Source organism: Mustela putorius, unplaced genomic scaffold, assembly GCF_011764305.1.
Source record: "Mustela putorius furo isolate JIRA1106 unplaced genomic scaffold, ASM1176430v1.1 tig00003834_pilon_pilon_pilon, whole genome shotgun sequence".
Lineage (NCBI taxonomy): Eukaryota > Metazoa > Chordata > Mammalia > Carnivora > Mustelidae > Mustela > Mustela putorius.
In genome coordinates, this window is record NW_025421987.1 from 99,743,054 (window position 1) to 99,981,823 (window position 238,770).

Below are 238,770 nucleotides of genomic sequence, written 5' to 3' on the forward strand. Positions count from 1 at the left end.
TTTTCTTGTCTTTAAAGTAATACATGTTTATTGTAGACAATTTGAAGTTTACAAAAAACAAAAAATATAAACACAGTTATAGGTAAAAACCAAGGCAGAGACTTAGGGATTTTTAAATGGCGATATGAGACATTTCTTTTCTCAACATCACTCTAAAAGCCAAGAGGACAAAAAGCAAAAGCTGTCACTATTTTCAATAAAACTAGGATATAGCTATAATCCCAAATCATAGTACATGAATACAGAAAGCAGATAGAGGAACAGAAATCATCTGGAGGAGTGGGCATGGGTCAAACCTAAGCACCTAAGCAATTTCAGAATCAGCAAATTGGAAGACCTGGTATCAGGAAGGTGGGGTTAAGGTGGGAGCCTAAAAATGAGGTGTTTGTTGAAAAACTGTGTTTAAGCTTCATCTAGACCCTCAAGATGACATCATTCTCTAGTGTTAAACCTAAGTCACTACTCCTTTCTCTCCACAGAGGGCAATAAGTATATTCCCTTGAGACTGAACTAGACTGGACATGGAGATATCAGGCGCAAAGTGGGTGTGTGGGAGTCTGGACAACTAGAGGGTTAAGAAACACACTATGATTATTGGTGGGATACAGCAGTTTCCTTTTTGACTAACTCCAAGATTCTGGCAACCAAGCTTCTCCCTATCCCCTCCTCTAGGCAGGAGATTGGAAGATAATTCTTTGAAGAAGCATGCTAAGTCTACAGAATTTGAAGAAATAAGTCAGCTGGTCATCTGTGCAACTGTCTTAGAGTGAAGACACAAGCAGTGTCCGAGTACACAGAACGTGAGTCAGTTTTTAGCACCTGACTCATAAACAAGAACACACAGATAAGGGTCACAAACATCAGAAAAAAGTGCCAACATGAAGGGGAGACCAAGAGGAACTCAATGAAAACAGAGATGGTAAATATAGAGAACATTTCAAAGACACCATAATTCTTCAGGATAAGATACTGCAGGATACTTATTATCCTGAAATAATAAGATAAAATAAAAGGGACAAATTAAACCTCTTAGAACTTAAAAAAAAATGACAACAGAAAAAATAAAAAGGATTTAACGATAAAAGGAGTTCCCCAAAAAGTTGAATAAAAAGATAAAGTAATGGAAAATAGGAGAGAAAAGAAAATTAGAGGACCGAGGGCACCTGGCTGGCTCAGTTGGTGGAGCATGTGACTCTTGATCTCGGGGTTGTAAGTTTGAGCCCAATGTTGGGTACAAAGATGACTTAAAAGAATCAAATCTTAGTGACCTGGGTGACTCAGTCAGTTAAGCATCTGCCTTCTGCTCAGGTCATGATTGAGTTCCACATGGGGCTCCCTGCTCAATAGGGAGTCTGCCTCTCCCTCTATCCTTCTCCCCTGCTTGTGATCTCTTTCTCACTCTTTCTCTCAAATAAATAAATAAAATCTTTAAAAAAATTAAAGGATCAATACAGGAGGTCTAACAGCACACTGAAAAACTCACAGGAGGAAATTATCAAAGAAAGACTATGGGAAAATTTGCCAGAACCAAAAGACAAGGTCTTCAGATCAGCACCTAGGACCAAGAGACAGACATGTGACATTTCAAAACAACAGCCTTGAACAGAAGATTCTAACAGACAAAAAAATTCAGGAATATGAATAGTATAAACCTTTTACTAACAAGATTTAAAGTTAGAATGCAGTGGAAATTATCCTCAAGATTCTAAAGTAAAAATAATATTTGGTTGTAAATTTTATACCCAGCCAAACTATGAGTCATAAGAGTAGAATAAAGGCATTTTTAGACATGAAGAATCTCAAAAAAAACATACATCACATGTACTCTTATTTTGGTGAAACAAGAGAAAACAAAGAAAATGTGGATCCAAGGGAAAGGGGACGTAACACAGAAAGGGGAGGAGGACAGATATCAGGCTGACAGTGATGCGACAGGCCCAGAGAGCAACAATCTAGGTTAGTGTAGGAGGAGAGCATGCATCCAGGGAGAGCCAGGAAAAATAACAGGCAGATTACCTTGCAGATTTGTATGAAAAATTATATGAAGATTTATTTTATAAAACCATTATTTTAGGGACACCTGGGTGGCTCAATCGGTTAAGTATCCAACTCTTGATTCTGACTTAGTTCATGATCTCAGGGTTGTGGGGTCGAGGCCCCTGTCAGGCTCCATGCTTAGTGGAGTCTGCTTGGGATTCTCTCGCCCTTTCCCTATGTCCTTCCCCACTCCACCCTATGTATGCACACTGTCTCTAAAATAAATAAGTTAATCTTTTAAAAAAAACTGTTATTTTATAAAACTGTGTACGGAAAGACTTAAGCTTGGGTCCAAAGAAAACTAAGGACAAAAAGCATTTTTTTGGTTCTTAAACGATTTATTTAAAATAAAATACAGGTGCAGAAAATCCACACAGGACTAAAGTATAGCTTACTGTGTATAGGGTTAATATCTTTGTAATGACCATCCAGGTCAAGAGATAGAATTTTCACAAATACTCTAGATCCCCTTCTTCTGTGCCATCCTTGTTACAACCCCTTCCTTCCAAATATGAGATAATTGTTAACACTTGTCACTTGGTGCATTGCTTGTCACTTGGTGCAACCATGATATTTATATAATTGTAGTAATTAAAACACTATAGGTCGACTTAAGCATAGCTTGTAATACAGATATAGCACACTTTTTATTTTTTTAATCATGGGGAGGCACCAAACGGACAAGCCCTAACTCTTGTTGCCAACTGAATGTTGGGTAGATATTGGGAAAGAAAGGAATAAAACTTTTCTTTAAAAGATTTTATTTATTTATTTATTTATTTATTTATTTGACAGAGATCACAAGTAGGCAGAGAGGCAGGCAGAGAACAAGGGAAGCAGGCTCCCCTCTGAGCAGAGAGCCCGATGCGGGGCTCCAGCCCAGGAACCCAAGATCATGAACTGAGCCGAAGGCCCAGGCCCAACCCACTGAGCCACCCAGGCGCCCCAGGAATAAAACATTTTAAATGATTTTTTTTCCTGATTATAACTATGGTACATGTTCATTAAAGAAATTTTGGGACAAGCACCTGGGTGGCTCCGTGAGTTCAGCATCGGACTCTTGATTTTGGCTCAGGTCAATGACGTCTCCATCATGAGATCGAGCCCTGCCAGGCTCAGAGCTCAACGGGGAGTCTGCTGGAGATTCTCTCTCTCCCTCTCCCTCTGCCCCTCCCCTATAAAATAACTAAATAATTTTTTTAAAAAATTGGGTGTGAAAAAACCCAAAAATCTTATAAAAAGAAAATACAAATTCTCCAAATCCAACCAAGAAATAGCCATCTTTATTTCATTATGTTCTCTTCCAGGCTTTTTTTTTTTTTTTAATAGCTGTGTGTGAGTTTGATAAAATTAAGATACATACATGGTTTTTATTCTGATTTTTAAAATGTATTTATTTTTTTATCTAAATTCAGTTAACATATAATGTGTTATTGGTTTCAGAGGTATTGTTCTGATTTTGATATGTAACGTTATGTCCCTATTTCCCCACATTATTAAAAATTCTGGGAGCCTCAGACCCCTTTCAGGGGCTGCCCTAGGAAGGGGTCAGGGAGTGGAGAGAGGACTTGTTTGCAGAGCCCCACAGGTACCAATGTATCCCCACCTTTCCCCCCTTGAAAGAGAGAGTTCAGTTTTTATATATTTCATTTGTTTACACCATGGAGGAAGATTTACTTTGAAAAGTTTGCATAATATTTGAAAAATACTGGCCTAAAACACTCTGTTATATAAATTCTATTTCTGTTACATAGACTTATTCTATTACATACATTTTTTTACTCTATTATAGACATATACTACTCTATTACATAAATTTATCATAATTTATTGAAACCATTCATTTGTTTCAAAATTTTCTAGGGAACTTCTTATCCATATCTCTGACTATATTTCCTTAGGATAAATTCCCAGGAGTGAAGGGTCTCAATGTCTCTGGCCAGGTCTTTTGCTGATGAGAACACACTCCCTCCAGCAGTGTATTCCCATTTTCCAATTTCTAACCGTAGTAGCCAACACTGATAAGTCTTATCCCCTCTAAACACTGGATCAGGGGGTGAGCACTGACACCTGCTTCCGTTCTCACAGCAATCCTTAGACAAATGTCCTATTCGCAGGCCAACTCTCAGATGAGGAAACTGACGTTTAATAAATTTAAGTAACTTGCCCAAAGTCACATTGCTAGTCAGTGAGGGTCCCAGAATTTCAACCCAGAGAATCCATGTGTTTGTTATCAAGCTTTTTAAGTGCAATTGCTTAAATTTTCATTTAAACATATTTAGTGAGGGACCATTTCCCCTATACACATATTGGTCATTTGCATGTTTATGTTTTAAGGGAGGTGTTCTGTACTTTCTGTACTTTTCTCTTAGGTGGTGATCTTTTCCCTACTGCTTTGCATATAAAGTATAAAAAGGAATTCTTGTGTATATAAGTATATTAATCCTTGGTCAGAAAGATTGAAATATTTCTCGAACTGATCATATGCCTGCTTGGACACACAAATGTTTGGATTTTTTACATAGAGCTACAGATTTTTTTTAAATGAAAATTGCTCTGATTTTGCATGAATGACCCTGAAGTAATGAGTCTTGTCACGGTTAGCAACATGAAGCTCAAAAACATAGAGCCTGGGGACATATTTCTTTCCTGTACACCTTACATGGTGTCAGTGACCCTAACCAAGTAAAGCCCTGAACAAGCTGTTACCTTAGAGAAGAAAAGATAGTTCCAGGCTGGGGAACTATTTATTTTGGATTTGACTTAAGGGAGCTCACATCCTATGCTCTTCAAAGGAAGAGGAATGCCTAAGAGTGAGACCAACCACAGGGTGTGAGGTGAGAGGTTCATTTCTCTGGGAGAAGGAAATATAGACGGGCCCCTGCTGTCTGTCAGGGCAAATGAGGTTTTTTGGGTTTTTTGTTACTGTTGTTTTGATTTTTATTTGACACACACACACACACACACACACACACACATACACAGAGATCACAAGTAGGAAGAGAGGCAGGCAGAGAGAGAGGGAAGCAGGCTCCGTGCTGAGCAGAGAGCCCGATGTGGGGCTCGATCCCGGAACCCTAGTATTATGACCTAAGCTGAAGGCAGAGGCTTTATCCCACTGAGCCACCCAGGTGACCTGCAAATGAGGTTTTGATGAAAAACAAAACCCAGGGGTTCTTTCTTAGGTGGCAGAGACGGGCCACAGTGGGGGATGGCTATGCTCAGAGTACAGGGGCCCCTGGATCACAGCTGTGTCTCTGAGCAGGTCAATCATAACCCTCATGCATTCACGGTGAAGAGTCCATTGATCTTGCAAGGAGATGATCTCCCTACAGAGCCAGGGAGGTGCTGTTGACAAGAGGCAGTACCCCCGGGTGAGGGTCAGATCTTCTCCAACGAGGTGCTGGCTTCCAGGTCTTGATTCCAAAGTCATACAGCACAATTCAAGCCTCCATATTCAAAATGAAAATATAGGGATGCCTGGGTGGCTCAGTCCATTAAGCATCTGCTTTCAGCTCAGGTCATGATTCCAGGGTCCTGGGATGGAGTCCCACATGGGGTTCCTTGCTCAGCAGGGAGCCTGCTTTTCCCTCTGCCTCTGCCTGCTGCTCCCCCTGCTTGTGCACTCACTCTCTCTCCCTCTCTCTGACATATAAATAAATAAAATCTTTAAAAAGAAAGAAAGAAAATGTAGTCTCACTTGGTACGTGTCATCTGGGGACAGAAGATATTGACCCAAACTTGCTTTGGCAGCTGGCAATGGACAGACACCTGTCCCATAGTAGCCATTCTGGGTATTTGTTGTGGGGGAGATGCTGGACAGACAGACAGCTGAGAGCTCAGAGTTTCCAGCTTTATCACTCACCAGCTGTGTGGCCTCAGCAAATCTCTTCCTCATTGTGGGTCACAGTTTTCTGGCCGATAAAATGGAAGGGTTGGGCCCAGGATCCCTGCCAAATTCTATGATCCGAGAGCTTTTGAAAAAATCTTGTACATAGTATTTTTTCTGTCTTTTCTTTGCTAGCCAAGTGCTGTGGTGTCACCCTGGCGCTGGGCCTTTTCTCTGCCACCTATAACGTGTCTCAGACTCTGCTGGGCTACTCAGGGCTGGGTCATCTGCTGGAGAAATCAGCCTCCTGAACTCACTGCCCTCACACAGAACTGGGGAAAATGTCTTTCTCGGAGAGCCAACTGGACGAATGTTGTTTCCTAAGATGGCAGCATTCTAAAGCTTTAATTAATTAATTAATTAATTTAAGAGAGCTCATGCATGCAAGCAGGGGGAGGAGCAAGGGGGGAGAAAGAGGGAGAGAATCTCAAGCAGACTCCCCTGTGAGCATGGAGCCCACTGTGGGGCTCGATCCCATCACCCTGAGATCATGACCTGAGCTGAAACCAAGAGTCAGACCCTCACCCAAAGAAGACATCCTGGCACCCCAGAATGGCAACATTCTAAAAGAGGAGCTTCTGTTAGGTAAGAGACAGCCGGCTGTTAGTACCAAGCAGTGGGTTCTTATCTTGGTCTGCGGCCCTGTGAGTTCCTAAGGCCTGATTCCGTCCCTCAGGAGAGTCTTTCAAATGGCCGTGTCTGTGGCCCTAGGACTTCTCCTAGGGCCCAGCTGCTCTAGTCCTAGCTAACCTTCTGCTCAGGTCCTCCTGTGCCTCCAGTTACACTACTAGGTCACCCCAGATGATTCACTGGAGAACGCTTGGCCAGTCTGACACGGACTCAGGCAAGGCCTTTCTCCTCATCCCAAGCTGCCAACAGGATGACCAATGCTTAAGGAGCGGGGGCTCTAATTCCATGACTATGGTGACCATGCTGGTGACTATGGGGGGCTGGGGGTGGTTCAGGCCTCAGGCTCTGGAGTCCTATCTCTGAAGTTATTGGAAAATTCATCCCTACTCATGAGGTCCTTCCAAACATTCTAAAAGAGACAGTTTGGAGTGTCTGGGGAACTCAGTCAGTTAAGCCTCTGCCTTTGGCTCAGGTCATGATCCCAGGGTCCTGGGATTGAGCCCCAGGTCAGGTTCTCTGCTCAGCAGAGAGTCTGTTTCTCCCTCTCCCCCTGCCTTTGCTCATGCTGCGCACACGTGTGTGTGCTCTCTCTCTCTCTCTGAAATAAATAAAATCTTTAAAAAACATTAATAAAAGAGACAGTTTTCCCTAGGACTGTACCCAGTGTCCAGGGGCTGATGGGACATAGCACCCCTCCCCCATATACCCGGGACATTAAGCACTCGCAAACACAAGGCTCTACTTCCCCCACCCCACCAAGTCTCCCTGATTTCCCAGAGGAGTAGGCCCCAAATAGCTTGTGTCATGAAACTCTCCTGGATATAACCAGGGATAATCAAGATAGAGCCAAATTCCCACTTGACCATCTGCAGTCTTTCTTTACTTGAAGGTAAGCTCACAATTTCCCTTAAGTGTGTGTGTGTATTCTTTATTTCTTAAAAAAAAATTTTTATTAACGTATTTTTAAATTAATTTTAAAAATTAATTTTTTTAATTTCTTTAATGAATATAGCAGGTGTTTAAAAGGAGTACATGCATGGAGTAAAACAAAACAAAACAGAAAACAGTACTAAAAGATACTCAGTGAACACTGGATATCCTATTCTTGATTCCTGGGCCCCAAGTTCCCCTTCCCTAAGCTAGATAGAGGCTGACAACAAGACACGTGCAAATAGGTACATTTTTGTGTGTGCCCATAAAATGTGCCAGTCTGCCTTTACCCTTGATAGTCAGCCAAAACTTGGCCTTCGGCTTCAGCTTTTGGAAGTCTAAGTGCTGACTGTGTACTTCATCGTCATTTACAGTGGCCCTGAGTTTGAGCCTGGTCTACAGTCACAGGTACACAGGTTGCTGCTGGACCAAATCAGTATTTCGACTCCCACAGTAGGCACAGGCATGCCTCTCAGATTTACTGCTAATACATGATACTCACTGTAAATGTCTAGATAAATTTTTAAGTGAAACTCAATGTTTCATACGTTCAAATCCTGACAGTGGGATGATATATGTATGTTTAGTATTGTAAAAAGTAAAATGCCAGATAACTAATGATTGTGAAAGCTGGTAATTTTATGTTCAAACATACTTAAGCACTTTAAAATAGCAAATAAATATGAAAAAGACTGAGAGTTAAAAAGAATACTGCAAGAGGGGTGCCTGGGGGGCTCAGTTGGCTCAGCATCTGCCTTCGGCTCAGGTCGTGATCCTGGGGTCCTAGGATGGAGTCCCGTGTCGGACTCCCTGCTCTGTGGGGAGTCTGCTTTTCCTCCTCCCTCTGCCTCTCCCAGCACTGGTGCGTGAGTCCTTTCTCTCTCTCTCAAATAAACAAACAAAATCTTTTAAAAAAGTAATGCAAGAAAATGTGAGCAGGAGAACTTTAGGAAGAACATTATGGGTTTTGTGAACCAACATATGTTAAGCAATTTTAAAATATTACAGGGCATAATAATAGAGATTTGTTTAAATAATAATTCTAATATTTGTCAGCTGGGTTGGCATCTTTCTTTGGCATTCGTTATGTTAAACAAAATAACCTTGAAGCAGTCTGTTTAATTCTGGGTATTTAACTCCATTTCAGTTATGAGTCTTTCAAGAATAAATTCTACTTGGGAATTTTTACATCTTAAGAAATTGGATTTTAAGGGGTACCTGGGTGGATCAGTGGGTTAAAGCCTCTGCTTTCCGCTCAGGTCATGATCCCAGGGTCCTTGAGTTGAGCCCCGCATCGGGCTCTCTGCTCAGTAGGAAGCCTGCTTCCCTTCCTCTCTCTCTGCCTTCTTCTCTGCCTACTTGTGATCTCTGTCAAATAAATAAATAAATCTTAAAAAAGAAAAGAAAAAGAAGATGGATTTTAAAAAAAGAACATCAGCTTTTCTACTTCAACATCTCATAAGCAGAAAAAATTACCAATACGTGTACAATATCTATGATAAATCCCCTTTGATCTAAACCGAAAAGAGAACATAAAGGAAATAGAGAAGAGAAAGAAACCCAGGAAAATTTATTTTCCAAAAAATATCTGGCTTCTCTGCTGTTTCCAGTGACGTGAGCATCGAGTCTGTGTCACAAAACCGTGGGTGACCGTCCTGAGCCACCTTGGCTCCTGCACCGTCATGTGAAATTTAAAATGTGACGGATAGCAACTTTAATAGCAAAACCGTTAAGAATCATTTCATTCTTTGGGATGAAATTGCAGATGAATTCTTGCATCCCCCTGGTTTTGGCCTCAACTCGAACCCCACATTGATAAATGTGTTTGCTCTGGTCTGTGTGGTGGGTGGCCTGGAAGCCTGCCTGCACGTGGCTCAGCGTCACCTTGTCCCTCTGCCTCTTTCCCTGCAGAGTGCTCGATAGTTCTTTTTTTTCCTGACAGCTACACCCCATTTATTTAACGAAACCCCAGTGATGGGACTTGCTGGCTGCGTTTTGGTCTTTTGTTATCGACAGTGCTACAAGGTCGATCCTTGGATGTGTACAGCTGGAAAAGAAGAGTGAATTCCTAAAAAAGGCATTACTCAAAGACTATTCACATTTGATACATTGTCCAACTTACTGGAACATGGCATCGCACTTTCTAGTTTTTTCTGTCTCTTTTAGAGTTAATTCTCTAGTTTTAGTGGTAGGGCTCATTCCTGGGGGGGAAAGACAATCAGGCAAGGTGATTTCTATGGCCCTTCGTCTCCAAGGAGCTCCCTTCTTGCCTACAGAGCCCTGATCACCTAGGGCACCTGGTCAAAACTCCCTTGAGGGCTCCATCACACCCCTTCTTCCTGAGCCATCAAAGACTGACTGCCAGAAGTTCCAGGTTTCCTGGGTCCCTGTTCTTTAAAATAGAAATTGGATAAGCCCTGTCTGTCAAAGCTCCCTGGGATACTATGACCCCACCCCCACCACCCACACACTTCCACCCGTTTCTTTATTTCAGGAGTTAGGAAAAGGCCTGAGTTTCCTTGAATTCCTCCAGGCCTCCTTCCTGACTCTCTACTTTTAGTACTTTGATCTGAGCAAGAAGCAGTTTCCCTTCTGCTGCTTAGGGCATCTTTGTGGACTTCCAAGTTCCTGTGTTTTTTTTTTTAATCTTTATTTTAATGTCTATATAGGACCATGTTCCTACAATAATGATATTAAGGCCATTTCTTCAACTTAATTTGTGGGAATGGCTTGGGACAAACAAGCATAGAGAACACTGGACTTCCATCCCAACCCCAGAGAATGACATTCAAATGGATGCTCCAGTCATGGTCCTTCCTCTCAAGGCTATTGGTCCCAAATTTCTGAAACAACCCCCACCCCTACCCCAGTCTTCCTCCCATTAGGCTGGTGTTTGCATTAAGGATGACTAGTGATTGACTCTATCTGCCACAGGGTGGCCTGGCATGAAGGACTCTGCCCAAAATCCCAGAGGGAAATCACCTAAACCAATCCAAAGATTGGCTCTCTATGGGATTTGGGCTAAAAGAATGAAGATTAGTAACAATAGAGTAGACACACAGGGATTCCATGGAGAGACCAGGCTGGCTGGGGGATAGAGGCTTGGCTGCGCCCTCTCTAGGCTCCAGCCCATATATCCAGTCACACCATCTTGCTAAGATGGCTGAAGTAACCCACTCTTGTAACCACAGGAGTACACTAGCTCATGGATAACCATGGTGCTCCTCAGAACTCTCTCCGGGCCCAAGTCTTCCATCTCCTCCTTCCACCCAGATGCCCCACCACGGGGATTCTCCACTCACAGGGTAAAAGATTGGTTTGGCTTCTGATCTTTATCTTTAAACTCCTTTTCAGAGAAAAGAGGAATTTGACACATTCACATTTGCCTGCCTGGGGTTTATACAGAAACAGTCTTCGTGCTGAGGTAAATCCAGTTCCCTGAACATATCTCCCTCCTCTGAGGAGTGTGCCTTGCACTCAGCCAGTGCCACGCATACACCTCTTTTATACGAGGTACAGTGGGGTAGAGCAATGGTTCATAATTATTCCTTTTTTTTTTTAACCACACAGTTTCTGAAAGAATTTTAAAGAATTTAGTTACACACTTACAATTTTTACATTGACATCTAGTATTTTCCATCCAAGTTTAAAGATCCACAAAGAATGTAATTGCCAGCATATTGTAAATACTGACATTTAAAAATAAAACCGTTCTTTTAACTGCAACTAATAGAATCTAAAAGGTACTGCATTTTTAAAAATACAGGAAGGGTTCCACTTTAAGAACTGAAAAATTTACATTGTTCCTTTTACCCTTTAAAGGTGTGTATCATTCCACTTCCCCCAGAGAGTTTTATCCTAATGTAATGTATTTTTAAGCTTGAAAGTCTTTTATTGTTCACACTATCTTACTTTTCTGCAACTAAAATATATATGTGAATTATAATGTTAATTTTTAAAATTTCCTGTGAAGATGAGATCTAAGTTAAAAATGATTTGGGATTGAGATACCACGATTATTACTAACATCAAACATTTTAGAGTTCCCTGAATTTTGACAGTTATTAAATGTCAAGTAAAATTTTAGAGAGCAGTGGTGTAGAATAGATGTTACTTATCACTAGAATGAAAAAGATTAACAGCAGAGAGAGAAGAGTGAGAGTCTGAAGGCTTACGAAACATGTTTTTACACTTGTTGCCAAGTGCATCATTTCCAGAAGGCTCCACAAAGCACTCCTGCTAGAGTGGGCACACTGAAATCTACAGTAGGAATTAAAAATGATAGAGAGAGGGATGCCTGGGTGGCTCAGTCGATTAAACCTCTGCCTTCAGCTCAGGTTGTGATCCCAGGGTCCTGGGATTGAGTCCTGCATTGAGCTCCCTGCTCAGCGAGAAGCTTGCTTCTTCCTCTGCCTGCTACTCCCCCTGATTGTGCTCTCTCTCTCTGATAAATACATACATACATACATGTCTGTTAAAAAAATAAAAATATAAAAATGATAGAGAGTTGGCCATGATGATGAGGGGACTTGTATCCAAGTAAAGGATGTATTTGGGACTCTTTGGATGAAATTTATGAAAAATGATAAACCTTTTAGGAGAAAATCTTTAGGAGCTAGGGTTAAGTAGGGATCTGATATGACATCCAAAGCACAATCTACAAAAGAAAATATTAATAAAGTGTACTTCATGAAAATTAAGAACCTTGTTAAAAACAATTAAAAGATAAACAGGTTAGGAGAAACTACTGACAAATCTAGAATATATAAAGAACCGAAGTTCAATAACAAGAAAACAAACCACCCCATAACAAATGGGCAAAAAGTTTAAAGACACCCTTCACCAGAGATTTCTGGATGACAAATAAATATGTGAAAAGATGACCAACATCATTAATTGTTGGGAAAATACAAAATAAAGCCAAGATAAATATCCCAACACACTATTAAAATGGCAAAATTAAAAAGGCTGATCACAATAAGAGTTGGGGGACACCTGGAACTCTCCTACACTGCTGGTGAGAATGTAAAATGGAATAACCACTTTGGAAAACAGTTGGGCCGTTTCTTAACTAGTTAAGCATACATTTACTATATGATCCAGTCATTCCATGCCTAGCTACTTACCCAAAGGAAAAGAATATATGTGTCCACACAAAGACTTATACACAAATGTTCGTACCAGTTTTATTTGTAAGGGCCCCAGACCAGACACAACCCAACTATCCATCATCAGGTGAATGGATAAACACCTTGTGGTAGATCCATACAATGGACATAAACAGCAATATAAAGGAATGAATTACTGATACTCACAGCAACATCAATGAATATCAAAATAATGACTGTGGGTAAAAGAAGCCAGGCAAAGGTAGAGTACATACTGTATTGCTCCACTGACACACAGTTCTAAAGATTTTATTTATTTTGACAGACAGAAATCACAGGGAGGCAGAGAGGCAGAAAGAGAGGAAAGGAAGCAGGCTCCCTGCTGAGCAGAGAGCCCGATGCGATGCGGGGCTCCATGCGGGGCTTGATCCCCGAACCCCGGGATCATGACCTGAGCCGAAGGCAGAGGCTTTAACCCACTGAGCCACCCAGGTGCCCCGACACACAGTTCTAGAAAACGGAACCTATGGTGACAGAAGGCAGACCGATGATTACCTAGGGATGGGTTAGGTGGATCATTGGGGTGACGGGAAAAAGGGATCTTAAAGGGAGTGAGAGAGATGTTCCCTTACCTTGATGGTGGTGACAGTTTTGTGGGTGTATACATGGATCAAAACAGACAATGTACACTTTAAATATGTGAGGCTAACTGCATGGCAATTACATCTCAACAAGCCATTTAGAAAATGTGAATAAATGTCCAAGAAAACAGTACTAACTGGCTCTTACCATGTGTGTCTTACTTGAAGGCTTACTATTCATCTGTCTGAAGTACATGGGGAACTTCTTATCCTCTTCCCCTCTTCTCGAGTCCTGCCCTGGGGTGGAGAAGAGGCACAGGTGGGTGGCTGGGGTGGGGGTGGCCAGAGAGGACTCTCAAAGCTGTTCCTCAAGACTGAATGGGGACCAGGCAGGGAGGCTGGGCTTCAAAAGCATCATGTTTTATTCCAATCTTAAGTATTCTTTTTTACTTAAAGATTTATTTATTAAATAAATAAATAAGAGAGAGAGCAGGAGGGAGGGTGAGAGAGAGAGTGCAGTGCTTGCAGCGGTGGGGGAGGGGTGCGGGTAGAGGGACCGAGAGTCTCAGGCAGACTTCCCCGCTGAGCACAGAGATGTGAGGCTATGGGGCTCCGATCCCATGACCCTGAGATCACAACCTGAGCTGAAACTGAGAGTCGGAAGCTTAACTGACTCTGCCACCCAGGCGCCCCTCAATCTTGAATATTCCAGGAAAGATACAATTAGAAAAGGGATGCAGCCTTGCCATACTTGCGTCACAGCGGAGATAAGGGCCTGCCTCTTTCACTGTTTCTCACACTCTCTCTGCTTTGCTTTCCTGGGACTCCCTCAGGAGCTTGGCAATCTTTGACAATATTTAGGGGATGAAAAAGTGATTAAATGACCAAGGTTTTTCGTGTTGTTGTTTTTTTTTAAGAGTTTGTTTGTTTGTTTGTTTGAGGGAGGGCGTGCGCTTGCACAAGTGGTGGTGGAAGCGGAGGGGGAGGGAGAGAATCTTGGGCAGAGTCCACACTGAGTGCGGAGCCCAATGGCATGGGGCTCCATCTCAACAACTAGAGATCGCTGTCTGAGCCAAAACCAAGAGTCAGTTGCTTCACCGACTGAGCCACCCAGGACCCCCATGACCAAGGTTATTAAATGACAGCTGTCATCCTTTTGCTCGCCCACTCTGTAATACGTCCAAAGGTTGAGCATCTCAACATGAGTCAAAGCCTCACTTACAATGCCACGTCGTCTGTGACAGAAACTGTGTGAGAGAGGGAGAGCGCTGAGGCCCCACCGTGGGCGCAGAACAACTGGTTAGAAGAGGTATTGTGGACACGTGCATTCCCACTTTTTTGCGGGGGGGGGGGGCGCAGTCAGAGTGCAAGTGTGAGAGACCTACTTTTCATTTGCAAAGTGGGAGAAAGACAAACTTGAAAGGGGAGTGGGAAAGGGGAACCCAGCTCTGACCTCAAGTTAGCGGGAGGGTCTCAGATCTCAGACCCGGTGTTAGGAAAGGCAGTGTTTGGTTTTCCTTAAATCCAGGGCACGTGAGTGCCCTGATCTGAAGGCCCCAGACACAGAGGGATGACGTTGGACTTTCGAATTCTAGACCCTGCCGTCCCCACTGCCCAGCTATGTGATGTGTGAGGTGGGCGTGTAGTGGCACCTCCCTTGTAGGACTTTGTGAAGAGTAAATGGAGTCTAGAACGGGCCTCCAACAAAGTCTGGCAATACCAATACACTGCTCTTGGAAAAAAAACTCCTTTGTGAGCCCGTGCTAGATAGAGAATGGTGGGGAGGAGGCGTTACCCAGGGCCTACGTCCACGGAGTTGAGGGCTGGAGTTCTGCAGCCACACAATCTGGGCTCAAACCCAGCCCCACCGCTCACCAGCTATTTGACCTCGGGCAATTTGTTCTTCTAATGAAAAACGGAGCTAATAATAGAACCTGCTCTGGGTTTGCTGGGAGGGCTGAAGCACGGAGAGTGCTTAGAACAGTATCCAGCACGCACCCCAAATTATTCCCATTGTTACTGAGCCGAGCATGGGAGGGTGAAGGGTCGATCCTGCAATCCGCGTCGCTAGTATGTCAAAGTAACACGGAAAATGTGGTCTTGAGTTGCACAAAAATTGCTTCACAGACAAAATTCCAAAATGTGACCTAGCTTCCTTTGGGGGAACAAATGATACCCGTCTGGTAAATTATGCATCAATCAGCTCGTGCAGGACATCGCTAGTGAAAAACTAGTCTCCCACATAAGGCCTTCCCACCTTCATTTATCTACTTGAGAATTTCCCTTCTTCCTTCCATCCCTTAATATGCTGCCTCCTTTCTGCCTCCTACTTGCTGGAATTGAGAATTGAACAGAATCTTCAAGATCATTAGGTCCAGGATTTTAATGTAAGAAAGGACTAAAGGGCTGACTCAGGGCCCACCTCAGTGCCAGGGAGTGCGGTTTATGAGAAGTGAAGAAAAGAGCAGGAAGAGGAAGGAGAGACCCTTCTGTCACCCCTCTTTGTCACCTTTCCCAGCTGAGGAGACTCCCTGAAAAATTCATTTGCTGGTGGACCCTAATGGGGATTGTGACACCATAAGAAACAAACCTTTGGTCTCTGACCCCACTTCTAAGCACATAGCTCCCGAAGCCCTCAGAATCTCTGATGTGATGTGCCTTTTGTCTGCTATTGAATGACTGGCGGCTGGAGGCTCCTGGACAGCCTCTAGATGGGGGATGGTTACCAGGGGAACCAACCACGTGATTAGAAGGTGGACACTTCAGACCTCCCCTCAACAGCCTAGGACGGCCAAGGGACTGGAGATTGAGTTTATCACTAATGACTAATGAGTTAATCAGTCATGCCCACCTAACGAATCCTCCATTAAAAACCTTGACTGAAGGGCATTTGGAGCTGGGATCCTGGGTTGATGATCACGTGGTGGTGCCAGGAGGTGGTGCCAAGCCTAGAGAAGGCCTGGAAGGTCCTTGCCTCTTCCCCCACACCCTGCCCTGTTCATCTCCTGCATCTGGCTGTTCCGAGTTGTAATACATTGGTCATCTAGTATACACACCGTTTTCCTGAGTTTTGTGAGCCCTTCTAGTGAATTATCAAACCTGAGGATGGGGTCAGGGGAATGGCTGATTGATAGCTTTTTATTGATCAGAAGCAGAGGTGACAGGCAATTTGGACTTGCAGTTGGGGGTCTGAAGTAGGAAACAGGGAAGCACTCCTGTGAGACTGAGCCTTTAACCTGGGAGGATCTACCTTAACTCAGGCAGTTACTGTCACAATTGAGTTAAACTGTTAGAGTCTGGGGGTGCCTGGCTGGCTCAGTCAGTAGAAATACGACTCGTGATCTCAGGATCGTGAGATCGAACCCCACATTGGGGGTAGAATTTACTTTAAAAAGTAAAATTAAGAATTAAAAATTTGAAAATTAAAAAAAAAATACCGTTGGTATCTGATGAGATTCACAGAATTGCTTGGTGTGAAAAAAACCTACACGTTTGGTGTCAGAAGTGAGTGTAGAGAAGTAAAACTTTTTTTTTTCCATTAAGCCGGATAAATAATTAAGTTATTGTGGGGATACTTGTCAGAAGTTAAAAGTCTTCATACCTGAATCAAGTAATTCCCCTTCTAGGTATCTTTTCTAAGAAAAGAATCAGAAACTAGGTCGAGGACAAATATACAACATGTATTCCCCAGAATAAAACTCCCCAGAAACAGCCTTAATGTCCAATAATAAAACTAGATACTTTAAAGTATAAATTTTTCCATGGTCATGGGAAAACATTCATGATATAATGTTAAGGAGAGAAAATAAAAATACAGCTGCAATTTGTTCTAAATTAAAATTGTTTACAGTAAAAAGTAAAGACAGCAGTACACTTTTCTCTATTTTTAAAAATGAAGACTTTAGAACCTTAGAGGGGAGAACAGGACTGTTTGGAAACTAATCCAGAAAGTGTGAAGATAAACATGCCTCCAAAAGGTTGAAGGCCATTCATCATTCCGAGTCTTTCCAAGCCCAGGCTCTCCACCACTTCACCATGGATGTCCTTGCTTTGGAACTGAAAAAGAAGGTTCTTCCATGTTTTCTTGACAGAACTGGACCTACCTCAATAATTATTGCTGCTGGTTCTTTTGTTTCAAATTCCACAAAGGCAAATCCCTTTGGATCTCCAGCATACTAATAGTCTGGCATACTTAGATCAACAACATTGTCACATTTCCCAAAGACTCTTTCAATCCAGCTGTGATCAACCTTTCTGGGAATTAACACCTATGATAAGTCAGAGGTAGTATTAAATCTTTACAGATTTAATAACGATTGCCTTACTTAAATGGTCAACAAGTTTAACCTCGAATGTTTTAAAAAATTAAGTGAAAATTAAAATGAAGACTTTGGGAGGCATACAAGAGAAAAGGAAAGAAGGCGGCAAACAAAGCTTATCAGGCAACCAAGATGCCCGGGGCTTTATGACCGTTATGTTCGCTGCTCTGTTCCGTCGTCACAAAATCCATGTGAGGCAAGTATGATTATCCCCCTCTTTCATGTTAATTATACTTTTTTTTTTTTTTAAGATTTTATTTATTTGTCAGAGAGAAAGAGAGCACAAGCAGGAGGAGCGGCGGGCAGAGGGAGAAGCAGGCTCCCAGATGAGCAGAGAGCCCAATGCCAAACTCCATCCCAGCACTCTGGAATCATGACCGGAGCCAAAGGCAGATGCCCAACTGACTGAGCCACCCAGGCACCCCTGATTATACCTTTTTTAATGGAGGAGAGCGCAGGATCACCAAGAGTTGAAAGAATTCCCAGGGCTCAGGGCTTATTGGTGAAGGAGCCGAATTCAGCCCAGCCTGTCCCGCTCCCAAGCTCACATCTTCCTACTGTATCTCGCTGCCCAAACACTCGTGGAGCTTTGGCTTTACTTCTACTGCCATTTGGAGTTTGATTAAAAACAAAATACGGGGCGCCTGGGTGGCTCAGTGGGTTAAGCCGCTGCCTTCGGCTCAGGTCATGATCTCAGGGTCCTGGGATCGAGTCCCGCATCGGGATCTCTGCTCAGCAGGGAGCCTGCTTCCTCCTCTCTCTCTCTGCCTGCCTCTCTGCCTACTTGTGATCTCTCTCTGTCAAATAAATAAATAAAATCTTAAAAAAAATTAAAAAAAAAAAAAAAACAAAAAAAAAACAAAATACGGACCACTTTATCACGAGTGCTTTCAGTACACATTTATTGCAAAACCACAGCACAGTAGTAACTGTAACGTCAACATAACAGTATTTCCGAACGGAACAGGAGATCGCCATTCCAATGTGCATTCTCCAAAGGCGCGGAGGCTTATATGGAAGCTCCCGCAAGGTGAGTAATGACTAGAACCCCATTCTGAACTGGAGTTCTAAACCATTAAACATTTAATTACCACTTTGGCAAAGCAATGCACATTACCATTTTCACAATGTAACAGCACAGAGATTTTAAATGCATCTTTATTTTTCAAAATCTTCAGTCTTCACAATGTGAAGTGAAGCAGAGTTTGAAATAAAGCGCTTTGCCAAAACATAAGTTTCTTAAAAAGACCTGATGGAAAGGAGGGAAAACTGCATATGAATACTATTTTTCAGTGCTTACAGTTGACATTAACTATAAAATAAAAATACTCAAGACTTCAACATTTCCTTACAAAAGTATACTTGGCCATAAAATAAAAGTCTATAAAACCCCAAATATTAAAAAAGTAAAATGCAAAAAAAATTTTTTTTATTAAAATGTAATACAATCTTTACATGGTAAGAATTGTTTAAAAACGCACAGAACACTTCCTAAATTGTGATGAGTGTCAGAGGGCATTTATCACACGCTCTCATGCTTTGACAGTTGCATAGACCCACTGGGTCACAGAGCCAGGCGGGCAGATATGCACACAACCGCCCCCTCTCCCCCAACATCGAGTCTCCGGCTGGGCAGGGTCTATGCTCCCTCCGCACCTGTTCATATTTACACCATGTCTTGTGCTGGGAAGAGGAAGTTTGCCCAGGCACATGGGGTGTCATAGGAGGTGGGCCCCCGCTGCCAGAGAGTCTGCCTCTTTGTGTTGCCTAGATCTTAGCGTTGCCATGTGAAAAATCAGTTCCTGGAGCTGGAAGGAATCACAAGAGATCATCTGGTTTATCCTCAGTCCTCTGGCCCAGCCCTGACCCATGCTCCTCCTTAAGTGGAGCTTAAGGCTCTGCCCCCGAAGTGCGGGGCCGGCTGCAACCTGATGGAACGTTATTTCACTCTGGCAATCAGAACTTTTTGTGTTTAACTGTAGCATTTTCAGCCAAAAACCATTCTCAGGGTGGACCCAGATCCTGGCAGGAAAGGACTTTGCTTTTCTGTAGACTGAATGAAAGGAATCAGGGGAGTCACTTCACTGCAGCCTGGGACTAACCAGAGAGAATGGGGGGCATGAATGGTAATGAGACTCAAGGCCAAGAGGGAGGCTGAAGGCAGGGTGATCTATAGGAACCTCCGGGAATGGGAATTGGAAGCCTATTTAGTACGTTAGCCCCCGGGCGCCTCTCCCCCTTCCCCCACCCAGTGTGGATGGTGGTGGCCATGGGACTGTTGCAGGCTCTTGCTCCATGAGCTGCCTTTGCTGTTTCAGCAGCCGTTTGACCTGCCACCTGCTTCCCCGGCCTCTGCCTGCCTTCCTGCTCTGTCAGATAGCGCACAGCCACGTAAGCCAGAGAACTATGAATGGTATAAAATTAGTCCAAATCCATGGTGGCTTAGGAGCAGAAGGAGAACAGCAAAGTGTTCGGGCTTTGGGATAGTGATTTTGGTTGGACAGGCTTTCTGGCTTGCTTCTAGGAGAGTGACCCAGAGGATGGAGATGGACAGAAAAGTCCAAATGGGAACTTTACTTGGATCTAAGTCCACTTGGACTACTCAAGATTTCTTTGCATCCAAAAATTGGCATGAAAAGCCACTATTCTGGCAGAGTGCAGGAAATACAATAGGTACTGAAGGCATGCCTTCAATTACAGAACATTCCTTGGAGGATGGAAGGGAAGGGGATTGTTAAAGTTACAGCATTTCGAGTAAAACACAGCTCCTCTTGGGAGGCGCTGGATGTCTCCATTCCCACTGCTTTCTCGGAGCAGAACAGGAGACCCCCTATGCCAGACAGGGCATCTGTGGGGGCGGGGTTTCCAGATGGTTGGTTCCCACTTCAAGTGCTCCTACAGGCTTGCACTAACTCGAAGTGGGAAATGTGGGGACTCTTTCCTCACCACTACAATTCCTCTTCACCTGGGTCCTCTGCCTTGACTGTTCTGCCAGTCCCCCTCTGCCTCTCTTTTTCTTGAGCATCCCGCTCTGGCCTCCATTCCTTGAAAGCAAGAGGTTCTCAATGCAAACGGGGAGTGGCTCTGGAACAGATGACTGGGAAGCTGTAGCATCTCCAGCCCTCTTGAGCTGAGAAAGCAGTTGGCCAGACGTGCCACAGGCGGGATGTACTTGGAGGCAGGAGGCTGGGCCAGATGACTCAGTGAGAATAAGCCAGTTTTGGGGCTGTTTTCCAGAACCTGCTTCTACCACAACTCTGCCTCCAAACCTCCTTCTCCACTTTTGCTCAGCAGATATGTTAACACATGCCTCCTAGGCCTGGCTTCTGTCTCACTGACTCTTTCACGGTGGTCTCCTGGGCCTCCTTACATAGCCTTGTCTCCTCCTTGCTAAAAGGCTCTTCCCTCTGCCCAATCCTGTGCTTGAAAGAGCACGAATAGGTCAGAAATCTTTGGAAGCTTGTTAGCTTTCCCTAAAACCTTTCCCCCTCTTCTCAAGTCATCAAAATGCATTTCCCTGCCTTTCCCTTCAAAAGCTTCCCAGGAGTATGGTATAGTCTGTGAAGGTTACATGTATCCATGTGTTGGAATCCACTGTGTTGTTTCTACATCCTCAGTGCCTAGCCCAGTGCTCAGCAGGCAGTAAGAGCGCTGCATTGGATTAGGAGAGCCAGCCTCCTTCATCCCAGATCTTCTCTCTTTTTTTAAATATGATCTGCCTCTCCCGGCATTTAATATTGGCTATGATGAAATCCCTGCCTGACTTTATTTTAGAATGTTCCATTATGTTCAAATTGTCTTATAAAGTACGCAGAAGGAAAAAGATCATAGTCTGCTCTAAGATAAAAGAAGCAATTTTGTAGGAAAAAATTAAAGTTTAAAAAAACAGGAAATAAATTCCAGGACCTAGCCAGCGAAGAACTTATTGGTAGAGCAATATTGATAAAAGACTGGATGGGAAGGGGATCAGTAGCTGGTTCTTAGAAAAATCTTTCTCCCAGTTAGGTAGAAGGATGATTACAGGCAACAGGAGGGCAGCACGGAGTCGCCCTGCATGGGGGTCGACACTAAGCTTGAGTGAAAAAGACAACAAATATGGAAGGACTTCTCTATTCTAGATAAAAGAGGGTGAGGTGTCAGGGCTACGATATCAACTGATGTTTTTTCCACGGAAAGAACAAGGGTTACTACTTTCCTTGGAACATGGAACAAGGATTCTAGGGCACAAACCAAAAGGATAGTGGGATTACGGAGAAGAGGGATGGCTGCGTCTGAGACATTTCTAGCACTTTCTGAAACAATTTCTCAGCAATAACATACTGATCAGGAAGAGCAAAACAATGTGAACTGGCGAGTTCAAGAAAGAACGATGAAGAAAGGGGCCACCCCGACACACCCCCTCCATCTTGGCTAAATTCCACTGGGCAGGCCCCTCCTGCCTCGGCAGGTGATGTGGGACCAATCACTCCTCCTGACTTCTGCCTGTTCTCTGAGTCACAACAAAACAGAAATAGCATGTTATGAGTGTAGGTCAAGGACGCGATTTTGTTTTGGACTTGTAGATGCAATCTAGTAGAAGGGAGGCAGGATTTTCCCAAAATTTAATTTTTATAAGCCTCCAAAATGATACATTTCTCGTGGGCAGGGAGATAAATTTGAGATTGGGGACATTTGTAGTCAATAAAATTATCTGCAGGACTAAAACCTGCCCCCACCCCTCCACCCCCGCCTTTAAAGCATTCTTTGGGTTTCTGCAAAAAACCCAAAGGTCTTCAGAGGCCAGGGCTTCACTAGTGCTGCTCAAGTGCACTTAGGTTCACTCACAGGTGGGGAGACCTGAAAGGCTGCCGGAAAGTCTCCAGTGTTCAGACTAACCCTTCTCTATCTATCTGACAGGCTGAAATCCCAAGTCCTATCATCAAAAATCCTTCCTTTTGGTGTTTAGTCTTTGTTGTTTTTAAAATTCAAATTTCCCTTAGAAAGGAGACTCACCAGGCCTTATGAAATCTTTGGAAGATTTCATGCTTTTGTTAAATTTGTCTTCAGAGGAAGACAGAGGTGCCACCAATCTCCCCAACTTCCAGAAGGACTAGTAACTGACCCGGCCGTGATGGTGAGTGTTGGGATTCCTAATGCCAAAATTGATGCTATGCGCCCAGAGAGATGAAGCTTCTGTCTGTGATGAAAATTTCAATGGAACCAAATATCCTTTCCTTGAAATCAGTTATGGTTAATGATGGTATGAGAAAGATACTTAGGTTCCTGCTGTGCATAATTAAGGATTTGGGAAACTGTCATTCCTTCTTTTAATCGTTAGTTCAGGAGAGTATTTTGGTTTTTAAAATACATCTAAAAGGTCCTGAGGATGGAAACATCTTTGGTTTTTCTGATTCTCTTTCACAGGCAGACACTGCATACATAATGTTAGTCTGTATCCAGAATAAATAGAAGGATGACTGAAGAAATGAGTGGGTATATTGACAGACTGAGTTTCTCCCACTGCCCAGATCCTGGTAACACATCACTAACAGCTAAGAGGGCCTTGTAGAATTCCTCATTTATCTGGGGTGATAATGCACAACTGGAAACATTGGGAGATAGGTTTTGCACTCTACTGTGGTCTTCTACTTTTGGTGACATGTGACCACTAAGTGTAAAAAACTTTTCAGCCAAAAAGGAACATATACTCTAACCCTCTTAATTTAGAGGTGTGGAAGCTGAAGTCCAAGAGGACGGGTGGTTTGCCAAAGGCCCTGAGGGTGCTCAGCAGCTGCCCTGGAGACAGAGACGGGAGACCCAGGCCTCTAAACTCCCAGCCTGGTCCCTTCTTTCAGTTTCTTTCTCCACCAGCTGTTGTGCTCACATCAGGGCCTCAATGAAGCCTTGCTTACGAACACCTGTGTATAGATCTGGCCTTGACAAGGTGAGCCTCTGCTCTCACTCTGTAATCTGCAGAGCTCTCCTGACAGAATGTGGCCTCGTCCAGGATGACAGAGTGGCAAAACAACTTACAATCAATCCTTGATTGTGCCATGACTCTAGAAATATAAGTCTGAGGATGGGCTTTACCATCTGATCTGACAGTTTGATTTCTACAGGTGCAAACCCATCACTGACTCACAATGAATCAAACCAAGCCAAAGGATAGGTTCCTGGTTTGGCTTGATTCCAGACAGCAAATGCAGTGCTCTGACCTGGCTTCTGGAATGCCGCTGTCTCAACATAAGATGGCAGATTTCTCTCTTATTGCATTTGATACATTTAATAAGCCCCGCATAATAAGCCCCGCATTTCATATACAAAGTCCTTTGGGGGAAATAAACAGCACCTGCAGCTTATCTCCTCCCACAGACAATGAAAAAGCCAATTCTTCTGGTCAAATGTGTTCAGTGGAATAGTCCATGTGTTCACAGGAGGAGGGCCACTGTGCAAATGGAAACAGGAAAGTGCTGGGAAGCTTTGCAATTTTAGAGACAGCTTCCATCATTTCTTCCTACTTAAATAAAAACGGACCTGAGTTTTTTAACTGGAAGAGATCTTAGGGATATCTTTGTTTGCTGCCTTAATTCAGAAATGTGTTAAGTGGGAAATGAAGTGACTTGCTCAAGGTCAAACAGCTGAAGACACTAGGCCTGGGACCCCTGCCAGGCCTAGGGGCTCCTGGGTGTCTCTAGTCTAGTTCATTAAGGAACTGGCCTGCTTTCCTCCCTAAAGCTGGTAACTCGGAAAATCTGATGCAATCAGAAAGGGGAAAGCCGGGTGGAGAGGAGGGCAGAGAAGGAAGAGGTGACAAAACCAAGCTTCGCTCTTGCCCACTACAATGCATCCATTTTATGGGTAGTGTGAGTCAGGATAGCTAAGGAAAGCGACCAGGAAAATAGGATCACCGGGATCTTCATTAGTTAGTGTTTTTTTTTTTTTTTAAATGGAATCACAGAGTTTACTTTCTTGAGTCTTTGCTTTCTACACTGTTGTGTGTCTTTGCTGAGACAGAGCTGAAGAAGCCCTGTCAAGAAAATCGATTTGGGGGCACCTCGGTGGCTCAGTGGGTTAAGCCGCTGCCTTCGGCTCAGGTCATGATCTCAGGGTCCTGGGATCGAGTCCCGCATCGGGCTCTCTGCTCAGCAGGGAGCCTGCTTCCTCTTCTCTCTCTGCCTGCCTCTCTGCCTACTTGTGATCTCTCTCTGTCAAATAAATAAATAAAATCTTTAAAAAAAAAAAAAAGAAAAGAAAATCGATTTGGATTTCGGGCATGGGTCATTCACTTTCTTCTCTCACAGCACATGGGCCCTAGTTGACATCAAAAGAGAAAGTCCATTTCCAATAAGAAAAAAGGAATATTGCATATTAGAATTCACTTTTAAACTTCTGGATGTGATAAGAGTCTGATGGTCTGCAACCATGTTTGTGAGATGTCTCTATTAACTACTCCTCCATTTGGTACAGACGCATCTGGGAGAGAAACAAGGATCTCAGAAACTCCTACTTCTGCCCAAAAAAAGCTAATGCCAACATGGTGGAAGAAATAATTACCTAGATGACTTAATTTTAAATCCCCAAGTTTCTATAAATATGTATGAAAATGCATAGAAGAATTTCTGAAAGGATTAGTAAGGAATACTTTGGAAAAGGGGCATGGATAGTCAGCACGTGTTTGTATAGAGATAGACCACTCTATTTCTGTACTGGGTATTTTAAAATGGCTATGCATTCATGCATTCCTTGTTTCATTTTCAAAAACTTAAAAGAAATGAAAAAATTACTTAATTTTATTTCTGGTTACTGCATTGACCACTTATGGAAAGAATGCTGGTCTAGGACTTAGGTTACCTGCTAAAGCTTTGCTTGGCATTGAACCTCAAAGATTCTCTGTGAATTTGTAAAATGAGGTAGTTGGATTAGATCACCTCTTTGATTCCAAGGGAAAAAAATCAATTGGAATTAGAAAAAGCCTAAACTAAGTGGTAGGAAGTAGAAGTTTTACTTTTTAATATTTAGGTAAATGAAAAGTGTCTCCCAAGTCCTGCTTGCCATTCTGGTCAAGACTGTGGAAGCCTCCCTCGCAGATGGGAAGAGCCAAGAGGGAGCTCGAGAGCACTGTGATGTGTGCTTCAGAGCTCAAATGGTTTGATGCGTTTCTACATCTTATCAAGCTGCTGAAATGAATTTCAGCTTTCATTTTTTAGTCATTTAAGAGAAAAAAGTGTAATTCTCCCTTGTTGAACGAACAGAACAGCTAGGGCAGAGCAACCTTTGCTCTCACTTTTTGAGCATGGGTTGAGATGGAAAGCTATCATCAGAGGCCTTCCAGATTTCCAAGGCACAAAAGAAAGACTCCAGAAGGCTATCGAATCAGTCCATATTCTAAAAAGCAAGAAGGAATAACTAGAGAAGCCTGTTAGAGAGACCTTTGTCATTTCCACATCAGGGGATATTCTAACTTATGAAACTTGCTATGGGAAGAACTGTTAGAGCTCTCTGGACTGACCCGTGCTAGCGTCCCGCTCAGGAGACGGAAGCCCAGGCATGTGGCCTTGGTCGTAGTTAAGCGTGAGGCTGGGCTTCAGGGTGAAGCCTGTGCCAGGAAGTCAGGGCAAGGAAGAGACCTAGAGAGTCTCAGACACCTGAGAGGACACGTGTGCTCAGGGTAGTCAAGGTGTCCCTTCCTGAGCGCACAGCTACCTCCACCGAGTACAAAGTACCCATGGGCGCTGTTAAGAGTGCCCCAAAATCCTTCCATCAACTTTTGTTCTTCTGGGATGGTCTAACACTACCTATCCCCAGAATATTGCTTATATTTTCCTAACAGACTAGTGAACTGTTTGATAGTATGGAAATAAACTTTAATTTGTCCCTTCCTGTACAATTCTAAATTAAAGGGGGATTCCTAGATTCACAAAATAGGTGTCATCAAATTTCCTCATAGTTTTCTTTTGCACTTGCTATATAAAATGGTATAATCACCGTGATTCCCGTATTTACTATTTTAGGCACAGGTGTGGAATTAATGTGATTTTTAACATTAGTTTAAAGCAAGTTTACTATGCATTTGTATTTGATCTTCAGTTTAAAACGTAGCTTCCACTTACGCAAATAGCAAGATGAATGCCTAGATTTTAGTAAAAATAATATGAAAAAAACCCCAATTTAAAGTAGATAGGAATTTAATCTCTTCAATTTAAAATCTCTTAGCTTGAATCCCTCATTAAAAGGGCTTCATAAAAACAAGCTGTAAACATTCTCAATAATGAAGCATAAATATATGATCTATGATAAAGCTTGGCCCTGAAGCCATATATGTTTAAATATACAAAATCCTACTTTAACTTGATTCCCTCTTGTTATTTTATTAGCATCATCCTCCAGTGAAATGCATTTGTGTGCGTAATTATCTTGTGCCTATACCTCGACCACAGACCATATTAAAAAATGTATCTTCCCATAAACTGTGAAGTATTCATTGATAAGCCACAGGGAACTTACACTATACATGTTCTTACCAATTAATGCTGTTGACTTGGTTTATGAGGATTGAATTATTCATCAGAATCTTTTTATATCCTGTCCCTGCAGGCTAAGACTCCGAGATGTTAGAGCACCAACAGGATGAAGAAAACAGAATGATCTTACTTAAAAACCAGTCACCTCTGTTAGATCCCTGTACTTTCCATACTCCAAATGATGATTTGTTCCAAGCCCCACCATGTACAAACACGGAGGAGTAGTTATGACCCCCCCAAAATGTCCCAATTAAACTGCGGTTTTGTGAGGTAGGGAAAAACCCTGCTTTGGGAGTCACAAGGTGTGGGTTTCAGTTGGTTCTACTTTTGTTACTAACTAGGACTGTGACCGTCAGCAAGATCCTTAGCCTCTGTGGCATTGCTCCTATAAATTCTAAAATGAGGGGCTTGGCTTAGTGGAGGGTTCACACTTCTTTGGTTATAAAATTTCATTAGGACTCTGTAGTGTTTGTTTAGAAAGTACAAAGACAACAGCTGGTCTATTTTGATGCACGCTAGAAATAACAAGTAAAAAAGGCATATGACTTGAAATATTCAGGGAAATGAATAATGTGCAATCCTCTCTCCCCACCTCCAAAGCCCTTTGGTTCTATCAGGTTTGGTATATGAAATTTTGATCACTTAAAACAGTTGCAGTTTGGGATTAGAACAAGCATCTGCCAGAGGGGTAAGCAGATAGAATAAATGAGATGGAAGCATTTCACGTGTGCTTTTTAAAAACATGGTTGGCGTCTGGTAAGATGTAGGAATTTTCATCACTACCCACTTGGGATGTCATGAAATTCGTCATTTAGGTAATATTTTTAAAGTGTTTTTCTTTACTTCGTATTAAAAGTAGAATTAACTATAATTAGAATGTTCTATATCATGTCTTATTATAGAAAAATTTCATATACAGTGTCCTCAAACACTGTTCTGACTAAAACTGCGTACTTCCTAACTCCTCCCTCTCCTATCTGTCTTCTAAGAGGAAGGGGTGGGGGTTACCTGAGCACCGCTCAGGGACCGCTCATATCCACAGTGGCTGACTTTCAATTACCTTCAAGAATTTTGCTTTCCTTTACTGAGGAATGACAGAGGTAACTGGAACTAAGCCTAGCCTTCATGGGTTTTTTTCTTCTCTTAGCAAGTTCCTTAGTTCCCTCGGTTCTTGATTCTAAGTCAGCAGGGTGGTTATAAGGGCGGTGATTTAAGGTGACGGAAGACAGAGGCTGAATTCCTTACTTTTCAAGAAGCATGATTTAGGATCTCAGAAGAAGGCTTAGATCCTCCTCTGAGCCCGGGGTGAGTTCCCACATGACCCTGGACCTAGGAAGAGGGGGCGGGCTTTGGGACCGTGTGTGAGGATGTGTGCACACATGATGAGATGAGCAGAGTGGAGGACTAAGCAGCCCCTCTTTAACCCCATTCTACCACCATGGCTAAGAGAAGGAGTCGGCTTGCACTCTGTTCAGAGAAAGACAAGTAAAATATATATTTAGCTGACAATCAAGATATAATTTCAAGGGAGAAAAAAAAAGAGAGGTGGTTGAAGAAAGCTGAGAATAATGAAGGCAAAGAAAGTATTGTTCTTGTCTTTCTGGGAAAACATTTGGTTTTCCTATGTAAGGGGAATGATGTAAATGTCAACAGTGATAATACCATAATCCCACCGGAGCACATCTTATGTCACAGTGAAATATATGTCTGAGAGCTGTCCAATGAGTAACTATCATTTTTAAGAAAGCTATCATCCACACAAAGAAAACAGGCACTGACAAAAGATTGCCTTCTCAAACATGCGGACTCCATAGAGAATGGAGTATTTTACAACCTGAATTGAAATACAAGAATGTAATCCAGAAATCACTCAACAGGTTTGGAAGTTTCAATGTTATAAATGGTTATTTTCAAACAAGGGTCATTTAATAAAATGCAGCCCAAGTAAATAATAGCTGGTGCTGGGCTTTACACCCCCTGCCACCATCTCTCTCTCTCTACAGCCTGACGACACAGAATGTTCCATGGGATTTGTCAGTTCACTTTTAACAAAGTGCTCAATCAGAATGGAATTACAGTTTTCATACAATATTTAATGGGACTATACTAAACATTTAGTCACCTTTAATATAATTATTTAAGAGCCTAGTAGATGAAATTGCATTTCACAGAAACAAGGATAAGTTGAGATCGAGACACAAGTATGTGTTCTGAAGCAGTGGGAAGCACTTGCTCACTGTAATAAAGATGGCCCAAGGTTTCCGACCTGGTTAAAAATAAGGACTCATATAAGAAATGGCTTTATTAGAAAAAACGTAGTGTACACGTGGCTAATTTTTATCATCAACAGACCTCGTGGCTACTTTATAATTAAAATCTGATCGAGGGTTTAAACTTCTTTAGAAGTTAGTGGCATTTCTTCCTATTCTGATATGTGACTTAGGTAAGGTATGTGACAGATACCCTTTATTTCTTTCCATAATTACAATTAATCAATCAGTAGTTTAGCACTGGCACAAAACATAGAGGACATCATTCGGGTAGTGCTTTATGTGTAAGCTACCCACACTTCCAGTCCCAGAACCAGGCACGGGTGTGCCGTTTTATAGTCTTTCGATCCCCTGCAATCCCTCCGGTCCCGCGTTATTATTACCTAGTAGTCATGAAATGAACGCGATCATCTGTAACCTAACAACACCGCTGAGTGAAGTTTCTCTCTTCTCCTTTTTTCCTCCTGTTAGGTGTGCAACTCCAAGCAAATGTGCGGTACGACTGCCAGTCCCTCTTTCAACTCCTTCATGTCTGCGCTATTACACCGAGACAACCACATCAAGATAGAGTCTGTCATATGATTCCCTGAAGCACAGAATGAGGAGGAGACTGAGCAAACACGACCCAGGAAGGCACCAGTTGAACCAAGACAACTCTGGAAGACAAAAACATGCAACTGTAAGCATTCAGATGTCAGCAGCAGAACCACCTGTAAAAATCTATTCCTCCAAAGGTGGAGGCGGGGGGAATCAATCATCTTTAGATGTTTGTTCGCTATTTTTAAATGCCCTCTATCACTATCACTCTTGTCTCTGTTTAGAAATATCTGACAGTTTAGAAAGACAAGTAAGAAAAGCACCTGAATTTGGAGACAACACTTTTAGATTTTCTTGGATAGAAATATCTAGTTCTCAGCAAGCAGTCATCATTGTAAAACATGTTAGAAAATACATTTAAAAAACCGAAGTGAAATATAACAAATTAATCCTAATTCTACCCTCAGAGAAACTGCTGTGAATATTTTGGTTTATTTCTTTCTAGTTGTCTTTTCTTCCCCCACTAGCATAAATGTACGTATGATGCCAATTATCCAAAAACCTACAGGAATTATCTAAACAGGCAATTCTGTCATTACTCAGTTTAATGGTATCAAGAACATGCTTTTTCAAAAATGCTGGCTCATGAACTCAGGGCTGGCCCACAGGCCAGCCCCAGCCTCATGCTACCAAGACACGTCAGTTTCCTGTGGCCACCTGCCTCCAGGGGCCCTGGGGCCGTGCATCTCTTCTACCTCCTTCGACCAGTCCTCCTTGCCAGGCAATCCTGAAGCTCTGGGTGCAAAGTGAGCAGCATCTTAGCATGAAGGGATTGTGTTGTTGGGAGGAGGGGATAATTTCCCTAGTTTAATATCCATTAAGCAATTTCCATTAAACAAACAACGGGATGCCTGGGTGGCTCAATCAGTTAAGCGTCTGCCTCTAGCTGGGGTCATGATCCCAGGGTCCTGGGATCAAGCCCTGTGGCGGGCTCCCTGCTCATCAAGGAGTCTGCTTCTCCCTCTGCCCACCGCAACCCCAGCCCCATGACTTGTGCTGTCTCTCAAATTAACAAATAAAATCTTAAAAAAACAAACGAGGGAGAAAAAATGAGGGGGAAAAGCTCCCTTGTACATTTTCTTTCCTTTGGGCACCGCTATAGGTTTATATTTTCTTTTTGTACTCCTATAGAATACTAATACTGGCTTAATCTTCAAAAATCATCCTAAAGATTTCTACACTGCTGCTTTAGTTCAATCCATAATTCATATGGTTAAAAGAGCAATTTATGGTCTGAAATGGAAATCAGAAAACCAAGTGGTAAGAAAAGGTGCTGAAAGATCTTTTTTCTGTAATATGCTTACAAAAGCAGCCTCCCCACATCTCAATTTTTACATTTTAGAAGTCAGACATGCTATTCTATAGCATATAACAAAGACATATATTTCAGTGGTATTTCTCTGCAAAGCTGTTTTCTGTGCTTTACTTGGATTGACTATAATCTAAACACCCAGGAAGGCTGTGCCCCTAGAAGCTTGTCTTCATTCCGACATTCCCTGAAATGACACACCAGAATTGTCAGCTTTTGTATTAACCATACAGCTTCTGGATTTCAGATAATAATTTAACCAGGCAAAAAGAAGCAATAAAATAAAATAAAATAAATAAGCAGAGAAAAGACAGTAAAATAGAACAGCATACTATTTGTATTTAAAGTGAGCATTTTGACTTTAAGGTCAAATTTTAAGCAATAGCTAAAAAAAAGTATGGCTTGACAAAGTGCTCTACAAGAAGGACATTTTCTAAATCTCAAAGAGATTGTATTTTATGGGGGATTAGAGCAACATACATGTAGCAACATCCAACTTGTCCTTGCTCCCCTGAAACCCAGAAATTTACCAAACATTGCCAAAGAGACCTTTTATTTCATCAGAGTTATAAAATCATTCCTTCTCCCTGGGTTCAGATGAAAAGGGTTATGGTTTACAGGCTGGTTTTTACTATTGTGCCCCACTCTGAGAAGTCAAATTCACCTTTCAGTTAAGTTCACTTGGCTCAAGCAACTACAACTGTTCTTTGAAATTACTGGCCTTTTCAGAGGGCAAAAAGATACACATCTCTACATTTTCCCACTGCAAACCATTCACATCATTCACAGCTTAGGTGCTCTAATAAGCAGGAAATGGCTTGCTTAAACATTTCATATGACTTTGCAGTAGCAAAGTCACCTGCTGTCCTTTATGAGCCTGGTGTCCTATGACATAATTGAACCAACAGGGTTCTGACTCAATGAAACTTTCTTATTCTTAACCATTATACGCTTTTCTTTTTTTTAAGATTTTATTTCTTTATTTGGGAGAGAGAGAGCGAGTGAGTGTGCGGCCCCTGAATCTTTTGAGCCACCATGCAGCCTCAAATTCATGGTCAGCTACTTAAAAGTGAAAGGCCTGAGGTGTAAAAAACCTTTAGTGCATTTAGCCAAAACCTTGTAGAACAAAAAATAGCGAACAATACAAACTTCAGAACAAGTTACAAACAGAAAAGAGAACATTAGAATATATTTCACAAGCAGAGGGAGTGTCAGGCAAGAGGGAGAAGTAGGACTCCCACTCAGCAGGGAGTCCAACATGGGACTCGATCCCAGGAGCCCGGGATCATGACCCTAGCCAAAAGCAGATGCTTAACTGACTGAGCCACCCAGGTGCCCCAACCGTTATAACTTTTTAAAGAGAGCATGGTTTTCTAATATTCCTTTTTTTTTTTTGGTCTTCCACTAGAGAAATTACAAATCCATACTTTAAATCTGCCCCTCTCTCTACTTCTACTGGTTCTTTGTCATTTATTATATATAGTGCATCCAGAATAGTCTTTGCTAATTTGGACAAGCACTGTGTCTTACTTGGTGAAGCAGACTCTGCACCAAATGGTGCTCCTTTGGGTCTTTTGGGACTGAACTAATCAGGATTTGACTCATCCTCTTACCTTTTTCTTCTAGAAGTACTCTTACACGTTTTAACCACATCTTTCTCTTTAATGATGCCATGCTTTCAGTTTCTACCATCTTCAAGTACTTGTCTGGTCTCAGATACCACCCTCCAGAACCAACCTTCTACCTTCTTTGGGGATTTAACCAGAATTAGGATGATTTAACAAAACTGTCTCCATTTTCATTCAAAAGGAGCTGCATGACCTCATGATTTCATGGTGTAATGCCCTGCTTCCTTCACTCCCATTAACTACCCAACAGATCTGACCATAACATTGTGTAATTAATTATTCCCTACTTACAAAATTACTCCTTACTAGTCCACATCTGGGGAACATGTTCTGGTAACCAACAGACAAAGCCTTACTCTTCAGCCAGGCCCCTGAATCTTTTGAGCCACCATGCAGCCTCAAATTCATGGTCAGCTACTTAAAAGTGAAAGGCCTGAGGTGTAAAAAACCTTTAGTGCATTTAGCCAAAACCTTCTAGAACAAAAAATAGCGAACAATACAAACTTCAGAACAAGTTACAAACAAAAAAGAGAACATTAGAATATATTTCAGAGCATATAAAGAAAATAACAGCATCTTCAAACTGATTTTATATGTGAAATTATTAGGATAGAGTATCACTGTACTGCCTAGAATAACTCAGAGATTCTCCAAGCAAACATTACTGGAAGCAACTCAGTTTTACAAACAAGCTTGTATTAGGGAGCAAGTAACAGTTTGTGTGTGTGTGTATGTGTGTGTGTGTTTTAAAGTAACCTTGAAAAACCCAAGACAGAAAAACTCTAAGAAACTTCTGATACTGTTCCAAGTACTCCAAACAGAAAGAGAACAGGACATGGGGGATCCTGCGTCCAAGAAGCCAGCAGCACTGGCATCGAAGCCGGTGTGATGTCTACCATCCATGATGGCAATGGCCATAATCTGCAAGCAAATCACCAGTGGAGGCTTTCTTGCTAGGCAAGTCCTTCTAATGGGGTCATTTTGGGGCTAGTCTGTACAGCCCTGAGAAATTATCTCTTGACAGTCACCCACTAAGAAGCACACTGTGGGGAAATAAATGCTAGTCCGGAAGATTAGTACTTTTTTGAGAAGTGACCCATGAAACCACAGATCTTCATGATGATTAAAAAGCAGACCTTCTAATCATGTAACTGACAGAATTGAATCCTGGCACATAACTAACTTCTGGGTGAGTTTTTCAAGTTCTAACATGACCAAATTATGGTGTTTGAATACTGGCTGTAATGGAAGGGAATTCCATTTATCCCAAGACATGTTTAGGGTACTAGGTCATGGAGCTAAAAGTTATTTTTAGGAAATAAGTTTGCAGAATTTTCAGATGTCGCCTGTCCTCAAACCTCAGTCACAAGGTGTGAGGGCTTCTGCTGAAGGACTTTTGAGGCAGGATCATTGGGGCAAGGGTAAATCATTTCTACATGAAAGAGCCTCAACAAGGTTGTCATTGTTCTGATAATCTTGGCCTTAGAGAGATGTGGGCATAGTTGTGTGCAATTTATTACACACATTCACACATAAACAGGTAAAAGCATCCCCTTAAAGTAGAAGCCTAGATATTTAAATTCCTACTAGAAGGAGCAAATTATCTAGAAGGAAACAAGACAAACATTTTGTGAGTGCCAGGGACGACCTGGCCTCGGCTCTTTCACACAAACCTTCTGATTAACTCTCTAAAATGTCAAAATGTACTGGGATATATTTTTTTTCCTGAAAATCGCCTTGCTGGATTAAAATTAATTATTAAAGCTTCATTTTCCACAATAATCATGGAGATAAGGCAAAAGCCTTTAACATGGACACAGACATGTATATATACAAACACGTGATCGGAATCCAACAAAAAAGAGGGAAGCTTTTTTTCCCCCAGCTAGATAGATCCTTGATTATATCAGTGAGATAGGAATTAGCAAAAATACTGCCACGTGTTTGTTCTGCTACCTATGCCAGAGAAACAAAAACATCTGCTTGTATCTGGTCACTAGGAACCTGCAAAATTGGCGGGGGGAGGTGGTGAACACTGATTGATGCTTCACCCCAGACTCATCTCTGTTGAACAGATTGAAAGCTGCGGGTGGACCAGCAGAGGGACACAGACACTCTACTGGCCAAGCAAAATGATTAGGAGTACACTGGGCTCTTCAACACTCAGACAGTGGAGGGGTACTCTCTGCCTTAAATGGATTAATAAATATATGATATATTTTAGAGACCACATGCAAGAGGTTTATTTATTGGGGAATAACATTATCTGGCCTCTACTGCTTTTATATACTGGGAAAACAAAAATCTATTTCCAGCAGACAGAAAAAAACACACTCTAGCCAGGGTGCAGGGATCACTTAGCAAAGCTGTGCCCATGAGCTGGAAAATTGTTTCTACCACCTGAAGGGGCAACACTGCCATCCGCACACTTTACCATGCAAAAATAGAGAGGCACTGAGCCTCTTAATTTCAAATGTGACATATAGAAGTGGATTAAAGCTCATGTGTAGTAACTGTTTATTCTATTTAGAGTTATTTGTTCTGTTTTAGAAAACACATTGGAAGCAAGACCTTATTCCAACACCTCTTGATGGCATTTTCCCTGATGGGAACACATGTTTTCAGGAGGACTGTAACCGTGGGCTGACTTCATTAATCTCTGTCCTTCCTATGTAAAAAACTCAACTCAGACCAGGTTTAGGAAGGTTAGAACCTACAATACCTGCATTACTGATTGATGGAAATAATCTAGTCTGTTGTTAGATTGTTAAGAAGTTAATACATCATTCAGATCCTTTTTGCTGTTAGGTGAAAATGCTATGTCTGAAGTTGTTCAAAACCTAGGCCAGACTGTTTTATCAGCTTTGGAAAGTTTCAAAAATTTACTTTCCAGTCAAGGTAGTTATCATGGCTATTATTTCTATTATAAAACCTGTCGGAAAGTTTCCTATAAACTTAGATTGTCACATTTTAGAATGTTTCTTACATTTGAATCTTATAAATTAGATTCTTCCAGGTACAAATTATCTGAATTTACTGGTATTTTGATAAGCAGTTAAGAGAACAGCAAACAGGAAAAAAAGGTAGTAATAATGAATTAAGATGAGGAAATAAAATAGGATCCAAGCCTAGTAGAAATTAATAAAAGCTTTACATTCAAGAATCCCAAGTATAAGTACTTATTTTAATATGCAAAAAAAGAATACCAGAAAATTATACTCAAATTTTCCAAAACAGTAAGACAGATTTTGGGCAGGAGAAGAAAGAATATCAGAGAAAACCAAACAACCATGCAAAACGGAGTCACTACAAACCCAGGGACCCAAGCATGAGACAGGCCTGCCTTCAACCTGCCCAGCAACTTTTCCAGCTGTTCCCATAGCATCTCTTTCTACTCCTCAAAGATAATTTTAATGCTCCATTCTCTCTGTAAGCCCTTTCTCCACTATCTTCCCACCAGCTCTTAACAGATTAGCTTGTAAGCAGAAGTTGGTGCCATCAAAGAGCTCCTTCATTGATCTTCCTGGGAAATGTGTCTGCTTTTCTGCCCACGCACGCTGCTTCCTCTCCTAATTCCTTTTGTCCAAGGCTAACTCCTCCAGCTGAGTTCGGGACCCCATCCTCTCTCTTGCCCCTTTTCTTCACATGTGTACTCTTGGGTTCTCACTTCAACCTTCTCTTACTCTCCCCATGCTACTAATTCACTAGCCACTAGCCACATGTAGCTATTTAAACTTAATTAAAATGAAATTTGAAAAATCCAATTCCTTATTTGCACTAGTTTCATGTGGCTAGCAAAACTGTATTGGATAGTACAGATAAAGAGCACTGCCATCATCATAAAAAGTTTCATTGGACAGAGCTGTTCTATACATTCTACACACTCCTTAGGCGACCTCACTCATCTTTAAGGCTTTACACTACAAATATACCCTAGACATTAATTTATATCTTATGTTAAGACAGTAGATTCTAAGCACCTTTTAAAAAGCAACAGCCCAGTGGTTCTGAAGGAAACTGCATATTAGAATCACCTGAGGGACTTTTAAAAATACAAATGCAGGGCCCAGTCTAGGTTAATGAAACCAGAACCTCTAGGGAGCGAGGGTGCACTAGACAAGGCTCAGAATGCATTTCAAGAAAAACAACTGAGGATTTTTTTTTTTTTTTAAACCAGCACGTGAAAGCTCAAAGTAATTTGCTTTGCTGAGAATTCTCCATATAAATTCCCTATACATCAGCACCACAAACCTCTCTCATAACACATTTAGCTAGGAGATAAAAAGTCAAATTTCTTACCTGTGTGATAAAATGTGAGAAAAAATAAAAGTACTCCCATGAACATATTACTTAGGAAAGTGACAACTCCACAAGTAATTCCTTCTGGAACTGGGTAGACAGTTTCCACAAAAAGCTCAAAAAATATAGGTATACTGCTATTCAGGAACACTCCCAGGAGAATGCAGGAGGCATACAATGTCACTAAAATAAAAACACAAACATTTTAGTTTCATGGCAGCAGCAGGGAGTCCTAGCGGATAGATCTTCTGGGTATTCTCTTTCATAAGTAGTAACTCTGGAATTTCACATATTTTCAATGGCAGCTGATAAAGTTTGACAAAGTATCATTATCTGTCAGCTCTTTGCTCAGGTTTTGTGGAGTGATAGGAGAAAGTTCTGTTGATGGATGATAGATAACCAGTTTATTTGCTTTGTCTTTTTGGTATGGATTATTCCAAAGCATGGAAAAAATTTTGCCACTATAATAATAATTAAAAGGATTCTTCTCCCTTAGTCACACTCCTGGCTGATAGATGCTTAGATAAAATATAGGAACTTAATTTGAAATCTAAACTCATTCTACAATTTTAAAGAGAACTTAAAATCTAAGAGTAAGTGTAAGATACATTAAGTGTTATGGAAAATTACATACTTAAAAGGAATCTCCCTCAACTAAAAAATAAAAATATCTAGTATGTAATTCCGGGAGACGCACTTAAAATAGAGTTAATCTTCATTTTGGAGCGAATTTTATGTCAACAGTTTAAAAAATATATATATTAAGTTTCTTGGAACACAAAAAAATTTCACCCAGAGATGTAATCAATAGTGGTTAGGATCTCAGGTTAGCAATAAAAAGCCCATTAACTGGATTCTATAGTGAAATCTTCGAATAAGGACATTATTCTTATTCTTAGAAGAATGTCTAGGGAAATGTACCCCACTCCAAATAGCTATGTCACAGCTACTGCCTGCATCAAACCTTCATTACCTTAAATTTAAGGTGAAAAAAAACCAATGAGGGAAAAAAATGATATCCTACAGAAAATTAAAACACATCCCTTATAGACTAATACGTATATCATATCCACAGATATAATAAAGAGTAGAATTTATTCTAAGCCTAAGGTTATTGAGAAAATGTTTATTTTTTGTTTTTAAAAATTCTGAAGATCTAAGGTTATTGAGAAAATATTTATTTTTTATTTTTAAAAATTCTGAAAATCCAATCAGCTTTATTTAACGGTTCAGGAACTGAGCAGCATCTCATCTAGCAAGTAGAGGGAAATTCCCAGGAAAATACTTATTTTTTATTTTTTTCTCAGAAGAATATTTTAAATAAAAATATCTGTTAAGGAAAAAAGTTTCTGTATAGTAACCTCAACTCCCATTTCTTTTTCCAAATATACTATTCTTCCAGGATTATAAAATATTTAATAATTCTATAACACAAATGGTGGTGATCATATTTTTTCTTTGACTAGAAAACACACATGAAGAGAGAGAACAAAAGGATGACAGAGAATAGAGAACACACAGCAGGCTAAAGCAGTGACCCAACTATTCACAGAATTAAATGGGAAGTATCTGCTAGTTAAAGTAAGTACCACTTACAATATGTAGTAATTTTCAAGATTCTTAAAAACAGAACCCCTCATGCTCACTATGTACTTGCCAGACATAGATCCCATAAATCAGTCAACACACTCCCCTTTACACGTGACTCATCAGTGGCACATGAGGAAATGGAGGGATGGAATGTCTCTGGCAGCTTTGATAGCATAATCTCCCTACAAAACACTTGATAATAATTTATCAGTCAGTCAGTGGTGGCTACTGACCCAAACACGGATGGGTCCAGGAATCTGAAATATGAAAATATTGAAAAAAATAACAGCAAAAATCAAACTCTTAAGAACCGGGACATGCTACTTCTAAGGATTCACAACCCACAAACAGAATGAATGAGCTGTTTTTAGGGAACATGTCTGGAAAGAATCCTTTTGACATTTTTCTTTCTGAAAGAGATGAACTCTCACATGTAATTTGTAAGCAGGCAAGTTAAAATAACTGAAAAATTACCATAATCTGTATGGTATATTTGCATGTGGTAAAAGAAGGAAGAATGATACTATAATGATGAGGACATACAGAAAGAGGACTATCAGTCTGAAGACTTGAAAGGAGAGGTTTGGTTTTACTGTTTTTTAATCAAGCATGGTACTGAGACAGAGAGCGAGCGAGCGAGCGCAAGAGACAGGATGTCTCAGAAAAGTAGAGCCTGGTGAGACAGGCGGCCCTGTCTGAAAACCCCTAACACCACTCCACTCCCTTGGCTTCACTGCATGCTCATTAAAAATCTTCTGATTTTGGTCTCCTAGGTATCTGATTTCAGGGAAGGGAAGAGGAAATCTTTATCATGGGAAAGACACAATTTCTGTTGTAAATTAAACCTTGTTGATGGAACTGTAAAGAGCTGATCTTCTGACAGGTCATTTGAAAATGCCTATCAAAATAAATAATGCACTTACTCTTCAACCCAGCAATTCCACTTCCAGGTATTTACCCTATAGCCATTAAGGTATAAGAATATAGAGAACACTCACTGCAATATTGTTTGTAGTATGAAACGATAAAAAACAAGTTAAATGTCCACCAATAGGGGGGTTGGTCATTTGAAAATTTATCAAACACCCAAAGGTGTATTATTGCAACCATTCAAATTGGCAGTAACTCTGTTTATAGTGATATTAATGACATCTAAGGTACGTAAGTGAGAAAGGTGTGGGACAGTGTGTTATTTCTTTATAAAGGACAGACACATGGACACACACACACAAACACACACAAACACCCATTTGTAAATTTATAGAATTCTCTGGGAAAATACCCATGAAACGGACATTCAGGGTTACACCTAAAGAGAAAAACTGGAAGCCACAGGAGGGTAGACATTTTTTATCGTATACCTTTTCACTACTAATTGAATTTGGATTATTTATTTTGTGCACATCTTACCTATTTAACAACAAAGAGAATTTGATTGTAAGCTAATGATACAGCGGTTGATCCAACTCCCCTCATGCAAATTTCTTAGCTCACAGATTCAAAAATGGTTATCACTGGGTGGTCTGACCCACAGACTTCCCCCCAACCCCCTGGGAGCCACGTAATCCAGCCCCTGCGCAGAAACCTTGACACAAATATTCCCACTTCATTTTGTATTAAACATAAGATAAATGAGCTGAGATGCATGAAATAACTTCACAGGCTAGTAAACAAAAAAGCTTGTATTTTCATTCAATTCATTCAATTCTCTCACTCTTGGGGTTTGTTTTTTGTATTATATAGAAATGATGACCAAGACGGTGTTTTACACTGGATGAACGTACTGCAATCACCTGTTATTCCATAAAGAATCAAAATCATTTATACAGGAAAGGGTTAAATTAGGATCATAATCAGAATGGGAAAAGCAGCTGTGTTAGGACTGATTTCATAGGCTCTGCGGAGCTCTGGGACACGCATACATAAAGCAGAGGCTGATTTGAATTTCACTTCCATTTGAGTTTTCAGTTTAGAGGCTGATATAGTATCTTTATACACTGGTTTGGCAGATCCAGTGGGTGAATGTCATCTATTAAAAGTCAGGCAGACAAGATAATTTCCTGCTCATCAGAGAGGGTTCAAACTACATGATTGTTAAATATTTCTTTGGCTTTTCTATAGTGCTGATACTAAAATTATAATAAACTGCCTTTCAATTAAAAAGTCAAGGTAATTTAGCAGAACAAACACAATGCTGATGCAGGGTTTTTTTCAGAGAAGTTAATAAAATTTCATGGGCCCACAATTCAAACTGTGAAAAATAAAGTCTTGTGTAGTACAAAATGCAGTTACAATGGATATATTTCAAGAACATGAATTGGGTCATAACCCTGAAAGTACTACTTATCCCATTCTTGCTCCCAATGATGAACTAAATTAGTAAACTTTAGGGAAATAAACTAAGTTTAAAATACATTTTTATTAACCCAAACACTTGAACCTTAGATGTTACAAAACAAATGACAAAATTTCAAATTAAGAACTATTTCATTCAGGGGCACCTGGGTGGCTCAGTCGGTGAAGTCTCCGCCTTTGGCTTACTCAGGCCACGATCTCTGGGTCCTAGCATCAAGCCCTGCGATGGTCTCCTTGCTCCCTAGGGAGTCTGCTTCTCCCTCTGCCCCTCTCCCCACTCATGTTCAAACTCTCTCTCTTTCAAATAAATAAATAAATAAATAAATAAGATCTTAAAAAAAAAAAACCTATTTCATTCAGCATTTAATGAGATTCTCAATATATCATTAATAACAAAACAACTTCAAACCTTGGATGTATATAATTTTTAAAACACTTAAAAAACTGCTTTCACATATATTTTCATATTTGATCATCCTACTGACTCTTTGAAGCAGGTAAGGCATTTTATAGATGAAGTGACCAAAGTTCTGAAAGTCAAAATGACTTATTTAAAAACAATGTAAATTAGCGTTGCTAAAAACAATATATTTGGGGCACCTGGGTGGCTCAGTGGGTTAAGCTTGCCTTCGGCTCAGGTCATGATCTCAGGGTCATGGGATCGAGCCCCACATTGGGCTCTCTGCTCAGCAGGGAGCCTGCTTCCTCCTCTCTCTCTCTGCCTGCCTCTCTGCCTACTTGTGATCTCTCTCTGTCAAATAAATAAATAAAATCTTAAAAATAAAAATAAAAACAATATATTTAAAGTTTACAGAATCTAGTGGGTTTTCAGCCACTGTGTCAGATTGAAAAAAAAAAAAAAACAACAAGACTTGATATTTCTTTTATTCATTGGTATTGACACAAAAGGCACACTTCCCAAATCTGTCTTGAGCACAAAAGCTGGAAGTCATTGCACATTAAGAAAGATGACAAAATAAAAAAATAGAGCACAAAAAGTTACAAACAAGATGATGAACTTTAGTCACGATAAATGTAAAGTGGGTTCAAAAATTAGTGTTTAGGTACGTGATAGGGAAAACATAAGCTTTTCTTCAAAATCATTTATCAGGCACCTACTATACATAAGCTGCTATGCTGGAACCATAAATAGGACATATTACTCCTCATCAGTTTATCTCTGTGGATAAACTTTATATGCTCTTGCATACCTAAAAGCTCTTGCTCATCTAAAAGAATATGATCCACATCTATGGTTTAGCAGCCATCTACCTGCACAGTGCTAAGAAGATAATTAGACTTCATTCTTTTTTTTTTTTTTTAAATCTATGTCTAGTCAAGAGCAATAATAGCCTCCAGTATCAGGTACTGAGTACAGCAGGAAAAGTATGCTAAATTCTAACAGAAACAGGTTTTCAGGAAATCCCCAACAAGCTATAGTAGGTTTGAAGAGGCTGACTTGGGGCACCTGGATGGCTCAGTTGGTTAAGCATCTCCCTTTAGCTCAGGTCATGATCCCGGGATCTTGGAATCAAGTCCTACATCTGGCTCCTTGCTCAGCGGTGAGCCTGCTTCTCCCTCTCCCTCTCCTGCTGCCATTCCCTGTGCTTGTGTGCATGCTTTCTCTCACTCTACCCCCGTGACCAATAAAGAAATAAAATCTTTAAAAAAAAAAAATAGAAGAGGCTGACTGTGCTGGCCAGTGCTGGGAATCCATGTCTGATGAGGACAGCTTGTGAGAACCGACGGATGCTGAGATTAAGGCAAAGGACAGATATGACAGGACTAATATTTTGAGGATGTCAGTGGAAGAGGGAGGGAGCTGACTTGCCCTGTAAGCTGTGTTGCTCCAAATCCATTATCTCAATAGGAGGAAGAATTTCCCAGGACCCAGAACCGACAAACAATGGGACAGGGAATAGCTTCCTCTCTGAGGCAGTATTCCAGTTGCAGTCAGATGGACATACATCTGGATTGTAATGGAAGAGATTCATTTACTGAAGAGATAAGTATCAGATGATAACTAAGGTTCATTCAAAGATCAATAACAAATACATTTAGGTAGAGACTTTAACTAGGATATTTTAAGATTTTATTTTTATTTATTTGCCAGAGAGAGAGAGAGCACAAGTAGGTAGAGCAGCAGGCAGAGGAAGAGGCAGAGGGGGGAAGCAGGCTCCCCACTGAGCAGAGAGCCAGATGTGGGACTTGATCTCAGGACCCTGAGACCATGATCGGAGTCGAACGCAGTCATTTAACCAAGTGAGCCACCCAGGTGCCCTTAACTAGGATATTAAAAACAAAAATTTTAAAGGTGTCTCTAGGTAGTCTCTAGGTTTCTTTCTGTATGTTAAGACTTACAGAGAATTTATTTACAGTTTTATTAAGACGTATGACACGTAAGAAATAAGGATTATAAAATAGTACAATAAATGTTTACCATGAAAAGTTTAAAGGATTAGAATCGAGTTGGTTTATAATATTAATATACTTTATTGGATAAATTTTATTATTATGCATGCTGGCTGAATTTTATTTTATGATAAAGTGAGGAAAGATAACTAGGAATTATTAGATTAGACCTTTATTAAAAAATATTTCTACAATCTGAGTTAAACTTGATATTGCAAATGAAAATGCTCCTTCAGGAAATAAAGACACATGTAAAAAGAGAAACTGTAAACATTCACAGTGTTTGTTAACAGCAGTTTTTTCCATCGGTTCTGGGTGTGCCAAATATATGGGATACAATTCTATACTTCTGAGCTGTGCTTCTCCTCTCAGCCTCACATTTTCTCCTTAAAAATATTTGCTGTGGCCTTCATGATCTGCTGCTGATTAAAATATGCTACTGCATATTTCATGTACTCATAAAATATGAGCTCCAAAAGAGGATAGGGTGTATTTTGCTGCAATAATCATTAATGGTGCTGATTTTCTTTCTGTATGTTATTATTTTGCAGATATCCTTTGTTTAGCTGCTTTGTTGGCTCAGTTTAGTCCTATAAAGGCTGACAGTTAGGTTCAGAGTCTCTTCCGGCTAGAAGGCCAAGTGGTTGTATCTCACAGAAATTTGAAATGTTGGGCCCAGAGTTGAGATGGGTTGTGCTATCAGATATCACAGATATAGGTTTATCAGTGACTTTTAAGTTCCCAAAAAATTACTCATGGTTCTGTATAAGGCAATACATGGTTATATCATAGAACACTGACTGATCACCTGGTCAAACCCTCCATCTTCCAGAACCAGGGTCTGCTTAGAGACTTGTTCCTCTTCTTGAAAATCTCTGTGGATAAACTTGATATGCTCTTGCCCAATAGGCCCTATCAACATTTCAGGATTCTTACATTTAAGATTTTTCACAAATCCATTCCCTTCTTTTAATCCACATTCTATTTTTAACTTCTTGATCTGACAGTCACGAATGTAAATAACAGTCATGTCCATTCATAAAGGTGGAAAGAATAATGAAGTCATTTAGCTTTCTTTCCTTAAATCCCTTTTTTCCTTAAAAGTGTGCACATCTTTGGGGTGGCTAGGTGGCTCAGTCAGTTAAGCATCTGACTCGATCTCAGCTCAGGTCTTGATCTCAGGGTTGTGAGTTCAAGCCCCACGCTGGGCTCCATGCTGGGCATGGAGTCCACTTAAAAAAAAAAAAAAGTGTGCATATCTTTAATCATGCCTATCATCTCCTTCTGGATTTTCTCATTCCTATTAAGAGGATCACCCTCTAGCTTATACATGTCACATGCCTCTCAATACAACCGAATATGTTTTCTTCCCTCAAATGCCTCTTGACATCAGCTTGTAGTCACCTATCACTCTCATGGGGCTCAAGTCTAGCTTATCTGCCCCCCCCTTACTCCCCACTCACTATCTGTTTCTGACCTTGCTGCTGTGGTCTTCCAGTAACTTGAGTTAGATGAAGAACCTCCCAAGGCAACTTCCGCTAAAACCCAAATTATATTGTTTCAGCAAACTCAACACCAAAGTGCTAACATTTTTCAAAATGTCATTTTCAAAGCGTTTTTATCTGTTCAGTGAAAAATGACTGTGTGAGTTGTGGCTAACAGGACTAGATACCTACTTTTCAGATAAGGTGAAAAATGTCTTTTCATAATTTTGTATATAGAATAAGCTTCAAGATTTTGAAACTCACATTATCTAGTCATGAATTAATTTATCTGCCATATTGAAGACACCTGAATTAATAAAGACATAATGCAATTTTAAATGCTGAGTTTCCTCAAAGAAATAAAAGCATACTACTGATATCCTCCAAGGGGATGTATATAGGCAAGTACGTGTATCAAAACAGTCCACCTCTAGATAGAATGGAATGATCCTGTTTTTTTTTTCCATAGAGATGGCAACAATAATATCAAGATCAGCAGATCACAAAAAATACTGCAACAGATGGTTTTAATAGTACCAGCACTTATAACACATGGTTAACAAAATTAACTAGCTTTTACTTTATTATGTCAACAATTATAATTAATGCATATATTTTCACATTCTTCATGTAGATTCTTCCGCTATTTAAAAGTAACAACAGGAATACTAAATTTACTAGAAATGGGAAAAAGACTAGATATTTTCTTCCTTAAAAAAAGAAGAATGACTCTGGTAAAAAAGAAATACGAATCTGCCGTTACTGGCTTTAAATATCAGTCTAAAGGTCTAGATTTGTCTATAATTAGATTTTGTTGTAAATTCCCTTTCATGAAACCTCTTTTACTTAAAAGGAATTAGGTCAGATTTTTATAAAGGCAGTAAGAGTATCTGTGACAGATTTATTCAAATTCTCCATTGGTTCCATTAAAATGTGCCGTTTTGCCTGCATACAGCTAGTGCTGAGTAACAGAGTGACCACGGTTGCTATTACTGGCAATAAGTCCTATCTACTGAGATTCAAAATGGAGATAATATACACTTCGTTCATTCATTATTCACAGATTGTGCTAAGTAGTAGGGTGAGAGCTGGGGTCAGAACTGATAAGGCACAAGTCCATGCTCCAGATTTTCAGATTGGCAGGGGAAATAAGATGCACTCGAGTAAGAGTTAGGTGGTAAGTATCAGGAAAGAGAAAAAAAATACCCACCATGATCATTCAGGAAAGAAATGTGAAAATCTAGTTTTTAAAGCAGTATAAGTTAAAAAAGTATCTACCAGGAGTTTCTTTTTTTTTCTTTCTTTCAGGAGTTTCTAAGTGACATTCAAAAACTGACCTGCAATTGGAAAGAACAGTAGAATTATAAATTCAGTGGTAGTGAAGATGGCTACATCAGATTCAACCTTTCTGTTCTGACCTTAATTTAATTTAGAATCCTGCTTTCCTTTCTGTCCAACATAATTATTTTCAAGGACAGACTGGAAAAACATAGTCCTGACCAGGGTCACCTATATCAATTTTCCTTTAAGATTTAAAAAGATGTATACTCAAACATAGTGATCCGAAGGGGCATGTGCACCCGAATGTTTATAGCAGCAATGTCCACAATAGCCAAACTATGGAAAGAACCTAGATGTCCATCAACAGATGAATGGATAAAGAAGATGTGGTATATACACACACACACACACACACACACACACACACACACACACACACAATGGAATATTATGCAGCCATCAAAAGAAATGAAATCTTGCCATTTGCGATGACATGGATGGAACTAGAGGGTATTATGCTTAGCGAAGTAAGTCAATTGGAGAAAGACAACTATCATATGATCTCTCTGATATGAGGAAGTAGAGATGCAACGTGTGGGGTTTGAGGGGTAGGAAAAGAATAAATGGAACAAGATGGGATCGGGAGAGAGACAAACCAGAAGAGACTCTGAATCTCACTAAACAAACTGAGGGTTGCCAGGGGGAGGAGGGGAGGGAAAGGGGGGTGGGGTTATGGACATTGGGGAGGGTATGTGCTATGGTGAGTGCTGTGAAGTGTGTAAACCTGGCAATTCACAGACATGTACCCCTGGGGCTAATAATACATTATATGTTTATTAAAAAATTTAAAAAATTATTAAAAAAATAAATAAAAAAGATGTATACTTTTCAACACATTTTTTTCTGATTATACAAGTAAAACATAAAAGAAACAAGTAAAAGTAACACACTCATTATTACAGATCTAGATAAAAAAGGAGGTAAAAAATAAATTTTCTTGATGCCCCCAACCAGAGGATAAAACTGTTACTTTTCTCATAGCAAATAGAAAACACATAAAATTTCATGAACGTAATGTCATGAACATAATTTCATGAACGTAATTCAAGGGCAAATATATGTTCATTATGTACTCACAACTTTATTCTTGTAGAATCTAACAGATATGTACTTGACATACAGTATAGAATCTAACAGATATGTACTTGACATACAGTAACACACACACACACACACACACACACATACACACACATCCGAGTGTAACGCACTCAAAGGGTTGCAAACTAAAACTATTCCAACAGAATGTTGTTCAACTGCTAAATTATGAAATCATACCCGAATAAAAATAAAATAAAACAAAAAATTCTGGCTCAGAATACTTGCCAAAATTGTTCCAAAACCGTAATGTAGGAATGTTAGAATATAAAAAGTACACATTATCCAAAAGCTATTACTCTGGACGACTGGGCTTTACAGGCAAAGCAATAAAAATTAAAGAGAGGGATTCCTGGCAGGATGGTACAGGGTAGAAATTTCCAAACCTGCCTTTATAGCACACTTAGTGCCTCAGTATGTCCAAGGCCAAGAGAAATAAGTAACCATTCTGTTAATTACATAGTTGGGGCCAAACCATTTAATAAATGTGTATGTCCCAACAATTTAGTGGCCATTTAAAAAATAATACCCATATATTGAAAGAAATATATTTTTATTGCATTCTCAAATAACCACAATCACTTACTAATGAGATATGGGCAATCTGATGGGCACTGCATGACTTCTCAAATCTTGGAATCAAACCTGAGAATCAGACTGACACCCACCCTTATATCCTGTTCCTGATTTTTGTGCAGTATTTACTTTTTATCACAGCCACTGCAGGAAACCAAACTTTTCAAAGATATGATGTTATCAAAAAGAATGCAGCAGGGATCTAATGAGGAGACTGGACACTCTCTCGAACTAGAGGTTCACAAAGGGTCTGACAGATAGGGAATATCCCTGTGTTTCCTTCAGAAATTTAAAATAAGCCATGATGCCCTTGTGAATTTGCTGTGGTATTCCAGGGCAGATGGATATCTAAAATAAAGGTTATCTTTGAAAAATTTGATACATAAATTGATATATAAACTGATATATAAATTGCTGGTCATTTTATTACAGAGCACATATATGCAAATTGGGATACTATGACAGATCATTTTATAGACCAAGAGAGCTCTGTTATTGCTTTTCCCTTTCCTTTCCTTTAACAAAAGGAATTCTGCTAAAGATGCTGATTTTTTAATCCATCTGCAAGTAATAGCCACCTATGGGATTATGTGTTTAATTATGGCTTTATTTGTTATAAGGGTAGACTGGAGGACTGTAGGATTATTTGTTGTAACAAGCACTTGCATGGATAAGAGTACACGAGAGTCTGAAAGTAGCTCTACAGGGACCAACTGCCCAGTGGCATGTATGTTTTATGGGGACTCCATAGGAGGAAGGTCCCTTTAGTCTATGTATGAGTAAGACCGCAGATGGAATTAAGGTTGCTAGTCACTTGACCTTAAAATGTGGAGATTATCTGGGATTATCTGGGTGCACTCAAGGTAATCACATGGATCCTTAAAAGTGGAAGGCAGGGCAGAAGATGAGAGCTCAGAGGAAGATGTGACTTGGAGGAAAGGTGCTGGTATGTTGTATGAGAAGAACTTGACCCACGGCTGACTTTACAGATGGAGGAATGGTGCCACGAACTCAGGAATGTCGGCAGCCTCTGGAATTTAGAAAAGGCAAGGACGTGGATTCTTCCCTGGAGGTTGACTCTTGCCTAGTGAGACCCAGGTTGGACTTCTAACCGACAAATGTAAGACAATAAATTTGTGTCATTTTAGGCCACTATATTTGTGGTAACTTGTTGCAGCAGCCATAGAAAGCTAATGCAGACTCCCAAAATGATACTATTAATAACAGTACAATAGCAGCTATAAATATTTCAGGTCAATCAGATGAGCTAAGTAAGCTGCCTATAATATACTTCTAATAGGTATTTGCCAGTAAGTTTTGTTTTATATTAATGATATAAGAAGACTGAATAACCTATAGGTGTTGGTGGAAGAAATTTTACTGGTATATACTTCAAACATCAAAGCTTTATGCCTTTACTCATTTTCCTTATTTCTTAACAATGATGTAATGGCTATAAAGAAGATAAAAATCTCTGTATTATGCTCTGATATGAATTTTAAAAGAATATAGGCTTTTCTATGCTATATATAAGTTTAAAGATTATACTTCTTTTCCATAGGTAAAATACCAATGAAAGTATTTTTCATTATTTCTTGAACTCTTTTTATTTTTAAGATTTTATTTATTTATTTGACAGAGAGAGATCACAAGTAGGCAGAGAGGCAGGCAGAGAGAGGAGGAAGCAGGCTCTCTGCTGAGCAGAAAGCCTGACGTGGGGATCGATCCCAGGACCCTGAGACCATGACCTGAGCCGAAGGCAGAGGCTTAAGCCACTGAGTCACCTAGGTGGTCCTTGAACTCTTTTTAGTTAGGAAGATAGTTTGATGCCTGGACTTGGGAAATATTTTTTTACATTTATTAGTTTTATAATTTTTATAGTTTTATAACTATAATTACTTATTCTATTTCTATAGAATAGAAAACAAGAAAAATTCCTACTGAAAATATCTATTCAAAGTTCAAAATAGTCTCTGTTTACCTGTGGTTAAAGGCAGGTGAGTAATGCTGTTCAAACAGGTCAGGGTGAACCACGTGGATGAGAGGGTAGCCCCAGAAAACAGGAGGAGAAGAATTAGTTTCAGCATACCCCTGATAAAATCTGCAAACCTGAAAAGAAACAACATTCTATTATAAGCCTACCCAGATTTTGAAGATACTATTTAAATTAATGACACACTTTCATTAAACAATGCTTTCTTGAAAAAAATTTCCATGAGTTCTTTTTAAAGCAAGTAACAAAACTTTTTTTAACTAGTACCTTTTATTTTGTATGTATGTGATAAATGTTACTTTGTGGCAGGTATTTTTTTCCTCTTACAAAACACACAAAATGTGATCTCTGCTCAAGATCTGTAACTGACAGGATGGATTCTGTGTTTTCATTATTTATTTATTTATTTATTTATTTATTTAAAGATTTATTTATTTATTTATTTGCCAAAGAGAGAGATCACAAGTAGGCAGAGAGGCAGGCAGAGAGGGGCGGGAAGCAGGCTCCCTGCTGAGCAGAGAGCCTGATGCAGGCTCAATCCTAGGACTCTGAGATCATGACCTGAGTTGAAGGCAGAGGCTTAACCCACTAAGCCACCCAGGTACCCCTGGATTCTGTGTTTTTAAATGCTACTTTTACTTTCCTCAAATATTTTTCTATACTTCCCAAAATTCTATAACGAGCACCTACTATTCTAGTTTTAGAAAACAGTCTAACCTGTTGACACAAACTGGCAAAGATGGCTCTCCCCAAATTCAAACTCAGAGAATACAAATGCTTACACCTAGAGCCCCTTGGGCTCCTATATAATCTGGTCTCTGCCTCCATTCTCCCTCCGCCTAACTATTCTCCAGTTGGACAGCCCTGTTTCTGTTTCTTGTACAAGCGAGGGTTGTTTCCCACAGCAAGATGTAGCTTTTGCCTTTGTCCTGTTTGCCTGGAATGCTGTTTCCTCCCATTCCTGATGTGACTCACTCCAGCTTACTCCACAGGTCGTTCAGGTCTCAGTAAGTTCAATAAGACTCTCCATGCTCATGGAAGAAGTCCTCACCATTCATCCCATCTCCATACCCTGTTTCTTCACAGCATTTATCTCTATTGGCATTTCTCTTGTTTTGGCATGTGTATATTTTTTGTCTTCTGATGAGACTGTAAGCTTTTGAAAGCAAGAATGTAGCTCTGGAGTAACAAATACTATCCTATAAAGGTTGTAACTTATGTTTCATAGCATTTTAAGTTTTCAAAATTCCTGCTTTTCTCTGAATTAACATGAAATAAAAAGGCAAACGGTAGAGATGCTTATTATTTAGTTAAGACCCACAACTTTTCTATTTGCCGACCACTTTTCCTCACCTATAGTTGTTGGCTGTACAGGCACAATTCTCTGGCTGTGCCAACATACAACTTACTCTGTCCTTGAGAATTGTTTCTATTGTAGAAAAAGCGATTCTATCCCAAATATAACACCTACCATGTTTCCTCTACTTTGAAGCTTTAAAATTGATCTTAATTTTTATTGTAATTACATTAGTGTCCCTCTTAGAATTTTCAATACTATCTTTTGTGTTTCATGCTTATTTGATGTGACAAGGTTAATCATGTTTGTAAGCCTTATCTAGGCTAAAATAGCTTCCTATGACAGCTGATGCCATCTTTTGGTGGAAAAAATTGATGCATCTTTGCCCAATGACTTAGGTTTGTTCTCGACTATGAAAGTTCACTAGCAGAAAATTCTTAAGTACTCTGAAAAAGGTTCTACAGCGTGGTAGAAATTTCCCTAAAGAAAATCCAAAAACTGTTATAATTTCACGCCCACCAAACACTTTTTTGATTTATGTTTTGGTATGCTGCAAGAATGTACTTGTCTCACAGGCAGATGGCGAGGTATGAGAGAATAAAATAGTTTTCTGGTACAATCAGAACTGAAAAAAGTTGAGCAGTGAGGACATTGACAGGGCCAGATCACACAAGAATAAGCTAAGCACTGTGATCTTATCTATTTTTGTAAACCTAGTCCTTTCTTTTTTTTTGTTTTGTTTTAACTTTAAAATTTTTTATTTTTTATAAACATATATTTTTATCCCCAGGGGTATAGGTCCGTGAATCGCCAGGTCCACACACCCCACAGCACACCCCCCACAATGTCCATAACCCCACTCCCCTTCTCCCAACCTAGTCCTTTCAAATGGGTTAATACCATTTGAACAGTGTAACTATTAGGACATTTGCTAGTGGCCTTTAGTACCATAATTACAAAAAAAATCACCTAAGCACTAATGTCTTTAAGGAGATTCTGTTCTAGGGATCCCCCAAATGGTGTTATGAACATAACTTTAAAATTGATTCTAGGCCTAGCAAATAGCTACAATTGATTTCAGATCCCAAAGTAAGGGTAGTATTTTTTAAAGAACTTCCATTTCAACAAATTAAAAACAGAAATGTCCTCACTCTCAGTTTCTCCTCTAGCTCTATTTCTATATAGATAAAATAAAGGGTTTACAGAAAAAATATAAAGTGAAAGGTACACGTGAGATGTCATTTTTGATACATCTTAGTTCCCTCTTTGACCTATGTGGTGCTCAGAATAGGATTTGGTTAATGATGACTCACTATAATTGGCTTGGAGATTTAATTAGAAAAATTAGATAAGATTCTGTCAAATGTGACAGGTCAATGTATTTCAGTATCCATGTAGTGATTTCCCACAAATGCTCCCTGCCTATTCCTCTTCTTTAGCTTTTAGATTTTATTCTTATATTTCCCTAACTTGTAAAAACCTTAGAGTGATTTAGAAATTACAGTGTCAATTTATTCTTTCATTATCCCAGAAACACTATGTAAACTGTAAGGTCTAGCTATAATATTATCCTGTGTCAATTATGTTTAAGTATTTAGAAATTGAGGTGATTTACATATCTTATTTGATCTCCCCCAATATGTAATTAGATTCTTCTCTTTCTGGTAAAGTTGATTGCCTAATTTTGTTTTTGATGAAACAAGGTAAATGATTTGGGAAGTGAATGAGTATTATCTCCTTGGAAACACCAAGAATAGTTTTACAGGCAGTCATCTGGATAAGTGATATTTCCATTCTTTTTTTTTTTTTTTAGAAAGAAATGAGACTTTTTCCTTCTTCTGACTCATTCTAAAAATGTGTTGTCATAATGGGTTAAGATCAAAGGGAGTTTGGTGAAACCGGAAGTCTTTATGTGCATTTTTCAGCAAAAGGGAATAAACAGGGATGTACCTGCCAAAAAAGACTGAAAATAAATTTCTGCTAATCAGATCCTCCCTTTTCATGGAAAGTTCTAGAGATGCTCTTACAAATAGTTCATTTCAATTCTTCTCTATTCTCAATTAAGTAATCAATTTGTCGTTATTATTGTAATGCTTTTCTCTGGGTTCCACTTGTAGATCCTGTTCTCCAATAATAGGGGAGTGAGGCAGCTTACACTGGAAATACATCTCCATCCTCCAAAAACATTTTAGGACAGATTACTCCTGAGAAAGGTTTCTTGTAGCAGGAAAATTCTTACTGCATATGAATTTTCTTATAGTCTGAACAAGTGCCCTTCTCGGACCTTTGCCTGTTTTATTTTTCCCTGAATCTTAACATTTATCAAAAGCAGTCATTTTTCTGGTTTTTGGTTTTGGTTCAGCCCACTCACAGGGTTAACGTAAAATATTCTCACCTTGCCATAGCTATTCCAACAACACAGCCTCCAACTATGGACCAAAATCCAATCCAGCCAGCATCTACCTGTGGAGAAAGTGGCAGACACATTTAATATAAGACTATAAGGCTGCAATTAAGAAAGCATGAAAAAAAGATCTTCTCTAATCAATACATAATTCAATATATATGTATGCATTTCTATATACATGCATAATTCAATATTTTATCAATAACTAAATGGCAACAAATCTTGGAAATACTATTTAAGAAAATGAATAAAATAAAAGGATTCATGTGTGACTAATCCAATTTATTTAAGTAAGTATATTCTTGATTAACTTTTATCGGAATATTTAAATCAACAAAATAATCAGTTTCACAAATAAATGTTTTCAAGTATGTACTACTTTGTACTAGAACCCTTAAGAAAACAGGAAAAGGACAGAAGACAGTCACTGACCCAAGAGTTTTAAATATAACCAACATACAGGAAACTACTGGGAAATAATCAGGTGCTCAAACATCTGGCAACAATTAAAGATGTATCAAGAGTCACAGAAGAGAGAACTCACAGAAGAGAAAGCAAGTGAGAGCCTGAGAAATGGGGGTTAAGCACCTAGGGAGACTACTGAAAGACAATCTGAGGTGATTTCAAATATATAGCTCATTGCACTCGTGAGAAAACATTTCCAACCCTGCCATTTAGCAGCTTTATGACCCTGGACAAATTATGTCTTCTTACCCATAGAATGGACTAAATGAGATAATTTGTGTACAGGACTTAAATCAGTGGTCAGTGTACAGGAAGTGCTCAGTAAAGGCTGTTACTACCACCTGATGATGATTCTCCATCTATCTAATAATGTCTTTAAGTCTTTCCTCCGCTCATGGCCAAACTTTCTCGAGCAATCTACAAATACTGCCTAGATTCACCCATCACTCACGTATTTTTAACTCCTCCTATGACTTGGCTTCTGTCCCAATTCATACTCTTAAGTCTCAGTTTCCTCATTATTACAATGAGGATAACAATGGTTTTTTTTTTTTTTTTGAGACTTAAATAAGCTAACATGTTCAATACATGTTACTGGTTACCATTGGAATTCCACGTATCCCTAAGAGTATCAGTGCATTTTGTCTCCTCTTTCCCTTCCCATGGCCACCATGCTTGCTTATTACCTTATTTCTTACTTCTAGATTCCTGTAATAGCTTCTTAAATGGTCTCCACAATCTATTCTGCCCACTATTGCCAGAATAATTATCCCAATCATTCCACTTTCCTGCTCAGAAATAGTTACTGGCTTTCATTGTGGTTACAGGGCCAAGTCCAAACTTGACCTGTCAATTGAGAGCTGCCCAAACTAAATTCTACCATTTATTATTTTCCTAGTCATATTTCTCATTACACCTCTTCACCAAAATGTTCCCTAGGTAGAACCTAGGCACTCAGGTGGACTGTATGTCTTAGCGGTCATTCAAACACATGGGACTATGCGCACAAGTTCTCAATGGAAGTGGGCAGAATGAAAGTGTGCCACCACCAAGCAAGAGCCTGGAAGATGGCTGTAAGCTCCTCCGGGCTTCCTTTCCCTTTCCAACCACTAGAATCGGGATGTAGTCACCAGCCTAAACCATGCATACAATGACAGGGTCATAGGCGACAGGATTGTTGCAGAGTGGAAGCAGCCTGGGTCTCTAAATCAGTGGGAGGAAAAGAGCTATCCGAACTGTGGACAAATGTCCTAGATTGTTATGCAAACCGTCCTAGATTATGATGTAAATGAGAACTAAATTCCTTAAGCCTCAGAATTCTGGGATTCTACTTCTCATAGCAGCTTAGCCTACTCTAAGTAATACAATTACTTAACAGTGTTTGGTGCCAGAACAAAGATAAGTACTCTCTGGAGAAAGAGAACAGCCTGAAGCTTAATTTAGCTCCACATTTTTTTTTTCATCATTGGCATTTGGGGCCAGAGAATTCTCTGTTCTGCAGAACTGCCCCCTCTCCCTGCAGAGCATTTAGTATCCATTGTCTAAGGCCCACTTAATGCTATTAGGCCCTCCCAAACATTTCCATCTATCCCCTGGGTGAGTGGGGCCCTGTGTCAGGCGAAGAACCACTGTGCAGCCAACTGTAGTAATCCTGGTCCTTTTAGGCCAGTGGTGCTTTTCTGCTTCCTTTGTTCATGACATTTGCTTTAATTAATAATATTCTACCCACTAATTTATTAAAATTTTTCTTTAATTCTTAAAAAGATGTATTTTAGAGAGAGTGAGTGCAGAGGTGGGGGGCAAGGGAAAGGGAGAGACAGAATCTTAAGCAGACTCCCTACTGAGTGCAGAGCCTTTCTCAGGGCTCGATCCCATGACTCCAGGAACATGACCCTCAGCTGAAACTGAGAGTTGGTCTCTTAACTGATTCATCCAAGTGCTTCATTCTTCCTCATTTAATTTTAAATTTCACTTTATTTAATACCTGGTGTGACTCTTCATGTCTCTCTGAGTGTTTATACAGAGAAAGACACTTGAAAGGGTGTCTCGAGATTTATAATGAGAAGCATAAAATCTGCAAAATCAGAATTTTTAAATGGGTGCTACAATAGGGAACATAGCCAAGGGTACTATAATAGTGTGGTATGGTGACAGACGGGAGCTACGCTTGTGGTGAGCAGAGCATCATGTACAGACTTGTTGAATCACTATGTTGTACACCTGAAGCTAATGTAACATTGTGTGTCAACTATACTTCCCAAAAAATGGATAAATAATAAAATTTTTAAACAGAGGGCTGAATAAATATATAATAAATGAAAAAAATAAATAAATGAGTGCTACACTCTTCTTTCTTGGAACTGAGCATGCTTGGAATACCTGCCTCGGAAGGAAAAAAAAAAAAATTGACTTTAGGGCCTATTGTAGGATGGGTGGCCTTGTAAAAAAAAAACCCAACCTTTATTTTTATTTTTTTAAGATTTATTTATTTATTTACTTGACAGAGAGAGTGCATGAGAGCACAAGCAGTGGGAGCAGCAGAGAGAGAGGGTGAAGCAGGCTCCCCGCTCTGCAGGGAGCCTGACGTGGATGTGGGATCATGACCTGAGGCAAAGGCAGACACTTAACCGACTGGGCCACCCAGGTGCCCCAAAACCTCAGCCTTTAGATGGTGACTTTGAAGGGCTATTACCTAAGATACCACACACTCAAAATAGAATAGTATTTTGTGGGACTGAAATGCAGTTACCTCAATTCCTAAAACTGGATTCCTGGATTCCTGTAAGAAAAAACCTAGTTCTTTCTCAGGTTAAATAACATCATCTTGATGCTTAAGTGAGCTCTACAATTTTTTATATACGATGTCTGGCACTCAGTCAAAAATAAAGGCATACCTCATAAAGCGATAAGAAAACATAAATGGATACCACAAATATAAAGAGACCCACAGGGGATCCAGATCAAGAAATTATGAGACTTTAAGCAACTATTTTTAATAATTCAAAAAAGTTAAAGATTGAGTACTTCTATAGAAATTTGTAAACTATGAAAAAGATTCAAATAAAAATGTTATAACTTCAGAATACAAGTGAAATTAACAACTTAGAATGAGTTTAACAAAAATATTAGAGCTGAAAACTGAAACAGTGAGTTGAAAGAAAGGCTAGATGAAACAGCGAGTCTGAACCAGAGAAAGGCAAAAGGACAGAAAATTCAGAAAAGGGATTAAGAGACATAGGGCATATATAAAGTGAAAGTATAACATACAGAGTCTCCAAAGGAAATTAGAGAAAATAGAACCTAAGAAAGTTAATTTTTATTTTATTTCATCAACTAATTGAAATTTCTTTTTTTAAAAAAGATTTTATTTATTTATTTGAGAGAGAGAGAGAGAGAGAGCACAAGCAGGGGGAGGGGCAGAGGGAGAAGCAGATTCCCCACTGAGCAGGGACCACAACATGGGGCTCGATTCTAGGACCCTGGGATCATGACCTGAGCTGAAGGCAGATGCTTAACTGATTGAGCCAGCCAGGTGCCCCACAACTAATTTAAATTTCAAATTAAATAGACACAAGTTGGCCAGTAGCCATTTTACTAGACAATGTAGTTGTAGAAGTTAACATAGGGGAATTTATTAATAAATGTAGTATATGGCTCACAAAGAAATTAATTACAAAGAAGTTAATTCTTGAACTGATTTTGGAGATTCAAAAATTTCTAGCCAAAATCTCAATAAAGGGGTATATTTATTCTATAAAATACCGGTTTACTATAACACTAAAATACTTGAGACATATGGGTAGATAAAAGTGATAAAAGATAGGCAAATAGACTGGAGGGAAAAAAGTTGTTTAAAAACACATCTGTGGGGCGCCTGGGTGGCTCAGTGGGTTAAAGCCTCTGCCTTCCGCTCAGGTCACGATCCCTCGAGCCCTGCATCAGGCTCTCTGCTTGGCAGGGAGCCTGCTTCGCTTCCTCTCTTTCTCTGCCTGCCTCTCTGCCTACTTGTAACCTCTGTCTATCAAATAAATAAATAAAATATTAAAAATAAACGCATCTGTGCATATAAGGGCACTTCAATATGACAAAGATGACACTAGAGAGCAAAGAGAAAAGCACGATCTTTTAAAACTGATACCAGGTTAATGGATACCTATATGGGGAAAAAAAGAAACTGAACTCCTACCTTATAACAAGCACAAAATTCAATTCTAGGTTTAAATGTGAAAGGAATAATGATAAACCCATCCAATGGTGCGTTCTATGATGACAGAAATGTTCTGATCTGCACTGTCCAATATGGTATGTATGGTATATTTATTATATATATATTAATAAACTTCAAGCAAGCAAAGATTTCTCTTTCCTGCATTTCTGTGCTATATTCAACATGTACCTCTGAGTTGGTTTCTATTCAGTACTTGCTCTTTATAAATTCGGGTCACATTTTCCTGTTTGTCTAATTTTTTTTTTTTTCTTTTAACAGTAGGGTACATGCTGTGGATGACATAATATAAAGATTCTGGATCCTTTTATCTTTCTCTAAAATGGTTCATTTTGGCATTTTGTATTAGTCTGCAGTTCAATTAATAACTGATCACCTTGAACTTGTACAGGCTTAATTTTGTGTTTTATTAAGGTATGTAAGTAGAAACCACAGTGTTTGCCGAGCTCCCCTCACTTGGTAGGACTCAATCTCCAAATTGTCTCCTCAGCCGATTTTTTTCAGGGCTTGCGTACTGTGGGTCTAAGTAGAACAGGCCTTATTTTATCTAGAGTATGGTTCTTGATTCTAAATTCTGGCCTAGATTCTTGTGTCTCAGAAGAAGCCCAAATATATTAACAAGGTATTAATGAGGACTTACCATTCCAGCGGAGCAAGAATCTAAGAGCCCAGCACTGCTTGCCCTCTACTCTATTCGCTCTGCTTTACACCTCCTGGCCATCTTTCCGTTAAGCCTCTGGGAGCTCTACCCTTTATATGTGCAGTCCATCTCTCAGCCAAGGCTTGCTGAGGACCCCACATAGTCATAGCCTTCTGGGGAGGCCCCTTCTGCACAGCTCTCTTCTTTATAATCAGTAAGAAAAAGGCAGCCCAAGAGTGGGCAAGAGACTTGAACAAGTGTGTCACAAGAAAGGATATTCAAATGTTCAACACTTAAAAAGATACCACTACAATGGCATTTAACTGCAGAGCCATTAGCATTTCTAACTTTAAAAAAGACTAACACTGCCAAGGGTTGGTGAAGATGTGGAGCAATGAGAAACTTCACGTAGGACTATAAACTGATACAGCCACTTTGGGGAAGTTTGGCATCATCTATTAAACTGGGCATATACCATCACCAGTAATTCTATTCCTAGCTAGATATCCAAACAGAAATATATATAGAGGTGCCTCAAGAGCGTATGAGAATATTCCTACACCTTGTTTGTGACAGTCAAAAATCATACACAATCCAAATGTTCATCATAAGCAGAATGAGCAGATCATTTCTCATTCATACAGTGGGACGGCATGCCCGTGTGCTGGACTTCTTCCATTTGCCCCTTCGAAGCCCTCTGTGCCCTTCTACCATGCTACCTAGAAATGAGGAGAAGGAATATATGGCCTGAAGCATATAGGTGAAATGATTTTAAAGAAATGAGATTACTTTTAAAGAACTGAGATTCTGAGACTAGAGAGATAGTGAGAAATTAAAAAGACAAAGTAGCCATATATATGACAATGGGATCGTGAATCTTTATAAACTGTGAAGCAAGATTAGGATGCAGTCAACAAATGAAGTTTTCCTCCTCTATTCTTCTGTTTATTAACATCATTAACAACAGCCAATAAATGTAGATAAAGTTCATGGCTGTTAACAAAATCCAGGAAGAAAATCAGTATTATTTTTAACTATCTCCTAAGGATTTTGCTTTTGCAAAAATGGTATCAGATAATGTTTTACCCAGGTCTTGAAGTTTAAACCAAGACATACAGACAATATTTATAATTTAAATGAACTAAAAATACCTACAACATATAAAGAAATAAAATGTTTACCTGGCTGACATGCACTGGTGTTAAAATTAAGTCCAGAACTCCAGACCAACCAGCAAATACACCAAGTGGTATGGCATACGCTAAAGCAATCATCAAAAATCTCATGTTGCTGTAAGAGAAGTAAAAGAAAATATTATTACAGATTCAAAATCTTGATTTTAAATTCTTAACTCATGAAAAATGTAAGTCCTTTGGAAACTAGAATACCAGAATCACAAATAGAAAATATTTGTCAATTTCTTAATAAATTTAAAGTTCTTTAAATTTTTTTTACAAAAATCCTTTTCATTTATATTGTTTAAAGTTGTCAGTATTTATTATATAAATGAATTACCAACATTATTTCATAGAGTAAATAGGTAGGTATAGTTAAAAAAAGCTTTTACTTGAAAGGATAAATTATTCTCCTTTGAATAAGGTGGAGGGGAAAAAAAATCAAAGCTTAAAAGAAATACATAATTTGCTAGTTTTATTATTTTCAGAGAGCAGTTTTAATTTTTATTTTATTGCTATTAAAGTCTGAATTAGTCAATGATTTTTAATAGGCAATACACTGCAAATGGCTCAAAACCAAAAAGTATAAAAATATGGGGAAAACATGTCCCTCTTACCCCATTCCTCTCTTCCCACAATTACCAGCATTAGCACTTTCTTGGGTAACTCCCAGAAACAGAAATATACAAGCTTATATATATACACAAATGTGTATATTATATATTATATAAATTTATATATTATATTCTTTTTTTTAAAGATTTTATTTATTTACCTGACAGACAGAGATCACAAGTAGGCAGAGAGGTAGGTAGAGGGAGAGGAGGAAGCAGGCTCCCACTGAGCAGAGAGCCCAATGTGGGGCTCGATCCCAGGACCCTAACGTCATGACCTAAGCCGAAGGCAGAGGCCCCAACCCACTGAGCCACCCAGGCGCCCCTATATATTATATTCTTATATAAGAGTTTATATATTATCATAAATTTGTACTTACATATAATTTATTATATATAAAATTTTGTATACTCTTTATATAAATTCGTATATATATTATAGATACGTACATATTAATATATATATTCTCAACTGTGTGTGTGTGTATATATATTCTTTCCCCAATCTTTCTATATAAATGGTAGCATATTGCAACCATTTGCTGAATTTTACTTTTTTAAAAAATTTTTGTTTTTTCAGTGTTCCAAGATTCATTGTTTCTGCACCACACCCACTGCTCCATGCAATACATGCCCTCCTTAATAGCCACCACCAGGCTCACCCAACCCCCACCCGCACCCCTCCAAAACCCTCAGTTTAACTTAATAAGTCTTAGAACTCTTCCATAGTCAATAAAGAGTTTCCTTCTCTTTCAGAGCTGCGTAGTCCTCTACTATGTTGCTAAATCACAATTTATTTAACCAGCACTCACTGAGAGATCTGTATTTTATTACACATATAATATATAAAGATATTACACACACACACATATAATTTTATTCCTTTGCTCTTAACAGTCATTTCACATGTGCACTAGTACATATGGGCAACTGCCACATCAGAAGAATATGCGTATTTGTAACTTCAATAGATAATGCCAACTGCCCTCTACAGAGACTGTACTTTTCTACATAACTATCAAAATGGTTAAAACAAAAACCAAGTGATAACACTAAAGTCTGGTAAAGATGCACAGAAACTAGATGACTTGTGTATTGCTTACAGTAATGAAAAATGATATAGCTGTTCTGGAAAATAGGCTGGCGGGCTTTAAAAAAAAAACCAAAAAACTAAATATGCAACCACCACATAATCCAGCAATTGCACTCCTGGGCATTTGTCCCAGAGAAATGAAAACCTATGTCCCCACAAAAAACCGCATATGAATGTTTATTTGTAATTGCCAAAACATCCCTAGAATCAACACAGATGTCCTTCAACAGGTGAACAGTTAAACTGTACATCCACACCATAGTATTAGGCAAGAAAAAGGAGTAACACAAAACAACCTAGTTGACTCTCCAGAGAAACAGGCTTTTTAAAAAGTTTTTACTTAAATTCCAGTTAGTTAACAGTGTAATATTAGTTTCCGATGTAGAATTTAGTGATTCATCACTTACACACAACACTCAGCGCTCATCACTAAAAGTGCCCTCCTTAACCCATCACCCATTTTACCCATTCCCTGCATGCTTCCCTTCCAGCAACCCTCAGTTTGTTCTCTGCAGTTAAGAGTCAGTTTTCTGGTTTGCCTCTCTCTCTCTCTCTCTCTCTCTCGTTTTAAAAGCCAATTCCCAAATTTATGTACTATATTATTCCATTTATATAACATTCTTTTTCCTTTGTTCAAGATTTTATCTATTTATTCATAAGAGACAGAGAGAGAGAGGCAGAGGGAGACACAGGCTCCCCACTGAGCAACAAGCCTGATGTGGGACTTGATCCCAGGACTCCGGGACCATAACCTGAGCCCAAGGCAGATGTTTAACCATCTGAGCCACCCAGGCGCCCATATATAACGTTCTTGAAGCAACATATAGTAATGGAGAACAAATCCGTGTTTGCCTGTAGAGCGGAAGGGATGTAGACGTGGCTACAAAAGGACAAAAAACGGGATCCTTGTGATGATGGAAATGTTCTTTATTGTGACTACCGATGTTAATTTTCTAACTGTGATACTGTACAACAGTTTTTAAAGTTGTTATCACTGGAGGAAACAGCAAAAAGAGCCCATATCATCTGTATTATTTCCTACAACTGCATGTGAATCTACAATTATTCAGGCATCCTTTGAAGGGCCAGAGAAAATTACATTGATAGGCTCGGGCGGGGAGCATGGCAGGTCCAAAGAACTCCCCTAGAGAGGCTTCCCCTAGGGGCAATTCTGAAGACAAATAATGGAAGAAATGAAGGAAAGTTAGGCATTGGTGAAAAGGGTGTTTTATAGAGAGGAAAGATCTTATACTCTATGGTTTTAACAGAGAATAGTGATCTTGACTCTAGAGTAATTAGAAGCAAACACAGGGCATTTACTGTGGTCAGAGTGATAATTTTATGTTGTTTTTCCTTGTCAGAACAATTTTTTACAGAACTCGTTCTTCAGTGACTTCTCATTTTCCACAGACTAGTCCAAATTACTAGCCTGGCATAGTATGACCTAATCTACCTTTCCTGATTGCTATCTAAACTCTGGTGCTGTGCAGGGAAGAACTTAAATAGCATTAAATAAAAAAAAAAAAAACTATCATTTTGAACAATCACATGTATGTGCCACTGGTCACCATCCAATTTAACAAACATTTTTATTTGCCTATTATGTGGAAGGCAATATTCTACATGCTACAGAGATGTGATTTTTAAAACCTTTTTTTTTTTTTAAGATTTTTATTTATTTATTTGACAGACAGAGATCACAACCAGGCAGAGAGGCAGGCAGAGAGAGAGAGGAAGGGAAGCAGGCTCCCTGCCGAGCAGAGAGCCCGACGCAGGGCTCGATCCCAGCACCCTGAGATCATGACCTGAGCCAAAAGCAGAGGCTTTAACCCACCGAGCCACCCAGGTGCCCCAGATTTTTAAAAACTTTTTGCTGTATTCCAAAGTAGTATATTTTTACATTGTGATCTCCCCACATATACATAAATACATACATTCTGAAACAAAAACTATGTACCCTTACTACATGTGATACAATATTTCCATTCTAGATTATTTCATTCTACCCTTTTTTTATTTTTTAAGATGGTCTACCTACTAAATTAGGTGGCTGTGAACCAAAGTTTCAAAAATAGTGTTACCTAGCTATGCTAACTTGGTAGGCACCAGCCACATGTGGCTTTTGAACATTTGAAATGTGGCTAGTACAATGGAGAAACTGAATTTTTCATTTTATTTCATTGTAATTAATTTAAACCAAATTTTAAAACAGAAGCGGTGAAAAGTACTTCCCTATTAACCACAACTTTATTTTTTTGTAGGACTACATTTCACTTTAACTGCTGTATCAGGTAAGATTTTATTGTAATGTGCCGGCTGTAGCATGTGTTGTTTCACTGATCTTGATGTCAATGAACTGACTCAGTTCTCATTACTTTTTTTCTACACAGATATAACTTTGTAATTTGCTTATTTGAATATTTATGAAGAAAAAATTAGGGAGTAGAAGAAAATACATTGCAAATTTTACAATGAATGGCAACTGCATTTGTTGCAGCAGAGCAAAATGAACGCTGTGTAAAAAAATTTTTTTAGACAATTAAGTGGACAATATTAAGGGATATGTTCAACAAATACATAGTAAATTTTATAGGAGGTTTCTTCTTATCAGTCAAAAAAGGAATAAAAGAACTAGTTAGCCAAAATCAGAATTAAATGTCCAATAAACATTAAAAATTTTTTTTTTCCCACAGATCTGAGTTATCACTTTGGCCAGCAATGAAGTGGTTTGGATTCCTCTACAAAAAGAAAACAATTTTTTTATTAAAAAAATTTTTTTTTAGTTTTTATTTATTAATTTGAGAGAGAGTGTAAGCATGAGCAGGGTGGGGGCAGAAGGAGAGGGAGAAGCAGACTCCCCACTGAGCAAAGAGCCCAAAGCAAGGTGGGGCTCGATCCCAGGAGCCTGGGATCATGACCCGAACCAAAGGCAGATGCTTAACTGACTGAGCCACCCAGACGCCCTTGTTATTGGTGATTTTTAAAAATAGATATCTGATAGGGGTGCCTGAGTGGCTCAATCAGTTAAGCATCTGACTCTTGATTTTGGCTCAGGTCATGATCTCATGGGTCTTGAGATCTAGCCCCACAGTGGGCTCCACATTCTGCCTGGAGTTGGCTTGGGAATTCTTTCTCTCCCTCTCCCTCCACCCCACCCCCACCATGCACGCGTGTGTGCTTTCTCTCTCTCTCAAATAAATAAATATTAAAAATAGATTTCTGATAGGAAACCCCTCTAAAATATTTAATCAGTATTTTATCAGTTATTTGTAACCTGATTAATGGGTTGCTGAAAAATTATCACTCTAAATTATCTTAAATAAATGTGAAATTATCTTGAAGGTAGTAGTCAAAACCACTCAGCAATTCAAAGTATAGTTACCTTAATAATCTACAAAAGCTCCGCCGATAACTCAGCCGCTGGCTAGCTGCAGCAACACTGGGAGGAAGTGGAGGCCGGGGTGGGAAATAAGCTAGTGTTGCAGAAAATAGTAAGCAGACAACTCCAAATTCTGGGGACAGGGGAGGGGAAAAAAAAAAAAAGAATAAAATGTTAACCAGACAACATAAAAGTTCAATGTTTCAAGTATTTATTTATCTAACAAATTGTTACCCAAGATGTAGGCACAAAAAGATAAGCAAAATATAGTACCTAGCAAAATTAGTTGTCTTGTGAAAAAAAAATAGATATTTAAAGATATAAATTTCAGCAGGTCACAGGCAAGAAGTTATACTACGCTACATTACGTAGACGAGAAGTTCGAGGAAGAAACAAATGTTATTTCTCTGGAAAAAAAACCATGAGAAACCAACAAAATTGTAGTATCAGATTTTGAAATGGATCTAAGATGATTGTCTAGTAAGTATGGTACTCAGAAAGAAAGTATGATACAGAAACTATAGTAACAGGATAGGAGAAGGTTTATTTAATCAATGACTGGATATTCCAAAACATATTTCCAAAGATAATCCATCAAAAAAATGGGATATTCCAAAACACAGTGCAGGACAGACTCAATTTACAGGCTATATGGGGAATTTGAACACAACAGGAAAGCATCCAAAAACAAGAAACCAAGAAGCAGAAAGCAAAATTTAATGAATAAAAAGACTAACTATTGTAAAATACTAAACAATTACAAGTAAAATGAACATCCACAACCTTAATTTGGTACCATTAATAAGAAAAAGATCCTAGGAATCCTGATCATTCCCTCCAGAGTTCTGACACTTCTCAGTCCCAGCTTCTGTTGTATCTAATTTAATAGAAAAGTGTGACTCCCAAAAGAAAAGTTAGGAAACTTGGAGTGAAGACTGCCTATGCCATTAATTAACTTTTAATTTGAATGAATCTTTTATTCTTTGCTGTCAACAAAGGGATTAGACTGAGTGATTTCTTGAGTCTGCTCAGTTGGATAATATTAATTATAATTCTAGGTCTATATTCTTAACAAAAGGTATAATATTCCTATAAGACACTTAACCATAGATAATGTCTTTGTTCTTTGTCAGTCTGAGGAGCAATAAGAAGTTAATGAACTGTTTTAATTTACAGATCTTCTAATTAACAACAATGAATGAGCACCTTCCATATACTTAACAGCCATTTGTATCTCTTCTTCTGGGATTGCCTTGTCTGTACTCTCTCTACTGGCACTTTTGTAAACAGCTTCAGAGAGATAATTTGCACAACCCAGTACTCACACACTTAAAGTGCACAATTCAGTGATTTTAGTATATTCACAGAATTGTGCAACCATCACCACAATAAATTTTAGGACTTTCTCATCCTCTCCAAAAAACCCTCTGTACCTATTACCCACCCCCCCCCATCCCAAATTCTCCCAACCCCAAGCAACCATGCCTTCGTCTTTCAGTCTCCCTGGACTGGAGTATAATGGACATCTCACATAAATGAAATCACACGTGGTCTTTTTGACCTGCATCTTTCATTTAACATGTTTTCAAGGTTCAACCATGTTGGAGCATGTATCAATACTTTTATTCTTTTCTGTTGCCAAATGATATTCCATGTAATGGATAAAGCACATTTTTTATCCACTTAAATTGATAGATATTTGGATTATTTCTACTTTTTGGCTATTATGAATGATGCTACTATGGACATTTGCATAGAAATTTTTGCATGGATGTGTTTTTACTGCATTTGGGTATATACCTAGAAATGCAGTTGCTAGGTCATATGATAATATATGTTTTAACACTTTGAAGAACCAAAGTGGTTATGCCATTTTATTTTCCTACCAGCAATATATGAAGATTCCAAGTTCTCCACTTGTTCACCAACATTTATTTCCCATTTTTTAAAAAAGATTTTTACTTTTTAAAAATTTATGTACTTGAAAGAGAGAGAGAGGAGAGAGAGAGAGAGAGAGCATGAGTAGGGGGAGGGGAAGAGGAAGACAGAAAGGAAGAGAGAATCTCCAGCAGACTCTGCTCCCGTGCAGAACCCAGTGTAGGGCTCAATCGTATAACCCAGCAATCATGAACTGAGCTGAAACTAAGAGTCAGACACTTAACTGACTGAGCCACCCAGGTGCCCCCTGAAAGATTTTATTTTCTTAAGTAATCTCTATATCCAGTGTGGGGCTTGAACTCATGACCAAGTTCAAGAGTCACATGTTCTACCAACCAAGCCAGCCAGGCAACTCATCCTGTTTTATTGATGACAGCCATCCTACTGGATGTGAACTGTATAGCATTATGGTTTTAATTTGTATTTCCCTAATGACTAATGATGACAAGCATCTTTCATGGGCTTCTCGGCCATACGTATATCTTCTATGGAAAAATTTGAGTCCCTTGCCCATTTTCTAATATGGTTATCTTTTTGTTGAGCTATGAGAGTTCTTTATATATTCTAGGTATAAGTCCTTTATCAGATAATGATTTGCAACTATTTTCTCCCATTCCCAAAGTGGGTTGTCTTTTCCCTTTGTTGATGGGTATCCTTTGATACACAAAAGTTTTTCATTTTGATGAAATCCAGTTTATCTGTTTTTTTTTTCTTTTGCCCCTTGTGCTTTTAAGATTTCAGACCTAATCCAAGGTCACAAAGATTTACTCTTATGCTTTCTTCTAAGAGTTTTTAGTTTTTGCTCTTATGTTAGGATTATAATCCATTTTGCATTCATTTTTATGTATGATGTAAGGAAGGGGTTCAAAAGGATTCTTTTATATATGGACATCTAGTTATTCCAACGACATTTGTTGAAAATACTATTCTTTCCCCATTGAATTGTCTTCTTACTCATTTTTTTTTAAGTTTATTTCTACATCCCATATGGGGCTTGAACTCATGACACCAGGATCAAGATTTGCATGCTCTTCTAAGAGCCAGCCAGGTGCCCTGAATTGTCTTGGTACTCTTATGAAAAGTTAGTTGACCATAAACGTAATGGTTCATTTTTTGGAATCTCACTTCTGTTCCATTGACTTATGTCTATCCTTATGCCAATACCCTGCTGTCTTAATCAGTGAAGCTGAGTTTGTAGTAAGTTCTAAAATTGGGAAGTGTGAGTTCTCCTGCTCTGTTCTTTTTCAAGACTGTTCTGGCTATTCTGAGTCCCTTGCATTTCCATATAAATTTTGGGATCAGCTTTATTAATTTCTGCAACAAAGGTAGATGGATTATACTGAATGTAAAGATCAATTTGGGGAATAGTACCATATTCACAATATTAAACTTCTCCACTCACGAATATGGGATGTCTCCATTTCTTAAGTCTTTCTGTAATTTCTTTCAACAGTGTTTCACAGTCTTCAGAAAGCAAGTTTTATATTTATTTTGTTAAAGTTATTCCTAAATATTGTATTCTTTTTGAGGCTATTGTAAATTGAATTGTCTTCCTAATTTCATGTTCGGATTGCTCACTGCTAATGTATAGAAAGAAATACAAACACATTTTCTTGCACCTAAAATCTGTGTTTTTAGGATGAACTTGTTCATTCTTGCTGAACTTGTTAGATCTGGTAGTTTTATAGTGGATTTCAGAGGATTTTCTATTATGATCAAGCTGTTTTCTTTTTCTTTTTTTTTTAAAAGATTTTATTTTTATTTTATTTGACACAGAGAGATCACAAGTAGGCAGAGAGGCAGGCAGAGACAGAGGGGGAAGCAGGCTCCCCGCCGAGCAGAGAGCCCGATGCGGGGCTCGATCCCAGGACACTGAGATCATGACCTGAGCCGAAGGCAGCGGCCTAATCCACTGAGCCACCCAGGCGCCCCGATCAAGCTGTTTTCAACAGAAATCATCTTACTTCTTCTTTTGGAATCTATAGGCTTCTTCTTTCTTTTTCTTACTTAGTGACCCTGATTAATACCTCCAGCATAATGTTTACACAGGGCAAGAGTAGATATACTTGTCTTATTCCTGATCTCAGGGGAAATGCCTACAGTCTTTGACCACTAAATATGCTCTTCTCTGTGGGTTTTTCATAGATCCCATCTGTTAGGTTGAGGGAGCTCCTACTGACTAATTTGTTGAATGTTTTTATCTTGAGAGGGTATTGGATTTGTCAAATGCTTCCCCCTCCCCCTATTTTTTCCTCCTTTATTCTACTGATATATACGTTAGTTGAATCTTAAATGTTAAACCAACCTTGCATTCTAGGAATAAATCTCGTTTGGCCATAGTATATAATCCTTTTTAAATATGTTATTAGAATTGGTTTGCCAGCATTTTGCTCAGGAGCTGTGGGTCTGTAGTTTACTTTTCTTATGATGCCTTCTAAATAATTTAGAGTCATTAATCTTTTAATGTGGCAATTCTAGCAAAATGTTTTTAATGGAATGAAGGGTCATGGGACAATATCTCAGGAAAACAGGTTGGCAAATATGAAAGCACTAAAGCAATAATTGGGAAGCTCTGAGTAGAGGCTTCGGCTTCACTGGAACCATGAACCAGAAGGATGTACAGCATTAATACCTGCCCAATAATGCCTAAAATCCAGTCATTTAAGACACTATTATTGTATAAGTTTTCAATAAAAAGAACAATGTAACCAAAATAAAGTTTAAAATTTATGTGACACTGCTTTCAGTTTTACTTATTTACATTTAAATTTCATTTTTTCTTTATTTTTTAAACAAAGAAAAACTTGTTTATTTTATATTTTTAAGTATTTTATTTTTAAGTAATCTCTACATCCCATGTGGGGCTTCAACTCACAACACCAAGATCAAGAGTTGCACGCTCCACCAACTGAGTTCAGCGAGGTGTCCCTCAATTTTTTCTCTTTAAAAGGAGTTGTTTGGTGGGCGCAGTGCGGTTTAAAGGCTTTATATATGCCACAGCCTCTGCTTTTGCTTCATTCCCTCTAAAACATATTCTGAAATGTAAATCTCATTGTATAATTCTCTGGTGTAAAATTCTTCAGAGTATGGCCTTTGCCTGCAATCTAATCAATTTCAAACCCATCAGCTCAAACCCATCATACAAGAATGCTTGTATGGTCTGGCTTACCTCTCTAGCTAATTATCTTTCATGACTCTCACCAAGCTGAAGCCACTGTGGGCTCTGAATTGCTTGAATATGCCAAGCTCTCATCCCTTACAAGGCTTCTTCTCCTCCATGGCTCCCTCTCTTTCCAGTATGTTCTGTATTTGGCTAACTTCCTCTCATCCCTCAGGCTCCACCATAGATGCTGCATCTCCAGGAAGTTCTACTTGGCCTCCAAAATCTAAGTGAGCTTCCTCCTCCTGAGGTCTCAGAGCAACTGTCAGCCTTTGGCTACAGCAATTACCACCCTGTTTTATAACTATTTTCCTGTCTGCTGTTTTACAACTATTTTCCTATAAGTTCTGTGAGAGCAGGAACCATGTCTATCTCGGTGCCTTGCACGGGGACAGATACACAGGAGGTCAAAATATATGTGTTCGATGAATAAGTGAATAAATTAATACAAAGTTCATCGTAATATGGTCCCGTTTCTCTCCAGCCTCATTTTCAGCCACTTGTCACCTACACCCAAGCACACATATTTACACTACTTCAGCCATATGAAATTGTGTACAGTTCTTTGGACATACTGAGCTCTCTCATACCGTATCCGCCCCTGAAGTGGCTATTCCTTCTATACAGAATGCCCTATCTCATTTGAACACTTGCTGAAGTCCTATGAAATTCTTAACTTTAATGATCACATCCTTGATGAAGCCTTCCACACCTCCTCAACTTTTCTCCAAACTCAGGCAAATTAGGTCTCTCAAACTCTGTATATCCATTTGTATTGCAATGGTCTTCTCAGTGATCTCACCAACTCCCAGTGCTTAGCACAGTGCTTAGTATATATATAAACTTACAAAGAGTTTTCTGAATGCAGAAGGAAATAACAAACAGGCATAGAGGGTCAGGGAGTGTGTAAGAGACTGTAATGTAAGTGCGGAGTAGGGCTTAACCCTAGAAATAAAGGGAAAGGACCAAGAAAATGTTTTGGAAGGGTCTATCCCTTATTAATAGGCTAAACATAGAGAGGATAAGAAATGAAGAAAAGAGTAAACTGTGCATGACCAGGGTTTACCAGGTCAGAGAGGAGTGGGGAAATTGCAAGGGTGAAAATGGATTTAACGGCTACCAATAGATGGTTGACAAATATTTACTGTGAACCATGATATTTAGTTTTCTGTTCTCATAAGATATCTACAAAAGACACTAGACATTGTGTTCTACAGACATTAGTTGTAAACGGATGGGAAGAGTAAAATTAAGAAATAAACTTCCATGCAGCGATGATACATTTTAAACTTAATAACTTCCTGAAAAGGGTAAGTTTTAAAAAGGCATCTTCATATTCCATCACAAGAAAAGCACACACGTGCATATGTACCCGTTGGTCCTCGTAAGTATTTCATAAGAAGGGATCTGGCATATAGGGTTGAGTAAAGAGGACTGGGATAAAGACAAAGTAGAGCAGGAAGAAAATAAACTGCAAAATACCTGCATACAATACAGTCTCTATGAGATCTTTAATGTGGGTCCTGCTCGTCTCCGAAGCAAGAAGAGGTGACGTCCCATTGGGGGCTGGAACAACAAGGGGCCCCACTAAAAACGCGCATGCTCCACCAAGATAGCTGAGCATGGATGCGATGGCTGTGGCAGTGGCCCGTTCGTCGGCAGAAAACCACGTCGTAGAGAGGAACGGAGCTGCATTCATCACCGTTGGGCCTGCCAATCCATTCAACAACTGTCCTCCGTGGATTAGCCTGGAATTTAAAAAATTGGAAGGCTGTGAAGCGGCTGAAGCAGACATTTCTATACAAGAAGAAGCTAGCCAAACTGCAGTTTAACTCTGGCATTAAGGACACATATCTGTAAAAAACAGGACACGTCTGCAGGTGAAGCATGTCGACTCCCCATGAGGGAGACCAAACACAGTAATAGTTACCCCTTATTCATTTCACAAATATTTACTGAAACCTCTGGCTTATGTCACGCTCCAAACCAAACACGCCAAATAACCTTGTTTCATTTGTTACAACTACCCTATGTGGTAGCTATTATTAGCTTTATTTGTTGAGATGTTAAAGTCTCTGTTTAGAAAAATTAAGGTACTTGCCCAAGTGCTACTGGGCAAAGTGGAGATTTGGACCCAGGTTGACTCCAATATCCGTATTCTTTCTACTAGACTGCCACTCATAAACAGACCTAGTAAGTGCCACCAGCCACTCACATAAATAATAAGGTTGAGCTCAAAATGTCTTAAAATAAAATGGTATTTTAAAAAGTACAATGAAACAGCATTCAGCCATAAAAGGAATGAATGAAATATTATCATTTGCAATGACATGGGTAGAGTTAGACAGTATTATGCTAAGTGAAATAAGTTAAGTCAGTCAGAGAAAGACAAATACCATATGATAACACTCATATGTGGAAACAAATGAGCAAAGGGAGGGGTAAAAAAAGAGAGACAAACCAAGAAACAGACTTTTAGCTATAGAGAACAAACTGATGATTACCAGAGGGGAGAAGAACAGAGGGTGGGGGAAATATGTGATGGGGATTAAGGAGTGCAATCGTCAGGATGAAACAAATAATAATAAAATGAGATAAAACATTTCATGCCTACTCTGTGCCAGGTGATGGGAATTTTAAAAAGAATTAAAAAAAGAAAACCATCATTATTGTATCTTCTAGTAGAAAAGGAAGTGGTTGAGAAATTGGAGTACTTGGGCTCTGGTCCAGTTCTGTAACTAACTAGTTGAATGGTTCTGGGCACTAGATCTTTGTGGGATTCAATTTCTTCTCCTGCAAAATGGGGTATGTCTACATTCAATACCCACTTATTGAGTATCTGTTAGGTTAAACTACTATAATTACAGGAGCACTGCATTCCTTCCAGTCCTAATACTTTGTGGCTTTAATGGCAATGGTTAGTGAAGAGTAGTTTCTTGCTTCTATTCCAGTAGTTCTCTTGCTCATCTCTTCTCAGTATCCTGTTTAGTGCTCTATCCTGTTCCTTGCCAACCAAACCCTCTTCTCCCCTTGCTCCCTCTACCTCCAACATACACATTCTCACTCAAGAGAACCCCGAAGGGGAAGAGAAACCAGAAGTCCAAAAATCATATCCAAGAAAGGGAGGCAAGTCAACCTCTCCTGCTCGGAGGCAGAGGGAAGGAACGGTGTATGTGACACATATGTGACACTACTTTTTCCCCCATTTTGCTATTCAATTACCATGAGGTCAACCCCCCCCCCACCTTTTAAATAATTGCCACCTTAAGAGACTCAGAAAAAGTTTTTTAGGCATATGAGGAGAGGTATGGCCTTACTACAGAGGCATAAGTGAGTGGGAAGTGAAATATGTGAATTAGGGCCGCTCAAATCTTTGTAAATGTTGGAAAACTTATTGTGAAGGCAAAAAGAGCTCCAAGAATCATTACTACTACTAAATTAAGACTGAAGACATTTCAAAATCTTGTGAAAGGGGAACTATTTTCTAGATGACAAAAACAATTTAAACTGTTTATGAAACCAAATTCCTACTCCAAATCCCAGTAGAGCCCAAGCTGTAACAGAGTGTTTCATCACAGAAATACTCTTCCATTTTCACTGAGGGGTTTTACTCATGATTTGTGATGGCACAACAGACTGCATGATGGCATGTAGAGTAACTGCTTTGATATTTAATACCTTTAGTGAGGTGTTCCTGAAAGACTCATCTCATCTAGGAGGAGAAGCACTGGAATCAGTAAATTTTATTATGCCTAAAAATGTTAAGAGTAGAGAGTGAACACAGAAGAAACAAACTATCAACAAAACAAAACACGATAAAACATTATGAATCCTGAGAGGATTGAGGCATAAAACTCAACTGTTGCTGTGGCTTAACTATGTGTTACCTCTCAGTGGAATCACGAGTAGATTTTTTTTTTTAAGATTTTTTTTATTTATTAGAGAGAGAGAGAGAGAGAGAGAGCAAGAGAGCACCAGCAGGGGGACTGGCAAGCAGAGGGAGAAGCAGGCTCCACGCTGAGCAAGGAGCCTCATGAGGTAGTACTCGATCCCAGAACCCTGGGATCATGACCTGAGGGGAAGGCAGACGCTCAACCAACTGAGCCACCCATGCACCCCGAAGAGACTGCTTTTTAAGCAGCAAATGTGAGTTACAGAATGTGTGAGATTATGATAAAAATAGTATCTGAAGTAGGTATATAAGCACTAGAGACATTTCAGGTGGGTTCTAAGTCCACAAGATCACTGAACTTGGGCGGCCAACCTAAAACATGAATTACCATAGTGAAGTCAGCTAGTGAATTAAAACATGCTGATTTGGTATTTAAAATTATTCTAATGATTGTGTGTATTTTATATTAAAAGTCATCATGCACAAACACAATGCTCACAAATGAACTCAGTAGTGCAACTGGACTCATAGGATCTTGGGGTTCCCCTCTGAATTCATGGGAAACCTGGCAGGGAAACCCAGTCCCTGCTCTTCCCAGCATCTCTACATTTTCCAGATAGCCTTGCTCTTTGTCATACTTGTATTCCAGAGTCCCTCAGGATGTGGCAGTTATTTTATCTTATTTTTAAAAAGATTTTATTTATTTATTTGTCAGAGAGAGTGAGCACAGGCAGACAGAGAGGCAGGCAGAGGCAGAGGGAGAAGCAGGCTCCCTGATGAGAAAGGAGCCCGATATGGGACTCGATCTCAGGGCCCTGGGATCATGACCTGAGCTGAAGGCAGCCGCTTAACCAACTGAGCCACCCAGGCATCCCAGGATGTGGCAGTTATTAATATAACTAGTTATAAGAACTACTGTCCTGCTATATCAAGATTTTCATGTTTGCCTGACCCTGTTTTCTGTGACCTACCGTTAACTTACCCTATTTTATGAAATTAGTTTGTAAAAATATATTTAAAAATAAAATTCAGTTTTATATCTAAAATCTAGTTTTCCCATTTAATGATAATACAAAATTAGAGGGTTTTTTTTTTTCTGGAAAAAAAAAGGGCAGTCATGAGACTAAAATCATATAAATATTACAATAAACTATAATGACAATAAAGGAAATGGAATAGTTATAAATGGTTCAATACAAGCTGTGTTATTTAACTTATTTGACAAACATGTACTAAGTATGTGTATTGGGTAGGCATTGTGATAGGCGTAAGCATATGGAAATATAAAATTAAAGCCCTTGCCCTTAAAGTCCTTACGGGTAGTTGAACCATCGCCTATCAGCATGTACCAGGAATATAAAGAAAAATAAGGTAACAATTAGTCCTGCCCTTAATGCTTGTGGAGCCAGTGATAAGAGTAGTAATGGAGGACCTTGCATATCCTCCTTCTCTTCTGACTTCTGGCTCTGGTCTACAACACTGTCGCATATATGCATGGGGACCTGAAGGTCTGACAGCAAGCTTTCCTTTCTTCCAAACAGCTGCCCCTTGGTGACTCCTTGAGCCTGGGGAGTACACACCAGGAATGAGGTCTACTCATAGAAGAGATTTAGAAAAAGGCCTGTTGCAGGGACATCCAAAGTCCTGTGTAGCTAGAACATGATGAGCAGGCTGGGCATATCTCCTTGGCCCTACACATTCCTCAGCACATAGGAAACAGTAAAGCTGAAGGAAAGCCAGAGTGGGATACTCTCAGGCATGAGTCCAGGACAAAGACCCTATGGCAGTATTGGCAAGAGCAATAGTGGAGATATGGAACAAGGGATGGTTTGGAAGACTGTTCTTAGCCATACAATAGATATGGCTAGGTGAATGACTGCATATTGGGAAGGCATCCATTACTCCGTAAAAAAGTAAAGTAAGTAGTTGAATATAGATCAGAAGCTAAACAAAGAGGTCTGAACTAAGCAACATATTGGGGATGGGGAAAAAAAACCACTGGAAAATAACACTATTTTTTAAATAGAGGAAGAGGAGTTTAGAAAGACAGCTGAGAAGGAGCAATTACAGAGGCAAAAATGAATGAATGAATGAGCAAAGACTGGAACCACAGCAGAGAGAAGCGTTTTGAGGAGAGGAGAGTGAATGGCTGATAGTGTCAAGTCATATAGAAAGATCATCTGGGGGGCGCCTGGGTGGGTCAGTGGGTTAAAGCCTCTGCCTTCAGCTCAGGTCATGATCCCAGGGTCCTGGGATCGAGTCCCGCATCGGGCTCTCTGCTCAGCAGGGAGCCTGCTTCCTCCTCTCTCTCTTCCTGCCTCTCTGCCTACTTGTGATCTCTCTCTGTCAAATAAATAAATAAAATATTTAAAAAAAAAAAAAGAAAGATCATCTGGTAACTAAAATGTAACCACCGGATTCGGCAACAAGGAGGGTCATTCCTGATTTGAGTAGAAGTAGTTTCAGCAGAATTCTGAAGATGAAGTTAAGACTCGTGAGGAAATGGAAATTGGGATTTAGACTATATTAGTAGTTAGAAACAGATGCTAGAACAAAAATTAGGTATATAAGCTTGGCAGTGTGACAAGAAAAAACACCCAGCCTAAACGAATTGTCTGGATGGAAAAGTGTTGCCTTCGCATACTGAAAGTTAAATGCCACTCATTGTGATTGTCCTAATGCTTTCTTAGCACTGGAAAGAAGCTGGCTTTCAAAAATTAACACCTATTGATCTGGGCTGACTGTCAAGAAGAGTGATTCACATTTTCAGTAAAGAGAAGTAGATCCCATAACTTAATGTCAAATTTTCTGCATCATCATTATATGTTTCAATTTTGTTTTGCAAGTAAAAGTTCATTGCAGATAGGGAAATGGCTTCTAAATTCTCCAGTGTCTCACGAAGTGTGGATGCTCTCTAGTGCCCAGAACACAGACTGATTCAAGCAAAGCGGTGTTGCTGAAATACACAACTAACACTATAAAACTCTCAGTTACCAACAAAACAAAACAACTCTCAGTTATCTAAACACATACATCAGCTTCATTTACAAATTTTATTTTATTTATTTTTAAAAAGATTTTCTTTGAGAGAGAAAGTGAGAGAACGAGCAGTGGGGAGGAACTAAGGTGGGAGGGATGCAGACTCCCTGCCCAGCAAGAAGTCCAACACAGGGCTCGATCCCAGGACCCTGGGATCAAGACTGGAGCTGAAGGGAGACGTTTAACTGAGTCACCCAGGTGCCCCATTTATAAATTTTAAAAGCCTAAATTCAGTGATACAAAAACCAACGTCATTAATAAATATTCCAGAAATAAAGCTTTTAAAACAAGCAAACAAACAAGTCAACATTGAGGGTGGTCCAAGCATGGCCAGAGCTTTATTCACTTTATTCCCATCTTGAGCCAGTGGCCCCGGGAAGGGTGGGCAGTAGTTAGGAACAAAGGCAGCCCCTGCGCAGTAAGCCCTGCAGCAGAAAGGAGGCTCTCTGGAAAGTGGACTTGTTAACTCCAGGGCTCTAACTCCTGCTTCAAACGCCTGATGATGTCCAGTACATGTTCACAGTAAGGGGACTGTAAATCTCCAGCTTTGCAGGCCAAGCTGTGACAGATCTGCCAGGGGCCGCTGTGCTGCCCTCTTCCTTCATCCCAGTCTCCTCTCCTTGCGTCCTTGATTGACTCCCTCTCTCCTTCGCCCTCTGGTCTTTTCCCCTTTTCATTTTTAACTCCTACCTACCTCCTCCCTACTTCTGTGTTTGTACCATCCCCACAGGCCAGGTGGGAAAATGGGCAAGAGGGTAATTTCCCGAGCTGGCTGAGAAGATAGTAAAGACCCGGAGCTTCTCCGTAGCCGAGATGGGAGAGCCGAAGACCCGGTGCTGCCCACTAGCACTGTGGGGTGGGGTGTGGGGTTGTTAGCCTTCTGCAGGCCTGGCAGGAGGAGGGGAGAGGGGGGATGGGGACTGGACATGACGGACTGATGGAAGCTTCATGAAGTCCTGCCCTCCCTGTGCCCCTTCACCTTCAGCCCTCAGTTAGTACCCCGCCTCTCGCCCCCACCCCAATGGCTGAGGCCTCAGCGGCATGTGGTATGGCATTTGGGCACAGCTGCATTCCATTTCATATCACTCCATATACTATCGCTTTTCAAACAAATGCCAATAGCTAAAGTTCACACTGAAGATCTACAGTTCATGGTTTTCTAATGTACTTGACATTTTAGTTTGTATTTAATCATATTCCAGTATCCTAACCTTTTGCTTTCTGACATCCTGGAACAAATACCCAGGATTCCTCAACTATTTTCTACTTGGAATAGGTTTTAGAATTAGAATTTTTATAGCTGGAAGAGACGTCAAACCTCACCTAGATAACCCACCTCTGCATTTTACAGATATGAAAATTGAGTTCCAGAAAGGCCAATATTACATTTAAAATCACACTTATAATTTTATAACTTTCTTTTCTCCAAAAAGTAAGGGCGGAGCGGGGGGAGCTCCAAAGTCATATAATTTAGCTGATGTCTACACCAGGACTGGAAATCAAAATCAGGGCTTGTTTAATTGGTTTACAAATCTCTCTACTCTTCCAACATGGTCTCATTCTGAAGGTTCTCTGTTGATAGTATAAATAAAAATCATTGACTGTTAAGATAACTCAAGGTTCACAGATCCAGAGGCATGCAAGTAGCTGGAATATTGTGATTCCCTTTAGAAACCTTTAGTTTATTATGACTAGCATTGGTGACAACATTAGAAAACTGGTTTAGAAACTGAGCAGATACTTCCTCACTGTAAGTTCAGCATTCTTTTTTTAATGATTTTATTTATTTATTTGACAGACAGAGATCACAAGTAGGCAGAGAGGCAGGCAGAGAGAGAGGGGAGGAAGCAGGCTCCCTGCGGAGCAGAGAGCCAGATGCAGGGCTCGATCCCAGGACTCTGGGATCATGACCTGAGCCGAAGGCAGAGGCTTTAACCTACTGAGCCACCCAGGCACCCCAAGTCCAGCATTCTTAACTTAAATTCTATGTATTTTTAATATGATGTAATTTGGAATCCAAAAAAAATACTTATCTCTAATATTCAATATGCCAATGGTTCACAAACATTTCCCAATTCCTAATTATCCTGCATCAGAATAAACTGGTATGTTACACCATTTCCTGGGTATTGAAAATGGCAGAGTGTTAAAAATAGTTTTCCTTTATTTAGTCCAAGAAAATATAGGGCAAAAAAAGGGTCAGAGATACTATGAATTAATTATAGGAAAAAGAAAGTTAGGAAGGAAGAAACAGAGATAGTAGTAGAAAGGAAGAAGCCTTTTAGGGACTGTTGCTATAGTCTGTTTTTTTTTTAAGAAACTCGATTTCACTTCTTTATCCTTTAATAATCTGGGCTAATTATGATTTGACTAGAAATATCTGTTCAATGTCTACTATGGTCAAGGAAACTATAGCTAGACACTAAAGGGAATATAAAGATGAATATTATAGTTTTGGCACTAAATAAACTCATAATAACATCAAGTACCAGTTATAGAGAACACATAAAAAAACACAGTGAAGAGTATTAGATTAGGTATCAGAAAACTCAGTTTCTAGTCTGAGCTAAATTTATTAACTGTGTAATCTTTGGTGAATCGTTTATTCTCTTGCTGTTTCAATTTCTCCAAAGGTACTTTATGTCACAGGGTTTTTATTAAGGCCAAATGCAATCATCTCTTGGCCAGGAAGAGGGGAAAAAATAGATGTCTGCCTCACCCCATTTTGTCTCATAGGTTTTTTTGTCTTATAACTTTTATTTTGTTCTTTTAGTTTAAAAATATATATACTAGAAAAATGCATACAGAAAATAGCCATAAATTCAATAATTCAATTAAATAACCCAACCACTACTACTGTATTTTTTAGCTTTTTTTCCAATGCATATTGAGAGATGCATGTTTGCCTGTTTTATGATTATTTTCCTAAACATAGGTAACTAGATACCATATTGAATATAGTTTTATGCACTAAATTATTTTAACTTTATAGCCTGTCATAAGCATTTTTCTCATTAAAGATTCTTTATAATCATAATTGTTATGGCTCTGTGACAGTCTACTGTATAAATGTATAAAAACTTATTTAACCATTTTCCTAATGTTTGCTATTTATTTGCTAATATAATAATCCTGCTGTGATAATCTTTCTAACATAAATATTTGCTATTTTCCAGGTTACTTCTTTAGGGTCAAAGGATACTAACATTTTAGGCTTTAGGAAACCTACTCTCACATTGTTTTCAGAAGGATTTGTAGTAATTTCTATTCCTGTCAGTGATCGACAGTGCCTGTCTCACCAGTACTGTCATTATTTTTAAAAATACTCAAACACATGCACTCAAAAACTTGGCATTTAGTTTTCTATTGCTTTTATAATGAATTATCACAGAACTAATGGCTTTAAAACAACACAAATTTATTATCTTACAGTTCTGTAAACCAGAAGTCCCTGGGTCTCAATGAGCCAAAATCAAAGTGTCAGCATGGCTATGCTCCTTTCTAGAGGCTCTAGAAGAATCCACGTCCTTGCCTTTTTCTAATTTCTAGGGGCCACCTGCAAACCTTGCTCATCATCCCCTTCCTCCCCTTCCTGTCTTCAAAGTTGGTAAGAGATGAGAGTCCTAGCATGCCACATCTCTCTGATTTCCTTTTCTGTTTCTCTTTTAAGGACTTTTGTGATTACACTGGGACCACCTGGATAAACCAGGATAATCTCCTTATGGTCAGCTGATTAGCAAGTTTAATTCCACCTGCAACCAAAGTTTTCCCTCACCATGTAATGTAACAAATTTACAGGTTCCAGAGATTAAGACATGGATATCCTTTGGTGATGGGAGCATTCTTATTTCTCCTTTGGTTACTGGTCTTTCTTATTGGTGTACTGCAATTTTTCTCTTTTTGAATGAATGCTTTATATATTTGTCTACATTATCTATCTGAGTTTTAATTGGGTACATGGCTGCTGAGCTACATTTCCAGCCTCTTACAGACAGCATGGCCACGTGACTACGTCTGCACAGGTGGATCTGAGGACAGATGACATATACAACCTCTTAGTCATCACTGAACGATGTAGTCATTGCCCTACACATTCACCTTCCCCTTCCTGTGGGCTAGAATGAGAGTAGGATTATGAGCCAGCTTTGACCACTTGGACAAGGAATCACCCTACGAGATCTTAAAGCAACAGAAAAGAAACTTGGGTCCTTGGAGGGCCTTGTGAAACAGAGCTGCCTATAAGCAATCCACTATCTTCTAGGCTTTTTTCAGAGAAAAATAAACTTCTTTCTCATTGAGCCCACGTATCTTTGTATCTTCATTACATAGCTTAACCTATACCTTACTAATACATGGGCTGTCAAATCAATGTTGACCGTTGAATTATGAATTTAAAGGATGAAATCTGGGAACCAACATTTGTTATTTATGTCTACTATACCCAGTTTTCCATTCACTTTCCTAAATTCCTTATATAGTTTTATATTATTTTATCCATTATCTATCATACATGCAACACATTTTTCCCAGTTCATGTTTTGACTTTGACTTGTTTTGAAGCCTAAAGGTTCAAATGTTTATGGAGTCAAACCTATCAGCTTTTCCCTCGGTGATGTCTTTCATTATTTTTATGCTGGGAAAAAAGTAATCTCTTTAAGGATAAGAATAATTTTCTCTTATATGGTCTCATTTTTTAAATGCACAGCTCATCAATCCATCTGGAATATATTTTGATGCATGTAAAGCAACCAAATAGCTAAATGATTTTCCCAAACACATATTAGATAAACCTATTTAATAAAATATGATTTAATAGTCCTACTAACCTAAGTGTTTTTCATTACATTAAATTATTATCAACATCTACTTCTAGCCTATTTTGTATGATGATTTTGATGCAGATAAAATAAGGTTTTAATTGTTTCTTCTTTTTGGTATTAAGAGAAAAAAAATCTAGAGTAAATCTTTATTCGGGAGAAAAAGAGATTTACGATAGACTTTGAATGTATTCTTCCTAACTTCCTAACTTTCCTAACTTCCTAACTTTCAACTCCATCTACTTCGAAAACCCTATCAACATGTGTGATTATAATTATGTACAGTAGGGAAGGAGAGGACTATGATGAGGGAAGGACCCATGGGGAGTTCTAGAATTCTAAATTGGGTAATGGGTACATGTTTGCCTGCTTTATGACTATTTTCCTAAAGTATATGTATATGTTATGTACTTTCTATATGAATATAATATTTAATCTAAACAATGTAAATAAAAACATTCATATAGCTACTGCATGGGCCCTTGGAAGAAATGTCTCAGAAATAACTATATCCTAAGGACAACCAAAAAGGGAAAAAAGTATTTTCTATACCTCTCTACTCCCTTTTTTCACTCTGTTTAATGCTAATCAAGATGAGTTATCCCCCCTACCAATCTTTCTCATGTGAAGCCCATATTACCACCATGCAGAAATAGTTGTGAAACTTGACCCCTGACATTTAAGAGTCAAATTAGGGCAAATAAAATTATTGAATAAAGGCTAAATCTTAATCTTGCTTTAAGACATTAAGTATATTATATGATTATACCGTAGGATGGGCAAGCACAATGCAATTTGCTTAATCAGTTACCATTTAAAGTTAGGATGCTAGTACTTAGGACAGTAGTTCTCCAACTTAAACAAGCATAAAATTAACTAAAGGAGCTTGTTAAGATTGTTGATTCTGGGGATTCATTCCAGAGACTACATGAGTGGAACTGTGGGGGGGGGGGAAGGAGGGGTGCCTGGGATCTGTATTTTTAATAAGTAGGTAGTGTGCAGACCATACTTTAAAAAAACATTGACCTAGGAAAATCTGAATCTTAATGTATTTTACAAAGAAGAGTCTTGGTTTTGAAATCTACCAATTGTTCACTTTTACATCATAAGCTTTCTATTTCTACACTGGGGAAATCTGCGTATAACCCTTGCCTTTCCTTCTCTTGTTCTCATTACTGAAACTCTCACATGATCATTTTAGTTTCACTTAACTAATGTCTTCAGTAAAAAAGGTAATATATGCACACGGTAAAAATATTCCCAAGAGTAGGAAAGAGCACAAAATAAAAAGTAAATCTCCTTCCCACCCCAGACTTCTAGTTCCCCAGACCTCAGAAACAACTAATGGTAATGGTTTCTTTGAGAAACAGTCCTTACCATATACTGGAACATACATAGATCCCTCCTACTTTTTCTTTGAATAGGAACATTTTAAATATAACATGTTACATTATATGTAAACTACCTTCTAATAAAACCAGACAATATCCTGGAGATATTTCCATTCAGCATGTACAGAACTTTTACTTCCTTTTCATAGCTGCATACTATTTCACTAACATTCTGTCATGACCAGTCCACTGAAGACACTGGCCTTCTTCCTTTGTTTTTTTTTTTTTTAAGTTTATTTATTTATTTGAGAGAAAGAAAGAAAGAGAGAATGAGAATGGGGGGGAAGGGTAGAGGGAGAAGGAGACAGAATCTTCAAGCAGACTCCCCACTGAATGCAGAGTCTGCCAGAGGGCTCCATCTCAGGACCCATAGGATCACGACCTGAGCCGAAATCAAGAGTCAGATGCTGGGACGCCTGGGTGGCTCAGTTGGTTAAGCAGCTGCCTTTGGCTCAGGTCATGATCCCAGCGTCCTGGGATCGAGTCCCACATCGGGCTCCTTGCTCGGCAGGGAGTCTGCTTCTCCCTCTGCCTCTGCCTGCCATTCTGTCTGCCTGTGTTCACGCTCTCTCTCTCTCTCTCTCTGACAGATAAATAAAAAAATCTTAAAAAAAAAAAAAAAGAGTCAGATGCTTAACCAACTGAGCCATCCAGACGTCCCAAAGACACTGGCCTTCTGACAATAGCCTTCTACTATTACAAGCAAGGCTGCACAAACATGGTTATCCCTGCAAACTGGTAGAACTTCACATATGGGCTAATTTACTGGGTTAAAGCAACTGCATTTTGAATCTAATAAATACTGCCAAAATGTCCTCCAATAGGAATGCCCCAAACTACTCACACATCAGCGGACCTATTTTCCTACCCCAAGCAACATATGTTATCACACTTTCTTATCTTTGCCAATAAAGACAGCTACATACTATTTTCATTTTCATTTCTTTAATTATGACAGAGTTGAGCAACTTTCCCTAAGCTTATGACATATGTATTTTAATTTCTGTAATTACTTGCTCATATCTGTCACTCATTTTCCTACTAAGTTGCTTTTTTAATTGATTTGAAGAAATTCTTTTCAACTAAGGAAATTACCCATTTGTTTTATTGCTGCAAATATTTCCCAGCTTTTAACTTGTCTTTTGACTTTGTTTTATAGTATATTTAATCATGCAGATATTCTAAATTTTTATTTACTTAAATGTATGAAGCCTTTCTTTAATAGCTTCTGGGACTTGTCTTTTAGTAGGAAGATTTTAGTAGGAATCTTTTCTGGTATTGTCATTTTTTAAATTAACTAATTAATTTAAAAAGATTTTATTTCAGGAGTTCTACACCCAACATGAGGCTCAAACCCACAACCATGAGATGAAGAGTTGCATGTTCCATTGACTGCACTAGCCAGGCCCCCCTGGTATGGTTGGTCATTTTAAATGTAATTTTGTCAGCTGCAAGCTTTTCAAAGTGGAATTTATCTCTTAAAAAAAAACGATGTTTACTAGAACCATCCTATTTAACTATATAGCACATTAGTAAATGTTACCTATTACTTATATTAATGAAAATTACACCTAATTAAAAGATAACATGACATGTGTTACAGGGATCACTGACTACATCTACAATTAAAAGCAGATAAAACTTACTGCAAGTTCACCTTCCAGAAATCTTTAAATGGTTTGTTTACTGGACATGCAATATCATACTTCATGCTACAGAGCCATGTCATCCAGTGCTATATACAGCAATGCCATCTGAAATACTTTTGGTATGATTTGTTTCTTGATCATAGAAGAAATGCCTTATGGTGCATTAGTCTAAGTTCCTGATTCATCCATGATGTCACTAGAAGTAGAAAATAATTTTCCTGGGGCGCCTGGGTGGCTCAGTTGGTTAAGCGGCTGACTTTGGCTCAGGTCATGATCCCAGGGTCCTGGGATCAAGTCCTGCATCGGCCTCCCTGCTCAGTGGGAACCCTGCTTTTCCCTCTCCCTCTGCCTGCTGCCCCCACTATTTGTGGGCTCTCTCTCTCTCTTTCAAATAAATAAAAATATGAAAAGAAAAGAAAAGAACTGAATTTTCCTGAATCTTTACTGGTACTATGCAGGTAAAAGAAATACTGATACCATGCAGTGATAGAACCATTAAGAGGTGGTGAAAAGAGTCTTGGTTGAGGAAAGAAGCCATCAGAAGCTGCTTTTCTCACGTCTGGAGACCTACTGAAGCTAAAATACAGGAAGCCAAGGGTGCAGGGACACTATTCTAGAAGCTGGGTCTGAGGCTCAAAAAGTGCCAAGCAAAACGGGGGCACAAAAACGCAGATTGCCAAATACTTTTCAGTGCTGGCCAAATGGATGTTACAGGTCTTTACCCCTTCCCGCTGAGTATCAGATGGAGATGGAAGCTTAAAAGTGGTGATCTACTAAACCTACTAGTCAAAAACATAGATTTTAATTGTAGCATTTTCATTTTAACAGCTGCATATGCATTGTTAATACTACTGCTTAAAAGAGATACTGCATGGACATAAAACGAAGCCTCATTTTAAAGGGCTAATATTCCTACATTCTTTATAGCTGAACATGCAATGACTGAAAATTCAATTTATACTCTCTTTTTATCAAAGATCCAATCTCTCTGAACTCTTTATTTTAGCAATTCTCTTTCATCTCCTCTATCTTTGTTTACATTTCTTTATGAGCTCTATTTCTTTTCCATATCACCTCTTCACTAAGATGGAGACTCAATTCTTTAGTACTGTTGGAGTTTTATATCTGGAAAGGATATAAAGGGAAATAAGACTAGAGAGAAGAGTATGGATGGCTCAAAACAGAAGAAGAGCTAATAAAAACATTAATGGGCTTTTTAAAGGAATGCATTATTAAAGTTAAGCTTACTGAAATTTGTATTTTAAAACTGGTTGCCATATGTTTGAAAAATTAAGAACATCTCAAACACAATAATGAAACTTACCTGTTAAAACCTCACTCAAAAGGATAGGAGATGAAGACTAGCTTTCCAGAAACCATCATCTCTTACTTGATTTATTGCAATAGCTCCCCAACTGGTCTTCTTACTCCTGCCCTTGACCTCCAGCTTCAATCTGTTCTCCACAAAGCAGCTTGTGACAGGGTTCTCCTCAGCTCAAAATCACCAGTGGTTTCCTAGCTCAGAAATAGCTAAGGTCTTCAAGGATCTTGTCTCACACTCCCACCACCACCCTATAACTGTGCTGATCTCATTTCCTATCACCCTTCCCACGAAGCCTCTCATGTCTCACTTGGCTCCAGGCGCACCAGCCTGCCTGCCAGGAGAGCTCTTTCCTTCTAGCACTTTACATTTGCTGTTCTGCCGGAATGCTTGGCCCCCAGATAATGCATGGTCCACTCCTCTGGGTTCTTACCCCCGAAAGTTATCTTCCAAGTAAGGTGTTTTTTGTTTTGGTTGGTTTGTTCATTTTTGGCCATTCTTTCTGAAATTTCACCCTCCTTCCCCTGACAGTTCAGATCTTTCTTTCTTATTTTATTTTTTCCTCCATTACACAGTACATATTTTATTTATTTATCTAGTTTAGTGCCAGTCTCCCCAGGCAGAATGGAAACTCCAAGAGGCAAGGATCTGTCTTTGGTATTCTCTGCTGTGTTCCCCATGTCCAGAAGAGAGCTTAGCACACAATAGGAGCTCAGTGAATTTCGTTGAGCAAGTGAACTGATAAATGAATAAACAGAAAATGATTCCAGTCTGGGCTCTCACTTCTTTCCTGGTCTCCTCCCAGCTACCTCCAGCTTCTGTAATCAATCCCACATACCTCAAATCAGTAATTTACCCAACACAGGTTAGATCCTATTGCTGCTGTGAGCCACTTAAAAATTAATTTTAATTAAAAATTTTAATAAAAATTTTATTAAAATAAAAATTTTAATAAAAATTTTATTAAAATAAAAATTTTAATAAAAATTTTATTAAAATAAAAATTTTAATAAAAATTTTATTAAAATAAAAATTTTAATAAATAATTAATTTTAATTTTTAAGTGGCTCATAACTACCCTGTGAGGAAAACACAATTCTACATCAAGATAGACGCAGAATCACAATTCTACATCTTTTTTTTTAAAGATTTTTTTTTAATTTATTTATTTGACAGACAGAGAGAGATCACAAACAGGCAGAGAGGCAGGCAGAGAGAGAGAGGAGGAAGCAGGCTCCCCGCTGAGCAGAGAGCCTGATGCGGAACTCGATCCCAGGACCCTGAGATCATGACCTGAGCCGAAGGCAGCGGCTTAACCCACTGAGCCACCCAGGCGCCCCACAATTCTACATCTTAATGGCATCAAGATCCCTCATAATCTGGATAACCTTTTCTAAACTCATCTATTTACATCCCATTTTTATACCTTAACCTATAGATGAGTGTCTCCCAAACTTGAATAATTTATGGGTCCTTTTAAAAGAGGAAAAACTTTTCAATGACCTTCAAGATCACATCCAAGGACCCCAGTTTGAGAAACACTAATGTAAGAAAATGACATTCTGGTCAAGAAAAGTATCTTTTAATTACAGATTATTAGTGGTAAAATGATTTTTAATATTCTAACCGAAAGGAAAACAAAACTTTAAAATCTTTGTATACCTCGTAGCCTCTGAGAATAAATCCACAGACCCAGGAGCAGACATGCTGCTGTACACAATTGCAGCTAGCAAACCATCCCGAAGAGACCTATGCTTACCCGGCTCCATGTCTTTGTTCCTGTTATTCCTCTACTCTGCAATATTCTTTCCCTATCGTTATCAAATTCCAGGTCTATTCTTCCTTCAATGCCTACTTTAATTATCACCTCCTTCATGAACTCTTTCTGATACCCTCCGCCAAAACTTCTCTCAGTCTCTCGGGACAATTTTATACCTCTTCTGCTGCATTAGCTACATCATTCTTCCTTATGTTATACATTAATTTCCTGTGGTTATTACAGCTCCTATATAGCATAAAGATTAACTTGCTCATTTTTTATTTACACAAAAACCAATGCAGTCATCTTCCATATGACAGTTAAGAAATGTCCACTGAACTAATCATGTAGGGAAAAAATAAATGCTAATATAACTATGACCCTCTACTGATCCTCTTAAAAATGGAACCACTTAGGGGCACCTGGGTGGCTCAGTCAGCTGAGCATCTGCCTTTGGCTCAGATCATGGTCCCAGGGTCCCAGGATCCAGCACCGTGTCAGACTCCCTGCTCAGCCGGGAGCCTGCTCTCCCCTCTCCTGTTTGTGTGCTCTCTTTCTCTTTCTCAAATAAATAAAATCTTTAAAAATATTATTTAAAAAATAGAACCGTTTACTAAAAGCTTATAACCAAACATATATTTTCATAACAAAAGAAGAAAAATGTGGGGAAAAATGTAAGTTATTTATAGGATTTACCTTCTTTTAAGCATTAAGTCTGATACAGGTATGCATCTTAGACCAGTTCCCAAAACCATAAGGAAGGATGTCAGAAGCACAGTTACCCGAAGACCTAGAGGGAAACAAAAAAATATCTGGGTAATTTTTATATTCTTTTCATGTGAAGTCCAGTGTTAAGAGCAAAGATTTTTTACTCAATTACAGATATGTTGTATTCTAATATTTTAACTTTTTGCTAAAAATCCACACATAGGGAAAAAAATTCTCCATGCTGAAAATGAAATGATTCTAACATTAATAGAAAACTTGAATGATCACATCAAGGAAGAAGCTCCATTAGGTACAGTTTTTCAAATGAAAGGCTACAATGTTTTGTTCACATATAACAGTAAAAAATACAAAAATAATTTTAAAGGACTAGGTATTTTAGTTTAATACTTCCAATATGAAATTTCCAATTTTCAAATGCAAGCTGTAAAAACTCTAAACTGCCCCTAAATAGTTTAAGGTAGAAAGGTCACGGCTTTAAATTTTCTTGAAAAATGACAATTGGCCAATTTTGTATTTTATTTAATAAACAGGACAAGCTAATGCTTGTTATATGAGGTGGTCCTTTAGAAACCTTTGATTATGAATACAACAATGGTCTTTTAATTTTTCTTGACTTACCAGATGGCTTTCAATTTATAGAATGATACTGTTAAAAAAAAAAAAAGGCTTGGCTTAGGACTGTATAATATGGATCAAGTAGCATTCCCCTTCTGTCCCAAATATAATCAATTATTTTAAAAATGTGTGCCAGTGGAATTGCATGGAGCACTGGGTGTGGTGCAAAAACAATGAATACTGTTATGCTGAAAATAAATTTAAAAAATGTGTGCCAGGGGTTGGTCACATAGATAACAAGGTAAAAAGCAATATTAAAATAAGGTAATCAAAAATAGACACAATATTCTAGCTATGGCAGAGTAATACAATGGGATTATATACTCCTACTTGCTGGAAAGCCACACTCTGTCTCTACTACACTAATGCCATCTATTTGCAGCAGTCACATCACACAGGTGGCTCATGCTGAGCATGTGGGGAAAGCGCCAACATTTCTTCCAGTTTCTCCCAAATTCAATGCCTCCTTGAAACCATTTCATAGTGAATAGACTGATGCAAATTTTTATTTTTATTTTTTTTAAAAGATTTTATTTATTTATTTGACAGAGAGAAATCACAAGTAGATGGAGAGGCAGGCAGAGAGAGAGAGAGGAAAGCAGGCTCCCTGCTGAGCAGAGAGCCCGATGCGGGACTCGATCTCAGGACCCTGAGATCATGACCTGAGCCGAAGGCAGCGGCTTAACCCACTGAGCCACCCAGGCGCCCCAGAATGCAAATTTTTAAATCTAAATTATTCTTTTTTTCCCCAGGGCTCTTTTTGACAGAGGGGAGATAGTTAAGCATTTGGTTTTCAAAGGGCTTTTTTATTTGAAGGTGTTAAAATGAGACAACAGACCCAAAATGGAGTTGCTCATGCTAAGCTTCATGCCACCAAACTGCCTTGACTTAATGACAGGTTTGGTTCTCCCAGAAATGGAACACTATTCTAATCAATCAGTGCTAGTGAGGCGATCTGCTTGATAGACCCCCTCCAAGCCCCTAAAGGAAAATGACTTTGCCACAACAGTCTACTTTTTGATAGTTTAACATGCTTGTTCCCTGTCCCTTCTGCTTGTAAAAGTCTTTCATTTTGTATAGCCCTTGGAACTCCTTTCTTTTTCTTTTTCTTTTTTTTTTTTAAGATTTAATTTATTTATTTGACAGAGATGACAAGCAGGAACAGAGGCAGGCGGGGGCGAGGGGAGAGGGAAGCAGGCTCCCTGCGGAGCAGAGAGCCCGATGTGGGGCTCAATCCCAGGACCCCAGGATCATGACCTGAGCCGAAGGCAGAGGCTTTAACCCACTGAGCCACCCAGGTGCCCCAGAACTCCTTTCTTTATGCTAGAGGAGATCCTGCCTGATTTGTGAACCATTGAATAAAGCCAGTAAGTTCTTCAAATTCACTCAGCTGAATTCTGTTTCTTAACCAAGGAAACTGAAAGTCAACAAAACTGTAATTATGCAGATTAAACATAGCAAGGAAAATAAACTCGAGATCTGGATCAGGCACACACATGCCACATTGAGGGTAATTTGTGATATGAACTGAGTTAGCTTTATAATATTCTTATATGATTTGAATATGATTAATAGAATTTGGCAGAAGGAATATCACAGAAAATTGTGCTTCCCAGTAAGAAGTAATGCATACATACTGCTCATTTACTGCCTCTACTAACAGAATACAAATTGTAAACCCACATTATAGCCATGGGAAATAGAGTATAATTAATAAAAAGTATACTCCATGGTCATAAATATGCTAAACTTGCAAAATGTTATTCTTATAAGGGTGTATGGGGCGTCTTATGAGATACTGATTAAAATGTTACAGATTTGGGACTATAAGGCTTTACCTTCTACATGGTATTTATTTTTTTCCTAAGTATTTGTTTTATAATTAAGGTAAGCAATCACCCAGTAAGCAGTGAGGCATTGTTTATGGCCATATAGTCCAAATAACCCAGTTTCCTATTATTACTGCTTAAGGCTGGCACACTTTTCTATGCAATTATAGTTTTTATCAAATAAATGGTAATATAACAGCTAAATATATACATTTCATTATAAAGAAGTTCTGAAAAGCTGATTATTAAAGCACCTCACAGTTAGAGCTTGTGGCTTTCTTGCTTATTTTTAATTGTTGCCAATTATTACTTAACCCACCCCAGATGATGCTCAATTCTAAATAAAATGTTTTATCTCATTTGAATCTCAACAAGGCAGGACTCTCTAATTTCATGTAATCAAAATAACATCAACTGACTTTAGGAAGGAGGTGTAGGAGGACTCCAGGAAAATAAGCCTATGAGACATCTAGTACTTTTACGTAAATAAATAGATCCCAAGTGATTACAGTATTAGGATGTGAGTGCAAGAAAACATCTAATGAAAGGTATTAGAACAATTTCAGAAAACCAAACATATTGAAAATAAAAATAAATTCTATTCAAATAAGGCACAGACACTGCAGGAAGCTTCCTTCCCGTGGATGAAATAATTCCTTTTGCTGGGAACTGATTTGGCACAGGAATGGCATCTCTACAACAGGTTTGTCTAAAAAATCAGGATACAATGTTAACTGGAACACACACACACAGAGACAGACAGACACACACACACACACACACACACACAAATCCATACTGGATGTATAGGAAATTAATTATAGCTGTAAAGTTCATCTGGTAAGACTGTTCTCAGACTCTATACTTCCATCAACCGGAGAGAAGACGAGCTCTTATTTGTTTTTGGTGAGGAGAGCTCTAGTCTCCATTTCCCCAAAAGCCACAGCCCTGCCACCCCAAACTGCTTTGGAAACCATCAGAGGGGCGCCTGGGTGGCTCAGTGGGTTAAGCCGCTGCCTTTGGCTCAGGTCATGATCTCAGGGTCCTGGGATCGAGACCCGCATTGGGCTCTCTGCTCAGCAGGGAGCCTGCTTCCTCCTCTCTCTCTGCCTGCCACTCTGCCTGCTTGTCATCTCTCTCTGTCAAATAAATAAATGAAATCTTAAAAAAAAAAAAAAAAAGAAAGAAAAAAGAAAAGAAACCATCAGAAACAATAACATTGTGCCTGTTTTTCCCGTCTACATCAGTCCTGGGAGACCCAAGATTCACAGGTCATCCCTGCACAAATGTGGCTTCATATGTTCCCTAATCTGAACTCATCTCTACAGCTTCCCCAACTCCTGAAACCTTGCCACTGTGCCTTCTGGAAGGCTCACAATCAGTGAATCAGTGGAATCCCTACATTCTCAAGCCCTTCTCCAAAAGTTCTCTTCACCTTCTTAATCCCACCAAAACCTCTCCCCCCATGACCCTGCTTCCCCAGCATTTTCGGATCACTATTGCTCTCTGCTCCCTTGGTCTCTTTTCTCAGCACTTTTAAGATTTTCTCCGGTTTTAAGCAATATGGTTATGATGTGCTTCAGTGTAGTTTTCTTCTTGTTTCTTCTGCTAGAATTCTTGTATTTCTTAAAGTTGTGGGTTTATAGATACAGATTTTTTTTTGCCATTATTTCTCCAATTTGAGGAACCCACCCTCATCTTACTCTATGCCCTTCCCTTTTCTCTTCTCTTCTAGATTCCTAATTACATGTATATTAGGTCACTTAAAACGGTCCCACAGCTCACTGATGCTGGTGGAGTTTTTGTTTATCTTTGTAGTCTTTTTTACCCACTCGCCTCCATTCTGGATAGTATTTATTGCTGTCTTCAAGTTCACTAATCTCTTCTTCTGCAATGTCTGATCTGCTATTAAATCCTGTCCAGTACACTTTTTTTTCTTTTGTCATATTGCATTTCCATCTATAGAAACGTAATGTTGGTCTTTTAATGTTTGTCTTTTTATGTTTCCTGTGTCTCTCCTTAACATGTTCATGCTTTCATCTATCTTCTTGAACATACATAGAATATCTAAAGTAGTTGTTTTCATGTTCCTGTCTACTAACTTATCATTTGTGTCATTTTGGGATCTGTTTCTATTCATTGTTTTTTATCCTCTTTATAAGTTGTATTTACCTGCTTCTTTGCATGCTTGGTAAATTTTTATTTCAATGTCAGGAATTCTGAATTTTACCTCTTTGGATGATGGGTTCTTTTTTTTTTTTTTTGCACTTTTTCAAATGTTTGTGAATGATATTGTGAGATATAGCTGAGTTACTTTTGATCTTTCTGAGGCATAGTTTCACACTTTACTAGGTGAAACCAGAGCATTCTTTAGTTTAGGGTTCTTTTGTCTTTACTACTGAGGCAATGCCCCTATGAGTATTCAACCCAACCTCTTATGCATTTTGAGGTTTCTCCCTTCCTGGTCTTGGGATTGTGAACTATTCCAAGCCTTGTGTGAACTTTGGGAATTGTTCCACCTGTTCTTTTTTGCTCACAAGTATCTGCCGACCAGTTATCGGCTGAACACTCAAGAGAAACTCTGTATAGACCCAGAGCTTTCTGTAAAGCTTTTTTCCCTCTCTGATATTCCACCCTAAGTATTCTAGTTAAGTTGGTCTCTTGCAATTCTTAAAATGTCTCCTCAACTTACCTGCAATACTCAGTCTAGGCTTCCCATCTCTACATTGATACCTGGAAATTCTCTCCAGGTAGTTGGCTGAAACATTCATAGGGATCACCAACCTATCCTGCCTGTTGTCCAATGTCTGAAAACTTTGTTTCATATACTTTCATATACTTTAATTTTTTGTTTTTAGTTGAAAATTACACTGAAACCCAGTTCCCAATATTCCATCATGGCCAGAACAGCCATTGATCTAATTATATTTAATTTTCATACTCGAAAGTCCTTGCTGCAGCTGTCTAGAAACTACCACACACCTGTCTCCAGGGTATTCACCCTCACCATTTGCAAATGCCGTGGCTCGTTATTCCACCCTATGACACTACTTTTTCATAAACCTGGTGATTTTGATATCCACTAGATGATCAGTTCAACATCCCTACCTTCCAGTCCTGACTTCTTGTTCTATAATCATGTCCTCTACTCTATACCTCAGTAGTCTGTTCTCTTGTTTATAGTCTGACCTTGTCTTTACTATGATGGCATCCATGACAATCTCAATTTCAAGAATGCCATTCTTCAATCATGACCTCCTCTCTTTCGCTCTTGCCTTGTTTTATAGTCCTACATAGTATTTATCACCATCTGACATACTAAATATTTAATTTTGTTTGTTGCCTAGATCTCCTCATTAGTATATAGGTTCTGTGAAATCTATCTTCCCAGTACTTAGTACACATTTAGGTACTATTTCCCTGAAACTTTCTTCACTTGGCTTCTAGGGCTCACTTGCTCTTGGCTCTCCTATTATCTCACTGGTTTTTTTTTTTCCTTTTTTTTTTAATCTCTGCTGAAAATTTTTTTTTTCAGTGTTTTTTTTTTTTTTTAATCTCTGCTGAAAAATGAAAATGGGTAAGAGGGCACAAAACCCATCTTAGGAAAATAACCAGTCTTTTATGCTAAGCTGGCTGGGACCCATGACAGCAGGAAGACCAGACAACGATCTACCCTCTGGGGAGCAAGATCTTTTAGAATGTTGGAACTTACTTTCTATGTATGCAGACAGGACATCTGCAGCAGGACAGTCAATATATGAAAGTATATTAGCTTTCTCCTACTAAAAAGGAAAACCACTTCTTAAAAGAGAATTTTAAAATTTCTTTTCCTTTGCTTCAACCAATGGTGAATATAAAATTGAATTCTCTATCTGGTTAAGGAGCTATTGAAGGACTCCTAAAGTAACTTATTTAATAAAGTGAACAGGTAGTCTCTAATTTAGCCAAACAATTATACAATTATAATAAAAAAGGTAAAAATTAACATTCTTCTACCATAAAAACAAGGTTGGTTAAATTTAGAAAATAATATTGGAAAATGCTCCTGGCAAAAATGTAAATAAAAAGAAAGAACAAAATAACATTTTCCCCTAAATTTAGCCAACTTTGTAAGGAATGACAGAGGAACTGTCACAGACTGGAGATTAAGTAGAAATCATGGTAGAAATCATAACTAAATGCAGTTTGGAACCCTAGACTGAATCCTGGAATGGGGGAGGGGGGAAGATGTTAGTGGAAAAACTGGTGAAATCCAAATATCATCTATAATTCAGCTTAAAAGCAAACAAAAAACCTCCAATCTGGGGGCTTCTGGGTGGCTCAGACAGTTAACCAGTTGCCTTCGGCTCAGGTCATGATCCCTGGTTTCTGGGATGGAGCCAGCACAGAGTCTGCTTCACCCTCTCCCTCTGCCTCTACCCCTGCCTTTCCCTCTGTTCATGCTCTCTCTCTTGCTCTGTCTCAACTAAATAAATAAATAAATAAATAAATAAAGTTTAAAAAATTGAAGAAAAAAAAAGAAAGAAAAGAAAACTTCCATTCAGTACAAGAAAACTTTCCTCAGCATCTAGCACACATCTTCTGCAAAAGTACTTACTCTATCTGGAAGTTCTATGCCAGTCGAGACATACCTCCACCGCCGACACCTTTTTGTTCTTAGAAGGTTCTTCCTTTATTGCTTTGAGTTACATCCTTTTGTAGCTTCACTCAATTTAGTTCTTCCTTCTAGAACTACACACAGTAAGTCTAATTCCTCTTTTACTCGACCTTCGCATATTTCATATTCTGCCTCAAGTCTCTTTGTGAAGGTTGACACACCATTTCCCTTAATCTTATACATTATGATTTTTACATCATTATTCCTGTCACACAACTTTTAATGTGTTCTGGCTCATCAATGGTTTTAAAATTGATGCTCAGACTAAACACTAGAGTATATCAAACTCTTTCTGGTTGATGCTGTACTTCTATGCCTCAGACCGTCCTCCTTTTTCAGCAGCTACATCACAGTGATCATGAATCATTTACCCATACCTGTGTGATACACTTCAATGCCTTATCATTTAGTTGTGTGACCTCTTTTTTTTCTCCTAACAGAATCGCACTGGCAAGTGGTAAAGTGAGAAACGTCTGCCCACATTATTCCTCAGAGAGTCTTCATTCACCTGGCATGCTTTATCTGAGAGTCATAAATCTCAACGGACACAACGTCCTAGTCACAAACACACACTCTAAAGCTGCCATGCACCATTTTAGAGAAATTAAATCACTCAGATGTAGTTTCCCCGAAAGCCCTGGGCTGGAGTCATCTATTATGCAAAGCCAACTCAATACTTCCTCATATCTGGGCATCATCAGTCTATTTTCTGACCTTTCACCCTCAACACCTCCAAATCCCTCTAAAGTCAAAGCATCAGTCATTTTGGTCAGGTGTAGAAATCATAAATAGCACGTGCACGGGAATGCTCTCACGTCCACATCGTGCAAAAACATGAGCATTTAGAGATCACTTAATCTCTGCTGTTGCATAATGGGTAACAGTGATGTAAACATAAGTACAGTATCTGCAAAGAAGCCTCCCCATGTCTGTCGCTTTGGGGACGGAGGGTTCCTGGTCTGGAATGGGATACCAGCAACACTCGGTCACCTCACATAACCCTTAAGACGAAGCCGAGGGCGGCGGCTGGCGGGCTCTGGCTCGCCCGGGGAGTGACCGCACCGGCCGGCACTGCCCGGAGCCTCTCACCTCTCTTGTCCAGGAGCCACATGAACGCGAAGCACGGCAGGAAGCCGATGGGTCCCCACAGCACGAGTAGCGCGATGTCCCAGCTGGAGAAGCCATAGGCCTGGCGCGCCGAGTTCTGGATGGGGCCCCAGGTGTTCCAGACCAGGCCCTGCGCAAAACCCAGCAACGAAAAGAGCAGCAGCACCAGCCAGCGGCGCCCGTACACCCGCCCGGGACCCGGGGCCGCCGCGGGCAGCGCCGCCGCCGCCGCCTCCCGGCTTCTCCAGACAGCTCCCGGCGCAGGCCCGAGTCCGGGCCCCAGCAGGGGCTGCCGCTCCTCCTCGCTGCTCCAGCCCGCGCCCATGGCGACGCGCGGCCCGCGGGGCCTCTGCCCAGCGCGGTCTCGGTGACCGCCGACTAGCCCCGCGCGGATACGGTCGCAGGAGGCGGAGGCAGAAGCTGCTGAGGTCTGGCTCGGCCTCAGGGCCGCGGCCGGTGCGCCTGCGCCGCGCGAGCCGGCCGGGGGGCTGGAAGGCGGGGCAGGTGCCGCGAGCTGGGAGGAGGCTGGGGTACCGCACTGGGGCACCCACCTCGCGGGTAATGGGGAGGAAACTGAGGCAGGAGACCCCCCCGTCTCTGAGGGAGGACGAAGAGGAACCAAAAAGGAGGGAGGAGCGCGACTAAGCCCTGGAAAAGGAAACTCCCAAAAGGGCTGTGCTAAGAGGAGGTTGGGATTGCTGGAGGAAGTGCCTAAGTTTACATCACGTGTCCATCCAATAAACAACTCGGATACCTCTGGTCACTTGAGCTGTTCCTTGCTTCTATATTGCATTTATTATTTTTGTTGGGTTGATAACTTTAGAAACTAAAGGGGGTGATAGGATAAGATTGAGTTGTTGGATTTGCCCCTTGAAAATAATTTATTTTTCACAGACAGTACTGCCTAGTTTTATTAGCTATCTTTTGTCTTAAATACCCAATGAGATTATAAACTAGTCAATGACATTCGTATGTATATAAAAAAAGATATAGCTATCTTTCTACCCCCTGCCTGTCATTAATAGGCATATGTTAATATATTAATACGTTAAGGCTAAAAGATTTCTGCCCCTAACGACTTAGATCCATCTCCGGTCATTACAATTTTGACCAGACGAAAAGTGAGAAGGTGGGGGCTGTTGGCCTCTTGATCAGGCAGCCGGTTGTTTATTTCATTATATAAATCCAGACGCCTGACAGCTGTCGGTTACTGTCCTTGAAACCATAGGTCAAAAGATTTGGCTGTGTGGGTCGCGAAATGAGTCACAGAGAACGCAGTTAAAGGACGTTTGCTTGAAGTTCGTATTCCCCAGAAGCCACAAAAAGCAGATGGAGTCAGGTTGCTGTCAGAAGGGCAAGAAGGGTGGAAGAGAAGCCCGAGCTCTCCTTGTAAGCGCGGCTGCAGAGTTAGCAGAGGCAGAGCCCCATTCCACAGCCCCGCAGAATGCAAACCATCCCCTAAAACTCCAATATTGTTGGGTGTAGGAAAGTGGCAAGACAGAGAAGAACGACCTGCCTGCAAAAAGACGGGGAGCAGAAACTAATCCTAGAAAAGACCACGATGAAAGAAGGTTAAAGTCTGGGGGAGATACAAAGCACTACAGCCGACACCACGTGCTGACAGTTCAACAACCGGGGAATCAAAACAAACCTGCGTGGCCCCGCCCGGCGTCCGTCACGTGACCGCCGGGCGCGTGGCGCTTCCGGGGGAGAGCCGGCGTTGCTACCGCGGCTGCTTCCTGCCCTGCGACTCCAAAGTCGGGGTTTTGGCGGTCCTCTGAACCCACTCCCACTCCACTCCCCTTTGGGGTTGGGGCGGAGCTAGGCATGGCAGCCACCCGGGGGGCGACCACTGAAACGGCCCCTGCGGCTGGAGCTGGAGAGGTGGAAGGTAGGCGCCAGGCTGAAGTCAGACCACGAGTACAACCTTGTGCTAGTTCATTCCTGGCAACTTTCCTGAGGCCATTTGGTCTAGCTCTTATTTCACGTCTTTCCTGCACTGCATAAAACTGTGAGGAAAATTGTTATTATTTAGTGAACGTGGCTTTTCTCAAATTGGGGCAGCCAGGCTTCCAGTCATCGTTCAGGCCCTGTAACCTCCCATCCTACCGGGGCTGATTAACGCAAGAGGGTGGTTTGAATGGGTTGAAATTAAATTTGTGAAGGTGGAGCCCACTCTTGAGGTAAATGGAAGTATCTGGAGCTTTTATGAACGGAGATTATGAGCGTTTGTTAGATTCTGGTGGAATCCTGCCTTACGTGACCAGTGAGGTTGGGTGGCCCAGGTACGAGAGACCTCAGCATTTATTGAGTGATTGCTCCATGCCTGGCACAGTTTTCTGGGTACTGCTGCCAGAGATCTAGAGACTTTTGAGTGTTTACAGTAATGCCTTTTTCCAGTTGCGCAAAGGGGCCTAGAAAGGAAAAGAATGGTTAATACCTGGTAGCATGAATAATACCATCAGTACAGGTTGAGTGAGGGCTGTCACCAGGAGATCCGATCCCCCTGGGGAAAACATAAATGCTTCAAAGAAGGAGTAGTTGGCGGTGAGCCTTTAAGACTGAATGAGTCCCTAAGGAACTTAGGTGATAGTGCTGGGAGGTTATGAGAAGACAAGGAGCAGAAAAACAGGATGGCTGTGGTTGGAGATCAAATAGTCATGTTTGTCTAGAGCAGGAAGTGACCAATCCCAATTGAAGAAACAATTATAACTTGGTCCTGTCTTACCACAGTCTCTCATCTTTATAAACTCCCTTATGAACCCCAAGGATACAATTCTTGAACTTCATCTAACTTCATCTATACCTCCCATCCGTGGAGTCTTACATTTTCTGTCCATCTGTACCCTCTTGTCCAGTTTATAATGCATGTTCTATTTTATGGTCTCTCCCTTGAAGATGCACCATTTCCTTGTCCCTCCCTGCCTTTTATTCTTCTGGCAGAACTCATACTCTTGATGGACCCAACCTTTTGTTCCCTTTGCACCTGCACTTATATGGCTGAATTTTGCTGGAAAAAGTCCTGGGCAAGTTGATGACAGTATAAAATGAAAATGATCAACCTCTTGAATATTCAGTCAGCATGGGCTTGAGATCCTCTGAATCTGTTTCCTTGGTAAGCTTACTTCCTTCAGTGACAGTTCCCTAAACTCTGTATATCCTCTCTTCATCTCTTTCTCACTTTCAGTGGATGACTTGCAAGTCCGCTCAATTCTGCATCTAATTTGTCTACTTTTTCCCTCCTTAACTATCAGGCCCTTGTCCAAATCATCCACATTTCTCAGCTAAACCACTGCTATATCTTTAGGCCATGCAATCCTGCTTTTATCTTGTGGCCCTCCAATCCCTTCTCTATTAGCAAAAATTGACACTCCCTTACTTAAAATGCTTCAGTGAATTCCATTGCACTTAGTATAAAATCCAAACTCTTAACCATAGCCTGTAGAAATCCTTGGGCTCTGCTGATGTCCCCAGGAGCATCTGTTGTCACTCACTTCCCTCTCCTCTTATCTATTTTTAGCATACTTGGTTTCTTAATCTTCAGCTTTCACAGTATGTCCCCACCTCAGTTCTTACCAGACCAACAACTAGAACTCATTTTAGTTTTCCCCTGACTCCTTACCAGGGATATTCCTGCTTCCTTCATTTCACTTATTGCAAAATCTGAAATTACTTGTTTATTTTTGTTTCCTCCACTTGAACTTAAGTACTGTGAGGGCAGGACTTATATCTGTTTTGTTCACCACATGTGCCCAAGCAGCAAGTAGAATGCCCAGGCACAACGTGGACACTTAATACAAATTTTTGAGTGAATGAATAAGGGAATTCTGCCAATTCAAAGGCAGGAGGAGAAAGAGCATGGCATCGTCCAGGGACCCAAAAAAGCTGGTGTTAGAAGTGGTGAGGGAAGTGGGATTGTGAAGGGGACTTTATACCAAGCTAAGGAGTCTGGGCTTTATGACAGTAGGAGGCCTTTAAAGAGCTTTAGGTACGGGAGTAATATGATCAGATTTATTTTAGGAGGATCACTGCCTGAAGGGTAGAGGATAGATGGGAGGGAGAAAGACTAAAGAACAGGTACCCTTTAAGCTTCGCTTTTTGTCCTCTGTAAAATGTATGATGATTGTGAGAGTTAAAGGTAATTGTGGAACATCTAGCATAGTGTCTGGAACGAATTACATGTTCATTAGTGGAAACCATTTTTATTATGAATACAAAGGCGTGGCATTGGTGACCGATGGATATTGAAACTGAGAGAAAAAAAAATTAGAAAGAACTTTGGAATTTTCCAGCCTGAGAAACTACATGTAAATTAGGAACCTAAAAAAAAGGAGGTGGTTCAGAGTAATATATGAATGCGTAAAGTTTAGGTAGGGAAATACGATGCAAAAGATATCAAGCATGCAGTTGGGTAAGAGGAGGGTTTTTTAGATTTAGTATTCACTTTCCATAAATTCAGCCTTTTAATGAATACAATTCATTGGTTTTTAGTATGTTCACAGAATTGTGTAGCCATTACCACTATAAATCCAGAGCATTTTCATCACACTGAGAAACCTGGTATCTATGAGTAGTCACTCCCAATTAGACCCTCTCCCCAGCCTCTGGCAGTCACTAATCTACTCTCTGTCTCTGTGGATATTTGCCTACTCTGGATGTTCCACATAAATGGAATCATATGATATGGGGCTTTTTATGTCTGGCTTCTTTCAAGCTGCATAATATTTCCTTCCTCCTTTTCTTCCTTCCTTCCTTCCTTCCAACAGAAGGAGACACAGTGAGGGAACACAAGCAGTGGGAGTGGGAGAGGGAGAAGCAGGCTCCCCCCTGAGCAGGAAGCCCGCTGTGGGTCTCAGTCCCAGGACCCTGGGATCATGACCTGAGCCGAAGGCAGATGCTTGATGACTGAGCCGCCCAGGCTCTCCTGCATAACACTTTTCAAGGTTCATCTGTGTTTTAGCATGTATCAGTACTTCAATCCTTCTTATGACCTAGTGCTATCCCATGGTATAGTAATACCACATTTGTTTATCCATTTATCAGTTGATGGCATTTGAGTTGTTTGTACTTTTTGGCTATAATGCTGCTGTGAATATTCATATGCACATTTCTGTGTTAGCATGTTTTCAGTTTTCTTGGGCATGTATCTAAAATTGGAATTTCTAGGTCGTAAGATAATTCTCTAACTTTTTGAAGAAACTGGTGAATTTTTTTTTTTTTTAAAGAGAACACAAGCATGGGTGAGGTAGGTAGAGAGGGAGAGAGAAAGAATCTTAAGCAGGCTCCTTGCCCAACACAGAGCCCCATGCAGGGCTCAAGCTCATGACCCAATCCAAAATCAAGAGTTGGGCACTTAACCTGACTGAAGCCACCCAGGGGCCCCAGGGGAAACTGGTGATTCTTAATCTTGAAGTCCTAAGGAGGGAAAAAAATCTGATGAAAATGTGGATTTGCTCCCCTGAAAAATTCAGCATGCATATACATTTTTGCAGGTGACTTTGTATTTTTCTATTAGATTCTCAGTATCCTATCTGTGGAACTTTCAATCACATTTTAAGCTGTCATCCTCCCCAGAATCACCAGTTTGGGGTGACTGTTTATTACCATTACAAAGTAAGTTAAATAGAGAAAATCCTACCAGAAGAGAAGGCTTTGCTTTAAATTACATAAGACTTATGTGAACAAAGGGTAGAAAAAAAAAGTGCGTACATTAAATACATGATGTGAAAGGGTCAGTATATTCAGGATAATGATGAATATTGTGGGAGTCATAGGAAAGTTAATTTTTTTTAAGAGTTTCATTTATTTATTTATTTGACAGACAGATCACAAGTAGGCAGAGAGAGAGAGAGGAGGAAGTGGGGTCCCTGCTGAGCAGAGAGCCTGATGCAGGGCTCGATCCCAGAACCCCGAGACCATGACCCGAGCCGAAGGCAGAGGCTTTAACCCACTGAGCCACCCAGGGGCCCCAGGAAAGTTAATTTTTGAGCAAACTTATTACCATTCCATTATCAAAAAATATTGGAATGTATATTAGAAACAGAAGACTATTTTATACAGTGAGCAGATAGCTCTTGCCTTAAAATAGCTTGTAAATACAGTTTACAATATAGTTTGGGGGGGAAGATATAGACAAAGAGTTATAGTATAAGACATAACCACAAGCAGGAAGAAATTAATTGGAAAGTAAATATTACACACCTTCACCTTTAGGGCTGAGAGAAGAAAGAACTAATGAAAATTGAATTGGTCTGTACTTCCTGGAGTAATTTGAAATTGTGGTATAGTTTGAACATGGAAATGAATGGAAGAAGCCATTTCTGGCCATCAAGGCTCGGAGTAGAAGTGAATGGAGAAAAGCCTGCGTCACATAAGGGCCAGAAGGCGCGGAGGAAGGTGAGGACACAGACTGGTTCCACTAGAGTAGAATTGGTAGCAGAGAATGCAGGTGAAAAGAAGGAAGATGGTGTCCTTTGAAAAACTAAACAAGAGCAGGGTCAACCAGAAATGAAGTGAAGAAGAGGGAAATCATGGGTTTTAGATTTCTAAGAAAAATAGAGTAAGGCCACCTCAAAGAGTGAGGAAGTGGAGAGAGGTACTGGGGATTTGAGACTGAAGAAGCTTTAGAATGGTTGCTGCAGGGGCAAGGGTGATTAGGAATCAACCGGTGATAACTAACGTGCTGAAAGTAAGAAAGGGACTGGTAGAGGTGAGCATAAAACTGTGGACCTTTGTTCCATTATGAATTCCTTTGTCTTGAGATGGTTTCTGATTTTGCTCAAGTGCACATTATGCAGAAGTAGCAAAAGCAAATGGTTAGTTTTAATAAAGCTTCAATATTTTGTATATATTGCTAAAAATGAGGTATGAATTCAGAAAACACTTATTTAACATCATTTTATGCCAAACATTGTGCTAAGCTCTAGGGATAGAAAAGTAATTATCTTGCCTTCAAGAATGTGGTATTTTTTGTTTGAAGTAACAGCTTGAAAGTTATTAAAAGCAAAACATGATCATATTGATAATCAAATATATTAGAATCCTTATTTGAAAATAAAGTGGACCTAGGGGTACCTGGGTGGCACTAATGGTTAAGTGCCTGCCTTTGGCTTAGGTCATGATCCCAGGGTCTGGGATTGAGCCCTTTGTAGGGGCTCTCTGCTCAGCAGGGAATCAACCTCTCCTTCTCTCTCTGCTCCTCCCTCTGCTTTCTTACTCCCTCTCTCTCTCAAATAAATAAAATCTTTTTTAAAAAGTACTTATTAAAAAAAAAAGAAAAAAACAGGACCTTAAAAATGCAAAATAAACCATGTTACTGCTATTACAGCTTAGAGTTCATTATATTTTATTATTTAATAAAGATGCTCTGTTTCCTTGGCACTGGGGTGGCTCAGTCAGTTGAGCATCTGGTTATTGATTTCGGCTCAGGTCCTGATTAGTAGTTAGAGCACAGAGAATTTTTAGGGCAATGAAAATACTCTGTATGATATAATGATGGGCCTATGTCATTATATTTTGGTCCAAATCCGTAGAATGTACAACATTAATACTGAACTCTAAGATAAACAGTGGACTTGGGTGAGTATGATGTGTCAATTTAGGTTTATCCTGGTTAAAAAAAAAAGTTTCATTCTGGTGAATGACATTGATAATGGGGGAGCCTTTGCATATGTGGGAAGGGGAAATCTTTACCTTCTCATTTTTGTTATAAACTTAGAACTACTCTAAAACTTAAAAAACCAAACCAGCAAACACGAAACTACTTAATGTTAAGAATCAACTTAAATTCTGAGTGTGAGATGTTAGAGGATCACACATTGTTTGAAGCTTGTCAGTGAAATTAAAAGTTGCAATTCTTTGAATCTGACTCTGCCTTTCAGACTGAGGTTGTATTTCTTTATCTTGGGCTCTAGTTTTAATTGTAACCAGGTTTATGTCTTTATGAAGAGAAGAAGTCACTCTTAGTGACTCTTCTAGTCTTTCTTGAAATGAGTGAACATTATCATCAGCATGAAGAAGGCCAATAAGAAGTAACTTGGTAAGGGAGGACAGTTTTCTTGTAGGAATTTATCTCCTACTTTTAAGAGAAGGGGGGTGGGGTTATGGACATTGGGGAAGGTATGTGCTATGGTGAGTGCTGTGAAGTGTGTAAACCTGGCGATTCACAGACCTGTACCCCTGGGGATAAAAAGATATTATATATTTATAAAAAATAAAAAATTAAAAGAAATTTTAAAAAAAGAGAGAGAAGGAAGCTCCCTCCCTGCCCCAGTAACAACGTACTAACCACCCCTTGCAGCCGATGAGAAACCGCCACAACTTCCAGCTCTTGTTTTTTTCCAATGAACTTTTGTTTAAAACTTCCCAATTCCCTCCTAACGTCAGTGTGCTTGTCCTGAATTGTAATTACCCTGCTACTCCCAAATAAGTGCATTTTGGTGGTAATATAACTGGCTGTTTTAAGGTTGACATTCCTAAGGGGAAAAAAATCTCATCCCAGAGTTGTAGGGACTTGAGTTTCGTAAAGAGCTGACATTTCTATATGACTGGATTTACTCCTCCTCAGTTGGAGACACCATACTCTATATGTCATTTTTTTTTCCCCATTAAAAAAAAAAAATGGCAAAAGGAGACAGGGGAGTTTAAAGAAAAGCAAAAGCCTATATAAATAATTTCCATGTTAGAGTGTATATTTAATTCATGTATAGCTAAATACTTTGTATTTGATAAGGACAAATAACAGAAAAACTATACTGTTGAATTTTTTTTAACTACAGTAAAAACCAAGTAATGTAAAATTTATCATCTTAACCATTTTTAAGAGTGCTCAGTAGTTGGGACACCTGGGTGGCTCAGTGGGTTGGAACTCTGCCTTCGGCTCAGGTCATGGTCTCAGGTCATGGTCTCTGAGATGGAGCCCTGGTGGGGCTCTCTGTGCAGCAGGGAGCCTACTTCCCCCCCCATCTCTCTGCCTGCCACTCGCCTACTTGTGATCTTCTCCCTGTCAAATAAATAAATAAAATCTTAAAAAAAAAAAAAGCACTCAGTAGTGTTCAGTATATTCACATTGTTGTGAAACAGATTTCTAGAACTTTTTCATCTTGCAAATCTGAAACTCTGTACTCAGTAAACAACACTTCTTTTCTCTCTCTCCTCATCCCCTGGTAACTGCCATCCTACTTCGTTTCTATGAATTCAGCTATTTTAGATACGTCGTGCAAGTGGAATAATACAGTATATGTCTTTATGTGACTGCCTTTTTTCACTTAGCATAATGTCTTCAAGATTCATTCATGTTGTAGCATATGACAGGATTTCCTTCCTTCTTAAGGCTGAATGATATTCCATTGTATGATGTCAGTGGACATTTGGCTTGCTTCCATTTTTGGCTATTATAAATGTGTGGCTATGAATATGAGTGTGCAAATATCTTTTTTAAGACTGCTGTTGAATTTTTTTGATGAATGGTTAGATTAAATAGCCATTTTATTTTGAAATACAGAAAATTTTCCTAGTGGAATTCTGAAGAGCTAGATGGAAACGTTTTGGTAGAAATTTTGAAGATACTTTGGAGCCTTAATTTTAAAGAACTTTAGTCTTTAAGACACTATTCTTTCTAGTAGTTTTTTTTGTAAATATTTTATTTGAGAGAGAGAGAGTGAGAGAGAGAGAGCATGAGAGGGGTGAGGGGGAGAGGGAGAAGGAGACTCCCTGCTAAGCAGGAAGCCCAATGCAGGGCTTGATCCCAGGACTGAGGGATCATGACCTGAGCTGGAGGCAGACGACCAACCGACTGAACCCTCCAGACACCGCTATTCTTTCTAGGTTTAACTTGACTTGAAATATAGATTACTTTTCTTTACTTTAAGTTTAGGACCAGTATTTCTTTTGAACTAAGTACTATAAGTACTGTAAGTACTATTTATGAGTTCTGGTATAAATAGATTAAACTGAGGAGGAGAAGATAATTTTCTGGCTTAACTGGGCAAGGGTTAAAAATGTAAGAAGATGGGAAGAAGAGGACGTGAAGTGTCTAGCACATAGCTGTCTCCTGTTCCGAATCTGAACCTGCTTAGGTGTTCACTATCGCTCAAGCGTTGGTATTGGAAAGATTATGTCATAACAGCCTCAACACTTCTGTTTATGGTTTTGTCAGTCACACCACCTCTCACACCTTCAAATTCAAAGGGTTTATGACTAATTATTGTTTTACTTAAGCATTATATTAACTTTCAGAGGAATTTTCTTGGTGGATATTGACTTTTTTTTAAACAATGAGTATAAAATGAAAATTATTATTCGTGTAAGTTTTACCACTCAGTCTTCAGTATGAATATAGTCGTTTTGTTAAGTAGGACTTGCATAGTTCCATCAGTGTTTTCCTGATATGGCCCAGATGTTCATTATTTTTAACTCTAATATCTATCATTCCAGAAGTTTGGTTTTTTTTTTTTCCCCCAGCTCTAACTGGCTTTATTTTTATTTATTTTTATTTTTTAAAAATTTTTAATAAACATATAATGTATTAGCCCCAGGGGTACAGGTCTGTGAATCGCCAGGTTTACACACTTCACAGCACTCACCATAGCACATACCCTCCCCAATGTCCATAACCCCACCACCCACTCCCTCCCCCTCCCCACCTCTGCCACCCTCAGTTTGTTTTGTGACATTAACAGTCTCTTATGGTTTGTCCATTCCAGAAGTTTTTAAATTTCTTTTATGTGTATATAGAGTTGTTAAGATTGATGAAACCACCATAGGCTTACATGTATATATTTAGAAATAATTTAGCTTACCATGTGACCTGCTCTTCTGTCCCCTTCAAAAAACTTTTAAATAAGATTTTAATAAAATTAGTGAAATTTAATTGAAATTTTATACTTATTAATATTTCTATTAAAATTATACCTGACATGCAAGATGAGTTATTTTCAGTTTCAGGATCATTGTTGTATTCTATCAGTATTAGGAATGAATTCTGGAAACTTAGTAAGTTTTTCTTATTATTATCTTGAATTCTAAATCTCAAATACAAATCCAAGCCAGGTATTAATTGACAGAAGGCATATTGCGAACAAATTCAGAGAAATTAGGTTTCAAATTATCTTGTAGCTTGCATCAATTAAAAAAAAAACTTGCAGATAAAAAGGCAGTTTGCTTTTAATCATGTTTCACAATTTCCAAAGAATTAGTTGAAACCAAAGCTGGTAATAAATTGTGTGAATAACATGCTACATTTAGAGAGAGAAAAGACTATTTTGCAACACCTAGATCACTAATCTTTTTTTTTTCAGCAGTTTCTAAGTCATTTCATTAGAAATTGTTGCTTGCTGCAAATTTAGACCTAAATAAATACATTTATCCTTTAAAGGCTGTCAAGGTTGCTTCAGAATTTTTATAGCTCTTTGCAGACATTCCTGGCTTGGAGTGACTGAGTGCTTCCTTAGGCTATTTAATTAATACAATGTAGATTGCATTCTTCTTTAAAGAAAGTTGTAACACTTAAATTTGTTAATTTAATGGCCCAGTTCATTGTTGATTAAGCTATCAGAAACCAAATTACTTTTATCTCACAACCAGCTGATTGTTTTATTTCACTGGTAGGTATGAGATTCTGTAAATATGCTAATTTGTTTTATGGTAGCATCCTGCAGCTCTCTTCTGCATATACTTTATAGTACTTTTTATTCATTTAGCAAATGTTTAAGCATTTACTATATCCCAGTCACTGGGCCAGGTGCTTTCTCAGCAAATTTTAGTTTTTAGGGTCTCTTATTAAATAATTTCTGGGATGTCTGGGATTTTTAAATTAGATCATTAAATACATTTTTAAAAGGCATCATGTTAGAGGAAAAAATATTTCTTTGAAGCTATTCGAAAAGTAGTGTCAAAACACTACCCATGTGTTACTAATGACCATGTATTTATTTATGGAAGGGTGGCAAGATATATTTTCCCCAAGTATGAGAATTCTTTGGGGAACGTTCAAAGCCAGTTCTATTGGCTCTGATTAAAATAAGCAGAATAAATAAATCCCTACCCCAGAAGGACTGGTGCTTCTCTTATTCTCTGCCGTTTAAAATTCTAGAAACAAAGTTTTCAAAGCTTGGATATCTTACAACTATAGAACTGAAAGAGTGCTGCAAGGTCAGACCAGCCATGATTCATTCAGTGTAAGTCACAGATATTTATAGAGATAATATAGTAGTCCTTGAAAACAATAGCCTCAGAATGCCAGGTGTTAAAGCAGTTATGAACTAGTACCAGTCTTGACTCTAAGAATTAATTTTATATGTGAAGGTCTTTAGGAGGTAGAATTTTGCTGATACTGGTTTAGTGGCACAAAGATGGACATTTTTGCATTCTTTCACCTGAGGTTTGCGATTTCCTGGGCCTTTTTTTTTTTTTTTTTTTTTTTAAAGCACAATGTGGGGCTTGAACTCATGACTCCAAGATCAAGGGTTAAATGCTCTACCCTCTGAGCCATCCAGGCATCCCCTGGGCCTTTCTTTGATCTTGCAAGGTGACTAGCCATTATGTCTGTTTTCCAGACAAACGTAGGAGAGAAGGCTAAGGGCAAAAAGGCTGACTGGGCAACTTCCGGATATATATCTGTCCACTCTGTCTGCACAGGAGGCTAGGAATTGTAATTATCAGCCACACGCACTGTGCAGAGTTCTGTAAGTAAGAAGGAGAGAGTGGGTATGGGCTAGGGTTGGTAATTAGCAGTCTGTACTACAGGTATTATCCCACGACCCACTGCCCACAGAGGCACAAAGCAAAACATTCCTCTCTCCCTGACTGCGCACATGGACTTCTTATCCATGAATCGGGTCTCCAGCTTTCCAAAACCAATTTCTCTTTTCAGATTATACTCTCCCCAAATTTGCAGTGTTTGTGTAGGTCCCCCAGTTTGAATTCTCTGGAAGCAGGATGGTACAGTGGAAAGAGCGCTGCATTTAGAATCAGGGAACCTGACCTAGTAGTTGAGTTCATCACTGGTGTGTTGGACTTCGATATCTGAGCTTCCTATTGTTCCTTTGGATAATGGAAACAAAATGCCTTTTCTGCCTGTGTTTTGTAGGTTTCTTAGAGGATCAGATGAGCAGTTTTAATGTATACAAAAGTACAGGGCAAATAGTAAAGCAACATGTGAGGAAATGTATTATTATGGTGATGATGTTGAAAACCAAACTCTTCATCTTCTCACCAGAATGAGCTGCTGCTCCTTACTTTTTTTTTTTAAATGTCAAGTCACAACATCTGGAAACCTCAGTCTCCTTTATGGCTGCATATACCTCCCACCCCACGTCTTTGGTTGTAATGGTCTTTGATATTATTCTCTTAGTATTTCTATATCTCTGTCATCTCTGTCCTCCTTACTGCCCCCACCTTGTTGCTCAGGGCCTTCCTCTGACACTTCTCACTGGGCTAGTACAGTAGCTCTCTGAGTCAATTCTAGTTTCTACATCTCTACACATTTCTGCATAGCCCTCATTTTTGTTGCTAATGGATATAATGTACCATGGGAAAAATTTACATAATATTTAGTAATAGTCAATAAATATTTTTCTACTTTTAGACATTAGGTTGTTTATATTTTCAGTTTTATATTATGGTAGTAGATATTTTACGTGTATGTGTATACATATATAATATATATGAATATGCATATAGCTGGTGATTACTTTGTTAAAAAACAAATTCCTGTAATATGAGTTACTAGGTTAATGGGTGGTTGTTTGAGACTTCTGCTTCATTTTTACAGTTGTTTGCCAAAGGATAGTACTAATTTATGTGCCACAAACAACAGAGGATTATCATGAATGTATTGCAGCTTCTCACTGTCTAGCAAAACTTTAAAGATATATAATAAAAAAACTCAGCTTGTCCATTTTTCATGTACACAGAATCTGGGCACTCCAAATCTAGGAAGATTTGGTGGGTTGTGATCCAGGTAACCTTGTACTTCTATTTATAGGCGAGAATGGGTCAATACCCCTAATGTGAATTTATCAAACAAGTGGAAAGTAAGAATCTCAAGGAAAGAAAGTTTTGTTCCTGGTCCTGTTTCCCTTATAGGCTCTTCAGCACTTAAAGATGAGCTTGGGGCTTTGTTTACTTGGAGATACCCAAGGGTGCCTTCTCTCTCCCTGCCCGCACACAGCCCCCACACAGCCCCCAGCTCTTCTACTGCCTTTCCCCTCTGAGTGTCCCCCCTTGTCTGCTCACTTGGGAGCCCTGACTGTGTAGACAGTGACAGGCTGGCCTCACATGTCTTGCTTACTTTCATCAAGGGTTTATGGAATGATTCTGAGTGTTTGCCCTTGTTTGAGCAAAGGAGCTAAATTGACTTAAATTTTCATTTCTTTAAAAACAAGCCTTATGGGGCACCTGGGTGGCTCAGTGGGGTAAAGCCTCTGCTTTCAGCTCAGGTCATGATCCCAGGGTTCTGGGATCGAGCCCCGCATTGGGTTCTCTGCTCAGGGGGGAGCCTGTTTCCCTACCTCTCTCTCTGCCTGCCCCTCTGCCTACTTGTGATCTCTGTCTTTCAAATAAATTAAAAACAAACAAACAAACAAAAAAACAAGGGTTACATTCAGACAAGTACAAATTACTCAGGTTCCTTGATGGCACCCTCCCCATCCTTCTTCCTTTTATCAAAAAGTTTAGAAGAAAGTTGGATGATGGGAGAATTTGGATTATTTATGAGCTTTTATTTTTTTGAATTAAGTGTAATCATAAAACAGATAATGAATTAGAAGGTTTAGCTGACTATTCTAGAGAATCAAATCTAGAGAATCATGAATATTTGCTGATGATATACATATATATCTGGATTCAGAGTATGAAGCATTTTTTGACTTTCCCAAAAAACTTTCATGTTAAGATGTCTTTAAAGGAGAAACTTACCTGTTCTTTTATTTAGCACGTACTTATCATTACCATGCTATCCAGGATTTATAGTCTATGATTCTGTGAAATTTATTGAAATAATCAGTCAATCACAGTTTTTGTATATATCCCATATCTCTTATACTGTTTGTAATGCAATTGAAGTCAAGGATTAACACTGATACCCACCCTAGTACATCTTTTCCCTTTTAAAATCTTGAAATGAAAATAATCCCCCTTTTACCCCTTTGACTGATGTATGAATTCAGTAGTCTTCTTGGGTAAACACATGATATGGCAGGTGGAATCATTCCTGACTCCGGCAACTCTAGTTCTAGAGTAGTTCCCATCAGTATTTCATATATAACCCTCTATTTAGGAAATATAATTTTCAAAAAATTGTGTCTTTTAATATTTAAATATAGTTGGAACGCTTTTTTTAAAAGAATTTTTTGACGTTGAAATTTGTAAATATTTTCCAACATTTAAAATGTTATATGAGAAAAATCACTTAAGAATTATGGTTGTCGAGGTCAAATATTTATGTAAATAGTAGTAAATGAAGTGTAAAAGGTAGTATCATTGCATAGAAAGATTTATTGTAATAGAAATGATATTGGCTATTCTTCCTTCATGTTATATGAAATAACTTTATAGTTCTCTCTCTCTCTCTTTCCCTAGGTGAACGTGTCAAACCCTTTTACGCCAGAGAAAGCAAAAGAAATTCTAATGTCTTTACAACGACCTGCAGTCTTCTGTAACATGGCTTTCGATTGGCCAGCCCAACACTGGACTGTTAAACACCTTTCTGAAGTCCTTCCTGGCAAGCAGATACGATTCAGGATGGGAATGAAAAGAACAGATACAGGTTAGGACTAAAAGTAATTATCATAATGTGTCTTCAGTAGCATTCCCATGTTCTTAGCAGTAGTTTCTTTAACTCTACAGAACCCTTTGTTTCTAATACTGTTTTGACTATTTGCAGATGGGAAAGTTTTATTGGAAGTTTTAGAAGGACAGTCTGTGTTAAGATTCTTTTTCAGACTAAACCTATAGTTGATAACCTTCTATAGTTGTTGATAACCTTTAAGTTGTATTTGTTTAGGTATCATGGTTCACTGAATGTGGTAGATACTTAATATTTGTGAGTGTGTTATTATCTATGTTCCCCTGGGACTGAGAAAGATGATCACTAAGTTTATGGTCCCTTCTACTTTTGACTCATGTAGAATGTGTCCTTTTGTTTGTGGCTTGAGGCACTATATTTATAGTGTTTACTCTTGGTTGTAATTTTATCTCTCTCCTCTATCAGCTGCCTGACCTCTGTGGTACTGCATAAATATCAAAATGTGTAAAGCTCTTTCTTATCCTCTTAAGCAGTTAGATTTTGCCAGCCTCTTCTTCTTCCCTGGAGACTTGTAACATTTTGATATTTTGCCTTATAGTCAGATAATGTAGTTACTGTTAACTCTAAATATAATTAATTTAAAAGAAAGAAACAGTGCTGTTTTGATCTGAGGGGGTCTCTAACTATTGTCTAGCTTTAGAATGTGTTTAATAACTTCTATTTTGTAATTTGGTGTCTAGAGTTTGGTAGTCTAGAATTTCATAATGTTTGAAGCATTGCTGTGAAGTGGCTCTATGAGTATCTATTAATAACTCAGAAGGAACTAGAAAATTACCCCATTTCCCTACTAGGTTCTCTAAACTTTTTCTCATGTTGACCTTCTTGTACATTTTTCAGGAGTTACGTGGTTTTCGGTGTCTAGAACCCCCTTATACTCACGCAGGTAGAGGAGGCTTAATACCTAGCACTCTTTAGCATCTCATTCTAATCACAGACCAAAATGTTTACTGTACCTTAAAATTAAGTGCTAGATGAGCAAAAGGCACGTAAAAGTTTAGCTTGTGCCTTTTCTTTCTTAGTTTTAGTCAAATAAATCTCCCATCCTCTGAGGTTATTAGACAATTTGGAGTTAAAGAGGAACTGTAATTTTTTTCACACACCTGGTTAGACTCCAAATACAACACGACCCCTAATTGCTAACAGTTACTGAGAGCTTTTGTGTTAGGCACTCTTCTGAGTGCTTTATACATATTAGTTCTCTTAATCTTCTTCAAACCCTCTTTGAATGATACTATTATAAGCCTATTTTGTTGATGAGGCACAGTGATTTGACACATTCAAGCTAATACTTAAGCATTAAAGATAAAGTGAAAGGTCTCTGCAGTTGTGAGCAACAGCTCTGTTTTTACTGATTTTTTAAAAAAATTTAGATACAATTCACATAACATTAAATTTATCATTTTAAAGTATACAGTTCAGTGGTTTTAACATATGCACGATGTTGTTCAACCATCATTACTGTCTAATTCCAGACATTTTTATCATTTCCTAAGGAAGCCGAGTACTCTTTAAGCAGTCAGGTCACTTCCCATTCTACTTTACCCCAGCCCCTGGCAACCACTAGTCTGCTGTTTTTATGGATTTGCCTATTTGGGACATTTCAGTAAATAAATGGTATCATTTATATATCATATCGTTATATATCATTTATTCATTAAATAGATGGTCTCAATAAGTAAATGGAATAATTCAATACATAGCCTTTTGTGTCTAGCTTCTTTCTGGTAGCATGTTTTCAAGATTCATCGAGGTTGTGGCGTGTGTCTATATTTCATTTCTTTTTCTTTTTTTTGCTGAATAGATTCCATTATACATATATACCACATTTTGTTTACCCGTGTATCCGTTGATGGGCATTTGGGTTGTTTCCACTTTTTGGCTATTATGAATAATGCTACTATGAACATTTATGTACAAGTTTTTATGTGGGTATATGTTTTCATTGCTTTTGAGTCTATACCTAGAAAGGGAATTGCTGAGTCATATGGTAACTCTGTGTTTAACATTTTGAGGAACTGCCAAAACACTTTCCAAAGCAGCTGAACCATTTTATGTTCCTATCCCACTGTATGAGGGTTTTAATTTCTCTACATCTTTGTCAATATTTACCCTATTTTTTATTCCAGCTGTCTTGGTGGAGTGTGAAGTGTTATCTCATTATGGTTTTTATATGCATTTCCCTAATGACTAATAATGTTGAGTATCTTTTCATGCATTGATTGACCATTTGGATCTTTTTTTGAAAAAGGTCTATTCAACTCCTTTGCCCATTTTCTAAGATTTTATTTATTTATTTTTGTGAGAAAGAGAGAGAGAGCAGAGAGAGCACAAGCACATAAGTGGAGGGGGAGGAGGAGAGAGAAAAGCAGACTCCCTGCTGAGCAGGGAGACCCATACCAGATATGATCCCAGGATGCTGGGATCATGACCTGAGCCGAAGGTAGAGGCTTAACCAACTGAGCCACCCAGGTGCCCTTCCCGTTTTCTAACTGAGGTGTTTTTTGGTTTGTGGGGGAGGGTAGGTTTGGTCTTGCTGTTGTGGAATGTTTTGGGTTTTTTGTTGTTGTTGTTGCTGTTTATTTTTTTTTATTATGTTATGTTAGTCACCATACAATACATCATTAGTTTTTGATGTAGTGTTCTAAGAGTCATTGTTATGTAGTATAAAAGAGATCTTTACAGGTCTTTCTCTACTAATGATAGCCCTATAAACCCATCATAAGTTGAAAATATCTCAAACTAAAACTGCATTTAATACACCTAACTGGACACATGGGTGGCTTAGTTGGTTAAACGTCTGCCTTGGGCTTAGGTCATGATTACAGCGTCCTGGGATGGAGCCCCACGTTGGGCTCCCTGCTCAGCAGGGAGTTTCCTTCTCCCTCTGCCCCCCTCCCACCCCCACTCAAGCTCTCTCTCTCTAATAAATAAATAAAATCTAAAATAAAAGGATACATCTAGTTTACCAAACATTATAGCTTGGCCAGCCTACCTTACATGTGCTCCGAACACTTACAGCTTACAGTTGAGCAAAATCATCTAACACAAAGCCTTTTTTTTATGATAAAGTATTGGATGACTCACGTAATTTATTGAATATGGTAGTAAAAGTGAAAAACAGAATGATGATATGGGTACAGAATTGTTGTAGGTTTATCTGTTGTTTATCCTTCTAATGGTCTGGCTGGGAGCTAGCTGTTGCTTGTTGCCACAGTCCAGCATCATCAGAGAGTATCAGTATATATCACTAGCCAGGGAAATGGTCAAAATTCAAAATCTGAAGAATGGTTTCTATGGAATATGTATCACTTTCACTCCATCATAAAGTCGAGAAAGTGTTACGTTGAACCACTGTAAGTAGGAGACTGTATATATTCTGGATATTAGATGCTTATTAGACTTAGGACTTTTAAATATTTTCTTCTATTTTGTGGGTGTCTTAATTGTTCTTTTTTTTTTTTTTAAAGATTTTATTTATCCATTTGACAGAGAGAAATCACAAGTAGACAGTCAGGCAGAGAGAGAGAGAGGGAAGCAGGCTCCCTGCTGAGCAGAGAGCCTGATGTGGACTCGATCCCAGGACCCTGAGATCATGACCTGAGCCGAAGGCAGCGGCTTAACCCACTGAGCCACCCAGGCGCCCCTTAATTGTTCTTTTTAAATTTATTTCTTTCAGTATAAATGCAGTACTTCCACAAGCAGTAGAGGGTGGTTGTATAAGAGTACTAACTCCTGAATCAGCTTGCCTGGGTTCATATTTTGGCTTATCATGTGACTTTGGGCAAGTTACTTTACTTCTCTGTATCTTAGAAATGTTTTCAAGATTAAGTATGTTTGTATGCATAAAACATGTAGGACAGTGCCTAGCACATTGTAAATGCTTAACAAATATTATTTAGAAATAGCAATAATTAAGAAATAAAAGTATGACTTCCTCATTGTAGAGAACGTTAAAAAAATGGGAAGATCCAAATAAATTTAAAAATACTTTCTCCTATTACCAAGAGAAGGCCACCAGTTACACAGGCTTTTTTGTATTTTATAAATACACTAGTTACACAGGCTTTTTGTATTTAAAAAATAAAGTTATATTAATTTTCACAGCCTGCTTTTTTATTCCCTTCACATGTCCTGAGCAGTTTCTCTTCATGTTAAATGTGATTTTTAAATGGCTAATACTCTGTTGTATGCTAGTATCATAATGAATTTGAATTTTTTTCCTGTTTTGATTATTTAGATTGCTTAGAAACTTCAAATTTATAAATAAGTCTGTAGTGAGCATCATTGAAAACAAATCTTATTCAGGTTTCTGATTATTTCCCAGGGATAGATTCCTAGAAGAAGAATGACTGGGTCAAAGGGTATGAATGTTATCACGAGTAGCAGCACTACGCGTGAACCTGCTTACCCAGAAACCTCTGAGGCATCTGATTGCCCCTCCAAGTAGTGTCTGGTGACCCTGTGACTTAACCCTAAGTATGTAGCACATCCACCTGCTTCTCTCATGCCACATGGCCATCCTTTAGGCAGGGTTGCCCTGCTCTCTCTCACCAACATAGCTGCAGTAGTCTCATCCCTGGTCCCTCTGCCCCCCTTCCAGCCCATTTTTCGTATTGAAACCAGAGACAGGTTTTTAAAAACACAAGTCTCATCCTGTTTTTCTGCTTAAAACCCTTAGGTGGCTTAACCCTTACGCTAAAGGCCAAAATTTTTGTGTGGTGTAGAAGTCTCTCTTTGCTTCATTTCCAGAAGTTTGCTTCTCCTTTGTTCAAGGCCTTTGCATATAGAGTCCAGCCATTCTTTTCTCCTTTCCCTTTTCCCCTTACTGCAGCTTTCCCTAGTTAACTCCTCTTCCTCCTTCAGAGCTTAGCTCAAATGTCATTTCCTGGAAGTCTCTCCCGATCACACAGCACCTCTGCCTCCCAAATCAGGGGCAGCCACTCAGTTGTTTCCCAGCACCTTGTATTTCCCAGCAGCACTTAGCTTAGAATCACGTGGTTAATCTGTAAGTAATTAACTCTTTCAAGTCTCTCCTCCCCCCAAGAAAGCCACCTTCGTGAGGGTCAAGGTCAGCCCTCACCATGGGCTGAGCACCAGATGGACACTCAGGTATTTGTGGAATAAAAGAATGAAAGGCTTTTGGTGCATATGGCAAAGTGCTTCGCAGAAATGTGGTTTATATGTACTCCCCTGTCAAAACATGTGAGGGTGCCTGTTTTGCCACTTCTTTCCCCAAACTGACATTCATCCTTTGGGGGAAAAAAAAAAAGGACTGGTATCTATATATAGTCCATTCTCATTAACATTTTATTTTTATTTTGTTTACTTAGAAATCCTTTCTATTCTAATATTTTCTCCTAATAGCTTGATTTCCCTTTTACATTTAATCTTTATCCTTTCCATGTTTATTTTGTTGTATAGTATTCACTGACTTTTTTAGGTTAAGTTGGAAATAACAATACCTTTTATTTTAGTTCCATATACTGAATAATTCTTTTTTTTCCCCTACTGAGTTTGAAATCGTCTTTATTATATTACTATATTCTTACGGATTCCAACATCTGTTTTTCGACCATGTATTGAGCTATCAGTTTGGAAGCCAGTAAAACGTTATGTAAATACTATTTTAGCAACTGATACGTATTTTAATATTTGAAAGAACGACTCATCCTCCCTAATTACCCTTCTTTCTCAGTATTTTCTTGAATGTTATTGAATTTTATTCCTCTAAATGAATTTTAGAGTTAAATAATGTACTCATATTAAACAAATCCTGTTGGGATTTTAAGTGAAAATTCAATAAGTGCTGTTTTAAGTTAATTCAGAAAGAATCTCCCTTGTGATAATACTGTTATCTGCCTATGCTAGAACCTGTCATTATCACCTAGAAAGTCCATTTCATCTCTCAATGAAAATATTTGGGGTTTTCATATTTCAGATTTCTTAAAATATTAATTATAAATATAAACTTTTTATAGCTGGTATAAAGGAAAATATTTTTACCTATTATATTTTTCTAACTAGTTGTGATGACTAGATTTTTAAAAGCCAATTTTTGTATGTTTATTTTTTATCCCACTATTTATTAGTATATGTAATTTTTTAGTTTATTCTTGTGGGTTTTCTAGGAAGACAGGCATCTGATCTTAAAATTAGTTATAACCTTGTTTCCTTCCTATTGAATGTATTTCTTATTTTTGTTTTATATCTTAGCTTGATTTTTTCTAGAATGCTTGAGATAATAGTATTAGTAATTATACTGTTTGAGTTATATGTATCTCTTAGTTTATTTTTAGAAGCAGATAACAACATCTCACAGCTCTTTGAAATGACTCTGGATCAAATTCATTTGGATCATATGGGCCCAGGGACATGGCAGTAATTTGGGAAAAACAGTGGTAGACATAACCCAAAGCATTTGTAGATGGGGGTGCAAGGATGGCCAGAAGTACACCTGCCTTCCATGCAGTGTTTCTTGCTTGTAAAATGATGAAGTCTAGGGTTACCTGGGTGGCTCAGTCGGTTTAGCGGCTGCCTTTGGTTCAGGTCATGTTCCCCGGGTCCTGGGATAGAGTCCCACATCCGGCTCCCTGCTCAGTAGAGAGCCTGCTTCTTTCTCTGCCTGCTGCTCCCCCTGTTTGTACTCTCTCTCTGTCAAATAAATAAATAAAATCTTTAAAAAATTAAAATAAAATAAAATGATGAAGTCTAACAAAACAGAGAAATATTTGTTTCCCTACTCTGGAAAACCCATTTTAGGACTCCCTTTTATGAGAGTTAGAAGCAAACTCAACTTATATATTCCTTCCAAATCCTGAGCTCGGTTGAGCTTCTTCTTACCTAACACTTTGACAGTAAGTGGGATAAAAATTGTAGCTGCCTAGGCTACTTCAATGTTAAATGAAAGAACAATAATAATAAAGTTAGAAAGGAATAATTGCATTGCAAGAAATAAACTAAGAACAACTGTACTACCCAGAAAGAAATTGTCATGATAACAGAATGAAAACAGTACCTTTGGTGCTGCTACTTCCAGGAAGGAAAAATTTAAGATTCTATTTTGAAATCACTATGTAAATGTAAAGAAGTCTGTCATTTCCATTCATTCCATTCATTGTAATTTTCTCCTGACAGTTAAAGTTCTCACATGTAATTTTTGCCCTTTTAGATTTTCATTTTTTTAAAGTACAGAACTTGCTGTGACAGAATACAAAGTCTCCTGATAAGGCTGCAATGCAGACATGCCTGTGAAAACTGGCCTACTACTGTACCCCCCAGGGACAAATGTCTCAAGTAATGGCTTTGGTATTCAGTTCGATCAGTTGGATTGAATTTTATGAAGAGAAAACTCTTAAGACAGTGTAATGACTTCAGGCTTCCATTGGAGCTTACTGAAATGACTATGAAATGACTCCTGTTTCCCAGAACCATGCAGCTTTCTTGCCACATGGGTTTTTGTTTGTTTAAAAAAAAAACAAAAAAACAAAAAAAACTGTGTATTCCTATATTGTTGGGGTAAATTCTTTTTTTTTTTCCCCTAAGATTTTATTTATTTGAGAGAGGGTTCAAGTGGAGGGGAGCGGCAAAGGCAGAGGGAGAAGCAGGCTGCCTGCTGAGCAGGGAGCCCAACACAGGGCTCGATCCTTGGGTCCCAGGATCATGACCTGAGCCGAAGGCAGACATTGAACCAACTGAACCACCCAGGTGCCCCTGTTGGTGGGGTAAATTCTTAACGATGATGTTGATAATATTAAGAATATATATATATATATATAGATAGATAGATAGATAGATGGGTTACTAAGTGGCAGGCACTGTTCTGAGTGCTTCTCAAAAATTGTCAAATTTAAATCGTTTTTAAATATTGCAGATTTTTATCTTTTAGATAAATGTACTCCTATAAAATCTTCCTGCTTCTCAAAGTCAGATGATAAGTTGATGAAGTAGATGAGTTAGGATGACTCTCTGGCATACACCCTCCCCTCTGTTACTTCTCTGCCATTTTGAGTTACAGGAAAAAGAGAGGAGTGGGGGGAAAGATGGTCAAGATAATCCTAGGCAGTTCAGGCAGAAATGGAGGGAAAAGATAGAAGCTGTTGAAAGAAGAGTTTGAATACCTTTCTCCTCTTGCTACTAACTCAACTAACTTTTAAAGTTAATGTAAGGATTAGAATTAGTGCCTAATTGTTATTGAGCATCTGCTGTGTATCAGCTATTGTGCTAACTGATTTACATGCAGAACATCTATATCTCTTAAAAGGATTTCATGCTGATCATAATCAGAATTCTTGAATATTAACCTCCCAGTGAGTGTGCATTGAAAATATTCTGCTTTTTACCAAAAAAAATTCATTTTATCACTATTGGAAGAATAATTCTTATATACATGAGTCATGCCCATAGTAACGAACCATTCTGGATAGATAGTAGTCTTCTCTCTAAGCTTTCCTGATCAACCCTCTTCTTTGGGTCTTTGCCTTTCCTATGTGTCTGTGGCACAAGATTTTGCATTTAATTAAGTAATGCCTCAAATTTCCCATTATTCTAGCTAAAGCTTTATCTTTGTCTAAATATGTTCTCGATCCTAGAGTCTTACATCTCTTTTATGTTCCTACAAGCCTGAGCACAGTGCTAGTTACCAGTTAAGTACTTTATAAACAATTCTGAAATAAATGAGTTAATGAATAAATGAACAGACTTTAGGGGCGCCTGGGTGGCTCAGTCATTATGTGTCTGCCTTCGGCTTAGGTCGTGGTCCCTGGACCCTGGGATCGAGCCCTGCATCATGGTCCTTGCTCAAGCAGGAAGCCTGCTTCTCCCTCTCCCACTCCCCTTGGTTGTGTTCCCTCTCTCGCTGTCTCTCTTTCTCTGTCAAATAAATAAGTAAATAAAATCTTTTTAAAAAATGAACAGACTTTAAGTTGCCATTGGCCACTTAATGATTCTGAGGAGCTTTTATGGTATGTGTGCAATATAAAGTCAGAAAATTTTCAAAAGAGGTCTTTGCTTTTTTTCCTTCTTAATCTGAAGAAGTAGCTCTCAAAATTTTTATCTCAGGATCCTTTTGCACTTAAAAATTATTGAGTTCCCAGTACAAAGGAGACTAGCATGGCCCCTGCACAGAGATGACATACAACTTTATGCAGCTTTCCATATTTTCTGTAGTATTTGGAAATGCAATAAATGTTATACCTTTAAAAAAATTATTGAGTTTCCCAATGAGCTTTTGTCAGTGTGGAGTCTATCTAGCGATGCTTACCATATTGTAAATTAAAACTGAGACATCATTAAAATACAAGTACATAAATACGTATTCTACTAGCAGTCACAGCAGTGACATCAACTAATGTCATGTAGCTTCTGGTAAACTCCGCTGTACACTCATAGGGGAATGAGAATGAAAAACATGAAAGTATGATTGTGAAAACAGTTTAGATCTCACAGACCTCTGAAAATGTATTGGAAAATTAATTATCTAAAGTATACCACTGGGGCACCTGGGTGGCTCAGACAATTAAGCATCTGCCTTCAGCTCAGGTCATGATCTCAGGGTCCTGGGATGGAGTCCCATGTCTTGCTCTGTTCAGCGGAGAGTCTGCTTCCCCCTCTCTCTCTATCCCTCTCCATACTTGTGCTCTCTGTCTCTCTCTCTCTGTCAAATGAATAAATAAAATCTTTTAAAAAAGTTGAATATACTGCTGGATTACTGAATCAGGATATACTAAGGGTACTGTTTAATTGTCAAGTTAAAACCTTGTTTTTTACCTTTATGTTAAATCATTTTGTATTGTTAGTGTTGTAGACGGTTCTAATTATATAGCAAGCACAAAATTAATTTTTAATTTATGTTAAGTGATAGTGAACATCTTTTTGGTTGAAATTATCTTCATTTAAAAAAAACAATAGTATCTGGAAATTGTGTTCAGTGTACATTTAAAATTGGGTCCTTCTCCATTGCAGTTCCGCAGTTTGAAACGGCATGTAATTATGTGGAAGCTACACTTGAAGAGTTCCTGACCTGGAACTGTGGCCAGCCTACTATGTCTGGACCATTTAGAGATTATGATCATTCCAAATTCTGGGCTTATGCCGACTACAAATATTTTGTCAGCCTATTTGACAACAAGGCAGATATTTTCCAGGTAAGTCAATGCATTCCTTTTAACCATGGTAGTAATTTATTCTTGAGAAAAGATCACAAATTAGAACTTATCTGGTACCTTATTCTTTCACTGTCATCTTCTCTCAAAAGTAGTCACTGTGTGTCTTAAGTATTTTATCCATTCAAGCTAAAAGATTTGCCCAGGTGAAGTGTAATGTTTGGCTCACACGGATGAGCAGCTTTGTCACTGTTTTCCTACTCACAAACTTCTTCCATACTCCCTCGTTCACCTTTAAACAGTGCCCAGCTTGTTGTATATGAATATGGAAGTGTAGATTGTGTATAGAACTTTATTTCCCCCTGGCCTACATAAATGTTTTTATTCTGTTAGTGAGGCAGATGGAAGTACAGCATTGATTATTACTTGAAGAAGCATTGGCGAAATCCTGGAAGCATTCCAGGCTGCTGCTGCCATCCTTTCGTGCTCTGAGGGGTTAGTACAGGTTAATGGCCCGGGGCAGAGAGTGCTGGGCTCCTGGTGTTTGATTGCAGAAGTCCTGCAGAAGTATGGGAGTGCTTGCAGAAGTAAGAATGTGGAAACTCTTTGTCATGTGTTGACACAACTGACAGCAGAGTTTGCATACCACCATATCCTTTTTTAAATATTTTCTACCCCAAACTGCCAGCTTATTTTGTGGGGTGATTTTGCAAACTCCCTGTTCTGTTTTCTGTGTGTGTCTTGGGCATGAGGCAGGAATGGGAGTAGTTCCAGGAAGCTGTTTGGATGACTCTGCCTTACCCACAATCAGGTCAGGGCTCCAGAGTCCTTTATCCTGCCCCTGATCCTTTGTCCAGAGAAGTATTCCGCCATCACTGCAGGCCGTTGTGCTGTCAGAACCGAGCCCCCTGGACTGCTCTCCTCCTGCTCGTCACCATCACCCCCTTGCTGGACTTCCCTCTCACATAGGCTGCCAGTCCAAAAAACTTGTTTTTAAGTTTGTATTTAAATTCCAGTTTGTTAACATGCATTGTAATGTTTCAGGTGTACAACATAGTGATTCCGCATCCCATAGATCACCCCCTGCCCAGCACTCCTTAATCCACATCACCCATTTCCTTTTCCATTCAGCCTGTGTTTTTCTGTTTTCGCTTCAAGTCAAGGTGTAGATGCTGAGGTTACGTAGTTATATAATACAGTGATCAATAATTTGTAGCTTTAAAAATTTTTTTTAATGCTTACTTAAATTTTGCTTTTTATTTAAAAAGGGAAAATGTATCACTTGTCTCAGAATTGTTAGTTGAAAATATATTCTTCTTATAACTATGAAAGAATGCATCAGTTTTGAAAACATTCTGTAGATGCTTTCTGAATCCAAAGTCTATACCAAACCTATTTACGCATTTTTAAATGATACTTTTGAGATAATTTTTTTTCTTATAACATTATCTGTGACCACTTTATGAGTCTTTAACCCTGGAACTTGTAGATATCATAGTTAACTTTTAGAGTCTTTTATTATATTTCTTGTACTCTCACCTATCCTGTAGATTAGACTAGTACTTTTATATTCCATGTTTCAGGTAAAACATTGTGTAATAGTCATATTTATTGAGTACTTCTTATCCTTGGTATTTTTCTAAGTGTTTTACATTTATAATCATCAAGTAACCATATAATATAATAATTATCCCTGTTGGAAGAGAAAAGAGGCACAAAAAGTAAACCTTTTCTGAAAATCTGCAGCTAAGAAAAGAGTGACCCAAGCAGTCTGTCCTGTGAGCTTTATCTGCCACACTGTATGCATACACAGGGTCTGAAGACATCCAGTATTTTAGGGACCCCACAGCGGGGTAAGGACTTCCATGTCAGCTGAGTCTGGGCTTGCTCTGCCTTGCTTGAATCTCCCATATGACTCCCTGACTCTCAGTCACTTCATCTCAGCCCAGGCATGAAGCCCGGGGCAGGTATGTGTCCTGTCCAGTAAGTGCCTTTTGGTAGTGTGCCGGAATTCTAATTGAGCTCTTATACAACCTGGTGTTTTCATTTGAAATGAGTTTTCTGTCAGCTCACATTATGGTGATTAATCCACTGGATTAGAACAGGGAAATCTGCTATGAATAACAAAATTTATTATGATTATATCATTTTTTAAAATCTCAGAGATTTCTGAGCACCAAGTCTTACATCACAGGTATCTAAGATGTTTTCCTTTCATCACCATAATTCATTCATTCACCTAGTCTTATTACTTTACTGTTTTAAGCTTTCTTCCATCTGGTATAAAATGGTGGGTAGTTAAACATTAAAACAGATGAATTTTTATTAATTCATTTATTTTTGTTTTGTTTTTGTTTTTCATTTCATTTTATTTTCTTTCCAGTGCTCCAAAATTCATTGTTTATACACCACACCCAGTGCTCCATGCAGTACGTGCCCTCCACAATACCCACCACCAGGCTCAATAAAATCATTATTATGTGAACATAACATTTTTATGAAAATAACTATAATCAAATTTTTTTTTAATTTGTTTTGAGAGGACTGGCATTGTTTTTACATTTTTGCAAGACTTGTTAATGTCTGCCTTCATAGAAGACAGCTATATTCTGCTTCCTTGTATAGTCTTAAAATTTGTTGGTTTGTTTGAAGTATATGAGGAATATGTTGCTCACACACATATGCAGCTGAAAAAAATAGGACTATTTTAGAAACTTTTTAAGATAATTGTGAATTTTTTTTAATACTCCACCAAACTTGGGATGCCTAAGTGGCTCAGTTGGTTAAGCAACTGCCTTTGGCTCAGGTCATGATCTTGGAGTCCAGTGATCAAGTCCTGCATCAGGGAGTCTGCTTCTTCCTCTGCCCCTCCCCTGCTCATGTTCTTGCTCTCTCATTCTCTCTCTTTCAAATAAATAAAATCTTTAAAAAAGAAATACTCCGCCAAACTTGACAAGAGGTAGTTTCTTAAAGGTTTATTTGTTGCAATACAGAATCTGAATGCATAATCAATGAACTCTTTATACTTTTACAATAAAATCCATTGGTCCATCTTGCATAGAATGGCTCTTTTGTAATGCCTCTCATTGGCCATTCGGAAAATACTGGTTTGCTGAGTTATATAGATCTTCCAAATGTTGACACATTTCCATATACTTCATTTTTTAAAAAGTGACATTTGTTAATGTCACCTTTCTCATTAGGGAAGTATTTTAAGTATTAAGAAGCTTTCAGGTTCTTGTGTTTCTTGATACCAATATCCAAAATAATTTTCATTCTGTTCAAATATTTTCTAATTCCCCTTGTGATGTGTTGTTTGACTTATGGATTATTTAGAAGTATAATGTTTAGTTTCCAAATATTTGGGGATTTTCCAGCTATCTTCTGTTGTTAGTTTCTGTTAAATTAAATTAAATCCACTGTGGTCAGAGAACATATTTTATGATTCCAGCCCTTTGAAATTTATTGTTTACTGTCCAGAATATACTCATTCTTTTTTTCCCCCAGAATATAGTCATTCCGATGAATGTTCCAGGTGTACTTGAAAGTAATACATATGCTTCTGTTGTTGCGTTTTAAAAACGTCACTAAAGTCAATGGTTTAAGTCTCTTGCATTCCTACTAATTTTCTGTATGCTTGTTCTGCCCATCGTATAGAGAAAGGTATGGAAATTTCCCAATTATAATTGTATATATGTTTCTTTTTCAGCTTAGGTTGGTCAGTTTTTGTATCATGTATTTTGAAACTGTTATTAGGTTCATATACATTTTGGATTATTATGTCCTCTTCATCAGTCAATCTTATATCATGATGAAATGATCCTCTTTCTCCTGGGTTTTTCCTTGTTCTGAATTCTACTTTGTTTAGGTTGTCTTTGGTTAGTGTTAGCATGAAAAAGGAATACTTACTATATGATTCCATTTATATAAAATTGTAGACTTGTAAATAAATTTATAGTGACTAAAGATATCAAGACGGAGAGGGGTTACTAAGGATCACAGGGAAACTTGGACATGATCAAAATGTTGCCATCTTGATTATAGTGATAGTTTCTCCCATGTCCATATATGTAAAAAATTCACCAAAATTGTACACTTTAAATATATGCTGTTTATTATATATCAGTTATACCTCAATAAAGCTGTTTTCACAAAAGAATACAATGCTGCCTGGTACATTTTGGTTCCAGCATCTTGACACCAGCGGTTTCATTCACCACTTTTTTTGTGCCATCAATGTAAATGTTAACACAGTAAAATAGGCAAATATCATCTTAATAGTATTATGAACATAATTTCAACATTGCAGATCCTTTGAAAGGGTCTCATTGACTCCCAGGGGGGTCCACGGACCACCTTGAGAACTTCTGGTTTACAACATCACTTCTATATTACTCTCTATTTCTCTAGTTCTGACTCCTCCTTCAATCAATTCTAAAACAGTTTCTCATGAAGATACATGCTAAGTCATGCTACAAATTAAATTTTGAAATATATTTATCATGTTCACTAAAATTTCATGACTTAAAATTGTATAAGAATAGCATTTAAAACTCTCCCCAATATGACTAATGTGACCTGTCCCCTAGGCGTATGTCCCTGTTGTCTCCTTGCTGTGGGCTGGACCACTTTGTCCTATGTCATCTTCTGACTTTTGCTCCTGCTCTTCCCAACTTCTGTCTCTTAAAATTCTACTTCTTAGGGTCCGGCTCAGATTCAGTCTTGGCTATGAAGCCTTCTCAACCACCGTACCCATGGCTATCCATCCCTTGCCTTCATGCCTGTATGTTTTATTTGAATTGTTATTTAAATGATGTGTGGCATAGAATATATGTGTCTTGTTTCTCTAACAATGTTAGCTCCTTGGGAACAGGGACTATGTTTTATAACTTTTTATTCTCCTAAACTGCTAACATGGTGCTGAATACATAATAGGTACTTGAATGATTACAGAAGAGAATTTTTGTTTTATCTTACCATTTCTTGTTTTGATAGTTCTTTGGTTCTTAGCATCGTTCAAGGAATGCTTTAATTTATACCCCTAGTTTCACCTTTGTCAAATTTTCTGTGGCTTTTAGTTAATCATAGCATTTGTCAATCTTGATAAGAATTTCTTAGCTCTCTTCAGGTTTCTACTAGTTTTATAAGTTTTTTACTTATAAACTCTAAAATTTCCATCTATTAACCCTTTGCTTCCACAAATTAAAATTATCTACCGATAAATATATAAGATTTATATATACTGGTAAATACACTAGTGCATATACTGATATGATTGAAAAATATCCTAGAGTCTTAGAGGGGGCCAACAGTTGTGATTTTGACACTTAACTGGCTTTCATGTTTGGCAAATGAAATTAGTCCCATTCTTTTTTAGTTGTCCTATCACATCATTGAAAATCTAAATAAAACTTAATTTGGAACATTTTGTTCTCTACTTCCCAAGAAAGGTAGGGTATTTGTGACAATATCACATAAAATTTCTTTCACTCATTAGATGAGAATAATAGGTCTTATCTTTTGTAATTATCAATAAGAATCATCATAATTGAAGCTATTCGAATCAACCTATATCAAAAATGATTTTGCCCTGAGAATGTTTCCCAGATAGGTTCCATTTAGTGTTGTGATTGAGATTGGCTGCTGTGAGTCTGGAGCCATGTTAAGTCACCAGGACACAGAATTGCACAAAATGCAATACTTGGAAGAATAGTTCTGACCTGTCTTGGACTTTATAACGTAGTTACGAGAGTATCTTGAAATTCAGCCAGGTGGTTTAGTAATGATTAAAAGGGTTTGATGGTTAGTGATGCTTTCTGATGAGGCAAATTGGAGTGTAAGAATTTGAGTTTTTATTCAAGCCTATGTGTGTAGAAAGCTAACTATCTCTTTCCTGTTTATGTTACCTATGGTTGTTTCCTAAGGAAGAAAGAGCCTAAGTACTTGGTAATTTATAATGTACATTTAAGGGTCTGTTTAAAACTTAAACTGAAGTATTTATCCTTTAAAAGTTTTATTGTAATTATAATTGTATTGTTTTAAAGTTTCATTTTTGTTGTTTTAACCAATATCGTGCCTTTTTTTAAGGCAAAAAGACTCATTATGGAATTACGTATAATCAGTTTTTCTATATTTTTTGATCTAGGCATGGAGAATTAGTAGAATGAGACAAGTTTTTATGTGACAAATAGAATCAAATTAACCATGACTATGAATCACCCAAACAGTATTTATAGGTAAAAGAAAAAATAGTTTTGAGTTGGAGTGTTCTCAGAGCCTAGAGCTTGCACTAACTAGCTCATACTGAATCTGGGCTCTGAGAGTACCCTAACTCAAAATATACCTTGTAGAATGAAATGGTTTAAGAATAGATTATTTTTTGGCAGTGTTTACATGGTAAGCTTAAAAAAAAAAAAAAGCCGCTATTCTGTGTTATAAGCATTTACTAGTTTTCTTCAGTTCTTTGATTAAAGCTAAAATTATGGCAGACTTGGTTACTTGTACAACATTTTCAAGACGGTGTTTGATCCTGGAATAATTATTTAACTTGTTAATTGAAACAGATTTAGGAGTTACTCAAGTTCAGCATAAAAATAGATCTAGTTACCTAGATCAGTAACTCAGAAAATTTTTTTTAACAAAGACTTTATTTATTTGACAGAGTAGGACCCAGCGAGAGAGGGAACACAAGCTAGGGGAGTGGGAGAGGGAGACGCAGGCTTCCTGCTGAGCAGGGAGCCTGGTGCAGAGCTCAGTGCAGGGCTTGATGCGGGGCTGCATGTGGGACTCGATGTGGGACTCAATCCCAGAACCCTGGGATCGTGACCTGAGCTGAAGGCAGACGCTTAACGACTGAGCTACCCAGGCACCCCAGTAACTCAGCAATTTTTGAGCATTTGTTGTACTCATTGTGTGAGGCCCTGAAGACACTAACCTAAATAAAATAAGACTGGCCTCCCATGGGACTTTGAAGTAGAATGCAGAAATCGAACCTTAGGATTGAACAGTATAAAATGTGCTATTAGAATTCAGTATTGTTCCTAACATTATATTATCACTTAAACATACTAATAGTTTTAGAATATTATGCATAATCTAGAATATTGAAGTGTAGACATTTTGAATTTTTTTTTTAATTCAAGCAGAGCTTTAAAGCCTCCTATTTAAAGTGTTGGGAACATTTTTAATTAAACAATTTTCAAAACGGATCCCCATTGCTGTTATATTTACATCACAAGGCAGGGCCACCTGAAGGAAAGAGAATAAAGTACCTGCCCTACTTTTGTGTTATAAATGAAGTTCATTTTTGTTGGTCAGCCAGTTTTCAACTACGAGTGAACAATAAATTTTGCTTATAATGCTCATTCTCTACAGAAGCTGTGCTACATTTATTTTTATCCTGAAACACTATAATGTGTTATTTCCACCTGTTTCTCTTAAGGCATCTCTTAACTGCCAATAAACTTCCTAGATAGGTTCTGAGAAGCAGCTGGGAATCAGGGCTGATTACCTGGGGTTGGAGGAGGATAAAAAAGCAAGACTGGATTCCTGGTTAACTTCTTTAAGTGCTGGAGTAAAACGTGATATGATTTTCTTCTAGAATTGACCCTCCCCACTAGAGTATCTAACAAACTACCAAATTATAACAGGCCTATATTAGCACTTCTGTAGTAAATCTAATCTTCCTCTTTAATTAAAGAGTTGATGATCTAGACTTTTTGACTCTTTGTTTTATTGTCTTTTGTCATTTTCATTGCTTATGATCTATGCATTTTACTTGTATATCAATTATTTGGACTGAGAACATTTTTTTTTCTCTTTTTCCCTGGAGAAATGATGCTGATCTTGGTGGTTAGCTCTCCAGGCCAGCCTGGGGAAGCCTACTAAATTCATAATCTACTCAAAGCAGTTTGTAGAACTCTCCCTACTCCCACCCCAAAATGTCTTTAAGAGTATGCTTCTGGGATACATTTCTGTGATACGGGGTTTAGGACTAGCCAACTATAAACCTGGGAAAAAGTCTCTTACAGAATGGGATTATTGGGGAAAGACAGGTTTCATGGACTAACCTCTTGAATAAATTTGGATTAGGCCCATTAAAAAAACAAAATACAACCCAGTAAATTTGAAGATCTAACTGGACTTTATTAAACAATTCATGAATCAGGCAACCTCCCATCTAGCAAGTAGAAGGAAACTCCACTGAGCTGAACAAATTTTTAAAGGCAGAGAGAGGGTATTAAAAGAAGAAGAAGAAGAAGAAGGAAGAAATGTATTAGCAAAGAATGCATTGTTTAGGAAAGGTTGCCCTCCTAAGGGGAGTTTAAGAGGTCTGTTAGTAAATTTTCTACTCTTAACCAGAAATTCCATGTTGACTGGTTAAAGGTTACAGTTGTGGCAGGGAGGGGGATGAAATGCCATTAGGTTAAGTTTTAAGTCTTGTTTTACTGATTTAGGGCCTTAACCTCAGTGATGGCCATTTTGAGCCTGTGGTTGTTTGGGGGTTTTGTTGTTGTCTTTAGCAGACTTCATGGCATATAACAGATAACCCTGAATAGAAGTTGCCTAACTAAATGCATACAGGTGATTTTTTTTTCCCCCTCATGTAAGGAGAGTTCAGAGCTGCAGTAGCTTGGGCTGTAATGGAGGCTATGTTATACCAAAGAACCCAAGTTTTAATTCTTTCTGTTTTAACCTTCTAAGCATGTGGCTTCCGTCCTCAGGGCTTTGGAATACATCCTTGCATTCCAGGATAGCCATCATAACTATATCGCTGAAAGGAGGAAGGAAGGACAGAAGTCTGCTCTCAGCTCTCTGTCTCACTTTTGGGGAACTTTCGCAGAAGTCCCCCTAACAACTTCTCTTTAATACTTAGAATTTAATCTCATAGCCCCACTGAACCGCAGGGGAGGCTAGAAAATGGGTGTCTCTTAGCGGACATCTCCCTGAACACAGTTGGAAGATACAAAGGAATACGGGCAGTTTCTGCCACATCCTGCTCATGGAACAGCATGAAAAATTAAAGCAACATTTATTTAAATAAGAAAGTATAGTTATTACAGGGTATCTGCATGGAGCAAGCAAGTGTAGAGTCTGGGAGAATTGCATCATTTTAAAGGGAGAGTTCCAAGATGAGTCCTGCCCTCTGTACCATCATTCTTTTGTGCATTGCTCAAGATGCTCAGGGCTAATGCCTGTGTAGCAGGGGAAAGAGGCTTTTGAAGTTGGTGGAAGAGCAGTTCTCAGGAAGCCACAGGTCTGCAGTTTCAAGGGGAGTTCCTATGGCCAGATGCTTGGGGCAAGATTATTGACAGTCATTTATTTCATGGCTAATTCCATAGGTTAGCAATCTGCTGTATTTCTCACTGGAGCAGAGGAAGGGAAAAGAGACTGAGAAGGGTGAAAGCCAAATTCAATTGTTCTTGACCTCTTAATTTATTGAACCATTGTGTGATAGTGATAGACATTGCCTGTGGCTTTTTTTTTTTTTTGGTTATTTATATTGTTTCAAGTTGATATCTCCAACTACATTGTAAAGTTTTAATATGATAATAGAAATGTTTATGTCTTACAGTCTCCATCCTTGATTAGCATATCCCATGTTATCAGTCAGTTATGTTGATTTAAGTAGATTTGGTGTGGTCCTGATTCTCAACTCCCTCAGCTCCTGCATTCCATTTATGATCTTGAAATACAACTTGTAGATGACATAGTTACCTTCGCATGTAATTTTAAAAAATTGTTAAAAATACCTTACTTGTGACAGAAAGGAACATTTTAAAGGAAGTAATTTAAAATAAAACAGCATATATTTTGGTGTGTTCATGCTCAGTGACTACACTAGAAGACATAATGAAGTAGTCAGTCCAGGTATGTGATTAAGTAAATCACCTCCAAAACCATATGCCATCCTTTTGAATGGATACCACATTCCATTTACTCCAGAAACCAGGGCCAACACTGATGCACACTGGTCTGCAATGCTCTTTTTCTGATATTGCAGACTGTGAAGGAGCTTGCTAAGTTCTAGGTGAGGCTCTCCCAAATGACTGTTGTCATTTGCTTTGTGTTAGAATTGTTTAGACTTGGGCACTGGCCTGGAATGATGAAAGAATCCCAGGACCATACCTACCAGATTTATATTCGCCCAAGGGAAAAAAAAAGGATTCCAGAGCAAAACAGAGTAATTAAGTACGCCAGCCAGTAAAAAACATTGAAGGTAAGGTAAGGTAAGGATAGATAAATGTGGTAAGGATAGATAAATGTGGAAACTAGATTTAAGCTCTGCTATGTTAGACTCTGCCAGTTGCTGAAACTAGTGAGGTATGTAAGTGATGAAAAGACAGAAAAAGACTGTAAAATGTGAGTGTTTATTCATTCTACAAATGCCTGTTTTTCAGGTACTGTGCTAGGCTAGATAGTCGCAGAGCCCTGGTCCCCTTTCCTCAGGGAGCTCATATTCTAGTGGAGAAGACAGACCAGTGACTCTAACCAGTAATGGCCAATTGTCCTAAGTGTTATGAAGTAAACAAAAATGGGCCCAAATTAAGAACAACAGGAGAGGGACTTCCTTTACATAGGGTAAGTTGGGAAGCTTTCTCCAAGGATATGATAAATTTAAGCTGATTCCTAAAAAATGAGAAGCTAGCCATGTGAAGGGAGGGTCAGGAGCTTTCTAAACAGAGTGAATAGCATATGCAAAGCCCTTGAAGAAGGGAAAATTTACCCTTTTGGGGGCAAAAAAAAAAAAGCCATTGTGACTAAAGCCTGGCCAATGAGATATGCAGAGGGTTAGAAGGCATCAGAAAGGTAAGAGGGCCCTCGTCATACAGGCCCATGACTGAGGCATTTGGACCTAATTCTAAATGTAAAGCAAGGGAGTGACAGGTCTTAAAATTTTTAAAAGATTGCTCTTGCTGTCGGGACGCCTGGGTGGCTCAGTTGGTTAAGCAGCTGCCTTCGGCTCAGGTCATGATCCCAGCGTCCTGGGATCGAGTCCCACATCGGGCTCCTTGCTCCGCAGGGAGCCTGCTTCTCCCTCTGACTCTGCCTTCCACTCTGTCTGCCTGTGCTCGCTCTCGCTCGCTCTCTCTCTGACAAATAAATAAATAAAAATCTTTAAAAAAAAAAAAAAAGATTGCTCTTGCTGTAGTGAGGAGACTGGGTCAGAGGCAAAAAGAGTCAAAGTTCTTCAGAAGGAAGAGACCAAGAGAGAATGACACGGTTGCATGAGGGGGAGTGGAAGCATTTAAAGAAGTGGCATTTACACTGGGTCTTCAAAGAGAAATGTGAACTGGGGTGTGGGAGAGCTGCTGGCAGAGGGAACAGCAGAAGCAAAAGCAGGGAGGTGTGTGGTCTATACCAGGAGAGCTGTAGAGATGGTGGGGCAGAGGTCTCCTACCAGAGCCTGCGTCCCCTTCACTATTCCGGAATGCCATTTGCGGCATTTCACACATACCTTCACACATAATTTTTAAAAACAATTGAAATGCCCCTGCTATAAAATACAGGAGAATTTAAGCAGAAATATGTGATTTAATGTATATTTATTCAAACCTGACTATATTAGGAGTCATAATGAACTAATCAGATACCTGTACCTACTTGTGACCTGCAAGGAAAGGTTCAATTTTTAAGAATTAAGATGAAGTCCCACAGAGTATTTCCAAAATTGTATACTTAACATTTTTAAATGAGGCTAAATAAGTATATTTGTATCTATACTTGTAGAGTTATTACTATGAGATAATATAGGCACAGACTGATCTTGGTGGATATATTGCTGGCCCAAAAGTTATGCGTTGCAGTGCTGTTGGTGGTCTGCTTTTCAAAATGGTGAGCAACTCCTGGTAAAGCTGCACAGAACACAAAGCATAGTCCTCTCTTGACTTACTGAGTATTTTTGTTTCAGGAAAACTCAGTATATATGAAAACCATGCCAAAGATCTTCTGATGTTATGTGAAGTGGAGTTGGAGTCCTACTTTCAGGGAATTAGAATCACATTTTTCAGCAGTATGAAAATTGTGCAAGATACAGAACCTTTCTTTGTTGTGTTGAGCTGCCTCCTGACCTCTGTACACTGAATACCAGTAGCACCCTCCTCCCACTTGTTATGACAGACAAGAATGTATGCGTGTTTTGTTTTGTTTTGTTTTTAACAGTACTGTCAAAAGTTGCATCCCTTGGGTTCCACGTAGAAAAATGAGTTAAATGGGTGTATCGACCTTCAATCTCATAAGGATTAAGAGAGATAATACACATGAAATGTTAGTACTGGGGTCTGGCCTGCTATAAAAATTCAATAACCAGGTGGTGATAACCTGTTAGCAATTGAAATGGTGGGTCTGGCCTTAAATAGGAGAGAAGTTAGGACTTGAGATAAGGCTTGGGAGTCTTGTAGACAAGTTGATTTAAACATTGTAAAATGCCAGGCAGAAATGAAATAAGATTTAATTTAAGAGGGATAAATGTAGAATCCCATGGCTTTTTCCTACAATCTGTTAGTAAGTCAAGGCTGAAGAGATATAGGCTAGTATAGCTAGGCCACCATTCCTAAGAAAAAGGCAGGCAAGCCAAGATGAGCTATGGCATAATTCCGTTGCTGAAACTGTCCGATAGTACATGAATGGTATAATGTCCAGGTCATTCAGTGCTGTCCATAGACAGGGTTTCATGTAGGCTGTGTCTGGGGTTGGGGAGTCAGGCTTAAGAGTGCTGTTGACAAAGGTAGTTGAGAAGATAACAACTGGAGGGGAAAGTTAATGCTACTGAGTTTAGGTGTTAAAAAAAAGAAGAGCCATGACAGTTTTTCAGATAATTTAAAAACAGCAATTTTTGGCAGAAGAGAAAATAAATTTGTCTGTAGAAGGCAAATCTACAACCTTCTGTGAATTACATGAAAGCAGATATTTTATTGTGAGCAGTTGTTTAAAAAATTCAACCAAGTAGATTCAAAGAGCCCATTGGCTTTGTTGAAGAAATCAAGACAGCATCCCATCTAGCAAGTGGGGAGAGCTAGAAGATGGAAGGTTTTTATAGAAAGAAGGCTGGGACAAGAAGTTATTAGCAAAGGTTAAAAAAGGGTTGATTCAGGTAAGAACACCTTCCTTAGTGGGAAGGGCACATGGAGTTTTATCAAGCAGAATACCTCAGCTTCCTGTGTGGGTCGGTGTGGAGATGGCCCATGCGATGGATTACCTCATTGGTGCTGACCAGAAAATTCCTGATCTACTATTTAAGACCCCATTTCTGGGAGAGGTTGAACTACAGTTAAATATTAAGGCCTGGTTTGGTGACTTGGCCTATCACTTATGCAAGTAACTCCATCCATAGTCTGCAGTTTTCTTTTTAACACAGTCAACCAGACACTTGATTGTTCTTTTCAGCGATGGTGTCAAATAGAATTTTATGGATATAGATGATTTCTAGACTTTTCCAACTGTTGAGGTGGATGTGGGAATAGACTCCAGGGTAGATCACCCCACCAATCACCTTTATTCATTTCACTGTTTCCAGCAAGACTCAAGGTAGATTCCTTCTGTACCCACTTTGATTTCAGACATTTGACTCTTTAAGTAGCTGAACACAATTGGCAGAAAAGCCTCAGCTCTTAAGAGTCTGGGAGTGGGGGCACAAAATAGGTACACTAAATGCTATTTTCTGACAGATTTCCTTTTCTTTCAGCCTTTGGTTTTCCCGACCAATCTGCAGCTGAATTTTAGGTAGTTTAGGTCACCCTGATCTAATCATTCCCAAATAATTTTTCCTTTTTTGTCATTGCTGTCAGTCAAAGCCTCTTGCCAATTTCTCATATAACCCCTATCCCCCATAGGTAAATCTTCTTCTGTGATTCTTTCTAAAGCAGTGCTCTAGAGTAGAGTTTCTCACAGGGGGTCTTCCAAGTGACTCCCTTAGTATATGTGAATTGTGTACATGTGTGAATTTCTCTGAGGAGAGGGGTGTTACCACTCATTAGTTTCCTAAAGGAGTTTATCTCTAAGATGAAGAATCACTTCCACAAGGCTCTTCTTAGGTAAGGCAAATCTCTGTTTGTTGTTGTTGTTGTTGTTTGTTTCTACATTGCAAGTCTTCCTGCTACCTTTAGTTAAATTCCACACTGAGGCGTGGTGGATTGTTCAGCAAGGACCAGAATTAATTGGAAGCCTCTTCTAAGTTCCCTGCATGGACCAAGAGCCTTTCATTAGTGACTGTAGAGCACCTTCTGCTCACTTCTGTCAGAGCACTTGCCACATTATATGAGTTGATTTATGGGACTGTCTTCTATTACTAGATTTGAAAGATAGCCCTGTGTTGTGTTAGTTTATGTATTCTGAACACTGAACACCATACCAAGACCAGAACCATTTACCCATAATAAGCCAACAGATTCTTCTTTCCGTGCCAAGGAACAAATGTTTTAAGCACTTACTCTGAGACAGGTATTATGTTAGGCATGGGGAATACAGAGGTGAGCTCCCTGTGCGGAGCTTATGGACCCTATCAAGAGGGCCAGGATCTTTGCCACTCCTTGGAGCAGCTGTGTGGGAGTCGTATGTGAACGCATTTACAACAGCACTGACCTTATAAGAACTCCCCCTCTGTAACAGACATTAGTAATATGCCCGTCATCCACTACTTTCATTACTCAAAACAAAAATGAAAATGCTTTTTCTTGTCTTCCTCAAAACCACCCATTAAAGGTCCCTCTAAAATCCTCTTTCTCTTTGACTAAGGCTGTTAATGGTTTGTCTCTAAAAATAGAAGGGGTAGATGGAAGATACTGATAACAGAAGTGTCAGCATTTAGGCCCAGGTCCTGCACATCGAAGTTTTTTGTTTTGTTTTATTTTTTAAAACTCAATAGGAAAAATTCATGATTTAAAAAAAACAAATAGGGATACCTTGGTGGCCCAGGTCATGATCTCAGGGTCCTGGGATCAAGCCCTGCATCACATCAGGCTCCTTGCTCAGCATGGAGTTTGCTTCTCGCTTTGGCCCTCCCCCATGTTCTCTCTCCCTCTCTTTCTCTCAAATGAATAAGTAAAATCTTAAAACAACAACAACAACAAACGAGCAGTTAGCCCCTTATTCCAACCTAAAGAAGAACAGAGCAGTTTGTTGAAAGCAAGAAGCTTTGCTGCTACCTCCTGGCCCTTAAGGGGATGCAAAGGATCCAGGTTTGAGAACTGTTGGACTAGATGGTATTTATAGGTCAGTAGTTGACTAGGGCATGATTTGTCCACAGAACCAGGCATAAGGAGAGCCAAGTTGGGAGCACTGTGCTGTCTATTTTAAAGTTCATTTCTCTTAAGGAGTTCATGATTTGGGGGAGCATAGCAAAAGTCATCTATGGATATGTATTTCAAAAGATATGCAGACCCTACCTGGAGGCTCTGGTTTAGTAGGTGTGAAATAAGGTTCCAGCATCTATAGTTTTAAATAACTCCATTAACCTAGGAGAAGGCTTAATGTCACTAGAGTGTAAAAAGTTAATACACTAGTTACACCTAGAAATATCTGCACTGCTTTGAGAAAGTATGGCTTTCCAGCTTCCTGAGTTGAGCTTCAGAAACTTATACATTTATATTTTTATTTTTTTACATCTTTTTAAGTTTTTATTTGAATTCTAGTTAGGTAACATACCGTGTAATATTAGCTTCAAGTGTACAATATATAGTGCTCTAGTAATTCCATACATCCCCGGAAGCTCATGCAAGTGCACTCCTTAATGAGTTACATTTTAACTTTTAGAATACATGACATAACATTCTATTTTTGTCATCAGAGACTTCAAAAAACTTCTGTTTCATTGCATTGCTGTTCCTGCTGCCTGAGTTAAACATTCTTCCTCTAGATATAGGCATAATTATGTCTGTTGTTTATTTTCTCTCTCCAACCTCTAAAATGTAAGCTTCGCTTGGCTGGACATACTTGTCTTTCTTATTCACTGATTCATCACAAGATTCTAGAACAGTCAGTATTTGTTGGAAAAACTACTCATGGTGAGGTACTTCTATTGGTTTAAATCTATTGCTTTAAAAGATTTCTTGGATTGCTCTGGAAGCCTAACCTCCTCTGTCTATAGCATTTTCTATAAAAGAGTATTCCAACTGCCAAAAACCGAATGTGCAAGTACAAATATGTAACACTACCATACAGTACATTTGGTTGGTTCTTGACGGACTGTAACTTTATTTTCAAAACAGGATGTGATATGGTCTGACTTCGGGTTTCCTGGAAGAAATGGACGGGAAAGTACATTGTGGATCGGCTCCATGGGGGCCCATACACCCTGTCATCTGGACTCCTATGGTTGCAACTTAGTATTCCAGGTCCAAGGAAGGTAATGCACAGGTGCATGCATGTGTGTGTGTGTGTGTGTGTGTGTGTTGCACAGGAAGAAGAATGAGGATCAGGCAGGTGGCAGACCCCAAGGTTTAGTCCCAGCTCCACCCTGTCAGCCTGCCTCATGACCAAGACCAATCTGTTGGCCTCTGGTTCAGTTTCCTCCCTTTTGAAGTAAGGGGGACAGGTCAAATGATGGTTTCCATGTGTGTCTCAATTCTGATCAGGATTACCTTCAGAGTCCTGATCCTAGAGCTCCAGGATTCCACTCTCAGAACAGCTAGACAACTGTCTGCTTAGCTCTGTTATGTAAGAGTCTGCATTTGTAGTGTTCAAAATTCTATTTAAAAGCAGGAAGACCCTTTTTTCAAATCTAAATAAACAAGAGTGGAGCAAGGTTGCTGAAAGAAAGAGGCTTTGCTGCTACCTTCAGGCCACTAAGGAGATGCTAGGGGGCCTGGTTTGGGAACCACTGAATGAGATGATATTTATGGCCCCTTTCAAGTCTAAATTTTAGTCTGTGCCTACATGTTGACACAATGCAGTATGTTCTTACTTTAGGTAAGTTCTTCTCCATCTGTCAGGCATACTTCTGATAGTCTCTGGTTCCAGGATTTCCGTGAGAATTTACATGTTTCTGCTAGTTGGAGGATCCACTCAGAATGTTATAGTGTAGCTTATTTTCTCCCAATTAGTGATGCTCAAGTCTCCTTTCCTGGTCTTTTGAAACATTTATAGGACAGTACAGAGGGAAAAAGAGAAATGGCCATTTCTAAGTTCTCAGACCCTTGAGACATGAAAAGGATTATCAGTGGATCCAAAAGAAACAGTGAATAAGTATGTGAATAGATTTCATAGGTGATGTATTTTGAAAACTATAAAATAGTGTAAGACAGTCCACTTCTGGATTCATTAAGTCCTTATTAAAGGATCTAGGACATTTCAGGTACATTATTATGTGTTGTGGATGCTGCAGTGATCCACAAGTACCTGGTCCTTGCCCTTAGGAAGTTGATAGTCTGAACCTTAAACTTGGTAAGAGAGGTATCATTGCAAGCAGCTGTTTCCCATGTGTTCTGAATTGGGAAAGAAATTCAGTTGGGAAAACATTATCAATGGGGCGCCTGGGTGGCTCAGTGGATTAAGCCGCTGCCTTCGGCTCAGGTCACCATCTCAGTGTCCTGGGATTGAGCCCCGCATCGGGCTCTCTGCTCAGCAGGGAGCCTGCTTCCCCCTCTGTCTCTGCCTGCCTCTCTGCCTACTTGTGATCTCTCTCTCTGTCAAATAAAATAAATAAAATCTTAAAAAAAAAATACCTGGGTTCTTTCTGTACCATAAAATCAATATAACTTTATTTTAACTTTATAATAGAGCATATTTTCTGGTTTCATAAGCTCTGGAATAGTAAAATAACTCCTCAGTAAATACTCCTGGAGTAGGCACCATGTGTTACAGAGGGAATGGAGTTGAATGAGTAAGACACTTCTCTGCCTGGAGGGAGTTTATAGTTAGAGTACAGGCAAGCCCACAGGCAGTGTGATAGAAGGCAGAATGAACATGCTCTTGAGGAAGGTTTCATAGAGCTGTGGGACTGAAAACTAGGAGAGATATTGTTTCTGCTAGAAAGATTAAGGAAGATTTCAGAGAGGAGCTGTCATTTGTGATGGGCTTTGAAAGATGGGTGAATGGTCAAGACATGGGAGAGCAGAGCCCTAGAAAAGGATGTGGTATATAGAGAAAGAACCCTGTGAACTGTCCAGTATAAGTTGTGCATTGGAAACAAAGGGTTTAGGTAGGAAAGGGAGGTTGGAGTCAGAAGTTTACTATCAGGCAAATAACCTCTTACTCTCTTTTCAGCAAGCAGGACAATGAAACGTTTTTTGATCAAGGGATGACCTTGTGATTGACCACCTTTTCTGATTAATAAGACAAGGATGCATATGCAGTTGACCCTTGAGTAATGAGGGGGTTAGGAGTACTGACCCCCGCATTGTTGAAAATCTGCATATAACTTTTGGTTCCCTAAGAACTTAACCACTAATAGCCTACTATTGACTGGAAGCCTTACCAATAGCATAAACAGTCAATTAACACATATTCTGTATGTCATATGTATTATATACTGTATTGTTACAATAAAGGAAGTGAGAGGCTCCTAGGTGGCTTAGTCGGTTGAGCATCTGACTCTTGGTTTGGCTCAGGTCGTGGTCTCAGGGTCATGGAACCCAGCCCTGCATCAGACTCGGTGCTCAGCCCAGAGTCTGCTTGAGATTCTTTCCTCTCCCCCTCCTTCTGCCCCTCTGTCTGTTCATATGCTCACTTATTCTCTCTCTCTCAAATAAATAAATAAACGAAATCCTAAAAGAGAAAAAGTAAGCTAGAGATAAGAAAATGTTATTAAGAAAATCATAAGAAATCTAATACAGTACTGTATTGTATTTATGAAAAAACATCTGCACGACGTGGACCCAGGCAATTCAAACCCCTTGTTGTTGAAGGGTTGACTGTATATTTTAAGTGGAGCAAAACAAATTGTATGCGATTGTTATCTTCATGGCTATTCCTCTAGGAACACAGCCATGAGGCAGAGGTAGGAAGTGGGATCTGAAGAGGTCAGGAGCTCTGCAACCTAGTTCTGGGCCCACCACCAACACTAGTCTGGTGAATGACACTGAACCAGCACTGGGTCTCTTTCCCACTACTTTGGAGGTAGAATTAGCCTGATGATCTCTTGAGAGTTCTTCCAGCTCTGACATTCTAAACACAGTAAATGCCAAGAATTCTCCCAAACTGGTCATAACTATGGTGGAATGGAGCTGCTTTTATCTCTAAGGCAAAGTAAGACTTTAGTGTCTACTTCTTCGTTTGAAAATTGCAGCCAACTGAAAGGCACACAGTGGTCCCGCCGTAACTGCAAGGGGTCACGAGAGAGCTTTAAGCCTTTCCTCAGAACTAGTTCTCTCCCTCTCCCTTTCCCTGCCCCGTTCTTCTCCCTGTCCCCCTCTCTCTTTCTCTTTCTCTCTCTCTCCACTTGCCCAGCTGTGTATTTTTGTCTGCGTGTCTTCCTTTTTCACATTTCCCCTTCCTTGCCTCAGATGTCCCCGCTCTTGACTTGAAGTATGGGTGTGTCTGGTGTCTTGTGGTTTAAGATTAATCCACCTCAAGTTTTCAAAAAATTTTAAGTACTGAAACATTTATAGTTTTCTCTTTTTGAAAATTCTAATATTTTACCACTTTTTAGTTGGGTGGCATCATTTGGGCCTCTTTCTTCCTTGTGGATTAACTTAACACAAGGTTGACTTAAGGAATTTACAATCCAAACTGGGAGAAGAGTCTGGAAACTCTTTGATGGCTAGCAGTATGGGTGGCTGCTCTGCAGAAGATAAGAACACAGATATTTGAAAGGGAAGGATCATTCAGGATAGCCCTAGAATCAGGGACAGAAACAACTTATGAGAGGTAGACTTTGACTTGAGTTAAGAAAGAATGATCGGATGGGGCACCTGCACCCCAGTGTTTATGGCAGCAATGTCCACAACAGCCGAACTATGGAAAGAGCCCAGATGTCCACAGGCAGATGAAAGGATAAAGAGGATGTGGTACATACAATGAAATACCACTCAGCCATTAAAGAAAATGAAATTTTGCCATTTGCAACAAGGTGGATGGAACTAGAGGGTATTATGCTAAGTGAAATAAGTCATCAGAGTAAGACATTTATCATATGATCTCACTGATTTGAGGAATTCAAGAAGCAAAACAGAGGATCATAGGGGAAGGGAGGGAAAAATAAAATAAGATGAAATTAGAGAGGGGAGACAAACTGTAAGAGACTCTTAACCATAGGAAACAAACTGAGGGTTGCTGGAGTGGAGGGACGGGTGCAGGGATGGGGTAACTGGGTGATGGACATTAAGGAGCACTGGCTGTTATACACAACAGATGCATAGCTGTACTCTACATTAGAAACTAATGATACACTATATGTTAACTAATTGAATTTAACTAAAATACATTTTTTTTAAAATGATCTTACGAACCATATCCTGTCCCAGCAATAAGGTTGCCTCAGGGCATTAGGAGATAATCCACTGGCTGCCGCCTTATCTCCACCGGGTGTCTGCCCAGGAGATTCCGCTACTGAGAGATGGGCCAAGTGACCCCTGAGATTTCCCCTGTATTCCTTTATGGACTGAATGAAAATGGAGACTTAGCTCCTGCCTTCTTAGATGTTTTGTCTCAAGTTCAGAGTACTAACTCTTACCTTTTTTTTTTTTTTTTTTTTTTTTAACTAGGAAAAGATGGCATCTCTTTCCTCCTGAAGACACCCCTTTCCTTTATCCAACTAGAATCCCTTATGAAGAATCTAGTGTGTTCAGTAAAATCAATGTTGTCAATCCTGATTTAAAACGTTTTCCTCAGTTCCGCAAAGCTCGAAGACATACGGTTACACTAAACCCAGGACAGGTAATGGCAGCCTTAAAACACTGATTGCCTGTCAGTGCGTGCCCCAGCTAGAACTTCTTTCATGTCCTTATACCATATTGCCTCCCCACCAACACAAATGAAAATGATTTTTTTCCCTGCTGCTCTCTGCTGTTAGAAGGCTTCGGAACAAACTTCTCAGCTTCACAGGTCATGGAGCTATGGGAAGAGGGAATATAGCTCTTTTTACTGGTGAAGAGGAGAATAACTTTGGAGGAAAACAAGGACTTACAATCTTTTTTTTTTTTTTTTTTAAGATTTTATTTATTTATTTGAGAGAGAGTGCTAGAGAGAGCATGAGCCAGTGGCAGGTGTGGCCGGGCATAGGAGACAAGCAGACTCCCCACTGAGCAAGGATTCCCAGACACGGCCAGATCCCTGAAATCATGACCTGAGCCAAAGGCAGATGCTTAATTGCCTGAACCACCCAGACGCCCTTCACAGTCATTTTTAACAAGGTTAAGAGAAAGTGTCAAGGCATGGGTACTTGAACACCCCTGGAACGTCTATTCACAGTTACTGTCTTTTCAACTATACCAGAACCCAGACACGTAAAATGCAGTTGGGAATGCATCCAGGTGGTGAGACAACAAAGGCAGAATGAACTGAGATTGATTTGCTTTAAACAAGCATGGATGGTCCTTTTATAAAGAACTGTGTCTGAAACATTTCCAAAGATTTTGTTCTTAGTGCTGCTGTCCAGTAGGGAAAACCACCTCTACAACATTGGCATTTGCTATCTGATATTTTATTAATGACATGAAAGGTTTTCTTCATCTCTTAAGGAGATTTTCTTCCCTCAATTATTCCTGCCTATTTTCCTTTACCCCCTTCTCACTGGCCCTTTTCTGACTCCCTTCCCATGTGAATACTCCAACTCAATTCATTTGACTTGAGCAACGTGCTTCAACCTATTAGCTGTTGCTCCCCAGGCACCTGTCCCCCAGCCTCTGACAACCCCTCATCTATTTTATATCTCAATAGATTTACCTAATCTGGACACTTCACTTACATGCAGTCATACAAGTGGCCTTCTGTATCCGCCTTCTTTCACATAATATAATCCTACAGAATAGTATCAGTACTTCATTCCTTCTTATGGCTGAACATATTACATTGTTACACATATATTTTTGCTTATCCATTCATCTGTTGATAGACATTTGAATTGTTTCTACTTTTTAGCTATTACTGAAGAATGTTGCTGTAGACATTGGAGAACCAGTTTTTGGGTGAAGGTATCTTTTCAGCTCCCTTGGTTATATACCTAGGAGTGAAATTGCTGGGTCCTGTGGTAACTCTGTGTTTAACTTTTTGAGGAATTGCCCAGCTGTTTTCCATGGCAGCTACACCATTTTACATTCCCACGAAGTAATGTGTGAAGGCTCTGATTTCTTCACCTCCTCACCAACACTTGTTCTTTTCCATTATTCCTGTTATTATCATAGCCATTCTGGTGGATGTGACATGCTTGGTAATTAATTTTTTCTTCTATTTTAATAGCCAGATTTAAACACATGGTTCTGTCTGTGGTATCAGTGTTCCTTACACCCTGCTTGTTCTTTAATCTACCAACAACTGGGTCTGTCTCTTACCACTGTCTTATCAGATGAAACATACATGAACTAATGATTTAAGTGCAGTGCCCTTCTTAGAGCTCCGTTCTCCTAAAAGGTGCTCTCTTCCTATCTCCTAGCTTCACCTTGCTCAAAGCTAGTGCCACCCATTTTCCAAATCTGAAGCCCCAAACCCTTGGATCAGCCTGTCTGCTCTGCTCAAACTTCCATGGGTACTAATCTCATACTGAGTCTGGACAAATGCAGTCCTTCTTGACTCTGGCTGTTGCTTTTGTTTTCTATACCTTCCTGTTTAGATCTCTAGATCTTACTAGTTGGGCCACTGTAAGAATCTCCTGTCCTTCCCAGACTCTCCCATGATACTGCTATTTTAACTATCCCCCTACTAAAAATTTCTTAGTGAGGCACCTCGGTCATTCAGTCAGTTAAGCATCTGAGTCTTGATTTCAGCTCAGGTCATGATCTCAGGTTCGAGAGATTGCCCCCTGTATCAGGTTTTATGCTGAGTGGGGAGTCTGCTTAAGATTCTCTCTCTCCATCTGCACCCCCCCCCAAAATTCCTTAATACTTACAGAATAAAAAGGAGATTCTTTATTCTGAGTTAAGGGCCCTCCTCTGGCCCTAACCTAACCCTCTCAATTTATCTCCCATTGCCCTGTCTGCCACAGTGAGACCGACCTACTTGCTCTCCCTCAGCAGTCCAACCTCCCTTGTTGGCACTACCTCTCCCTCCTGGCATGTCCTAATTCTTTGCTGTCTCTACATGGTCCCCTAACCCTGGTTCAGACCACATTTCATGCATGCCAGGCTGCTCCTGCCATCCATGGTTCATGCCGATGTCTCCCTCTTCTGAGGCTCCCTGGCACCAGTGTTGGCTCCTTTGAGTCATATACCTAGTGCCCCCTTTCAACGTGCTGTTTCTTCAGTGTCTAGATTTTACACTGTGAGAAGACAGAAACTACTTCCTCTAGTTTTCCCTATACCCTTTCTCAGAATGCATGCAGCTGTTTTGCAGTGGAAAGGAGGAAAAATTAGAATCTATGTCCTTTACTAAGATTTAGTTGCAGGCAGTGCAGACCCAGGATTAAGGAGAGTAGAAGTTGGGGAAGCTGGCAATAACATCCTTTATGGAACATATGAACTCGCTGGTTAAAAAAAGAAAGGGGTTGTGAGGTTTTTTTCCTTGTTTTCCTTTCCAACAGAAATATTGCTATGAATTCATATTGATTCCTAGCTTTGTCAATTAGGGTCTGATTCTGACATTAAAACAAAATGTGCTGTTCTTGTGCTAACTTACTTTTTGTTTGTTCGCTTTTCAGGTTCTGTTTGTTCCCAGACACTGGTGGCATTACGTAGAATCCATTGATCCTGTCACTGTCAGTATAAACTCATGGATTGAGCTGGTACTTTTTTTTTTTTTTTAAATAAATGTAATCCCTGCTTTTAAGATATATATATATATAGCCTAACTATAAAACTTAGTGATTAAATTTAACCAACCAATACTACTTCGGTTTGATATGCTACAATTTCTGTATTCAGTGCTCTGTTAATGGGTATTTAGGTCGGAATTAGGGTTTTCAGTGATGAATTATTCTCTCTCTTTTAAGGGTGCACAGTGGGCCCTGATGCTGGTGTGCAGTCTTCTCCTTAGCTGGTGGTGTTAGGAAAGCGGTGTGGGGCTGTCAGGATTTGCCATGTCTGTCCCACATTACCAGTTCTGTCCACATCCAGATGGGCTGGAGATAACTGCTTCTTGGCTCAGGGCCCTTGTTACTAATTGCACAATTCTCAGTCCTGGCTTCTGCCTTTTCTCAAAGAAGAGTCTTTGAATGCTAGGATTTTATTGTTTCATTTCTGCTGGGAAATGAAGGAGGCATTTTCCCTACAATACACTTTGTGTGACCCTAGTTGCCTGCTCTACTTGACAATTAACATGGCTGTCCCGTGAGGCTGAACCAAGGCTTTCTCTGCACCTGTGCCTCTTTAACCAGAGGCTTTGAAGCCTCTGCTTCAGTGGCATCTTACTGTCCTGTACCCAAATCCTGATTGCATTTCTCTTCTCCGTGTGGCTGCTGCCTCCTCCCCTCAGGCTCTCCTTATCCATGGGTACTGGGGAGGGCTTTGGCATAGGTGGAGCCTCAGGGAGACTCTGACAGGAAGCTGCACTGTCTGGGCTTAGAAAAGAGATGTGGCCTTTGTGGGTTAGATGAGCGGTGTGGTGGGAGATCAGTGGACTCAGCTGGTTAGTTACTTAGCTGCTGGTAGCATGCTGAATTACAGTCAGAGCAAATGTCAAGATACAGTCCAGTCCAAGTCCAGAGTCACATCTGCTAGTACTGACAGTAGTACTGACAGTACTTAGCTTCTCAAGGTGGCTCTTTTCATTGTTAGATTCACCTGCCTGCTTGTAACTATACCCATTATTTCTGAAACTCTACAGAATGTTTTTTTTGTTTGTTTTTTAAATATTTGATGATACCTGCCATGTGTCCCTTTAAACTTTTCTTTCCCAGACTCAAAGCCTCTGTTTGCTTTGGTTTCGTTTGGTTTGGTTTGGTTTGGTTTGGTTTTTTTGACAGAGAGAGGGATCACAAGTAGGCAGAGCAGCAGGCAGAGAGAGAGAGAGGAGGAAGCAGGCTCCCTGTTGAGCAGAGAGCCCAATTTGGGGCTTGATCCCAGGACCCTGAGACCATGATCCGAGCCGAAGGCAGAGACTTAACCCCCTGAGCCACCCAGGTGCCCCAAAACCTTCAGTTTCTTTAATAAGTTTTTTTATATGACTTCTTAAAAATTTTTTCAGACTTTTCACCATTTTGATCATAGACTTCAGAACTAAATGCAGGTTTAAGTTATAGGTCTGCCTTTGTTAGCTGTGTAACCTGGATGATCAGTTCATCTCATCTAGCCCAGGTCTCTGCACCTGGGGAACAGGGATTATAATCACACACACTCCAGAGGCATTTAATCCAGCGCCTGCCACATGAGAAGTGTTTAAAAACGGAAACTACTATGAAGAGGAAGAACTATTATGTCGAGAACAACCCTCTTAATGTATAAATACCAGGAGGTCTCAGTTCACGGAATCAAGGTTTCTCCCTCGCATGACTTAGAGCCTCAATTTCTTTTTGCTGCTTATAATATTGCAGTAGCTTTTTTTAGGGATCTGATCTCGCTTTGGGCTCATACTCAACGCGAGAGTGTCCCTGCTTTTTCACCCAGTCAGCTCCCGTGTCAGGTTGCCCTCCGTCGTGAAGCTGTTAAAGCTGGCTCTTTAAACCCACATCCCACACTTCACACTCCCCTCCCTCAGCTTGTACTGTGTTCTTTGGGGTGAGCATTCCAGCTTGCCAAGGTCATTCCAAATTTGATTCTCTTCTGTGTTTTTGGTAAACTCCTTCAAGCGGGCCTGTGCCCTTTTGGTACGTCATCATTTGTCTTGGAATGTATCCTTGCTCTCTGGTACAAGAGGATACCCCAGGATTGCCTTGGACTTTACCTGCCTCCAACTTGGAAGCTGATCATTTCTCCAAGTGGTCATTGTTCCTTTTAGTGGAGAATGGTATTTAGAAACTGAGATTGGGGCTCTAAAGCTGTTGTTCATTGCTATTGGCATGTTGCTGTTTCTAGACCTTTAAATAATAAAACCAGAATGTGATATAGATAGATAGGTAGATAGATAGATAGATAGATAGATATAGGTATATTTATAATTCTAATTTAAGGTTAAATATAGATATTTTCTTATTTGTGTCCATATTTTTATCTCTTCTCTTACACTGAAAATCATGATCAATCCTAACAGTAACATCTATTTATTTGATACATATTTATGTATCTATATCTATATATATACACACATATATAAATACACACACACACACACAAATATATATAAATATATATATATTTTACCCCTGCCTTGGATGGGAGGGCAGAGAGTGAGAGAGAATCGTAAGCAGGCTCCATGCCCAGTACGGAACCTGTCATGGGGCTCAGTCTCATAACCCTGAGATCATGACCTGAGCTGAAATCAAGAGTTGAATGCTTAACCAGCTGATCCACCCAGGTGCCCCACCCACTTATTTTTTTCCTTTTTAATTTTTAAATTTTTTTATTAACATATAATGTATTATTAGCCCCAGGGGTACAGGTCTGTGAATCAAGCCAGGCTTACACACTTCACAGCACTCACCATAGCAGATGCCTTCCCCAGTGTTCATAACTCAACCACCTTCTCCCTAGCCCCCTACTCCCGGCAACTCTCAGTTTGTTTTGTGAGATTAAGACTCTCTTACGGTTTGTCTCCCTCTTGATCCCATATTGTTTCATTAATTCCCTTCCTACCCCCCAAACCCTCCACGCTGCCTCTCCACTTCCTCATATCAAGGAGATCATATGATAATTGTCTTTCTCTGATTGACTTATTTCACTAAGCATAATACCCTCTAGTTCATCCATGTTGTCACAAATGGCAAGATTTCATTTATTTTGATTGCTGCATAGTATTTCATATATATATATATATCACATCTTCTCTATCCATTTATCTGTTGATGGACATTGAGGTTCTTTCCATAGTTTGGCTGTTGTAGACATTGCTGCTATAAACATTTGTCCACCCATATATTTTTTTAAGATGTTATATTTATAATTTCAAAATTCCAATATTATTATTACTAATAATAAAACTTGCAAATAAAATTTAGGATTTCTTTTTAATCCTTTTTATCATTAGACTATATCCCACTAAGGGGCTACAAAGTACTACTGCATTCAGAATTCATTGTGAAGGGATTCTTTTCATTTGTGGCTATGTTACTTAAATTTTAGGTAGGTTTGTTTTGTTTCAGTTTGTTTTCAGCATTAGGATTTACTTTTTTTCATAATTTGACTTTATTTAATATTTTGAATATGTAAAACATTAAATTGTTAAAATGATATTAAAACTCTCCTTTATATAGAGAAGTTTTCTCTTCCTCTCTGTCCCCTCCACTCCATCCCTCTCTCCCCACTAACCCCCACCACAGGGCTCTGTTTCTGTTCTTTTAGTTCATCATTCTAGTGTGTCTTCTTTGTAAACATATATGTAAATAATTAAGTAAATGAATAAATATATTCATGCATGACTTTATATGTGAATAAGAATAGAAACTTGTTTATGTTTCATGTGCTTATTCACACATACTCATATTCCTCTCCTTTCTTATACAGAAAGTAATAAACTAGTGTTCCGCACCCTGCTTTTTTCACATTACAATACTATTCTGAATTTGGTGAATCATAGTACGGAGCAATTTTCACTTTCTTTCCAACAGCTGTGTAGTATCCCACTGTATGGGTGCACCATCGTTCACTTCCTGGTTCCGATGTGGATGGATGTTTGCGTTCTTTCCAGTCTTTTATAATTAGAAATAATGCCAGTGATTAACATTGTGCATATGTTGTTTTATATTTGCTGGAAGAGTGTCTTTGGGGAGAGTCTTAAAAGTGAGTCAGCTTTAATTTTGTTAGGCTTTGCCAAATTTTGCCAAATTTGACAGTGATTGTGCCATTTTGCCTTTCTATCAGTAGCATCTGAGGAAGCTTCTTTTCTCCACAGCCTCACCAACAGGATGTACTGTTGAATTTTTTTGCTTCTGATTTTTGAATCATAGCTGGAAAAAACCTTTCCCTCTTCCAGGTCGTAAAGGAATTCACCAATGCTTTCTTTTAGTTTGGATTGTTTCATTTTTTTACGTTTGGGTCTCTCATCCATTTCAAGGTTTTTACTAGTGTATGGTATAAGGTTGAGATCTATTATTTATTACCAAATGACAATAGAATTGTCAGGGACATCATTTATTTTAAAGTCTGTCTTTTCTGTGATGATTTGAAATATTACCTTAATCATATACCAGATATCTCTGTGTACTTGGGTCTGTTTCTTCCACTGGCCTTTCTTCACATTGTTTCAATGCTTCTACCCTTTTTTACTTAGAGGGGTCTTATAGGATGTTTTTAGTATCTGTAGGGCCAGAAACCTTTTCTTTTGCAGTGTTTTCCTGGCTCTTCTTAAATTTTTTTTTTTTTTTTTTTTTAGCATGGTCTTTAGAATACATCCACCTTCAGGGAGAAAACAATTGATATTTTTATTCCATTTATATGAAATTTAATATGAGCTGTATGGTGTTGAATTGTCCTAACCAGTAATGAGATACCTTTCTTTTTGTCCAAGTCTAGTTGTCTTTGTTCCAGGAGTGTTTTAAAGTTTTCCTCACACTGGATTTGGACATTTCTTTAAAAAAAGGTTTATTCCTGGGCATTTCCTCTTTTTTGGCTGCTGTGGTTAAGTGAGGTGGGTCTTCTCTTCCGTTGTATCATCTGAGTAGATATTGTTTGTATATATGAAGGCTATTGATTTTGTGTTAATTTGAATTATTTTCTTGAGTGTGGTGATTTTTTATTGACTTCCTTGGTTTTTCAGGTTTCTCTCCTATTATCTGAAAATTAAGATACTTTTACCTCTTCCTTTCCAATTTATTTTCCTGTATCTTATTTTCCCTTGTCTAATTACATTAGCTAATACTTCTAAATCAATAATAAATAAATAATGGAGATAGTGGGCATCTTTGTCTTTTTCTGATTTTAGAGAGAATTCTCTAGTGATTTTTTTTTTAAGTAAAATACTGGATTTGGGGGTGAATTGTGTATATATTTTACCATGTTAAGTATCTTTCAATTCATTACTTTTTTGTTTTTTATTTTGTTTTTTAATCCAGAAAAGATGTTAAATATTATTGAATGCCTTTTAAGCACTAATGGAGATGATCATATAATATTCCTCTTTAGTAAATATCTGGTATTTGAGTAAATTAAATCAGTGGATTTCTTAGTATTGATTGAACCATCCTTAATTTCTGGAACAAATCCCATTTGGTTATGATATATCATTTCTTTTTTTTTTTTAAGATTTTATTTATTTATTTGACAGACAGAGATCACAAGTAGGCAGAGCAGCAGGCAGAAAGAGAGAGAGGGAGAAGCAGGCTCCCTGTTGAGCAGAGAGCCCAATGTGGGGCTCGATCCCAGGACCCTGGGATCATGACCTGAGCTGAAGGCAGAGGCTTTAACCCATTGAGCCACCCAGGCGCCCTGATATATCATTTCTTAATGTACTGTAGAATGCCACTTGTTCATATTTTATTTAGATTTGAATTCACCTGGCCTCAAGAGTCTGAAAGCCTTCACTATGGTCTTATTAGAAGCTTGTTTTATACCATTTGTTCAGCTGATTCTCAAAGAATTTTCCAAAGGATTGGTGTCAATGAGTATAAACAAGTCATGAGATAGTACTTACAAGTTTGGTACCCAAGGACTTGATGCTGACTTAAGGTGGATGATTTCTGTCCTTCACCAAACCAGGACTCTCATTCCTCCTTTAACTTCGGCGTACATCACAGTTTGAAAACATTCATTCTTCCTTAAATAACTGGAATGCGGACTAGGATCTAAATGACTATATTTTCCTCTGTCACATGTTGCTTTGATTCTTGTCTCTTCAAGTACTGAACCGTAATTTTTTCTTGTTGCCAAATTTAACTCCAAAACCCCTTAGGTTTTAAAACCAACCATATTCCACATAATAACTCAAGCTAAATCCTGACTGTAGTATTCTTGTCACAAGTCACATAGATTTGGGAAAAAAGTAGAAATTCTAGTTCTGTCCAGCTGGCACAATATTCATCTCTTCTCTTTTTCTCTGTTAAAGTGGTATTCTATCTTAATGTATTCCAAAGGATAAAGTATATTCTCAGTTCTTCTCAATTGTGCCTTTTTTTTTTTTTTAAAGATTTTATTTATTTATTTGACAGAGAGAGATCACAGTAGGAGAGAGGAAGGGAAGAGATCACAGAGAGAGGAAGGGAAGCAGGCCCCCTGCTGAGCAGAGAGCCCGATGTGGGACTCGATCCCAGGACCCTGAGATCATGACCTGAGCCCAAGGCAGCGGCTTAACCGCCTGAGCCACCCAGGCGCCCCTGTGCCTTTTTTTTTTTTTTAATTTTATTTATTTATTTGACAGAGATCACAAGTAGGCAGAGAGGCTGGCAGAGAGGGAGAGAGAGAGAGGAGGAAGCAGGCTCCCTGCTGAGCAGAGAGCCCGATGCGGGGCTTGATCCCAGGACCCTGGGATCATGACCCGAGCCAAAGGCAGAGGCCTTAACCCACAGAGCCACTCAGGCACCCCTCAATTGTGCCTTTTTTAATCCTTTTCTTTTAGTATTCCTCCTTATTCTTGTTGTATTGAAATGCATTTATTTTATTGGTACTTTTTCCAAACTTAAAACAATTTTTTCTGTTAATTTTTAAAGGCTTTCCTTTTGCTCTAATAATTTTTCCATTATTATGTCTTTCATTGTATTTATACCTATAAAATAATATGTAGGTAACATATTTGTAGTGGTGTAATTTTGCTCACCCCCTCTCCTTTCTGGATGCAGGGGAGTGGGAGGTACAGCCTTCCAGTTACAGAATGAGTAAGTCACAGGGATGACAGGTGCAGCGTGGGGAATCTAGTCAGAGGTGTTGCAGGAATGTTGGATGGTGACAGATGGTACCTATGCTTGTGAGCACGGCAAAGCCTATAGAGCTGTTGAATCCTGATGTCATACACCTGAAACGAATGTAACACTGTGTTGATTATACTTCAATTAAAAAAAATTCTTAGAGGTTCTGAGAGCTTCTAGGAGTTTTACTTCTTTAAAATTTCACTTGCTTTAAACAAATGCAGCTTTCTAAAACCCTGTTAAGAAGAAAATGGACTTTAGTTTCCCAAATAAATACATTTGAATACTCAGTGGAAAAACAGTAAAGTGTACAGTTCAGAAATTTTATGTATAGTCAAGAATTATGCAATACTACCATAATCAATTTTTGAACATTTTCATCAACCTAAAAAGAAACCCTATATATATGAGTATTTGCTCTCTGATTTTCCTCTGTAACCGTAAGTGGTCACCAACCTATTTTCTGTCTCTCTAGATTTGCCAATTCCGGAATCATGTAGTACATGGTTTTTTTGTGGCCAGCATCTTTCATTCAGTATTACATGTTTTCAGGATTTATCTATGTTATAGCATGTATCAGTACTTGATTCCTTTTTATGGCTAAATAATATTCCATTGAATGGATATACACATTTTGTTTATCTACTCATCAGCTGGTGGACATGTGGGTTGTGTCTACTTTTTGCAGTTACAAATAATGCTATTACTAACATTTATGTACAAGTTTTTATGTGACCATATGTTTTCATTATCTTGCATGTACATTTAGGAGTGGAATTTCTGGATCCTTTGGTTTGGTATAATGGATCGTAAAGACTCTGGTCTGAGTTTCAGTCTGGAGTCTGAAATCTGTAGGATGGCTAATAGACTAGAAACCCACTCATTCAGGATTTCTGTTAGAATCCTGAGGCACAATACCTTATTCTCTAGGAAACCTTAGTTTTTGCCTCAGGCCTTCACCTGAGGTCTATCTACATTATTGAAGATAATTTCCTTTACCTAAAGTCAACTGATTTTAAAGGTTAATCATCTTCAAAGTATTTTCACAGCAACATTTAGACTAGGGTTTGACCAAACAACTAGCCTAACCAAGTTAGCTAATAAAATTAACCACCACATTTGGCAACTCTGTGTTTAGCCTTTTGAGGAACTGCCAGGCTGTTTCTTTCTTTTTTTTTTTTTAAGATTTTATTTATTTATTTGACAGAGAGAAATCACAAGTAGGCAGAGAGGCAGGCAGAGAGAGAGAGGAGGAAGCAGGCTCCCTGCTGAGCAGAGAGCCCGATGCGGGACTCGATCCCAGGACCCTGAGATCATGACCTGAGCCAAAGGCAGCGGCTTAACCACTGAGCCACCCAGGCGCCCTGCCAGGCTGTTTCTAAAGCCATTTACATTCTGACCAGCAATGTGTGACTATTCTGATTTCTCCACATCCTCACCAACACTTGTTATTATCTGTCTTTTTTATGATAGTCATACTAGTGTGGAGTGGTGTCTTATCATGGAAATTTCATTCATTTTCACTGTGGTATGATATTCTCTTATATAAGTGTACCCCATTTTATTGGTTCCCTGTTCTGTTGATGGATAATTGAGTTGTTTCCAATTTTTTGCTTTTATAAATAGGATATTCTTGTACACATGTACAAGAGTTTCTCTAAAGAATATATATTTCTTGCCCATGTGGGTAGCTCAGTTGGATGAGTGACTGCCTTCGCCTCAGGTCGTGATCCTGGAGTCTTGGGATCAAGTCCCACATCAGGCTCCCTTTTCGGCAGGGAGTCTGCTTCTCACTCTGACCTCTTTCCTCTCATGCTCTCTCTCTCAAGCTCTCTCTCTCTCTCTCCCCCAAATAAATTAATAAAATCTTTTTTAAAAAGTATGTATTTCTCTGGGTACAGAAATTCTGGTCTGCAGGGGGTACAATACCCAAGTTTACAAGATAACACCAACATGTTTTCCAGATGGCCATACCAGTTTGCACTCCCACCATCAGTGAGTCCGTCAATGCACATTTTTCTACCACTTGGAATTATCAGACTCTCTTTTGCCAATTTCACCAGTTTCTCGATTTGCATTTCCCTGATTATTCATGAGGTCAAACATATTTTCATGGGTTTTTTAAAAAGATTTTTATTTATTTATTTGACAGACAGAGATCACAAGCTGGTAGAGAGGCAGGCAGAGAGAGAGAGAGGAAGGGAAGCAGGCTCCTTGCTGAGCAGAGAGCCCAATGTGGTGCTCAATTCCAGGACCCTGGGATCATGACCTGAGCCGAAGGCAGAGGCCTTAACCCACTGAGCCACCCAGGCTCAGTTTATTAAAGGTTTATTAAAACCTTTCACGTTTTAATAAATATGTGATTGCTCTTTTTCTGAAATGCTTGTCTTCATGCCTCTTGCCTATTTTTAAAAATTGGATTATTTGTTTGATGTGTATAGATTCTTTATATATCCTGGATATTAACCTTTATCAGTTTTATGTATTACACATATCTGGTTTGCTTTTTTTCCTTTTGTTGCCTTTTGATGAACAGAAGTCATTGATTTAAATGTAATTTATCCTTAATGCTCTAATTTATGCTTATTATGTCTTTAAAAAACCATATTTGGATTTTTAGCCATTTCATTCTTGTGGCCAAGCATGTTTATTATAATTTTTCTTCCATTAAGAAAGTTTTTAAAATTCTTAAGTATTATTTCTATGTATGTAGTGCCTTTTTAAAAAAATATTTTAAACTTGTCAACAAATGAAAGAGATTGGAAGAAACATCACAAAGTAGTTCATTCTTAAGGGCTATGTCTTATAGACAGGATAAAACTTCAATGTGGTCGGTGAAATATTTTACAACTCTTCTAGATGTCAGGTGATAGTGAATACAGAAAAGTTGTGATCTGCCAAAACATGTTCCTTCCTTCTCTAAAAAAGCTTATATTAATGAGCAAACAGGGCCCACAATTAATAGAGACTCTACTCTGTTTTAAGCCATGAGACAAAGTGACAGATGAAAACAATGTGCTTTTTAAATCTTGCCTCAGGAAGAGGACCACCAAGCCCGAGTAGAAGAGGCAATCACACGCATGCTTGTGTGTGCCCTGAAGACTGCAGAGGATCCAACCAATACCAGAGCTTGGTTAAACCCAACTGAGGTAGGCTGTTCATCGTGGCAGTTAGTTTCCTGTGATTAATCAACCCTTGCTAGAACATTTGTTTTCTAATTTATGTAAGTGCATATAGCCATTCTAAGGAGTTTTACTTTTTCCCTAGGTTGAGGAAACATCCCACGAAGTCAATTGTCGCTACTTAAATAGAGCTGTTTCTGCCCTTTTTGATCATTACAGAACATCTAAGGTCATAGAAATCCAAGCCCTGAGAACAAATAGAGAGGACATGAAACAGGAGGGCTTGAATGTGCACAATCGCACGGCGGTGGAACAAACAGGTGGCCAGGACGTAATCCTGGGAACAGGAAAATGGGAGGCAGCAAGTCCCTTTGGCCCTGATCTGGTTCCTGTAATACTGAGTTCTGAAGAACTACCCTCAGAGAGAGGAGGCATATTTGAAGGTGATGGTAAAGACTTTGTAGGCAAAGATGGAGAACACTCTGGAAAACTGCGTTGTACCAAGAGGCAACGAATGACGAGTAAAAGTGAGGATGCAGTTGTGGAACAAATTGCTTCAAATAGTAGTATGGCTCCTTCTCAAACATTCATTTCTACAGATGACTTGCTGGACTGCTTGGTGAATCCACAAGTAACCAGGATAGTGGCACAACTTCTGATACAAGGAAGAAGTTTGTAGTTCTAAGGAAATGACTTTTAAAATAATACTTTAAAAATATTTTTAAGTAGTTTGATCATTAAATAAAAAAATGGCAGAGCACAAAATTAATTTGTAGGCCAGCGTGCTTGTAAATGCACTTGTTCTTTAGACCTAATTGTGTTTCAGTCTCTTGCCACCTTCATTCACGAACATCGCTCTCCGAGCCAGCCGGCTCTTTGTTACTTGTTAGGCCTTCTTTCTTCAGTGACTTTGCCTTTCCTCTCACATCTGGTCCTTTTAGCTGATCTCAAATGTAAGCCCCAGGTGTTCTTAACAGAAAGTAATACCTCTTCAGCAGTCTCAAGGCGAGGTCGGCCTGCTGCTTGTTTTTGTAAATAAAGGTTTACTGGAGCACAGCCATGCCATTCATTACATATTGCTGATGGCAGCTTTAGAGTTACAGTGTCAGAGTTGAGCAGTGACCAAGCCAGTGTGGCCCGCAAGACTGAAAATACTGTCTATCCCCTCAGAGAGAAAGTTTGCCAACCCCTGGCCAAATGCATCCATTGGGTGGCTTCTAGCCTTGATCCAAAGTGATTGATTACACCTATGACACCTGCAGAATTTTCACTGGCTAATCCCTGTCACCCAGAGCAGGATACCAATCAGGAAAAAAGTCGGCGGGGTCCAATATAAGGCTTCATTATGGAAGGAACTGGGACATCTAGGAACACTAGTCCTGGGAAGGAAAAGCACTGGATGTTACTGGCTCCTGCAATGGACTAAAGGTTTGGTCTAGTGGGATTGAGCCTTCTTTCATTACATTTGCAAGAAGATCTGGGGATAATTATTACCATTACTGTCTAACTAAGACTTTAGAAATTAGGGCACGTGGGTGGCTTAGTCAGTTAAGCATCTGCCTTCAGCTCAGGTCATGATCCCACGTCCTGGGATCGAGTCCTGAATCAGGCTTCAGGGGGTCTGCTTCTCCCTCTACCCCTCTCTCTGCTCCTGATCTCGAGCTCTCTCTCCCTCTCTCTCTCTCATATAAATAAAATCTAAAAAAAAAAAAAAAAAAAGAATTTAGAAATTAGAAAAGTGTATGGATCTCTGAGTAACCATTTGTGAAACAAATATATAACAAAAGGTAAGCAAATTAATCTTTTAAGATGAAGTGACTACTGGCTCCATCCTTGTCAGTCTTCAGATTCAGGGTATCAAGTACATCCGAAGAAAACATATGCCTTCTAGCAGTGAGGGAGGTGTTATATGAACATGTCCAGGAAAAGAAGGGTCTGGAAGAGACCTGTCTGTAGCACTTACTATGATTGACCATTGTATACCTATTTATTTTCTTCCCCAATCAGAATGTCACTCCATGGGGTATGGACTTTGTTTTGATTATTATGGAGTCACAGAGCATTGATCAGAGTGCCCAGCATAGGGTAGGGGCTTGTTCAGTATTTGGCTGAGTGGATTATAAAAGGAAGAACTTGTTGGCAACACTCCATCAAACACATTGTGGTAGAGGGTGTTGTGGCCAAGGATAAGATGTCTGTTCCCCTTAGTAGGTAGATCCTTATTGCAGAACTAGACATACTGTTTTCTTCAGATATTTTATTTTTGATGTTTGCTACTCCTTTGACTACTGTTTTTCAAATTGCAGATTGTGGCCCATTAGTAAGTAATAAAATCGATATAGTGGGCAAGACCAGCATTTTTTTTTAAATATTTTATTTATTTATTTGACAGACAGAGATCACAAGTAGGCAGAGAGCGGGCAGAGATAGGAGGAAGCAGGCTCCTGCTGAGCAGAGAGCCCGACGTGGGGCTCGATCCCAGGACCCTGGGATCACGACCCGAGCCAAAGGCAGAGGCTTCAACCCACTGAGCCACCCAGGGGCCCCAAGACCAGCATTTTTTAAAAGTTAAATAGAATAGGTTATTTCAGTGAATTAATTAGTAAGTATAAATATTATTTCATGAAATTTCCCAGGAAAAGTATTTTTTTTTGGATAAATATATTTCATATAACTTTTCAGTTGTATCTGTGTATGAACTGGGCCTGATATAAATTGTTTTTCTTCATGTCCTCCTGTAGGTTGGGTCACAAAAGTTTGAAGGAGATTCTGAAACAAAGCACTTGATGCAGTTGGAGGTAACAGTCTTTGACATGCAGAGAGCTGGAAAGAGAGTTAAGACATTAGTATGAAGGGATTTCTAAGTATAAATGGGTGATGGGAGATAGTTTCCTGATTTTATCAAGATAGAGATCTTGGCTATCTGTGAAGGAGAGTATGTCAGTGAGGAAAGATAGTCAAACGGGGGGACCATTGGGCGCTCAGGGAGCTGGGTCCCATTTCATCCTGCATTTCTTGTATAAGCAAGCATGTGTGAGTGAAATTATTAGATAAATATATTGACCCTGCAGAGGCCAGAGGCCTTAAAGACTACAGGCTCATCCCCTGCTCCCAGGACCGGGCCACTCCTGGGTGGGGCAACAGGTTCCAGCTCATCTCACTGAGTCTCACTGAGACTGTAAGAACTACAAACAAAAGTTCTATTAAGAATATAGCTGAGCAACAGCAAAGGAAACAGTCAACAAAACAAAGAGGCAACTCACAGAATGGGAGAAGATATTCACAAATGACTCTCTAGACAAAGGGCTGATATCCAAGATGTATAAAGAACTCCTCAAACTCAACACTCACAAAACACATAATCACGTCAAAAAATGGGCAGAAGACATGAACAGACACTTCTCCAAAGAAGACATAAAAATGGCTAACAGACACATGAAAAAATATTCATCATCATTAGCCATTAGGGAGATTCAATTCAAAACCACATTGAGATACCACCTTACACCAGTTAGAATGGCCAAAATTAACAAGACAAGAAACAAGTGTTGGAGAGGATGTAGAGAAAGGGGAACCCTCTTACACTGGTGGTGGGAATGCAAGTTGGTGCAGCCACTTTGGAAACCAGTGTGGAGATTCCTTGAGAAATTAAAAATAGAGCTTCTCTATGACCCTGCAATTACACTACTGGGTATTTACCCCAAAGATACAAATGTAGTGAAAAGAAGGGCCATCTGTACCCCAGTGTTCATAGCAGCAATGGCCACAGTTGCCAAACTGTGGAAAGAGCTAAGATGCTCTTCAACAGACGAATGAATAAAGAAGATAAGGTCCATATATGCAATGGAGTATTATACCTCCATCAGAAAAGATGAATATACAACTTTTGTATCAACGTGGACAGGACTAGAGGAGATTATGCTGAGTGAAATAAGTCAAGCAGAGAGAGTCAATTATCATATGATTTCACTTACTTGTGGAGCATAAGGAATAACATGGAGGACATTAGGAGAAGGAAAGGAAGGGTGAATTGGGGGAAATTGGAGGGGGAGATGAACCATGAGAGACTGTGGACTCTGAGAAACAAACTGAGGGTTTTGGAGGGGAGGGTAGAGGGATAGGTGAGCCTTGGTGGGTACTAAGGAGGGCAGGTATTGTGTGGAGCATTGGGTGTGATGCATAAACAATGAATCTTGGAACACTGAAAAAATAATTTTTTTTTTAAAGTTAAAAAAAAGTACGGCTCAGCGTTGCACCTAACATGTCCAGGCATCAGTAAGGCTAACCTGTCCAGTTGACACAGTGGCTAAGACCCATGAGCTTTTCATGGCCCCAAAATGTTTTAGTTTCTTTTGAATTTTTTTAAAAAACCCATATAATCTAGTTTTCATTGCATTCATGTTTGTATCAGTGCAGTTGGAAAATGTAATTGTTAATACTTTTTCACTTTTTATGGAGTAAGGGGCCCATGAAGGCAGAAGTCTCTGGAGCCATGAAAGTCATAGGCAGTTCGAGTATCAGGATTATCAGAATCATTTGAGGTGTTTGCTGAAAATGCAGATATCTAGGCACCTCTCTAGAGCTACAGAACGTGACTCCTTTGGGGTGGGCCAGGACTTGCTAGCTCAGCAAACACTTAAGGACCTAAGATGATACCTAAGGACCTAAACACTAAGGACCTAAGAATACCAAAAATGTTTAAAAATCTCTGGCCCTAGAGGAATCCCCTAAGACCCATCACAGTCTTGAATTGAGCTTGGTTTAGCAGGAGCTTCCTGTGGGAGTCCATCTGCCCTTCAGATTTACTGAACTAAACCTGTACTGCGCTCTTACTGTCATTTTCAGCTGAATATTATTAACACTCTGGGCACCCCCTGATGCTCTCATGGTTTCTTGTAGTCTTTTATCAACAGTGGCCTGTGTTTATCATTCAGCTTTCCTGTATCTAGATGCCCTTAAGGATAAAGAGGTTTACCACCAGATAGTTTCCAAGTATTTTATTCAAAAAGGAGGTACATGACATTTCTTTAGATTGAGGATAACTATTACATTTACTGACTGGATGAGCTGAGCTCAGAGGCCGGTGGCTGGGAAGCCATGCCCAAGCAATAATGAGTCAAGCCACTTAACAAACTAACAGCAACAGGGGCACTTGGGTGGCTCAGGCAGGTAAGCATCTGATGCTTGATTTCAGCTCAGGTCAGATAGGGCCCCGTGTCAGGCTCTGCACTCAGCAGGGAGTCTGCTTGAGATTCTCTCCCTTTCTCTCTCTCTCTCTCTCTCAAAATAAATAAATCTTAAAAAACAAAGCAAAACAAAAACCAGCAAGAAAAACTTCAAGATGTCCGTTAATGAAGTGGAACTCTGGTCCCCTCAACTTCCTGTACTTGAGGCAAGTAGTTCACAGCAGCCAAAGAAGAGCTCCTTTCGCCTCCTCACAACACCCCCTAGTGTCAGAGCGCACCACCTGCACAGGGCATCAGCTCTAGCCTCTTGGCCTACAGAGCTTCAAATGAAGACTCTAACAGAAACCAAAGCCAGAAGGAAAAAGCCAAGGAAATATGAGGGTCATTCATAGATTACCTGAGATGCTCCCGAAATGGTAACATTAATCTAAAGGCTATGCTCTGTAGTGGTGTAGTGGTAACACAGGAATCGGGACTGGGTTTCTGTCTCTAAGGGCTACCACCTAGGTGACCCCAGGCAAGGAAGCTTCTTATACTCTGAGCGTCAGTTTCCCCAACTTTAAGATGGGGATACAATTCTTACCTGACAGGATTGTTTGGAGGAATAAGATAAATACTATAAAGCACATATTATATCACCTGGTACGATCTAGGCACTCAATAAACAGTGTCTGAATCTGAAATTTATCTGGGGAAAATTTTTTTAAAAACCAACACTACTATTTAATAGATACTGAGCTAGAAAATTAGCAGTATGGCTTCTTAATTCCTCTGGTTTATTTAAAGTCTTTAAAATCATCAACAGCTAGACTGCCAAGGAAAATATTAATAATACTGGAACTCACTTAATCTTAATAGAAGGGTTTCACCCTGAAAGTATCCCACTGTTGTCACTGTCATCTAATTTCTGTCACCAACAGAAGTTAGATGAAGGCAGATTTGGGGTCAACATGGAAAAGGACCACTCGGAGCCAGAACTGCTGTGTTGCACAAGTCCATGGGACCCAGTTCCCATGGGCCACAAGCTAGACCACGGCCCCTCAACTGTACAGGACACAGAAGCCAGGCTGGAGTTGTCCCACATGTCCCACTGCACATGGTGCAGTTTGTGAAGAACAGAATTCCCTGTCACAGAATCTGTTCAATTTAAGGCAAAGTGACAAGTCAAGGATATTAAAGAGATGGCTCCTACTTTGGTTGGAGTCTAACTAATTTTTTTCTTTCTTAGTTGGTTTATGGAATGTTCTGGAGCATCTATTTACATCAGGCATAGATCTCAGCCCAGGAATTAAAAAAAGAGAGAGAGACAACATCCCTGGCCGCCTGGAAATGAGCAGTCCTCCCCACTCAGTAATACTGTGCTTCTCACAGGAATATGGCATCCCAACGTGATATACAGCTGTCTCCTTTGCAGCAGCGCTGAAATTGCATAGCTGTGCTCTCTTCCTTTAAGGTGAACTCATTCTCTCCTTCCCAAGACTACAACCCTATTCTTTCCTTCTGCAGATTTGATGTCCATGGTTGTGGATACACCGTTATAACTAAGTTATGTGATTTAAATTCTCAAATGTATTGCTGTTAAGATAGGTTCATTCCAGGTATGAAGGAGAAGTTGAAGAAAGTCTGATTTCAGTGACAAGGATCCTTTGATCTTACAAAATGCTGTTAAGAGGAAAAAAAATCTAAAACTTGTTTTACAACTTGGCATGTATAGACGAGCAATGTCTTCTGGGAAGGATACTCAGATGTTAATTGGTAAAAGTAATGAGGTACTCTGGGTAAGCCTGGTAGTCATAAAATACCACAAATAAGTGGGGATTCCGCACACAATCTGTGACAGTGTCATACAGGTCAGTAGGGTTTTCAGGGCTCTTTGGAGGAGGCACAATTAGTGAGTGATTTCCACGTGTGTAGTTTCCAGTAAGTACTCGCACATAGTACATATGCTTTCTCCCATGGCTGTCTGGTCTGGAGTATATATCATTAGCAGAATAACAGGCATCAACAGCGAAATAGGTTCCCTTTCCATATGCCACAGCTGTGAAGAGAACATTTTTAAGAGGTTCAGTTTACATTGGGTATTTACCTCCAAAGATAGAAATGTAGTGAAAAGAAGGGTCATCTGTACCCCAATGTTCATAGCAGCAATGGCCACATTCGCCAAACTGTGGAAAGAGCTAAGATGTCCTTCAACAGACAAATGGATAAAGAAGATGTGGTCCATATACACTATGGAGTATTATGCCTCCATCAGAAAGCATGAATACCCAACTTTTATATCAACATGGATGGGACTGGAAGAGATGCTGAGTGAAGTAACTCAAGCAGAAAGAGTCAATTATCACACGGTTTCACTTACTTGTGGAGCATAAGGAATAACACGGAGGACATTGGGAGATGGAGAGAAGTGAGTAGGGGGAAATCAGAGGGGGAGATGGACCATGAGAGACTGTGGACTCTGAGAAACAAACTGAGGATTTAGGAGGGGTGGGGGTGGGGGATGGGTGAGCCAGGTGGTGGGTTTTAAGGAGGGAATGTATTGCATGGAGCACTGGGCGTGGTGCATAAACAATGAATCTTAGAACACTGAAAAAACAAAGTTAAAAAAACAAGTTCAGTTTAGTCTATAATCTTATGTGTTTACCCAATACGTCAAATAAGGTTAAAATAATGTTCAGTTCTTCTCTCCAAAGCCTCCTAAAATTTTTTTTTCATGTGTTTTAAATTTTTAAATGTCATTCCTCCAACCCAGAGGTCCAGGCAGTTCTTCTGGGGTGAAACATAACGAGCACAGCCTTGAAACTCTGGCCGCAGCATGGCCGCCAACCACGAAGGGACACAATGCAATCAGTCCACACTGTCCCTCGCCAGTTTGGGTTCTCACAGCTGACACCCCATTCAGAGCAGCCAGATTACTTGCTTTCTTACCGTTCTTTCCAGCATAACTGCGGTTAAAGCCATTTCGGTTGACATGTGGCACGGAGTCAGCATCTGTCCCATGGAAGAGCTGCTTCTCATTGTTTTTATGCCCGTTCTTGGTATCCATGGTTTTCTTCCTTGTTTGGTAGCAATTCCAGAGATCTGGATTCTGGATCCTCTCAATCTGCAAATCAACAAGGAGAAATATTCTGTCGGTGCCAAGAGCCTTTGGCAAGATACAGATATGACCATTATTTTTCATAAATAAAAATTAAAATAAGTTCAATGCCAGATGGCACCATTCTACATTCAGAAATCTTTTTAGATCCAGTGTTTCACAAAAGCAGACCTTGGGAAGAGATTTAATTTCAGTTTTTAACATCTTGTACTGCACTACATGAGAGCAAACAGTGTTTAGGATTTGACCAAGCCTCCCCAACTCCTGCTTTTTATCTTCAGTTCAATGGCTGCTCTGGTTGCTGTCTACTTCACTCGGTCCCTTGGCCTCTCTCCTCCTCAGTCCTTTTGGGACACTGGTTCACCTGGTTAGCCACGTTCTACTGGTGGGAGAAGCACTAGAGGATCTAGTCCAGAAGGAAGTTAATTGATGAAAATTAGTCTCTGATGCGGTTGGAAGAGTGGGGCACGAGTCCTGGTGGGGTGAGATCTGGTTGCAGATCATAGTGTCCATGATTTGACCATCCTCTTTGGGAAGTGGCCTCTATTGTGTGTTGGAAATGCCTTGTGTCCTGGATAGCAGGACCCAGGAGGAATCAGACAGATCTTGACTCTATAAGCAAACTTGCTTGAGTTCTTATAAAAAAAAGAAAAGAAAATCTAGACAAGACAGAGTCAGAATATAGGACATTCTATAACACAACTGGCTTAAACTCTTTTAAAAATTCAGTATTATGAAAAATTATTTTTTAAAATGTAAGAGTGCCATTCTAGATCAGAAGAGACAGAGGAGACAGAATGACCAAAGGCCTACTGGAGAGGGGAGAGTGATAAGAGAGTAAGCAGTTGGGGAAATCTGAATATGGATTCTATTAGATATTACCGAACTACTGTACATTTTTAAATATGGGATAGCAGTGTTGTTATTTAGGAGACTGTCTTTATTCACAGGAGATATGCACTAAAATATTCAGGAGTGTCATGATATCTGCAACTTACTTTCAAATGCTTCAGCAAAAACCCAAAGAGAGAGAAAGGCAAGTGTGGCAAAATTATTCCATCAATGTGGAAGTTTACGGATGTTAAAAATCTTAGTCACAGGCCCTAACCGTCATGGAGGATAATAACCACCTATTTTTAGTGTTTTCACACTGTTAGGGATTTCTACAGAGGTACCATAAGTAGCTTTACGTCTATCTGTTTCACACACTGGACTTTCACATAGGATTTTATTTGAGAGAAGGATCCACTAAAAAAAAAAAAAAAAAAAAAAAAACAGTGAAATCATTTCTATGGCCATTCCCTAAAACATGGCAAGGGCCCCCTGCAGACATTGGTGGTCCACTGGACTGTCCTTTTCTGTCTGGACTTGGCATCTCATCAAAATGGGCCAATCAGCCACTACCAGATAGATGACTGTGCTTGGTATCTGAAATGAAACTTACTTGCTTTCTCAGAATCAGCCCATGAGAGTGCTGCATACTTGAACCACATTGTTTTGGTACCTCAGAATTGTTTTGCTTGAAGGGATTAAAAATAAAAGCAATGGTATAAAATATGATACTGAATATATTGTGAGGTTGATTTTGGAGATATTCTCCAGCACCTGTTCACAGGCCAAATCTCTCAAGTAGTGTCAGCACTGTGAAAAGCTGAGAGTCTCCCGAGCACATGGTTTTCTTTCTGATTGACAGAAATGGTGACTCTTGAGGCTGGGTGTTTACTTCTTCACTTTGTCTACTAGGAAGCTCAGAAACGATCCTGTGAACCTCTCGTAACTATCCAGGAACTCGTGTATTTTTGTAAATAGATAATACCTCTGTATTTATTTTTTCTTCCCTCTTTTTTTGTCCATTTTCTTCATTTATTTATTTTATCTGAAGGTATGATGCATATCTTTGTAAGAAACGCCAAGTCTTCTTGAGTTATGTACTTAAGTACATGAATAAAGAGCGGTGTTAGAAATAGGGAGTAAGAAAAATTTGCAAAGAGAGAAAACGCAGGGCTTACTGGCAAACTCGTTATGATGGATGAAGGGAAGGCACCCAAAGATATCTAGGTTTACTCAGAAAGTGGTGGACCGAGGACAGAAGTGAGAAAGGAAAAGGAAATGGTGAGATGATGGGTTAGGTTGAGAGAAACTGATTTGCAGCTACATAGGCAAGCAGAGATTTTATAGGTCCCTGGAATATGTTGTAAAGCTTGATCAAAGGTCCAGGTTGATGAGATTGATTGGGAGCTACCAACATTGAAATAACAGCTGAAGCCAAGAAGGGAAAAACTTTTCCTGGAGAAGTGCAGAGACAGAAGACCAAAATATAAGTAATGTGGGTAAAGCTAGGATTAGGGGTTTGGAGGAGAAATAGATAACCAGGATAACGAAAGGAAAATTAGTTAAAGAAGAAAGCATTAATATCAGATTGCCCCAGATCAAATGGGAACATAATTTCAAAGAGCAATAGTGATGTTTGAAAGTGGAATGTTCCAGGGGTGCCTGCGTGGCTCAGCTGATTTAGTGTCCACTTTTGACTTCGCCTCAGGTCATGATCTCAGGGTTGTGGGATCAAGCCCTGCGTCAGGCTCTGTGCTCAGCTGGGGGGTCTGCTTGAGATTGTCTCTCTTTCTGCTCCTCCCCCAACTCGTGTGTGCTCTCACTCTCTCAAATAAATCTTTTTTTTTTTTTTTTAAGTGGAAGTTGCCAAAATAAGGGAGATGAAAAGGAAAGGACTATTGGATTTATCCTGGAAGCGTGCACTGCTGATCTGTGCATGGCAGGGCAGGAGCATACGATCCTGAACTGAGGGCCTCTGCCTCTGTGGTGTCTGCTAGTTGCCAAATCAATCCTGAAGCTCTGTCTTTGTTTTTTTTTAATTACGTGGCTTCAGGAATTCTTGTGATTTTGCTTTATAGGGTTGGGTGAGGGAATGTCCATCTTAATCCTCCTGGGCTAACTTTTGGAACTTTTCCTTTTTCTTGGAGCCGCTGGTCTTGCTTCCAGCAGCCTCCACACGTCCACCACTGAGTGGCTTCTCCTTTTTTCTTGGGGACCTTCCCCTTTCTTTCCTCTTTAGAGTCACTCACTGGTTCTTCCTCTGGGGGAAGATTTCTTCCTCTTGGGAAGACTTCTACCAGCTGTCTCTTCAAGATCACTACTAACCAGCTCCTTCCTAAGTCAACACCTGGTTTTAGTATTCTAATATCATATGGCAATCTAATATTATATTGTAATACCTGACAGGATCTCCATTTTAACGTGTCTGTAATAATGGTAATAGGAGTAGAATCTACAACCTAAAATCTGATTACCATAGAATATTCTAATTCTGAGCCAAAAAAAGGGGGGGATGGGAAATTAATGCAAATGTATTTATATATTTATCCAGGACCACTCATTTCCATCATTAAGAAAATTCCATGTCAGGGGCGCCTGGGTGGCTCAGTGGGTTAAGCCGCTGCCTTCAGCTCAGGTCATGATCTCAGGGTCCTGGGATCGAGTCCCGCATCGGGCTCTCTGCTCAGCAGGGAGCCTGCTTCCCTTGTCTCTCTCTCTGCCTGCCTCTCTGTCTACTTGTGATCTCTCTCTGTCAAATAAATAAATAAAATCTAAAAAAAAAAAAGAAAAAGAAAATTCCATGTCAGCAGAAGGCTTACCTTCTCTATGCAGAAGTGTGAGCAGGTCTGATTAAACTTGCTTGCCACCGTGTTATATTCTGCATGCCCAGGCTGGAGCTCTACCACACAGAAATCCTGCTGCTTCATATCATCCCAGTGCTCGGGGGTCTTAACTGTAAAGAGGACATTTGAGAACTCCCACACACCTGGGAAGGCCCGTCCGCACATTCCTGGTCTACTCTGAAGAACCGAGTATCATCTGTGTTCTTACTTTACAATCCCCTAACTCCATGTGTTCAAGAAGTTCCTTGTCTTTCTAGGAGAATGTTTCTCAAAAGTGTGGCCGTTGGACAACTGACAGCAGAAGCAGCCGTAATGCTTGTTAAGAAAAAAACCCAAAGATCTATGACTCAAACTCTCAGAGCAGTGGAGCCTGGGTACCTGCATCTTAGTAAGTTTTGATCACGCTTACATTTGAGAATTGTGTAGTGTAACTCAGCTGCATATTCTGTTCAGTCTCTAATATGTCATAATTTAATAACAGGAAATTATTTCCCTATGATGGTCTTGTTGCAACAGGGTGGATTTTTGTCAGAACTCCTCACCCTCACAAGGCCCTCCACATCTATTCTGTCATTATTCTTCCCCGCATCCTTAAGGGTTGGGTGGACGGCAGGTTTGGCTCTGTCGCAGGTGATGGCAGTTCTGCCTTCCCTTCTGCTGAACAGAATGGTATACTTGATTTGTCCTTTCCTTGGGGTTGCTCAGAGTCTGAAGAATTCACTCACACAGATCTCACGAGACACGAACATTCTATACTGGAAGCCAACTTACTAGTCTCCCTTGGAGGACCTGTGTGGTTCATAGGCAGGAAAGGCTATCTACACAGCACAAGCATTCCCTTCATGGGGGGCAGATCCAGTCAGAGAATCTGAAGTCTTTTTCCTGGTGTGTGCCTTAAGGAAACCTTATGTTCAGGGCAGGGGAGGAAGTAAATTCTGGGAGGAGATCCCATAGGCTCCCAATCCTCCCTGGGTTATCAGTCACGGACACAGCGAGTGCCCACTCTGACCAGGCTGTCTTCTTTTGTTCTAGAAAACCTTAGGCCACTCTTCTTTAAAGCCCATGGCTTTCCATCAGTTCCACAGCAGAACTGACTCTGGGAAGCATGTAAACTGTAGAGACAGGAACAAATGCAAGGTTTGGGTCTGGTCACCATTAAGAAGGTCGTCCTAGGGCTGTTGAGTGTACCCATGCTACATCTCCCTGTCCATGACATAAGCTCCTTAGCTTAGAGACCAAGTTTTCTATTTCATTCCAGAGGGGTTGCTTCAATTTTATCTACGTGAATACAATTTCAACATATGTACAGAATGGTGTTAAATCCAAAGGAGGTGTAAAATAATGGATAGCAAGCCCACAGTCCGACTCACCTTCTGATTTCATGAGGCGCTGAACAGGTAAACTGTGTCCTTTTGCATCTGTAGCGGTGTGTGTAGTCAGGTCCACTGTGTAGCTCTGATGATTAATTTTGACAACAGTTTTCCTTTTCTTTGCCTTCCATGCAGTCTCCAATTGCAGATTGGTTATTTTATCAAAACTCTGAAAAGTACTATTTTTGCAATATTGCCATTCTATAAATTCACTGATTAACTCTGCCTGGGATTTCTGTTCCTTGGCCAATCTCATTCCTTTGATCATTTCCTCAATTGCATTTCTAGCCTGTGTCAGATCTTTGCCAAGTCCAAAAACTTCAATCAAGGCTCTTTTGTAGTCCAAGCAAATGGCAATATTTAAGTTCTCCTGTAGCTCATTCAATTTCTGATATTCTTTCTCATTAAAATCTTTGATACACTCATCTTCATAGGTGTAAGGACATAGTTCCTTTGTGATCAAATCCTGTATCCAGGAGACAACGTTTTTTATACATTTTCCACTTTCACCACACACCTGAAAACTCGCTGATTCTGTTTTCTTTTTCAAAACCAACGGATTCTGCTTTTGTGGAAATGGACTTGGGGATTTCATAAATGCTAAAAAAAGAAAGGAAGATTAGCTATTGTTTTCTCTCCCTCCCTCTCTTTGTCACCATGCTACACATGACATCTCCATGCCTTACTTATCTTATATCCACAAGTTTGTACCTTTTGACCCCTTCATTTGTTTCACCCATCCTCATCTCCCACCCCATCCCTGCTCTCTCTGGCAACCTGGCAACCACCTATCTCTTCTCTGTGTCTATGAGTTTGTTTGTTTTTTAAGATTCCACATATAAGTGAGATCAGACAGTATTTGTCCTTCTCTGTCTTGTTTCACTTAGCACAGTACCCTCTAGGTCCATTCATGTTACCACAAATGGCTGATTTCCTTCTTTTTTAGGGCTGAATGATATTTCATTGTGTGCATGTGTGTAATATACACATTCATGCTACATAGGCATGTGTATATAGATACAGATAAATATATATGCCACATTTTCTTTATCCATTCATTTGTTGGTGGGCACTTGGGTTTTCCCATGTCTTGGTTTTGTAAATACTACTGCAACGAACATGGGGGTGCAGATATCTTTTTGGAAATAGTTTCTTTTATTGTCACCTTAAGATAAATACCCAGAAATGGAATTTTCTGGATCATATGGTAGTTCCATTTCTAATTTCTTGAGGAACCTTCATACTGTTTTCAACAGTGGGTGTACCAGTTTACATTCCCACCAACAGTGCACAAGAGTTCCTTTTCTCTACATCCTCACCAACACTTGTTTTTTGTCTTTTTCATAATAGCCATTCTATCAGGTGAGGTGTATCTCTTTATGGTTTTGATTTGCATTTCCCCAATGATGAGTGATGTTGAGCACCTTTTGATGTGTCTGTTGGACATCTGTATATTTCTTCCTTGGAAAAATGTCTATTCAGAGCCTCTGCCCATTTTTTAAAAAAGATTTTGTTCATTTATTTGACAGAGAGACACAGCAGGAGAGGGAACACGAGTAGGGGGAGTGGGAGAGGGAGAAACAGGCTTCCCGCTGAACAGAGAGCCCAACAAGAGGCTTGGTCTTAGGACCCTGGGATCAAGACCTGAGCCCAAGGCAGATGCTTAATGACTGAGCCATCCAGGTGCCCCTGCCCATTTTAAAATCAGATTATTTGTTTATTGATTATTTATCTCCTATTGAGCTATATGAGATCTTTATATATTAATCCCTTTGTTTATTGACCCCTATCAGATATATTAGTTATAAATATCTTCTCCCATCCCATAGGTTGCCTTTCATTTTGTTGATTTTCTTTGCCATGCAAAAGCTTTTTAGTTTGAGGTAGTCCCGTATGTTTATTTTGCTTCTGCCATTTGTGCTTTGGTGTCAAGTAAAAAAAAAAAATCATTGCCAAGCCTGATGTATAGAAGCTTCCTCCCCATGTTTTCTTTAGAAGTGTTATGGTTTCAGATCTTTAATCCATTTTGAGTGGATTTTTGTGTATGGTATAGGATAGTAATCCTGTTTCATTCTTTTGCATGTGTCTGTCCAGTTGTCCCAGCACTGTTAATTTCAGTATATGTGCTGCTGAAGCAAGCATCCAAATACTATTTATTGAAGAGACTATCCTTTCCCCCATTGTATATTCTTGGCTCCTCTATAATAAGTGAATTTATTCCACAGAGATGGTCCCCAACTTACAATGGTTCAACTTATGATTTTTTGACTTTATGATAATATGAAAATTATACACATTCAGTAGAAACTGCACTTTGAATTTTGAATTTAGATCTTTCCAGGAGCTAGTAATATATGGTGCCACACACTCTTGTGATGGTGGACAGTAGCAGTGAGCCACAGCTCCCAGCCAGCCAAGCAATCATGAAGATAGACAACCAACACACTCACAGCTATTCTATACCCACAAAGCCATTCTGTTTTCACTTCCATTACAGTGTTCAATAAAGTACATGAGACAGTCAACATTTTGTTATAAAACAGGCTATTATAAAATAGGCTAATGTGTTACGAGTATGTTTAAGGTAGGCTAGGCTAATCAACAGATGAATGGATAAAGAAGATATGGTACATACATATATAATGGAATACTATGCAGCCATCAAAAGAAATGAAATCTTGCCATTTGTGATGACATGGATGGAACTAGAGGGTATTATGCTTAGTGAACTAAGTCAATCAGAGAAAGACAATTATCATATGATGTCCCTGATATGAGGAAGTTGAGAGGCAACATGGGGGGTTTCAGGGGTAGGAAAGGAATAAATGAAACAAGATGGGATCTGGAGGGAGACAAACCATAAGAGACTCTTAATCTCACAAAACAAACTGAGGTTTGCTGGGGGAGAGGAGTAGGGAGAGGGTGTTTGGGAAGGTATGTGCTATGGTGAGTGCTGTGAAGTGTGTAAACCTGGCGATTCAAAGACCTGTACCCTTGGGGCTAATAATACATTATGTTAATAAAATTTTTTTTAAAGAGGTAGGCTAGGTTAAACTATGATGTTCTATAGGTGAGATGTATTAAATGCATTTTTGACTTAAGACATTTTCAACTTACAGTAGGTTTATCAAATATTACCCCATTGTAAGTGAAGGCAGATCTGTATATTCATAGATTTATTTCTGGGTTCTCTGTACTGCCCCATTAATCTATTTGTTTTTATGCCAATACCATACTGTTTTGATTACTATAGCTTTGTAATGTAGTTTGAAATCAGGAAGTGTGATGCCTCTAGCTTTGTTCTTCTTTCTCCAAGATTGCTTTGGTTTTTAGGGGTCTTTTGTGGGTCCATATATTTAAGATTCTTTGTTCTAGTTCTGTGAAAAATGCCATTGGAATTTTGATAGGGATTGTACTGAATCTAGACTGCTTGGGTTAACACAGACATTTTAACAATATTAATTCTTACAACCCATAAGCATGGTGTATTTTTCCATTTGTGTGATCTTCAACTTCTTTCATTAGCGTCCCATAGTTTTCAGAGTGCAGGTCTTTTATCTTCTTGGTTAAATTTATTCCTGGTATTTCATTCTTTTTGATATAATTGTAAATGGGATTGTTTTCTTAATTTCTCTTTCTGACAGTTGTTAAAGATTAGTTATTTCTCATATGACATCAATATTAGGAACAGGCATTTCATTAAAAAATGGTCAACTCACATGTCAATTTAGACCTCAAAGATGGCTGGAGAGAAGCCAGAGATGCCTCTCTTTTTTTCATGCTGTCACAAAACACATCCAGTAGGTGAGGCAGAAAGATAACAACTTTAACTTTTTTCACAGACTGGAGCATTCCATTCTGGATAGAGTCTTCGATGGCATCAATCATGGCATTAGCAACCTCCTCTGGGTCTTTTTGGGCATTTCCTGGAAAGGCAGATAATAAAAACTGGGGTGAGGGAGACCCAACTGGGAAGGCTGAGAAATAATTTGGGGATTTGAGTCCTCACAGAATGAATGCCCACTGCCCAACTCATTCATCGTCACAGGATGGCCTTTCTAGCAATGCATGAGCAAACACTTTTGAAGCCCTAGATGCACCAGGGAGCTGCTATTCCAGGACGTCAGGAAGCCAATAGCCCAACAATTAACAAAGGACCCAGGATATCTAGCTTTTGATATCTGATGTTTGTATCTCCTCTGTTGAGCTGACACTCGCTCACTGTGTTCCTCTGTGTTACAAAGCACAATTAACATTTTTGGACTCATTCGTATCCTCAAGGGTCTATAAAAAGCAAAAAAGGCAAATATATGTTGAAATCTCATGCTCTTTTTTTTTTTTTAATCTCATGCTCTTTAAAAAGAACAATAATTTTTCTTCTTTGCTCATAATCACCTGACTAGATGCATGTATCCTTATTCTTCCAGATGTTTTTGGGGACCTGATTCAAGCTAAGCTGATTTTTGTAAGACACTTGGAGCTCTAAATTATCTGTTATAATCTATAATTCTTTGTACACCAGTTATCCACAAACTTCTAGGAAGTCTTTTCTAGCATACTCAGTGAGATTTTAGCTTATTTGCTGGGTTCAAGGTGGTCACCACAGCAAGTCTTTTTCTTTTCCCAGCATGTTCCATATCTTGTTTCTCAAGTCTACTGCCTAGGTAAGATCATGAAAACTCCCATGTAAAGCCATGGAAGCAGTCACATACAAATAAATGGCAGCTGGCAAATGACAATGGAGAGCAATACCAAAGTCCCCTAGCCAACCCAGTATGATAGACTAACAGCCCACTTGGAATTTCCCTTTTGATGGCATCCATAGTTGTTGCCAAAATCAGAGTAGACCACTTTGGCCTGGCTATGTAGACACTTGTGTGAAAGTAGACAAATCCCATACAGGACTGAGCAAGAGGGTTCCTTCAGTTTTTTGGATTAGATGATCATGAAAAGAGAAATTCTCCTTTGCAAAGCTATGATTATCTCACGATTTTTGGAAGAATTTAAATGGGAGAGTTCAGATACATTCATTCACTCTCAACATTTACTATGTCCCATCATGGGCTCACTCTCATCTAGTCACTTAGAACACAAAGGGTGTGATATATGGACACGAAGAGGTAGTCAGCAGTCAAGTATGAGAAACTGAGAAAAAGGCTATGGCAGACAGAACTATGTAACAGGGGTGTGGTATGTTCAGTCTGGTGTGTTCAGGGCAAAAGATCTGTTTTTGAGATCCTTTTTTTTTTTCCAAGGCAAATTCAGGGGTGAGGTATGTGGAGGAGAAACTGGGGCAGGGAGCCCAGGTCTAGATAGGAGGCTACAATAAAACTTTAGGCAAAAGACAAGAGCCAAACAAAGAGAAGAGGCCAGAATGAAGAGTCTGGTACAGGGACTGTGAAGATAGTTGGGAAGTGAAGTCACCAGGACCTAGTGGCCACCTGGGTTTATCTTCAACCCTTGGTTCCCCCTTTTTTGCCACAAACACACACCTTGCTGTGTACACCCTGAGTCGTGCTGTACTGCAGTTGTTTACATATCTGTCTCTCACAGTAGGCTAGGTGCTTCTTGGGGACTAGACCCTTTTCTTAGCTTTCCGTCCCCAGTGCCTAAGCACAGTGCCTGGCACATGGCAGCCACTTGAGAAATAGTTAATCAAATTAGTTAATAAGCCAATGGACATAGGAGTGATCAAGAGGATAGAATCAAGGATTCTAGGTAGAAAGTGATGTTTTTAACATGACCAGAGATATAAGAGGAAGGACAAGGCAATGAATTGGAGTTCACAGTCTGCTTTGAACTTGGGAGTTCACAGTCTACTTTGAACTTGAAGTGCTGGCAAGTATCACTGATCACCCACTCTCTCCCCCTAGGCAGGTATGTGTAAGGTAGGAAGGAGAGGGCTTCTTTGATTGCCAGAAGCCATCTCAATCGCAGTCCACCTCAACTCATAAACACCACTAAAGGAGAAAGTTCCCCCATCCATTAGTCTAAGGAGCAGCTCAAGTGGTGATAGAGATTAGTAAAGATGACAAACAAGGAGAATCTGCTAATCTTGATGTATCTGTGCAGACCAGCAATGCAGCCAGGTCAGTGAAAGAAACAACAGGTTTGCAGTAACCCAGAAATACTCAATCACATATGCATGCAAAACTAAAACATCCTCATTTTTCCTTGTTTTTCTTGGGAAGGGCTGGGTCACCCTTGGGTTGTCTGATTTCTTGGCCCAGATAAAGTTTATGTACTTTATCACAAGTACCAGAACACAAGACCAGAGCTCAGGAAAAAAATCAATGGAGACAGAGACTGGTGAGTCATTAGAGGGTGTCCATAAAAGACAGAGAGGAGAGAGACAGACAGACAAACAGGCAGACAGACATGCTGGCTAAACTGCCAATCTGGATAATACCACAAGGGGCATGAAAACATAAAGGAACTATAAATTATACTTTCAGAAATATAAAAGTAATAACATATATGTAGCATTCCATGTGGGGACATTAAAAGGAATGGTAGAGAATTATAGAAATTAAAATAACAGAAGACTAGAAGAAAGCTGAGGTGACAAGGTTGGTTAAATGTACCGAGGCTAAGTTTTCGGAGGACCGAGCATGTGAGCGTGAGACACTCAAAGAGATTCCTGCACAGTGGAATCACTAATCCAGTGCAGAGTACTGTCTTTCTGGGACCAGTCAGCTACATTCCACTTCAAGACTGAGAGATATCTGCTCCCTTGACCAGCTCTCTGAGGGGAAACCAACCAGAAATTCATAATCAACACCCATGACTCCGATTCCTGGGGAAAGAGCTCAAAGAGCATCACCTTACTCATGATAAACCCGCAGCGCCATCCTTATATATGAAGACTTAACACAACTGTTATGTTGTCTGAGGAAAATAAAAGAGGCAAGTAGGCTGGAAAGAAGACAGTTGGAGTTATATTTCTGACCCATTAGAACCAGAACCCATTAGACTCTGGGGACTGAGAGGCTTCTGTGCAGAGATGTCCTAAGGCCAACTCATAAAGCTGACTGTGTAAGAGGTGTGAGGAGAGGGCCAGGAATACTTATCTCAGAGTACTGGGAGGTACAAGCTGATGCTCTGATGATCTCCATGGAGAAGGAATGGAGGAGGGAGTTAAAGACTAAATAATGTAGGGGACTGGGAAAAAAAGAAACAGAGGAATAAGAAGGAGAGATGATGGGCTTTCTTTCTTTCTCTTCCTTCCCTTCTTCTCTCTTCCCTCCCATAGTACAGAGCAAATGGACTCTAATATTCAACACTATCCTCAGTTTTCATTTTTCTCCTCTTCCTTAAACCACCCACAGTCCTTGCTTATTCTCTTAGGGGCTGCCTTGGGGTGAGGAGCCCCCTTGACTCAGACTCTGCATTGACTATATTGACTGTATTAATAGCACCAGAGCGAAGGAAAGGGGGATGCCTTGACAGCCAGAGGTTACAAACCTGTCCCAATGGCTGGGAGGCAAACTGATGAGTATTTCCGTTTTTCACACTCTTGCAAAACAAAGAAGATTGATTGCTTGACGTCACTTCCGCCAATGACGTGAACAATGTTCTTGCACCTCAGTAATCCACCTTCGGTAACTATGTAATCACTGTTGCCCTTTTCAGCTGGGAGACGCGAGACAGAGAGATGCAAAATCAGATCCCGAATCCATTCTTTGATTATTTAGAAAGCAAAATGTTTGGTTTGCCATATAAAGCATTTTATGTGAAAAGAGACTCCTAAGATAATGGTCTTTGAGGAATCTTTCTTATCTTTTCTTTTTAAGTGTGAGATTACTTTTCACTTCTAATTGTCTATGATTAGAATTCTTTGGTCAAATGTATGATTTTAAGATTCATATGTTGTCTCCCCAATCCCAAGACTCTCCCCAGCCTCTCCAAAGCCTCCCATAGTCAGCCTACTACTTATAATTTTGGACCAAAAAACAGTATGGTGCCTTACCTAGGTGAGAACATGCCATTTCCACATTTTGTCCAGCACATTCTAGAATTGCTCTGGATACCCCTATAGGAGAAAAGCAAGAGGCTTACAAACATGAATTGAAAAAAATCAGAATAGTACATCTGGATCAGAATGATTGCTTTATTATCTAAAAAAGCTTTCCTAATCATCAAAGGAATCCTATAACCTGGGTATTTCTGATAAGAAAGAAGAAAAATTTATAAATTACATGTTACCAATTATTAGAGACCATGTCTAAATAATCTTAAAATTATTACTATTAATGAGCCAAAGTTGGGGAAACCAGTTTGGCTATAGCATCTATAGGACAGTTGACTATTAACACTACTCAGATCCTACAAGTAAAGTACCTGCTTTGAGATTAAATGCTTTTGATGTTGAATTTACAATCACATCAGCCTCTTCTTTAGTGATATCTCCAAAGGCCACCTGGAAGGTGACGGGACCAATTTTCATTTCATGCACATCTACATTAGAGCTAGGCATAGTCCCGCGGAAACCTGAGAAGAAAGGAAATGGAGTCCCTAAACAAGTTGGTAACAGCAAGAATGACTCAGATCTCACACTCTACAGATGCATTTCTCTCATACTTCCTCCCCTCCGATCTCCAGCCCTTAACCAGCCCTGACTCTGAACCCCAGTGATGGTCAGTTTCTGAGAAAGGATTATAAAATAGAGTATCAAATGTGGACTTCTGCTGCTGGCCAAGGTAATGTCAGGCCCCCTCGCACCTATCCCACTCAAGAATTATAACGAAAAATGCAGGATAAATACAAAGAAGCCACTAACCAAGACCTGAAAAGTAAACAAACAGACTGGAAGAGGGAGTCAGAAGAAGAGGGAGTTGAAGAAGCCACCGGTAAGGGGCTGGAAGAGTTTCTCATTTTATTTTGTCTTGAAATTTTCCCTCTTTTTCTCTCAGCACTGCCCCAAGGTGGCCCCAGTTGCAGAACTGTGCCATAAGAATCCCTATCTTTGCAGCCAGAGGATTAGAAAAAGGGTCCCTGTGAACTGAAGAGTATGAGAAGGAATCCTCATTACTGTCCAGATTTTTCCTTTTTTTAACTCAGGCCTTGCCTCAGGATGAGCCCAGTTGCAGAGCTCCATGGTGGCACCACAGGGAGCCAAAATTCTGAGAGGCATTCTGTCTTTCTGTCTAGAAGAATGAAAAGAAAGGGCTCTTATGCTCTGAAAAGCATGTATGTGGGGACACCTGGGTGACTCAGTCGGTTTGGTGTCTTACTCTTGATTTTGGCTCAGGTGATGATCTCCTGGTGGCCAGACCAAGCCCCACATGGGCCTCCATGCTCAGCAGGGAGTCTGCTTGAGATTCTCTCTCTCTCTCCCTCTGCCCCTTCCCCAGTTCCTGTGTGCACATGTACTTTCTCTCTCTCTGAGTTAAAAATATTTTTTTTCTTAAAAAAAAAAAAAGCTGTTTAACTATTGGGTATTTATCCTAAAGATAAAAATGTGGTGATCCTAAGGGGCATGTATACCTGAATGTTTATAGCAGCACTGTCCACAATAGCCAAACTCTGGAAAGAACCTAGATGTCCATCAACAGATGAATGGATAAAGAAGATGTGGTGTATATATATATACACAATGGAATACTATGCAGCCATCAAAAGAAATGAACGCTTGCCATTTGCAATGATGTGGATGGAACTAGAGGGTATTATGTTGAAAGACGTAAGTCAGTCAGAGAAAGACAATTATCATATGATCTCTCTAATATGAGGAAGTTGAGAGGCAGGGCAGGGGATTGTGGGACATAGGGAGGGAAAAAATGAAACAAGATGGGACCGGGGAGGGAGACAAACCCTAAGAGACTCTTAATCTCATGAAACAAAATGAGGGTTGCTGGGAGGTGGGGGGTGTAGGGAGAGGGTGGTTGGGTAATGGACATTGGGGAGGGTATGTGCTATGGTGAGTGCTGTGAAATGTGTAAGCCTGACGATTCACAGACCTGTACCCCTGGGGCAAATAATACATTATAAGTTCATTTTTTAAAAAAGGGTATTCACATAATAAGAAAGTCATAGTGCTTACATGAGTATACATCAGTCTATTTATTAATATGCTCATATAATGGTAAATTACACAAAATTTTATTTATGATAATCTCTATTTCTTAAGAAAAGATAGAGGCTTATTATAGAAAAATATGCTTCATAACTACTGATTTCAATATCTGTGATTTAAGCATTCTTCTATGTGATATATTTCACAGCATTAAAAAAATATATATTCTTTTTTTAAAAAGTTGTATGTGTGTGCATGGGCCATACCTGTGGCTCTCTCTCTTTCTCTCCCTCTTTGTCTCTCCACTTTGCCCATAAGGGCAACTCTTACCCGCAAAATTATGAGGCAGATGAACAGGCAGCTTAAGCTCCCAGAGAACCCTGTGTTTCTGGCCAGAGGACCTAGAAAGTGGGCTCCCTTGAGCAGAGAGTATAGGAGTCCCAGACAGGTGAGAGCTGGAGAAGGTAGCCCCTATTCTGTGTACAAATACAGAGCTGGAGCTGCAAGTGTGGGGACAGACCCAAGCTGCATGGCAAAGACCTTGAGAACTAAATTAACATTGGAATTGCTGCCCACCCAGAAGGTGAGACAGAGTGCTTAGAATTAACTTAATTGACTGACCACCTGCTAAAACAAACAAAACGATCACCATTTTCCAGAAGATTTTAATAGGACCCAAGTTTCACAACCTAATATTTAAAATGCCCAGTCTATAACCCAGAATGGTTTGTCCTGTAAGGAACCAGGAAAACGTGACCAGTTCTCAAGAATCAAGACACTCAATTACAGACGCTAATCTCAAGATGATCCAGCTGTTGGAATTACTTGACAAAGACTTTAAAGCATCTGTTATAACTGAGGTCAAGGCAAACACAGCCGAGTGCCTGAAAATGATCTAGAATGAATGGAAAAAGAGGACGCTCTGCAGTTTACAGTTTATAAACCATAAAGAAAGGAACCAAATGGACACTTTAGAGTTTAAAAATACAGTATCTGAAGGTAAAAAAAAAATCACTGGATTTTTCTCTGTCCAGTGGACAGAGAAAAGAGTCCACGAACTTGGAGGTGGGTCAATAGAAATTGACCAACATGATGAACAGAGAGAAAAGAGACGAAAAAAGGAGAGGAAGAAAAAAAGAGAGATCCCAGGGTCCATGGAATGCTATCAAAACACTTCACATTCATGTTATTGGGGCACTGGAGAGAGACTAGTGTGGTAAACTAATTAAAGAATGACTGAGGGGTGCCTGGGTGGCTCAGTAGGTTAAGCCTCTGCCTTCGGCTCGGGTCATGATCTCAGGGTCCTGGGATCAAGCCCCGAATCAGGCTCTCTGCTTCCGCTTCCTGCCTGCCTCTCTGCCTACTTGTGATCTGTCAAATAAATAAATAAAATTTTTTTTAATTAAAAAAAAAAAAAGAATGACAGAAATCCCCAACTTTGATGGGAAACATACACATTCCGATTCAAGAAGCCTCAGCAGACTCTAAGCGGGAGTTTGGATAAAGTCAAATCTAGCATCAGCAGCTCTGATGCAGCAGAAGCATTTGGTTAGTGTTGTCTCTCTACATGTACCCGTTCCTGCAAACACCTGTCACATCATCCTTAGACACTGGTAGCCGCGTCACTACTCACAAGCCCACTGTAGAGATGTGTAATTTACCCGTCTGCTCTTCCCCTTCAGACCTCATGAGCCCAGCCAATGCTTTACATACTCAGGGGTGTGGGATATAATTTAATATCTTCTTTATCACTAGCTGATTCTTTCATTAGAATCATCACCATCGTCTTTCACTGAACGGTTATTCAGCAACTAGAAATAATTTCTCATCTCACAGCTTTACTGAACCTTGTGTATCTTCGGCCTTGGGCACTTTGGCACTGACAAAATTTCCATTCGTCCTTCTGGCAAATTCATCTGAAAATGCCTGGAAATACAAAGACAGTTTTGACCACTACAGTCCTCCGTAGATGAATAAATCTGATTCATCAGGGATTTTGATCTTACGTGAACACATCCTTAGGAGAGAACAACTCTCAAAGTGTTACTCTCAAAGAAATCATGAAAATACTACATATAATTCTGTTTTTACAAATGTGTTCTAGGAGGGACGCCTGGGTGGCTCAGTTGGTTAAGCAGCTGCCTTCGGCTCAGGTCATGATCCCGGCGTCCTGGGATCGAGCCCCGCATTGGGCTCCTTGCTCCGCGGGGAGCCTGCTTCTTCCTCTGACTCTGCCTGCCACTCTGTCTGCCTGTGCTCACTCTCGCTCTCTCTCTCTGACTAAATAAATAATAAAATAAAAAAAAAAAAAAAAAAAAAAAACAAATGTGTTCTAGGAAAACTATTAAATAGGTGATGAAAGTTATAAATATAAGCATGTTCATTACACACTATTTGTAACAGAGAAGAAACAAAACAGTTTAAAAATCCAACAGGGAAATGGTTAAGTAAATTTTGGTATATCCATGTGTCGAAATGTTTAGCGGCCATTAAGAATTCCATTTTCAAAGAATAGTTTTAGTGGAATAGAGAAATTCTCTTTTTATACTATTAAATTTTAAAAAAGAATGATATGAAATTGCACTATATAATCCCACTTCTAAAGGCGCACATGTATAAAAGAAGATTACAATGAAACGCGATAAAAAAAAATGTACACATTTTGTAAGGTTCAAAGTTTCCACAGTGAAGTATTGGCTTCATAATCAATAAAAGCAAGTATCTTGCCAGTTGTAAAAAACAGAGTAGTTAAGAGAAGGACAGTCACAATGACAGCAACCACTTCCATTTTTTTACTTCTTATTTGTCCCAGGAGAGGAATCTCTTGGGGACTAGTGTTCTCTGAAGTAAGAGGCTGGTGTATGTATTCTAGGGTTAATGAACCTGTGAATTCCATTTCTTTGCCTGGTGGGGACATCCTCAAATCATTACTTTCTTCCTCCTTTAAACAAGCAAGAGAGATTTGGGGCGGGGGGTGGGGATAAGTAACATCTCTCCTAAAAGCTTGATCTAATAATGGGAGGGAGATGTGGGGAGACTACAGAGCCAGGATCCCAGGCTCACAGGACTCCAGGGGTGGCCAGGCTGGCTGGCAGGCAGGCAAGCTCCGTGGGTAAAGGTGGACTGTTGGTTGATAGACTCTCTAGAGCAGAAGATGGTGCTGGTATTTCTAATCCCAACTCTCCTACTCCCATGGGGATGTGCTGAGTTCATTCTAACTACACCTTTCAATTGAATCTCATCCTGACATTCTCCTAACATTATTTACAGGACCATAACCATTCTTCCTCTTACTTAGAGGACTACAACTTTTATATTATGTACTAAACTTTCTATGTTCACATGGAAGGGAATCCTATAGATTAAAGGAGGATTGAGGGATGTCAGCTCCACTGTGATGTACAGGCCTTATTTGAATTGTGATTCAAACAAACAAGCTATAAAAACAAAATAAGGCAGGAGCACCTGGGTAGCTTGGTCAGTTGAGTGTTGGGTTCTTGGTTTCCACTTGGTCATGATCTCAGAGTGATGAGATCGGACCCAGCCCATGGGGTGGGGGAGCCTCTGCACTCAGGGGCGTCAACTTGAGATTCTCTCTCTCCCTCTCCCACTGCCCCTCCCCCTGGTGCAAGTGCACGCACACATGCATGCACTCTTGCTATCTCAAATAAATAAATAAATCTAAAAAAAAAAAACAAAAACAAAAGACAAAACAAGGCATTTGTGAGACAGTGGAAATTTGAACATTGACTTGATAATTGAGGAAATAGGGAGTGATTTTCAGTTTATTTTAAGTGTGAAATAGTATTGTGGTCATGCTACTTTTTAAAAAGAATCCTATTGCTTAAAATAAATACTGAATTGTTTATGGGTAATGTATTTCTAGGATTTGTTTGGAAATAATATAGGAAGGAGGGAAATAAATAGAGATAGAGATGAAACATACTGGCCATGGTTCGATAATTATGAAGGCGAGTAATGGGTACAAGGGAGTTCATTCTACCATTGTCTATTTTTATTTATTTATTTTTATTTATTTTATTTATTTTGGAGTTCTCCTTAATAAGAAGTTAATTTTTTTTTCTATATCCATTAATTTGCTTGATATTTCCCATGCTACAACTAGTCTATACTACTCCTTCACTTTCCTATACGGGAAATACATGGAAGAAACAACCGAATAGACAAACAAACAAGACATTTGAAAACGTTAGCTCTCGGCTGCCAAAATAACCAGAAATGAGTGAGACTGTACCTTAATAGTTTCATGATCACTTGGGTGCAGCAGAAACTGAACCTCTTGTAAAGCTGTCAGTTGAATCTTGCTACTAAAGTTTAATACTTCTGAAGTTATTAATTCAGCAAACACAGTTTTAGGAAACCCCAGATTTCCGGTTCCTATTGCTGGAAATGCAATTGATCTTAAGAACAAGTTCTCAGTGATTTCCAGACATTTCCTGATTATGTCTCTCATGACCTGCAAAGCACAAAGCACATCTTTATGCATCTCTCCTAGAAATGGGAGTTAGAACAAAAAGGACAAGAATTTAGCAACTTTGACTGTGGTCTCTGTCTGCTCTTCTCCTCTCAAAAGAGGTTAAGGGCTGTCAAAAAAGGAAAGAAAAGCACACGGCAGACAAGGAAAAGGGAACATCAGAGACCCTCTAAAAAGACTCAAACTCACTCAACAAGGAAAGAAAGACGCAAAGCAACTACTGTTCTAATCCTTCGTTCTCTTCCATTCTTCATGCCCTCACCTTCCTATCCTCACTGCAGCTGTGTCACCTTCAGTAACTCTTCCCTGGGCCCCAATAATGATTGAGCGATGTAATCAATTTATATCATTAACTAGTCTTCAGGCGAAGTCAGCTATGGCTGAAAGAAATGGCCATCGTAGTAGAACCCGTCGATACTGAGACAGACAGAAGCCACCCTACGTTATACAGAGAGGAGGGTCCCAAGGGCGACCCAGTTTCCCAGAGAACCTAGAACTTGGCCGCACCTTGTGTGAAGACGTGCACCCATCTCTCCAGTGCGGAGCCACTACATGAAGCACATTCCGGCAGTGCAGATTGTGTCCACTGGTTCGGAGAACTGTGCCCATGCCAACAACCACTGCTTGGCCGACTCTGTCCAATTCCTCCTGGAGCTTTGGCCCCGCTTTTGTCACAAGGGCCCGAGAAAGGAGCCCTGTATTGAGCCTGAGATTCATGGGAATGGAGTTGACAAGAACATCAACCTTGAAGACAAAACCAATTTGTTTCAGATACTAACAAAGAGCATTCACCAAAGCATCTCTATATTTGAGCCCCTGGGTTTGACACTAGAGGTGGGGACGCAATGATGATTAATTTCAGAGATTGAAATGCCACCCGAGGCAAAGGGTTACAAGATGACTTATTTAAATAGCACCCCAGGATGACAGAGAGCTGTCAAAAAGCAAGATATAAACAGCACAGGGTTTCTGAAAGAGTGCAGAGGCCGCTGCCTCTTATGGGCTCTGGGAAACAGGCATCAGGGCAGCAAGCAAAGAGAGCAGGGCAGTCATATAATAGGAGGGGATACACCGGGGAGCTTGGAGCTGTGAGCAGACTGGTTTGATCGGACAGAGCTTTTCTAAATTGGGATCGAGACCAAGAACACCAAGAACACCAAGAAAAGAGAAGAGAAGGCATGTGAAAAGTGATATTCAAAGCTGCACGGCCTGGGTCACCAAGGAGGACTATAGTTCACCCTGGTTCGGCGTCATTGACAAGATTCCGGTCTCTGTCCACATCAAATGCTCTAAGTGTTTGGTATCTGCCCTCCGCAAATGAGACAGGAAATTCACCTTAGATTTGCCAAAATGTGACAGGTATAAAGGCACTGAAAAAGTATACATGTAAAAAGGTGAGATAGTATCGTGGGGTTTTGCATTTACTGGCAACCTCATGATCTGAGTACACTTGCAGTTCCCCCAATCGACTGGCCGGTCTCTGTGGGTCAGTGCCTCAGCAAAGCCTCCCAGTCTTCGAGGAAACCACTTCCGAGGCTGGGAGAGCAGGGGTTCTTCCCCTGGGTCCTAGTCTGCCTTGGGCTATAGGCTAGCTGGAGTTGCGGGGGCTCTACAGGCAGGGACAGAAGGGACACTCACAGTAGCATTCTGCACATCTCCTTCCACCAGCAGGAGCCTCAGGTTTCCCTGGGACAATGAAATCTGTCTGTTTCCAGGAACGTTTGTCAAGACCGGCTGAACTGCCTGTGATAAACCGGGCAGAGGACCTGTCGGAGACGGGACACTCTCAAATACAGTTTTCACAGTTTCCGCAAAAGCCTGGACAGTCTTCTCAGCTGTATCCACAAGGTAGATCTCTTTCAAGGTGTGTCCGTCCTGCTTACACTGGAAGTTTTTCTTGATAGCCAAAATAATCACCTTCACACACCGGGCTAAGGGAAAGCCCCCAGCTCCGGAGCTGATGGCCGGGATGGCTATGGACTGGCACTGGTGTGTCTCAGCCAAACGGAGAGTTTCTTCTACAGCTCTCTTTAACAGGAGCATGCACTTCAGGTCCTCGTCGTCCTTCCACTCGGGCCCCACGGCATGGATCACATGGCGGTACGGGAGCTTTCCTGCTTTTGAGATGACGGCACTGCCTGGGGGGATCTTGCCCCTTGTCTTCACTATCTGGTCACAGGCCTCTTGGAGCTCGGGGCCAGCTGCTTTTGAAAGAGCTGCTGCCAGGCTGCTGCAGAGCTGCAGGTCCTCCTTGGCGGTGCTCACCACCACCTCGACAGGAAACCGGGTCAAGTCGCCCTGCTGCACCATCAGCCAGACTCCAGGGGCCAGCTCCACCCGAGACAAGCTGCTCTGCGGCATGGTCAGTGAGACTCCCGGGGCCAGCTCCACCTGGGACGAGCTGCTCTGCCCATCCCTGCCCCCTCCCTCCCCCTCTCCTCCATTCTCCTGTAGGTCAATGGAACATCCAAACAACCGTTTGACCTCTCTTTTATAATACTGTGCTTTCTCCTGGAAGAACTGGCTGACCAATGGCCTATCAATATGGACGTTTTCAATACAGACGGAATCCACAGCTTGCCTGACGATGTTCAACCCCTCCAGGACTTTGGCCTTTGGCCCAATTAGCAAAATGCCCTTTTGTTTATTTTCAAGATTGAAAATTACCTGAACATTTGTTGTCTTTATCTTTTGCCAGAATGGCTTTTTTTCTATCCTTAAATAATCAATGATTACGGGAGGATTTATTCTAATCAATCTCTCTATTTTCGTGTGTTTTTCCACAAAGTCAAAAAGCGAGCTATAGGATTCATTCACTTCTCTCACACAGCCCGCGATGATGACCTCCGCTTTGGTTTCTGAAGTTAATTCATCGATTATTACAGTCTTTGAGGAGGAATTGTGTCTCTTATGCAAGCTGTGAGTGAGCGCTTTCCATTTCTTGCCATTTAGAACTTCCCTGTCGTCAATGTTGATGCGCTTGTAACTGAAGGCACTGACCATTTGCTTTTCGGCATCTAACAGGACTTTAGGGGAATAGCCGATTAAGAGAACAGTTTTACCCTCTAGCTCACAAACGGCAAGAATTTTCTGTGCCATGAAAAGAGACTTCGAGAATTCTGTACAGTCTCCTTTTTGCAAAAACTGGAAAATCTCAGGGGGAAGCTGGATGCTTTTTTGAACCATGGTGCACATCTCTTTCTGTATTTCACACTTGGCTTTATACACGTCTGTGTAGAGGCCTTTGAAACACACATGTTGAGAGTCTTCATCATAACAAATCTCCATTTCTGGGCACTCGGTGCGGAGACGCCCGAGGACATCTCTGTGACACAAAAGAAAATACCTTCCTGGAGAAATGGCCACTTTCTCCTTTAGACTTTGCTCTTCTCTTTTAAGTTTTTGAGTGGTACTTTCTATTAATTCCTTGACTTGTGGCTCAATGTTCTGTACATCCTCTGATCTCCCCACTAAGGTTACAATACCCTTCAGGGTATCAAATTCAATCAAAATCCTGTCGTCTCCTACATTATTTTTTATGGTGTCCCACACTACGGGATCCACTTTAAAGGGGGTAACTTTATATTTAGACCTGATGCTAGAGAATGCTGTGGAAACATCTTCCTTCCAGTTCCTGATTCTCAGTCTACCTAGACAGAATAATGTGGTTGCAGGTCTGATGGTAACTTCACATCTGAGTTCGGACCATATTAGATCACTGTGACAACGTATCGCTTCCTCATTTATCTCATCAATCAGATGCCTCTTTTTCTGTAAGAACCTCCATAAGGGAAGATCTAATGATTCTCTGAATGGTGCTGGAAGCTTGATCAGAGGTTTCTCCTTTCCATACAAGGCCGTGCCCAAAGAGGTGTAGTATGGAAACACAAAGAGTGGCATATTATCGAGGTCAAGTTTCTTGGTCATGATGGTGTGTAATGCTTAAAAGGAAAGAAATAAAGTAATCCCAGTGTTAACATGTTTCAAGTGAAAAAAAAACAACAACAACACTTTTCTCCTAGGGAAAAAAACTCTAATGATTGTAAAATTATGATGTTATAACATGCTATTAAAAAGCAGCACTACTCTTAAAGTGCTCAGATATAAACTGATTTTTATTAATCCTACATAGCTATCCCTTGCTTAATGGAACACTTTCCAACCAAGATCACTCTATGTTGAAATTCTGTTAAGTAAATTCTATTTTCTGTTTTCTGGTAACACCAATATATCACCACCAGGTTAATAAAGAGATAAAAGTGTGTTCACAAATATGGGGGTAATGTTTGCCCCAGTGCAAAGAATATTCTGGTGCCCAAAGCAAAGCTCATGTAAGAATCAAGCTATTTTGCTGTTTTCTGTACAGTCTCACCGTTTTACGCTTCCTAGCTGATTTAGATTCCTTTAATACCTGTAACAGGAGGAGCATAACAATAATTATCAGAGCTGACCATGTGTCAGACCCATTCTAAGTGCTTTCCATATATTTATTTATTTCAGCGTCCTAGAAGCCCTCTGAGAGGCAGGATTATTATCATCCCTATTTACAAATGATAAAACTGAGGCTAGGGAAGGTTAGGTAACTCAGGGTGATGTAAAGGACAAATAACTGAGCTCAGATTTGAGCCAGGATCTGTCTAAACCCAAAGCCCACGCTCTTGCCCCTTTTACCAGGGATTCCAAACAAGATCACCTCACAGCCATTGGAGAGCCCAGCCCCTGGGACCTCAGATTCAGTAAGTCCTGTACCTCCCCCTTGTCCTTGCTATAATCGCTCTCCTGCCACTTCCATGGGAGCAGTCCCTACAGTGGGATGTGTGTGTGTGTGTGTGTGTGTGTGTGTGTGTGTGGGGGGAGGGCGTACTCTTCTTCCTCTTGTATTAGTTATGAGACAGGTACAGGGAGTCTAAGAAGGAAGAGAATTAGAATGAATTCCAATAATAACTTGGATTAAAATAACATCCTTGCAGAGAGATGTTAAAAATAACTTTACCTTGTACATGATTGTTTCCTAGGCCTGGAGCCAGACGTCATCAAAAGAACATGGCCTTCAGAGGCCAAGACCCACAGCCTGAACTTCCCAACGTGGCTCTGTAAAGGCTCCAAGCCTAGGCAGGACCTGGGACCATTAATGTGTACTTAGGACCCACGATGTGCCAAGCACATTGCAGGCATAATTTCATTTGATCCTCACAAATTCCTCTGAGGCCAGTAGTAATGTGGGCCCTATTTTACAGATAAGAAAACAAGCTTTGCTGGGTTCAAGTAACTTGCCCAACAGTGGACCTGAATAGGCATTTTTCCAAAGAGGACATGCAGATGGCCAACAGACATGCATGAAAACGTGCTCAGCACCACTAGTCATTAGGGAAATACAAATCAAAACTACGGTGAGGTATCACTTCACACCAATCAGAGTGTCTAGTATCAAAAAGACAAGAAGTAACAAGTGTCAGCGAGGATGTGGAGAAAAAGGAGCCCTCAGGCACTATTGGTCGAATGTAAATTGGTGCAGCCACTGTGATGCATGGATAACGAGGACAGGGAGATACAGGCTTTTAGCTATGGAACACCTAAGTCATAGAGAGGAAAGGGACAGCATAGGGAATAGAATCAGTGATACTGTGATCACGCTGTAGGGTGACAGATGGTGGCTACACTTGTGGGCAGAGCATATGGAGTTGTTGAATCACTGTGCTGTCCACCTGAAACCAATGTAACCTTGTGTGTGGACTATACTTCCATAAAAACATGCATGGGGTGCCTGGGTGGCATAGTCAGTTAAGCGTCCAATTCTTGGTTTCAGCTCAAGTCACGACCTTGGGATTGTGAGATCAAGCCCCACATCAGGTTCTGCACTCAGTGTGGCATCTGCTTAAGGTTCCCTCTCTCATTCTCTGCCCCTCCACCTGTGCTCTCTTTCTCTAAACTATATATATGTATGTATATACATGTATATACATATATATATACACACACATATACATCCATCTATCTATCTATCTATCTATCTATCGGTAAATTATCGATAGATAGATAGATAGTAGATAGATGGATGTATATGTACAAAGTAAAGTAATCAAGTAAGTTGCCCAAGATCACAAAACTAGTAAGCACCAAAGCCAGGATTTGAACTCTGATCTGTCTGACTCAAGAACCATCACAGATGTCACCTTACTGTGACTTAACTTCTCCATCCTGTTTCCTCATCTTCAAGAAAAAGTTACAATATGCATGGCATTACTAGGATTCAGTGAGCTACTGTAGCAGAAAACACAGCAAAAGATCTAACCTAGAGTAGGTATTAGATAAAAGTTTTTTTCCTTAAGATTCTGTGAATCAGATTTTGTAAAACTAAACAAAATTAATTCCAGAGTAAGTGCTCAACTTATTCCTCTCAAATAATCTACATAAAATGTAGACTGCTAAGTAAACTGTGTTTTTAATCCAGCTTTAACTACAGTTGGCCGCCTTACTAATAACCCATCGTAAGGGGTGAGACAGCCTGTAAGAACCCTTAATGGTATAGGTGAGCAAATGACTGGCAAAGAATGGAGAGTTTAAGAGCATAGGTTAGCCAGACTAGCCAGGTTCAAATAATGGCTCTGTCACTTACTAGCTGTGTAAACTTAGTCAAGTTATTTGCCCTTTTTTGTGCCTGTTTCTCATGGTAGAACAGGGATTACAGTCACAGACCAGGGTCTGCGAATGCACTTTGCAGCACCCTGCAGAGCTATGCAAACATAATCATAATTATAAGAAGGAGCGGCCAAAGAAAGAAAGGGAAAATCGGTGTATCTCAGATCAGAGAGAACAGAGTTATGAGCTTAGATGAGGAGGCATGGTCGGCGTAGTCGGATGATACAAAGAGGTCAGGATGAAAGGGAGCCTTTGAGAGTGCCCTACTGCTCACATGTGTGGCTCCGCATAAAACCACCCCAATTAAATAGTTCCTATTATTAGTCCTACGTGGGTAATGTAGACATTCCGAGGACACATCCAACTGCCCCTAGCCTTCAAAAGGTCCGAAGCCCCACCATAAACGGGAGGCTCGCTTCTAGAGTAGGCAGCTTTATGGAGCTCCCTGCCTGGGCCCAAGCCCAAGCTCTGGGAGATTTAAAGAAATTGTGACAGAAGCTCCTCTTTTGTCCTCTTGCCCAAGGAATACTAGGACTTTCATTCCATTTTAAGCCAAAGCATACCTTCACCCCAGTTTCCCCAACTCTTCAAAGCCAAAGGGAGTGTCCTCCACAGATCCTCCACGGATCCCCCACGGAGCAGTTTATCTCAGTGGGTGGAATACCACGTGATGTGTCTTATGCTCCCCCTGTTGGTCCCAGACCCACTGTTCCTTCTCTTCCTAAGGAGGCTGGCCCCCTAATTCCCACTCCTCAGCCTTCACCTCTGAACATCAAGTGGAATCTCGAACCTGACATTGTATGTGCCTCAGAGAACTGGCAATCTAGTGGCAATCAAGTATCGACAAAACCCTCAGAAGTGTTTCCCTAAGGTTCAGCTGAACATGGTTTTCACAGGGGTGCCACGAAGAACAATCCAGCGGACATCCACTGGACCACCCCTATTAATTTCTGAATGATGACACTGACAGGTGAAGGGGAAGTAGTGACACATTAAAGGAAGTGTATGTGTTTCTGAGTATTTCTTTATCCAACCTTATTGGAATTAACTTGAGAATTTCTACCAAGTATACAGCTAAAACACAGATCATCTTTTTTTAAATACAGTATTTCAAAGATTGTAAGAATTATGGGGTTTTCACTATAGGCAGAGACTCATGAGAGAATCTCCTTGTATCTTTCAAAACTGGGCCCTGCTTCTCTAAAGTTGAAATCACTGGACTCATTAACTATCATATCCCAGATGAACAGGATTACTAATTGGATTTCCAGTGAAATTTATGAATTAAAAAATAAAATGCATCAGAACTCAACTGATAACTGTTAAGATCTGCTAAAATGGCTGAGTCTGTGAGGTAAGTTCACAAAATCAGGCTCATAGACATTACCTTTTTTGTCAAAAAACTCAATCAGAGCCGAATTCTCTTCAGGCAAACACTCAATACTGGCAATTCTCCCTCCTCCATTTTGAGGATTTTCAAATAAACTTTTCAGATTATAGTCATCAACACCAGGTGGCAGGTTTTCAACCCTGATAGTTCTTGTCACTTCCAGAAGTCTCGGAGAAAGCTGGAGTTGTTTCACGAAGGGGTGCCTGACACAATTGTCAACAAATTTCACAGCATCTACAAATCAAAATCAATCAGTCAATCCATCCATCCATCAGAAAATTATGATCATACTTTTATGTTATACAGAAGAAACTGTCTGAATATTAACTGAGATAAAGGAGATAACTAAGTGCTCAATTTTTAGAGGCAAGGTCTTCATTTCTATATGAGAATTTACACACTTACAACTCCTGCTCTGAAGAGTAACACACATGTAAATGTTTTACCTGGTGTACTGCCACTGAGCTGTGTCCCTCCTACAGGCACAGCTCTCTCCCACTCACCTTGACGTCCTACTGAGTGTTCTCTGTGCAATATAAATCTCTCACTCTCCTCCTTTCTCAAGACCTATGATGGCTCCCTTAGCTAGCCTTAAAATGCCCTTGGTTGGCTATCTGACTCCAAACTAATTTCCAAACATCACCTCTGGTTACCCTCTGCCATTCCTTTTATTTTCTTTATTGCCACAAAAACTAGTCATTATTTTGAAAACCTTATTCTCTTTTGCCTTGCTATATATAACCACCTGTACCTGAAATGCCCTTCTTGGATTTTTTAAAATCCTGTCCTATTCCTCTTTCAGGACTGACCCTGTTTATCTCTTTCAAATTAATAAATATCGATAGTGGGCTCACAATGAGCCAGGCACTGTGCTAGGATCTGGGGATAGAGAAATGAATATGATAAGTCCTTGAAAATTTACCATCTAGGAAGGGGTGGGGGTCTTGAAAGCACACAAATGGCCTATTGTGGAGTCAGATGTGGCAGGAAGACAAATAGTGGGAATCCCACAAGGATTGCCAGAGTTAAGTGCCTGCTGATCTGAGTTTTGAAGGATAAAGAAGAGTTTAGCAGATAGATTAGGGGAGGAAACTTTTCCTGCAGAGAGAAGAACAGTGGCAGGAAACAACAGTGTATTGGGGACCTGGGAGACTAGGGCCACTAGAGTATAAACCAAGCCACCTTGTTTGGGTCCCCTTTCCTCTCATTCCCCACAGCCTGCCACTTACGTGGAAGCAGGCAGCTTCTTCTCTTGCGTCTTCATTTTTCATTTACATATGGGTCTCCAGCTCCATAGGCATTCCTCAAGAGCAGGGACCAAGAATTATTCATCCCTGTACTCACAGCACCTCAACAAGTGCCTGGCACATTGTAGGCGTTCAAGATTTTCGATTAATGAACAAAAGCAAGTCCACTTAGTTTTTCCTTTATAAGAAATACTTATGGATTTGACATAAGAATAGTTCCCTTCGTTGAGTCTTTACCATGTGTCAGGAGATATACTAAGAGCTTTGCACACATTGTCTCATCTAATCCTCTTAGAAGCTGTATCAGGTAGGTCATTTTTCCTCCACTCTATTGAGGACAGAAGTCAAGCACAGAGGGGAGTAACTGGGATAAGCTCTGAGAAGTAGTCAAATGGCAGAGCTAGAATTCTGATTTCACAACCATCCTCCTGCTGCGGCCATGGCCATAGCGAGGGCTCAGATTGGAAAACTCCGTGGTCCTCCTGAACATGACTCCTCACACACACCCTGAAAAGCCCTCATTCCCTGCATCACGTACACTTCCTCTCCTGCATGCAGGATGACCATGAAAGTACTAAGACAAATACACAGGAAAGGACGTAAGGGAAGAGGCTATGTAGAGGTGGGCAATGGGGTTCAAATCCAGGAATTTATTAGCATCTCTGCACCTCTGTCTCCTCAACTGTAAAATGGCGAGTAGTCACAATGTCAAAAGGTTGTTAAAAGGAACCAATGAGTTAACTAACACATGCAATGAGCTTCGTGTAGTGCCTGGCTTACAGTGTCCCTAGCTGAGTGTCTGCCATTATCAGCATTATTGCATTCCAGTAAGTCCAGCCTGGTAACATAGATCAGTGTTTACTTCTCCCAGTGAGATAATGCATGTGAAAATGCTGATTCTTCTGCTTGAATCACTTCTATAAGTTTAGATTTTAGATTTCTTTTTGGGTGTGTTATCTCTGTCTCTCTTTCTCTCCGTCTCTCTCTGTCTCTCTCTCTCTCACACACACACACACACACACACACTCATACGATGAAGTCTGATTTACTGAACATACCAGAATTTAGTTTTAAAACAAATTTGCTTCTCTTTCAAAATAAAAAAGCACCTATATTAACCTGTATTAATTTCTTATTAACAAACTAAGAGAAAAAGTCAAGCTTTCAGAAACATTGAATTAGCTGGGTGTCTCAAATCCCAAAGTGGGGCGCAAAGAAGATTGGCAAATGAGCGTGATCACTTGATCTTACCCACATGCGTTGGAAAGGTAACTACAGCAACGTCAAAATCCTGTAATACTTCCACTTGAAAAGCATCACTGGGCAGGCCACTTACATTCTCCACTATCAAAATTAACATTATATCGGTTACATTTGCCTTGAGATTTTCAAATGCAACCAAAGATGAAGTATTTTCACATTCTTCTGAGGTATCTTCCATTTTCTCCCATCTTCTACTGGGAGAAAGTTCTGTACCCACTTCTTCTGACACATCTGATTTTAGAAGAACAAAAGAGGTACAAGATGTTATATTTGTCTGACATGGTCTTAGCAAATTATCATAAGACACTGTCCTCTTTCTTTTTCAATCTCTTGGCTAAGTCAAATAAAAAAAGATCTGAGAAGGCTTTTCGCTTAATTTAGTTAAAAATAAAATGTAGCACTTAACCATCTATTATTGTTAAATTTGGTTTTTATTATGGCCTTTTCTGCCTCGTCTCTCTGAGGAAACAGTCTTTCATCACCTTTACATAGGCTTCCAACAAGCACTTAATTTTAGTTATGGAACTCAGTTTCTCCAAAGCAAGGGACATGTTTATTCATCCCTGTATTGCTGGCACCTGGCCCATACTTGAGGCTCAATAGGGTTTGCTGACTTACAGCTTGGGCCACTGGAGGAGAGCGAGACTATCTGATGATGTAACACCTGAGGCTCCAAAAAGTAGTATGTTTTCCTTGCTGAAGAAGAAGAAAGGATACTCACTGAATGTCTAAGGAACACACATAGAAAATAAAATGGTCTGGAGAGCTGTATGCATACATCAAGCTCATGGATCAGGAATCCTCCCAGCCAGTCTGTTCCCCTCCATTGCTGGCCCTACGTTGAGTTCCATCTATGCATCAAGTCAATCCCACACTAGGCTTGCCCAGTGCACCAGGATGCATATGATATAATCTTCAGACATTTTGTAAGTGACTGTTCAACTAGGGCTCTTATTATGTTCAAGGCACTGGAGGTGTGGAGAGGGGTGCATACAAAAAACATCACATAAGAAACTTACAGATTTTCTAATGGAGGTATACAAGAAAAATGATGAAAGGATCTGACATTTTGTAAATGTTTATCATGACAGAGTAAAATGCTACATGCTCACCAAATCCATTTTGTTTTCTTTCCGAGCAACAGTTGCCAGACTTCCCACAGCCAAGTTCATGTGGCTAATGGAATATGGGTGGAAGCATGAATTGCGCTTCCATGCCTGGCAAGTACAAATCTCCTTTATGTGAATTTCCACTCTCCTTGGCAGTAACTTTGGAGGCCGCATATCAAAAGTAATCTTGTCAAAGGATGGAAGGAACCTGAAGCAGTCTAGACTCCCCGCTTCCCTAGCTGCTGACCCCACTGACCTCTGATGTGGAGGGGTGTTTGTTATAGCAGTTAGGTGACCCTGACACATACTCCTGTTTTGTGCAGATGTAACATCATGCACTCATGCCAAATAAAAAATAATTTAAGGTCAATAAAAACACAGCATTCCATGAGACAGGTGTGACAAAGCTGAAGGACTGCTGAGCTGATGGTGAGGTTGTCTGAGTTCAACCCCTGACTCAGCCACTCTTTAGCCATGTGACCTCAGGCATGTCTCTTTACAGGAGAGTCCTGGATGAACTGAATGGTAACAGCCTTTCCAGCAACATAGTTTTATAACTTTATGACTAGTAGGGGCTTCATCACAAGAGAGGCTTGCTTAACTGCCAAATAAAGGGAAGCATCAATCCAGCCAGGAGTCCGAGAGACATAGAAGGGGACAGGGCTGCCCTGGAAAGGATTCAGGAAAAGGAGAAGCTGAGCAGATCTTGAAAGCTCTCTAGAGTTTAGATATAGAGAAGTGGGATAGAGGGGATTGTGGACCCCAGAAGTACAGGCAGAGTGCCATGACTGCGCCAGACTCCTTAGGAAATTGTGATCTGACCGATGCAACTCAAGGAGCACTTGTGTGTAGATGTAAGAAATGAGGTCAGAAAAGTTGGCTTCATCCAGGACGTCGTGTGAACTTTATGTTGTGGTCAGTAGTAAGGGTGAATTATAGAAGGTTTCTGTGATAAGAAGGACAGGATATTTAGCAGTATAAAAAGGGCTGGTCAGACTTAAGGAGAAGGACATCAGATACAGAGAGACCAAGCAGGGTGCTCCTGCCATGTTGGATTTGTTAGGTAATAATGGCAGCCTGGCACGAGGGAGGGACAGATGATGAAAACCTAAAAAATAAAAAAAATTAAAAAAAAAAAAAAGATGAAGTCTCTGTGACTAACAGATGTGAAGGCTAAAAGAAGAGAGATGACCGAAGTTTCCAGTAGGTGATGGGCAGACGGTTGTATACTTCAAGAGAAATAAGGAAGCCAGAAAGGGTACTGGTTTGAGGAAGAAGATGATACAGGTGGCTTTGACATGGTGGCTCTAACAATTTCCAACAGTAAGGTCAGACACAAGGTCTGGAATTTAGAAGAGAGTCCAGGGTGGAAATGTAGAGTTGAAAAAGCCAGAATATGCTGACCACAAGTGACCAGTATCTCTCTGCTCTTGCATGTCTCTCTTCAATGGGTTCTTCCAATTGTTGGCTTCCACCTTGCAGACCCAGCCCAACTCAGCTTAGCCTGGAACAGGACGTTAGCTCAGTGCTCACATCCTCTGGTGTTGGTTTGTGGCTTGACTGACCTGTCCTTCCTCTGACTACTGCTTGCCCATCTTCAACTTTACACCCAGGGTTTCAGGCATGCCTGGTGCACTCAGCGTGCTGTATTCTATATTCTCCTCACCCCTGAAATGTGGGACCTATTAGGGAAACAACCTCTACCCTGATTCTGCTTGGTTGTGAAAACTGTCTACACCATTCCAATTAACTTCAAGAGTCCTAGCCTTAGGATCACAGTCAGGATTCAGTGTAGAGCAACCAAGCGACAAGGGACCTCCTCTTACATCTCTGAAAGGGGCCAATGACACACTTTGTTAAAGACTGCCCATCTTCCTGGCTGTGTACTATCATTGGAGTCTGAGTCATGTAAAAACAGGGCAGCAAATGAGTCTAAAGTCTCAGGACAATGAAAAGTCCATTGGTGGGGTGGGGCTGGATGGCTCTTCCTGAGAATATCCTTGATGTTGTAAGCATATCTGAAACAGTGCTGACAAATCACTTAAGTCAGAGTTAGGGTAAAATCTATGAATCCATAAGAAACACAGACTTGATTAAAGTCTAGACCCAGGAAATAGTACAGATATAAATGTACCAATATAAAACTACATTGGTCTAAAATTGAGCTTGAGGGTACAGCACATAAGGCATTTTCCAAGAATAGATAAGGATTTAGGGAGACAGAAGCAAGATGGTAGAGGAGTAGCAGTCTGAAATGACATCAGATCCCAGGAGTTCAGCTAAATAGTTATCAAACCATTCTGAACACCTACAAACTCTAAACAGGAGATAGAAGAGAAGAAGAGCAGCAATTCTAGGAACAGAAAATCAACCACTTTCTGAAAGGTAGGACGAGCAAAGAAATGAATCCAAAGCGAAAGGAAGATAGACCGTGGGGGAAGGGGATGGCTCCTGGCAAGCAGTGAAGCAGTGGAGCACAAAATCAGAACTTTAAGAAGTCTGCTCCACTGAGGGACGTCACTCCAGAGGCTAAGCGGAGGTGGAGCCCGCATGGAGACAGTGTGGTCTCAGGTCTTGCAGGGTCACAGAAAGATCGGGGAAAAAAGCTGTGTCTGTGTGTGGCACAGCTGCCAGGTACCAGAGCGGGGGAAGTCGACTACAGAGACAGAGCTGAAGAGTGAGATTTCAGATCAGGGTAACCTTAAACCATGTTCCAAAGCACATTCACGCCACTGTTCTTCAAGCAGGAACCCCACAAATGGTACATCAAGGGAGGCACACCTTGCTGCTCTGGGAGAAGCAGCGTGGCAGGAATCTGCTGGGTGTGGAGACCCCAAACAGGGCTGTGCACCAGAGATAAAAATGCCTGGCCACAGGCTGGATGAGCAGGAAGTGTGGCCAGAGACCAGGAAGATAGAGGGGATTGACTGCTTTTCTCTGAGGGTGCACTAAGGAGTGGAGCCTCGAGTGCTTGACTCCTCTGGGCCAGAGAATGGGAGGCTTCCATTGTCATTCCAGTCCTCCAAAGCTCTATGGAAAACATTTAGGGAACAAAAGCTCCAAGAGTGAACCCAAGCAGATTACTTAGCCTGGCCCCTGGCATGGGTGATGCAATTCGCCTCAGGCAAAGACATTTGAGAATCATTACAACAGGCCCATCTGGAAGAATAAGAGCAAGAACATCCAGCCAAGACCAAGTTCACAACTCAAGGAGAACAGCAGAACTCCAGATCTAGGGGAAAGTAACATATAGCATTCATGGCTTTTTCCCCATGATCCATTAGTCTTGCAAAGTTAAACTTTTTTTAATTTTATTTTTTTCTTATTCTATTTTTTTAAACTTTTCCCTCTTTCTTCTTTTAATGTTTTTTAACTAGTTTTTCTTAACAATACATTTCTTAAAAAAATTTTTTTTTCTAAACCTTCATTGTTATAGTCATATTTTATCCCTTCATTGTATTTAACCTTATTTTTTTGTATACATATAGGTTTTTTTTTTCCCTAAAAAATTTTGGGATATAATTTCTTCTAATAGCTCAAAATATACCTTAATCTAGCACATGGCTTTGTTTTAGTTCCCAGCCTGAGCACATTCCCTCCTTCTTTTTTCTTTTTCCAACCAACTTATCTGATCAATTCCTTTCCTGGAATTTTTAAAAAATTTTTTCATCTTTATGGTCATATTTCATTCCTTAATTGTATATATATACATATATATATATATATATATATATATATATATATATATATATGTTTTTCTTTCTTTAACATTTTGGGAGGTAGTTTCTTCTAAGAGACCAAAATATACCTAAAATCCAGTGGGTGGCTCTGTTCTGTTCTATTCAGATGAATAGATGTTCTATTCATCTATAAATAATACAAATTTTATATATATATATATGTATATATACATATATATATATAATTTTTTATTTTTATTTCTTTTTTCCCCCCATTCTTCTCCCCCTGGTTTTGGGCCTCTTCTGATTTGGTTAGTGTACTTTTTTCTGAGGTCTTTGCCACCCTTTTAGTACTTTATTCCCTTGTTCATATATTCCTATCTGGATAAAATGACAAGGCCAAAAATTTCACCACAAAAAAAAAAAAAAAAAAAAAAAAGAGGAAGTACCAATGGCTAGGGACCTAATCAATATGGACATTGGTAATATGTCAGAACTAGAGTTCAGAATGACAATTCTCAAGGTGTTAGCTGGGCTCAAAAAAGGCATGGAAGATATTAGAGAAACCCTTTCTGGAGAAATAAAAGAACTAAAATCTAACCAAGTTGAAATTTTTTTAAAAAAGCTATTAATGAGGTGCAATAAAAAAAGGAGACTTTTTCTGCTAGGATAAATGAGGCAGAAGAGAGAATTAATGATATAGAATACCAAATGACAGAGAACAAAGAAGCTGAGCAAAAGAGAGACAAACAACTACTGGGAGAATTCAAGAGATAACTGATACCATAAAATAAAACAATATTAGAATAATTGGGATTCCAGAAAAAGAAGAAAGAGAGAGGGGGGCGGAAAGTATATTGGAGCAAATTCTAGTAGATTATTTTATTATAGTAGAGAATTTCCCTAAAGGGAGCATCAAAATCCAGGAAACACAGAGAACCCCCCCTTAAAATCAATAAAAATAGGTCCATGCCCTGTCATCTAATAATAAAACTTACAAGTCTTAGTGACAAAGATAAAATCCTGAAAGCAGCTTGGGACAAGAAGTCTGTAACATACAATGGTAGAAACATTAGATTGGCAGAAGACTTATCCACAGAGACCTGGCAGGCCAGAAAGACCTGGCATGATATATTCAGAGCACTAAATGAGAAAAATATGCAGCCAATAACACTATATCCAGCTAGGCTATCGCTGAAAATAGAAGGAGAGATAAAAGGCTTCCAGGACAACAAAAATTAAAAGAATTTGCAAACACCAAACCAGCCCTACAGGAAATATTGAAAGGGGTCCTGTAAGCAAAGAGAGAGCCTAAAAGTAGTAGACCAGAAAGGAACAGAGACAATATACAGTAACAGTCACCTTACAGGCAATACAATAGCACTAAATTCACATTTTTCAATAGTTCCCCTGAATGTAAATGGGCTAAATGCCCCAATCAAAAGACATAATGTATCAGAATGGATTAAAAATACAAAACCTGGGGCGCCTGGGTGGCTTAGTGGGTTAAAGCCTCTGCCTTCGGCTCAGGTAATGATCCCAGGGTCCTGGGATTGAGCCCCTCATCGGGCTCTCTGCTCAGTAGGAAGCCTTCTTCCCTTCCTCTCTCTGCCTGCCTCTCTGCCTACTTGTGATCTGTGTCTGTCAAATAAATAAATAAATAAATAATCTTTCGAGGAAAAACAAAACAAAACCCATCAATATGCTGTCAAAAAGAAACTCATTTTAGACCCAAAGACACCTCCAGATTTAAAGTGAGGGGGTGGAAAACAATTTACCATGCTAGGGACATCAAAAGAAAGCTGTGGTGGCAATCCTCATATCAGATAAATTAGATTTTAAGCCAAAGACTCTAATAGGAGATGAGGAAGGACACTATATCATACTTAAAGGGTCTATCCAACAAGAAGATCTAACAATTTTAAATATCTATGCCCCTAACATAGGAGCAGTCAACTATATAAACCAATTAATAACAAAATCAAAACACATCAACAATAATACAATATTAGTAGGGGACTTTAACAACCCCCCTTCACTGAAATGGACAGATCATCCAAGCAAAAGATCAATAAGGAAATAAAGGTCTTAAATGACACACTGGACCAGATGGACATCACAGATATATTCAGAACATTCCATCCAAAAAAAAAAAAAAAACCAAAAACAGAATATACATTCTTCTCTAGTGCACATGGAACATCTTCCAGAATAGATCACATCCTGGGTCACAAATCAGGTCATAGCCAGTACCAAAAAGTTGGGATCATTCCCTGCCTTTTTTCAGACCACAATGCTCTGAAGCTAGCACTCAATCAATCACAAGAGGAAAGTTGGAAAGAACTCAAATACATGGAGGCTAAAAAAATTCTACTAAAGAATGAATGGGTCAACTAGGAAATTACAGAAGAATTGAAAAAATTCTTGGAAACAAATGAAAATGAAAACACAACTGTTCAAAACCTGTGGGACACAGCAAAGGCGGTCCTGAGAGGAAAGTATATAGTGATACAAGCCTTTCTCAAGAAACAAGAAAGGTCTCAAATACACACAACCCTACACCTAAAGGAGCTAGAGAAAGAACAGTAAAGAAAGCCTAAACTCAGCAGGAGAAGAGAAATAATAAAGATCAGAGCAGAAATCAACAAAATCGAAACCAAAAGAACAGTAGAACAAATCAACAAAACTAGGAGCTGGTTCTTTGAAAGAATTAATAAGATTGATAAACCCCTGGCCAGACTTATCAAAAAGAAAAGAGAAAGGATCCACATTAATAAAATAATGAATGTAGGAGGAGCAATCACAACCAACACCAAAGAAATACAAATAATCATAAGAACACATTATGAGCAACTATATGCCAGCAAATTTGACAATCTGGAAGAAATGGATGCATTCCTAGAGACGTATAAACTACCAAAACCAAACCAGGAATACATAAAAAAAAAACTTGAACAGACCCATGACCAGTAAAGAGATTGAAGCAGCCATCAAAAATCTCCCAACAAACAAGAACCCAGGGCCAGATGGCTTCCCAGGGGAATTCTACCAAACATTTAAAGAAGAATTTATTCCTATTCTCTTGAAACTGTTCCCAAAAATAGAAATGGAAGGAAAACTTCCAAACTCATTTTATGAGGCCAGCATTACCTTGATCCCAAAACCAGACAAAGACCCCACCCAAAAGGAGAATTACAGACCAATACCCTTGATGAACACAGAGGTGAAAATTCTCACCAAAATACTAGCCAATAGGAACCAATAGTACATTAAAAGGATCATTCACCACAGCCAAGCGGGATTTATTCCTGGGCTGCAAGGCTGGTTCAACATCTGCAAATCAATCAATGTGATACAATACATTAATAAAAGAAAGAGCAAGAACTATATGATACTCTCAATAGATGCTGAACAAGCATTTGACAAAGTACAGCATCCATTCTTGATCAAAACTCTGCAAAATGTAGGGACAGAGGGTACATGTGTCAATATCATCAAAGCCATCTATGAAAAACCCACAGCAAACATCATTCTTAATGGGGAAAAACTGAGAGCTTTTCCCCTAAGGTCAGGAACACAGCAGAGATATCCACTATCACCACTGCTATTCAACATAGTACTAGAAGTCCTAGTCTCAACAATCAGACAACAAAAAGAAATAAAAGGCATCCAAATTGGCAAAGAAGAAGTCAAACTCTCACTCTTTGCAGGTGATATGATACTTTATGTGATACTTCCACTTTATGTGGAAGTTAAAAGACTCCACTCCCAAACTGGTAGAACTCATACAGAAATTCAGTAAAGTGTCAGGATATAAAATCAATGCACAGAAATCAGTTGCATTTTTACATACCAATATCAAGACTGAAGAAAGGGAAATTAAGAAGTCAATCCCATTTAAATTGCACCCCAAACCATAAGATACCTAGGAATAAACCTAACCAAAGAGGCAAAGAATCTGTAATCAGAAAACTATAAAGTATTCATGGAAGAAATTGAGGAAGACATGAAGAAATGGAAAAACGTTTCATGCTCATGGATTGGAAGAACAAATATTGTGAAAATGTCTATGTTACCTAGAGCAATCTACACATTTAAAGCAATCCCTATCAAAATACCATCAATTTTTTTTCAAAGAAATGGAACAAATAATCCTAAAATTTATAAGCCAAAAAAGATCTCAAATAGCTAGAGGAATGTTGAAAAAGAAAGTCAAAGTTGGTGGCATCACAATTCCAGACCTCAAGCTCTATTACAAAGCTATAATCATCAAAACAGTATGGTACTGCACAGAAACAGACACATAGATCAATGGAACAGAACAGAGAGCCCAAAAATCGACCCTCAACTCTATGGTCAACTAATCTTTGACAAAGCAGGAAGGAATGTCCAATGGAAAAAAGACAAGTCTCTTCAACAAACGGTGTTGGGAAAACTAGACAGCCACATGCAGAAGAATGAAACTTACATTTCCTTACACCACACACAAAAATAGACTCAAAATGGATGAAAAACCTCAATGTGAGACACGAATCCGTGAAAATCCTTGAGGAGTATATAGGCAGTAACCTCTTCAACCTCAGCCACAGCAACTTCTTCCTAGAAACATCACCAAATGCAACAGAAGCAAGGATAAAAATGTGAACTATTGGGACTTCATCAAGATCAAAGCTTTTGCACAGCAAAGGAAACAGTCAACAAAAGCAAAAGACAACTGACATAAGATATTTGCAAATGACATACCAGATAAAAGGCTAGTATCCAAAATCTATAAAGAACTTATCAAACTCAACACTGAAAGAACAAATAACCCAATCAAGAAATGGGCAGAGAACATGAACAGACATTTCTGCAAAGAAGACATCCAGATGGCCAACAGACACATGAAAAAGTGCTCCACATCACTCAGCATCAGGGAAATACAAATCAAAACCACAATGAGATACCACCTCACACCAGTCAGAATGGCTAAAATTAACACATCAGGAAACGACAGATGCTGGCAAGGATGCAGAGAAAGGGCAACCCTCTTACACTGTTGATGGGAATGCAAGCTGGTGCAGCCACTCTGGAAAATAACATGGAGGTTCCTCAAAAAGTTGAAAATAGGGCTACCCTAAGACCCAGCAATCGCACTACTGGGTATTTACCCTAAAGATACAAATGTAGTGATCTGAAGGGGCATGTGTATCCCAATGTTTATAGCAGCAATGTCCACAATAGCCAAACTATGGAAAGAACCTAGATGTCCATCAACAGATGAATGGATAAAGAAGATGTGGCATATATATACAATGGAATACTATGCAGCCATCAAAAGAAATGAAATCTTGCCATTTGCAACGACGTGAATGGAACTAGAGGTATTAAGCTGAGCAAAATAAGTTAATCAGAGAAAGACAATTATCATATGATCTCCCTGATATGAGGAAGTTGAGAGGCTGAGTTGGGGGGGGTTGGGGGTTAGGGAAGGAAAAAATGAAACAAGATGGGATTGGGAGGGAGACAAACCATAACAGACTCTTAGTCTCACAAAACAAACTGAGGGCTGCTGGGGGGAGAGGGATTGTGGAGATGTTGATTGGGTTATGGACACTGGGGAGGGTACATGATATGGTGAATGCTGTGAAGTGTGTAAGCTGGACAAGTCACAAACCTGTACCCCTGGGGCAAATAATACATTATATGTTAATTAAAAAAATTTTTTGTAAAGAATAGCTAAGGATTCAGGGGGGTCCCCATGAACACTGGGAGTTACGTGAGCCTGTTCCATATCTGAAGAACAGAAAGCAGGAGTTATTCCAAACAGACAAAATATTCTTATAACAATCATGAGCTTTCTTTTTTCCTTCTAGATTTATTTATTTGTCATAGAGGGAGAGAGAGAAAACAAGCAGGGGAGCAGCAGGCAGAGGGAGAAGCAGGCTCCCCGCTGAGCAGGAAGCCTGATGCAGGGACTCAATCCCACAACCCTGGGATCATAGCCTAAGCCAAAGGAAGACGCTTAACTGACTGAGCCACCCAGGTGTCCTGAATCATGGAATCATGAGCTTAAGAAAACCACACATCCTATATTCTACAGCTGAATAGTGCCTCCATGTTAGGTAAAAACAATCCATGCATCCCTATCCAGTCAGCTTGCCAAGTAAAGGCAGCTCTCAGCCAACTGCCATTTTGAAAAGAGAAAGTTGCAAAAATCGAAACATGTTCTCAAGACAGTGTCAATTTTAGAAAATAATAATTTACACATTTTTTTGAAATTCCTTTTCCCTAAGATTTGGATATACATAATCACTTCATCTCTGTTGCCCAGCCATTCATCCCAGGTCACCATCTTCCCCAACCCCCTTACAAGAGGATGCTTAGCCAGGAAAACAAGCTGCTTCTTCGGGAAGTGACAGTTGTTACTATAGGCCAACACCCAGACACTAGGGAAGCAGCAGAGGCCACAAGAGTTGCGAGGTGGCAGGCTGTTTCCTACAGCAGATGGGATGAGAGGAGCTGCTGCACCCACATCCTCCACTCAGCACTTAGAAGCTTTTGCCCACCCTCCAGTTGTGGTCCCGGAGGACGGCACCCTCCAGACCCAGTGCTCAGAAACTGACTGAGCCACACAGGACACACACTGACGCAATACGTCCTTGCTTCTCGATGGCTGGCTGGGCAAAGGTGGGCAATACGAATCAATTTATTCCCGTTTCCCAGGCACCTCTTTGCCACCCTTCAATTGCAAGGTGTCCCCAGTACCCACAGAGAGAGCTGTTCCCATCCTTTGGACCTGAGCCTGAAGATCTCAGGGGGCTCCCCCCATGCTCACCCTCAGCACAGCTGGCTGCGAGGACACAGATGGCATCTCTAGGCTGAGCACACGCTGCTTTGTGAAGTCAAGAACAGAACTATGAGCCCTGCAAGGGCTATCTTTAATGAAAGCAAAACTGCTGGCGAAGGTCAGCCATATTGTTTCTTTCCCCTTACCTGGTTCTTGGATGTGTGCTTTGGTCTCTGATTCCTGAAATCCAATAAACAACAGAGTAGTATCAAGAAATGACTGATAATTTCTTTACATTGAGAAGCTGTCCCTGGGATGGACCTGGAGACATCAGGTCCACAGAAACAATCATCAAGAGCTCTGGCACTTATGCTACTGAACGTACCTCACATGGAGTCGCATCTACTTTGCCCAAGAATCATGGGTAAAAACAAGTCACAAATAAATTAAACCCCAATTAACACCAAGCACCTGGGGGATGGGATAAGACCTAAATCTTTTCCCCATTTAACATTTATTGTTTACTATTAACAAGCACCGTGCCTTCTGCTTTACAGAGATTGTCTCATTTAATCCTCACAACGATCCACCACCCAACGAGGGTTGGATTACTGTCCCATTTTACAGTCGAGGAGAGAACACAGGTAGTATGGGTCGCTGTCCCCTCAAAATGATGTACAAATAAAACAGAGTGAGTTCCAGGTTAAAATCACCCAAACCCAAAAATTTACATCTCAAACCACCCTTATTATAACCTGTAAATTCAGACTTTTCAGATCGCATCTAAAATCAAACAAAAAGTGCCCCCCTACTTCATTATCCCATATTTTCCTCATGACTGCCTTCATGCCCTCCACATCTGTCAGGTGATTGCTATTCCAATTTGATTTATACTTCTCATCCCACTATCTTCTCCATATTGTGATTTTCCCACACACCCTGGAAGAACACCCTGCTGCCCTTTACTCATGCCTTCACTTACCTTTGCTGGAATGTCCCCCTCTAAGACATCCTGGACTTCCTCTGTGGCTGTGGGCAACTGGACAGTTAACTGGAATGTTCCTATTCCTGGCCATAGTAACTCATGGTTCTTAGTCTCCAGAACTCTTTGCCGAACTAAAACGAAAGAAAGAAAGAAAGAAAGAAAGAAAGAAAAAGAAAGAAAGAAAGAGAAAGAAACTAACTGTCAAGCAATCTTTATTCACCAAATTACTCCATGATTTCCATAGGGCTTCATCATTTTCAATCAATGGCTTGGTCAGTTTCCCAAGCAAGTCCTTACATGGTGAAAAGCTAAAAAGTTTAGCAAGCAGACATGGGTTTCAACCCCATCTTTACCCTTACTATTATTTTTTTTTAACCCCTGGGAATGTTCCTTAATAAGTCTTATTTGCAAAGCCTCAGTCTTCTTGTCTATTAGCAAATAATTAATGAACACTGTCTTACATAGGTGTTACATCAATTAAATTGACAAACATTATAAAGGACTTCGTACCGTACATAATGCTCGGTAGGTACTAAGAAAAGTAACAATATTTATTCTACAAGTGAAGAGAAATAATCAAAGCATGGCTAATGATGAACAGTGAAGACTGGGTGCTGGGAAAAGGCATGATGAAAGCTGTGTTTCAGGGGCTTAGCTGTGTTTCTGGGTGGCTCAGTCAGTTAAGCATCTGCCTTCGGCTCAGGTCATGATCCCAGGATCGTGGGATCAAGCCCTGGATCAGGGTCCCTGCTCCACAGGAAGCCTGCTTCTCCCTCTGCCACTCCCCCTGCTTGTGTTCCCTCTCTCACTGTGTCTCTCTCTGTCAAATAAATAAATAAAATCTTAAAAAAAAAAAAAAGCTGAGTTTTAGGAAGGTGATTTGAGTGACCATGAGCACAATGGCTTGGGACCTAGTGAAAAAGGTATTTCGTTCAGTTCTTTAACCTAGTATGGTAAGAGCCAGTCATGCAATAATCAATGGAGTAGAAAAGAAGGGATGGGAGAGATTTAAAAAAAAAAAGAAAGAAAAAAAGAAAGAAAAGAAAGAATTAGCATAGCAGGCAGCTGGGTTGTAGTGAAAAAACTGAACAATGAACATAAGAGTCCAAAGACTGGGATTTGAATTCCAACTCTGCCAAAAAACTAGATGAGTGACACTGAGAAACTACCTTAACCTCTTGAGTTAGTTTCCTCCCTTAAAAGGTGTCTGATCTCTTAAAAGGTGTTTTATAACACCCACAAGGGCTATGCAAATGTAAAGCCAGAGAGAGAAAAGGAAAATCAGTGTATCCCAGGCCATGGAGAAGCGGTGGTGAGTAAGTTTAGAGGAGGAAGCATGGTCAACACAGAAGGTGCGAAGGTTCGGGGTGAAGGCAAACCTTTGAGAGTGCCCAGCTGCTCCCAGACGTGGCTCTGACGTGAATGTTGGGCTCTGTGCTGCACTCGGGTGCGGGTGGGTGGTCTGAGAGGTGGAGGAGATAGGGAATCTTCCCTAAGAAGGAGTTGGAAGAGCTTTCCCACCTCACTCACCCATGAAAGGGTAGAAGTGAGGTCTTCACCAGATGCTAACTTAGAAACAGGCCCCAGAAACAATATGAGAAGGAACACCAGACTCTACTTTCACTCTTTACGAGAGAGCAGTCCGTTTTCACACAGACTCCTGCGGGGCTGGCCTAAGCTAGTGAAAGGACTGAGGATTGGATTAAGACCCCTAAAGCCTGAGAACCAGCCAAGTTTTGTAAGCCAACTTGTCTAGAGCCATGGGCTTCTGTGATGCATTCCTTTTATAATCCCCCTAGACTTTGGGAGAGTCTTATCCAGGCATCCAAATGCAAAAGATCTGAGATCATGCACAATCACGCAGGGCACCAGGATTTCGAGAGAGCAGACAGTAGCAATAGGGGTTAAGTGACCCGCAACCAAGACAAGGTGAATCTGGAAGGAAAAAGAGCTGAAACTCTGACGTCCAGCCACCCCTCCCCATGTGGACAGTCTCCCTTCCGCACCAACCTCAGACCACTGACATTCAACTTTACCTAAAGAGGAGATGGATTCCCTTTCCCCAAAGAGACGGACAATCAACAGAAGCCAAGTTATGACCCAAAAGGAGGATAAAAGCACACATCTAAAACAGGGCTTAACATCTTCTAAGTCAATGTACACTGGACTTCGAAGAAGTTGAGTGAACTATTTAAGAGAAAGATACAGCTTCCAAATACTTCTGCTTGCCATACATTAATTTCTTTTCTTTTTCTTTTTTTTTTGAAGATTTTATTTATTTTTTGAGAAGGAGAGAGAGCATGAACAGTGGAAGGCAGAGAAAGAAAGAGAGAAGCAGGCTCCCTGCTGAGCAGAGAGTCCATTTGGAGCTGGATCCCAGAACCCCAGGATCATGCCCTGAGCCGAAGGCAGACGCTTAACCAATTGAGCCACCCAGGCGGCCCAGCTATACACTTATTTCTACGCAGCAGTGCTGCTGGGCTCATTCTAACTACACGGTGGCCCACCTGGTAAAGCCACTTCCTTGTGGGAGGGGGTTGGGGGAGGGAATCCCTGCTGGAGAACGAGGATCACTGTCAGCAAATTTCTGGCCACATTGTGCTGGGGCAATAGCTTCTCTGGTAGGAAACTGAAACTGAATAGGCACTTCCTGCCACCCCCCCATCCCAGGGCCCTTGTCCATAAAACGTTTTGAGTTGTTCTAAGTGTGAGTCATCTGTGCTGGGGTACCATAACAGAGGTCCTGGAGCAGCCTGGGGATGGAGGTAGGGGGAGGTGGGCTGGGCCATGAGAGGAAGGAACAACCATTTCTGCGTTCGGGGCTAGAACAGAAGGACGTCATCGACACAAAAGTGTACTTTGCACTGCTGGTATTTTTATGCTGTTTGTATTTTCTATTGATTATTTCCCTTTTCTTTTTCACTCAGTGTTGGCAACAAACAACAGGGCTTCCCAAACTTTAGCACACCAGAATCACCATGGTGCTGGTTAAACGCATGGATTCCCACTCACCTGCACCTGGGGTTCCAAAATCTCTGAGGCTGCCGGGAATGGGTCTGATGAGTCTGTTGTGAGTCAGATACAGAGGTCTGTGCCCCCAATTTGAGAACTACCGGGGAGGATAATGGGATTCTAAAGAAGAAGTAAGTGTCCCTAAGGGCCAAGTCTATATGATGTTGATGGCTGGCAATCAACGTGGTAAAACTCCTTGAAGAAAATGAAATCGAGGGGAAATGGCTGACATTGCACAGCAGCCCTTCTGAGCATTCCTCAGTGAAATTAGTCCTTGGAAAACCCCGTACTTTGTTTTCATAAGGGCTCTGAGCCTAGTAGGTCTCCTATCCCCATCTGGCCTCCCCTTCAACACACTTAGCTGTGGACCCTTCTCCTCCCTGGGTTTCATTCTTTCCCTTCTGGATCTCTGCCTAGAGCATTCCAGTTTCTCTCAGGTTAGCTGCATTGCCTCTCCTTTGGCTCAAATGCTTCTCTAAATCCTGCGGCAGGAAGGTAGGATCAGGGGTTGTCCACATCCTTTCCTATGAGATTCCAAAGGAAAAAGGACACCCTCTGGGAACAGCAGCTCACAGGCCTCTCACTACAGATCTGGCAGTGTCTGGACCCAGCAGATCATAACTGGGTGGGTACTTATCTTCCCTCTCCTAAAGGCAACAGCAAGGAGGGTGGGGAACTCAGCTGCTCAACCGCCTGCAAGGCGGGGGCTCAAAACTCCAAACCCACATCAACTCAGAATGTCACCCCTGTCTCCAGTCCGAGAACCACCCTGACACTGAGGGAAGAGGTACCAGCACACCCCCAACAAAGATTCCGGGTGTTCATCAACAGCACACAGCCCTCCAGTAACCTTCTATATTTACACCCACTGTGCTTTTAGGCAGCAATTTTGTACCTCCTCCAAGTGACCCCAGAAACATGAAGAATCTCAGGACCTGTGGGAAAATCCCCGTAACTCCTCACATTCCTTAATACCTTTTGTCTCCCACCAAAAAAATAACTGAAGGAAAGGGGGCCTCTCCCTCTCCCTACCTCTCTGTCCCTCTCTCTCTGAGCATTGACCTCAGTTACCAAATCCACGAATATGTACACGAATATGTATCTTCCAGCCCCACGCTGATTTTCATTGCTCAAGGATTCAATTGTCCTCACCTAGAACATTACATGAATCTCCTGAAAGTTGTGATTTCCAGGGTCTCTTCCAACAGAAGTCAAGGTACTTCTTTTCAACCAGATTTATCTCCCTAAGGTGTACTGGTGTACTTGGACATGTCTCCCCTCTGCCTATTCGGGAAGGGGGGGGGGGGTAGTTCATAGTCCTTATGGTGTCATTCAAGGCCCTCTACCATCTCAACCCAACTTTTTCTTAGCGTTAACTTCCTCCCCAGCACTTCACAAGAAGGAGGTTTAATAAGAGTGCCTAAGATTTTTAAAATATAGGCGTCCCCCGCCCCTCTTGGCCTTTTGAAATTTCCCAGGCCCCCGTCGACAGATCTTGTTTGTACAGAGATTAGCAAAGTCATCACTCAACCCAAACCTCCCCGAGGGCGCCCTGCGTGTTGCTGAAGATGCCCGGTGCTCTCCTGGCCCCAGCACCTGTTCAGGAGGAGTCCGCCCGCCTATTCCGCCCCGATTGGCCCTCAGGAATCAGTTGAGATGTGACTGTCCCTGGAAACTTCCTCTTCCCTTACAACGGTGAGGGAACCTTTGGAGTTCAACCTTTGGAGTTCTGAACAGCTGCTTTAACAGAATGAAAAACAACTGCGACGGAACAGCTCGGCCCCTAAGGCTCCAGGCTGGCAGCCGTGTAAAAAGGAGGTGAGGCAAGCAGCCTATCAGCTCCTTTCCGCCCGCCGCGGGGTCAGCGTCAGAACTCACTTGCGCGGTTCTGCCGCCACCTCCCGGCAGCACCTGGGAGTGCTTCTCGCCCCTCGCGCGCCCTCCCTCCCCCAAGGCTGCAGCAGGAGCAAGTTACCCCGCGGGAAGCCCACGGTCGTCCCTCTCACCCCCACCCTCGCACCCCTCACCGGCGTCTAGATGGAAGAACGCCAGGAAGCGGGTCGCGGTGCCCGGCTCCTGGCGGACCTCACACTCCCCGCCTCCGGATCTCCTCGCGCTCTGGAAGTACATCTGCAACTTGGTGCTCAAGTTCTTCGGGGGGTAGGAGCCCCAGGACCCTTCGACCCGCAGGGGGAAGGAGCCGGGCGCAGCCATCCTCAGCTCCGCTCCCCTGCCCCCGCTGCTCCACCCGCCCCACTTGAGTGAGGCCGACTTTGTCCCTTTAAGTTTCAGTTTCACTTTCCTAGAAAACTCCTCCCCTGGCATTAGTTTCTGCCAACAGCTGTTAATAGCTGTGTGGGCCTCGAACTAGTCACCCCGCACTCCCACCCCGCAGTTCCTCGCCTTCAGCTCTGGCCCACGGCCAGGGCTGGTCGCCACTCCAAGCAACTGGTCTTGCACTCGCTGTTTTCTGCACTTGGGTCCCTAAGCTCGGGCACCGCGTGCCACGTCGTCCCCCAAATGACAGCTGAAATCAGCGTATTTGACGGCGCACAACACCTGCTGCAAACACAAAGACAACTTCACTTTTGCCGCAGGGCAACGTTTTACAAGAAAATAACAAGGCTTGGCAAACTGATTCTTTACAATGTAGAAAGAGGTCCCCGAGTAATGATCAGAATTGTATCTGACCTTTTTTTTTTTTTCTTTTGCATTTTGTTCCTGATCTGTTACTATTATACGTCCAAAAATATGGGGGGGGGGGTAATTCACAGTTCTTTATGGAATATTTACTAGGTTCCCTGTGCCTGGGATGGATTCAACAAACAGTTTCTGCCCTCATTGAGCTCCCAACGCTGTGGGGACACGGTGGAGTAAGTGCTCTTGGAGGGAATATACAGGTGGTCCTGGAACAAATCAGGAGGAGCTTGGGTGTTCAAGCTCAGGGAGAATTTATGGGGAGGTGACATGTAACCTGACCGCTAAAGATGATGGGGATGTTGGCGCTAAACGTAAAAGTCAGCTATTTTACCAGCAAAATGGGTTTCTTTGGGACTAGCAGAGAATTGCAATTTCGGACAAGTAGCAAACTACTGTAAAAAAAAAAAAAAATCAGTCCAACAAAGCTGAGCGCTAGCAGGAGGAAGTTGGGAGGGGTTGTTTTCAACGCAATTCTATTGGAGAAAACCGAGAGTTCTGGGTGATGGCAGTTTCTCATTGGCTGAGTCTAGGGTAATCGAGTTCCTTCCTCTTTGGGCTTGTCACTGATGACACTCTCCACCTGGAGATTCTTCTGTTGGGGTCGATAATAGTCGATTCTTCCTGTGATTGACATGGAGGGGTTTGGCATGAGCGCTCTACCTTCTGGCCTCCCGGTTCCATTTAGTGAGGTTTCCCTTTATGAATTTAGAGGATAATCTTGGAGGGCTGAGAAGAGGAAGCGGTTTCCATAATGTAACTGACTGGTACAGAATCACTCTGGTTGCTGTGTAGTAGCTAGAGCAGAGGAGGGAGATCAGCCATGTGGCTACTGTAGTGTCCCCAGTGACTGAGACCAGAGGAGAACCTTCTGAGAATGAGATTCCAAATCGGTACTGAAGGCAGAGCTGCAGGACTTGCTGAAAGATGTGGACAGGGAGCCAAGATGCTCAAGCATGCCTCCATGATTATCCATGAACGATCGGAGCGACTGGCTCAGTAACAGTGGCATCCACCAGATGGGAGAACCGAGATGTGGCCAGAAACGTGGGAGAGGCTAGGAATGTATGTGTCTTTGACCTGTCATAAAAGAGTGTTTCAAGTTGGAAGGAGCGGCTTTCGTTCAAACACTACCAATACATCATGTGAGAGAAGGTGTCTCAGGCTTCGGACCCGCAAGCACTGTCTCTATGTGGGGAGGGAGGAGAAGGACCTGGCAGTGGACGGAGGTCTGGAAGGAAGGGAAGGAAGTGGAGGCAGGCAAGCATAGTCAGCTCTTTCCAGAAGCGTGACTGTGAAGGGGCAGAAGGAGTTGGGCAGCAGTGTTTGGGGTTATAGGATCAGGGAGCTGTTGTTTCTGTTTTCTGGCTTTTAAGATATTCTTAGGATGTAAGAGTCTGAGGCATGTTTGAATACTGGGGGAACGAAGTGAAGGGCAGAGGGAAGGTGCAGGTTGTGGGAGGAGGTGGGAGGGCTTTCTGGAGGCATGAACCCTTGGGGGAGAACAGCTGTCCCACTGCCATGGAAATGAGGCGGAGATGGAGAGCAAAAGCAGGTGATTCTGAATGACCGCTGTTGGGAAGTTATGGGACTTCTCTCTGATGGCTTCTGTTTGCTCCGTGAAGGAGGTGATGTGGTCTCAGACGCAGCCTAAATTAGGGCTGCTTTCCCTGGGCTTTACTTCGGCTCAGTAATACTGCGGAACGCAGGTATTTCCCCCTGACGCCAGCTTTCTACCTGCAGGTGGCGCGTATCATTCAGCCCAAACCACCCCCCCCCCCAGGGAGGACACGGAAGGGCCAGCCACAGCTCTCAGCCACACAGTGGTGGCCCATGGCCCCAGGGAGTCTCACCCCAAGCCACAGCTAATATCAGCACCCTCCTTTCCCCAGAGTTTGAGATTCCAGAACTGAGCAGTTTATCTTTTTCCTCACATTATCATTTTCCAAGAAATAGAGGAAAACAGAAATCATTTATTTATAGTGGAAGTTTTATCTGGCCATTTTTTTTATTTCTTTCAAGAATTTACTTAATTATCAGCAATGTGTGAGAGCTGCTCAGCCTGTTCTTCCCTACCCCCTCCCACTGTGTGCTTATTCTCTCAATTCTCCATCTGCAATGGGTGTCTGCCTCCTGAACTCCATTTCCTTCCAGCGAAGCAAATGTCCACTCAGGGCCTGGGAACTGGCCGGGTCCACTGTGAAAGATGAAATGAAATGCGAGCACTGGGAAGGAGTTACCTGGGGATAAGGATGGCAGGTCTTGAAAACCAAGCAAAGAAAGTTCTAGAAAAAGCTAATTGCTGCTTGTCATCAGCCCCTGAAGTACTTGAATACTTGTCTTTTCTCCTAAATGGTTTTGTCACCATTCGCTTGCTGAACCGGTACCCTACCCCCTCCCACTGTGTGCTTATTCTCTCAATTCTCCATCTGCAATGGGTGTCTGCCTCCTGAACTCCATTTCCTTCCAGCGAAGCAAATGTCCACTCAGGGCCTGGGAACTGGCCGGGTCCACTGTGAAAGATGAAATGAAATGGTGTCATTTATGTCAGGGGTTTTTAAATGGAACCGGACGGCCATTTAGGAAGTGGGCCTTATGCACGTTCTCACCCGCTGGAACCGTGAACTTCTGAACTAAGCCATACAGCAAACGCTCTAAGGATTCTGCATTAACACCTATAACTTCCTACATAACTGACTTCTGCTGAGAGAGGACCTTAGCAACCAATTATGTTTAACGAAGATTCGTTTTCTGCCACCAACACCAACCAAAATTCTTTGTAAACAACATATAAAACCCTTCACATTTTGTCTTTAAAACCCCCCAGAGCTTCATTCCCTAGGGAGACAATATTTGGGTCGCTGCCCAAAACCGTGTACCTAGAATTTGAAATTCTAAGACCCCAAATAATTGCTTTTGTTTTCATCCTGTCATGCCTCTTTCCCTCGTCAACACCCCCACATAACCACAGCTGATCTTGATATAACAACTCCCAACTGCATTTTTGGGCTGAACTTCCCTTTCTCTACTTCTTCTAAATTTCTCTGTTCAGCTTCTCTACAAACTTCTATAACCCAGCATCAGGCTGCTTTCAACTTCTCTACAAACCAGGATTTCTCCCATTTGAAGTGGGGTTTTTTGGTTGTTTTTGAGGGGGAAGGGAAGGGTAGCTTTCCCATTTGTCTTGAATCCGTTAATTCTGAGGACCTCATGCCCACCTTTCCACTTTGCTCTGGAACTCCTGGCCCAGTCCCCTAAAATAGGATGTGACTTCAGAAGTAAGGCAAACCACCCTCAGTGGTAACACTCTGCTACCACTCCAAGTTCAGTTCTCTGGTGGAGTCACCTGATGGCCACACCCCATTTCTGGCCTTCTTCCCTGTGTTCAGGTCCCTTTCAGGAGCTGTCTGTTCTTCTTCTTCTTCTTTTTTTAATTTTATTTTATTTTATTTATTTGACATGGAGACACAGGGAGAGAGGGAACACAAGCAGGGGGAGTGGAAGAGGGAGAAGCAAGCTCTCTGCTGAGCAGGGAGCCCAGGGAACCTGATGCGGGACTGGATCCCAGGAGGCTGACATCATGACCTGAGCCCAAGGCAGATGCTTAACGACTGAGCCACCCAGGCACCCCATGGAGCTGTATGTTCTTCAAGCTTCCATGGGGTAAATCTCTAATACCTTCACTCCTCCACCAGCATAAGGATCCTTCATGGTCCATTTTCCCAAACAGGAGCCATTTGGACTCACTAATACTATCATTGGGTGGGAAGTGGAGGGAGGATTCTGCAGTAGAGTCCAGATCTGCAGTAGAGTCTAGATCTTTCCAAGTTTGGGAGAGGTAAAGAATAAAACAAAGCAACAATCCTTCCTGGCCACTGAATCAGACACACATGCCTGTGTCTCAAGACAGGCATTAACGCTCAGAGAAGTATAATCTAGTTCATATTTACAAAGAAGAACATACAATATTTTACTCCCATATCATACCACACATTATCACCATGAGTGACATGCTATTAAATGTTGAGCAATCAGCTCTCTGAAGAAAAAAGTTGTGTATGTGTTTTTGTTTATTATACGTTTTCTGGGTATAAAAGTTGTATAGCACAAAATTTGCAAATAATGAAATATACAATACTTTTTATTGTAAATTTCAAAGAACCAACTGATCCTCACAGAATGTTTCAAAGATTTTTGTCCAACTCATATTTGTAGCCAAACTATGGTTGCAATCATGAATGAGTGTAATTCTTGCATAAATGCTAGTTATTTACATTAAGTGGGATGAAAATGAAACAATAAAGACATATATCAGAGCTCCTCTGATTGTCACTGACATGAGCTCCTTCTTTGCTGAATTGGATAATGGTTTTCAAATGCTGGAAGAATACTTCTTCATTTGTGTTCTTTAAAATGTAATGGCTGCAGACATGACACACATTTAAATTTAATCTGCCTTATTAAGATATTCTCCGCTGGTTTCTGAAGTCTAGACAATTAACAAAGCAATAAATCAAGCCCTGATGCGCAGTGTTTATCAATTCCATGGTGTAAATATCCCCATGATGGCTGACTTGTGTTCCCGATGTGACATCTCTGAATGCAGAATTGAGCAGAGATGAACAGTAACACCATTATACAGTCCTTCACCATATGGATACAATAGACAGAAAGAACTCAATATAGACAATAATAAAATGTAATAAAATAATTAGGAAGTGATGAATTTTCAGTATTTATTATTTTTAAAAAATATAATCTATTTTTACAGGTGACCTTTGAACAACATGGGTTTCAGCTGTGTGGGTCTACTTAGACACGGATTTTTTTGATACAGTGTAGTATTGTAAATGTATTTTCTCTTACGGTTTTCTTTTCTTTTTTTTTTTTAAGATTTTATTTATTTATTTATTTAAGCAGGCAGAGAGAGAGGAGGAAGCAGGCTCCCTGCAGAGCTGAGAGCCCGATGCTGGGCTTGATCCCAGGACCCTGGGATCATGACCTGAGCCGAAGGCAGAGGCTTTAACCCACTGAGCCACCCAGGTGCCCCTTTCTTACGGTTTTCTTAACATCTTTTTTTCTCTAGCTTACTTTACTGTAAGAATATATTATATAACACATCTAATATACAAAATGTATGTTAATCAACTATTTATATTATCCATAAGCAGGCTATTAGTTAAGTTTTGGGGAATCATAATTTATATGTGGATTTTTTAAAGATTTTACTTATTTGTCAGAGAGAGAGAGAGAGCACACAAGCAGAGGGAGAAGCAGATTCCCTGCTGAGCAAGGAGCCCAGACTTGATCCCAGGACCCTGGGGTCATGACCTGAGCCATCCAGGTGTCCCATATGTGGATTTTTCACAAAAGATCAAAGAGTTGTTGGCACCTCTAATCCCTGTATTATTCAAGGGTCAACTGTAATTCTGAATAATGGTGGTTAATAAGACTTCACAAACTTCTGAAAATTTAGCAATCAGTTCTGGTGAGCCAGTATGAGCTGTTTCTGGCACAAGACTGTACTGTCTCCCAACAGAGGTATTATTAAAAAACAGAGCAGTCAGGATACTCTTCCACATTCAGTCCCCCTCAACCCAGCACCAAACAGACACCTCAGTATAATTATTATGCTGATGGTCCTATAAAAAGTCAAATAGATTTTAAAGCTGATTGCTTCCCTTCATTCCTACAGTCAATTAATCACCCACACAAACTTTCATTAATCTACTCATTACTTTTGAAAAATCGCCTCTGGAAGAAATAAAAGCAATAACTGAAATCACAAAACAGTGACAAATGTAGTAAAAAAAAAATTAAGGTGTAACAATTAATACAACAAACTTTAAGAAAATTAGTATCAACTCCATTTTACTGTAAGGAGACTGAGGCACAGAAAGGTTGAATATACGCCCCAAATTTACAGCTAGTAAATGGTGGAGCTGGGATACGAACCCAGGCTAAAGACAGGGATTTTCTGCTGAGATCCCTTCTTCAGGGCAACAGACCCATTGTCCGGCTGCTGGCGGTGCTGGCTGCCCACAGCTCACAGCGGTATCCCTCACTGCCTTGCCCTTCCTCATCTCTCCCACCTAGAGTTTCCTCTTGGCAGAGACTATTTCTGTCTCCTACATCTAAGTCCGGTTCTAGCCCAGGCTGAGCTAACAGCGTGTCTGTGTGATCTCAGTAACAAAGCCGAGGTAGTGAGGGTGTGGGGAAACGGGGTCTCTCACATGTGATGGATGATTTGTCCATTTCTCCTTGTAATTTTGCCACTTTTTGCTTATCTTCCTTTGCTTTTGCTTAATTTAAGGCCATATAGGTTCAAGGTGTTTGTATCACCCAAGTGAAGTGTTCCTTTTCTTCATGGTATGCCTCTCTTCTTTATTGATTTTCATTGCCTTAAAGTCCATTTTGTCTTATACTGATACTGCTATTACTATGTTAATTGGGTTAGTCCTCTCAGAGTGTGACAGACATTTTGAGTGGGTTAGTTAATTACTCAAAGACAATCACTCCTTCCTTGTTAGGAGAACTTCAGTTTTTTTCAGATGCTCAGCAGCAAAGTGCTCAGGTAAAGTAGAGGATCTTTCAGACCCAAACTTGACTCGTGGTTGGGATAAGCCAGTTTTAGTCATCTCGTTACCTTCTAGGAGGATTGGTTTAAAGATGGCCATGTGACCCAGTTCAGCCAAGAGATATAAGGGGAAGTACGCTGTCTGTCCTAGAAAATGCTTCCTCCATAAAGAGACACTTAGGAGAAATCCTTTTTCCCTCATTTTTGAGATGTTGTCACGTGAGATGTGATCCTGGGAGATGCTGCAGCCATTTTGTAACCATGAAGGCCAATATCTTAGAAACATTGAGAATGGCATACTGGAGAGATAGAAAGAGCCTAAGGTCTTGATGGCATCATTTACCTACAGAACGAGCTCTAGAACTACCTACCTCCATGTCCTTAGTTTAATTATATCTCTCATTACCAGAATATAGCTGCATTGTTTTTAATCCTATTTCTTCTAATTACTAAATATAAATGTAGAGACATTGTAAATAAGTAATACAGCGGGTCTTATTCCTACCATTTTATTTTACAAGTTTTTAATTACTTGTGTTTTATTCCTTGCTTTTCATTCTTTCTTATTTCATATTAGATTGATAGTTTTTCTTCCTTTCCACTCTCCATTTGGTTTGAATTTACAAATTCTATACCTATTCTTTTGCAGGTCTCAGTCTTAACAGTCTCAAGTTAATCAATACATCTTCTCAACCCTTGGAAAAACTTATCCCTAAATTGCTATATTTTTGTTATTATTTACTGTTTTTTCTAAAGTTTATTTATTTTTTAAAAGATTTTATTTAGGGGTACACACATACATACATACAAACATACATACATAAAATAAAATAAAATCTTTTAACAAATTAAAAAAATAAAAAATTTATTTATTTATTTGTCAAACAGAGAGAGAGAGAGAGCACAAGCAGGGGGAGCAGCAGAGACAGAGGGAGATGCAGACTCCCCACAGAACAAGGATCCCGATGTGGGACTGGATCCCTGAACCCTGGGATCATGACCTGAGTCCAAGGCAGACACAACAGACTGAGCTGGCCAGGCATCCCTAAAAGATTAAATTAATCTTTTTAAAACTAGTCAATATTAATTTAGAGTGAACAACATGTTTAATGATTTCTTTGTCTTTGAAGCCCTCTCCTTTCTTTTTCATTCAATATTCTTCTTCCTAAAGTAGACACTTACCTTTTACAATACTCTTTTCAAAAGTGAATGGTGAACTTTCTCATGAAAATGTTGCCTGAAAATGTTACATCTTAAAGGTGTTTTTTATTTTGAAATAATTTTTACCTTACCAAAAAATTGTAAGAGTAGTACAAAGAACATTTTTTTTCTGAACAATTTGAAAGTAAGTACACATGATTATTTCCCATAATGTATAATGGGGTTAACTTGTACAGTTGTTACTTAATTTTATTAAGAGAAGCTAACCCGGGGCACCTGTGTGGCTCAGTCAATTAAACATCTGACTCTTTATTTTTTGGGTTAGGTCATGATGTCAGGATCATGAGATCCAGCCCCAGGTAAGGCTCCTTGACTTGTTTTGAGTTTAATTTGCTCTTCTTTTGCTAGTTTTTTAAAGACAAAGTTTATACCACTGACTTAAAGTCTCTTTAGAAAAAAAATGTAAGCATCTAATGTTATAATGTTACATTGCTTGGGCTGTATCCCACCCTTTGTTTGGGGTGGAGGGCAGGGAAGGGTGATGAGGAGTGGTGAGGTGAAGCTGTCTTCCTGGATCTCCTTAGAAAACATACTGGAGGGGTGCATGGGTGGCTCAGTGGGTTAAAGCCTCTTCCTTCTGCTCAGGTCAGGATCCCAGGGTCCCGGGATCAAGCCCCACAGCGGGGGGTGGGGGGGTGGGGGGGTGGTGTCTCTGCTCAGCAGGGAGCCTTCTTCCCCCCTGCACCCCCCCCCTGCCTGCCTCTCTGCCTACTTGTAATCTCTGCCTGTCAAATAAAATAAATAAAATCTTTAAAAAAAAAGAAAAAGAAAAAGAAAACATACTGGAATTCTTGGTTAGAGATTCTTGGTTCCAGTTTGTATCAGCTCTATGGAAATGGCTAATAGTAGATATAGTAACTTTCATAGTTAGCCCTTAAAATCTATCCTTTGTCTTCTGTATTAACCTTCATTCACCTAATTTTGTGAGTAAATATGTATATTTCTGGCTTTCATGAAGGAAAAAGTATAATTGAGAACTACGATTTATATGGGTAAACTTTCAGACAGAAATACGACGTAAGTGCATGTAGGGTAACATTGTGTTGGAGATCCCCAAAACCAACCCATTTGTGCAGTAATTCTCTCAGAGGACTCAGCAGACTCAGCATGTGGTCATACTCACAGCTGGGATTTACTACAGAGAAAGGGTACTAACCAAAACTGGCGGAGAGGAAAGATACATGGGAAAAAGTTTAAGGAAACCAGCCTAGAGCTTCCAAGGGTCTTCTCCCAAACAGGTTACACAGGATATGCTTAATTCTTCAAGCAATGAATTGTGAAAATGCATATGAAATGTTGTCTACTAAAGAAGCTCATTGGAGACTCAGTGCCCTAGGTTTTTGGGGAAGCTGTTCATGTAGTTGTTGGGCTGGCAGGAAAGGGCTACTTAAGATGGCGAAAGTTCCGGCCACAAGACCTAAGCTCGGACAGGAGAACAAAGGCCCAAGCAGGAATCTGAGACCCTCCCACTCCAGGTTCCCATGGACCAATGGGACCCTGACAAGCAGGAATCTGAGACCCCTGCCCCGGGCTCCTGTGGACCAATGGGACCCTGAGGAGCAGGCGAAATATCCAAATAAAAGAAACTTCCAAAAGACCCCTGAGCTTCCTCCGAGACCCCTTAAAAGCCCCCTCCTCCCTGCCTTGGGCGCGACTTCTGCCACTCTGCTTGCCAGAGTCGTAGAACCTAGCCCTAGGGTGCCCACCTCCTCCCGGTGCAACTTTCCTGGCTCCCCTTCTCCTGAGCCCTGAAACTTCGCTGGAGACCGTTTTTAATAAATCTTGCCTTGCACCCACTTTGCCTGGCGTTGTGTTTATCTCACGGGAAAAAAACTTTACATTTGGTGCCGAAACCCGGGAAGGAGATTGAGCTCCCACTCCAGTGGGGAGGCTCTCTCCTTTCCCTGGCCTGACCTGACCTGCCTTTTCAAACGCCACTTCTGAAGCTGTGGTGAGTTTCCCCTGATTCTGTGCCTCCTTCGGGAAAGCCCTGCCCTAATCGCGGCTGCATCAGGGCGGACCCTGCCGGTCACCAGGTGACCTCCGTGACTCCGAGAGGCTGGGAGACGTCCTAACCTCTGTGGCAGTCGACACAGTTTTTCCGCAACCCAGTGGTGGACGAGGGGATGCCTTCCTCCAGCCCTCGGGTTGCCCGGCAACGAATCGTGGGGACCTCCCAATCCAAATTCGACCTTAAAACATCCCGGGGGTGTTTTAGGCCTGCTGGCCAATCTTAAAACCCTGGAACTGGACCAGGACCTGTGAAAACGACATTACTGTATTGTTGCTTGGCCACAATACTGATTAGACAATCAGTCCCAATGGCCTCCGGAAGGCACGTTTAACTATCAGATTTTCATGGACCTAAATAACCTCGGCAGACACCAAGGCAGATGGGCCAAGGTCCCTTATGTTCAGGCTTTCTGGACTCTGCACTCTCACCCCTTCCTCTGCTCTCACTGCTCCACCTCACAGGTCCTCTTGGCCCTACCCTGCCACCCACTGCTCCCAAAGACTCGGACCTCTCCTCCCTGTCTCCTCTCTCTGAACCCCCGGAGAGCTTCACCCACCCACTGAAAAGAGGGCCCCTGGTTCCTCCTCCTTACCTCGATCCCTTATCCCAAGGTCCCTTAAATTCAGGATTTCTGAACAAGCACCCTCGTCTACCCCTCCTCCTCCCCCTCCCCACTCCTATCCGAACTCCTGACAAATTTATCCGCAGTAAACGGGGAACTCCAATCAAAGTTTACTGAAGGTCAAATGGGCTCTTGTTGTTTGTTAAAATCTGCTAGCAAAGAGATGACTAGAACTGATGGTTAATTGTGTGTCTCGGAGTTTTAATGGGTCATTCTTAAGGTAGCTTTCAAATCTTTGGTAACCTTTAACAGAATGGGATAAAATACCAGAGCGCTGGTCGCTGGAACTAGGTTTACGCTTTTGAAATCTGTTCGTAAACATCTTTTGTGCTTAATTGAATTCTGTTGTAACAGACGCAGGGCTACTGTTTGAGCTAGATCCTTTCGTAAAGAATGGAAGGGGAGACTGATCACCTCCCATTAGCCAGGGATACCCAAAGGGGAGGGTGTCCAATCTGAAGAGTGCCTGACTGTGTGAATGTGTCTGTATGGCTCCACCTGCACTAGGGCTCGAAAGCACTCCCCTGATTTAGTCTGCCCCCTAAGGGAGGTTGCTGGAGTTGAGGGAGTTGTTCAAGTTCATGTGCCCTTCTCTCTACAAGACCTTTCCCAAATTGAGAAACGTTTGGGCTCTTTTTCGGCCAATCCTGATAACTATATCAAAGAATTCCAATATCTGGCCCAAGCCTATGACCTCACCTGGCATGATTTACATGTGGTCCAGACCACCACCCTCACCACAGAGGAGAGGGAACGCATCCAGGCTGCTGCCCGGGAGCATGCACATCAGGTCCAGCTCACTGATGCTGCCATGCCAGTTGGAGCCTGGGTGGTCCCAGCTGTAGAACCAGGTTGGGATTATCAGGATGGCCAAGATGGCCACTGGTGCCGCGACCACATGGTCCAATGTCTCATAGCCGGCATGCAGGCAGCCTCTAATAAGGCCGTTAATTATGACAAGATTAGGGAGATTGTCCAGGACCCTATGAAAACCCCACCATGTTTCTTAACCAATTGACTGAGGCTTTAACCCAGGACACTCACTTGGACCCCACCTCTCCTGCAGGGGCCACGGTACTTGCTACTCATTTTATCTCTCCATCGGCACCAGATATATGGAGAAAGTTAAAGAAGGCTGAAGAGGACCCTCAGACCCCCATTTCTGACTTGGTGAAAATGGCATTTAAGGTCTTTAATTCCCGTGAGGAGGCGGCTGAGCTTAAACGACAAGCCAGACTCCAGCAAAAGGTTCAGTTGCAGACCCAAGCCTTGGTAGCAGCCCTGTGGCCGGCCGGCTCCGGGAGCCAGCAGAGAGGGGCAACCAATCGCACCCACCCCAGGGGCCTGTTTCAAATGCGGGGCCGAGGGACATTGGGCTCGCCAGTGCCCCAATCCAAAGCCGCCAACTCAGCCTTGCCCTCAATGCCATTTGATGGGCCACTGGAAATCCGACTGCCCTAACCTTGGGGTATCTTTGGTGCCTCAACGTGGGGGACCCCCCGAGACAGTAAGGCCGGCCTTTCAACTGCTTGGATTGGAGGACGACTGACAAGCCCAGACTCGGCCACCCCTCTCACCCAGGCCGAGACCAGGGTTACGCTCCAGGTAGTGGGTAAATCCATCTCTTTTTTGCTGGACACAGGGGCTACCTACTCTGTTCTGCCTTCCTACTCGGGACTTACTCGAACCTCACCAATTACTGTTATGGGGATCGATGGGACCTCCTCCAATCCTAGGGTGACCCTTCCCCTTACCTGTAGCCTGGATGGGTTCCCCTTCTCCCACTCATTCCTAGTCATTCCTTCCTGCCTGGTCCCTCTACTGGGGAGGGACATTCTCCAGAAACTGAGGGCAATTGTCTGCCTCTCCCCTTCCTTCCCTCTATCCACCTCAACCCGTCTCATCCTACACCTCTCCACTCCCTCGACCCTCACTCCAGATGACCTACCTACTGTAGATCCTCAGGTATGGGACATCTCAGAGCCCATCATTGCTTTCCACCTTACCCCGGTTAAAGTACAGCTTAAGGATAACTCTAAGTTTCCCTCAAGCTCAGTTCCGTATTTCCTTAGCCCACCGCTGGGGCCTGAAACCTATCATAGAACGGCTTTAACGTCAGGGACTCCTGATCCCCATCATTTCCCCCTGTAAAACCCCATCCTCCCAGTATGCAAGCCCTCAGGGGCTTATCGACTGGTACAAGACCTTAGGCTTATCAATGAGGCTGTGGTCCCCCTCCACCCAGTCGTTCCTAACCCTACTGTCTCGTGTTCCCCCAAACACTTCTCACTTGACTGTACTGGACCTAAAGGACGCCTTTTTCACCGTCCCCTTGCACCCTGATTCCTATTTTCTTTTTGCCTTCACCTGGGAGGATCCTGACACACATGCTTCTGGACAACTAACTTGGACTGTTCTACCCCAGGGGTTCAGGGACAGCCCTCACATTTTCAGCCAGGCCTTGACTACAGACTTACAGCAGTGCGTCCTTAAGGCCAGTACTCTACTACAATATGTGGATGACCTCCTCCTCTGTAGCCCCTCCCTCTCGGTCTCCCAAGACGACACCTCCACCCTACTTAACTTTCTGGGGGCCAAGGGATATCAAGTCACCCCCTCTAAGGCCCTCAACCTGACCTTAGGGCAGCCCATCACGGTCTACTCTCCCGACGACTCACAGACCTTAGCCACCCATCCCTGGCCCATCTGACTCCTCCTCATCTCCAGCTATTCCATCTGCTATTCCTAGAAAACCCGCATCTCTCTCTCTCTACCTACCCCCGCTTAAACCCTGCAACTTTACTGCCTATACTCTTGCCAGATAAGGGGCGGATCTACATCCAGGACAGGATTGCCTTGCCAGGCAAGCTGGCGCACACCTTGATTACTGACATCCACCGATCCCTCCATAGTGGCCCATAGGCTCTCCACCAATTTCTTCAGCCATTGTTCTATCATCCTTCCTTATCTAAGGTAATCAAAGTTGTCCACAGGGCTTGCAAAACCTGTTCCTCCATGAATTCACAAGGAGGAATCCACAGACCAGGGCCTAACCATCAGCTCTGAGGTCATCAGCCGGGGGAAGACTGGCAACTGGACTTCACTCAGATGCCTCGCCATAAAACCTTTTGCCACCTATTAACCTTGGTTGATACATTCACAGACTGGATCAAGGCATACCCCACGGCTCGAGAAACAGCGGACACGGTGATTACAATACTCATCGAGTGCATCATCCCGAGGTTCGGATTGCCCCGGACCCTCCAGTCGGACAAGGGACCCGCCTTCATCTCCAGTGTAACCCAACAGGTAGCTGAGAGCCTCAACATAACCTGGAAACTTCACATCCCATACCACCCACAGTCATCGGGTAAGGTAGAGAAGGCCAATGGGCTGCTCAAAGCCCAACTCACCAAACTTACCCTAGAGACCTGTCTTTCCTGGCCCACACTTCTGCCCATGGCTCTCACCAGACTCCTGGCTATGCCCCACAGGCCTTCGGGCTTAAGGCCATTCGAATTACTATTCAGCTGGCCCTTTCTTATAAATCATAGCCTTCCAGCCATTTCCCCGCCTCTTTTATCCTATCTACCTTACCTCACTCTACATCGTAGGGATACCCCTCCCTATTGACTGGCCACTCCCCAACTTCAGGGCCACAAATAGTACGGTTCATATGGGCCCCATTGGGGAAAACATACCTATTATTAATGTGTCCTCCCCCCTTACCACCGCAGCTGCCATATCACTAACTCCTCCCTCCTGTACTGTACTCCCTCGGGAATATTTCTCTCCTGCCCTCAGGGAACCTATTGCTGCCTGACCACTAATGACTCCCTGGGATGTATATTCATTCGACTATCTCCTTCTACCACCATGTACTCTGAATCCCAGCTGCTATCCATCCTATTCCCCCAACACCATGGAGGAAGGGCTGCCTTCCTCCCATTCATAACAGGGGCAGGAATAGCCACAGGGGTGGCAACTGGAACAGCGGGGACAGGGACTTCCATAGACTTTCATAACAAACTCTCCCAAGCCCTGAATGATGACATGGAACGGGTTGCTGACTCCCTCACAGCCCTACAGACGCAAGTCACCAGCCTGGCAGCCTTAGCTCTACAGAACCGACGGGCCTTAGACCTTCTGACCGCTGAAAAAGGGGGGACCTGCCTATTCTTAAATGAAGAATGTTGTTACTTTGTTAACCAATCAGGTATAGTTACCTCCAGAATCAAAGAACTCAGGGATCGGATCCAAGCACAGCAGTGAGACACGTCCTCTTGGGGCCTGGACCCCTACAACTGGGTAACCTGGCTGCTCCCTCTGGTGGGACCTGTATGCATAATCCTCCTTCTAATCTCAGTTGCTCCCTGTCTTTTCCGGTACTTGCAGGGTCGCCTACAAGAACTTGCCCGAGTATCTGTCAATCAACTCCTCCAGCCCTACTCTCGCCTGCCCACTTCTGACTACCCCTATGACTATGCCCCCTGTCAGCAGGAAGTAGCCAGAAGTCGAAGCCCCTGACACCATTATATTAAGCAAAAGGTCGGAAAGTTGGGCTGGCAGGAAAGGGCTACTTAAGATGGCGAAAGTTCCCACCACAAGACCTAAGCTCGGACAGGAGAACAAAGGCCCAAGCAGGAATCTGAGACCCCTGCCCCGGGCTCCTGTGGACCAATGGGACCCTGACGAGCAGGCGAAATATCCAAATAAGGGAAACTTCCAAAAGACCCCTGAGCTTCCTCCGAGACCCCTTAAAAGCCCCCTCCTCCCTGCCTTGGGCGTGACTTCCGCCACTCTGCTTTCCCGAGTTGTGGAACCTAGCCCAAGGGTGCCCAACCTCCTCCCGGTGCAACTTTCCTGGCTCCCCTTCTCCTGAGCCCTGAAACTTTGTCGGAGAGCGTTTTTAATAAATCTTGCCTTGCACCCACTTTGCCTGGTGTTGTGTTTATCTCGCCGGAAAAAACTTTACAGTAGTCACCTTCTGCCAAGCCTGCACCAAAATTCCAAATACCTTGAAGGAGAGCAGATGTTCAGCAAAAGCCATGATGTTTGTACAGTTCAGACACTCCACGAGCCAATTTTCTTATCAGTGAGGAATTGGGGAAGCCCTCCCTGAATCTAACTTCTGAGGCCAGCCAGGACCACCCTTGCAAGCAGACCTTTCTGAGAATAGCAGGATACCTCTTTTCTACACAAGCATGTTCCTGTCAAATCAATTAGACTAAACCATATTCTTCAAAGTATACTTGAAATATAACATGATCACCTGGGATTACAAGCTTCTTATAGTTAAATCACAAGACACAGGAAAAATGGCTTTTGACAACACAACATCCAAATCTTTTTTTAATTAAATCCTGTGTCCTTAGTAATTTTACTTAAAATTTTTTTCAAGTCCAGTGACCAGTGTGAGATATCAAATCCAAACTCAACCAAATAAAAAGTCATGGATATGCAGTTCACAGCCAGACCTCCAAATACACTCATAGCCTTGAGTTGACACAAACTTTGCCCAGAATTTGACCACATACCTAGAAACTTTAGAATAATTCAGATGTTCATTAAATCCTCCTGAAACTCCATGGAAGACTTTGTCATCTTCTTGAATCTTCTTTTCTCAAAGATGAGACAGTTCCACTTGAACTCATTGCCCTGGTTTGGCTTACTGTGGGCTAGTCATTACTCTCAGTTACCAAGTCCTTTATTCTGTTTGAATTATTCTTCACTTAATAACCAAGTAAAATATCCTAATTCCCCATCCAGTGTACTGCAGGAAGGTCCAGAACCCTGCCCAATGTATCGTTTTCCAAAGGGCTGCATTTTTCCAGAGAAAGTCCCCATTGAAATCTGCTTCTTGGTTCCTGTTTCCACACTGTAGAAACCATTTTTAGCTTGCAGGGGGTGGGCTGGATCTGGTTTGCAGGACAAAGTTTACCAACTCCTTTGACGGGGGTGGGAACTCCATATAAGGTACTTTCCTAAAAACAATGAACCATGGATTTTACTGCTGCTTTGGAAGCCAGAAGTCAGTGGCAGCCAGTTTTTTGTTTTAATTAGTGTTTCCTGTAAGGACCTATTTAGAATCTGTCCCTGCTCCCCTTCCCCCAGGGGATTTACTTGGAGACAAATCCCTGAAACCAGCTTCAGGTAACAAAGCCCAGATACAAAGGTCGGTCAGGCCAGGTGGAGACATCCAAATCAGTAGGGGGACACATACTGTCTCCCTGGTTACCAAGGAGTATGGGCCCCGCCCTTTGGGAGCCTTTTTGGCACCAGTCCCAATCAAGGTGTAATTGGCTGGTTCAAATGTCTACTAGGGTAACTTGTAACTCAACTGGTCACCTAGCATCACTGTGGCTTTTCCTGTGTGTGTTACAATCTCATTGGCCACCTATGCGTGGCCAGGCCCTACCGCATGGCCTTTGCCCTTAAAATCTAGTCTGTGAAACAATGAAGGGTCGCCATCTCTTGTAAGAGGCGTGTCCCCGAACATTCGGTTAGATTCTTGATGCTTGGCACGAAATAAAGCTTTGCTTGACCTTTGCTTTATATCAGTCTCGCTCCTTTAATCACGGACCCATTATTGGGTTATAACATTTCCACCAGACTATACGTATTTAGTCCCTGTCTCGATTTCCCAGGGCTACTGTAAGAAAATGCCACAACTAAACTTAGAACAACAGAAATTTATTCTGTCAGAGTCCTAGAGCCGGAAGTCTGAAGTCAAGGTGTCAGCAGGGTTGGCTCCTACTGGCAGCTCTGAGGGAGAACCTTCCTGTGCCTCTCTCCAAGCTTCTGGTGTTTGCCCCCAGGCCTTGGCATTCCTTGACTTGCAGCTGCATCATTCCCATCTCTGCCTCCATGGTCCTATCACGTTCGCCCAGTATCTGCCTGTGCCCACAGTCCCATCTTCTTCTTCTTTTTTTTTTTTTTTAAGGTTTGTTTATTTGAGACAGAGATCGAGAGAGAGAAAGAAAGAGAGCATGCACAAGATGGGGGAGGGGTAGAGGGAGAGAATCTCAAGCAGAAGCCCTGCTGAGCACAGAGTTCAATACAGGGCTGGATGTGGGGCTCCATCCCATGACCCATGAGATTATGACCTGAGCCAAAACCAAGAGTCAGATGCTTAACTCCCTGAGCCACCTAGGCACCCACACCCACCCACCCCCCATCATCTGATTAGGACACCAGTCATCAGGTTAGGGCTTACTGTAATCCAATATGAATTCATTTTAGCTCGATTACATCTGCAAAGACCCTGTATCCAAATGTCACATTCACAGATATGTTGGTTAGGACTTCAACATATTTTTTTCAGGGGACACAATTCTATCCACTGCAGTTCTACTTCTCAAATTATTTTCTGACAGTGGCTAGGACCTAACAGTTCCTCACTAACTAGAAAGCAGTCCTTTTTGCTAGCATTCTCAGCTGTAGGTGAAGGGTAGCAGAACATGCCACTCCAAAATAGGACTAGGAATTCAGGACACACCACTCCCAAAACATCTTGCTTTGGTATATTAATTGTTTTGAACATTTGTAGAACAGTACACGCAGGGAGGCACTTTCTCTGCATTCACCTTATCTACCTAAAGACAGATCCTCCTAGAGGAACTCAGTTGTCATAAACCTCTTCCCAACAGTGTCATCAACCAGGGAAGATTGACTTCACAGGAGAAGAACTAGAAGTCACCACCACACCCAGACAAACTTTGCCACAATCTATCATACCTCCCATCTGTTCTTCTAAGGGCCCATTCATTGTTTCTAAATAAGTCATTTACTCTCTTCTAGGAGATCTGCATTCCCCCAACCCCTTTCCCTATTCATGATTATTTAAATTTGAATTCTGAGCCACCTGGGGCACTTATTCATTCTCCCTCCTTATCTCCCACATATACATGACATATACACATTAATAACGGTCTGTTTGCTTTTCTCATGCTCATCTTTTTTTTTTTTTAAAGATTTTATTTATTTGACAGACAGAGATCACAAGTAGGCAGAGAGGCAGGCAGAGAGACAGGAGGAAGCAGGCTCCCCGCTGAGCAGAGAGCCAGATGCGGGGCTCAATCCCAGGACCCTGGGATCATGACCTGAGCCGAAGGCAGAGGCTTTAACCCACTGAGCCACCCAGGCACCCCTCTCGTTGTAGGGGTCTCAGCTAAGAACTCAGAAGGGTAGAGGGAAAATTATTTTTCCCCCATTATAGAACATTTTCCTGAAGTGGGGTTACCCATTCTGACCAGCATTTACCTCTGACCCTTTATCTATGGAAACATAACTTCAGTAAGTTTCACATAACTAAGTGGAAAAACCATTTTCCTTCCATCCACGTAGTCAAACAGGCAGCAAATTCCTGTATTTCTACAAGCTCGTGAAATGTCCTGCAAAGAAAATCTTTCTCTCATTATAAAAATTGAAATTATTTAAAAATCTAGTTTTAACAACCTTACAGAATAATTCACTAGAAGTCTGTTGATCTGAACCCAACTAGAAACGTTCCCTATTCTGTCCTTTTGCCTCATTTACCTATACATATTCATGGTCATATGACAGTTATGACAGGTACGTGTACACAATTTGGTATTCATCCTTTTACATAACGTGATTTAACCAAAATTTCTCTACTTCCTGTATCATCTTCATATTTAACATTTTTAGTGTGTTGCTAGAGTACAGCATCTTGATATACCACAACCAACCTCTACATTTCTGTATTGCTGGGATCTTCCCTTTCTTCCAGTATTTTATTATCATAAAATAAACATTGTATATGTGTACTTTTTGTTTTTATTAAACATTATTTCCTCAGGATAAATTCTATCACTTGGTGAGAGGTTAGGCATACTTATGATTCTTTCAATAAAGTAGCATTTTGCCCCTCAGAAAAATGGAACCCATTTGCATTGCTATCATTTATATGTGAGCGTATCTGCTTTCTCAAAGCCTTGCAGGCTTGGGGTCTGTCACTTCTCAAAAGTGTTTCTTACTCTTTTTCAGGTACAATATGCAACTTCACAGTAGGTTTAATTTGCAGGTATTTTACCAACAAGGTTGACTGAATATTTCAAAAATCATGGATAAATTCATGTTTCTTCTTGTATGAACTGTCTTTTAATCATTTGTGTAATGGACAGCTGGTATTTTTACCCACTTATATGAGCTCTTCATACTTTTTAGTTATTAAACTTCTGTGTTTATGTGCAAACATTGTCTCCATTCTTCTGAATTTTTAAATCTCAGCTTTATTGGTATTCCTGCCATCAAAGCTAAAACTATCTAGGTAATGAAACTGTCCATCTTTTTTTCTATTCCATCAATGGTCAGAAAGTGATTTCTCCTAGTGCTAGTCTGTTCACATACATGAGAGTGTGTTTATTTTGACTTTTAAGTATTCAACTTTCAATCTGCTTGGAATTTTTTGGAGAATTAAATTTTTTGGAGAGAAAGTGTGGGTCTTTTTTGTTTTTTAAAGATTTATTGATTGAGGAAGAGAGAAAGCATGGGGCGGAGGGGCAGAGGGAGAGAATCCCAAGCAGACTCCCCATTGAGCACAGAGTCCAACATGGGCAGATCTCACGACCCCAGCATCAGGACCTGGCTGGTCACCTGAATCCAATAACATACCATGTTGAATTGAGGCATGAGTCTGTGTCTCATGAATGTCACACGGGAGTGTCCCCAGAGATGAGTTACTCAAAGGTTTGGTTAGAATTTGAGTTTATACAGCATCTTAGCAAAGGAATGATAAATTTTTAATTTATTAAAAATAAGACAAAGGAAAAAGACTCTTGAGTATCTATAAATAGAAAATCATAGGAAGGCAAATATATGGGAAACTAATGGTAGCTAAAGACTAGTTAGTAAAATTTGTTGTGTAGATGTCTCTAATGCTGGCTCCAGGCTGAGAAGGGTCTAACATTGTCTCCAATGATTAAGTTTTCTTATTCCTGGTAGAGAGGGGAGGGTTAACCTTGGTTAATTTATATCCTGTTTTTAGGCAAATAGGGAAGAAAGTGGAGAGTTTCTTGTACTTGTTGCTGCTCAATTGCCTTCAGCTCAGATAATTCTTATGTCAAAGGGCGTATTTTTGGATGACATTCTGGTTTCCTTCATTCCTCAGGAAAGCCTCCCCTGACTTCTCAGACTCAGTTAAATCTTCAGTTAAGTACATATTATAGCACCCTTTATTTCTCCTCTAATACTTATTGCAATTTTGACTAATTAATTCTGTAATTATTTCCTTAATGTCTCTCTCAACTGCTAGACTATGTGCTCCCTGGAGGTAGGAACTTTATCTGTCTTGTTTATTGTTAGATTCCCCAGTGCCTAAAATAATGTCAGAGATATGGTCAATAATTGTTGAGTGAATCAATGAATATCATTTGTTGAATGAGTGAATGATGTTCAAATCATTTAAAAATAGTTTTACTTCTTTCAATTTCTTCATGCATTTTTGGATTGTTTCTTCTATTTTATTACCTTATGTTTTTGTTATAAATTTAAACTTTTTATTATTTCCTTTGCTATATATATTTAGTAATCATTAGAGATCTAGTTTACTGGTTTGGTTTTTTTTTTTACTTAAAATATATTTGTACTTGATTGCTATACTTTAACTTTTAAATTCCCCAGTACAGACCACCAAAGCATACCCAGTGAAACCCAAAATTGATAAGCCCCATTCACTAGTTCATAGCTTCCCATAGCTTTTTAGACTTCTGAGAATAGACAACCAAGGTTTCTCAGACATTTAAGGAAAACTTCTAACTCAATATAAAACTTAAAGAAAAAGAACTATTATTGGAAAGAAAATTCTTTTACAAGGAATATTTTGAAATATATATTTATTTATTATTTGAGAGAGAGAGAACCTGTGCATGAGGAGGACGGGGGAGGGGGGCAGCAGAAAAGAATCTCGAGCAGACTCCTCACTGAACACAGAGCCTGATGCAGGGCTTGGCGTCATGACAATGAGAGTCAGTCCTGAGCTCATGACCTGAGCCAAAATCAAGAGCTGAATGCTGAACCAACTCTCGAGCCACCAGAAGCCCACATAGAACGTTTTTTTTTTTTTTTTTGAGATATTTATTTATTTATTTGACACAGAGAGAGCACAAGCACAAGCAGAGGGAGTAGCAGGCAGAGGGAGAGACAGGTTCCCTGCTGAGCAAGGAGCCTGATATGAGACTCAATCCCAGGACCCTGAGATCATGATCCGAGCTGAAGTTAGATGCTTAACTGACTGAGCCACCCAGGCTCCCCTAGGAACATTTAAGAAACAAATAAGAGGTCTTCGAATTAAAAGAGGTCTCGAAATTAAAAAGTCTAACAGCAGAAATGAAAAATAGAGAATTTCTGCTGTCAGTATCTGTAGGGTAAACTTTCCTCTCGACAATAACAGGTGCAAAGTAGAAATGTCCGATTCTTGTCTGAAGAGTAAAAGTCTGGCTGCTGCTGTTTGGGGAGTCCAATATGGAAAGGTGGCATTGGGAGGGACGTCCCCTCAGGATTTAGTATTTGACCACTAACTCCTCTGTTTTTGCTATGACACCTAAGACCTCATCTGTGCCTGGTGTCCTGCTTAGAGATTCTCTCTTTTACCATCTGCAGAAAATAGCCTCCAGATTGGGGTAGGTAAGAGGTAGTCACCCTGGGCAAGGAGGGTGGGGAGAATATCTGGGGATTTAAGTGTTTCCTGAATGGCTTTCCTCCTGTCCTTATTTTAGCATCTGCTCTTCTCAGCTTCACTATAGCTCCAAAGGCTCAGATGTTGTCAGTTCCTGAGCTTTTCAAGGGTAAAGCAGATGGGTCTCAGCTTTCCTCCCACTTCTAGCTTCAGGTTGAGCTGTCTATAGTCATTAACAGAGATCTATCTGCTTTTTAGCTTCTAAAATGCTTTTTGCTATCATCTCCTATTCTCCCTGTTCTTTAGGACTTATGTGTCCTTTAAATCCCTTCACTGAGGCTTTCTTAGGGTTTGAGAAAGAAGCAAAATTAGGTGCATATATTCAATCTTAACCTTGAACCCCAATTTTATTTATTTATTTATTAAAGGTTTTATTATTTTAAAAAAATAATCTGTATACCCAATGTGGGGCTTGAACTCACAACCCTGAGAGCAAGAGTCACACGTTCCACAGACTGAGCTAGCCAGAGGACCCAAACTCGAACCTCAATTTTTAAAGTGTTAATGAAATGAATCATATTTACTTTGCTTCTATAGTTTGTACTATTTGTGTCTTGCCTTCCAATTTTTAGTTTAAAACTGTAATATCTATTTTTTCAGCATAATTTTGGCATTATCTTATTTAACCCTGGAAAGTGGCAAGGCAGGTGTTATTATCTTAACATGTCTTAGATTCTAAAATTCCTTTTGGAGGAGGCTCTTTTTTCATTTATACAGAAAATTTTGATTTTTTTTTATTGACCCCCAGATTTGTTCAATTTTTGTGGTTGATTTTGTGTTGGTGAGTACTTTCCTTATTTCAGGTACTTTGATTGGTGTTTTAGTGGAGTTAGTATGAAAGAAACCCCATCCTGCACTATAAACTACAAAGGCCTTCAGAGAAGCATTTTCATTCTTTTTTCAATCTTTTGCAGAAAGTTTGTTCTGGTCCTGTAAAAATCCTTGCTAGTGTATTCTATCTGACTATGTGCAATGTGAACAAGGTGTTGTGAGGTGAAGGGGATGCTGGGTTTGGGTGTGGAGAAACAGGAGCACATTAGGCACATAAAAGGGCACATACAAGGTTTGGATTGAAGAAGTGGGGGTGGATGTTGTAGAAGTCAAAATTACTTATTCAACAGGTTTTTATTATAGAATTGTAATTGTAGGCAACAAGAGGCTTTGGAGACATAAATTATTATGTTGAAAATGTCCTTTTTAACGAGTTAAGAAAAAGAAATTTAGAAGTTATTTATACCCTGGTGACCACAAAGGTAATACAAACAGAGAGGGAGGCGAAGCAGAGGTCTTTTAAAATTAAGTCACTAGAAGTTCCAGCATGGGGAATTATAGTCCATGGTAATGTGATGGTGTTGTTGTATGGTGACAGGCGGTAACTACACTCGTGATAAGCTCAGCATAACGTATAGAGTTGTCCAGTCAGTACGTGTACACCCGAAACTAATGTAACATTCTCTGTCAACTGTACTTCAATTACTATTAAAATCATTATCACTCTGAGAGTTTAATTACAAGATTTCCTTCGTATGTTTACTAAGAGTGGCAGAAAAGTCCAAAGCTTGTGTGAGATAATAAAAAATATTATGTTTTATATCTTTATTATTTTTATATCTTGGCTTCTATCCCCGGTTCCTGGCTCAGAGCCATTAGAAGCATCTTTTGATCTCAAATTTGGTCTTTGACCTTACTTCCTGACACAGAGTTCCTAAATACCTTTGAATTTCTTGGGTGTGTATCTTTGGTTCTAATGAAATGACTTTTGCTGGTTTCCTGGATGGGAACCAGTCACAAAAAAGACCAAGCCACGATTAGAAGGCTTGGAGCTCCATCCCCTATTCTCCAAGCAAGGGCAGAGGGTCTGGAAATTGAGTTAATGATCATTCATTGCCTGCGTGTTGAAATCTCCACAAAAATCCCAAAGGTATGAGCTACAGGGAGCTTCCAAGTTGAAGAACAGGTGAAAGTGCTGGGAGAGTGACATGCCCTGAGAAAACATGACCCTTCCTATGTGCCTTCTTATGTGACCCTTCCTATGTGCCTTGCCCAATGTAACTCTCCATCTGCACCCTTCATCATAGCCTTTCAGAATAAACAAGTGAGTGTAAGTGTTTCCCTGAGTTCTGTGAGCCATTGTAGCAAATAAATCAAGCCCAAGGAGGGGGTTGTGGGAACAAGGGTTCATAGCCTTGACTCACAGTCAGTCAGAAGTACAGAGAACCACCCGGGATTTGCTGTTGGCATTTGTAATACAGGAGGAGGTGAGACAGACAGTCTGGTGGGGCTGAGCCCTTAACCCGTGGGATCTGACGTTATTTTCAAGCAGATAGTGTCAGAATTGAGTAAAATTGTGGGACTCCCAGCTTGTACTGCAGAGGATGGCTTAGAGCTGGGGAAAACTGCAGACATTTGCTGTCAGTGTTGTGAGTATGGAAAGGAGAGTAAAGGAGAAACAGACAGCAAGAGTTTTTCCTACACAGCTTGTAAGCGGAATAATTTAATCAATTAAGCTCATAAAGCCTATTTACTATAAGAAACTGCATTTGTTCAAATAAACTATTGAGCAGAAATCGAATTGATCATAGCTGTAAAAGATGATGACATAGCGTTTACCAGCACTGTGATAATTAACCCACTACCTGTAAATGAATTCACAGACCCCGTGTTCAATGAACACATCTGCATACATACTACATGGATTTTATTTCTCTACCATAGATGAAGAAAAAAATTTAAAAATGTTTCCTCTGATTCATCCAAGCAGCGCGTGTGTCCTCATTCCTCCACAAGTGAAGGGAAGGACTGGAGGTGAAAGAAAGGAATGAGAAGGGAAAAATGCTAAGAGAAGAAAAGAGAGAGGGGGAGAGAAGATACATGGGACAGTAAGCCA

At 40.3% G+C, this 238,770-nt stretch overlaps 3 protein-coding genes across 15 annotated transcripts; 1 reads left to right on the forward strand and 2 right to left on the reverse strand.

The window, feature by feature from the left end:
• Positions 1–29,278: 29,278 nt before the first annotated feature.
• On the reverse strand, positions 29,279–97,828 carry SLC49A4 (solute carrier family 49 member 4). Of its 2 annotated transcripts, XM_004745451.3 has the most exons (9): positions 97,127–97,823; positions 88,904–88,997; positions 71,822–72,087; positions 65,245–65,374; positions 60,162–60,270; positions 53,639–53,706; positions 49,935–50,062; positions 37,098–37,280; positions 29,279–29,920 (listed from the first exon to the last, which is right to left on the reverse strand). In XM_004745451.3, the coding sequence occupies exons 1-9, from the start codon at positions 97,467–97,469 to the stop codon at positions 29,805–29,807; spliced, it is 1,437 nt and encodes a 478-aa protein (XP_004745508.2). In that variant the 5' UTR covers positions 97,470–97,823; the 3' UTR covers positions 29,279–29,804. The 2 variants fall into 2 exon arrangements, with proteins under 2 accessions (XP_004745508.2, XP_012908128.2); XM_013052674.2 differs by lacking the exons at positions 29,279–29,920; positions 37,098–37,280 and adding an exon at positions 46,237–46,275 and having other exon boundaries at positions 97,127–97,828.
• Positions 97,829–98,824: 996 nt separating this feature from the next.
• Positions 98,825–158,179, forward strand: HSPBAP1 (HSPB1 associated protein 1). 2 transcript variants are annotated; one of them, XM_013052673.2, is made up of 9 exons: positions 98,825–99,035; positions 103,358–103,540; positions 112,724–112,910; positions 122,910–123,091; positions 139,255–139,391; positions 143,689–143,860; positions 146,775–146,858; positions 157,040–157,150; positions 157,269–158,179. In XM_013052673.2, the coding sequence occupies exons 2-9, from the start codon at positions 103,379–103,381 to the stop codon at positions 157,800–157,802; spliced, it is 1,569 nt and encodes a 522-aa protein (XP_012908127.2). In that variant the 5' UTR covers positions 98,825–99,035; positions 103,358–103,378; the 3' UTR covers positions 157,803–158,179. The 2 variants fall into 2 exon arrangements, with proteins under 2 accessions (XP_012908127.2, XP_004745512.2); XM_004745455.3 differs by lacking the exon at positions 103,358–103,540.
• Positions 158,180–159,617: 1,438 nt separating this feature from the next.
• LOC101681767 (protein mono-ADP-ribosyltransferase PARP14) lies at positions 159,618–213,349 on the reverse strand. 11 transcript variants are annotated; one of them, XM_004745454.3, is made up of 17 exons: positions 213,082–213,349; positions 208,040–208,173; positions 207,264–207,297; positions 195,488–195,730; positions 192,987–193,223; positions 186,599–188,901; positions 185,468–185,704; positions 184,721–184,942; positions 182,313–182,391; positions 178,791–178,940; positions 178,420–178,482; positions 177,915–178,082; positions 174,170–174,376; positions 170,451–171,050; positions 169,057–169,190; positions 165,238–165,412; positions 159,618–159,946 (listed from the first exon to the last, which is right to left on the reverse strand). In XM_004745454.3, the coding sequence occupies exons 1-17, from the start codon at positions 213,266–213,268 to the stop codon at positions 159,849–159,851; spliced, it is 5,271 nt and encodes a 1,756-aa protein (XP_004745511.2). In that variant the 5' UTR covers positions 213,269–213,349; the 3' UTR covers positions 159,618–159,848. The 11 variants fall into 11 exon arrangements, with proteins under 11 accessions (XP_004745511.2, XP_004745509.2, XP_044944759.1 ...); XM_004745452.3 differs by lacking the exon at positions 159,618–159,946 and adding an exon at positions 162,106–164,347 and having other exon boundaries at positions 213,082–213,348; XM_045088824.1 differs by lacking the exons at positions 159,618–159,946; positions 185,468–185,704 and adding an exon at positions 162,106–164,347.
• Between the last annotated feature and the right edge of the window lie 25,421 nt (positions 213,350–238,770).

Coding starts and splice junctions, on each gene's coding strand:
- SLC49A4 (XM_004745451.3), bottom strand. CDS start 97,469: ATGGGCGCGGGCTGGAGCAGCGAGGAGGAGCGGCAGCCCCTGCTGGGG. Junction 72,088..88,903: donor GACTTAATGCTTAAAAGAAG/GTAAATCCTATA, acceptor TTTAAATTCCAG/GCTAATCCACGGAGGACAGT. Junction 50,063..53,638: donor GTTGGAATAGCTATGGCAAG/GTGAGAATATTT, acceptor GTTTCTTTTCAG/GTTTGCAGATTTTATCAGGG.
- HSPBAP1 (XM_013052673.2), top strand. CDS start 103,379: ATGAAAATTGAATTGGTCTGTACTTCCTGGAGTAATTTGAAATTGTGG. Junction 123,092..139,254: donor ACAAGGCAGATATTTTCCAG/GTAAGTCAATGC, acceptor TTTTCAAAACAG/GATGTGATATGGTCTGACTT. Junction 146,859..157,039: donor TAAACTCATGGATTGAGCTG/GTACTTTTTTTT, acceptor ATCTTGCCTCAG/GAAGAGGACCACCAAGCCCG.
- LOC101681767 (XM_004745452.3), bottom strand. CDS start 213,268: ATGGCTGCGCCCGGCTCCTTCCCCCTGCGGGTCGAAGGGTCCTGGGGC. Junction 208,174..213,081: donor GTTCTTCCATCTAGACGCCG/GTGAGGGGTGCG, acceptor CTTTCGTTTTAG/TTCGGCAAAGAGTTCTGGAG. Junction 178,083..178,419: donor AATGGCATGTTCTCACCTAG/GTAAGGCACCAT, acceptor CGCGTCTCCCAG/CTGAAAAGGGCAACAGTGAT.